This window comes from Diabrotica undecimpunctata, chromosome 1, assembly GCF_040954645.1.
Source record: "Diabrotica undecimpunctata isolate CICGRU chromosome 1, icDiaUnde3, whole genome shotgun sequence".
Lineage (NCBI taxonomy): Eukaryota > Metazoa > Arthropoda > Insecta > Coleoptera > Chrysomelidae > Diabrotica > Diabrotica undecimpunctata.
In genome coordinates this window covers 39,970,412-40,258,769 of record NC_092803.1, presented here as the reverse complement: position 1 = coordinate 40,258,769, position 288,358 = coordinate 39,970,412, and the positions used below count along the sequence as shown (strand labels likewise).

Below are 288,358 nucleotides of genomic sequence, written 5' to 3'. Positions count from 1 at the left end.
TAATAAAAAATAATAAATATGTAACTATATAGAACTAAAATAATTTCCATATTACCACGAACAAGATCAAAATTACCCAATGTCCTTAGGGTGCTCATTATGCCCCGGCTTCCCCAACAATATTTTTTTGCATTAGTTGTTTTAATTCAGAGTAAAAAAGCATAAAATTACTAAACATAAACTACAATTCATTTAGAAAATATAATTTAAGTTAGATTTGCAGGACGCGGGACGTCCCGCGGGACAAAAGACAAAAGACGTTATCATATTCGTGTTCAGCGACCTTGAAAACCACTGTGACCGTGAGTAACAGAATTAAACTATCCACAATAAAATTATCCTTTTATTTTCTAAGTTGTAATTTTTTCACTTTCTATGTACTTTGGAAACGCATTTTCTTATGCACAAAATACAATTTCCATTTTACCATCATAAATTTTAGTCACAAACTTTCCTGGCCCGAATAGAATTCAAAAAATTGCACAGCGATTCATCTAGCTGTGGAAAATTGGTAGGTTTAGTGCTTCGTTTCCTCGCCTATACTATTAGTTTATGTTAACATTTCGAGCTTACTTCTTACTCTTTTATTATCAAAATCAATTACTGAACCTGCGATGTAAAAAACAGAGTAATTACGGTAATTAAAAATACATAAATCAACTGAATGATTAATATACAAACTCAAGCTTTTTCATCAATGTTCCAAATATATGAAAGTAAATTTTTTGACTTATTATTTGGTAATTTTAAAATCAAAGTACGGAATAAATGAAAAGTTCAGAAAAAATAAACACAATCTGTGTTTTTTTGCTAACGGAAGTATTTTTTAACCATTATCGAGAAAAAATATACAAAAACAAGTATCAATTCAATTTGCAAAGGTATATAGGCATAGAATGAGTTTGTTTTATTATTTGGAAAGCAGCATTTCATTATAAAAATGTTTGTTAGAAAAACATCTTGATATGAAGATAAACTGATTTAATTTTTTTTTAATATACTTCAGAGTATGGTGTGCTCAAGTTAATTTCTCCTGAAACAAACAATTAATATTTTGTTTATACCTCTTATCTTCCATATTTTTATTTATTTGATACTCAAATACTTTCAAATACAGTCAACTCCTGTTTATCTGCGACTCTGTAGAAGTTTTTTTAATAATAATGAAAAGCGAAAGGCTCTAATACCTGAAGGATAAATTGACGTATTTGCTGGTAGCAAACTTGTTAGGTGTATTATACGATAGATAACATATTTTTGTATTAAAATTTGTCGCATAGGACATTGCTGCGTTTATAACCATTCCAAAAATAAAATGTTGAATACGCCAAAAAAGTAGTTCCCCTTTGTAAATACATAGAAAAATTCACTGAATCTAATTTTATATAAAGTCTATTTAGCAAAAAATGGCGTATTATACGTTTTACCTTTCAAGCGTCGATTATACGACGACCAAAGACGAGCAAATAGTCGGAAATACGTATTTAAGGTTGCCTTCCATCGATATACCTATTTTGTTTTTAGTTTTTCTGTTTTGCAAAACATACCATTACAATTACTTAAGGACCACCCTGTATACATATACAGGGTGGTCCTTAAGTAATTGTACAAACAGAAACCGTAGATTCTGGACTTAAGTATTATGATTTAAGCCAACTTGCTTCAATAAAATGTTGATATTAAGAAAGATACAGGGTGTTAACGTGGAAATTTAAAATTTTTATTTTCGCTATAACTTTTATATTTGTAATTATTTTTGGACAAAAATTTACAGTTGGATGCTTTTGAGTAGGATAAATTATAATTTTATACATAATTTAATGTAACTAATAGAGGGCGTCACATATGCCACATGTGTGACATAAATTTGCGCTTAAATTTTTTGATCTTTAAGTTAGCTCTATTTGTGTTAAAAAGTATTTAAAAAAAGTAGTAAAAGATACATTCATTTTACAAAAAATAGGTATACTTCTTAGTAACCTGAAAATATAACCGTTTTCGAGATAATCGCATTTTTTAAGTCATCTGCATAATAATTTTTAGTTTGATTTTGTGCGGTAAAGCACTGAATACCTGTAGATAAGCATAATTTATAGTTTATTCCTATTAAAACAACCCAAATATGATAATGTAACATAACAAAATGCTTTGTTATGGGTGCTGTCTTATTGGAGAAAAGATCTACATCTTCTTCTTTAGGTGCCGTATCCGTATTCAGACGTTGTCATCAATGTCATCATGTTTACAATTTCCCTTTTCTATCGCTTCTAGTTTCTATAATGACGTTGTATTACTTTTTCTCTATTGTAAAATGCTAAAAACCCAAAATATGTGGTTTATGCAAGATGGTACACCACTACATTCTAGAGAGAAGGCAGTTAGAACATACTTAAATACAACTTTTCTGAACGTTGGATTGGTCGTGGTAGTCATATTCCTTGGCAATGTGGTGATATATTGATATAATTGTTTAATTCATAAAAAATCCGAAAAGAATACTTATTATTCATTACGTAAATTTTTTATCCATTTTTATTAGGACAAACAGAAACTAGAGCGCAGGTATTGAATAACACATATGTATCTTGTTTTATTATACTTTTGCTACGAATCTAACCTTAAAGACTCAGCATTTTTACAAAAACATCATCGTTGGCCTAATAACCGATATTGTCATAAATATAGTAAATACACAGGCAATTTAGTTCAGAATAATATTAGTTCGTTAGTAAATCATAATAGTCCATTTGTTCGAGATGTAATTATAGTTACTCGTAAGCTGTAACGTAATCATATAAATAAGTAATGTCATCGATAGGTTATTCCGTGTTCATATAAGTAACCAATGAACGAGATACATCACAGTTTAATACATTATTTAACCTCTGCGACAAATAAGATGCAGTTCCATAGTATACCATAAGATTTGGATATATATTTAAAAGAATATATTCATCCATTATACATTATAGCCACCACGTATCCCAGAATTTAATCCGCTTGATTTTGGTGTATGGGGCGCATTAAAACAACGTGTCTATAAGAATCCATAAACATTCGCAACCAACTATTGGAATAAATAAATACTGCAGCAGTTTCTTTAGAACCAATGATGCTATTTAATATGAGATGATCTTTTATGGAATATATTGACAAATGAATTAAAGAAAATGGTGGTCATATCGAACACTTACTTTGACAAAATTTATGTTATTTAGTTTAACTATTTCTTAATTTGGGTTGTAAACAAAATATTTTGATTATGACTCTAATTTAACATAAAACGTAAAATGCTTTATGTAAAATCCTATTATTACTTATCATGCTGATATATTTATTTTATTCAATATTTCGTTAACTATTAACTTTAGTTAAAGGTAATTTATACCAAAATTCAGAAGTATTAATGTTTTGTCTATTTTTCTTCGTTGCCTGGAGTAATTGCCTTAAATCAGAATTATGCAGCTGATATGTAAAATGCGATTATCTCGAAAACTGTTAAGTTTTATAGTACTCCTACCCCATAGGGCTTTTAAATAAACTCATTTTCTATTCTCCTTTTCCTTCGCAATTTTCTAACAATCAAAATTTTTATAACAATGAGGTCCGGCAATTGACATTGACAAGCAGCACAACAGTAATGCCATCTAAAATAACTTATGGTTCCTTACCATACATTCCAGTTCTGACACCTAAGCTAATGAACATTTTTAAAAATGTTAATGGCTTAGAAATTATAACTAAGAATTTGAAAACGGTATCGAAGTTATACACAAAGACAAAAGATCCTTTCACAATACAGGAGTCATCGAATGTTGTTTATTCTATACCGTGCCCAATTGCAACAACGCATACATTAGAGAATCATCTAGTAGTTTCCACAATAGGGTGATCTCACATCGTAGTGACATAAAAACCAACAAAATAAATGCATGTGCACTCACAGAACATGCAATAGCTCAAAAAATGAGTTCAACTTCGAGGATTTCTGTATTTCGGCAAAGGAAAAAAACCATGCAAAACGTGTTTTCTTGGAAATGTGTTACATAAAATCTAGTACATCATGCATAAATAAAAAGTCTGACATAGATAAATTAAGCAACATCTATTGTTATATACTAGAAAAACATCAAAAATAAAATAAATATTTTACCTATACATATTCTTGTATGCATAACTGTTTGCATACCATTAAGACAGGTTTATTAGTGTAATAATTAAAAATAAAAACTGCGCAATATTGGCCTCTGTTTCTTGAAAATAAATACAATATAAGAACAATTAATTACATTATAATCACATTGTTTTTTCTTTATGTTCTCTATGTATCAGAGTTAAAACACACTATCAAAAGATGTCATGAAATTAACTAAGTTTTACTATCCTGACCAAACATTTTTAGAATGTATTATCCATTATTAATTTTATATTTGTGTTGTTAATGTTGAGTATCAAAGTTTATTTTAAATAAACATTTTTTTATCTATATTACAGTGTCTTAACATCTCGCCCAACCTTCTGACTGCAGCCCTAATAAACTGGTGGTTTTGTATATATATATATATATATATATATATATATATTATATATATATATATATATATATATATATATACATATATATATATAGTATATATATATATATACATATATATATATATATATATATATATATATATATAAATATATATATATATATATATATATATATATATATATATATATATATATATATATATATGAACTATAATTTGCGCCTTCTGATGCATACCAACTACGATATGTCTACTAAGTACTTCTAAAAAAAATTCTTGAATTAAGATTCTTATTTCTATTTTTTCCTTTATTAAAGTTTTGCTGGAGATTTGCAATATATAATCAATTCGTGATTAACTACATAGGTAAGTACTTTATCATTACGAACACCTAGTTATGTGAACTAAATTCCTAGTATTTTCTGTGACATTCGGATCCTTTTAGACTCATTATCGCCTGCAAGTAAGGACAAAGGTAAAATAATCCAGTATGCTGGTAACTACTATTGCGTCTAGTTCATTAGGGGAAATCTGATGTGCAACAATAATTGGGGCGGATTTTCAAGGGTAACAGCTAAGTTTCTACAGTGGGTTTATTTTCATCTTACACTGAAAATAAAACTTGGTTTTATTTTTAAATTTTAAGTATGCAAAAAGTAGTCAGTAACTAGGCTAGTTCAAAATTATTCAACATAAACTTGTATAGGTATACTAAATAAAATATTTTATTTATTAATTTCCACAAGGAAACCAAGTTCCTGTATTTGGATGTATACATATATTAAAAAATTTTTTGAATAAAATCCTTTATAAAAAGGTATATAAAAACCCAGTTGGGCTATATTGAATTGATAAAACGTTTTCGGAATAAGTATTCCATCATCAGTGTCTAGTTAAAACATGGATGTAGCCACTAATATGTGGGTAAAAACCCTTTAAAAATTATTAAATGAAATTTAGTTTACATTATGTCTAATTTACAGTTAAGATGTTAAGTCACCGTTGGATTGGTAACATGGCGACATATGACTCTACATTAAGTTGCAAGTCCTGAGACGGTATGTCTATGAGGACTTTGTCAAGAGTTGCTTTGTCGTTACGTATTCTATTATTATATATGCTCACCTTTATTTTTCGTAAAATTTTCATCACCGTTGTTCTCATTTTTCTTTTTATTTTTGATGTTTCGGGTCCTGTTTCAGGAGTATATGTCAGTATGGATCTGACGCAAGTCTTTCCGTCTTAATTTCGGATTATTTTTTGTGGTCGAGCATTTATTTTTCCATATTATGTCCCGTAAACTAATATTCTTGCGGTTGGTTTGATCTGATGATTCACATTATTCATTATATTTCTTCTGCTCAATGTGTCTATTCCTTAACATCTGAATTATAATGTGCATATTTATTACCAACTTGCATCGTATCAGATCATTGATTCTAACCATCATTTTCAGTTATGAGGATAGCACCATCTGTATATCAGAATATTTTTAGGCATCGGTTGTTATCCTAATATCCTACATTAATTTCGTTTACACTTTTAATTTTTTAGTCCAATGTTATTTTAAAGAGGCATGTGCAAGGCTATCTCCCCTAATGCTGGATAGACACCTCTATTTCTTTTCTCCAATGACGCTACAGCCTAAATCGAGCATTGGCCTCCTCCAAAATTATGCTTTTAACCTTGCCGGTCTCGCGTTGATCTTCTCGAGGTTCTTACGCCTAGCAAATGTTGCGCGTCCGCTGCCACTTGATCCTCTCACTTTTTCCATGGCCGGCTTTGGGTCTTGCTCCCTGAATTTTATTATCTAGGCTCTTTTTCTCAATCTTCTTGTCTCTATTTTCACTACATGACCAGCTCATCATCGAAGTTTAACGAATTCTGAGATCGGTGCCTCTTCGCATAGTTGGTAAAGAGCATGGTTGTACCTGGATCTCCATACTCCGTTTTCGTTAATAAGTCCAAATATCTTTCTAAGGACTTTTCGTATAAAGACTTCCAGCTTTCGTCATCACCCATATCTCGCATCCATAATATACTATTGGTCTGATAATAGTCTTGTACACTCTGATTTTCGATCTCCAGTGAGTGTTTTTGGAGTGGAACACATGGGAGAGTAAAAAGTAAGCTTTGTTTCCCTTTACTATTCTTCTTTGAATTTCTAGTTCTTCTGTTCCATCTGTATTTAATGTAACTCCCAGATATGCGAAACTTCTACAGTTTCAATATCGTCCTCTAATTCAACTGTGCGTCTGTTTCCCCTAGTTTTTGCCTATGTTAGTTTTTTTGTCTTTTGAATACTTATTTCTAGTCCAGTCTCTTCTGCCTTTGTTTTTAATTGTGAATATATTTCTGCCGTCTCTTCTGTTCTACGAGACATAATGCTAATGTCATCGGCGACAATCCGTGTTGATTTATTTGGTAGGAGATTACCTCTGATCACATATTTAGGTTGTCAGGTCTGGTTATATAGTGTCGGTGCCAGCCCGTCTCCTTGTTTTAATCCTTTGACTATTGAAAATTTTTTAGTGAGCTCATTTTCTACTCTGACAGTTGCTGTTGATGAGTCCATTGTTGCTTTTACTAATCGAATGTATTTTTGGGCGATGTTAAAGCTATGCAAGATTTGATATAACTTTATATTTATTATTATAATTTTTTTGATATAACTGAATATGTTTTGGACGTCAACGTCGTATTTTCACGATTCGTTTAGAATTTGTTTCTGTGCTGGATAGACACCATTTTGTTTTAATTTCTATTTTATTAATATTATTAAGTTGCTTTATTAGGTTTATATGATACTTAGTGACACTGCTTTGGCTTAATTCGTCGATTAAATATTCAAACTTCACCTGTCAAATACTTGTTTTAGACCAAAACTGAAAAATATACGAATCATTTATACATCGACTCATTGAACTCTATGAATTTCCATATTAGTTAGCGAGTTGGCATATTATGAATATGGCATCTGGCATCTATTATGGATTTATTTGTACAAAATCTTTCTGTTCTTCGTCGATTCCTACCTTGGCACTTCGATATTATGCTTTTTCTATATTGGTATAGTATTGTTAGTTTTCCAGTATTTAAAATTTTTTCGTATAGCTATATTAGTTCGTTTCAATTTGCGGTGTTCCATACTTAAGCAGTTCATTTGAATATTACTTATACCAGGAGACTTTCAGTTCTTCAATTTTTGTGGTTATAAAGGCTGTTTTTAAGAGGTAGAAAAATGTAAGTTAGTGACACTTTTTTAACTGACGGACATTTTGACAGCTGTCAAGTGATTTATGTTAAGTTTGGTTTGGCATTTCAGCATACTTCAGACTTGACGCCTAAACAACTCTTTCATGTTGTATAAATTTATTTTGAAATTGTGGTTTTGTTCGAAATATGTTTCGAATCAAATCAGTTTATCTGACATCGTACACAGCAGTTGTCCATCGACTGTATGAAAGATTTTGCGGAAAGATATTGCTTTGCGTGCTTACAAAATTAAACTCAGACAAGAATTAAAGGTACATCATCACTTAGCAAGGCGTAGATTCGTAGATTCGGTAAGTGGGTCCAAAACGAGATTGCCGTTGATTCCAATTTTCACAAGTTAAGTTTTTTTAGCAACGAAGCTCACTTTTGTGTAAATGGCTACGTCAATAAACAAAACTACCCTATTGGAGTTAAGATAATCTTCAAGTGTATGTTGAGAAACTATTACATCCAGAAAAACTGACTGCTTGGTGTGCGTTATAGTCTGGTGGATTCAATGGACCATACTTCTTCAAAACGATGCTGTCCAGAATGTTACAGTCAATGATGACCGCTATAGAGCAGTGATTACTGACTTTTTCTGTCAGAGCTGTCATTTCAACAAGATGGTGAAACATGTCACACAGCTAGTGCCACAATTAATTTATTGAAAGAAACTTTTGGTAAAACCGCATAGTTTTACGTTTCGGACCGTGAGTTGGCCTCCAAGATGGTGCGATTTAACACTGTTAGACTATTTTATGTATGAATATGTGAAGATGCTAGTCTACGCCGATAAGTATGAAACGATTGACCACTTGGAGGGCAACATTCGCCACGTTATTGTCGCCGATATACGCGTTTATATGGCAGAAATCATATTTTAATTATAATGCCAAAAGATTATCTTTCGAATAAAGTCAATTTTATGTCAATTTAAAACATCGTCTTTGTTTTATTCCAATTCAAAGTTCTATACCCCTAAAAAAACACCTTTTACTTCTTCTAGTTATTGTTTTTCTCTTGTTCGTATGGATATTGTTGTCTACGTAGTTGTAGTGCCTTACTAAAACTGTTGTGTATGTAGTTGTATTGCTGTATTGCTTAATTTTTCAAAATTAGAGTGACACGTCGTCGACACGTCAAAGTCCAAGTCAAAGTCTGTGTCATATCTAAGACATATGTGCAATATATATAACAGAGATGATAGATTTTCGATTTATTTGTCATTATTCGTTTCGTTGTTATGATCACATTGATTTTTGAAGCATTTTCCATTATTTCCTAATTTATAGCATTTATGACTAAATTCTCGTCGACTGGTTTCTTTTTCTTTTGTACCATATTCTAGATCTTCTTCTGATCTTCGTATTGATATTGTCCCGTTTTCACCAAGAAGTTTTTCCAGTATGTTTTTTTTTTAATTATTTAATTACGATAATTGTTCAATTTATCACTCTTTTGTAAACTTCATATTATGTTTTGCTCTATATGTAACCTTTTTTCTTTTCCTTTGCCAGTTCCTTGATTTCTGTGGTAAACAGTAGTTTATTATTTCTTCTCTTTTTTATTGTTCTTCGCCAAATCTTCATTAAACTTAATTTGAAGGATATTTTTCAGGTTTTTTAAACTTATGAGAGAAATAACAGTTTATCTCTCTAAGGAATACTGTATGTTATTTGTTTTTGAAACTTTATATTTATTATACTAACACATTTCTCTTTTGTTTCAGTACCAGCAGAGCGAGCAGGACGTAGGGGATTGGCTACCAGCTAGAAGATGAGACGACACGCAAGCATTTCCACTGATTCTTCGTTTTTTGTCAACCCACCCTAGTAGACAATCATTTTAAGTTTGGTTGTTTTTCGTGTTCCTCAGTGTCATTGATTCCCGCAGATTTCCCTGTTATTCTTGCTAAAAGTTATTTAGTCCGAAATAAAGCATCCGTGTGGCCTAAGCGTGGTTTTATTTTCCTTTTATAAAATTAACACTAGAAAAGATCATATGATATTTATTGATTGATTGATGATTTTTATCATTTATCATTTAACCTATAATATAATCCATTTATTAACACAGTATTAAACTCGCTAGTTGAGTTATCAATAATACACGATTTACTGACAACACAATTCCAATTATTGTAAAATAGTTGCAAGATCGACAAGTCAGAAATATAGGGGTTAAAAGTTATACTTAAAGTGACATAGAAATCCGAACACCCAGTTTAAATGATTTTATTTCAATAAAATTTGGTGTAATTTATTTATCTTACTGAAAAAATCCAAAGTTGAGATCCAAATTTGGCGGATTGTGGTTCTTGACATTCTTTACGATTGGTTACGATGCGTAGAGTACGGAAACCTGTACGATTTCGTCAATTTAGTGAGTTTGATAGGGGCCGTATAATGGGACTTCGGGAAGCTGAACTTTCTTTTCGGGAAGTTGCAGTTAGAGTGCAAAGAAGTGTAGACACCGTGGTTAGGTGTTGTCAGGCATGGCTTCAAGAAGGCCGTACGCAAAGAGCAAGGGGCACTGGACGCCGCGCCGCCGTAGAACAACAGACCGTGAAGATCGCCGCCTAAGATTATTGGCCTTAAGAGACCGTTTCTCCACTACCAGTTCCATTACAAATGAATGGTTTGCATAATACGGAAGATCTATTGACATGCGAAGTGTTTACCGACGAATGAGAAGTTTTGGCCTGTTTTCATACCGACCGCACTGGGTCCTCCCTTTAACTCCAGAACACCGCCGTGATCGCCTTCAGTGGTGCAGAGAACGGTCACTCTGGAATCAGGAATGGAACAGTATTGTCTTTAGTGACGAGTCTCGATTTTGTTTACGCATGCACGATGGTCGAGCGAGGGTTAGAAGGCGACGTGGTGGAAGGAGGAATCCACAGTTTTTTGTTGAAAGACATGTTTATCACACTGTTGGAGTTATGGTTTGGGGTGCTATAGCTTATGGTTCCAGGTCACCTTTAATCTTCATCAGAGGTAACATGAACGCGCAGCGTTATATCCAAGAAGTTCTAGAACCCCACCTTTTACCCTATCTTGGCACCCTGGCAAATCCAACTTTCCAACAAGATAATGCCCGACCACATGTTGCAAGAGTCACAATATACTTCTTTCAACATAATGATGTCACATTATTAGCATGGCCACCAAGATCTCCCGATTTATCCCCAATTTAGCACGTGTGGGATATGATGTGTAGGAGATTGCTCAATTTGCAACGTCCTCCTTAGACTCTACAAGCACTTCGAGAGGAGTTGGTGTTGCCTGGAATGAGATACCACAAGAGGACATTGACCACCTGATCAGAAGCATGCCCAGGCGCGTTGGAGAATGCGTAACACATCGGGGTGCATCCACACATTATTAAAGGTAAAAGGGCTTTAAAGCAATGCAATCATTTTGAAATTTTAATTATTTACTTATTATGCTTCATTAAGTACTTATACAAAATTTTATTAAAATAAAATCATTTAAACTGGGTGTTCGGATTTCTATGTCACTTAGTATAGATTTATTTCTGACCCGTATTATTTACAAGAACAATACATAATAATAGTAGTCATTAAAGTGTAATAATAAACAGTAATACTAAGTAGAATCTATTAAAAATAGACCAAATAGGAAATAAAAATTACTACGGAAAATCAGAGAAAAAAGAGCCAATTGATCAGTTAACTGTTGTTGCTGGTCAGACACACTGACCAGTAACAACAACCAGTAAAGGGTTTTCGAGTAAAGGGTTCCAAAAACAGTACGTGAATCTACGAATCTAGCTAATATATGTTGAGGTAATTGTGGCAACTGCGCTTTCTTAAGCCCACTGCTGTCGTCAAGGCTACCTGTTATCATACAATTCCAGCGGCGTGGTTATTTAATTATTTTTTTAGAATTGAATTATTTTATTATAAATTAATTTTGTCATCATGTCTCTGTTAGTGCCTTTATCGTTCTGTGACTTTTGTAATTATTTTTTATTAGATCTTACTCTACTATTATGGGAATATGGGTACGTGATTTCCTCCGATTAAAGCTTTTACCGAATAAATTCCTTAAATTCACACATATAATTGAAAAAAGATTCATGGTATCTAAAAACTGTTATCCACAAGTAAATATGTGCTGCGACGGAGAATATAGTACCCCATGAAATTTATATTTGTCATTGTATTACATTTTTGTTGTTTATTGTAAACTAAATGGTCTGGATAATATCTTAGTGAGAATTGCATAACCGGTAAATGATCAATCAATCGGCAACAATGTTATTTAAAACATGCTAACAGTTTTTTCAATCACTGTTTATTGTTGTTGTTATAGTATCGGCTGTTAAATTTGTGTTTCATTGTTTTGTCTTAATAGTTTTCGTACTTATTTTGTTAATTAGTTTTTATTTTTATTTTGAAGTAAGAAAAAATATAAGGTTAAAGTAACATGACTTCCTGTATATTCCATCAGTTTTTCATAGAACAAATATAGATATAATCAGTGGTATATGTTCACGATATCCCCATTATAGACCCGTCTCACAAGACAAAAAACAAATTATCTGAAAGGTATATGATCGACCAAAAAACACTACCATCAACGGAAGTTGTTAGTCGCTGTTCTTTTTTAACAGGAGCATCAGTGGCAACAGTTAAACGTATTGTATGTGAGAAAAAATTAACAAATCGTTCTAAACTTTCAAATCTACGTGAATTATTATAAAAAGCATTATAAGATCTTAACTTTCCATATACAAAACAGTGCCAGAATTTCATGTGAACGGATAAGGAGGAAATTATGTCATGGCGACGTAATTATCTACGCTCAATTCAGAAATATTGTGCGGGAAAACCTCAACGAGACTTTAGTTACTGCCGGACATACAGTCGACAGAGTTTTGCAAGATTTATTAGTAAAAAATGCACAAGCTTTTGTTGCAGGTTGATTACGAGTGCCTTCTGGAAAGGGCCAGCGTCCAACTGTTGCTCATATTGCCAGCGATACTGTTTTTTTGCAAAATGGTGTTCTTGTTTTTATATCGAAGAATACTGGTCACTATCATGAGAACATTCTCCAGCGTGCAGCTAGTAACTCTGTCATAGTATCCTATAATGCATCTTATCACAGCCGCCTTGTTAAACGCATTCTAACGATGACTGATAAAAAAATCCATCATACAGATCTTGCTACGAAAAAAATTATTTTATTTACAGAGGATATAGTTAAAGCAAAGTCAAACTAATGACAATAATTAAGAAGCACCGTGGTAGATATCGTCAATATGCTTTTGATTTAATGGCTAGACTTCATAATATTACTGTTTTGAGATTTTCACCTTAACATTGCGAGTTGAATCCAATTGAATTAATTTGGGCTTAAATGGAAAGATATTTTGCGCAAGAGAACGTAACATTTCAAATTGGCGATGTTCAGCGCCCATTACAAACCGGTATAGATTGCATACATCCTACAAATTGAAAGAACAGTATTGACCATGTATTGAAAATAGAAGAGAAAATACGGCTGGATGGGATAATGGAAAATGTTATTAAACCTATAATTTATGAAATAAAAGTCTGAAATAAATTCAATTTTTAATACAAGACTTTTAAGATACCTTTATAAAACGATACTGATAAAGAGTAAATAATGACGAATTCGCATTACCTGTGCTGACCAAATATTAATTTGCTAAAACGTATCGTGAACTCGTTTGTTTTTACAGCTGGATCACCGAAAAAGACCGCATATTGCCTATTAAAATGTACGGCCAGCTATCAAAATGTTGTGAACCGTTTGATTTTCTCATTAGTAAACGGTATAATTGACTTACACCTTGTACAAGTCGAATATCGTATTTCATTTATTAGTCACATTCTTTAATTTCTTGTCAGAATACTTGAAGGTTATCGCTTAGTGCCGTGGGATATTTTCATAGACTCGAGAAAGCACAGTTGCCACACTTATCTTAATGTATATTACCTATGTCCAGCTGAAAGATTTACGTACTTATTAGTTTAATATGTTAGTTAGTCAATTAATCGTTTTAAGTTTTAAGCGATGAAGAAAGTATAACGAAATACATAATATTAAGTCTTATTATCTATAAGTCTATCCGAGGTCCACCTGTCTGGTCTAAATGGTATTATCGTCTCCTCAGAATATAATTTGTGTCCCAGTTTAATATCCACAATTATATTAGACAAAAAAGATGATAATATACAGAAAACTTAAATAAATTGAACAAATGTAAATTGAAAGACAAATAGAAAATAAAATATTACATTAAAATAAAACATGTAAAGCTGTTTTAATTTAACTCATGTTTAACTTCTCCTTTTGGTGTCTATCCTCTGTGGATCTTGGCAATCACGTTGGTCCATACAACTTTGTTGACAGCTGCTCTAAATAGATGTATAGTAGTCATTCCTGCCCACTGTCTGATGTTCTTCAACTACGATGTCCTTCTGCGCCCTTGAGATCTTTTGCCTTCTATCTTGTCTTGTAAAATTAGTTAAATCAAAAGGAAAAGACAGTTAAGATTTGATTTCACGTACAGTGCGTCTGTGTATCTGCTTATAAGTATTTCACCCTAATAGGGATCATCAGAGACGGATATTCACAGTCCCTCTGAAAGAGAAAATAATTTTTTTCTGTCTTAGGAAGCAACTCTAACATAGCTTTGTATAGACGCAAATAGCGACATCTAATATTAAAATCCGTAAAATAATTTTCGAAACCAAATTTAGTTGAATTTAGTTGAATTAGTTGATACTTCTCATTGCGCTAAGTATGTCATCTTTCTGATTATCACGATTCGCATAATTTCCAGATCTTTATTCATACGGATCACGGTGTTGTTTGTAACTTGATGGATATAGGAAATTCTGAGCATGCAGCGGTAACACCACATTTCAAAGGCTTCTAATCGTTTGGATGTTGGCTTCGTCAAGGTCCAGGCATCGACTCCATATAAAAGGGTAGAAAATACATAGCATCTCAAGACTCGTGTTCTTATATCAATTTTCAGGTGAATATTACATAAAATCCTCCTGAGGCGATTGAAGACAGCTCTCGCCTTTTCTATACGATATCTTATTTGCTGTGAGTGGTCCCATTCCTTATTTAGGCTGCATCCAAGGTATGTAATTTTGTCGATTTTTTTCAAGGGTTCATTATTAGCTGTGAATTGGTAATGTATTACGTCGTTTTTACTTACTACAAGAATTTTGGTCTTCTTAGAGTTTAATTTCATGCCGTATTTGTCACAGGTTTCCACTACACCGTCTATTAATGTTTGCAGATCCTCCACATTATCCGTATATAATCAAACCGTATCGTCCGCATATCTTAAATTGTTTATGATTTCACCATTGATTTTTATACCTTCTCTTAAACCTTTAATAGCTTCCCTGACCAGCATTTCCGAGTAAGTATTGAACAACGTCGGTGATAAACGTTCTCTGACGTACCCTGACGTACTCCTCGTTTTATCATGAATTCTTGTGAGGTTTCGTTGTCTACTCGTACAGTTGACCTTTGCTGTAAGTATAAATTTTTAATTAGGCGTAAATCTTTGTCATCAATACTAGATTCTTTCATCATCTAAAATAATTTTTGATGTTGCTTGACAAATGCTTTTTCAAAGTCTATAAAGCATGCGTAAACTTCGCAATTTACGTCTCGAGTACGTTGTATCAATAATTGTATGGAAAATAGGGCCTCGCGCATTCCCAGTCCGCTTCTAAACCCAAACTGATCACTGCTAATGTTTTCTTTAAGTTTTCTATATATGCGAGAGGGAATAACAAAAAGAAGGATTTTGAGTGCATGACTCATTAAGCTTATAATTCTGTAATCATAGCATCTGGTGGCATTTGCCTTTTTGGGGAGAGGGATGAAGGTGGAAACTAGCCAATCTGTAGGAAATTCTGCAGTTTCATAAATTTTGTTCAGTAGGCTCGTTAGGAGTTTGAGTTGGTTGTTTTCAAATAGTTTCAATATTTCAGCTTGTATGTTATCAGGTCCAGGTGCTTTGTTGGTTTTTAGTCTTTTTATTACATGTTACTTCACTGAGCGTTACTTCTGGTCCTGAACATCCAGAAACACTGACTTTTGTCTCTTGCTCTTCCTTGAATAATTCTTCCATGTATTGCCTCCATCTTTCAAGTATTCTCTCATTTTCGTAGAGCTTATTGTTGTGCTCGTCTAGTATTAAGTTATGACTTCGTGATCTGTTTCCTCCCGTTAAGTTTTTGATTTTTTTATGTAGGTTAAAAGTGTCATGCTTCTGTTCTAGGGATTCTATTTCTATGCATTGATCTTCTAGCAATGATTCTTTTGCTTTTTTAATCTTTTTCTTAATTATTTTGAATTTCCTGTTTCCTTATTCTTATTTCTGTGTTTTCTTCGTTCTTCCATTAGCTCTAATATTTTTTGTCTCATTTCTTTATATCGTTTTCTGGTTTAAGTTTATTATCTACCACTGAATTACAGATATTTTTGATTTTATTCTACATATCATCCACACTTATGTTTTTTTGATTAATATCTGAGATTACCATGCTGTTTACTTTCTTGTTGATCTCCTCTTTGACTTCTTCTCTTGTGGTTTTATCTTTCAACTCCTGGAAGTCCGGATGTGTTTTTGCTTTTCTTTTATGGACTTTTTTCATGTGGAGTTCGAAACGTCCTAGAAAAAGATTATGGTCTGATGGAACATTTGCTTCCGGATATGTTATTGCGAATTTTACGGAATTCTGAAATCGTTTGTTGATAATGATGTAGACAATCATATTTAACACGATGTTTAAATATCGTTCACGAGGAATAAAAATTCTTATCCTGTACAATCACTTTAGCATCTTCCAGCTCGTCCTTTTTAAACTCTATGGTACCCATCAGGTGAATTTATGCTAAATATTGATCTATAAAACAAAAAATTTGCAACCAATCATTTTCATTCAAGTCGTGGTGAAATAGTTGAATTACGTACGGAATTATGTCTTTCTGGCGTCGTATGTGTTTCCAACAGAAATTCGGGAAGGATCAATAAACAAATGATACCACCGTGAATGCATCAGTTTTGATAATATATACCGTCTTTCAGACAAAATCGCAGAAACAAATAATTGAAGCGTCCTGCAGAGAAACGATCTATGAGTAGGTACGTTACATTTCTATAAATTTGCGAAAACTATTAAGAACTGTTTGTATTCAATATCGCTTCAAGAAAATATGAAAATATTGCTTAGTTTACAAAAATATTTTAAATAAACAAAAAAGCAAAAACAAAATAGGGGAATAACGATTAATATGTAACATTTTTGTTTTAATATTATCAACATTATTGTAACATTGAAACTAAACTGTAAAAAACTCTTACTTTAAAATGATCTTTATTAATCTCCATAAGACGTATATAAAATAACTGTTTTTATTTTTTTTTAATGCATATTTACAGTTACTCATAAACAGATACATTAAGTAATTATCAAATGTGTTGACAATTTTAACTTGATTTGGGACTTCTAGCGACGCTTCCAGTGGCGGATCCAAAAATGTTTGTAGGAGGGGGGATCATGGGTCTTCCAGGGTGATTTTAATATAAGATTTAGATTTTTGCACCTTTCAATGGCTAATCTCCAGAAGTTTTTGTCGGAGGGGGGGGGTCATGGGTCTTGAGGGTGATTTTGATATAGGATTTAGATTTTTGTACCTTTACGATTTTCTCAATATTTATTTTAAGTGATATATTAAACCAATGAGAAGTTATTAAAACCCAAATACCCTACCAGTGCGAAGAAGAGTACAATATTAAGGGGTCTTAAACTTAAACCAAAAAAAAAAAATTTAAACCCACATACTCTATGACAGTAAAATCAAGTGTACAAGATTATTAAACCAAAGGAAAGTTCTTAAAATATAAATAGTAAAAAATCAAGGACTGTCAATTTAAACTAGGTATTCTAAAGACAATTAATTTAAACCCACCTATCCTATGGCTATAAAATCAAGAACAAACCAAGGATAAATAAGTATAAACCAAAGTTAAGTAATTTAAATGCAATAACTGAATGTAAGTGTAAACATTAATGAATGTATTAAACATTTCTAATAAACTCTATCTTATCGTTGGCTATCCGATATGAATTTGTAAAAACAATTATTTATTTCTTATTGCTATTATACGGAGTGAAAACATGGACTCTCGGAATTACAAATATGAGGCGTATAGAAGCCTTTGAAATGTGTGTTTTTCGAAGGATGCTAAAGATTTCATGGACAAAGCACGTGACCAACAACGAAGTGCTAGGAAGAATGCCCTAGGACCGAGAGAGAACTCCTAAATATTGTAAACAATAGAAAAACGAGTTATTTAGGACATATTTACAGAGAAGAAAAATATAACTTTTTACCACTCATAATGGAAGGGAAAGTAGAAGAAAAAAAAAGAACAAAAAAAAAAGAACAAAAAAAAAAAGAACAGCTCAAGATAGAGAGCAATTTGCTGTAGTTATAGCCACCCTTCCGTAATGAAGAAGTAACCTTAAGAAGAAGTGTAAACAGCATTTTATTTAAATAAATTTATTCAACAAAAACATAATATATTGTAAGTAAGAATAGTTATTCTAATAATCAGGCATATTAGGCTGCAAGTGAGTGAAATATTTTTTTACTCGGTATTGAAATTTTTCACACAAATTGTCAGCAACAGCCGGCACCGAGTGGTAAATAAACGTTCAGTGATTAAAAATACTATAAGAATAAGATAAGTAGGTAAATATTATATAATTTTATAAAATGTATTATTTTATTTATAAAATATATCTGATTTAACAAATCGCTCTATGATTGCATCAACATCTAGAGAAATTTCAGAATGCACATTGATGAGTGCTAAACCAGTAAACCTTTCCTCTGAAGTTCTATTTCTAAGCCAAGTGTTAGACGCTTAAGCGTAGAAAAACTACGCTATGATGTTGCTGCACTGACTGGCAGTGTAATTAATATTTGCAGAAATATTCTGATGTTTGGATACATATGAATATCGCAGTTTTCTAATACTTCTAAAATAGAATCAGGAAGTTTTCCATTATTTTGCACGACTCTTTTCCACTTTTGAATCCACACTAAAAACTCTTGTTCTACTGTGGAATATGCAGTAGATGGTCCAATAATATCCTGGAAAGTGTCAATAATTTTTTTAATGCATCTTTATCTTCTGGTGTGTTATCTGTTTAAGGTAAAACAACTCGAAGATTAAATAGATTGCTTTTATATAGACATGACTCCTATTGGGAAACCGTCTCTTGCCGTCTTTACTGCTATATTTGTTTTTTTTCGACTTATATAATCGTTCCATTCTACTGTTCTATTTCCTACCTAGTTCTTTATGTTCTCCACCTTGCATCTACGTCGTATATCTGTACTTCTAGTTCTGTCCCATAGTGTCATACCATCAATTTTTCTAAGTGTTTTGATCTCTGCTGTTTCTAACATCCTTTTTGTCCTCTCTATGTCAGGTCTTGTTTGATGACTGTTTTGTTAATTCTGCCTTTCGTTTCTTTCCCGAAGATATTTTCTAAAAGGGGTTAATAAATGGATCTTTGAAAATATTCTTCGCAAGAGTTAGCAGGTTGGTTTTGACGACATATTTGACGAGAAACTGTACGAGGCATCTTCAATTCAATGTCTAGTTGTTCAGCTATTTCCTTTACTTCATAGTAAAGTTTGCTAAAAACAGATTCAGCATTTGATCTTTTATTTAAAATAATGCATTTAGTCCTTTATGGCCTCAGTAGCCTTCTTCAAATCTAATTTTGGTGACTGAAGAAGACGACTAACTTAAATATCACTAAGACAAACTACTGAAATGAGAAATTCTGGGCTCCTATTCGTTTGCATTAATGAAGGTGCATCAGCTGACATTTTAGTGTCGTTCCACGTAGACATTGTTTCAAGAGAGTTGTATATTTTCATGATTGATTCACCCTGAAACTGAAAATGACCGTCATGTCTTTCAACCCAACGAGTTTCACAAATACCTTGTACAGCAGCCCCCAGTTGCTTTTGTCATGACACCGTGACCCCATTTGGATCCGCCACTGGACGCTTCTTTATTTTCAGCTAGGCCTAGCTAAATCTTCTGGCCAAGACCTCTTCAGTTTTTGTTCCTGCATTGGTGGCTGCATTGCTCACGCATTAAGTGGTTTCAGCTATCACGCGCAAAGTTTTCTATTGGAGAGTTTGCATTATTTTTATGTTTGTAGTCTTACTACAGCCTCTAAGTTCTATGTCGTAAGTTTATATTGGTTTGCGTATGACTTTGTAAACGGTAGTGGCTGGTTAAATATTGGTATAAGATTTCGTCTGTGGTAAATCGGCAGTGATTAGGATTGACTGTAAAACATTAAAAACCACTTAAGAGACTTAACAAATAAACAAGATTAACTGATAATTAGTGTAGTGTAGATAATCGAGCTAAAATACGGCGAATGTGATCAGAATTTCTGAATACAGAATAAAAACTATCACTGTGAAACGGTAACGCCGTTGAGGTGGAATAAGTGCTTGGCGATAAAAATAAACAGCTACCTGGAAAAAGGAAAATATATGAACAATGACGGCACAACAACGGATGAAGGCACAACAACGGATGAAGGCACAACAACGGATGAATGCACAAAAAGAAAGACGAATGATGAGAGTTCAGATAATGAAGAAGGAAGGTCAAAGAACAGTCGAAAACAACCTGACAAGTGACATTAATGAGATAGAACACTTATTGCTGCTAGCCAGGCTTTAAGAGATGATATGAAGATTAAAATTAAGTTAAAGGAAACTAGAGTTAAGACTAGACTAGCAAATGCTAAATATGATAAAAGCATTTTAAAAGAGAAAATGATAAACTACATTAAACCTAATTTGGTAACAGATTTTGAAATTAAAAACGAGTACAAACTGGGAGAAAAAACCTGCCTAGTGGAACATGACGAGAAGGTCATGTTCTATGGGGTTAAAGGTTATGAAAAATAAATCCAACCTAAGAAATGTTAATGAAGAAAAAATATACATTAATGACGATACTACAAATAAAGAGAGACAAATTTAGAAAACAATTAGAAAACTTGCACGTGAAGAGAATTAGAAACTAGCGGACCAACTCGACATCGAGTTTTTTAAATGAAATTTTTATTTTGCGAGAAAAATTAAGAGATCAATACAAACAATATAAGCAAGAATATGCATAACATTCATCAATAATAATGCAAGTAAAAAAAAGTGATTATGGAAGTCGACCTCAAAACCGGAATGCAATTTTTAGTTCATCAAATGTCGACATGGATATCATTTAGCAGTTAATTTTGCATGCTGATCACGAATCCGGTGTCAGATTTGCTCTATCTTGACGTTTTATGCGCGTTTCGGGTCACTTTCGGTGTCGGAAGTTCATATTTAGATTCGTCTCGACGAGACCTTTCGATCCATATATACATTGTGGGGTCTAAAACTAAAAGTAAATTTTAACTTCCGGTCATCTCAAAACCGGAAGTGAATTTTTGTACCAAAAGTATATCTTGACAATCTCATACGTAATACTAATAATATTCCGAAAAAATATTTTAATTATCTAATATGGTTTTTGAGTAAAGTGGTGGACAAGAAAAGGGCTTAGCGTTTTAGTATATAAGATTATGTAAGAACTGGGATAAATAATACGTGGATTAATTAGCTAGAATGGAAATGAGACCATAAAAGAAGCAAAATAGTCAAAATGGAGACAAAAAACGAATGACGGTATGACGAACCAGATAATGACAATGGACATTAGCAATTATGGAAGAAGCAGCAAAGACACAGATTGATACCTAAATAATAAGCAAGACTGTGAGCAACGAATGACAAGGTAAGAAAAACCCATAAAAATGTAACCAGCAACGAGCGAGAATATAAACAGTAATTATTTAAAACCCACATGCAAAAAGAAAGAGTCAATGACACGTCCCACAATAACAAAGTAGTTCTTAATCCCAAAAGATGGACATTAGCAACATGGAATGTCAAAGGTCTTAACGGCAAACAGGTTGAATTTGCTGAAGAATTTGAGAAAAATTAAATAAACGTACTAGGTATAACAGAGGGCAAACAGAAAGGAAAAAGTACACAGTTTTTAGAGAATGGGAAATTTCCTCATTACTTATGGAGTATCACAAAGTGAACGGGCAAAAGAAAGTGCTGCCTCATAACCAATAACCTAGTAAAAAATATTAAAGACTGATAATGCACTTCCGGAAGGATTCTAAAGATAAAACTGGTAACTACTGAATATAAATTAGTAAATATTATCGTTATGCATGGAATAAATGATGACAAAAAAGCAGCTAGTAAAATCTTATTCTGTGATAAGGCCTCAAAGATGATGGACAGTAGTCACTAAGGTAACACTAGGGCACCTAAATGGTAGAGTGAGTGTAGCAGTTAACCATACCCCAGGCGTATTTGGACCATATGGAGAAGAAATAAAAAACGACAATGGGGAACGTATTATTGATATATGCAGAAAAAATATTGTTTATAACAATAAATTCATTTTTTTAACACAAAAATGCACAGAAACAAAGATGAGAAGTCAAAAGCAGAGGAGAAAGATCTATTACAGGCTATGTGTTAGTAAACACACCATCAAGGCAATGTATTTAAGAGGTAAGAGTAAAACGAGGAGCTGAGATAAATAGTGACCACTATCTAGTTGTAGCTAGGTCTAGGTTGGGAATGCAATGAGAACCAATAACAAAAGACACAAAGCAAAGTAGTAAACATCATAATACCCCCAATATATAAGTATTCAAGTCATATAAGCTAGCAGATGAAAAGATAGCAAAGAAGTTTAAGAATTACGTGGCTAACTATGTAACAGAGCACCCTATAAGCTTGGCAGAAACTTAAAGAAGTACTACTAAATAGTGGTAAACAAGTTTGCGGAATAAAAAGAAATAACAAAAGTAACAAGTGTACAAACTTGAAAATAATGAAATAAAAGCAAAAGTAAATACCAAGAAGATAGCTTGGAAAAATTATTTAAGAAGCGAAATGACAGACAACTACCAAAACTACAAACAATAGATAACCGAACTCAAAGAAATGGTACAAAGAAATTCTTCCAAAAGAAGGTCTTTACAAAATTCTTTACAAAAAAAGAATTTGTGACTTTTGCTAAGTAACAGTTGTGTAAATTTTATATTGACCTATTTTTTTAGCTTTAATGTGTTGCTTTAACATGAACTTCTGATCCAAGAAAGAAATATCCTGATATTTCACTACGTCTTTTTAGCAGGAATAGGGGCGTTTTTTAGACTAACTTGTAAAGACGTGCGGTGAGCCTTTTTGTTCTTAATGTGATTTGATCTAATATCTCGTTGTCGATTTTAATTTTTCATTTTTTAAAATTGTTCTCTAATAGTGATTCTTTGTGTGAAATCAAAACGGCTTTATAGGCAACAGTCGTCACTGTCATGTCATGTGTAATAGGTAACTACATCAGCAGTAAAGAGTAGGTGTAGGAAGGGTCCGAGAACACTTCCCTGAGGAACACTTGATTTTATCTACTATGACTGCTGTGCTATGACTCTGTTTAATCGTTCATCATTAGTTCAAGTATCTTGGATATCAAGTGCAACAAGCTTATTATTGGTCGATAGGAACATGATTATATAGGCAATTTACCTGGCTTACCAATAATTTCAATCATTTCACTGGATTGGGAAATGACTTAACAGCAGCATTATATTGTAGATAGTAGTAAGCATGGTAACTTTTCTTTGGTAGATATTTTAGGATTCTTTCATCGATTAAATCGTATTTTTAGGCTTTCTAAAAATTTGTGTTCAATAATATTCTACGAACCTGTGGTAACGAGAATATTTTATTGGTGATGGTGGTTGCCACGGTGCATCTAGATATTCGCTAACTGTATAACAGTCTTACAAATATTAAGTTATGTCGATAGTCGATTATCGTCAGTATAATGCGGATTACACTTGATATGTTTGACACTGCTTTTATGATTTGAGCAGATAAATTGTTTGCATGTCAACTGTCTTAAGATTAAAAGAAAATCATGGATGTTTTCCGAAACATCTACACAAAATAGGAGTTCTCCCAACAGACCGATGTGAGTGTGGAACTAGTATAGCTGATTTAAATCACATATTTTTCAACTGCCCACTACATCGTAATTCAAGTACGTGGCTGCTAAAAGAATTGATTAAAGAGGGTTTAAGTACACCATTAAAAGTAAATCTTCTATTAAGTGAAGACAATATAAAAATCTTTAAAATAATTATGATATTTCTTGTAAAAATTAAATTAAAGGTATGAGTGTAAAATTGATCGTATGCGTGAATATTTCCTTTGTATGTTTACCATATGTTGCCCACCTACCTAACCGTGGTTTATGTCTTGTTTGTTACAATAAAGCCGCTCTGATGAATCCCTGAGCGTGAAAAGTGTCCTCCTTGTACAATCCTGTATGAATGAATACTAATATCTATATGTAATTACGTGGCTAAAGGTTTCAAGCCAAAGCCATTAAAAAAAAAAAATTGTTTGCAGTTAGCTCATGTAGAGTTCACTGTTTCCAAGTGAACGAGGACATTAATTACACTTTCCTCGTTTTTTTTTTATTTATTGGCTCGGCTTGATTTTCTTGCTCTGAAGTATTTATTCCGCATGCAACTAATGGTCTGTAAATGCTAGGATTTCTCTTTGTATCTGCCAGTCTCCGTTGCACGTTGAATATAGCCAGCTGCTTGCCTACTCTTTGAAGAAATTGTTTCCTGATGAGAAACCTGGATTCGTAGCTACATATATGACAAAATGGTTTAGGGCAGTAATATCAAGAGGATTCATAAACAGTCGATAAACCAGCGAGAAGTGCGTCGAGCACTTTTATCTATTTAAAATAATTTTATCGACATTATCAACTGCCCCTTTGATGGAATTGCATAACGGATTTTTCATTTTCTTTATCAAAAACAGACTTATTCTGATGTTGCGTAGACAGGACTTGGACCAGATTGTTTCTCTTTGGTACATAAGATACCATGACAACTTTTCCCGAAAAGACAAATTCAGGCGAGAAAACAGCTCGGTTTCTAGAACTGTTTAGTTCCATTGGAGGTTAGATTTTTGGTCAGAAGAAATTCGGCCAAGGCTAGAGACGTAAAGAAATTATCTGTAGTAACTCCTCGACTAGTACCATATAAAAAAGACGCTAAATATGTTATTACTTTAAAACCTTGATTTTTCTCAGGATGCGCTTCTGGTTGCTTGCCTGTGTAAATTTGCAAATTATGCAGGGATGTTGTTTCTACGTCCATCTATTTTCGGTAACGTATGGATATTTTTGAACTGTTAACTTTTAAAATATTTTTTGTAACACTGTTAATACCTAAAACTCAACTATACGATATTTCAGGGATAAAATTGGCTATTAAGTATTTCTCAACTCAACCTTTGCGTTATTTCTAATTTTTTAGCAGATTTTTTTTTATTTTCATCAGCATTGCTATTTAATAATTGTAGTGAAATCATCTGTCAGGAAGCTCTTTTAAAGGCAAATGACGGACTTGTAATCAACGTAGAGCTTGTAAACAATATTCTATACGCAGAAGATCGTGAGTCACAAAAAGAACAGAAGACTTACAACGGCTGCTTATAAATATAAATATTGCTTGTAATAATTACGGTATAAAAATCAATGTTTAGAAAACCAAGTAAGTATGGGGGTCTTCAGTAATAACATAAAACAACCAACGCAAATAAGTATAAATGGCACTCAAATTGAGAAGGTATCAAACTAGAAGTACTTGAAAAGATTAATAAAGTGAAACTAGAGACTAAAATGGTGAAATAAAAAGGTGTATCGAAATTGCAAGAGCCAGTTTTATTAAGATGAAAAAATTCTTCTGTAATAAGAACATAAATAACCCGCTACGATGAATAAAGTATTCTTTATACGTTCAATAAGTAAAAATATGCACTACTGAAAAATATAATACAGGGAAAATTAGAAGAAGAAAAGAGTCCAGGCTGTAGAAGAATAGCATGTTTGCGAAATTTGAGAGAGTGGTTTAGCTGCATGGGCGTTTTAGATCAGCCTTAAGTAAAATCAGAATATTCATGACGATTCCCAATATCCTATAGAAGTGGCATAAAAAGGAGTAAGCATAAGTCTGATGATAAAAACCGAAATAATAGGGTGGTAAGTTTGACGAGATGTGAATATGCTTTAAAATAATTCTAAAACTGTTTTCTTGTAGCATTTTAAATATTATGTTTATACGGGACTTAGCTACAACTGATTGTAATATGATAATTAGACTTTATAATTCAATTGTCAAATAATTATTAAAGTTAAGGTTGATAATTTAATCTGCTCCTATAAAAAATAATAGTTTTAGTGATTTCTTAAAGATGAAATGGTAATTAATAATTAAATGAGTTAAAAAACGTTGCTATTTAACCTTTGTGAAGTAAAATTAGTTTGAAATACGATGAATCAATTATGGATATGGAAAAAAATGCTAAAAAAAATAAGGAATCTAAAGAGAAAACGAAAAAAAGTTAGAGAATTAAAGTAGTAGAAATTTCCAATATACACGCATCTGTAGTATTGTAAGAAAATGAAGAAAAAATAAATATGCTGAGACAGACCAAGGACCTCATTACCTCATATTTTATTCATACAAAACCTGAAGGGTAAAACAGATAAGCTTTATAAAATAGGTAATTCTTCTTTAATTTTAAATGCAGCTTCAGAAATAAAAAATAACATTATTATTAATTATTATTAATATTATTATAAATAATTAATAATATTACTACTTAACTGGACAGTTGTAGGGAAAAAATAAGGTTAAGATAGAGTTGAGCTCTTCAGAAACCGTGAATATTCAAAAATTTTAAAAGAAAAAAATAATATTTGGTGTATACCAACTTTTTAAACCCAACTAAATGGTGTTACTAAGCCGGTTTAGCTTGAGCTATCTAAAAAAGAACTTTCTTAATATGGAAATAATTCAGAAATATTAAAAGTCAAAAGAATGATAAGAGAAGAAGATAATGACTTGGTCCCAACTTCGACTATAATTGTGACATTTAGAACTCAAATCATTCTAAGTCAGGTAATAATAGAAAAGTTGATTTATAACGTTGAATTGTATGTTTCCAGGGTGATTAAATGCAATAAGTGTTTAAGATACGGACATATAGAAGAAGTTACGATGCAGACACTGCGGAGAAAATGATGAAACAGATATATCACAAAAAACAATCATGTCCTCTGTCGGAAGATATGCTCTCTTTGGTACTCTGGCAGTGGTTTTAGGTGAACAACTGTAAGGTCGGCCAACAGGTCGTTTGACTGGAGCCATGCCACACAAGCAGAGCGATTCAGCTACTTGTGTTCTGAACACTAGCAACTAAATTTTTTCTTTTTGGGGATGAATCCTCTGATACAGTAGATAACCGTTGATCAACGCCACATCTAAGAGGTGGTAAAAAATACGATTATTCCATTTTTTGGTCTTCATATGAATGCGATACCGACCTAATAGTCCATCCATCAAATCAACACCTCCCATATGTCGATTATATTCTTTGATAATGATAATGGTAATCGATTTCATCGTTAACTCTTTTTTTTCTGTCCCACCGTCTACTTTTTTGGGACTGTGCGCTATCATTTTTGACCATGACTATGATTCTGATACCATCAGAGTCATAGTCACTCTCAACATCTGTTGCTTCAGCGTCAGCAGCGGGTATATGATCCAACATCTCCCAGATTTTTGCATCAGTCATTTCAGACAGTCTGAAACCCCGTTGTGCCATATCTGAAAAGAAAAATGTGCTGTACCACATCTCACAATGCTTTATTAACAAGCCATCAAATAAATTTTTACTACGCCAGAATGCACAAGCCTACAGGCGGAGTATGGAAAATGGGACATAACAAAAATATCGAAATTGATTCAACTCAAATCAGATAAAAAATGTGTAATAGAGGTATTTATTAGCGTTTCACAAACAAGTACTGATTTGACTAAAAATGTATATTCGCGCCAAATAATTTTTTCACCCAATACTTACTACTAATTATTGTTCCCATATAACTAACCGCCTCGGCTGCTCTGTGACAGATATGAAACTACGGACATCGCTATCATATAAAAAAGCATCGAGAAAACAAGCCATCCACGAAACAGTTTTAAGTAGGTATGCAACCAGAACTTCGCCCGTTCATTTATTATGAATGACTTTGATCAAAGTCCATCTCAAGGCGGTTGTATGCATTAGACGGCTAACGTTGCAGTTCATTTTGGCCTTATTTTTTTGAACATAACAATAGCCTATCATAACAACTACCTAATTTAAAATAATCTTTTGAATAAAATTTTTGGAGCGGATCGAAACGTCAAATAACAATTCGTCGGTTAAGAGTATAAATCTGCTAAGTCCACTTTTTGGACCTTTTGTGATTTTTGCTTAGTCATAATGTAGATAACATTTCTCATTATGTAGTGAAATCTGATAACTCCGTTTTATTTATATTTTAGTACAATTTGGTCGCACGAAATTATGCTTTATATTGTCGCCAAAAACGTAAAGTGTAATTCTGACAAGTCCGCTGTTACTTAGTCAGTTGTTATGGTAAATCGATGCCGTACAGACAGAAGTTAGTGCAATAGTAAGGTTATAGCCATATTTTACCAAATTTATTAATGCAAAATAGCGTTCGTTGGTGTAAAATACTGAAACGTGAATATTTCTTTCATAGAGTTCTTTCTTTCTCTTAATTGGTAGAATGACCATATTAGAATGGAAAAAGAAATCAAAAGAAGCTAAAGAAAACAGAGGAAAAACAGAAAGAAACGAAAAAAGTAAGCCATTTGAACAGGAGCGGTCAGCGCTAAAAGGTTTTATAGATTCAATTCCTAAAATGGAATCTCATTATTGTAGATCAACTAGCACTAAACAATACCTTTTACCAGAGTGGCAATCTAAAACAAATTTATACAAATTTTATGTTGATGACTGGTGTAAAACAAAATCTATCAAACCACTTTCTATTACAACTTTCAATGAAGCATTAGATTCCGAAAAGATTTCTTTATTCCGACCAAAAAAAGACCAGTGCGAAAAATGCGGTGCATTCAAAGTAGGGCATATATCTGAGGACGAGTACAATTTACATCATATTAAAAAGAATGAGGCACGTCAAGAAAAAGATCGTGATAAAGCTAATGAAACTCTTGTTTTCACTATTGACTTACAAGCTGTACTGATGGCTCCTAAATCAAAAGTTTCGAGCATTTACTATAAAATAAAATTGTGCGTACACAATCTTTGTTTCTATATCTTAAGGAATAAAGATGGATTTTGTTACATTTGGAATGAGACGGAAGGTAATGTTTCTGCAGAAGAGTTTGCCACCATCTTTTCCGACTTTATCACCAACAAAATTTTGCCTACACTTGATCGAACTACTGATTACGGAGACACAAAAATAATTTTGTATAGCGATGGCTGTAACTACCAAAATAGAAACGTAACTGTTTCAAACGCCTTACTGAATACAGCTGTGAAGGAAAACATTACTATTGAGCAAAAGTACTTAGAACTTAGGCACACCCAAATGGAGGCAGACTCCATGCATTCCACAATTGAAAGGTGTTTAAAGAACAAAACAATCAACGTGCCAGCAGATTATTTGGGAATATGTCTATCTGCCCGAAAGATCCCCAAAAAATATAATGTAACTTATTTAAATCATACATTCTTTAAGTCAGTGAAGAAACTTGAGTTCCTGAAAAGTATCCGTCCCGGTAAGAAAAAAGGTGACCCAAAAGTAAGTCTTCAGAAGTATTTATTTTATGTACATTCTTATTATGTAATTATTTTAGGTTGTAGATGTGCGTGCGTTAAGATATAATGCAAACGGTCAAATTGATTATAAATTACGGTTTGGCGATGATTGGAAATTAATACCTCAGAGGCTCAGCTCCGGAATTGTACCTTGTTCATTACTTCAACTAGACCAACTCTATGCAGAAAGACTGAAGATTTTAAGTAGGAAGTATAATGACCTACAGGATTTAAAACATATTTTACCTAATGACTATCATACTTTCTACGATGATTTACCTCATGAATAATATTATGTAAAACAATAACAACATAATTAAAATGATTTTTAATATAGCATTTTGTATACTTGCTTATATTTTTTTTTGTCAATTCCAAAAGATTTAATATTACATATAAGGAAATTCTGCTAACTCCCAAAAAGTGTAAATAAAAATTAATTGCGTTGATAAAATCGGTTTATGGATGTATACATATATTACTTGGAACTATATTTGATGTTATAAATATTGCTAATTAATAGAACAATGATTTTTCATTGCTGCTACAGTTTTTATGCTCTCCTGTAAAATCTGTTATAATGGACTTAGCAGATTTACACTCTTAACCGACGAATTATAAAATAAAATTTTCATTACAATTAATTGTGGCTTAATCCCATATAAGTAAACATAATATTTAATAAATATGTTTTGTTTTTACATTCTATGTAAAAAAAAGCAAAAATGTTAAAATAAAAAAAATTATCAAGTGCATCATTTTTTATGAAAGTGTACGTATAATGCGATTCGTAGTTCACACAGGAAGAGACCAAATAAATTTTGAATCAACACCTCTCAGCAATATCATACGCGTATTTTCATGAAATATTAAATAGAATACTATATTACTCATAGATAGGAAGCAAACCTCCTGGGTAATTCTCCATTCATGAGGGTGAAAGCCAGCGCAATGTTGTTCTAAAAATATTTGGTAATACATATATACGTAACACATAGTTGTAACAGGTCATGGATGATTTTTAATGGACAAACATCATTTATTTTTGTTTCCGGTACAAGTAAGTTTAAAAACTAGAAAATAGTTGTTAAAATATTCATTTGAAATTACTAATGTGCATGTTTTCATAGGTATAAAGTTTATATGAGATTCTAAAGGCATTAAGCATAAGTAAGTTTTTTGTTTATCTATAGGCGGTAGGACACATGCTCTACAATGACAACATAAGATTCCAATTGACTATGTTCCCAGATGTTCAGTGTTGCTTTTACAAAATATTTTAATTAACATAAAAAATGGCCTACCTACAAAATAAAACGTTTCTCCTTGCTAATAATTCTTTATCCTTCTTATTTCTCCAGTAATTTTATATCCGGGTACCTACATCAAGGTTATATGCAATTCGATGCTGGTTTCTTGAAATATTTTGTGTGCTTTCATCAATCCAGCCTTGATTTCGAGTGAAAGAGCTCTCAGAGTAGTCAAAGCAACTTGGCTGTCTAAAAAAAGGGAAGTAAAAATAATTAAAAATGATTGGTTTAAAAGATTAAGCTGAAATGACATAGAAGAAGAGAAATAATAACAGCAATGTCACCTGAAAAATCTGACGACTACTTTAAAGGACTTCTTAATGGGGATATACCAAAATTAAAAGTAAACGACGACACCCAAAATATAAATATCTCAGCATCACCTATATAAATGGCTGTGAGAGAAGTAAAAACAATTAGCCCAGTCTGGTTAAAAAAAAAGGTGGAAAAATGTTTCGCAGATATCTGAAGCTTTTATGACATAGATGGGGGATACTAGATGATGAATAGATGAAAAGATACTCCTAGTTTTACCTTGCGTTTTTTTAAGCAATAATTTATGGTCACAATTTGATTTTTTGTCTATAAATTTTTTCCCCTATATTTTAAATAAACAGTATTTATGTCATTTTTTTATGTCAAGAATATCTTTATTTTCCCGTTTTTTAATTTAAAATTGATAAATAATTTACAGAGATATTTGCAAAAAAGCAGTTTTTTGCACTAATTTATAAATTTTATTAATTCTTTTATTAACAAATTAAATGGTATTAATACATTTAAACATCAAGGAATTACCATCTTTTAGATTTGTGCGAAATTTCCCCCCGATCAGTCAAATATTTTATAAGTTATTTAATTTGTTTATCCCTGAGGCTAATTATTTAAACTATTGAGCTTGCCCTATGCATGATGCTAGACACACTCAGCAAATTTCATAGGTTTCTTTAAGACTTGGACTATCTCAAAAGTTAAATGCATATTGGGTTTTCATCGAAATTATTTACAAAATAAACGTTTGAAAAAGGGGTATGTTTTTTACTTATAAACAATTGTAATAACTTCTATATTTTTCAAGCTACAGACTTGTACGTACAACCATTGGATAGCTGGTAAAAAAGCTCACATTAAAAAATAAAAAACCTTCTATGACCAATAGGAACGAAGTTAGTGACTATTTTTAAAAAAATCATTTCTTCATTGTTTATAAACATTAAGAAGTAAAATTTGCACAAATTTTGAATGAAAATCTAAACTTTATACTGAAACTTATAGCTATAAAATTTATCTAATTTTTCGAAACGACGGTACTTTCGAAAGATCGACATAGGAAAGTGGAGAGGATATCGGTTTCAGCGCCGTTTTTTTTTTCGGCATCGGAAATTCAAATTGCAACACGTAGGAAAAATTTACATTATCTCGGCTTCCTTTGCAGCTGCAAGCCTCTTTTTTTATTCTGGGGTAGCTCGTCGAAATATGAATAACTACATAATTTTCACTGGCCGGAAAATATGGGAAAACTCGGAAAAATTGAGTCCATTTGAAATTCACCCTAAATACTTACTTTTTTTTAATTTGCTCGAATAGTCTGTCGCAGTATTAATAATGATGACATAATTTTCACCCCCCATAAATCTCGGAAAATCCCGGAAAATCAACATATGTTTTTTCATTTTATATCAATGATGTAATAATACTTATATATTTTATAAATTAAATATCACGTAATTTTTTACACATTATATTATATTCCTTATATTAATTATAATTGTTTGTATTTTTATAATTAACAATATTGATTTTTATTCTATTTTTCTTACAAATATGATATACAATATTAATCTAATCTGCCTTACTGCTTTGATAAAATAAGTCGATTTTTTCATCACTTGCCTTATTAAATTTTGCAATGTTTATTGAACTTTACTTTTTTTTTATTTTCTTTACATAGGTACATTGGTTTAAAAGTTAAAATTTGGTTCATTTATTCGACCTCACTGTCAGGTCTGAACCTTTTTGTTGCAGGTTATTTGTCTTCACTTATTAAGTCAGTCTTTCCATACATTAACATATTAATGGGCGATCTTAATGCCAAGGTGGGTCAAGGTAAGGTAGGAGAACAAGTAGGAAAATATGGGCTTGGAAACAGAAATGACAGAGGAGATCGATTGATTCAATTTTGCCAAAGTGAAGACTTCGTAATAACAAATACCTTTTTCAAATGACCTCCTCGACGGTTATATACATGGACATCTCCACAACATACCAAAGAAAAAATAGTGAGAAATCAAATAGACTACATTATGATAGCAAGGAGGTATCATAATGCTGTTAAATGTACTAAGACGTACCCAGGAGCTGATATAGGCTCAGATCATAACCCGGTAGTTACTGTGATAGAGGCGAGACCAAAAAAGATAAGAAGACCACACAGAAAGTCACTAGATTTAAATAAACTTAGAAACAAAAATATACGACAAGAAACAGGAGAAGAAATAAATGAAAACCTCCTTTCAGTGCAGCAACAAATTAACGATACAAACAACGTTAACCAAAAATTAAAGTACCTACATAAATACAGCTATACAAACAGCAGGAAAGAAACATCTTACAAAAACAACAACAAAGAATAAGGGGTGGATGACACAAGATATACTAGACTTGATAGAACAAAGAAGAAAGATGAAGAATTACCCAGACAAATACAAAGAAATAAATAAACACATAAAAAAGAGAATAAAAGAAGCCAAAGAAGAGTGGATTAAAGAACAATGTGAAGAAATGGAAACCTATGAGAAAAAGTACGATGCGTTCAATATGCACAAAAAAGTAAAAGAGATAACAGGAAGCATAAAGAAATGCCAAATAGGTAAACTTAAAGACAAAGATGGACATCTTATTGTAGATCTAGAGAATAAAATAAAAAGATGGACAGAATACCTGAATGAATTATTTGAAGACGATAGAAACAACTTAACTCAGATAATCAATGCAACTGGGCCAGACATATTGAAAGAAGAAGTAGAATACGCAATAAGAAACGCTAAAAATGGAAAAGCAAATGGACCTGATGAAATTCCTACAGAACTGTTGAAGCTTTTGAATGATAAATCCGTAACCATAATATAAAATTTTGCAGCGAGGAGCTAAAACAGTTTCCCCTCCACTTTCCTATGTCGATCTTTCGAAAGTAACTTCGTTTCGAAAGGTTTTAAGTTTCGAAAAATTGGATGAATTTTATAGCTATAAAATTCAATATAAAGTTTAGATTTTCATTCAAAATTTGTGCAAATTTTACTTCTTAATGTTTATAAACAATGGAGATATAATTAACAAAAAAATTGTCGCTAACTTCGTTCCTATTGTTCATAGAAGGTTTATTTTTTTTTTGTTAAATGTGAGTTTTTTTACCAGCTATCTAATGGTTGTACGTACAAGTCTGTAGCTTGAAAACTATAGAAGTTATTACAATTGTTTATAAGTAAAAAACATACCCCTTTTTCAAACGTTTATTTTGTAAATAATTTCGATGAAAACTCAATATTCATTTAACTTCTGAGATAGTATAAGTCTTAAAGAATCCTATGAAATTTGTTAAATGTGTCTAGCATCATTCATAGGGCAAGATCAATAGTTTAAATAATTAGTCTCAGGGATAAACAAATTGAATAACTTTTAAACTATTTGACCGATCGTGGGGAAATTTGGCACAAATTTAAAGGACGGTAATTCCTCAATGTTGAAATGTATTAATAACATTTTATTTTGTTAATAAAAAAATTAATTAAATTTATAAATTAGTGCAAAAAAACTGCTTTTATGCAAATATCTCCGTAAATTATTTATCAATTTTCATTGAAAAAACGGGAAAATAAAGATATTCTTGATATAAAAAAATGGTATAAATATTGTTTATTTAAATTATAAGGGAAAAAACTTATAGATAAAAAATCAAATTCTGACCATAAATTATTGTTTAAAAAAAACGCAAGGTAAAAATAGGAGTATCTTTTTATCTATTCGTCATCTAGTAACCCATACCTATGTCTTAAAAGCTTCAGATATCTGCGAAACATTTTGCCGTGAAATCGATGATTTTTGTATAACCAGACTGGGCTAAATATATAAATCGGTAAACAATAATAAAGTTCCAAGCTATAGTAATATCCCAGCTGACTTAATTAAATATGACACAACAAAATTGTATAAAAGTCTACCCAAATTATTTCAGACCTGTAATAATAAAACAGAAATCCCAGAAGAATGGGATATTATAAATAATAATAATGATAATAATTTCAAGAAGAAATTCATGAGTTTCGGCACACAACTACCAACATTACGTTACTGTCCCCTACGAACCCTTCACTACTAAAGAAGTTTTAAATATTATCAAAGAGCTTCATAATGGGAAATCTCCTGGACCAAACGGCGTTTAAAACTTTTGGCTTAAGAAGTTTTGGAGTATTCATGAGTGCTTATCAGCAATAATTAATCATACTTTTTCTAATCCGCAGGAAATATCTGTTTTTCTAACACAGGGAACAACTTATTTAATACTAAAGGATCAAAATAACATGCAAGATTTAACCAAGTATTGCCCAATTACTTGCCTTCCAATTTTGTATAAATTGGTCACATCCTGTGTAGCCCAGCGTATCAACAAACACTGTGCTCTAAACAATATCATAGAGCCTCAACAGAAAAGATACGCTAAGGGTTTCATGGACTACAAAGCACAACTTATCATCGACTTTATCATTTCTAACCAAGCATATAGCAAAAAAAGAAATCTTACTGCTTTCATTGACTACAAGAAAGCATTTGATTTAGTGCCGCGTGAATATAAAGTCGACAATAACATAGTAGCCTTTTTAAAACATATAATGTCAAATTGAAAGACAAAAATTCACCTCCAAATACCTGGTGAAAACAATATTGAAACTGAAAATATTGCAATCAACCAGGGCCTATTTCAAGGAGATTCGTTGAATCCACTGTGATTTTGTCTAGCGATGAACTCCCTATCCCAGCTACTGAACTAAACTGACGCAGGTTTTAGCATAAAAAATAACACTACTGTTGTGACAAAGCCGAATCATCTATTGTATATGAATGATTCAAAACTATTGGGTTCGAAAAGTGGACAAAAACGAACATAGAAAATCTTCAGCGAAAAGTACGAACACACCTCATAAAGGCACAAAAACACCATCCTCGGAGTGCAGTAGAAAGAACGAGATTACCGCGGTATTTAGGAGGACAAGAACTTATGGATATAAGTGAGCAATTAGAAAAACTGATTACGAATTTACGAACTTATTTTCAGGTGCAGGCTAAGACATCTACTCTACATCCCGCGATTTGTGAAGTAGATGACACAACATCGGATCAAATCGGGGAGCCAGAAATGGACGAAAAAATGGGCATCTGGATGGGTAAACCTCTGCACATGCGACATTCCAATGAAGTCAGCCAAGACTATGGCGACAGTATAGCATCGAACTATTGGCTGACATAAAAGATGTTTCTAGAGATATAAGGTTCGTTACTTGCCATTCAGGATCACGGTATACCATAAAAAATTACCTTAAATATATTATTAAAGACACCTTTAAGTGCAAAACGACAAATGCCGATATGGATGTCGAACCCAAAAAACCATCCAATATCTTATTGAGGGCTGCCAGGCATTTGCTGTAAATGAATACAAGAAACGGTATGATTCAGTAGTAAAAATACTTCACCTAGAAGTAAGTATTAAACTGGGACTTGTCAAAGCAAACCATATCCCATATTATAAATACATCCCTGAGAGTATGCTTTAAAACGACAACTTCAAGCTACATTGGGATCGCACTGTGCTCACAGAACAAGCAGTAGTACACAACAGATCAGATTTCGTATTTTTTAATCAACTAACGAGAAAAACAACAATAATCGGCGTGGCGATACCTAACAACAATAATCTGCATGTTAAATTCAACGAAAGGGTCGCCAAGTACAGAGATCTGGAAATACAAATAAGGATACAATGGAGAATAAAAAGTACCCAGACGATAACTATTATTCTTTCTACTACTGAAGTCTACTACAAAGAACCTCCTAGAAATCATAAAAAAGCTGGGTCCGAATGAACATTTCTATAAGAATACGTAGAAAGCCTATACTACTCGTGACGACCAGATGTGTACGAATATTTTTGAGATAAACCGATGTATCAGATCACCTAGGACTTGATAACGCGGAAAGAGCCGACCAGAGCTCAATCCTTTTGATACCGTAGGTATCTCAGAATAGGTGAATTTTCCCCTTAAAGGAAGTATGAACCGTATAGCTAAATCTGAATCTATATATATATATATATATATATATATATATATATATATATATATATATATATATATATATATAAATATATATATTAAACTGTTTCATAGCGTCTGTCATTGCTATTTGACCCCTAAACTTCTCTTCCATCTCTTCCCTTCAAATACGTCCCGCCCTTCAAGTTTATTTCACTTATTCTCACTTCTTGACGCTTGTACTACTGTTGAACTGTACTTTAAACAAGTACAGCTCCACAGCTTGTTTTGGGTCGACCACGTTTCCTGCTCTCGGCTAGTTTCCAATTCCACACTACTTTCGAAAGTGGCGAGTCATTTGTTTGGAAGTCCATAAAATCTTAATTGGTGTTCTTAATCGTAGTATACATATATATGATCATTTTTAGACTAACAACTTTTAATGACATAAGTTTATTGAGAATATGGAATAGATTACAAGCATGCTAATAAAGGGATACAGAAAATTAAAATAAAAAATATGGTAAATATGTATTGGTTGAAGACAACAGAACCCTTGTTTGGATAAATAAGGAAACAATTAAATACTGCGACACCTGTAAGTACTTGGAAATGACTATCACAAAAAAGGTAAGGGAACAATTAAGGAAAGCAGTCATCATACTCAAAGGTTTCCTTTGGTATCAAACGATATCAAATAGCAAGAAATAAAAAATATTTAAAAATAATTTAAAAATGCTTTAATATATAAGGTAAGTCAGGGTAAAAGCGAACGCATTTGTCTAGAGATGATGTTCATGTCACTATTAAAACTAGTGTTGCCCAAAATCGGTCTTGGTCTTGCAGTCTTGGTCTTGTTCTTGCGTTTTTGCAAGACCAAGACCAAGACCAAGACCGCCTAATTTTAGCAAGACCAAGACCAAGACTGACCGTGCAAGACTTAAGCAAGAACAAGACTAAGCCTGCGAGACTCTTGCGTCTTGCAGTTAGTACTGAGTGTGGTTTTAGCGAGTATAGTAGTTCGGGTATATGCTTAAAGACTCTATGAGACGCAAAAAAATATGTAATAAAAATTTGAAAAACTGGACTTATGCGCTTACAAACAATACCATAAATATACATACCTACCGAATCAAAATATTCGTTAAAAAAACACATTTGACACGTGCTCAGAGATCATAATTACAATGTAAAAATTAAATATTTTGTACATTCTTTTCCAACAGACGACTTCTTCGCTCTGAAATTAATTGTCCATATTTTGAGAATAGCCGCCCTCTAATCATAAAAATAATCTTGCATTGCGCCGCCGACAGTAATATCGTATCGATAATAATTCAATTTTTTCTCATTATAATTTAGTCTGGAGGAATCTAAATAAACAAATCTTATCGGCCTAGGACTATAAATTGTGTCTGCTAAGTGTGCGATGAGATCATTGGGTTAAACAAAATTTGCTGAAAGAACGCGGCTACGGCTAATATTTAAAAGCAACGAGACAAATTAATAGCAGATAATGTAACGACGGGGAAAATATTGCTGGCAAACTAAAAAAGAAAGAAAGGACTCATTGTTTTATTGTGCGGAGTGACCTGAACATCCAGGATTGTTTAGACTATTGTTTTAGACGTTTTCATGAATAAATTGAAAATTAGGTAATTAGTTTGTTTTCTTGATGTTGTTGCTATTTAATAATTACTTATGTTAGTTATCTAGGTTCATAATTATATTTTTTCTCAATCAGATTATTATTTTTTTTAAATTTAACCAAGACATTTTCTGCTCTTGTGACCAAATTAATTTTTTTTTGTACCCATATTTATTATAAATGACTTTTTAAAGGGTACTTTAAAATAATTAGTTTACATGAATACATCTTAGTGGCCCACTGTTTTCTCTTCAAAAAAGCGACGGAGCTGAACGTGTTGAGTAGGATCTCCTTAATTTAAAATAATTTCTTTTGATTACCACTGTTTTTTTACTATTCTTAATTTTTTCAAGTTAGTTTTTTTATATAAAAGTAGAGATAAGATTGGTAAAAACATTTATTTTGCTTTAATAAGTGGATTATAGTTTGTTATCTTATCACCTAAAAAATCTGTGCCCTTAATACATTTATGTGGATTTTTTGCCCATCATGTCCATCAATCCCTTTCTAGGCAGATAATGTTCTTTAAAATACAGGCATGTTTATGTCATTTATTTACTTTATTTGTATTTCAACCATGTTTTAGCACATGTAATCTTAGTAAATGCAAACATTTATTAAGAAACAGATTGACTTCCGTGGGGCCTGGTAGATAGCTGAGTTAGTTAGAACATAGGCACGGATAGCTTAGATCGTGCCTTCAAACCCCACCAGGTGTCAGTTGTTTAAGACATTTATGAATTTGGTTAGTCTTTATTATGGCCATGTTAATTCAAGCTTAAAATGTACTTACTCTGTTACGTTGTTCTAAGATCTAAAGTAACGTTTAATAAATAGCAATAGGCAATAGGGTAACTGCAAGACTTGCAAGACTCTTGCTGCAAGACCAAGACCAAGACCAAGACCGGGAGTGCAATACCAAGACCAAGACCAAGACCAGGTGTATTGGCGCAAGACCAAGACCAAGACTGTCTAAGTCTCGTCTTGTTCTTGCATTTGAGCAACACTAATTAAAACTGAAGTATGCATTCTAGAATAATCACAATTAGTATATAAAGTCATTAGAAGTTTCAAATTAGTACTGATTTAGTAACACGTGTTAATTATGCAAACATTATCAAATACAATTTTTTTTTCGTTACCTGATCAAATATTCTCACTTGCCCCAGACTGTGGGGCAAGTGGGAATAGCATGTGGCTATTATATGTGTTATGTATTTCACTATGTATGGGGCAATTGCGAATAAGAAACATAAAATTTAGTGTCAGTAATATTTATTTTTATAAAAAGTCCAAAATTTTTTGATGAGAACAAAATATAAAAGCTAAATTTCCTAGCATACGAAATTCAATCCTTTGAAAGATACACTGAACTGGAACGATTTTCCTCTTCTATTTTCTACAGGATCTGGCAATATCATGACAATATTTTCCCTGGAAACAGTGTCAGTGTCATCATTATCTGGCCAGTAAAATGTATAATTGTTATTCTTCTTTTTCGTGAATTTAACAATTGGATTGTTGTTTTCCTGATCAAATCCCACTATTGTTCCAATGAAGTGTTTCACAGATTTCTTTCCGGTATATTTCACTACAAGCCACTGTCCAGACTCAAAATCTTCCTTAAAATTTTCAATATTGTTGCCCATATCGTCATCTAGGATGTCCTCAACCAAATCATCTAGTGAATCATTATCCAAAGAATCATCATCTAACGGTGGATATATATCAGGTAGCTCATCTAAAGAATCATCATCTAACGGTGGATCTATATCAGATAACTCGTCACTAGAACTGTAACTATGCTGTTTTCGTCGTCTAGATTTTATTTTTTGCTGATACTTTACCCCACTGGTGCTGGGCACTGCTTCAATACTATTGTTTGCTTTTTCTCGTAATTTTTGGTAATAATCATTACTGGTTATAACCTCGGCACAAGGAGTTACTCGTGTTTTCTTTACTGGTTCCAAACGAGGCATTGGTTTGACTGTTTTCAAAAGCAAGTCTTCAAAAGAAACCGATGGCGGTAAATCTTCTAGAGTTGCTTCCATATTTTCGTCACCTTGATTCGCAGTTTTGTTATTTATCTCTTTCCAACGTTTATAGGCATCGGGGTGAAATTTATCTTCTTTTACAACGTCATTTTTGTATGGGAATATTCCCGCTTTTCGAAATCCGCTTTGGATGATTTCTGGCTTTGTACCATACCACACGTCACGAACATGTTCAGAAAATGTTCGCTTCGGCATTTTTATTCCTTGATTTCTTCGCTGCCAAGTCACCAATTTTTTGTCCCACTCAGTCTTAAAGGATTTAAACACGGACAAATCTAAGGGTTGTAGTAAATGCGATGTATGTGGCGGCAACTTGAGAATGGTAATCTCATTTTCACGAGCTAATTCGATGACTTTTGTATTTACGTGAGTGCTGTGACCATCATATATCAATAATAGTGGTCTTTGTTGTCCCACAGCATTCAAAAATGTATTTTTTAAGAAATTGACGAAAACGTCCGTTTCCATCCAGCCGTTTGGAGTAGCTAACTATATGCTATATCAAGATTATCTGGGTCCTGTGTTGCCATCCACTGGTCCCATACGAACTTTCCTTTAAATACAATACATGGTGGTACTTTGTCTCCAAATGCATTTGCCGCAGATAATATTGTTACATTCTCCTTACCTGGACCACTCGTAGTTCGCGAACACGGTTTACCTTTGGCTCCTAGCACCTTCACTCGGGATGGGTCAACGCATAAGCTGGTCTCGTCCAAATTTCATATTTGCTTAGGCTTATCATTAAGATCTAATTCAACAAGAGTGTTCTTTAAGATCTCAAAATATTTCTTCCTTGCGTACTCAACCGATTGGGGTTTCTTGAGAGATAACTTGTATCTTGCTTTAAAGCCGGTGAACCAGTCATGACCAGGAATATCATTTTTAAATGGCGTTCTTATATTATTTTGTGTAACAAAATCAGAGACAATCAACAGAACTTCACATTTTGACAATCCAAAGCCCCATTTTTCTAGATTTTTCAATCCTTCGGCTAACTTGCGTTCATGTTCGGCATGAATAACTGGTCCTCTACCTAATGAATCACTTTTTTTTCCTCTGACACCAGTTAATGATTGTGCAATGTTGTTTTTGGAATTGTATAATTTCGGCTTGCTGTATGTAGTGTTGTTTTTCCAGATCTGATATCTTCCAGTGCTTTTTGCAGCTGTTGATACGTTTGCAGCTTGTTTGTACGTTGATAAATGCGAACCATGGTAGCACCTAAAAAAGAGTCAATCATTAAAATTTTAATCGGGGCAGGTGGGAACGTAACTAATTATTCCTAGTTCCCACTTGCCTCGATAAAATTTTATTGAGGGCAAGTGCGAACATTAGTGTACGTGGACTCTAAGTAGGGTTATGTATATTGAAACACGTTTATCGTATTTACGAAGTGCACTTTTACACTAAAATAATACGGCTAATAATCTTACCTTGAAAATCTTGCTATTGCAGAACACTGGGGTAAGTGCAAATTTGACAAATCAAGTGGATTTTTGCAGATATATGTTCAATACCTCAACTCTCACATGTACTGTCGGTAATGTCGCTCCACCGTATACAAAACACATGGTTATGAAGTTGAGTAACGTTTACACTAGATTTCGCTATTTTACTATCCTTGGTTGAATTACGGTATTGAATAGTCGCACTTGCCCCAGATTTCCACTTACCCTGACTCACCTTAGGGTATTTCATTAATAAAAACATAACTTTGGTTCATTTCGTTGTTTTGACTGACCCTGAATAATCGAAAATAATTTTAAATTATAGACGTCTTTGATATACCTATGTTTTGTTATAAAGATTTTTTAGATACACTATAGTTTATCTGTAACAAAAGAAAACCAGAGGTATGACACACCCTGTATACTTATAGTTTAGACGAGTACATATTTCACCTAAATGTCTTTAGTACAAACCTTTCATATCTAATAACGCGAGAGCATTCCTTACACCTTTTTATTGATTGTTGATGACGAAATAAATAAATTTTTACGGCTCGTTCACTTTCCTGTGGCTCATCAGTAGCGTGAAAATAGAAATCAGAAAAATGAAAACTATGCGCTTAATAACCGCTACAAATGTCAATTATTTATCCACGCTCCATTCCGATTTTTCCAAAAGAGTCCGCGGCGAAGGACTTTTATTAGATCACACTGTCGTTTGTTTGACTTGTGTTCAGTCGCGGTCTACTTCCGACTGGCTAAATGAAGCATGACGAAATGCAACTGTTAGTGCAGTTATTTTATTGATAAATGTAGCCTATGGCTTCGACAGAAGTTATAATGATATACATTCTGGGCCAAAATTAACCGGCCACCTTAAAAATGGGTAATTTGATGTCTTATATCTATCTCCTAAACCTGTTGTCTGATTTAAGTGATTTTTTTAATATGTTATAGCTTTATTCCTTGACAATATCGTTATGATAATATCGTTGCTAAACAGGTAAATTTTCATTGTATACCGGGTGTACGAATCAAACTGTGTTTTTTCTTAAAGTTTGCATCACCCTGTGGAATATTCTAGAATTTATAATATATTGAAATTAAAACCTAACTATAGCCTCATATTTTCTCAATATTTTGTTTTTCGATTCATTCGCTTATGTTGGATAATACAAAAGTTAGGTAGTTTAAAAACTAGCCATGCTTTTCATCAATACAGATGATTTAACTCACCAGCAAAATTAACCCCACCACCTTTATTATTGTTTTGTTTACATTACCTGTGACAGTTTGATTCGTTAATTTGTGTCATCGAAGGATTTTTGATATATAGTCGTTGTACGACATTGTTGCAAATCTGTTTCCGTGTTAATAACAATTCTTAAACAATTTGTAATTAAAATTAAATTTGTAATTAAAATTGTAATTTTATATCATTGTGAGTGAATATTGTTTAAGTTGAAATTTTAGTGGTTATTTATTGTTTGTAATTTTAAAAATGCTACTCGTTCCAACTGATGCTGCTAGGGCAGTGGCTTTAGTTGCTGGTTACAATCAACGTCATATCGCTGCCATCAGACGATTTCGAGAGACAGGATCGTACAATTGTAGGCCAGGTCAAGGCCAAAAACGATGCACTTCAGTTCGGGATGACCGCTTCATTGTCACCATAGTATTGAGAAATCGCTTTTGCACCGCTCCTGAAGCTCTTAGATCTCTTCTTGAGGTGAGAAACGTTAGTGTGAGTAGACAAACGATTAGAAGAAGACTGTCAGAAATAAACTTGAGGGTTTTTCGTCCAGCTCGCGCATCACAACTGCTCCCAAAACACTGTAGGGCTAGACTTCATTTTGCGCGAGAATATGCTAACTGGACTATGGCAGAATAGAAGAATATACTGTTCTCAGATGAGATCAGAATAGCTCTAAAAGGTCCAAATGAACGCCAACGTGTCTATAGGCGTCAAAATTAAAGGTTTGCTGCATGCGCTATAACCGAAACAGTGGCTTACCGAGAAGGGTCGATAATGATTTCTTACGAAGCGCGTACTGATTTTGTTGTGTTCGGTAGAGGCAGTGTGAATGCCCAAGTATACGTGCAAGAAGTTCTTGAAGACCATGTCATGCCTTTTGCACCATTCATTGGTGATAACTTCAGACTAATGCATGACAATTCACGTTGCCATACAGCAAGATCTACCCGTGAGTACCTTAATGAGGTCGGAATTCAAGTTCTACCATGGCCAGCACACAGTCCCGATCTTAACCCAATTGAGCATATCTGGGACAACCTCAAAAGACGGGTAAGAGCAAGAGTATCAGCCCCTGCATCCTTTGAAGTGCTGAACACAGCTGCGGTAGAGGAGTTTCACAATATCCCCCAATCTGATATCCAGGATATATCATGAATGGATTGCCAAACCGGCTCCAAGAAATCCTAAGGGCTAAAGGCGGCAATACCCTTTATTAATACCCAATTTTTATTTAATTAGACTTTGATTTCCAAAATATTGTTAATTTGAATTATCTTCGAAGATTTTATTCATTTGATTTTTACTGTAACAAATGACTTTTTTTTAAAAAGATTATTTTTTCTCTTCCGCGGAAATAAAAATTGATGAAAAACAAGGCTAGTTGTTAAACTACCTAACTTTTGTATTATTTAACATTAGCGAATGAATCAAAAACAAAATGTTAAGAAAATATGAGGCTATAGTTAGGTTTTAATTTTAATATTTTATAAATGCTAGAATATTCCACAGGGTGATGCAAACTTAAAAAAAAAAACACAGTTTGATTCGTACATCCGGTATACAATGAAAAATTTACCTGTTTAGCAACAATATTATTATAAAGATATTGTCAAGGAATAAGACTATAACATATTAAAAAAATCACTTTAATCGAACAGGTTTAGGTGATATAAGAAATCAAAAATTACCCATTTTTAAGGTGGCCGGTTAATTTTGGTCTAGAGTGTATATAGCTAAGGCACATCACAAACTTTAGAAAAGGTGGAAGTAAAAAGTTGAAAATTTGTACATATTTAAATATTCTTCTTTATAAAAAAATATGTATACATTTTAAAAGAATAGATGTCATAAAAGATTTAAAATCAACTTAAAAATGAAAGAAATTTAAATCCCTTCAGTTGCCGTACTTTTTTTTTTTGTATATGATGTCCATGATGGTATTAAAGAGAAATGAACTTTTTTTAATTTATTATTTGAACTGGTTTTACCTGCTAGATATTCCGGTGATTTTACTTTTACCCTTCCGTTATACCCGCCAATTTTCTGTGATCAAATACTACCACACGATGCACAAGACCGGGTCCGAAAATATGGGTCAGTAATATTTTCTAATTTTTTTTTTGAAAATTGTGAAGGTACAATTATTTTATTTACTGAATATATGATCGTATAATTTTGTAGATATTCGTTTTTTCCAACATTATATTACTTTAATGAAAAGTTAGCTAGTTTTCATAGCTTCATACATATAATACATACAAAAAAATTATTAAATATTGTTAAGTTTGTTACTAGGAACTTAAAGAAATTAATTCAATACACAACAAAATAAAAATAAAAAGTTATTGTAACAAAAAAAAATAAGAAATATTAATTAACATTTTCATATCACAAATTACACAATGGTGTAACATCTTCCAAACACAGATATTTTCTGCATATTTGGCAATAATATTTGTTTTCCTATTTTTCCGCCAATCACAAACAGCAACCTTGTGTCCCGGGTGTTATAACTGGTACTTGTTCCGCTTGCAAGTCACATATCTCCCTAAGCCTCGTTCTGATGGTTCTGGGTAAGTTGGTAGACATATCCCGTACTTTTTGATAGTCCCTTGTTTGTAACATAGTTGCAGTAAACATTCTTTACGTGGTGTTTTATATTCTTCATTTAGACTAGTATAAACTACAAAATAGTTTATTCCCGCTACATTCAACACCCTTAAAAAAGAACCATATGCCATCGTCTTGTGGCACGGGCGCAGTTATATTGCGCGCATAATTTATCCACCAGATCTACTCCACTCTTCGTCTCATTATATGTAATTATTATCTCAGGTTTATTTATGGTAGGATCAATATCAACTCCATGGTGCATTGTAGAGATGAGTAGGACGTTTCGATTTTTTTTGGAATATGCGAAACTAAGGTGATTCCGTCGTAAAAACCAAACATTGAAGAGCCAATGCACCAGCCATTATTTTGTACAAATTCTAATTGCAACTATTTTTTATTTTTTTCAATTGTACCCACTAAAGTTATAATGTACCCATTTAAAGCTATCAGCTAGGACACTACACAACCAATTATCCATAGTAACGTTCCTATTACTTCCATAAATATGTTCACAAAGTCTTTCTACTACGTCTTGCGTCGCTGTACTAACTTAAAAAGGGCCATTTGGTTGTTTACCGACTACACTTCTGAGTGGCTGGTATAGAACTGTTTGACATAGGAAATAGAAAAAAATTTTATGCCTTATTTATTCGGTTTGCTCGGATTGTACTGCCTAAAACTGCATTTTCCTCGAAAAGCTTCTAGTTTCTCGTCAACGGTGACATTATCTACTTGGATTCTTTCATTTCTTGTATGAATGTTATCAAATCGCAGACACTGCAAAAGGAATTAAAATCTAGGCTTACTCATTACAAGTCGAAAAGTTTCAATGCCAGTGCCATCTGTTCTCCAGAGATCCCCTAAATTTATTTGCTTTGCTTTTCTAATATCAGCAAGATAAGACCAATTAGGGCTTTGATTTCGGCAATGTCGGTAGGTTTCACATCTCTTTGTCTGTTGTATACAGTTGTTATGTACAGTTAACAACTAGATTTAGCATTTCTTCGTCAAAAATGCAATTCCAGATGTCAATAGATGTTGATTAAGATTTAACAAATTCTTTTATAGCTGGCAATCATACAAATATATAGTGGTACTGCGTATTCTTACATTCTTCGGTGGACAATGTTTTTTTCACTTTGTTAGTTAATTTTTACGTATAAAGTACAGCTCCCTTCTGAAACTAACATTTTTTTTCCTCTGTTTGATCGTTTTCAAATTCTTGTTTAGTATCACTTCATTCATATCGTTATTCTACACGGTCAATTTCATTTTGATCATCACCATCTTCCTAATTTCCTCGTCGGTCGATACTTCCTCAAATAATTTTAATTAATAAATAATAATATTGGTTTTTCCGTCTCGTTATCCATATTTGTATACCTATAAATATACAAATATATAAACTAATTGAATTGAAAATAGTAAAAATGACTTATTATATCACCTTACAGAGTAAAACTTTCGATGTCTTATCCAAAGCACAAAAATGTGTGCACAATACTCACACCCGGTGTACCGGACCATGTTGCCTAATAATAAAATTACAATACTCTTTTTTACACTGCACATATACTTCACCTACAGTTAAACGACGACTGAAGAGGTATATGGAGCCATGATACTATGACTAACAAGATAAGATATTGGGCGTACTGAAGAAAAGGGAAATTGAAGTCGTGACGTAATTGGAGAGTTGCAAGGTCGTAATGTCTGTTTAGTTTGAATGGTTCGCGATTGTTATCTAAGTTTATTTTATATTTTATCTGTGTAAAAGTGAGACGTACCTTACTAAAAAGTATAAAAATAAGTTGTGCTATTTTCAGTTGTGATAACGATAACCAAAATAAAGGTTTTGCTTGGGGAAATTTGATTTTTTTGGTTTCCCAAAGACAATGTTTTATGTAAGAAATAGGTTTATTTTTTTCTCGCCGGTCTGACAAATTCAATGTGTTCACTGCAAAAATGTGTTCTGTACGTTTTACTAGTGACGATTTTGAAAGAGATTGCCTAACAGAATTATCAGAAAATGCCAGCAAGTCTAGAAAAATTTTGAAAAAATATTCAGTACCTTCCCTTTTAGGAAACATATTAGAGGAACCCTGTAAAAAATTACGTAATGCTAGATTAGTATAGAGAAATGTTAAAAAACAGTGTTGGCAGATAGTAGAGAAGGAAACAATTTAGGTATCACCATGACTTGTTTTAATTGTGTCGGATTTTGTGTTTCTTAATTTTTTCTGAATGTTTTTAGGGACACTGTAGAAGGTGAAATGTCGGAAAATAATTCCTAACTATAATTTGTAATCCTAATGCTATTATTGATAATGATTATGGGTTGGTGTTTGGGATGGCTTTCTTAGCTTCTGTTTACTGTTTATAACTTTTATTATTATTTTTAGAGGAACACTAGAAGTCGGGAAATAATTTCCAATTAATAATTTCTAATGCGAATATTATTATTAATAATGGTGCTGGGTAGGTGTTTGAGATGTTTTTCTTAGCTTCCAGATCACGAAATGAAATATGTACGTGCTACTATAGCTATGCTATATTCTAACACTGAAATGTTTTCGAATACATTAAAGTTTAATTTGGATATTGCACATATTTTAAACTGTTTATTTTTTGTATGTATCAATACATGGGTCTGTCGGGCCCATTCAGTTTTTCTAATATCTCTATTCGGTGAGCGAGTCTAAGTACGGTCCTGGCGGTCTAGGTATCTTTCGACGGCATGGCCAGCTATAATCCCTCAGTTACTAATGCGTATTGAAGCGATAGTGTCGATGTTATATCTGTTTTCGTTCTCTCAGACCCAACCCGTTCCTTAATGTAAATATTTTTTTATGAAAGTACAAAACAAAATTTGCAGTGCATTATTTTTAGAGCTTAGCAAAACAATGTATTCTTACGAGGGAGAGGTAAAACGTTTTGCAATGTCTCTACGAGGAAGTTGCAACCGACGAGGAAGAAAATTATGAAGATTCAGATTCCGATGAGTCTATTGTTGGAAAATTAGAAAATGAAGATCGTGTAATCATAACTCAAAGTCTGAATTCGATTTATTAGACACCGAATTAAACTTACAAAAATGTATTCCACAAGGTGGGTTAAACCAACACCTTTATTACAATACTAAAGATGGAATAAAATGGAATAAGACATGCGGATCACGAAATGTTAGAACTAGACGAGCACTGGAGTTATTCGTGAAGTAAAAAGTTGCACAACTGAAAAGGAATGCTGGGAACTGTTTTTTAATGACAAAATTATAAAACATATTGTTGAATGTACTAATGTATATATCGAGCGTGTGTCCGTGGGATATAAAGACAGTGAACTAAAAGCTCTGATTGGTCTGCTTTACTTAGCTGGAGTTTACCGTGGAGGTAGAACTTCAATTTTTGAGTTTTGGGGAAAAAATGACATATTTGACATATTTCCGGCAACGATGGCTCTCCGCAGATTAAGATTTCTTATTAAGTGCTTACGTCTAGATGATACTCGTACAAGGGACGAACGGAAACAAGTAGACAAACTTGCAGCAGTTAGAGTCGTATTCGAGGATATAGTTGAAAATTTTCAAAAATATTATACCATTGGCCAATATGTCACTGTCGATAAGATGCTTTTAGGCTTTAGAGGTCGCTGTAGTTTTAGAATATACCTTCCAAACAAACCGGACCGATATGGTCTGAAGGTATATTCTTTGGTAGATTCTTGCACTTTCTATACTTATCAATTAGAAATCTATGCCGGTACACAACCACCAGGTCCATATTCTATCAGTTCTGCAGCCTACGATGTGGTTGAGCGGCTTTGCAAACCAATCTCCAAATCCAACGGAATGTCACAATGGACAATTGGTTTACATCAATTGTCGCACAAAACTTACTGACAAATCATAGTCTAACAATTGTAGGCACCCTACGGAAAAACAAAAGGCATATCCCAACCGAATTTTTATTCAACGATACACCTCCAAAATCAACTATGTTTGGATTTACCAAAGATATGACGATATTGTCCTATATACCAAAACCAAAAAAACATGTTCTTTTGTCAACCCTACACCATGATGACCAAATCGATCCGACAACGGGCGACGAAAGTAAACCTAATGTAATAACCATGAGATATCCTTATGTGTACTATTATTGTAATTATTAAACCTCTTAAACTTATTTTTGTCTAGTTATTTCTTATAATTTTTTTAATATTATATTGTTCTTGTCTTTTATAAACAAATAACAGAACAAAATCGTTTAATATTGTTTTGATAACTGAATAATTTGATCACAGAATGCATACAAATGCCATTTAACTTTAACAAGAATTTAAATTCAACTTTAAAATTACGTCATGCGCTAACATGACCGATTTTGGGCTACGGGAAGGCCCTACCTTGTTATTTATAGTATCTTGTATGGAGCAGCAATTCCATATCCCCACTACAGTCAGAATTACTGGAAACTAGTTACAGGTCCGGTCTGACATACCGTACGCGAGTAATGGAAGGTTAAAAAATGCCATATCCAAATCTAAAACATACTTGCTGGCTTCTCCATACTCAGTAGATTTTATTAATACTTGTGTTATTCAATAGACAAAGTAGGAGAAAACGAAGAAACATAGAAGTCACGAAAGTCTTCAGAGAGAAGATAAAGGTTAGATGATCAGATATGATAATACTAGAGTTTATCTTTATAAAAAAATAATAAAATCTACTACCTAGGGAACAATTATTTTAACTTTCTATATCAAGAAAGATGAAATCTTTCAATTGTTTGTAAAAAGCATATATGTGCACCGCTATGTACTGATAATATTAGTAATAAAGAATCTGCTCACCAAATTCAAACTGTAGTGATGGCACTGCCAGCATTTATCACTGGCTTGCCATCTTCCTGTATGCTAGCACTCCCACTGACAAGCTACCACTACCATCGAAGCGTGCTGGAGATAGAAAAGCGGCAAAGGTATAAAACAGTACATAATGATAACGAACCGAGTTCAATCCAAAGTATTGATCTGATAAGAGCTCCTACACTTGATTTTAGGTATTGATCAAAAACCGTCGTCCTTCATGTATCCTACGACGGAATATTGAACGATCATTTCAGTTTATTCCAAGATCCTACCCAATTTCACTGGATATTATCTGTTATTAAATGGCTTGGTAATATTAAAACTAATAAATAACACTTTGTTACTTTGTTGGAATTTTTCGCTTTTGTCCGTGGCTACTACCACTTTCACTGAATAATTGTTTATTGCACCTGTTCTCATGTATTTAGTGAGTAAGCACAATACAACATTGATTTTACACGTTAAAAATTTTGTTTTTCGTTTATTTGTATACGATTGCTATTGATTATAAAACATTTTTGAGTAAATTAATTACCTTAAATAAATTCATATCTATGTAGAGTTTATTAGAAGTTTTAGTGGCCAGCTTTACTAATCAGTACGCTATTTGGTCAATATTGACAATTTTCACCTAGATACCTTATTTTGTTATGAAGAAAAGAAAGACGGTATATTTACTACATTTTGAAATTCAAGATTATCTACCGAATTAGTTGTCTATTGAATTAGTAAAGTATGCGGACTTGTAAGGAACGCTATTAAAAATAGGTTTGTATATCTAATTAATTTTTATAGATCACGTTTTTTTAAATATTTGTTAATAATTAAAAGATAATTTTGAATCAAGTTTTTTAACCAAGTTTTTCTATAATTTTAGTTACTTATTAATCTTTACTGATTTACCACCCACACTGTCACATTAACGGACATTATCGACTTAGTGTATGCAAGAGAGATATCTCCAGGAATAATTAAAACGATCAAGTATATCTACCAAAACAACATAATAAAAGTAAAACTAGAAAAACAGAAGATTTAACTGACTATTAAAGCTGGCACTGCGATAAGACAAGGAGATTTCCTGAGTCATCTGTTGTTCAACCTAATTAGGGATGAAATAATAAAAAAGTAAAAACTAAAAAAGAATACCAAATGGGAAAGAAATAATTTAAAATAATCTGCTATGCAGGCGATGCAATACCACTTTCTCAAAGTGAAGATTATTTAAAACTTATGCTGTAACAATTTAATATAACCTCTGACAAAGATATTGCCACCGTCATTCTCAACTCTTCTAATTATTTTGACAAAATGTTTAAGCTTCTCAATTCGACATAATACAAATGCGTCTCAAACGATCCCACCACCTATATTGAAAAAACGACCAAATCCATCATAAATAAAGTCCATTATACCTCCAGACATAAAAAAATCTCCTATAGCCAGGGAAAAATCATTCTGGATTTCAAGAATATGCTGTCTGCTAAAAATCCATAAGCTCAGTGTCCCCCTTAGACCTATCGTCAGTGTATACAACTGCTCCACTCAGAAATTGGCGAAACATCTCACCTTATCCTTACAACCATTAGCCGAAAACGCCTCGTCCTTTGTCAAAAATTCTTTCTATTTCATTTATCTTCTGAAAAACATTTTTCTTTCACACTCAGATATACTAGTTAGTTTTGACATTGTTTCTTTATTTAACAACATTTCTAGTGATGAAACCATTTCCATCTTAAACTCTAAACATCAAATCAGTTAAGATACATTATCTTTTATATAACACTGCATGTATAATACATACTTTTCATTTTAAAATCAGTTCTATTGTCAAATCAAAGGTACCCCAATGGAATTCCCCTTTCTCCCGTAATAGCTGACATTTACATGGAACTTTTTGAAACAACATCGCTGTCCTCATCAAATCTCAAACCTACCTGCTGGTTATGGTACGTTGATGACTTTCGAAATGTAGTGCTATAGAAGAATTTTAAAAGTTTCCTGGGTGGAGAAGATTCGAAACTCCACAATACTAGAACGTCTCAGCAAGACTACTGAGATCATAAAAGCATCAAGCAGAAAAAGCTGGAGTATTTCGGACATGTAATGAGACGTCCCAAATATAGGTTGCTACAAAATATCATGCAAGAAAAAAAAAAGGCAAACGCAATCCAGGACGAAGAAGAATCTCATGGTTGAAGAACTTGCGAGATTGGTATGGTGTTGATATAAGCATGCTATTTAGGGTGGCAGTAAATAAAATTAAGATAGGTATGATGGTAACCAACGTTCTGAAAGGACACGGACATGAAGAAGAAGAATATTTAACCCCCTATATTGATCCCAAATGGATAAGGATTCCTTTATTTGGGAAGAACTGGGAGGACTAAATAAAAAACAAATCAAAAAATTACTCAGAGATGTCCTGGGCAACACTATACAAGAAGATTCCTAAACTATTTAAAATAGAAGCCGTTAAAAAAAACCTCTTGCTGGTTAGAAAGAAAAGTTTTTCTCTTCTAAAAAATTTGAAGGGTGAATATCTTTTTAAGAGAAATAATTTTAAACTCATGCGGTAAAGAGAAACAAAAAAGATTTACTTTTAAACTTACATTAAATTGGACTTTATAACAAAACAGAACTCAAACTATGTTTGTCAACAAAATAGACTTTAAAAATATGTTTATGTACCGAATCACAGAATAGGTGTACTAACTGTCATATGTCAAAATGAAACTACCCAACTTTTCCAAATTATTAAATAATTATCAAGGTTAATTTTATTTCAAAAAAACTAAAATACGACAATTAGCTGATCCATAAAACTTATATTTATTTATAAACCTTTAAACTAAAATGAGAGCAAATCTTAGTATAATAAAGATAAATGTTTATTTAGAAAAATTTAACAAAAGCAATCACTTCACTGACTAATTATTTCTTTTGAAAATATTAAAAAAAGTTTGTTAAAATATGTATTCTTCAAAACTTGGCTGCTTATTTTTCACTTAAAACGGCTTACTCAGCGTTCATGACGTTAATATTAAATTCCTTAACAAAGAAAACAGCTTCCATCAAACTGGTGACTAACTAACTCACTATACAAAGACTGCCACATAACATTTTAAGTTTAAATCATCTTGCTATACTAACGAATTACCGATGACAAAATCCGGAAACAAACAATGAAATCAACTGCTCTGAGCAGCCGGTTCACCAAGAAGTGACCTCATCCTTCCAAAATTATTCTCTTGCCAGCACACAATTTCCCACCAACCGAAGTGGAAAGGTTGTTATTTGTTTTCTGCGTAAAATGTTTAGGCGGAATCAAGATCAAAAGAAAAAGCAATTTGTATTATTATAAACAGACTAAAAATGTTTACATTAACAATCTCAGAGACGTAAAAAGATTAAAAATCTTTTTCGGTGTTTTTTGACATACATGGTGAAACAAAAATGCTACAAGATTTACAAGATACTATTTGTATTCTAGCGCTATGACAAAAAAAAAAAGAATTTTTCAATGTGATTCAGTTTGACTATAATCATACCAAATTTTGTAAAGTTTTAAAAATAAAATATAATTTATTGGACCAAATAATTCATTTTTCTTTCCTTTAAAAAAAATAGCGTATGGTTTATACTCCAGTCGTCATAGACGAAAATACCACTGAACCTCTAAAAATCATACGTTTAAGCTGAATTTTACCCAGAATGTTAATTTTAGGACCTCAAAACAGATGCAAAAAATTTACCACTTTTACCCCTGGGCTTCTCTTTGAAATCTCCCTCGTAAGGAGATTAAAAATGCAAAAAAATCAATTTACCAAGAATCTGTGTGTCGTAGAAAAGAATATTTCAAATAAAAAATGTAGCTGAGATAATTTTAAACAAAAATAGTTATTATCACTTTTTGCGTAGAATGAACCGTTCTCTCAGAAACAACGCTTGAAGCGACCGTCGATTTTGAATGTCAATTACGCGCTCGAATTCAATGTTCAATAAAATTTGTATCAGCTTGACGGGAAAAATTCGAAATCGTTGGATTCAAGTGTCCTATCGACAAATATCATGATGCGTTTTAAAGGTAAAGAGTTCAGCTTGCGTATACAGTTTTTGTATTTTGCCGTTAATAAACTCAGATTTTATAAAGGTGTTAAATAAATAAACGTGTCGAGATTTTTGCCATTTTTATGATTCTCATGAGATCAATACGATATATACCTTTTATTAACTGGGCACTATAAATTTTCGATTACTCGAGCATATAGCATAAAATTTTAATTTTGAGTATTGCGAACCAATGTGAGGCATTTGAAATATGCTTAAAAATGCTGAATTTAAACTTTCACATAAAAAACGATCTAAAACGTTTAAAACTTTTTTTTTCGATTACACTAGTAAGTTTTTCAAAAAAAAAACCAAACTTCTGCTATAAACTACACCCATAAACCGTTTTCTCGGATGCATTTCTCGTAACGTGCAATCGTTTGTAATGAAAAACATTAAATTCTGTGTATTTTATTCATATTTCAAATGCCTCATATTTGTTGTCTCGACGAAGATTTAAATTTCATGTCGCCGGTTTTAAAGAATAATATCTAAAAGTTTAAGTTTTACTATGACTTTTCAATGAAAGTAATCAATTTTATTGATCTCACGAGATTCATAAAAAATGGCAAATATCGCGCCACGTTTATTTATTTAGCATTTTTATACAAACTGAGGTTTATTTGCGGCAAAATACAAAAACTGCGTACGAAAGCCGTACTCTTTACCTTTAAAGCGCATATTGATTTTTGTCGATAGGTCACTTTTGTCGATAGGATCAAAAGATATCGAATTTTTACCTTCGAACCGATACAAATTTTATTGAACATTGAATTCGCACGAGTAACTGATATTCCAAATCGAGGGTCGCTGCAAGCGTTGTTTCTGAGAGAATGGTTTATTCTACACAAAAAGTGCTAATAACCATTTTTGTTTAAAATTATCTCAGCTATATTTTCTACAACGTACAGATTCTTGGTAAATTAATTTTTTTCGTTTCTATCCCCTTACGAGGGGGATTTTAGAAGGAAGCACGGGGGTAAAAGTAGTAAACTTTTTTGCATCTTTTTTGGGGTCCTAAAATTATTATTGTCGACAAAATTCAGCTTGTTCGTATGATTTTTAGAGGTCAACCCTCTGACAACTGGACTATTAGTTTTGCAAACAAAGCAATTATCGATTTGTTATTCCAGCCATTCCAAATGCCATTTAATTCTCTGAATTACTATAATAATAAACGGAATAAAACCTTATAAATCTAAATATCTCTGTAGGTTTGAAAACTTTTTTTTTTACATACGTTTCTGAAATAGGTTTTGTAACATAATTAATTGGACTCTGTCCTATTGTAGACCTCAGGTAACGAAGAAAGATCAAAAAGCATTAAAAAGCGAAATCCCAGAGATAGAAGTTGAAGCTCTGTTAGGAGGAATAAAAAATCAATGAAAATAAAAAATTTATATCAGTCTACTTGTCAGCTAGACCTGCTGCTAGATTCGTTCAAGTTTAAACATCTTTTTTAATTATATTATTAAAATACTTCGTTTTATTGAAATATTTAAAACGTATTAAAATCCTTGAGAGATCAACGCACGAAAATCTAACCGCAAACCTTCATGAAGAGAAAGTACCAAAAGAAAAGTGAAATTTGAAACTTACACATTAGTCCCTATCGTGGTTTTACTTTCAGAACCAAAGCGATTTTTCATTTGTAGAACAACGAGATTACTTAGTTACCCACTCATTGCTGGCTAATAATACATACATGTCACGATTCTGCACTTTTCAGAACTCGTAATAAATCATTTTCTTGATGATGACGAGAATATTGAGCTCTGAGATGTAAGAAACACTTTCAAATGCAATCATATATCAAAAATTATAGTTTTGAAAAAACCTATAAAACATTTAGGTATAGTTTAATATATATACTATAATATACTATATACTATATATTATCTATTTATATATATACAGTGTGTCCGTAAAGTATGGAATATACCTATTCGATATTTCCTAAATGAAAAACCTTTTTTAAAAAATCGAAAACACGTCGATTTTTAAATTTAATGTTCATAAGATATATTTTAGAATAAAATTTCATTATAGAATCGGCTCTTTTTTTTAACGTAACACCCTGTATTTAAGGACATTTTTAGATCGATAAAAATGAGCTGATTCCAAAAAGTATAATACTGGGTGTCTAACGGATATAATTTGAAAGATATGCGCTTAGAAAATTAATTTTTATTGATTTATAATATTAATAAATTATAAATAAATTATAATAAATAACTTGAAAGTAATCCAGTAATTAATACATGACTTAATCTTAAATGTTCGAATTGTAGCCCTTGTTGTATATGACAGTAACCCACACGTTGTACAAATTCTTGTAGAACTTTATTTATGCTTTCTTGAGAAATATTGTTTATTTCTTTACGAATTCTTGTTTTTAAGTTTCCAATATTTGCAGGTTTCGTTTTATAAATAACATTCTTTAAATGACCCCACATAAAATAATCCAAAGGCTTGAGGTCTGGCGACCTCGCTGGCCATTCAATATGTTCACGTCGTACAATCCATCTGCTCGGAAAAATTTCGTTTAGGTACCTTCGAACATCTAAAGCATAATGCGGAGGGGCACCATCCTCTTGAAACCATAAACTTTTATCAAAACCTCCAAGAATAATTGTACCGGGGAATAAATTAACTAAAGTGGGTACGAGATACTCAGTCATACTTCATGTTTACACTTAATGTCATATTAGAAAGATCTTTGACGTAAATAATAATAATAATAATAATAATAATAATAATGTCAATAACTCAAACAAATACTATATATCCTTACCATGCATTAATGGATTTTCTGAACAAATGTCAAAAATGTTGGCAAAGTACGATATTAATGTTGGACATAAATCATCAAAAACATCTGGAAATATTTCTCAAAATTTAAACCCAAGGTCATCAGTCAAATGTTATTTATAAAATTTATTGTAAAGACTTCAACATATATTGGGCAAACACACTAATACTTGCATAGAGGAGTTGTTGCAATAACACTAGCCAAACATTCTCTAAAATATAGCCATTCTTTTGATTTTGAAAATGTACAGATTTTGGAAAAAGAACATAATTACAACAAAAGATGCATATTGGAGATGATTCACATGAAGAAGATCCAAATTCTATCAATAATAATACTGACATCAAAGATCTTTCCAATATGTATCATAGTTTAATAAATTGAGTTGTTTTTAAATGCACTATGGCAGATATTGAAGATACGAACCTGAACCACTTTTATTTTAAGATACCTGCAAAATGACATCTGTCAATGTCAGATACCAATTTTTTAATCCATGTTCAACTTTTAAGAAGTAACATAACATGTAAACACGTTATTTTATATTTTGGGTATACACAACAAAGATTATTTTTATTAATTACTTGATTTCTTTATTGCAAATGTTATATTCCAAAGAAACAACTAAAAATTTCTTTTAATACCAAAATTTTACTATAGTCCTTTTCCATCATATTGATAGCACATTATGTATGCAAATTCTCAACAGGTCAAAAAACCATAGGCGTCACCCTATACTTGTTTTGAAATAAATAAAAAAAATTTATATTTTAAGATGTCGTCAACAATTCATTGTCTTTTAAAAAATCTTTGGTAAAATAAGTGTCCACTAATCTCACTATACTTTTTTTGTGCGTAAAAAACGTCGGTATATATGCCACACGATTATTGTTAATTATACACTGGTGATTAACGAGAGAATTCACTATTTCACGAAATAAATTAATGTAAACAGTAATTTAAAGGTGATTATTGTTTTCTATGCAAGTTATCGCCTGACACAAAAAGAATACCTTCTTTGAACGATTACCTGGAATTACTGATAAGGCTTCACTAATGATAGTTTAAGTAGTTTTTATGCAACATTACAGCTTATGCCAATATAAATTAGAAATTGTTTGCATTTTCCATTTAGTTTGTAGATGTACATTGTTCATGTCTTACCTACCTACGTTTTTACCTGTCGATATTTTGTTATTTGCATTTAAAAATGACGTCGACAACAGGTTTCATCCCGGTTTAGTGTTGTTTTAAAGGTGCCTTTAGTTTAAGAGAGAAAAATATAATATTAAATGTACACGATGCACTTGTACATCAACGCCCTTTAAGTAATGTTCGATGAAATCGTTGACATGTGTTCAAATATGACAGGGTTGGAGAAGCAACAATAGATTCCTAAAGAAAGAAAAGGAGGAACTGTTTCATCTCCCAAGAAGAGTGGAGGGAGTAAACCCTTGGAAATTGAAGAAATACATAAAAACATGATAAGACGCAGCGTCCACTCATTTTTTTTTAAAGAATTTCCAACATTGGACAAAATCCAAACATTAATTAGAGAAAACGAAGAGTTACCAATCATTAGCAACAAGAAATTATGGGGACTATTGAGAGAGATGGGATTTCGTTGACAAAAGAATAGAAGAAAAAATCTGTTTTAATTGAAAAAGATTACATTGTATGTTGGAGACGAGATTATCTAAGAACTATTAAAAAGTACCGTGAAGAAGGGAAAACAATTTTTTATTTGGACGAGACTTGGCTAAATGAAGGTCATACTGTACCATATCTATGGGTTGATTCTTCTTCTTATGGTGCCGTGCACCTATAGTGCGTTGGCGAATTATCTTAAGGTCAGACGTCTGTCTTTTGCGGCATGCAAAAGTTCGCCAGTGTTAGTTACGCCTGTCCAGTTCTTTATATTTCGCAGCCACGACATTTGTTTGCGACCTACTCCTCTCTTGCCCTCAATCTTTCCTTGGATAATTAGTTGAGGGATTGCGTATTTTTCCCCTCTCAGGATATGGCCCAGGTATCCAATCTTTCGTGCCTTGATCAAGCTGAGCAATTCTCTCTCAGTATTTGCTCTTCTTAGGACTTCCTCGTTTCTCACCCTATCTGTCCATGGTATGCGGAACATTCTTCGCAAGGTCCACATTTCGAAGGCTTCCAACTTGTTAATGGAAGATATTTTCAACGTCCATGTCTCCATGCCGTATAACAATATGGACCATACATAGCACTTAACCATTCTGTAACGGAGATTGAAGGAAAGATTGCGGTTACAATTGGTCATTCACCATCATTCCCAAGTATTTGAATGTTTTCACTTGCTCGATTGGAGCATTATCTACGTGCAGTTGTACTCTGAAAAATGCGCCCTTTCTTATTGTCATGCATTTTGTTTTTCCAGCATTTATCTTTAGGCCATATGTTTTTCCTGTGGTGTTTATTTTATTTAGTATCAACTGCATATCATGTTCGTTATCTGTGATTATTGCGGTGTCGTCAGCGTAACGAATGTTATTTATCGGGTACCCGTTGACCTTTATACCACAATCAGTGCCTTCAAGTGCCTCTGCAAAAACATTCTCCACATAGAGGTTGAACAGCATAGGAGACAAAATACACCCCTGTCGCACCCCTCGTAAAATTTCGAATTCCTCTGTGTTTGTTGATTTGTTCAGCCTCACACGTGCCTTTTGATTCCAATAGAGATTCTGGATAACTCTTATATCTTTCTCATCAATATCAGCATTGTGTAGCATTTTTATTATTTCATCGTGTTTTACGGTGTCAAAAGCTTTTTCGTAGTCGAGGAATGTGATGACTATATCTTTTCGTTGGTCCATACAGTTTTGTACCAGGGTATTCAAGCAGAATGATGCTTCGCGCGTCCCGAGTCCCTTCTTGAAACCAAATTGTGTCTCGCCGCTCAGCTCTTCTAGTTTTCTGAACATTCTTGTGTGGAGTATGCGTATGCGTATTTTAAGTAAATGACTCATCAAGCTAATCAGTCTGTGGTCCTTGCACCTTGTCGCTCTTTGTGATTTAGGGATCATTATGAAGGTTGAACAAAGCCAATCCGTTGGAATGTGGCCGGTGTCATATATGGCATTGAAGATTGTTACCAGAGTGTCGATGTTGTCATCATCCAACAGTTTTAGGGCTTCCGTAGTAATGTCATCCGGTCCAGGGGCCTTGCCCAGTTTTGCTATTTTTATAGCGTACTCCACCTCGGCGCGAATAATCGGAGGACCGGACAAAGTTTCTGTAGATAGGTTAGTAGTTGGCAGATTCGGTCTGTTGTCTGCAAAGAGGGACGAAGCATAATCTGTCCAGATTTTAGCTAGTTCTTCCTGGGTATGTACGTAGTCGCCTTGATCATTTTTCAGGTTTGTCTCGTGGTGTTTCTTGTATATATTCGAAATTCCTTTAACCTTTTTGTGTAGTCCAAAGCTGCCCCCCTTTTCTTGTAGTGATTCTAATTCTTCACAACGCTCTTTCATCCAGATTTCCTTTGCGGTTTTAATTTTTGCTCTTATCGTACGTTGAGTTTCATTGTATATACGTTGGTTCTGATGTATTTTGTACTGTCGGCGCTGTTCCATTAGCTCAAGTATTTCTTCCGTCATCCACTCGTTTTTGTGATTTCTTTTTATTTTACTTGCGATTGATTCATCCGCATTGGCTACAGCCATTTTTATTTTTTCGCAGGTTTCCTCTATGCAATTTACTTGTATATTTCTCAGGTTCTCGTTGATGTGGTTGCCGTATGTAGTTCTAAGCTCTTCATCTCTCATTAGTTCTCTCATGTTTATATATTTTTTATTTGATGGTTTTTTAACATGGATTGATACAAATGTGAAAAGTTCTCGTCAGACATTCATCGAAGGTGTATCTACTGGAATAAACAATATTCCCGTTGGAAAAGGACGCAGACTCATAATAACCCATATTGGAAACGAATACGGTTTTGTCAATGGTGGATTATTAAGTTTTGCCTCAAAATCAACCAAAGATTACCACGAGGAACTGACTGCTGACGTTTTTGAAGAATATTTTGATCAAATGTTGGATTTAATTCCAAAAAATTCTGTCATAGTCATGGATAATGCTAGTTACCATTCAAGACTAGCAGAAAAATTGCCAACAACGGCATGGAAAAAAGGAGAGATAATCGAATGATTGGATAAACACGCAATTGAGTACAAGGAGAATTCGACAAAAAAGGAATTATTACCTATTGTAAGACAACATAAAGCAGCTTATAAAAAATATATAATTGATGAAATGGCATTAAACCGTGATGTAATTATTTTACGTTTACCCCCATACCACTGTGATCTGAATCCGATAGAAAATATATGGTCTCAAGTAAAGGGTGAAGTCGGACGCAACAACAAAACTTTTAAATTAGAAGACTTACAACAATTATTAAAACATTCCTTATCAAAAGTAACTCCAGAAAATTGGAAAAATGCTGTTAGTCATACTCACAAGGAACAAAATAAAATGTGGAATTAGGATAATATGACTGATGCAATGCTGGAACCGGTAATAATTAACATTGGAGTTGAAGATTTCTTAGATTCTGAAGAAAGCAGTGAATCTGAAATGGAATTTGATTAAAATATTATTCATTTTTTTACAAATCGGCCCCTGTTACGGCCACAAATTATTTTATATATAACCAATAAAATAAACATCTTACATTTCTTGCAAATTCATTAGTACCTGTTAATCTCCATCACTCCGACACTGGCAACTTTATTTAGGGATTAGTAACACTCAAAACTATTGTACTCTATTCTGCTTCAACCTTTATACCTGGTGGTCATACTCAATTTAAAATTGTTTTCCTATATACTTCTGTAAACTTGTTGACAAATATTTATTTTTCATTGCGTCACCCGTATCAACAGTTTAGGGATTTGCATACATAATGTGCTATCAATATGATGGAAATGGACTATAGTCTGGAATACAAAAATGTTTTCGTGCCTAAAAAATGACAAAATGTTTCAGGGGATAATAAGAGATAATCAAATAATAATCAAAAAATACGTACAAAACTAGAGGATGTTAGAATAGTTTATAACGATACATAAAGTAAAAACTATTATTACGAAGCTTGTACTATTGTTTACTAAAAGTTAGAAATTATTTAGTTAGTTATTATTGGTACAAGAGTTTGTCAGTTAATTTAATTAAAAACTATTAAATGATAAATGAGACATCAAAATATATGAATATTATTATCTGCCTTTTATTTACAGGAAGGTATTCTGTTCAGATTTTTCACAAAGCTCTTTGAGGTTATGTTTCTTAATTTAATTAAATAATTTCAAACCTATATAAACCCCTACGCATTCTCATTTCCGAACAACCTCTTCGTAAAACGCACATGGCATGTCCCCGCAAAATTGCTCAGTATTCAGGACTTCTAGAACAGATTTCTTTGACACATACCGTGCTCCAACTAACTTAATATTTCTCTGGCGACGTTAAAATTTCAGGGGTGTTTCCCAAAACCCTTTTTAAGTAAGTTCCTTTATGAATGGGTGAGAAAAACCCTCTCTTTAACTCGTTTTTGTGTGTAATATGCCTAAACGTGATAGGAATCTCACCGTGTTGACTCCAGGTTAGAGTAGGACCCAATCGTTACTTGTAGTGGTTTGATTCAATGGTGATTTATTGGTGTTATAAGTACACGTGATAAAATTGGAAAATATTGATATATTATAATTTTCATATCACACTTTCGAACTATTTTGACACTTACGTTTAAAAACTTTAAGATTAACTTTAATTACTAATTTTAAAAAACTTTCTACTGAAGCTTTTTCTACCAGAATATCATAAAATGTATTAAAATTGTTGTAACGATTGCGGATTATTAGTTTCGGAGTCAATGTCCGTTCGCCATCTTTACTCTTGGGTAAACTATTTATTGGGATTATGGGATTATTTTGAATTTTTTATGCGAAAACTCTAAATTAGTAGCTCTCTTTTTACAAAGATATATAATTAGTTAATGTTTTATTTTTATTACAGATTCGTCATAGGTTGGACTGTTTTCTTTAAAAGTGTTGATTTATTTTTTACTTTTTTGCTCTTTTTATTTATAGTTTTACAATGATGTTTATTGAAAATGACATTGAAACTGTTACGGTGGACCTTGAGTTAGAAGGGACAGTATCAAGAACGACTTGATTCGGAAAAGAGCCGGGGTGATTACAATCTCGAAAAAGATTTAAGAAGAGAGACTGAAAATAAAAACTATGTGGAACGAGGAACAAAGTTATTAGAAATTGATGAAAAGAGAACTCATAGAAGCTACAAAAGCTCTGTATAAAGAAAATAAAGTGTCCATTAAAATGGGAACAAGAATCATAGGAGACTTCACCACAACAAAAGGGCTCCTGCAGGGTTGTCCCACATATCCAACCCTATTCAAAATATACTTAGAGAAAGCCTTGACTACATGGAAAAGAAAATGCAAAGGCATGGGAGTACCGGTACGGAACAAATACCTATATACTTTAAGTTTTGCAGACGATCAAGTAGTGATTGCACAAGACCAAAACGACCTCAGCTACATGATGAAGAAACTACAAGAAGAATATACCAAGGCTGGCCTAGATATTAACCTCGCGAAAACAGAGTACCTATCTACAAGTGAAGAAGACATAGAAGATCTACAGATTGATGACAACGTAACAATCAAAGGAAAGGATAAATTCAAATACCTGGGGTTTATAATCACGAAAAAGGCAACAACAGAGGAAGAAATTACACAAAGATTAGGACAAACAAGAACAGCAATCCGACAATTTAACTCAGTATGGTGGGATAGACACCTAAATATGAAGACATAAACGTAGATTTATAAAACATTAGTGCGAAGTATTATGACATATGGGGCTGAAAATTGGATCATAAACAAGAAAAACAGCAGTAAGATAGTAGCAACAGAGATGGAATGCCTGCGAAGATGCTGCAGAGTAACAAGAATGGATAGGAGAAGTAATGACGAAATAAAGCAAAGAACATCAATAGAAACAGACATACTAACATATATAAAACAAAAAAGACTGAAGTGGTATGGACATGTAAGAAGAACTAGCGACAGCAGATGGATAAAGAGAATAACCGAATGGAGCTCCATAGGAAGGAGGAAAAGAGGACGACCCCGAAAATCCTGCAGGAACGAAGTAGACGACGCCATGAGTAAGAAAGGACTAAACGATGGAGAATGGAAGGGATGGGAACAGAGAGAGATGGAAACGGTTGAGCGAGGGAAGGCAGTGAATATTGTAGAATCCCTAAATATATATATGAAAAGAGAGTCAGAGAAAATCCAAGTCAAAGACAGAAGAACTCTATGGCAGAGGACTTGAGAGATCACCCAAGCCCGATCCTGCGAAAGATAATAAGATATGATGCGTTCCATCGATGGAAGCACAAAAGACCAAAACAGCAAATCCTGGTAAACACATAAAGTCTATATAATTCATAGCTCTACCAGCAGAAGAAGCCCCAGCACTCAGCACTGAAAATTTTATTTTAAATGTTTATTTTCAGGACAACGTTAAAAAAAATATTAAATAAATAAAGACCAAAAAAATTAAGATATACTAACAAAAAGAAAAGAGCCATCCAAAAAAATTAACAAAACTCCAAAACCTGGACACCAAGGGCCCACATCCTCGGACACCGAGTAGCCAAACTGGGTGCAGCCCAGATCTGACACTCGAGGCCCGAGCAAACAATTTCAATTCGATGATACGTCACTAGAGAAAGCAGGAAAAAAGCGCCTAACGTTAGCCTGCATTGATCGGGTTAGAATATCGTGTTGGAGTTTTTGAACCCAGGACTTCCACACGAAAAGCATTTGGCTGATAGTTGTGCCCCTACCGCGCATCAAAGTGCTACAGGGGGAAAGGGATGGCCTGGAGCATTGGAGCATGATGGAGAAGTTCCTAATAACACGAATCGATACACCTCGCTCTAATGAATTGTAATACCCGAATGTCATTCTAAGGGGTGTGCAAGTCTCTCAGACTGGGTTAATCAAATTGTTTGCTTGTGTTAAAAAGTAATCACTTCTTTGTGCCCTCCCAAAGTGTTGCGCTCGGTTTTTTTAATTGTTTATCTTTTTGGGAATATAATGGAAAATCATTTCTTAACAATATTCTTTTTCTTTTAAAATTATTAATATTTTCACACGAAAAGTAACAAATACATGATAAAGAAAGTTCATTTCTGAAATAAAAGAACAATATTTTCTCCAAAACCAAATGCTTAATAAATCTGTAATGCGCTATATTTCAAGTCTTTATAATATTTCGTCACACACAACAAATTCGATAATTTCGGAACCGATTCTTTTGATTCCACTATCGGTATGGTTATTTTTAACGGTTCTTTCTTGTCGTCTCAACTCAATCAGCTTTTTCAGATCTGCAGATTTCGTATGCAATATCGGGATTCGTGTCTTGCTCATGATGCGGATTATTTACATTGTCTACCTACGTGCGTGAAATCTGCGAGAGGGTGTCTTAAAAGTTTTACAAATTACGTCAATTTTCTCGTTGCTGTGTAATTTTGCAATGATTTACCTTTTCTTCCACAAAAACCCAAGTTTTCAAGCACTTCAATTATATATTGATGCTAAAAATTTAGATTTAGACCCGCTTTATTAACTTTATAAATTTGTAACATTTCAGCTTAGTCTTTTCTGTCTTTGAACAGTGAATATTAATTACTAAAAGAAATTATATCGCCTCAATTTACTTCAACCTTCGTTAGTGGCGTGACTAAGAATGACATATTTAGTGGCGTGGGGGACAAATATCACTCTTTTTTATTTGCCATTTTTTTTTTGACTTAGTTTATTTTCTACGAAAATATAATCAGTACAATGTATTTATCAAGATAAAACCAAAAAATTATTACAACAAAACTTTAGTTTCAAGTAAACCGTAATACATTCACGAAACCTTATTTTAATGCCAGTTTATACAGATTTCTTTCAAATGGTCACCACAAACCCATTTTTCAAGTTTGAAACAGAATTTTCCGGTCCCTTTATCCCGAACCCTTCCACATACATAACATCTTCCTCGGAATAGGGTTCTAGCTTCGGCTGGCTGCTTATCTTAAATTTTCACTTTTGCTGTTCGGTTCCAATAGACGTTACATATAATTCTAATGTCTATACTGTCTTTGTTTATATTTAACAATATTTGGTTCAGCACTATTGAATTATGCGAAACACTACTTAATGAGCATAAATTAAAATTATTGGGTACAATCCGAAAAAATAAGAAAAAGCTACCTACTCAGTGTACTAAAGATCAAGATAGAAAAATAGATAACTTCGCCGTTGCCTGGTCCCAAGTCCAGGATGAGAGTTAAGCAAGGGACTAACTATTCCTTCTTGTAAAAAAAGATAGTTATGAAAACGAAGCACATGCCTCGGATAAGGACGGATCTTTTAAGACGACAAAAGCGACGACAAAGGACAATGAATATAGGAACCTGGAACGTACTAAGCCTATATCGGCCTGGAGCCCTAACTCAGATGGTAAAAGAACTTGAATCCAGAAACATGGACATAACTGCTTTACTAGATGGACTGGAGAAGGTACACTAAAAACTAATAAATCAGTAATATTTTTCAGCGGAAGCAAACGGGAACATCAATTCGGCACTGGTTTTATAGTCAGGGAAAGTCTTGTGGGGTCAGTCTTAACTTTCAAACCCGTTAATGAAAGACTCTGTTATATCAGACTCAAAGGACAACAACATAACTATTCCCTAGTTGCTGCCCATGCACCTACAGAGGAAAAGGAAGAGCAAGTAAAAGATAACTTTTTTAAGAAACTAGAGGAACTGATAAATAATCTACCCAAACAGGACATGTATATTATCTTAGGGGATTTGAATGCAAAGATTGGGAAGGAAGCAGCGTACAAACCAACAATAGGTAGCCATAGTTTTTACGATGTCAGCAACGATAATGGAACAAGGTTAATAGACTTTGCAGCGTCCTACAACCTACTAATAAAATCGACATTGTTCGAACACAAGAAAATACAGAAACAAACATGGGTCTCCAACGACGGCGTTACAAGAAATCAGATCGATCATGTTCTAGTAGATGCCAGGAGAGGTAGTAACTCTTTAGACGTAAGAAGCCTAAGAGGGGCTGATAGCGACACGGATCATTTTCTGGTAAAAGCGAAGATAAGGACAAGAATAGCGTCCAAAAAAACACACAACAATACACCAACACAATTGTGGAATACCGAAGTTCTACGTAATAAGGAGACAGAACAGAAATTTCAAAAGGCTATAAAAATCGCTCTAACACAGACAGAAGACTATAACAACATAGACTCAGCTTGGAAAAATATCAAATTAGCTCTGACAAGCGTATCAGATGAAATACTAGGATACAAAAAGAAAACAACAGAAAAATGGTTCGATTATGAATGCCTTAACTACATAACAGCAAGAAATATGGCTAGAAAGAACATGCTACAAAATCCCTCGCACAGCAACAATGAAATGTATAGACAAAGAAGAACAGAGACAAGAAAACTAATGAAAAGGAAGAAGATGGACTATAAGGAACAAATAATCAGAGATATAGAAGAAAAAAGAAAGAACAAACAAGCGAGAGAGTTCTTCAAAGGAGTTTCAGATAACAAGACCGGGTACCAAGCAAGAACAAGAAACTTCCTTCAAAACGACAGCGGGCAGCTTATCACTGATGACAAAGAAATTCTAAAAACCTGGAAGGAATACTTCTATCAACTATTGAACGACCAATCTAGAAGAAATACATCAAACATAGAGGTACATACAGCTGAAATAGAAGACCGATACCCGACATATGAAGAAGTAATACAGGCAATTAAAAAACTTAAAAATAATAAGACACCAGGTAGCGATGGTATACCCGCAGAGTGCTTAAAACATGGAGAAGAAGCGTTGTACAGTTCTATATACAAGCTAATTCAAGACATTTGGCGGGAAGAAACAATGCCAGATGAATGGAAATAAGGGGTTATTGTACCAATACACAAAAAAGGAAACAAGAAACAATGTACTAACTACCGGGGAATAACACTCCTAAACACCACCTACAAAATCCTTGCTAACATCCTGCTAGAAAGAACCAAAACATATACAGAAGGAATCGTTGGAGATTATCAATGCTGATTTAGACCGGGCCGCTCTACCATTGACCAGATATTCACAATAAAACAAATAATGGAAAAATGCTGGGAGTTTGATTGTGAGCTTCATCAAATGTTCATAGATTTTAAATAAGCATTTTATAGAATATGGAGGGCCAAACTGTGGACAGCGATGCAGGAAATTGGCTTTCCAAAAAAACTAGCCAGGTTGATACGGATGTGTATGGAATGGTTACGATGTAAGGAGTTGGACAACAATACTCAGAGACATTTAAAATAAACAATGGACTAAAACAGGGAGATGCACTTTCACCACAACTGTTCAACTTAGCTCTGGAACACATAATCAGAAGTGCAAGAATCCAAAAACCGAATACAGTATTTCATCGAGAAGGACCAAACTTACTACTGGCATTTGCAGACGATATCGATCTAATAGGAAACACATGATTAAGGATGAAGGAGACTTTCGTGAGGTTCGAGAAGGAAGCAGAGAATATGGGGCTCCAAATCAACGAAAATAAGACGAAATATATGTATAGGAGCCGCAATAACCAAACCAGAGACAGGATCGGTCAGAACATCACCATCGATGACTTTAACTTTGAGCGCGTTAGAGAATTCAAGTATCTTGGAACAACAATAACTGAAGACAATAACGAATCACAAGAAATAAACAACAGGATCCAGGCCGACAACAGATGTCTTTTTGCCCTCCAAAACCTTAAAAAATCGAAACAACTAACAAGACGTACGAAGATACAGGTCTATAAAACAATCATACGACCCGTTGTGATGTATGAAAGCGAAACGTAGACGATAACAAAGACAAACGAAGAGAAACTATGTGTTTGGGAAAGAAAAATCCTAAGGAAAATCTTTGGCCCTGTGCTGGATGATGCATCAGGACAATATAGGATAAGAACTAACAAAGAGCTAGAAGAACTTTACCCAGACGCCAACATCATAAAAGAAATAAACTCCAAAAGACTCCTTTGGGCAGGACACCTCAGAAGACATTCTGACGAACGAACAGTAAGACTGGTGTGGGAGGAAGTCCCAACTGGAAGGAAACCACGCGGACGCCCTCGTCTCCGGTGGCGAGATAATATAACAGGAGACCTAAGCACTACGGGCGTGAAGAATCGGATGGAGGTTGCTCAAGACAGAAAACAGTGAATGCATGTTGTCGAGTCGGCTAAAACCCACGAAGAGTTGTAACGCCACGGAGTAAGTAAGTAAGATAGACCAAGTTCACCAAGTCTGTTTGCATTTAGGGAAAATTGTATTTTGCATCACACGTTCTAAAACGTTCATCTGGTATCTTCCATACATGACGATGACGAGATCGATGAAACTATACAAAAACCTATAACGATTATTGACTTTAACAAATCGAAGATAGGAGTTAACATGGTAGATCAGTTATGAACAAAATTAAATGTAGCTCGTAATACTAGCAAATGGCCGCTGATAGTCTTTAACGCCCTACTCAATGTGACAGGAATTAATGCATTTGTCATTTACAAATGTAAGTAAAAAGAAGATAGAGCACATCGCATTAAAAAAGTTTTTTGATAAAACGATCCAAAGGTTTCGTAAAAAAAACAAGTGATAATAAGACAAGCAGATTAACACATACCACGTCCCATCCGAGAAAGAATGCAACACATATGAAAGTTACCCACAGAAACGTATCACAGATATGCGGAGTACAAATACAAATTTGTACCTCTAAACAAAATAGTCGTCTTTATAGTATCAATCCGGTTCCGAGGCTGTACATTGCTTCTTTGAGCAGTATTTGTTTTTACGATTGGTAGGTTGCTAACCTTGCCAATCACCCTCCACCTTTTATCCGGGTTTGGGACCGGCTGTGGTAACCGTAAAGCTACTCAATCTACCCCGCAATCATCCCAGGCAGTAATTTAATATAACCGCCAGAAACTTTAACATGTTAATTTCCCCAAAAAGACAAAATTCATGATTACAACAGCAAATTTACTAAGATATAAATTAAAGCTGGAAGGTCAGATTAAATAGATAAAAGAGATGGAGTTTAAATATCTAGGCATCACATTATTTAGTTACGGAAAGCTCGAAACTGAAGTGGAAGATCAAGTGAATATAGCAAACAGAGACGCAGGCTGTCTGAATGAAACAATATGGAGAAATAAAAATATCGGAAAAAAAAAACAAAAGGCAGAATTTACGAAACAGTTATCAGACCAATAGTGGCATATGCGGCAAAAACAAGAACTGACATAAGGAGGACAAAAAGATGTTAGAAACAGCAGAGATAAAAAAAATTAAAAAAGTTGATGGTAAAATACCATGGGACAGAGCTAGAAGTACAGTAATGATCATATAAGCCCAATGACAACAAATAGAGTAGTAAAGACGGCAAGACACGAGTTCCCAATAGGAAGATGATTAGTAGGAAGACCACGAAAACGATGGAATGACAACTTAGTGGAGACACATTAAAAAACAGACAGAGTCATGTCTATATAAAAAGAAGAAGAAGTAGAAGATAAAGAAGAAGAAGAAACAAAATAGGAAAACAAAATATGGCCGCAAAATTTGTAGTAAATTCCTCTGTCTCGAAAATGTTACCACTGTTTGTAGTCAATGCTTTAAACTAGGACTTTTGTAAGTTTAATCCATTTTTTTTTTTGTATTTTCTTAAGAAACGTATGCTTTATTTTTATTAACGATTAAGCAATTACTTGTTCTATTATTTTTTTTTAGTTTTCTGATTAAACATTTTTGTAAACTATCTAAGCCGTTTTTTAAGAATAATTATTTGCAAAATGTATGTTTATAAGAATATATAAAGCAATATGTCTCTTTCGGTCCAACAGACCGAGGTCACCCGTAATGTGTATATTTCTTACGTCAACACTGGAGAGTTAAGGAGTGTTTTTGAGTGCTTCTACTTGTCGGGGAGAGTTTAGGGACCGTAATTCCTCTAAGATTTTCTTTAGAGGGGGAGGCGCTTTTATCCCCCAAATTGACCTTAAACCGTGTTTCTTGTTTGGGGATGGATCTCTCTCATCAGTCCTGACCCCCCGGAAGTATTCTAGTGGTCATCGCCATGTCATGTATTGTTCATCTGCAAAGATCTCTGTCTCTGGTTATTTCTTTTAACTCATGCATAGGCCTTTTAGTAAAAAGTATTTTAATTGTTGAAGATTGATTGCTGACCTTTAGCTCATTTAAAATTGAATTATTAGTCCTGTGATCTGTCCATGGAATTCGTCATTCGTCAACATTCTTTTCTAACAAAACATTTTAGTAGCGTTTATCTTTCTTCTTTCCGCTTGTCTTAGGGTCCAAGATTCACATCCGTATGTCAGTATTGGAAATATTAAGCAGTTAATCAACCTTATTTTTATAGTTCGTAAAATTTGGGAGCCCTTTTATATTTTAATCATCTTTCCTGCGACGACTTTTACTAGATCACATCTACGTTTTATTTCTTTCTGTAGCGATCCTGTGTTTGTAACCAATGATCCCAGATATAAGTATGAGCTCATATCCTCAAGCCTCTCAATCTTAGTTACGTGTGGATGATTGTTATGTAGTCTATGTTCACTACCATTATCTTTGTTTTTGGACTTAATACCGGAATTTAATAGTATAAAGAGATTTGAGTAAATATCTGTTAAACTGAATTATTGTTACATCGTTGCAGTATCGTGCGATATTGTTCTTTTTATTAGGAAAGATGTTAAAAAAAATTATGGTATGAAGTAAATCATTGCCTTTATGCTCAATCAGAGTTAGTATTTTGGATTCTGTTTCTTTTTATCGACGTTCTGAGTTTTTTAAGGACAGTTGGTAAAACTTTTTAGACATGGCATCTTGGTAAAAAGGTCCTTGTGGTGATTGCCGGTTCCCGCATTTCAGCCTCCATCTTTTCCTATCTCTCCAATCTCCCTCTTCTAAGCCTCTAGATTGCATTGTTTTTGTAATTTCTCTTCTCCAGGAATTTGGTGGTCTTCCCCTTTTCCTTCTTTCTGGCGAAACATACATTAAGGCTTTCTTTGGCCACCGCTCCTCCTCCATTCTCATCACGTGACCATACCATTGTAATTGCCTTCCTTGTATTCTATCTGAAAGAGTATCTCTAATTCCTGTAAGGTTTCGAATTTCCTCATTCCTGATTCTTTCCATTCTCGATACTCGACATGACCTTCTAATATAATCCATTTCCACAACGTCTACTTAATCTCGTTCATTCTTTGTCATCGTCCAACATTCGGCACCATATGTGGTAATTGGTTCTACAATTGCTCTGTATACGCGAAGTTTGGTATGTATCTTTATTTTATTAGACCACAGTAATGAATTCAGTATTCGCATGCATTTTTTCCCTTGGGTTATTCGGTTTTGTACGTCTATCTTAACTCTGCCATCTGCTGATATGATGCTTCCTAGATATTTATACTGGTTTCAGCCTTTTATGACTGCATTTTCAAGCCTCAGATCTGTGGTATTTCCTCCAATTTTTAAATATTCTGTTTTGCTTATGTTTACAGTAAGCCCCCATTTGGCATATTCCCCAAATAATTTTCAATTCATATAATTTATATTTTCCTCATCGGTTGCAACCACCACCTGATCATCTGCAAACAACAATGTATACAGAGTTTCTTCGATACCCATAAATCTACATTTATTTCTCCAATTCCTCAATGCTTCTTGGACGTATATTTTAAAGAGTGTCGGTGACAAACAGCATCCTTGCTTTAGGCCTTTAGTGACTTTAAATTGATTTGAGGTTCTGGTTCCAATTTTTACACAACTAACTGCATTTTCGTACAATTTATATATCGCTCGGATATACGTCGAATCCAATCCGGACCTTTCGAGGACCTCAAACAGTTTCTTTAACGGGACACTATCATATGCTTTCTCAAGGTCTATAAATACCAAATGGGTCTCTCTACTTCTTTCGACACGCTTTTCAATTATTTGTCGTAGGATAAATATATTATCAAGGCAGGATCTCCCGGTACGAAAGCCGCTTTGTTCTTCAATATCTTGTATCTGTCTTTCAACCCTCTTCTTTAATATTCTGCCGTACAACCGGTCCACAGAGCTCGTCACACTAATACCTCTATAATTGGAACAGTCTCTTTTATTCCCTCTCTTATATATGGAGCTTATATAAGATTTATTCCAATCTTTAGGAATTTCCTGGTCTCCACACATACATTTATTGTGAATACCCTTGTGAATTTGTTGTGGAATAAATGCATTATATCGACCAGTAATGAGGAGTAAGAAGGAAAGGCACCGTATTGTTCCTTTTTGGGACATCGTAATGTAACATCTTTACGTCGATAATTGAACCCCTTTAGAGTGCCGTAGTTTTAGTGTAGGTAAAGTGTGACGAAGTTTGTGGAAATATTGCTGAACCTTTCTATTATTATGCGGACGATTTTCTTGAATGGGAATTTGTATTCTGTGAGCATGGCCTAAATATTATCCCCTGTATGGTAAGTCTGCTGTTGATTATGATTATATTCAGATGAAGGTAGGTCTATAAGTTTTTGGTGACTGGAGCGGATGTCTGAGCTCTCTTTTGGATCTCAATGGGGGATAAAAAGACTTCTTTGTCTTCAATTACTTGACTTTTCTTTGCTGTTTTCTTTTTTGTTGTTGCTTTAAATTACTACTTTGTGTAACTAGTATAATTTATGGTGTATAACCAAGTTCTGAATACTAAAAAAGAAAGAAGGCAGCGAATACGTATTAAAGAATATAATGACTGGTATTTTTTAATTTTTTTGTACAATAGCTATAAAAAGACTGCACCCAACAAACATTCATTTTTCATTACTAGTGGCAAGCAATAAAGCCTTCCTTATTAAAATATTTTCGAAAAAACTTCAAAATGTTCCAAATGATACATTAAAACGTAAAAGAGACCAAAAATTACATCCCGTCTTAAAAGGGCAAGTTTTCGAAGAAGATTCAAATTCTTTCGAGAGTTTAACCCGATAATCTTGTAGGGTGGTTAAATGCTTTATAAAGTTAGGGAGCAATGGGGTAATTTCCACAACTTGCTCGCCTTTGATGCCACCTACAAAGGAGCCGGTAATTACGAGAAATGTATTACAAATTCACGTGAGCAGAGATTTCAAGGTCGAGTGTTAGACAAAAATATGTCAATGGGCTACACGCCAATGGGTGTACTATAAATGCAAATTATGTAAGCAAAGCGCCTACAAAGGGGACACAATATTTTTTTAAATATATTATAAACATAAATATGTAAATAATTGATGAATTAGACCGTTACTTGCTGGAAATTTATTTTATATAACAATAAAACACTGAACACAAAGTTTATTATAAATTCTTATAACTATATATATACAGCTGTTTCGGCAGAGTGCCTTTCTCAAGTGATCTATTTTTACTATCGTTATCTAATTATTCTTTTTCTGTTGGTTGTTTCTGTTTGTGGTTTTTGTGCTGTTTTAGGTGGGACACCTCTTTAGGACGTGGTTTATTTTTGTTTGGTGTGGGCCTCTGTCGCTGCATTGTGCTCACTGGTGGTACGCGTCGGTGGCTGTAGTACTGCGGAGGAGGTGGTATCTAGGGTGGTCAGAGGTGAAAGGGTTTTGAGCTAAAATGGTCCTTTTCAGAAATTTATTAGTAAAATTGTATAGCTTAACAATAGACAGGTATAATAGATATGTTCACTAATTTTTAAATATAGTTAAATTCAATAGATTATAAAATGTATAAAAATATAGCAAACATGAAATTGTTTAAAAATATATATTTTTAAGATAAATCAATTCTTAATTTTAATTTTAATGGAGGCTAGAAAAACGGCTCCTTTTATATATGTTATAACCTATTGAATTTAACAATATTTAAAAATTAGTGAACATCCCTATTGTGAAATGGGATCGGAAAACCACAGAAAACCGATCTCTCCCTGTCCGTAGCAAAGCTCGAAGTGAGCTATTGAATAGTTACGGCAAAAATAGAGTGGAGTTGCCTCCAGGATATCAATGTATTCATCAGGAATTTCGTTGCTGGAAAGGGACAGCAATTTAGTGGGTGGGAATGGGAGTTTGCGTTTGGGGCGTCTGTTGAATATATTATTAAAGACCGAGCAGGTAGTTTTAATGATATTTTGGGCTCTGAAGTTTTGGCCACGGATGGTTTTGATTGTATAACTCCTGCTCAAAGTGGAGAGCCTCTCATTGATGAGCTGGATATTCGACAGTTGATGTATGAGGGCGGAGGGGTATTTATGTGGTTTGTTGTTTACTCTACGCAGGATTCCCTGTTCCAATCCCAGCAGTTGTTGTGTAAAGCGGCGATTGAACATGACAGATATTTGCTCTATATTCAATCACTGGCCTGATAAATGTTTTGTACGTGTGTATAAATGTACGTGAGTATGTCCGTCCTAATTTAATCAGTCCTAATTTTAGAGGTCATTAAGTAAACTGACTCTTCTCCTCATCCTGTTACAGGTTGCAGATAGATCGGCCCTCCAGTTAAAAGTATTTTTGTGAACACCACACCGAGGTACTCCACTTGGTTACGGAGTTGGAGTCAGTCGCCCCAGAGTTTGAGATCGATTCTTCCAACTACATTGCGTGTAGTGTATTCGCTGAGATTGGGATGTCTTAAGAGAATCTGTTGTGTGTTATTAGGGTTAGGTGTTACTCTTCATCTTCCGCACCACCAGTCGACCAGGTTAAGGTGATTTTGATGTTATTACGAGAGGAGTGTCGACTGCGTAAAGTAAAGTAAGGGTGCGAGTGTCTCGTGGGTTAGGGAAGTCGCTATTATATATGGTGTAGAGTATAGGTGCGAACACGGAACCTTGTGGAACTGCTGTGGGAGTAGAAGATGTTGAAAGATGACCTCGTATCTTTACCAAATTAACAATCTATTGACAACCAATCTATTTTTGGTGTGTGTTTACACTTTATAGTCTTTAACTGAATAGGTTGAGGAGTGGAGATCTGTTTGTCTCAAGTTACTCATTCAAAATTATGTCTGTATTTTTTTAATTTGTTAATATATATAGATTCTAATAAAGATAGCTTAACCTTTAACTACACCCACGAATAACAACGTGAATAAAAGGGCCACAACTAGGTCTTGTATTGTACAGAATAAAAATGTAGGCAGATATTTATAAAAATGTCTTAACGTAAGTAAGTTGTAATACTTAACTTTAATAGTACATCGGTAACAAAAATATAAAGATTAGCAACAAATGTAAGAACAGAACCTTAAGCACTTTTTTTTTCTCTTAAAGTAACCTTCTTGAGATATTTGAGAATAGGTGTGCTATTCAATTTCGTTTGCTTTCTTGTTTATGCCTTCAAATGAGTCGCCTATTATCAAAGTCGCCAATCTCCACGTTCACCAATTTTACAGAAACCGCAAAATTCTGTAGTAGTTTTATTTCGGTTACGATTTGCTAATTATTATAATTTGTTAAAAATATGTAATGGAGATTTTGTTTCATACACATTTTTTATAGTCTGTCAAGTATCTTCTGAGATTCAAAAATTAAAATGAACATTGGTGATTTTAATACTAATGCTGTAACTTTGGTTACTTTGATACAAATTTAGCTGCCTCCAAGTCATTTAAAATGAGTCTTGTTAAAACAAAAGTCATTCTTGTCAAAGTAATTTTATTTTAATGAAATTTTAATGTAATTACGAAAATATCACCTTGTGGACCACAGAATGAGTCTTCGTAGTTATGTACGCTTGGTAGATCAATGTTCTGTAGGGGTGCTTTGTAGTATTCCAACCTTGGATTTTGGAGCCAAGTTTCCCCAAAATGAATTTCAAGCAACTTCTTGACGTTTTTTACCTCTTCCCGAGTGACATTTTGTATATTGTTTGTTTTAAGTATGATAAGATTGATACGAGATACTTTTCTTTAATCTTGGTTAAGCCTCGAAACACACCAGTTGAAATATTGAAATTTAGATCACCCTTCACCAAAATTTTTCCAGGTTTTTTAATGGATCGCTTCAGATAAAATTGTTTACATTTAGTAAGTTTAAAACGCCACTGCCTTGTAGCTTTAATAAAGTTATCAGCCTCGATTTTCCAGTCGAAAAAGTTAAAATCTTGATCACGTAACAAAAACAGTGGTATATTCTTTCATTTCATTGTAATATTCTGCAGGATTTGCTAAAACTTTTTTTTATTTTTCTTTTACTCATCCCAAATATCCTATCAGAAGGAATAAATGAGTGCCCTCTAAAAGGAAATAATAGCTCCATTGTCTTTTAATTTACTGGAGCTCGCTTGCATAACCATGTCACACATAGTAAGTACAATACTTTTCTTATTTCGCCTTATCCACCACACACCAGTCTTACAGTAGTTAACTTTGACATATCTGTTTGGCGAAATTGTAAAGGTTACATGATTGGAAGATTTTTCGTATTGGTCCTCGGTCCAGCAATAGCTGAATAAGTTCTAACGCCTAAGTGTAGCCTTTGAGTATCCCTGAACGACAGTGAGATTATGTAAATAAAACTACTTGCTTTAATATGCCTGCTGGTTTGACACATTTGGTAATAACAGGTTTTTCTGAAGGTTGAAGAAGAAAGTGATTATGTTGGTATTTTCTTCCTTCAGTAAATTATAGAATGCTCTGGTTCGTAGCTTGTGGATTCTTTTTTGACATACTAAATTAGCTTTCTCACCTCCTTTAGATCATTTAATTTCTTCCTCTAATGATAAACATGTAAAACACATATCTATACGTAGTGTATGAAAGCATAAATTAAAATTTTTGTTAAACACCCCCCGGAAAAAGCCTCTCTTGAGAGGTTCATTTAACTTAAACATTTCATAGTAATGTTTAAGTTTTCAGACAGAAATCTCCGAACGGATTTGCTACGACAATAATGTGACTTAATACATTTTAGCTTCATAATAAAGCTATAATACTTTGCTTCTTAGTTGAAAATTTTTTTGTCTTTCTGTCTTCACCCATTCTTTCAATAGGTACATTATTGTGGTTTTTAATATTTTCAATAATTGTTTTAACTCTTTGTCGTGTAATACAAAATATATATTCAGAAATAGAAATGGCTTTACGCAAACATTTATACCCGTATTATCACTTAAATTATTAAGATATTTGCACGTCGTTGTTTTCGCTGATCTGTTGGACCTCCCTTCTTGCAATTCTAGCTGCTTACGTTATCTTTTTACATCCTATATTTCAATACTATTTAATATAAATGCATTTTGGTAATTTTTGTTGAATTGCTGTAAAATCCTTTGTTGACTTCTGCGTGTTCACTTAGTTTTAATTTTCTGCACTTAAAAGCTGTTGATTTGTGTTGGCACTGCGGTTGTTTTGGTACTTTTCCGATGTATCTATAATAGAAAGAAAACTGTTTTCAGATCTCTTTAAAAATTGGTGGGTCAAAAACAAGGGATTTTAAATTTAAACGGAGGTTTAAGACATACTGTTATAAATAGTACACTCACCTGAGACGTTTCTTAACATTACATTTCCATTTTTTAGGCCTAAATCTTTTTTCGACATTTAGTTGGTGTCATTGGCATGGGGGAATATCCATTTTTGATATTAACCTCAAAGTTCATGAACTTTGAGGTTAATTAATGAACCAAGCACTGATTAAAGCGGATCGGCTATGTTGCCTGTTCACGATAATAAGGTAACGTGAATGAAAGAAAGTCTCATGATTAGCTCTTTTAAACATCTCCCTAAATCTCCCAATCTAAATTTTAAAACTCTCCCATAAAATATGTTACATTGAAACGGAAGGCAAACTTTGTGATGTTTTTTGGGCAAAATTTTGGCTGCTTTGATACTGAACGTTACTACCAGTTAATAGGTATTAATGAGACGAATCCAGGACAGTACATTTCTCAAACTGAAAAAAGGGGGTTTTGGTGATTTTTGTACTGGGCGACTCAAATGTTTTTTAAAAACCATTCTATTTCAATAGTTGCAAGATATTGATGTTTACTTTTCCGTTTGCTGGTTGTTTTTTATCGTGGTTGTTTTTTACGTTTCTGTATTTCTGCAAGATAATTTTCAAATCCACAGCTAAACTTTGTATTTCAGCCCTGTTAGAAAGATCAGGTCTTATAAATGCCAAATATAATTCTTACCATATTCTTACCAATACCATTGGCCATCTTCATGTTCTTTGGGATACCGAATAGGTATTGCACATTTTGTTTAGATTATCTACTTCTTCTTTATGTGAATTATAGTCTAAAATTATCATTAATTTTTCTGTTTTAGGATCTACTGTAGAATTAATGTGTATGGTAGAAAGGAGAATGACAAATTTATTTTTCTTGGTCTATAGGACACGAAGATATCCTCTTTTTGAAAACCAAAAGTAAATAATCCAATTGTTGTGTTTTTATTTGATAAAAACTCTAAAGGTACTTCCCTTTTATTTTATTTTATTGTTACAACCATTATTATAATTTCTTTTACAATGTCAATGTCACACAATACCAACACTTTTAAGCCTTACTTCGTAGGTTAACTTAGAATATATTGCACAAAGCTGCGTCTACCTCTAACAGGCATTTACATCTCATTGATAGTCATTTGTTTTTCAAAAGAATAGTTGCTGCTATAGTTTTTCATAAACGTATCAAGAGTAAACCGAATGGCAGCAAGTTTGTCAATTGATTTTTGGTTCAAATTTTGAACTGATCAATAATATGACATTTCTCTATTGGAATATATTCATTGTAACTGGGTTAAGACTTTGCCTTACAGGGGGTGGCTATACAGGGATGAAGTTGTCATTTCTTCGGAAAACTTAACGATCGATAATATGGCTGAAAATTTGCCCAGAGTTAGATCTTGGTATAACTAGACGAAATCCCAAAGGGCGGACGCGAGAGTGGATACATAAGGGGTGGCGGACAGGGGTGAAGTTGCAATTTTTTGGGGAAAAATTAACGATAAGTAATATGTCCGCCATTTTCATGACTCATTATTTATCCCCTAAAAACTCTAAATCCAAAAGGGAGGACAGCTGGGTTGGTACAGAGAGCCATAAAACGGGGTCAAATGTACCACTTGCCTGCGCATTTTAGGTCTCGGTAACAACTTTGAAACTGATTTTACTATGATATTTTTATACCGATTTATTTGAAAATTTGTATGCTCACTTCTGTTACTATTCTGAAAAGCGTCAAGTAAAGTTTTCCTCAAAATTTTCCAAAAAAATTTCCGTAAATGAAAATTTTCGTAATTTTTTGAGGTAAAATCTAATTTGTAGAATCCTTTCGATTTTCTGTAAGTTATACCATCTTTTTTTTCCAAAAATATTCAAACGATTTTTCCGTTTGAAATTACAACTTCATCCCTGTATAGCCACCCCTGTACCACGAGGGGCGTCCGCCTGTAAGGCAAAGTCTTAACCCAGTTACAATGAATATATTCCAATAGAAAAATGTCATATTACTGATCAGTTCAAAATTTCGGCTCCATCTCTTGGACTACTTCTTATATTTTGTTGTCAAACCTAAGAGCAGCAAGCGAAAAGAAGAACCGATCGGCGTACATATAGACTGGAAAGATACCATCTCTTGAAAGTTTGCTTAAAATTGTAATTAAAACGAAATTTCAAATTCTTTTATTTAAAACAATACAATATGTCTAGCTTTTGTAATATAGAAGTCGCTCCATATTAACAATACTATATTTTAATAGGAAAACATAATTTAAATTTCACACAATTTATATACATAACTAGGTGCTTGGTGTACTATATACACCACTGATAAACTTCTGAATTTTTCCAACCGTCAGTCTATTTCTGCAGTAATTAACTTACAACCATTAAAGCTAATAGCTGACACATCAAAGATAGGTTAAGTAGAGGGTCGTTTGCACAACCAGTGCTCATCAGTCATGACCGCTAATTTAGTGCTGCTGGTGTACTGAATACACCGTAGTCTATAGTTAAAGGTTAAGGCCTTTATTTTGTATGCGAATAATTTGAAATTCGTCATTAAACGATTATGGTCTAGAAGATGAAGTGCGTGTATAGAATCTGTTTTTCTATTATTGAAAGCTCTTTTATGTTCTGGTATACGTTTGTTAAAAGTTCTACCAGTTTGACCGATGTTTTTGGGCAGTCGCCCCATTAGGTTTGCATACACTACTGTGTAAGTGCTTTCTCCCGGGTTCTAAGGGTCGTAAGACATTGAATTTTGTTTTAAAGTTCGTGTAAAAATGCCGAAATTTTGAATAAAAAACTTTACTTCCTATATTTTAATGCGCCTGAGTTATTTTAAATGTTTATACGCTTAAAATCACAGTACTTTTGTAAACCTATTTTATAATATTTATTATTTACTAATTAAATATTTTAATTTGATAAAATAAGCCTTTCTCTTCAATTTGATGCTTTCATAATTATTTATGTAGACCTAATAATTTACGCATAATAATATTGCAAATAAAAGCATTCTGGGATAAACAGTTTAAATTTTGCAATAACTGTTAAATAAAATGCCTTGAAATTTTAGTAATTTTTTTGTGCATTTTAAAAAAACTATTAATAATTTTCAAAAAATCAACTTTTTAAGCTATTTTTGCAATAATTAAACAACAAACTAACAAAAATACCTTAAGAAACTCTTATTGTTAAGGATTTTTATGCTTTTTCAGTAAAATTTTGTTATTAAATCAGCAATTAAATACAATGTTTATATATATAATGTTTATGAGTAAAAAATGTTAGACGTACCACAGATAATAATAATAATAATAGTCTCCCGTTTTATACCGCTGTTGCGGCTTTGGGAGTATAGCAGGGTAGTCTGTATACAGATATATATATATATATATATATATATATATATATATATATATATATATATATATATATATATATATATATATATATATATATATATATATATATATATATATATATATATTGATACGATTGGTGTTTAAAGAAAATAATTTATAAGTTATATACTAGATAATTTATAACAAGTATTTGGTTATTTTAAGAAGTTATATACTAGAGAATTTAATAAAAATATATTTATGTGAGGGCATTTTTAAGAAATTAGCATATAAAAAGTATTTTTTTAGTAATTATGATGTTGTAGATATATTTAAGTGAGCCATGTGACTAGGCAACCAGATATACATACTCTGAAGTGACGTTTAAGAATAATTACGAATATAAAGTGGGGTTATAATGATAATATGTTGTTTAAAATGTGTAATTTATTAAATTAAAATGTTTAGTTTATATAAGTTACTGATTTAAATGTATACTCTGATCTGAAAAGCCTAAATGCCAACAAAATTCTCGATAGATAAGTAAGGAATTCTCTAGATCACCGGAGATGGCTTTGTTTGCGAAATGGTTTGTTCCAGGAAATTCGGACATGTATTTAATAGAACAAATGGAACATGATTTCTTACCAGATGGTTCTGGAACATCCAAAAAGATATAAATACCCGGTGATTTGGATTCAAAGCGGTCAGAAAGTTTAAGTCAAGCAGTCAGAAAGTTTAGTAAGAAAGTCGATTCAGTTAGTTATGAGTTTTTTTAGTATGAAAATTAGTTAGAGGCAGTCAATCAGTTACAATTGTTCAATATAGTGAGTTAAATCAATATTAAGAAACAGTATAAAGAAAATAATATTGAAGATTAAAAATTATGTTATGTATAAATGATGATAATGGAAGAAGTATTAATTGAATATTAAAATTAAATGATATTTTGGTGATTGGATATTGATATATTGAAAAGAAGAATAAAAATAAATGCTGTTGCTGGTTTGCTTGGTGGTTTATAAATGCTGTGAAGAAAAATATCTTAAATTGGTGGTTAGCCTGATCTGTCTTTCATATTTTTAAAGTCAAGATGACTCGAGGACCTAAAAAGCATTTGAAGCGTTTAAACGCGCCCAAAGCATGGATGTTGGACAAATTGGGTGGTGTATTCGCGCCCCGTCCATCCACCGGTCCTCACAAGTTGAGAGAATCTTTACCATTAGTAATTTTCTTAAGAAACAGGCTAAAGTATGCCCTCACCAACAGTGAAGTTACAAAAATTGTTATGCAAAGACTAATCAAAGTCGATGTGGAAAAGTCAGAACAGACAGTAACTACCCAGCAGGGTTTATGGATGTTATTACTATTGAGAAGACTGGTGAATTCTTCCGTCTTATCTATGATGTTAAAGGTAGATTTGCCATTCACCGTATTACTGCTGAAGAAGCAAAATACAAACTAATTCTTTGAGAACCGCGATAAAAACCCTATATTATTAAAAAATACTCATTGCTCATCATTCAAACAAACAATACATCATAACAATATATATATATATATATATATATATATATATATATATATATATATATATATATATATATATATATATATATACGTACCATAGATACAGATAACTTTTATACTAGAGTAACATTAGTACATAGTTTGCTAAACAAAAATACAAATTTGGTGGGAACTTCGAAGCAAAAAAAAAGCTTAACCTTTTGATAGGCGCGCCCGTCAAAGTAACTAAAACGGTCGTGAGTTTCTCCTATAAACGCGTTTTTATTTATAATATTTTAAACACTAATTAAAAATGACATTAATGTATAATATTTTTTTTAATCTAAAAAGGACTATTCTAAAAGCTTGATGTAGAAATGATGTCATTATAGAAGTAAAAATCTCAACATTTACGTTGTAATAAGAAATAAGGTATTCAAGAACTTCAACTGAGTTAAAATTTGCATTCTAAAAGAAATCCCATTATTATTATAGTTATTAAAATATTGCAAAGTTTTAAGCATATGGGATGAAAAAATGTTCACCAAAAAATAAAATACCGCAAAAAGTAATAAATGACGTTATTAGATACAACAATGCAATTGATGTAAAGGAATGACCTCAAACTTTTACAACAAATTTTACACTAAATGACTAAACCTTGGTATAAGTCGACGTTCTATAAGTAAAACATTAAAATTTAAAAACTATCATCCGTATACGAAGAAAAATTTTGCAGCTAATGTAATACTCGTATTTCACGATGAAGCAACTTTTTACTAAATGGAACAGCTAATCGGCATAATTCAAGCTATTAGTCAAATGAGAATCCTCATTGGATTTATAAAGCACATACCCTATATTAAAAAAAATTTAATATTTGGATAAGAATTGTATAAAATAGACTTATTGGCCCATTTCCATAGACTGGTAAAGTGAAGATCATTTACTTGAAAAGTGAATAAATATTTCGATTTACTAAATAACCTACACTTCAACTATAGTAGGATCGTTTTAGCCTGTGGCATAACTAATAAAAGTGTCTGTTCAGATTTGCCTCAGGTAGTCAGCGGTTAATTTGATAATACGACATTAGGGATTTTTTTAATAAAATAACTTTGTATTCTGTTTTATAATAATTGAATATCATAATGTAAATTGATAAACATTGAGTATGAAATATACAGGGTCATTCACGCAACATATTGGTTAAAAGTTTTCAAAGTTCTGGTCGTCACTGGTTTCTGCAAACTTGGAATAATGGGTTATGCAAAGCATTCTTCATTTTTTAAATATTTGCATTCTTCTAGCACTTGTACCCGATTGTACCGGAAGTCGCCATTAAGTTTCTTATTTTAAATAGAAACTGTGCTTTTTGTTATTTTTTTAGAATCTACGTAAAATTCTGGATCGATTTTTATTGGGATACCATTCTCGAAAAAAAGCCGTTTCTGAGATATTTAAAGTTTTTGAAAATTTTTTCATATTACACATGCAACTTTAAAAATCAATATTGTGGTTAATATTTATGCTGAAAAAACAAAAATTATTTTTCAGCGTGTACTAAAATCTATTTTTATTTAAGCATAAAAAAATTGCCAATGTTAATACTGGGTGTTCAAAATTTTGTATTATATTTTTATTTTTATATATTTTATAAATACACTTCTCCAAGAAATTAACGCACCACTTTGAAATATTAAAATATTTTATTAGCGTTAATAAACATTTCCATTGTAATGTTATATTTTGCAAGCCCCTTGTATATGCTGTTCGTACACTCTATATTTATTCACTGTGTTTTATCGCTATAGTTTTTTCTGCAACAAAACAAAAAGAAGCAAAAAATTTACTAATTCTATAAATATACTAATTTCCAAGTATTCACGAATTTTATTCGACTACTGTTTAATTTTTGATTATTGTTAATTGTGTTTATTATGGAGCGTCACTCACGTAATTTAACCCGAGATAAATGTACCCAAGCAGTGATACTGTCGGAAGAAGGTTGGAGTTACCGAAAAATTGGTCGTCAGTTTAATGTATCCCACACATTCGTCTCACGGGTGTTAGAAAGATTCCTCGAAACAGGGGATCATACTCGCAGACCAGGGCAAGGACGAAAGCGGGTAACTACCCCTATTCAAGATGGATTTTTAAGAATTTCTGCTCTTCGACAACGTTTTGTAACACATCGAAGTCTACAAATTTAGCTTCGAGACGTACATGCCTTACAAATTAGTACTGAAACTGTTCTCCAGTGACTTAGGGAAGACAACTTAACACCTAGGATTGCCGCCCAAGGTCCTCTATTAACTGCAGAGCATCGAAGGGGAAGACTACATTTTGCCAGAGAACACGTTAATTGGTTAGAGGCTGACTGGGAACGAGTGCTATTTACTGATGAATCCCGATTTCGTTTGTACAATAACGACAGACGTGTTCGTGTGTTACGACGACCCAACGAACGATATATGCTCAGTGTAACATCTCACACCACATTTTTTGGTGGAGGATCCGTTATGGTGTGGGGTGGTATTTTTTTGACCGCACATACGGACCTAGTGGTCATACAAAATGGAACTGTTACAGCTGAAAGGTACATATTGGAGTTTCTGGAGCAACATGTATTACCATTCGCTTCTTATATCGGTGAACATTTCTTACTAATGCAAGATAAGGCCAGACCTTACGCTTCACAGATCGTCAGAAATTATCTAGAAGAGGTAGAAATTAATACTATGGAATGGCCAGCACATAGTCCGGATTTAAATCATATTGAAAATCTCTGGAATATCCTTGGTAGGCGATTGAGAGCAACACGGACACAACCAAACAACTTACAGGAAGTGGGAGAGAGGCTGATCCAGATTTGGAGAGAACTAGACCAAAATGAAATACGGCAATTAATTTTAAGTATGGACCAACGATGTGAGACTGTTATATGTAGTAGAGGTGAAAAACACTCGTTATTAAGACTTTTTTCATATTTTAGTTTACTTTTCTTATCACTATTTTTTTAGAATTTTCCGTTTCACTTTTTTTCTCTTGTACTTCAACATTTTCTGATGATTAGACAAGTTGTTATAGTTACTAATAAAATGTAGAATAAATCTGCTGAAGTTTTATTTTTTATTCTTTGCCTGTTTACAAATAAAATTGATTTATTGAAGTGGTGCGTTAATTTCTTGGAGAAGTATATATCTATAAAAATATATATCTATATAAAACAAAGACTTATTCCTACTTCCCACACACACCTTCCCAAAACCCACCGAGGTAGGTTGTCCTCCTGCGGTACAACCAGCCCCGGCTTTCCTCCGCCCCCTGGTCTTTGGAGCCAGGTCTCGACTATTTCGCGGTATCCCCCGTCAGGCAATGGGAGATTTCGTGTATTTACATTTAAGTGGAAGGTTAGCCCATTTGGCTTTATCACTACCGGTCAAAGCAATTGTTCGGCGATCTAATGATGGTTGTGTGTGCCTATACTTGCTTTTCCTTTTCTGCACCAAGTGCAGTCGAGAGCGAGCAAGCATCGAATCTTTTCATCCGTCGTCTAATACCAAGTCATTCGTCCAGTCATGTCCTTAATCTACCTTACTTGCTAATCTAATTTTTTTGGTGCTTGCATTTAAGAGTGCGGCGTGCCTCCGGCTCTCTCCTGCATGCGGTTTTTGTTTTATTTTTTTTTGTTTTTTTTTGGTGGTTGGTACCCTTTTGTGTTAATTTTTCTATCTACGTCTTAAACTATGGACAGGTATCATCACTATCTGACTCGCTATCAGATTCATCTGCATCTTCATCATTACGAATAATTAAAGCTCTTACTTCACCAATAACATGTTCTATTTCATATGACTCTCAAATTTTTTTTTCAGTATGCTCAATACATTTTCGCCATTGTTCCTCATTGACTTGGTTTAGTGCATCTTGCCAGAGTTGTAAAACGCTGGCTTCGTCGGTTGTCTTACATGCATGTTTATCATAGTAGTTTTTAGTGATTCCCCAAACCAATTCAATTGGATTGTACTGGCAGTGATATGGTGGTAGTCTTAGGACCTCATGACCATATTTTAGTGCCATTTAGTCAACGACAAATGTTTTCTCAGTAATGTGTTCTTTGCACTTATTTAATAATTCAGCTTTTAAAACTAGATGTTCGTGTTCTATATTTTTCTCCGACAGCCACTTTCTTAAGTCCTCTTTTTTTCAGCTGCTTGTGGGAAACTTTTCCTCCTCTCTGGTGTGATACGAAGCATTGTCTAAGACTATTAATGACGGATTTTCCAGATTTTTTAATAATGTTTCCTCAAACCAATGTTCAAAAATATCGGCGTCCATATTTCCGTGGTAATCATCAGTTTTTTTTGTCGAAGAAAATATAAGACTAGCATTGGGTATAAAACCTTCCGTATTTCCTGCATGTAATATAATATATCTTTTGCCATTACTCGCACTAGTACTCGAATAGCATTTGGTAGAATCATCTTGCCAGGATGATTTGGTATTATTTTCTTTCGCAAAAATCCATGTTTCGTCAAGAAACACAAATTGTCTGGCAAATTCGGAATTCTTGTTTTTTAAATAGTTTCTTATAATTTTCCACCTTTTTCCAACAACATTGGACAGCTCGCACAACACTTTACGATTATTGGTTTTTTGTATCTAAAACCCATAGCTTTTAATACTTTTGATAAACTGGTCAAACCCATATCACAAAGGTCTCTGTCTTTTATTTTTTGAATAAGTGTCTTTCTTGTAACATGTTTTTTTACTTTGTACATATCATAAATGATATTTCTGATTGAGATTTTAATACCTTGTGGCAAGTCGAGGGTTTTCGGATGCAAACGAATCCTTTTATTTTCCTTACTTAATTTCTCCTCACTCATTTTGCGAACTCTTTACAAGGTCCGTTCTGAAATTCCACAAGCTGCACTTGTCCTTTTTTGAACTGCCAGTACTGATGTAATTTATCCCATGTTGATTTTTTCTAAAGTAAAATAATTTTCCACTTTCAACACAATTCGACGCTCACTCGGAGATATATAAAAGTTTTTTTAATAAATTATCATCACAAAGCATTCAATTTGCGTTTTTTCACCATTTATAAAAAAATTGTTTTGGTAGCGCTGATTTATCCTCAAGTACTACAGCCGACCAGTAGGAGGTTCGGTACCACAAAGCAGGTACAAAAGGGAAAGCATAACAGAATGGCTATAACTAGAGTCATAAATTATTTTTCGGGCGTTAATCCGAAATACGACAGGGTAAAATGACTTCAATATAACTGGTCAGTTACACAGTCATCATAAAATTTTTGGTTTCAACAAGATGGAGCGCCTCCCCACTATTATCGACGGGCATACGGATGATCGTTTCTTACTGGCAAGATACTGGCCTTTTTAGCGTACGAGTTTAAATCTTGTCACCAACAACGGCATTTTTATTTCTAAAAATAATACGAGCCGTTCACGGTGCTTCGGAGAGCACGTAAAGCCGTCTGTCCCCCTGATCTAGTCTGTGTCGACACTAGCTGCCTGAAACAGGCTTAAAAATGAAATTGAAATTAAACCAGTGAAACCAGAAGTAGTGTAAGAACACAATATATGGCATCGGCAGATGCGTTATGTGTCATTGTAGTAGCAAGCAAAGTTTTACAAATAGTTTTTTTTCGTTTAAACATATTTACTTGGTTCTGTACTTTTCTTGCACTCTTTATATAACTTATGTTTTAGGAAAACCAAATTGCCTTGAAACCCCATTCATCTTCGGATTTATTACACAAACATACATTTTTTTTATAAAAAACTATTACAAGTTTAATAGGAGTCCTATTGTAAATGGGCTTGGTATAGGTTTTCAGAATAGGTTTTTAGAAAAAGTGTGTTTAAAATTTTTAATGAAAACTACCAAAAAATACTAAGAAAATATTTATTAAAACTATATTTATTAGAAAATAAACTGTAAAATTAAGTTATTAATAAAATAACAATGCAGTATAATCTAAGTTAAACAATTGTTAGTTTTTTAAATCATTCTCCTTTTCCATAAAAATTACGTTTTGTAGTTTTATTTTTGTGGATTTTTTAGTGAGATAGTCCGTCTTTCAGGTCTAGTAGTAATCAGCCATAATTCTAATAATCCATTTTACTTAGTAATATTTTTAAATATCTTTTGTCTTTATAAAATCTCTCTTCCTATTCCTCGCTGACAGCTCCAAGATTTTCGAGAAAATAATCAACGTGGAACCCAGAAAATTAAATTTGACGCTCATATTGCATCCCAGTTTTTTTTAATTTTCGACCATATTGGCTAAAATTTCTTTTTAGTTTGGAGGCTTGTTGTTTTCGAGAAAACCGTTTATATTTTCTAAGAAAGAACTCCATATTCAGACTGATCTTGGATTATTGCATTCTGGAACAATCTGTCCGATTTTAAGGTTAGAATTTGAGGGCCTACCAAAAGTCTTTTGTTGAGTTTAGTTTTAGAAAGTGCATGAAATTTATCGCACAGGTATTTAAAGCAGTAACCTTGTTTATTTAAAGCTTTTTTTTTCTATTTACAAATTCGCATCAACCCGAAGGTTATTAGCGAGAATCAGATTTACATTAATAAATATATTATATATTAACAAAATTAATAGCTTTTAAGTAGTTTAACATATTTGTGAATGAACAATTTGCACCAAGTGCTTTCTCTAAGTTTATTGAGATACCATAATTGATTCTTGCTGTGGAGAAAACTGGGCAGTCTACAACAACATGTTTTACCGAGAGTTTAACGTTACACTGCTCACATTTTGGTTCAAATTCTTAAGTAATTAAGAACTTGTGGGTGGCACTGGTATGACCTAATCTAAGACGAGTTATTGTCACTTGATCCCTTCTTTTAGTGGGGAAACATCGACATGGTTTAATGTCCGGTTTAATATTCCGAAGTTTGGACACTGAAAATTCCCACCGGTTTTGCCACTCACTTAGGATCCGCGATTTGATAACACTTGAAACATCACTAGCTATCACGTATTTCACAATAATAGAGTCAGCTGAATTGACGGCTTTACGCGCACACTTATCTGCTTCTTCATTACCTCTAATACCATTATGTGATGGGATCCAAATAAAGATTACGTCCTTATTACAATTTTCTATCTCTATCAGATTTTGTTTTATTTTTTCAAGAATATGATTCTCTAGGTATATTCTTCCTATAGATTATAGAATTAAAGCTTTAACAACTGCTTTATGTGAAAGTAAGGCAACAGAAGGAATTTTGGGGCAACTAATGCATCACGCTGCACATTTTTTGTCCCAACACAAGTGTTTCTCTACACTCGCACAAAAAAATCGCACTGTGGGATGTACAGAAGTAGTGCAAAAAATACACGTAATGTTGATGATGAATTCGACATATTTGCCAAATATATTGCTGTCCAGCTAAGACATATGCCTGTTTACCATGCTATCATCTGCCAGGAACAAATTCAAACTATAGTAAGACAAAGAATCCGAATATCATAAAGTCCATCATCAGTGTGTCTACCTTCTACATCTTATTACTAGACAATTTCATCACCACCGTTTTCATCTTCTAAGTATCATTTATCTCCATCACCAGCACTATCAAACAACATGGACAGAGAATATTCTCAGTATTCATTTTCATATGGATCATGCAACAGACAACAATCTTCTTCTTTAAGTACCATGTCCTTTCAGAACGTTGGTTACCATCATAGCTATCTTAATTTTATTCACTGCCACCCTAAATAGCATGCTTGTATCAACACCATACCAATCTCGCAATTTCTTCAACCATGAGGTTCTTCTTCGTCCTGGACTGCGTTTGTCTGCTATTTTTCCTTGCGAGAAATACTCCAGCTTTCTCTGCTTAATGCTTTTTATGATCTCAGTAGTCTTGCTGAGACGTTCTAGTATTGTAGAGTTTCGAATCTTCTCCACCCAGGAAACTCTTCAAATTCTTCTATAGCACCCCATTTCTAAAGCCTCAAGGCGATTTAGATCGATTTTATTCACAGTCCAGGACTCGACACCATAAAGTTAGACCAAAAACACGTAGCAGCGACGTAGGCAGATCCTCAATGCCAATTTTAGGTCTGTGTTACATAACATCTTATACATCCTTCTAAAAGCCGCTCTATCCTAGACCTAATTTCGCCGTGACTTTCTGCGTTTCCATTTAATTGCTGTCCAAGGTAAACGATTTTATCAACTTGCTCAAGTTTAGTATTATTTACATATATAGACGGTTTTATATGCTGTTGTTTACTTATTACGAGTATTTTGGTTTTCCGTATGTTCAGATGTTCAGATCTAGTGTTTACAGATCTTCTTGACTAGAAGCTAGGAGTACTGTATTGTCCGCATATCTCAAATTATTGATGACTTCACCGTTCACAAGTATTTCTGTATATGCTCCAGAAAATTTGAAATGGTATTTTTAGGTACTCGGTATATGTAAGCAAGCTTTGCAATAGGATCACCCGTAGATATATCTGTCAAAGTAATTTGCAGCTTTAATCTTGGTTAGATTGTTTGTCGCATCGCTGTATCTTGTTTTTTTTTATAACACATTGCACTTTTGACAGCAGCTCGTTAAATTTTTCTTCAGACATTCTAAAGTAATTGTATTATGCTTCTTTATCCTCTAATGCTAGGCTCTTTCAACCTCATTTCTGATACTCCAAAACAATTTCTTCTTAGAATTCACTGTCTCACCCAAAAAACGACGTTTCTTACGACTTTTGTTCATATTAGTAGCAGTTCTTTTAAGTTGTTCTTTTAACAAAACAGCAATACTTTGTACACATTTACGCACAACCTCATTAGACGCCATTTTTACATTGAACCGCAGATTCAGTTTTAAATTAAATATGTGAAAAAAATCTTTAAGTTGAATTTACCTTTTGTTGATAAGGCACTTTTTTGCTCTGATACGAAATATGGCACAAGATGTCTTTGAATTTTGGTAAAAATTTTGACGTGACGACTCAAACCAAATTTACAGTTAGGATCAACGTATCCATCCGTATTCGCTAAGGACACTTATCAAATTTACAATATCAAAAATTAAGTCGGGCTGTGCTATGAATAAAGGGATGTTTTCCATGAATAATTTTAGATACTGAAAAATAGTTTTTATTGTGATAATTTTAATCTTTTGATTCTACGATTTGCTTATCAAATAAAGTTAACCTCTCTCTCTAGTTCCATCATTCCTTGTGGAGTGTTGGGCGCTTATGCGGTTCTTGGCCAAAAATGTAAGATTGTTGACTGGCCGGGTAGCGCATAAATAAAGTTAATAGCAGTTTGTAAATTTTTATTATCCTTTTAATATTTGTACAGTATTTTAGGTCATTGCACTGAAATATTGACCGCTTTTAATAAGAATTATTTTATTGCGGAACATTTATCCCAGTAAATACTCAGTTCATTCTCAAAGAAGTTATAGTGTATAATTAGTCGTAAAAAATAATATGTTAAACTGTATGGCTATAAACATGTAACCGTAAAGAATTTTGTTGAAAAAAAGTTGTTTTAATGCTTAAGAACAAAAAATTATATTTAATAAATATTAAATCAATAAATAGCTACATGATTTTCACTTATTACCAAATGAAGTATAATTAAGTAAATAATTAAATACTTAACGATTAAATACATTGCTGCGTTAACAATTTAACGAGCAAGTGATTGTTAGTTTTTTTTAGTACTGATAAATTAGCAAAAAATATCTTTTATTATGAAAATCTTTGATAGAGGTATCTAACAAATGCTTTTGATAAATTTGGTGGTAGCAATATGTAGTAAACAAAATATGTAAAATACTAAATAGCATTTTTTACTTATAGTCAATATACACTCATGGACAAAAATATCGAATATTTTGAAATTTTCCGATTTTTTTTTTAAAATAAATGTTCATTAATCAAGTCGTTTATTGTGAACAAGAGTTTATATTGAGTGTGTTCATTAAAAATTTTAACAATGTTTAATGAACAACTTGAAGTTTTTATGTGTAGAATATTTCACATAAAATAATGCTTAATGCTAGGTTAATAAGGTTATTTTATTCTAAATTTAAATGCTATATTAAATTGCTTAAATAAGTCTTTTTAAATGAAACAAGTACATGCATGATCAGTAACGAGTATTTCCCCTCTAGCCCTTATTACTGCTTCTCGGTATGCTTTTAATTAAATTTTGGACATATTCTTGAAAATTGCATCCCATTCATTTTGTGCAGCAAGCCAAAGCTGCTCTATGGTTCTTCTAAGTTGTATGTATATGTTTTAGCTGATCCCATTTGTGCTCTATCGGATAAATGAATCTGAGCTACATGGTGGCCAATATAATCTTAGAATATAACCTTATCAAGATAATTACTCACTATGGCAGCGACATGTGGGCGAGTATTATCGTGCATTAACATGAATCTATCATATCTAATGCAACTTGTATATGGCAAAACCTGATCTTGTAGAAGGTTTTGAACGTAAGAGTCACCAGTCATCTGTAAAATCACTTCCACAAGTGCACGCACCACCTAATACGTCTCTCCCAACTAATACCTCCCCAAAGCATTATGCCACTAGCTGCAAAACTAACGGTCTGGGCGAGATTGCAGGTGGCGAATCATTCTCCAACTCTTTTGTAGACGTGTTTTCGACCACCCATATTCCATAATAGGATTCTGGTCTCATCAGTGATAAGAACATTTTTCCAGTTGTCGATATTCGACTGAATATGTGTTCTTGCAAATTCTAAATAACGAGTTTATAATTTTGAGAAGACGTGACACTTTGGCAGGGCATCTGGGCTTTTTAGGCAAGTTTGCTTCTTTTAAAATGTACGAGTCACCACAATACTTGATACATACATATATACTTGATGACATACAATGAGTTCTGTTCTCTCATCAAACAGATCTTCGATGTATTTTTCCCATATATTTCCTACATTTTCTGGGCTAGATACTATTTGGTTGTTATCATCTACTAGAGTTGTTGTAGTGATTTTTTTTCATATTTGTGATTTCTTTAATCTTTTTGTATGCATTGAAGTAGTCATGTTTTTTTAGTAATTCCATCAGATCCTCATATCTGCTGTTCATCTATTCTTCTTTGGCTTTCCTGATCTTGTTTCGGATGGTTCTCTGAGGTTCTTTATATTTTACTTTATTGCGGTTTTTGTAAGATCTTCTTACGTCCATCAGTTCCATGATTTTTTCTGTCATTCATGTATTCTTTGTTTTTATTGTGTTGTCTTGTATTTGTTCTGTTTGCTTAGTTGTGATTGTTGTTTTAAAGTTGTGCCAAATACTTTCTACTGATTCTTCTGCTACCGCGGGTACTTCACTGAATTTTTCTTTAAGTGTATCATTGAGTGTTTTCTCTATTTCTGCCTGTACTGCTGGATCTTTAAGTTTTTCGAGGCTAGGTTTTATCTGCTCTCTGTAGATAAGAGCTGCTCTCTAAAAAAATCAAAGTAACACAACCACATCTTATTCGCGCTTATAACAAAAATATGCAAAGAACTGGTCAGATGGAGCAAAATGTTGCCTCTTGTAGATTAAATATAAGATCCAAGAAATGGAGTTGGCCTTTATAAGTCTTAATGTCTCCATACAAAATGCTTGGTTAATGTAAAATAAGACACATTATCCCTGAACAACCCAAAATGGGTTTGCTGCAGTTTAGTCGAAGTATAGCCAAAGCCTTGTTAACGATGTTCAGAACTCCTCCACGAAGATCTGGTCCAGCTCAATCTTCTATAAACAACATTATACAAGATCTTCGATTCGACAACATGGCCATCTTATTTTCACCCACGAAAAACGAACTAGATGCGTCCTTTATCATTTAAAAACCAATAAAAAATGTATTAAATTTAAAGTTACCTTACATGAAAAATGTTTTATTAAATTTGATAGTAATACGCAATAATTTTTTATATTATTTTAATGTCAGTTTATTTAAAACTCTTTTATATTATTTAATAAAACATTCCAAACAATGTATTTTTAAAATTATTATTTTTTACATCCTAACTGCCCAGTGTTGCGTTTTCGCAACAGCCAATTATCAAAAAAATTAAAGTTTTTTTAGACATACATTTTTGTTAATTTTGTGACTTGTAGAGCCTAAATTTTTCATAAACATAAGCATAAATTGTTCTATGAATGTGTTAATATAGAATGTGCAAGATCACCGTGGAGGTAGACATTGTCAATTGAGGTTCGACCGGATAAAAAAGACCTGTCAAGGAGGTCACAAAGGAACTGTTGAACTTTGTATGAACAGATCTATATATTTAAAATGGAATATATAATAAAATCTTAAAGTCTTATTAAAAGGGTGAAAGTCCTACCGGATGTAAAAAGAAAAGATAATGCTTAACATGCAGAAAGGACCGACCTGGTTTTAAAAAGGTAGGATGAGAAATATAATATGGTATACAAGAAAATACTACATCCAGCAACGGATGTTGTAGATGTGTAGATATTAAAGGCTAATAATAATGACAAACCAACTTTAATAAAGACTACAACTCTACATCTTCTGGAAGACATTTGAAAATATAAGTGAAAGTAACTAATTATTTTTTCGCTGTGACATCCTCCCACATCAATAAAACGCACAACTATCGATAGCGTAACAAGACAATAGCAATGTCACTATCTCGTGGCGCCGCAACTTTATCCAAACCACTTTCGTTGTTAGTAAAAACACTCTCTCCTGCACGGAGATGCGAGATGATCGCAATCATAGTCGGGGGACATATCCAGCAGACTGCTTCTATCGACAAACGAAGAAATGTCTCCAGTGCTATGGGCACGCCAACCACTACAACGTCGTCCATCGTCCTTCTACTGTTACTGTTCGCACTTCCGACGGTACTGCAGGTCTTGGGGTCAATGTCAACGCTACGACAAGGTAATTAAGATATTTTATATCTCCTGGTGTTATGGTGTTATGTGTGCCAACGACGTCGTGATGATGTAACGAGTGAAGTGAAAAGAAGTGATGTGAGCTTTGACGATGTTACATAAATTATCACAAATATACGTTTTTTACATATCATTTATTATGGTTTGTAGATGAGTAAAATATTTTATTCTTATAGGTTTTAGTGCTAGAAATACTATTACTTTTATTACTAAGCTACTACTAGATCGGATTAAACCGTTTGATGATTTTTGAGTCATTATATATCTCTTCAAATTCTTGTAAAGCTTTTTTCGCTATGTTTATTTTTATTTTATTTAGTCGTCTCTCTTGCAAAATATCTCGATTATTCAGTATATACCTGTATCTTGTCTATGTTATATAACCTTATCTATTTTATTGTAGATTATGCATTTCTTTACTCCATTGTTTTCTACCATTTCGAGTTATTTTTAATTTATTTCTTTTATGAAGAAGACGCAGTTTTGTGTCCTTGTATATTTATTTTCTAAAATATGAACCCACGAAAACCACATCTTTTTGATTTCTCAAGCAGTTTCCAAGTCATTTTCAAAGGTATGTAATTTTTTTGTATTTCATGAAAATGTATCTTTCATAATAATATAGTGTGAACGTTTGGGTTGAAAGACTCAACATATCTCCGTCAGGTAAAATTTAAACGAAAAACGCCGTGATAGGTCGATTTTTACACTTAGTTCTGCTTTTATTTTGGATTACCGTGACTATAATAATGTCCTACATTTGTTTTTTTAATCGAAACCTATATTTCGACACCTGATAAGAAAAACATTGGAACTCACTTTTACTTAGTTTAGAGGAGAGCGATTTTTAAAAAATTTCTACAACATTTTTTTACTTCGTCATTTGACTGGACTGAGTGACGGACATGTGTTATTTTGAACAGTTTATTGGTAAAATACACGAAATTGTTTTTTAGTATGCAGAAAATCAAAGAAAAATAAATCATTTTACGTTATAAAAATAAACAATAAACTTCAATATTTATATATAAAACTTTCCGCAGTCTACTTCCAAGAAATTGCATGTCTCTTCTTCATCGACCTCTATTGTAGATGATTCTTCAAAATTGTGTATTGAATTTCCATAAACAATATTTTTAAAAAATCTCTGGTAGATCTCTGGCAGATCTTCCGATTTAATTTTTTTTTCTTCGTTATTATACTGTTTTTCCAACAATTGATGTACGTCTTTTTTCTTTTCTTTCGCAATTTCATTTCCAATTGACAGCTGTGTTAACTTGAATGTACTTTCACTTTTACCTCTTTTTACTAAGCATTGATATGGATCTAGTTGGATTTGAACTATATAAAATTCGGAACCCCTGTACTTAACGGTTGTAGTATTGTTTTTTGTAGTAAACTTTTTGAGTTGAATGCGTTTAAATTTTTTTATTCCTGGAATTTTGTTGTACAGATCATCAATTATGTTTTTTATATCGTATAAAAACCAATCCTTTCCTAACATCATAACATTTCCAATATTAGAGTAAACCTCATTATATTCTTCCACACTTGTGATCAAGTCTTTACGTTTCAATAATTTCTCAACCCTTCCAAATGCGCGGTCTGCTGGAAGGTAGCTATGCCCTCGAACTGGAAAATGTATTATTATAGTTTTTACTGACGCAGGAGATTCTAAAGCCAGCAGGCCAAAATATGCATTATATACGAATTTTTATTTTGGCCACCACAACCATGACAAAAAAGCCGTATTTGCTAATAATTTGTTAAATCCAAAGAGCGTAAATGGTGTATTAAGGTTGATCCAACTTCAGTGGAACCTCGTTTGGCTTGCGACTCATCCTAGGTATAAAATGGTGGATGTTGACTGTTCATTCTAACACAACAAAATGCGTAGAAGTTAATCTGCCGTAAGTAAAACGCATCTTGGATTTGAGTTTTCGGAAGTGGATGGACCTGCTGCAAATCAAAAGTGAAAACGAAATGCTTTTTGGAGGAGACTCTTTCGCTAATTCGTAAAATGCATTAGCGCGTAACTTATGAATTCGTAAATCGGTCAACGTTTTTGTTCTTTTTTCACCTGTTTCTTTACGTAAAGTGTGTTTTAAATTAAGACAAGTAAGTACCACATACGTCGCAAGCTTGGGACTTAAAACCAATATTAAAGTTTTGGTAGAATACGTGTTTAAACATAGTAAGGCTCACTTTATAGTCGTCGTGCGCATTATTGTACATTTGAAAAAGTTTGTTGATATTTAAGTAACATGCCAGATAAATTCGTGAAGCTTTCTTACGATTATAATGACTTCAGTTGCTCGAATTTGAAGCTATAAATTCTTTAAGTTTGGTTTTTTTGTCAACGTTTTTTCGTGAAATTCTATCCTCACCACGTCTTTCTTTAGGTATCTGTCCTCTTTCGAGGAATCTGGTAACTGTGCGTAGTAGACCAGCAGAAATATTTAAAGCAGCCTTAATAAACTTTTTACACACCGGCACTGTCTTACCTTTTGTACGGAAATAATAGAAGGCATGAAATAATTTAGGTTTAACAATATTTTCCTCTGTGTTATCCCTTCCACGTCTCCTCTGGGGTGGACACACTGAGATAAAATGGCTCAATTTCTGGCCTTGATCAATTTTATTGGAATATCCATAAAGTTTTTCCCCCTGTATCTTAATTAATTCTAGCGAAACTGAATTGCAATTTGAGTTTTTTCAGTTATGATTAAAAGGACGTTCGAATCTCTACATTCCAGTGTAATTGTTGGTATACCTTTAATGAAGACGCATATTAAAATTTAGTAATCGAGTTGCTAAAAATAGTTCTTACCTTTTAGCCCTTTTCTTCTCTTCTTTTAAAATATCTCGCCTCGTTTTTCTAGAGCAAACGTTAATTTGCCCCACAGTTCCATCGATATTTTATTTAGCACTTTATAGGTTAACCACAGATACAAAACGTGGAGATATCGTATTTTTTTTGTAAACAAGTACTTTAAAATATTATAAAGGATTAGTATTGCCCTCTATGACCGCGTATCCGCACACATGGACATGTGCTGTTTTGAAAAAGAATTTGCACTAGTCCATATTATGAACTCATGGACATAAGTAGTTTTGGTCGAAATATACAATCAAATTACTCGATTGGGACATGTGCTGTTTTGCTCGGATATGTATATCTTCCTATGTATTCAATACGGGACAAGATGTATTTTGCATTAATTATGAATTCCTATAGAATACCACTAATATCTCCTTTTCACTTAATGATGGACATGTGTCGTTTTGAATAGACGTTCCTCATTTTATAACGTCTCCTTAACTTTTTAATTTCACATACCGCATTGTTGTTAAAATAACTGGTCCAGATTTAAGTCGAGTTACAATTCCAGGTTTTTCCAAAAAAATTTTAAGTAAAGATCATTGTATGTGGTTTATACAATGATATTTCAACAAAGCATGTTTCTTTGATTAGGTACATATAAATGGTAACTAATGAGTATATTTCAAAAGAAAGTAATTATTATTAGTTTTTTAATGATTTTATATTAATGTGATTTTTTTTACTCAAACAATAATCTAAGAATTCGCATCATACATACTAACAAGAAGTAAATAAAGTTATATCTGTTGAAATAAGATATGATGAAAATGAGCATTTACAAATAAAAAACATATAATATTTGCATAACAATAACCTTCCGCAGATCCAATATCAAAGATAGTAAAATTACACACTTTAAACTTCCTTTTATATTAAAACAATGATACCTACCTGTGATTGGGGTGTAGTTAATATTTCTTGAAAATCAAAGCATGCAGTTACAACTATTGCTGTTTGGTAAGAAACTTCTTTATCGCGATTTTTAGCTTCACGTGCAACACATTTGTTTGCAATCTCTCTCTCTTCCTCTCTCTCACTCTCTCTTCAATTCTGACCCCCGGAGGGAGTGTAGTGGTCATCGTGATGTTATGTGTTGTCCGTCTCCAAAGATCTCTGTCTCTGGTCATTTCTCTTAACTCATGCATAGATCTTTTGCATATGCCTGTAATTTGTACGATCCATCTTGTTGTGTTGAAGATCTTCCTCGTTATATTCGTCCTTCTACCTTTCCTTGGATAATATGTCTTTCCATGTTTTCTGTGTCTGCTTTCATAACATGTCCCAAAGTATTTTAATTGTTGGAGACGAATTTTAGTCATCAGTGCACAACCGGTGGCGCACTCGGTGATTATTATGGCCAGAACGTGACAATAAATAGCGGAAACCAAAAATAATAAATATTTTTATTTTCCAATTTAAAAATATTAAAATTAAAATAATTCTGAACAAAAATAAAACTTTAGCTTACTAACTAATATGACAACAAATATTGAACGTAAAAAACTTCTTATATTTCTTAAAACTAATTATATAAAAATTAAAATAAAAGCGAAAAAAAAATTAACATGAATTTCGTTTTATATTTTTAATTAAAGCATTCTAAACATAATACAGGGTTGTTTGGACAATCCTGACAGAACGTATTTATACGTTTAGTTTTTTCTCTGGCATGAGCACTACCAGCAGCTTCCTGCAATTTTTCGTAACAAGAGACACACATTTTGCGGTTGTCACGCACTTTTCCCTCGTATTTTGCCAGCTTATGAATAGTCATACTGCTACGAGACTTTTTTCGTATGGGTTTTACTGCTTCCATAGTTTCAGAAATGTCCGACAATAACTCACATGCAACTAGTTCTCTAAATTCCAACATGTAAAGTTTTTTTTTTGGGCACATAGCTGTGCCCAAAACAATCCATGAATACTTTTTTATACCATTTTAGGCATTTTCTCAAACAGTTATAATACGCAGACATTTGATCTGATATATCTACCTCCTTTTTAGCTTTATTGTAAGCAATTAAAGCAGGAGGTGTGGGAATGTCCTCTACTCTTCGATTTTGCTTTCCAGTAGCCTGTAGATCACAGATGTGGCTTGGAACAGTGCTTACCAATAAAACGGCACGTTTGTCTACCCACTTGACCACACGTATGCCGTTCTGATTTTGTTCGCCGTAAATCTATCCTTTTCATAATTTTTTTTGAGTAACTGATTTTGGAACTCCTCGTTTATTTGATCCTAACGTGCGGCATACGTACGTTTTAGCTTCTAGACGAGACCGACAAAGCTGAACGCTAGTATAGAACTTATCTATATATAATGTTCGGGCCTCATTCCGTAATCCTTACAGTAAGTCCATACAGATGTCGTAAGTGTGTCCATAAGATGTAATAGGTGGATTCGGAGTATTTTTACCTGCATATATTCTAAGGTCATAAGTGTAGTCCTCTGTTGTGCAAATTTTGTAAAGTTTTATTCTGTATTTGTAGGATTCAGCAGAAAGGCTAGTTGGCCTCTCCAAGGCACCATCGTCTCATCTATTACAATTTGTTCGCCAAGAGAAACTTTTTTTTTTAAATTGATTTTACAGATGAGATCGACAATATTTTTACTTTGCCCAATCGATCACTACTAACAGCAAGATTTTCATTATTCGCAAAGTGTAAAAATTTCAACAGTGTATTGAATCGGTCACGTATCATAGTTTGTTCACTGTTTCACTGCTACTCCAGTATAAGCGCATTTTGGGTAAATAATTTATGGCCATAATTATAATCATGCCGATGAGTTTTTTTATTTCAATACGATTTGTTTCTTTCCACTTCCGGTACATTGAACTGGGGCGCATTGCATGGGATCTCAAATATTGCTCAGCAAAACGATTTGTCTCTGAAACAATCACATTAAATACTTCATCTGGCACAAACTGTCTGAAAATGTCACATGGTTTCGACAGGTTTATAGTGTCTACAATTACACCACTCTGTACAGAGAACTGAAAACTCACTGGAATGTGTTTACGTGCACTCCATGTGATACTTTCTTGACCACGATTGTGTATAAATATTTCATTATCTGACTGAGCAATCACTGCATCTACTTCTTCATCAGAGTTTTGGATAGATGGCTCGACGTCTGATTCCTCTTGCCTACTATCACTGAGAACATAAAATTGTTGTGAATCTGCGAAGGGATCAGATTCTTCCGAAGAGGTAACAGAAACAACAGCTAAAGTTGAAGGATATACTAGTGGCTCTATGTTCTGGGATAAATGTTGCTGAAGATTCAACATTTTGTAGTGACGTAGAAGTAGCAGCTTTAGTATTTTCATGTTTTTCTTCGTTATTTTATATGTCGGCGGAAACCAACGCAACTATTTTTTTTCCTCTAGAAGACATTTCTACTAGCTAATCTGGAACAAAAGCTATTTTATAGACGCATTCTTCTGTGTACATGTCGGCTCCAGTAAATATTTATTCATTACAGCCGTCATGTACCACCGGTGGTACACGTTTCAAGTGTTATTCAAATGTTAAAAAAACATGTTAAAAGTTAATACAATTTTTTTTTGTAATTTAAATCCAGTTATACTTAAAATAAATGAAAAGTTGGTCTCGGCTATAACTAATGTCAGCGTTTTGAAGTGCCGTGGTCAAGGTGTTAAGTCTATTATTTTCAGATAATTTCGATTTACATTTTTTGTTACATTTATAGTAACTTCTAGGTTCCAATTTGCTCATTTTCGTTAATTTTTTAGTTGTACTAGTATATTCTTGTCCAAAGTTCCACAGTTTCTTCATGCCACTAATTTTCCAAACACTTTGATCCCCTTGTCTCTCTCTTCGCAGATTTTTTTCTTTAAGTATTGTTTTTTTTTAACAGGCGCATTTAGTAATACACTTATGCCCTTGATGCATGTAGAAGTTTTCCCTCTCGATGTGTCTTGACTATATAATGCAGTGTGAACATTTGGTACCTTATTTTTATCTGTAGAAGTTAGTTCAGTCGTAAATTATATAGGTATTAATATTTTTGTTTGAAATTTTGAACTGATAATTTTACGCGAGTTTTTATGATTTAAGACACTCACTATGCTCAGTAGTTCATAATAAAGAATTCACTTCTTGTATGTCACCTTCCTGATAAGAAGAGCCTGCTAAATTGACTTAAATGTTATTTATAGAAATATCTTGCTTTCTTTTATCACAACTTACAATAAAGTTGTAAAAACTTACCCAATAATTTTTTCGGGAAAAACATTGTTATTAAAAACTAGACATCAATAACAAAGTTTTTCAATATCGTAACATTGGTTACAGATTTTTTTCCACCATGTAATTCAAAATTTGCACTTACAATGAGGTTATTGTGTTTAATAGCTTTATATTTACATAGGATAAAAGTTACTAGACCAAAACAAAGGTTATCCTTTATAGATATTATTTAACCAATAGTTGAAAAACATTGTCAGTAAAGTTACAATGTTATTCATATCAGGTGTCAATTATTTCTGTCAAAATTAAATAAACAATGGAATTTTAAAAACGGCAATATGTATCACTATCAGTAGTTTTTTATATACAAGGTTTACTGAGATTTACTCACGTCTTATCAATAAGCCAAGCTTTGGCTTAGATACACGCAGCACATTTTCCAAAATTTAAAGTCGAATAGGATGAATTTCACTCTAAATTATTTTCTTTAGTTCGTCGACATTATTGAATTAAGTACATAATTATAAGGTCTGGTGACCTAGCCATTCTGTGAAGGCCCTACTCCCAATGGGTTGATTTAGAAATATTTAGTCCAAATAATTACAAACGGTCGCATCGTAATGGGGAGTAACTCCATCTTCTTGATAGCACAATGCTTCATTTGGGATGTTCGGGTTGTTATTTTTCGGAAATAGTGCAATTAATTCTAGTACTATTTGCTATATTAACAAGTCTAAATATTTTGCATTAAGAAGATTTCTCTCAACAAAAATTTTTTCTTCAAAAATAGTGACTTCAAATTATAATATTATTTGAAGTCCCTATTTGATATTTAAAATTTGGGATAAACACCTCAAAATGCATTTTTTTTTCGAAAAAAATTTTGTAATTACTTTTTTGGAGATAGCTGTAGGTCTTTTTTTATTTTATTTTTTTTTTTTAAATATATTTCAAATTCTTTCAGATTTTTCGGTAAGCCACCTTCAAAGACCCGAAAAACAGGTGTTTACGGGATTTTGAAAATTTTCCCCTTATTAAGGTTTTTTTTATAGATTATATATTATTTAAAGCAACTCTTTCAGGACATTCAAAAATTGGGAAACGACTTTAAACTCTCAAAAACAATGTTGTTTCGGACTTTTTAAGCGTTTTTGTAAAATTTGCGGGGTTAATTAAATTTTTTGAGATTGATACAACCTGAATCACTCCGTCTCCCACACATATTCAACAAATATATAAAAAAGAAAATTTTCAGGCCTCAAAGAAGTAAAGACAACCATCGTTAATACGAAAATAAACAGGTTTTCAAGAATTATTCGGGGGGGTTTTACTGAATTTACCAAACTTTTTTTATCATTATTGATATAACGTAAAACGGGATTTTGCAGCCCAATAATATCCACAAAAACACTTATGAAACTGGTTTACGCATGTTTTAAGTAATTTCTATCTACTCTGAATATGGGAATTACATCGTTTCGTCTTACTAAATCTAGTAAAAACTCCCGAATAATCCTTGAAAACCTTATTTTTGCTTCTCAGAGGTCTGAAACTATTCTTTGTTACATAATATTTTTTAAATATGAATTAAAGACGTATTATATTAGGGTTCATCAATCTTAAATAATATGATTGACGCCAAAAATCCAAAACTCCCCACAAAACTCACAAAACCCCTAAAAAGCTTAAAAAAACATTGTTTTTGGTGGTTTAAAGAGTTTTGTCCTATTTTTGAATACCCTAAAGGACACAGTTAATTTAAATTGTATATATCCTGTGAAAAGCTTGACTTAATATTTTTTGCACCCTGTACAATGCGAAAAATTCCCAAAAACAGTTTTCCGGCTTTTGAAAGTAGCACAGCTCGCGGAAAAATTGATTTTTTTTTTAATTAAATGCACAAATCAAAACAAATTAACCTGCAACCGTCTCCAAAAAAAAGTATCACAAAAATAATTAAAAAAATATAATCATAAAGAAACATGAAAGTGTGTGACATTGGTAGAGTTAGACTTACAATCTTCTTGTGTGCCGTCTTTTACCGAAGGTTGGCGATCATCAAACGATAGGTTTCTCTGTTTTGTGCCGCATGTATTATGTTCGCAGCTTCTGGTATTTGAAAACATTCTCTCAAGTTTCTCAGCCAGGATTTCTTCTTTATGCCCAAACCACTTCTACCTTCGATCTTGCCTTCCACGATAAGCTGTAGCAGACTGTACTTATCATTACGGAACACATGGCCCAGGTATGACGCTTTCCTCCTTTTAACAGTTGTTAACATTTCCACCTCTTTACCCATTTGTCTTAATACCTCTGTGTTGGTCACTCTGTCTGTCCAAAGTATTCTCAGTATGTGTCGATACAGCCACATTTCTAGAGCCGCTAACTTCTTTATAGTTGTTGCTGTTAAAGTCCACCCTTCAACTCCGTAAAGTAGCGTGGAGAGTACGTAGCATTTCGTGACTCGCCATCGGGGGTTAACGCTTAGGTGGCGGTTGCTTAAGAGTTTTCTCATTTTGATGAATTTGGATCTTGCTATTTTAATTCGGATCTTAATCTCTACGTCTGGGTCCCACTTATTATTTACTGTATATCACATATATTTAAATCGGTGTACTCTTTCAATATGTTCGGCTTTAATATTCAGGTCGATATGTTGAATGTTCTTTTTACTGATCACCATAAATTTAGTTTTCTTTCTATTGTTCTTCAGTCCAAATTGGTTGCTAGTTGTATTTACTCTATTTAGCATCATCTATAAATCTTCGATGTTATCGGCCAGTATAACAGTAACATCTGCATATCGAAAATTACTTATTGGTACGCCATTAATCTTGATGCCCTCGTTGTACTCTTCCAGTGCCTCTAGAAATATTTGTTCCGTGTACAGGTTGAAAAGCAGTGGCGAAAGAATACAGCCCTGTCTAATCCGTCTCGAAATGGTTACGTTTTTACTCACCATATGTCCATTCTTCATGTGGGCTGTTTGATTCCAATATAGATTTTTTATAATCTGGATGTCCTTAGTGTCAAGTCCTGTAAGATGTAATAGTTCTATCAGTTTGTCATGTTTGATAGCATCGAATGCCTTATGCGACTTTCAATAAAAGTACAAATATTTGTATATGTCAGGATCATTACTTTATATAGAACATTACTTCCCTTAAACATCCACTGTTCTCGTTGACAAAAGAAGGGAATTTTAAAACAGCATAGCGTTGTGAAATGTGACTTCATAGCAAAGTTCTATGTTCAGGAATCTTTCGTATATAAAACAAAAATCTCGAAGACGGATTTATATCAACACGACAGTATATTTACCAATGGTAATTCTATTCAAGATTCACCGAATTGTCAAATTACCCACATAGATGATCATCTCCAAACATTTCCAATGCGAGTCAATTTAGTACGAGTACGATTGTCAGTAGTTTAAAATATTTCGATTTGGAGACACCAAAGAGATGTAATTAAAAATATTTTGTTATTAAAAAAATGGGCTTTGTTATTAAATTCTGCATTATTTAAATATTTATTGAATTTGTGATTTATTTTTACTGTCTTTTTTAGAAAAGTTGTTTTAATATTCCTCCTGTTATTAAATCCAAAAAAATAAACTAACAATTATGTGAAACAAAAACAACTACGGAATCTCATTATTTAATTTCAGTTCTGCATAAATTATATCTCCGTTTCTAATTAATTTCAATTAACTTCCTAATCCTTCAATTAATTGAAGTCTCCATTTATCTTTAATAAATATTTCCACTGCATTGATCTTGTCGCTAATCGCATTCGAAGAATTTCTTGTGACACTCTTTTTTCAATAGTACCAATTACCAATGACTAATTATTTTACGATTGATTAGATGTTTTATTTAATAATCCCATAGATTAATCGATTCTAGTATTGCTAATGAAATATTGTGTGATGGCTTGAAGTTTCACTGGCGGGGTTGGTTTTTATCTGAAGGGGAATTAATTTTTTTTAAATAGAAGTTTGCTAATAACAAATACTTTTATTTCAACTAAATATAGCAGTAATCGGACATAAATTATCTTGGCATTTTTATTTCAAAGACTCTTGTAGATTTATAAGTCTCAAAGACTTATCACTTCCTTTGATTAAGTTTTTCTCGTATCCTTGTGTTACGTGCATCACATAAAAAATTAATACCTCTTACCCCCAACATTCTGACTTTATCTCATAATATACCCGTATGTATTGTAATAGCATCTTTATATTTATATATATACAAGGATTTCCACAGTTTTCACTGTATTCCTTCACTCAACCGTTTTCTCCAATTTTTCCTGTTTAGCCAGTCCCCTTCCTGTAGGTTTCTTCTACTCATTGCTTCGTCCACCTCATCTCTGAAAGATCTTCGGGGTCTGCCTCTCTTTCTTCTTCCTATCGGGCTCCACTCTGTTATTCTATTTATCCACCGATTTTGGTCTGCTCTTCTGACATGTCCGTACCATGTTAATCTCTTCTGTTCGATGTAGTCTATTATGTCGGAGTTCATTCCCATTCTCCTCTTAATCTCCATGTTATTTATTCTGTCTCTTCTTGTTACTCTGCAGCTTCTCCTTAGGAATTCCATCTCTGTTGCTCTTATTTTGTTTTTGGTTTTCTTATTTATTGTCCAATTTTCACACCCATAAGTGAGGATACTTCTTGTCATGGTATTATATATTTTTTTCTTTGTTTTCATGCTGATGTTCTTATCCCATAGTACCGGGTTCAATTTTCGTATGTAGTCTCTTGTTTGTCCTAGTCTATTTTTTATCTCTTCCTCCGTTGTTCCTTTGTTTGATATTATGAAACCTAAATACTTATACTTGTCTGTTCCTTTAATTTGTTTACCTTCGTCTATTTCCAGCTGTTTTATTTCTGTATTCTCCGTTGTTAGGTATTCAGTTTTCTTTAGGTTTATTTCCATCCCATTCTTTATATATTCCTGCTCCAGTTTTCTCATCATAAAACTGAGGTCATCCTCGTCTTGTGCGATCACTATTTGGTCGTCGGCAAAACTTAGCGTATATAGATATTCGTTCCTTACTGGTATACCCATTCCTTCGCACTTTCTTTTCCATGGTTTCAGGGTTTTTTCCAGGAATATTTTGAACAGGGTGGGGGATGTGGAGCAACCCTGTAGTAGTCCCTTTGTCGTCTTAAATGGCCTGCATATTTATCTTTATCTTTATCTTTATATTTGTTTTTCTTATTATTTCAGTTCTAATAATGTTCTGCTGCTTTCAGTTTTCCTTGAGGGTTTAACAACAGAGCGGGGAAGCTGAATTTAGTAAAAAGAAAAGTAACTTAAACCGTTTGTGTGTGCGTGTGTGTTTTAGTTTTCTGGCAAGTAACACCTTTTCGACAGAAATCAATAAAAAAGCGTCACTGAGTTGCGAAACACTATCTCTCATAACACTACTTGTTCATGACCAAATCAATTTACTGGGGAATTCCAACTTAAATCTGCAAACCCAATTTGTATAAAGTTACGACTATACGAGTCATCTAGCCGACATTTAAACCGTATTTTGATTTAACTACATAGAATAGAAATAACTTTATTTACAAAATTTACAATAAATAAATTAAAATAATTTCAATTAAAGTTAAGAGTTTCAAAGGATTAAGCTAAAATTAGATTAGAAGTTATTTTTCATAGATCTTACACAATGTTTCTTGAATTCCATGTTCTTTCTGTTCTCGATGAAATCAGCAATAATTACATATCATAATGAGTGGGCACAAATCATGGTTCCGGACGGCGCAAATAATGGTACATATCGTCATCATATGTCGTGATGATTTTCCTCCCACATTTCTTATGATTTAAAAAAAATAAGTGATTGTAGAACATGGTTTTTATATTTACTTAAAGGACATGACTAGTTACTTATTATCTGAAGCAAAACAACACAGGAGAGAGATAATTGGACAGAAATAGTCAAACAAATTACATGACGTCACTACATCCTTACGAAGAAGAAAATATAGAGGAGGACATATGCACCATTGGTATGGTGGCCACAGGTAGAGTAAAAAGGTCGAATGGACAATAACGTCTGACCATATCGTATCTGGATACAGGCCTAAAGTACGTTTTCATTGGCCCACGACCCGCGACCCATGGGGGATGGGGCACAGGAAACACAAAGCCCAGGTTACAGGGTTATAACCGGTACACAGACGAGTCTAAAACTACAGAAGAATCGCAGAAATCTACAGCAGTGGTGAAAGTGTAAATATTTCTATAGAAATAGGAGAACATATCTCTTGTATTTCAGGCAGAGAGATTAATAAGAAGAGGTCTAAAGCAGATCAATTTATGTACAAATAATCAAGAGGCTATGATGTAGTAAGAACCCTTAAGATAGATTTTAGGCAGAAGTTGTAATGCCGAGAAAAATTCAACAGACTGGCGAAATATAACAATATCCCACAATATGGGTTCCAGGCCATCCTAGCATATATGGAAATAAAAGAGTTAATGAACTTACCAGGAGTAGAGTAGGTGCTGAAAGAACCGTTAGCCACCATAAAAAAGCCTAGATCCAAACACATCATAATTCTCACTGGGGAAATATAATTGGTCATGCACATGGCAAAATGTATATTGGGAGATATGTGCTAATAAGGCTCACGTACTGCGAAAAATATGCAGCTAAGAGTTATATAGGTTTTTCTTACCGCACATGCGCTAAGTAAGGGGCACATGCATATAACTGGTTTGTTTCATGAAGACTTTATTTCAAAACTATGAAGTGAGAACCTAGAACAGTCAGCCAATTTTGCATTACGGTAAAGCATTAGATCGCAGGCAGCAAATACTGAAGATTGACAACCGAGTCCAAAAACATATGGTATCAATGCACCAGACCTGTAAAAGCTGGTACAGGGTTTCAGAATTCGGCAATAGGTATGATATTATTATTATTATAGAATAAATGCGAGATGTACAAACTGATTGGTTGCTGCTCAACCGGTTTATAACAAATTTTTTTCCACACCATGCTATTACTCATCGTTTACCTAAGACTAACTTGACTTATACAAGATATTACTTATTTATGTCGAATATTCTTTTTTCTCCATGTATTAAAGTTTTCATCCGGATCATTGTGTTTCATTCGATATTTTATCTTTGCTGTTATATTTAATGCCAATTCAAAATATATTTTTCTTTACATGTTATTTCGTCTGATGGATGTTATTAGTAAATTGTGCAAATTCTTTTATATTCGGAGCTTTTATATTCTGTCTTCTGTCTTCTGTCTTCTGTCTTCTGTCTTCTGTCTTCTGTCTTTTGTCTTTTGTCTTCTGTCTTCTGTCTTCTGTCTTCTGTCTTCTGTCTTCTGTCTTCTGTCTTTTGTCTTCTGTCTTCTGTCTTCTGTCTTCTGTCTTCTGTCTTCTGTCTTCTGTCTTCTGTCTTCTGTCTTCTGTCTTCTGTCTTCTGTCTTCTGTCTTCTGTCTTCTGTCTTCTGTCTTCTGTCTTCTGTCTTCTGTCTTCTGTCTTCTGTCTTCTGTCTTCTGTCTTCTGTCTTCTGTCTTTTGTCTTCTGTCTTCTGTCTTCTGTCTTCTGTCTTCTGTCTTCTGTCTTCTGTCTTCTGTCTTCTGTCTTCTGTCTTCTGTTTTCTGTCTTCTGTCTTCTGTCTTCTGTCTTCTGTCTTCTGTCTTCTGTCTTCTGTCTTCTGTCTTCTGTCTTCTGTCTTCTGTCTTCTGTCTTCTGTCTTCTGTCTTCTGTCTTCTGTCTTCTGTCTTCTGTCTTCTGTCTTCTGTCTTCTGTCTTCTGTCTTCTGTCTTCTGTCTTCTGTCCTCTGTCTTCTTTCTTCTGTCTTCAGTCTTCTTTCTTCTGTCTTCAGTCTTCTGTCTTCTGTCTTCTGTCTTCTGTCTTCTGTCTTCTGTCTTCTGTCTTCTGTCTTCTGTCCTCTGTCTTCTGTCTTCTGTCTTCTGTCTTCTGTCTTCTGTCTTCTGTCTTCTGTCTTCTGTCTTCTGTCTTCTGTCTCCTGTCTTCTGTCTTCTGTCTTCTGTCTTCTGTATTCTGTCTTCTGTCTTCGGTCTTCGGTCTTCTGTCTTCTGTCCTCTGTCTTCTGTCTTCTGTCTCCTGTCTTCTGTCTTCTGTCTTCTGTCTTCTATCTTCTGTCTTCTGTCTTCTGTCTTCTGTCCTCTGTCTTCTGTCTTCTGTCTTCTGTCTTCTGTCCTCTGTCTTCTGTCTTCTGTCTTCTGTCTTCTGTCTTCTGTCTTCTGTCTTCTGTCTTCTGTCTTCTGTCTTCTGTCTTCTGTCTTCTGTCTTCTGTCTCCTGTCTTCTGTCTTCTGTCTTCTGTCTTCTGTATTCTGTCTTCTGTCTTCGGTCTTCTGTCTTCTGTCCTCTGTCTTCTGTCTTCTGTCTCCTGTCTTCTGTCTTCTGTCTTCTGTCTCCTGTCTTCTGTCTTCTGTCTTCTGTCTTCTGTCTTTTATCTTCTGTCTTCTGTCTTCTGTCTTCTGTCTTCTGTCTTCTGTCTTCTGTCTTTTGTCTTCTGTCTTCTGTCTTCTGTCTTCTGTCTTCTGTCTTCTGTCTTCTGTCTTCTGTCTTCTGTCTTCTGTCTTCTGTCTTCTGTCTTCTGTCTTCTGTCTTCTGTCTTCAGTCTTTTCTCTTCTGTCTTCTGTCTTCTGTCTTCTGTCTTCTGTCTTCTGTCTTCTGTCTTCTGTCTTCTGTCTTCTGTCTTCTGTCTTCTGTCTTCTGTCTTCTGTCTTCTGTCTTCTGTCTTCTGTCTTCTGTCTTTTGTCTTTTATCTTCTGTCTTCTGTATTTTGTGTTCTGTCTTCTGTTTTTTGTCTTTTGTCTTCTGTCTTCTGTCTTCTGTCTTCTGTCTTCTGTCTTCTGTCTTCTGTCTTCTGTCTTCTGTCTTCTGTCTTCTGTCTTCTGTCTTCTGTCTTCTGTCTTCTGTCTTCTGTCTTCTGTCTTCTGTCTTCTGTCTTCTGTCTTCTGTCTTCTGTCTTCTGTCTTCTGTCTTCTGTCTTCTGTCTTCTGTCTTCTGTCTTCTGTCTTCTGTCTTCTGTCTTCTGTCTTCTGTCTTCTGTCTTCTGTCTTTTGTCTTTTATCTTCTGTCTTCTGTATTTTGTGTTCTGTCTTCTGTTTTTTGTCTTTTGTCTTCTGAACTGCTAAAATGTGTTCAAAGACCAGAAAAAGATTCACACGAAATAACCATAACATACAAACCCAACTAGACCCAAACGTCTTTGTTTAAATAGACATTTAAAAACTGAAACCGTAAACAGTCTAGTGAAAGTTAGGCAAAGCTCTAGGTAGATATCAGCTATTTTTAATAAGACTAAAAATGTTGCAATACCTCTAGTAAGTTATAGTTATATCGTTTTCGTGGTCTTCCCACTGATTATCTTCCTATTGGTAGACAGTCTCTTGTTATCTTTACTACTCTATTTGTTGTCATTTGGCTTATAAAATCGTTCCATTCTACTCTTCTATTTCTTAACCAATGCTTAAAAATATAAATGCTTAAAGTGTTTTTATCTCTGCTGTTTCAACATCCTTGTTGTTCTCTCTGGATTAGTTTGTGTTTCTGCCGCATGTCATTATTGGTCTGATGACTGTTCTGTAAATTTTGTTTTTAATTTCTTTCTTGACATTTTTATTTTTCGATATTGTTTCATTTAGACAACCTGCTGCTCTGTTTGCTCTATTCGCTTAATGTTTCATTTTTGTGTCGAGCTTTCGATTGCTAGATAATGTGATGCCTAGATATTTAAACTACGTCACTTGTTCTATTATTTGACCTTTCAGCTCCAAGTTACATCTTAGTTAATTTGCTGTTATAATCATGCATTTTGCCTTTTTAAGAAGAAATTAACATATTAAATTTTCTGGCGGTTATATTAAATTAGTGCAGCATACTTTGTAAATCTTCACTTTAAAAGAGTGGTATTGCGCCATCTGCATACCAGATGTTTTTCTGGTTGTTTTTCTTCCATTTGGTATCCTTTTTAGTCCTTATATTTTTTATTATTTCGTTCATAATCAGGTTAAAAATTGGAGGAATCAGGGATCCTAGCTTATCCGATTGCCAGCTTCAATAGGGTCAGTTAATTCTTCTACTGATTTTACTTTTATTGTGTTATTCTGGTCGATATTTTGACCGTTTTGATTATTACTAGAGTTATCTCAATTGCGTGCAATAAGTGGATAACATCGTTTATTTTGACCTGGTCAAATGCCTTCTTAAGGTCCACGAAACATAGATATGCCGGTTCCTTAAATTCTAATGATTTCTTTTGCACTTGCTCATTATAAATGTAGCTTCGGTGCATGATCTTTCCTAGAACCTAGAACCATGTTGTTCTTCTGCTAGTGTTAGAATTTCATTCAGTTTATTTGTTATCACTTTAGTTGTTAATTTTAGTGTTGTGTTTAATACATTAATTCCTCGATAATTTTCCGGGTCCCATTTTTCTCCCTTTTTGAAAAGAGGTATTAGGATGATTTGTCTCCATTTTTGACGAATTCTGTTTTGTTCTATTATTTTTTGGATTAGTTTTAATAATTGTTTGGTTAGATCCAGTCCTCCTTATTCTAGGAGTTTGTTCGGTATTCTGTCCACTCCTGATTATTTTCTATTTTTAAATTAAAGCTTCTATCGCCTACTGTTCCAATTTTTTTTAATTCCCTCAATCCTTTATCAAATAGGGATATAAAGTAGTCTGCCCAAGTTTTATTCTGAATGTGTTTCGTTTTTATCAGTTCGTTCATCTCTTTGCATTGTCATCTGATTATTCTCCATGTTTATTTGTGTGTTCCGTAGACGTCATGTTCCATATGTTTTGAAAAGCTCTGCCAGTGTTTTCTTTTTAACTAAAGTATTCGTTGTATATACATATATATTTATACTGTGAAATTAAAAAAAACTTTTAAGATTAATAAGATTACTTGTTTAATCGTTTTTATATATTGTCATTATTTCTGCATTTGCTCTTCTGAAATATTTGCTTGTATAAATATTTGTTTTTTTTATGTTATGTATTTTTTGAGTTACTTTCTTATTTAAGTTAACTTAAACAGTTTTCTTATTTCTTTTTATGTTTCCTCTACTTTCTAGCATTCTGTATCTTCTTGTTAGTTCTAGAGAGGAATATTGGGAAAGCTTCTATCTTGTGTTTATAATGCTTTAAGTAAGTATAAATTTCTTAATTTTTGAGTAAGTATCTTGTTAAATATGTCGATATAAAAACTTCCGTAAAAGCATCTTGTTCACATTAACCGGTCTACAAAATCCATTTCTCCGACACTGAGTATTTAAAAAATTAGAATCGTTTTTGTTTTGTTCCCACGCAGATTCACTTCTTGCGGATTTCACTCTTACTCTTGCCACGAACCGTGAAAATCTATCGGTTATTCGACCTTCATCTACCAGTTGATATTATTTCATTCAGTTAACTTGGCAAAAATAAATACAATGGCGTATTTTTTGTTGGTTTCTATAAACAATAGAGAATGGTGAGCGTAAATAATTGGTTTAATAAAAAATATAGCAAGTAATTAGTGAAAAGTAAACAAGTAATGAAGAAATTTGTGAAAGATCGTTAAATATTTTTTTATGAAAGAACAGTTTTATGACCAAATACACTGGGAGAAATGCTAATTTCTAGATGTGTTATAAAAAGAAGAGTTAAGTGACTTTTTTTAAGAATTTAATAGAGATAAAAATTATCTTAGCCTAAGATCGCATTCTCATAAGACAAGTTCAGTCGACCGATTTTATTTGATCAACAATACAAAGGTTGAATGAAAACTGTAGTGAGAACATCTTAAAATAGATCAAACAAAATCGTTATTAACAAACAAATGTTTTATCCAGTCAAAGTTTTTTTGTCTAAGTAATGAGTAATTATAAATTGATTTCTAGATAAAACTTGTCTTGAGACGTGTGAAGTAATGGCAACTTTTGCCACTTGTGCACTACGCTTAGAACTGGATGAGACAACAAGCTATATTTGATTTTTAATATGATATATTGTTGAAAATTAATCATCAACAGCCAGTCGCGTCCACCTTTGTGCCTCCTTCAGTCTCTTCCAATGTTCTCTACGCTGGCAGCCAAAGGCTCACGTAGGACACTGCACATTCCATGACTCGTTGTGTAACTCTGAGGTTCTTTCCGGATCTTCGCGTCCTGACTCTGCCTCGTATGGTTATATGGATAAAACTCATTAATTATAAACCTTTCGCTTGAGATACATGGGAATTGAACCAAATGCTGCCCATTTGCCTATTCGTTTTTGTATTTCATGTGTTTGATTGGCTCTGCATAGTTTGATTTCGTGTCCCAAATATTTGAGTGTGTCTATTTTTTGCGTAGTATTATTTTCAATAGTTACATTTGCTTTCATGAAGGGTTTTGTCATAATTTTCGTTTTCTCAAAGTTTATCTTTAATCCTCCTCTTTCAGACAGAGTTTTAAGCGAATATATCGTAGAAAATTTTGTCTCGTAAGTTGTCGGTAACTAATACAGTGTCACAAACCTCATACGAGTTGATCTTTCTCCATCCAAATTGATGCTCATAATTTGCAATTAATTGTTCTAAAATATTGAGTTACTGTGGACAATTTTGGTGTCCTTGTCTTAGTCCTCGATCTTATAACGTTTTAGATCCTTTCAGTTTTTTAATTTGATTTAATTCAGAGAGCAGTAACTTTTATGCGACCCTTATAATATTTTAATCTACGAATTGTCAATCTCAAAAGTAACCATTTTAATGTTTAGGTATCTTTAAATTAAGGGAAGTGTATCGTTCCTCTTAAAATTTCGTAAATGACCATAAACATTTATGGTTGTTTTAAAAAATCTCTTTTCCTGATTGGTCAAAGAGATCTTCTTCTTCTTGATGTGCCTATCCGAGATGAATGTCATGGCAAACTTTATCTTATCTGCAGCAGCGTAGAAAAGCTGCACAGATGTTGAACCAGGTTCTGAGATTCTTTAACTAGGATGTTTTTATTCTTCCTGAACCATGCTACCCAAATATTTTTCTTTGCAGGATGGTGATCTCAAAGAGAGTTGCTCCCGCGTTCCTTTTTTGGTACGAATCTGCATTGTTCTTCGGCTATCTGTGAAAGTAGAAAGTTCTTTACCCGTTTATTGATTACATGTAGCAAGATTTTGCTTGCATGATGAATAATGGCAATAGTTCTGAAATTGCTGCATACGGTTAGTGATCCTTTTTCATGGATAGGTGAAAAGATTGATTCGTACCAGTCGTCAGGCCATTCACCTGTGATCCATATCATTTTGCACATATCCAATATTACATCTTCGCCAATTTCGTCCATTGCTTTTACAATCTCCACTGGTATGCCGTCGATCACAGTAAATTTTTTGTTTCTTGGTTAGTTTAGAGGCTTCTCTACTTCTGCACGTAAGATGGTTGGTGATGATTAGTTCTGCTTCCCTGATTGCATGTTTCTTGTATTCTAAGACTAATGCATATTTTAAGGTGTCTTTGTACAGTTCTGAGCAGTAATTTTTCCATATCACTACAATGCCCTCGATGTCAGTTTTTATTCTCCGTTATGGTCTAAAATGGCTTGAAGTTGTGGACCATTCCCTGAACTTTGGGGCCAAATATTAACTCGGGCCAAACTTTTTTAAATAGTTCATGAATTTCGTGGCGGCTTGCATGTTGCTATGTGGGAATAGGAGATATTAATATGTTTAATAGTTTCAGTTTATTGCTTGTAGTGAGGGATCATAGATTGGACGGACTACGGTCTATTATTATGATTATGATTTGGGCCTTTTTATGTTAAGCAATAGACCATATACACGTTCAGTTTATTTACTGTTCAGATCAGTTTCAGTTACAGAATGACTTTCTCATAATAGATTCTCTATATAAACAGTATAGTATGATAGTTATGATATTTAAAAATTAGATTTAAAACATTTTTAGGTCTAAATGGTTTGGAAAAACGTTATTGATTTTGTAATTTTTTGAAACTGTTTTTATATTTATTATTTTTATTTTAAGTTTTTAAGTAGAATTAAATGGTTTGGAAACTCATATTTTCCAAGACTAAACATAGCTTTCTCTATTTCGCGCAATCAAACGCCTAAGTGTAATGTATGAAGTATAAAAAGGTTTTAACTGGTGAATATGACAATATAGTGACAATATATATTTATGCCATTTCCCTGGGCGATTTATTGTTTTTTAAATGATTTCAAAGACTTTTCTGCATTTGGTATTTAATGTTTAAGGTTTTATTCGATCTTAGAAGAATGTGAATCGTAATTCATGGTTTCATCAGTAGCATCTAACAGTTTTTTTACAATATTGTCTTTAGCAAACTTTTTGTCATATGAGATTGTTTCTTTGTCGTTCATTATAATTTGTTTGTGGTTTGAAGTTTCGAGACAAATACTTAACTTTGTTTCAGATGTCGCATGGTATATTGTTGTATGTATCTTCTTTAAGTTCTGTATGTGCTGGTTTCATATGCCGAAATAAAAATTTCTTATGTAAAATGGTACATATTTAAAAAAAAAATTAGTTTAGAAATTACTAGTTTTAGAAAATTTTCAGTCCTATTGGATCATAATTAGTCAAAACATCTAAAGAGTTGTTAAAATTATTCACACAATGAGATCGAATGACTCTTATATTATATATTTAACCTTTTCAGCTACCCTTTTTTAATTAAATAAACGGAGGTGAAATTTCTGAGCTTTTTTGTGTGTAATTAGGTTACGCAAACAGGTTTGCGTAAGATTTTTTCTTAATTTTAACATTGAGAGATGGGACATATGTGTCCCATTGATATTGTTAACTGGGACATATATATTCCAGTGGTAGCCTATGAAAAAAAGGTCCAAGTATTTATTTAACATAATTTTACAGTTTTAAGTGTGGTATGGCGTAGAGCAATTACTGCAAAATGGAACTTAAAGCATTCTGCACAATGTTGAAGTTCGTTTTTCTATTTTTCCTTAGGAACATCTTGCACAACGTCGACGTGTCCCAACCTAGACTGGCAGACGTTCGACATTTATCATGCTTATTGTCCTCTTAGTCGGCCTATCCGGAGACCTTGTTCTTATGTAAACTTTTGATCTAGCTGTTTTAAACTAAATCAGCTCTTTTATCTAGAGCTAGTAAAAATTTAAGAAAAATTATTTTTTCCAATGAAGAATGTTGTATATTACCGAAATGTTTACAGCGGCAACCATAACCAATCTTCTTCCATCATTTTATATACATAGACCATGTTATATAAACCTGCCATTTAATCAGCTAAATCCACTTCTCCCCCATCCTGATCACGACGTAGGACAGTTGTAAGGTCATATTTAAGACAGTTACTAACAATTAGAACTTCCTTGGTATCTTGCCAGTTCGCACAAATTATGCCATATCTATTTAAAACAAAATCAGATTCTCCTTTAATCAATTTTTTGGTGAGTTTTGGTAAATTTTTACTGTTTGCAATAACTGTTCCTACATACGCAAATGAAATCTCTTTTATAAGTTTCACTGAGGAAAAAATATACCAAAGCATAGTACTTAACTACGTCTTTAGACTTTATTGTACTAGCTAATTTATGCACGACTTTCTCACCAAACGTTGCATTAACTTGTCCGTCTTTCTTCTCAGCATACACATTTATGCCATAGGTATAACCAGTGAAAATGTCACTTCTTACTCATATTTGAATGCACCTTTTGACAGGGTTTATCGGTAAGTACAGTTTCAACGAAGCGCCCTTTAAATTTTACCATGCTTTTATCAATACTCTGCTTAGAAAAATCAGTTCTGCATTTTTGTCAAGTTTTCTTCACACAATTTACAAGTTCGTTTACGTAATATGTCTTGGAAGAATTTTGTTTTACTGGATTATTCATGTGCATTGTAGTTAGTAATAATATAAATATGTTTCTAAAAATACTATTTTTAATTAATATGTTCCAACTGATATATTTGTTGACCAATAGTGTTGAAGTGCTGGCAGTCTATTGTAATCCATAACAAAAGAGCAACCCAAAATTATTGCAATTTCCCTGATATCGATTTTAGCAATTGTTTCCTTTTTTTGTTTTTTATAAATTATCACTCTTTTATTAGTGGATTCCAAAATTAAAATAAACAATCTGACAGGAACATATTTTTACCTCCTTGTCTATATCACAGATATTTATAGGAGGAAGCTAGAATTTTGAAAGAAAGGTGTCGGTTAGTTATCTTCTCCTTGATCCTAACTTGTTATCGGCACCGGCACTTAATTGTCTGCAAGATCTTTAGCTTCATTTCCAGAAAGTAATTCATCATCTCTGTTTACCTCTTCGTCTTCTTGATTATTCTTATCAGAAGAACCCTCGCTTCGACAAATTGCAAAAATAAACAATGGGTTAAATATGTCCTGCCTAAAAATACCACTGGGACAATATTTTCCCACTAGGTTGATTCCTAGAAAATCAGGAATATTTATACCAAAATACTATACTATATTAGAATATGGGTTATCACTAATATAAATACAGAAGTATATTCACAGTGCTGTCAATTCAAATTTGTTTTCTTGCTTTTGCACTAAGAATACCGCTAAAGCAAAACTACGTTTAAATCGGGACGAGTTTGAGCCAATAAATATTTTTAAACTTTTAGTGGGACATATTTATCTCGAGGAGGCCGAAAGGGTTAAAGTACTAAATTTTAAAAATATTATGATGCTAGATGAAGGGAACATACAGATCCCCGTTCGAAAAAATGGACGTTATCCAAAAAAAACCAGTCAACTTAACGGGAACTAATATATTTAGCTACAAATATAAAACGACAGCTAAATACCTATAGGAAAAACAACTATAGGGTAAAGTACAATATTTAACAAATTTGATTATTGCCCCCTTAAGTGAGACAAAAGTCTGCATAGCCGAGTCTGTGCCCGCTTTGGATAAAAATACGTTTATAAAAATAAAAATTAATAATGTATTAAATACACATCCTTTATTTTGTTAAAACAACTTAAAAAAATATTATCTAGAAACTTATAAACATCTAAACAAGTATGTATATTAAATAAACCTAAAAAGAGAGGGAGAAAACCAACTTTTTTAAAGCTGGATCGTTTTTAGGTTACATCAAATGCAACATTAAATCACTTAAATTGGTTGACAAGCTTAAAAACTCATAATTTTAGGAGAACTGCCTTGATGTGTCTTGGAAAGTTTCCTTATAATCTCAGTCTTATTAAAAAAAACTCTTCTTTAGTTTCTGAAGAACGCATTATATTGGGTACCCTTCTATAATAAATATCATTGTAACCATTATCTCTCATTGTAGTAATTCGAATAAAATACATTCGAAATAAATGCTTGGTTTTGTCGTAAACATTAACTAGAGCAAACTCCCCGGAACTTAATTGAGATGATTTAATTGCAGCGTCACTTTCAGAAAAACTTAAATTGCTGCTACTATTATGAAGTGGTATTAAAGTCTCCGAGTCGGAAGAATATTCATATTTCTTTTTATTTAGTTTGCTTTGTTTTTCTTCAAACCGTTTTCATACTGATTTTTTTATGCTGCCTTGATACTCTCTTTTTTTTTCTTCAATTTTATATTTTTTCTACAGCTATAGGTTTTCAATTTGCTCTTTATGTGAAGTTGATGTCAGAAGAGTCAATTCCAATCTTATTTTTGTTCGTTTTCCCTTTTTGGTTGGTTTTGGCAATGGAATAATATTTATTGGAAACGTAACATAAATTTTATTTTTAGAGCTTCTGGGTTTTGATTTCAGATTACTTGAAATGTTAGCTCTGTTTGGAAGATTTTTAACGTTTGCTTTTTCTGCTTTAACTTTTTGATTCTTCTGCTTCATCATTTAGTTCTTTTACTTCATTATTTAGTTCTTCTGCTTCGTTATTTTCCAAAGTTCTGTCTTCGTCAATTATTAATTGTATATCATTATCAATACGTTCAAGATCATGTACTTCTTCTTGCTCTTGTTTAGTTGCTGAAAAAAGTAAAAAGTTTTTTTTTAGTAAAGATATTTTCATTTAAAGGGAAAATGCCTGTCATTTTAAATTCATAAACAGCTTTTTTATAGTAGCAGTGTTCTCATAGGCGTGATTGAATAATCCAACGACGTAGTACTCTGTGGCCACTTGCCCAAGATTAGACGTACTCCAGTTATCACAAAGAATCAACAAAAGAATGGAAGTATTGGAAACCATCAAGACACGAAAGCTGCAATACCTGGGGCATGTTATGCGTAATTAGAGATACAACCTACTTCAATTGATTATACAAGGGAAAATCCAGGGCAAGAGAAGTGTAGGAAGAAGAAGAATCTCATGGTTGCGTAACTTGAGGGAATGGTACGGATGCACATCAATTGAACTATTCAGAGCAGCAGCATCTAAGATCAGAATAGCCATGATGATTGCCAACCTCCGTCGCGGAGATGGCATGTGAAGAAGAAGAAGTTATCACAAAAAGTATCATAGTAAACTTCTAATGGTCTAAAACTGTTTCTGTCTAGTCTTTAAATTCAATGGCTTCTTCTATAAGAGGAGGCTGAGCAAGTAAATATTATTATTTTTGAGTGAGTGATGGCCTTCATTATGGTACAAGATATGTAGTTATGACAAATTAATAGAACAAGGCTTTCAGCGGTAGGATTGGTATATTTATGAAAGTACACCAAAAATTAAAGAAACTTAACTGAATTCATGTATCCAGAATCGGTAACACCCAAATCAGAATCAGTTGGAGCGTCCTTTACCAAAAGAGAATTTAGTCTTTTGCGTACCAAAATGTCTTGTTTTACCCATAGAACATACAGGTGTCACAGTTTTTACTTTTTTTGTGGCTACATTTTTAGCTACTTCTTTATTTTAATCTTTTGCGTGAGATAATAAAGAATAGTGGAACATAGCATCTTGTTGCACTCGTAGAACATGCAGCTGTCACAGTTTTTACTGTCTCAGCTAGATTTTTTGCTATTTTTTTTTTCAATGAAAGGAACATGTTCAGGTAATTTACTCTATACCGTTTGTAAACCAGTCTCATCCATGTTGTAGATTCTATTAGTTGAAACCTTATATTTTTCCAAAATAGATTTTAAGTTTTGAAAATACTGTGTAAATTGCTGTTTGTTAAATCTCATTATCCTAGCGACACTTGTTTTTTGTAGTATAAGCAGTAAAAGATGGTTTCGTTTCGTGAAGTTTCTAGTCCGAGCTACCTGCTAATTTTGATTGCTTAGAAAATGGATGCTAAATATATTTTTTTCTGCAAATTGATATTCCAGAAAGCGAAGCGATTTTAGGGTATCTCACATTGCAAGACAGCGCATTAAGGGTGAAGTCCCTGGATTTTATTGCGCCAGTGGCCATTAAGGAAATTGCTGGTGTCTTCAATAAAAAACAAGTCACTAGTATACATAATGACCAAAATGAACTAATAACGGGCTCTAGCGATATATTTAATACTTGGAAATTGTATACAGCCAATTTGTTTAATGATGACAGAACACAAAAACCACACAACTTGGAGACCATTTGTATGGCCCAAGTATTTTGAAAGCTGAAATTGTACACGCTATCAAACTAATAAAAAGTAACAAAACCTCAGGACCAGATGATTTGTACGCAGAAACAATCAAGTTACGATACGGCCAGATTCCAAAAGATTGGCTTCGCTCTACATTTATCGCCTTACCAAAAACACCACGTGATAACTTCTGCAAGGACCACCGACTAATAAGCCTAATGAGTCACTTTTTAAAACTTTTCCTGCGAATACTGCACACTAGATTGTTTAAGAAATGTGAAGAGGTCAGTAGATGGAGTCAGTTTGGTTTCAAAAATGGACTTGGCACGAGAGAAGCGATCTTTAGTATGCAAACATTAATACAGAATTGTTTAGATCTCAGAAAGGATGTTTTTGTCTGTTTCATTGATTATAAAAAAGCATTCGATAATGTAAAACACGAATTGATGATAAAATACCTACAAGAGTTGGGATTGGACAACAAGGATATAAGAATTATTGCCAATCTGTATTGTAACCAGACAGCAACACTACATCTTCAAAATTTCAACGAAACAGAAGATTTCTCCTTTAAAAAAGGAGTAAGGCAAGGTTGTATATTGTCTCGAATGCTGTTCAATTTATACGTAGAAAAAGCCTTCGCAGAAGCAGTGGCAGACTCTAATAAGGGTATTAAAGTTAACGGCATATTTATTAATAACATCAGGTATGCCGATGATACAGCCATAGTGGCAGATAACATCCAAAGATCTTCAATGCCTTTTAAATGATCTAACTCTTGCAAGTGAAGCTCAGGGTTTGAAAATAAATATCAAAAAGACAAAAACAATGATTATAAGTAGAAATGATTACCCCAACGTAAAGATATATGTCTTTAGAGAAGAAATCGAAAAGGTCAGGCAATTTAAATACTTGAGTTGTTTGCTGAACGAGGGTTGAGACCCCGAGAATGAAATAAACAGCAGAGTTGAACAAGCCAGAAATGACTCGAAGGGAAGATAGAGGGTAGCAGAGGACTGGGGCGGAAAAATATGTTATGGCTGCGCAATATTCGACAATGGACAGGAATCCACAGCTATGAAATGCTTCGCAATGCTGCTAAAAATAGATTTATTTAATCCTGACTATTTAACATCTCACCTGACAAGATGATGTACGGTGAACGCCTACGCAGAAATGCACGGCACCTTAAGAAGAAGAAGTGGCCAAGTCAAATTGATGCCATATATTTGTTTCCGAAAGCTCTGATTCATTTTTTGACTTAAGATAACGCTAAGCTAAGCTACTATAACGTCTGTCGGGTCTGCAGGTCTTTTAATATAAACACAAACAAATTTTAACTAAACTGCGTCATTAATTTTGTTTAAAAATTACAATAGTTTAAATCACTTTTCAACTATAAAACACTTTACCATCCCAACAACAGTAAAACATCGAAACAACATAGCCTTTGTTTTAACAACCACTGCAAAATATGCGGAATTTTCGGAACTTTTCTTTTCTATTTTTCTTCTTTTTCTTCTTTCTTCTTATAGGTAGGCTTTAAAGCCTGTTTCTCTTCAATATTAGCCTCCTAAATTGTTTAAATTGTCGCACCATCTTTTTCTTGGTCTGCCAATACTTCTTCGTCCATTTGGTGACGTATCTCGTGCTATTCGTACTATCCTATCCTCTGCAATTCTACTAATGTGTTTGTCCACTCCTGTTTCCGTTTTTTCAGCCATCCATTTCTGTCTTGTGTATTGCATGCTCTTCTTATATTTTCGCTTATCTCCCTATCCAACAGACTTTTCACTGATATTCGTCGGAATATTTTCATCTCTGTTGTTTGTAGTAGTCGTCTCGTTTTAGATGTCAGGTCTTGTCTCCGCCGTGTATATTAATATAGGTCTAATGGCTGCTTTATAGATTCTTGTTTTTGTGTCTTGTCTTAGGTGTTTGTTCTTCCAGATTGTGACATTAAGAAATCCCGCCGCTTTACTTGCTTTTAAGCTTTGTTGTCGTATTTCTTCTTCAACATCTCCGTAACTAGTTATATCTATTGCCAGATATCTAAACCTTGCTTTCTGCTTTATTATCTTCCCATCAATTTCGATTTTACATCGTAGTGGGTATTTAGATGTTTTCATACATTTGGTTTTCTCTGCTGATATTATCATCTTGTATTTCTTGGCTGTTGTATTGAAGATGTGTGTTAATCTTTGGAGTTCGTCTTCTGTCTCGACCTGGGGGTTATGAGCGCGTTGACTATGTGGATTAAGTAGCTCAGAAGCCGCGTTCATACCCACAGCCGGTCCCAAGTCTGGATAAAAGAGAAGGGTTGATGGGATAGGTAAAAGAAAACAAGGCTCAAAGAACCGATATAAAGCCTCAAAACCAGACGGAATCTTTTCTATTATTCATATTTTTAAATATGGTTTTTAATTTATTACCTGTTATTAGTTGTCTACTAGATTAAGATACTGTTGTCTAAATATGTGTTAATAATTCTACCTACTTCTTGTTTACGCCAGACTTCTATGTAGCGATTAATTCATTAGTCTTTTTTGATTATGGTCAGGTTTGCTACATCTTTTAACGTGGCTTGAACATATAATGTCTTTAAAAGCCATTGTCTTGCTTGTGTATATTCTTTGCTCGTATAAACCTATCTCAGGAGTCCTAGCTAAACTGACATGTTAGCTGTTTATTATAATTTCTTTTGTTGTTCTTTATATTTTATTTGGCTACATAAAAGTCATAATATTTTTATTATATAGTGAAGAATTCCACATAAATTCTAATTTGATTCGTTCTCATTTAAAACCGCTAACACAGCAGAAACAAACAGAAAGCCTATTTTAAAATACATTCTGTGTTTGGCCATTGTAAATTCTCCTCCACTACAACTCTGTAAAAAAGCGATTTCACAAAGCCTCTATATGGGGACAAACGGAAAGAAAAAATGCAAATTTTTGTATTGGATTTCCAACGTCAAGTTTTACGTGTCGCAATATTAAACATTAAACGTAGGTTTTGGAATAGATGTTGGTGTGTAATATTTCAAGTGCGTCAAATCAAAATGGAAATAGCTCTTTTAACTAAAACTACAACATCAAAAAAAAACAAAAATCAAAAAAACAAGAAGAAATAGAACTCATTATTTAAAAATAAATGTTGTGTTTATTTGAAGAATTACTTGTAGTCTGGATTAAATATATATATATATATATATATATATATATACATATATATATATATATATATATATATATATATATATATATATATATATATATATATATATAATGTATATATATACATATATATATATATATATAAATATATAATATATATATATATATGTATATATATATATATATATACATATATATATATATATATATATATATATATATAATGTATATATATACATATATATATATATATATAAATATATTATATATATATATATATATATATATATATATATATATATATGTATATATATATATATAAATATATAATGTATATATATACATATATATATATATATATATATATATATAAATATATAATATATATATATATATATATATATACATATATGAAAATTAATGTTTTTTACTTAAGTTTTATATACATATTTTTTATGTACATGTACAATTACCACATGTTCTTTTGCTGTGCTAAGTTTTGAGTTAATTTGTAAACTGTATTTAAATACAATTAATTGTTTATACAACATAATCTTATAATGTCCATTTTCATAAGTTTCTTTACATATTTAATATCATTGAATGCTACATATCTTTTTAAGGTAACACACGTATAACAACTTTTTTATGGATGTTTGGTTTTTCATATTGTTCTTTTTAGATGAACTGATAATGCTTTCTGATTAAAAACCGAAACGTCTTCAATAAATAGATGAAGTAGCCACCTTTTGCTGTCTTTTATTTCTCCACTTTGACCGAAAAACCCACCACTCTTCGAGTGTACCTTAATTTATATATATATATATATATATATATATATATATATATATATATATATATATATATATATATAAAACCCACCACTCTTCGAGTGTACCTTAATTTATATATATATATATATATATATATATATATATATATATATATATATATATATATATATATATCATCATTCCTAGCGTATTCTAGTAATTACTGTGCAGCCTCTCTTACATAGTCATTCTTCATTTCTGCACAGGATTGTCTGATATTCCATTTTCTGTGGCACGTTGAACCGGCTTGTTTCCTGAACTCATAGTCCCTTCTTACATTTGGATCTCTTCTTGGTCTCTTGATGCCTCTTGGATACCGCAGTGTAAGTCTAGTGGACCATCTATTGTTATTGTTATATCTAGAATGCATCGCTCCATTGACCTTTGCGTGACTTTAAGTTTCGCTAATATCTCTTTTTTTTTAGTGTTTAAGTTTCGCAGCCGTGTCTCATGATTGGTAGTATATGCTGACTGAATGCTTTTTTCCTTCAGGTGAAGTAGCATCCTTGATTTGAATATAACTGCATTTCTACCAAAAAATGCTTAAGCCAGTTTTATTCTTCTGTTGATTTCTAGTAGTAATGAGCCAGATTTATGTATTAATTGTTAAAAGTATATAACTCGTCAACTGTCTCACGTACAGTGTTATTTATCATTACATCTTGGACATCCACTAGCTACATAATTCTGGAGTGTAGTGATAGTAGTAGTGGGAAATTCTGGAATGTTTTCATAAATTCTAACCTAAGCTTTTGTCTGTATATATTTGCTAAAAATCTATATGCGATTTGTCAATGTGTTGGTTAATTAGTCAAAGCTTCTACTACTGCCTTAGGCTATATAAAATTGAAAACCTTCTCAAAATCTATGAAGGTTAATGCTAGCAGTATTTCATATTCTTTAGTTCTACTCAATAGTTCTCGAAACGTATAGATATGATCCAGGGCACTGAATCTACTTCTGAAGCCAGCTTGCTCTCTTGGCTATGCACTATGCAGCATCTAATTTATTTGTTAATTTGTTTTTGATAATCTTTGTGAATATCTTGTGTATGATGGGTAGTAAACTTATTGGTCTGTAGTTTTTTATATCCTCTTTACTACCTTTCTTATGAATGAGAGTTATGGTTGCTGTATTCCAGTGGTCTGGTATACATCTTGATCTTTTAACGAAAATGCTAATAAAAGTAGATGATAAAAAGCTGATCGTTCACTAAGAGTTAACGAAGACCACATTGCTTAGTTTGGGAACTTTATAAGGGGTGAGTAAGGATCTAAATTAATAGAAAAGTACAGATTTAATACCAATAGATGAGTAAATATAAATAAAAATTAGATAACAGTTTGACAAAAAAACAGAGAACACTGAATGCAGCCTAACTATAAAATAAAGATGGCCCAATGGCTCTAACCTGGGAGTCATAAAAATTATAAAAATCGACATATTTGCCCATAACCTAAAAGAGATTATATATTTAATAAAATCTTCAAAAATGTTATATAGTTTAAAAAATATTTTTATTCATTGCTCAACAAAATAGTTATCTTACGACCATTATTGTCGTCAATAAACTTATAACTAGCATTGGTTGCAGACTTTAAATCAATAAAAAATAAAAAATTATGTGAAACGTGAATTAATTGACAAAAAAAGTGAGCAAAAATATTTAATATGGGAATTTCATCTCAGAATACTAAAATAATAGTAATCAGCAAAAAACCAATGAAAAAAAAACTTATAATTATACTGTCTAGATATGGAGACCAGCACAAAGAAGTGAAAAATCAAGTACAAAAAGCAAATAGACTGGCAGAATGCCTTAATAACACCATATGGCGAGAAGACACCTTAACACTGAGATGAAGTGAAGAATTTATAAAGCCAGTGTAAGTCTAATAATGACATGTGCCTCACAAACAAGACCCGACACCGCCACAACAAAAAAGCTACTAAAAAGACCGAGATAAGATTACTGAGAAGAATTATAAGAAATACGCTGAGAAATCGAAAGATTAGATCGTGAAGACATTAGAAAAAAATGTAACGCACGGTGTATAAACGAATGGACACTAAATAGAAAAAAAGAATGAAATAATCACATAAGCAAAATGGCGGAGGACTCGTGTGATCTAAATAGCAAGGGATAAATCACCAATCAGCAGAAGTAAAAGCAAAAAGATGGAATGTCAGATTTCCATAGAGGTATTACTGTACCAATAAACAAAAAGAATTGCTTATAAAGATGAATTATAAGAAAAAAGAGGTTTGTAGGTGCTTTTGAATATACTCTACAGTGATTTTAAGTCGCGAGATTTTTACACTCCAAAATCATTATTATTTCGCCCGTTCGATTTTCAAAATTTCGCAAAAAAGACATAAATACACTCGTTCCGGGTGAAGGGAATTTTTTTTCTTTAGTTTTAGGTAATAAATAACAAAAAAAATTGGTCCAAAAAGTGTACCCTCAAATTTCAAATTTTTTTGGCATCAAAAAAGTAAATATTTTATGTGGAACTCTAAATTCAGGGACAAAAAACTTCGGAAAAAAATACATGTTTTTATTTCTTGTTAGTACTTCTACCAATTATTATACAGAAAAAATGAACGTGTGACAAAATAACGTCTCGGTTGCTACTAAGCCCTTCAAACAAAGGACACTATCCCCTAATTCTCCGCGAAAAAAGGTACACTGCCATCCCTTAGCCGACACGTTTTCTTTATATGCACTTTTTAATTGAACCCCGTTTGTACTAGTTACCATCTATTTGTACTTTCTCCTATTTTGGAGTATGTCTTATTAAAATATAAACCAAAAGATGGAAAAGGAAAGTATTTTTGAAGTGTGTAAAAGATTTTAATTCCTAGCTGAGTGCTTTCGGCTTACAAAGCCATCTTCGAAGCTATGCTACAAGAAAGCAATGATTTAAATAACTAATCTTAATTTAACAATGATTCACTTACGTCAAATACCAAGTATCCTGCAAGGAGAGATCATGTGGTAAATAGAAAAATGTTGATTCTATTTTTATTTTCTCTTGTTTCTTTAGTCCATGAAAAAATCAGAACTGGACTGTCCACTGGACTCCACAAAAAACACATTAAAAAATTTGATAGTACGGATGTCAGAACTCAACCATTTTATTACCAAAACATTAGAGAACACTTTATATCTTAATAATTTGTTTTAGGGATAACTTCAACATATTATTGTATATATTCTTCAATATATATTATTATATAGTCAATTTTCAACATATTATTCATTATGAGGTTTTAAAAAGCAATTTTTAAAAAACTTAATTTTGGAGAGTCTTTGATACATGTCTTTTTAATTCAACAATTTTTCGGTGATTTAAAAATCTTAATTTTCTAATGACATATGGTAATTGTCATCTCTGAAAGATCATTTAAAAGGATAGCATTCGATTTTGCTCACTCTATCTACTGCTTCAACTCCAGTAAAAATGATCAAGTTCTGACACCCGTACCATAACCTAAAATGTTTTAATATGTTTTTTGTGGAGTCCAGTGTACATTCCTTTGTGTTTTTTATTGACTAAGAAAAAAAAAAGAAAAATAAGAATAGAATCAGCATTTTTCTGCTTACCGCGTGATCTCTCCTTGTAGGATACTTAATATTTGACGTAAGTAAATCATTGTTAGATTAATATTAGTTACCTGCATCATTTCTCTCTTGTAGCATAGCTCCGAAGATGGCTTTGTAACCTGAAAGTACTCAGCTAGGAATTAAAATCTTTTACAAACTTCAAAAATACTTCCCTCTTCTATCTTTTGATTTGTCATAAGTGTGTACAAAAACATATTAGTCTTTTCATTTATTATGTTATGTTTAATATGTTTATATATAAATACGTCTAAAGTATGTTCAAAAGTAGCAATACGATTTATACAGTATTTTTGTTCTAGAATGTGGAAGAAGCGTTAGAAGATCGAGACAACCTAGAACCGAGGTACTGGGAAGAATTATAAATGGAAAGCAAAGTATTCGAGGGTCTTGGCCATGGCAAGTAAGAATTTTTACCTAAGTTATTAAGAAAACAGAAGTATATGGAAATAAGAAAGAAGTTAAAAATTTGTGTAAATGAATCCATTTTTAATTTACTTCTTTTAAATAAACTAATATATCAAAGAAACATATATTCGGTACTAATATCATCTAGAGTGCTAAAAAATGACACATTTTTAACAATTTTTCTGTATCTTATTTATTTTTTATATTATTATATAACTATTTTTCGTCCAAAAATTTCTGCTCTTAATCTTATCTTAGTTGATTTATTCTTATGTCTTCTGTTATATTGTGCTTAACACCAATAATTTCTCGTATTTTTTCGTTTTTACCCCTGTCTAATCTTGATTTTCCAGCCGCTCTTCCATAGAAGTCAATTTCTGTTGCTTCTAACGCTTTTAAGTTTATTTCTTTCAGTGGCCATACCTCACTTCCATATTTAACAATGCTTTTAATAATGCTGTTATAGATTTTGTGATTGTTTTCTTTGGACATTGTTTTGTCCCACAGTACACTGTTTAGATGTCTAATGGCTTGTCTTCCCTGGTTATTTCTATGTTTAATTTCTTCGTCTAATTTTCCATCGTTGGTTATTTGCATGCCTAAATATTTGTATTTTTGATAGTAATTTATTTCTCGCTGTATTTCTTCCAAGATTAGATTTTGTTGAATTCTCCCAATACACACGTATTTAGTTTTCTTGATATTTACTTCTAGCCCCCATAGTTCGTATTCTTCGATAAGTTTAGAGGTCATATTATTATATTCGAGGTCTTCATAGTCCTGAGCCATCACTATCAGGTCGTCTGAAAAACTCAATGGGTACAATATTGCGTCGTTTAGAGGAATTCCCATGTTTCTGCATTTTCTTTTCCACGTCTTCATCGCTTGCTCCGAGTAGATCTTAAGCAAAGTAGAAGACACGCAGCATCCTTGTTTGAGTCCTTTGCTGATAGTGAAACCCTTGGATACCTCCTGACTCTTCTTTATTTTACTTGTGTTGTTCTTGTAGAGGTCTCGAAAAGCCTTGATTAAGGTTACACTAATACTTGTTTTCTCGAGAGCTTCCCAAAGTTTTTGTTGTGGCACACAAGCTTATTTAAGGTCCACGTAGAAGAGATGTATTGGTTAATTTCGTGCTACTTTTTTTCGATTAGCTGGGTAACAGTAAACCGATGGTCGATAGTTGATTTACCTGCTCTAAAGTTGGCATGTTCTTCGGCCTCCATATCACAGAAATCTTCCATTCTCTTGTTGATGAGTTTTCCGTAAACTCTCGAGATGGTGCTAAGGACTGCGATTCCTCGATAATTGCCACATTCATCTTTACTTCCCTTCTTATATATTGTCGTGATAAATGATGTCCTCCATTTATCCGTTAATACATTTTTGGTAAAGGCTGGCTAGCTGCTTATATAATTTGCTTGTACCGTACTTGAGTAGCTCAGGTGGGATATTACCAGGGCCTGGTGATTTTCTATTATTTAATGCTTGGCATACTCCTGCTACGTCTTTGTCGTCATTCCTAATTGAGGAACCTATTGTATGTACTTTCACCTTTGATTGTGTTTAAGGTGTTCTGCCCGCCAGTAGATTTTTAAAGTATTTGTCCCTTTATTCTAGGCCGATCGGTGAGATGATGTGTTTAGTCTTATCTTGTCGAAGAGATTGAAGTATTTTCCAGCTTTCCGTTCTTCTGCCACCCCCAAGTAAGTGTTTATTCTGGAGTAGTTTCTTTCCCAGCTTTCGTTTTTCTTCTTAGTTATCGCACCTCGTACGTTTCTTTGGGATGTTCGATATTCGTTTTTACTTTGATCAGTATTTATATTAATGTTTTATATTATAATTTATATTAATAATTATTTATTAAGTGTTTGTGGAATTTTTACCAATATGGCTTCCTTCGTTTGATTTTTTCATATTTACCCAGGGCTTCTTCTGCTGCACTTTTAAGACATTGTTTTATGTTATTGTAATACAATAAAATTAAAATACAATAAGTGTTCAACACTATCAAAGTTTTCTTGTAAGAGCTTTTTATCGAGTCGCTTTTTGTACAGTGCCTTTGTGCTTTCATAGTTGAGGCTATCCAAGTTGTATTTGGTTTCTATTGTTTTTTTCTCTTGTTCCTTATTGTGTTCTTTTTTCTTGGCTAGTCGTATGAGCATTATTTTAACCTTTATTAGGTAGTGGTCGCTTCCACATGTGATTCCTCTAAACACTCTTACGTCTTGTATATTGAGTTGCATATGAGAACACCAGCAGAATAAAATCATAAGAGTATCTTTTAAAATGTTTTAACAGAAGACTAAAGCAAAGATGCTTTTTGTCGCCGACGCTCTTTAAAATATATCTAGAAGAAGCTTTGTAAATTTGGAAACGGAAATAAGAAAATAGTAATTTTAAAAACTTATAAATTAACTGATTAACCCATAATATTTTTTTGATATCAAAAATATTAAACTTTTACTGTACCAACTGAACGTACAGATTTCAAATATGTTGCTGCCGGTGTGTTTTATTTTCATCTGTTACAATAAACAAAATAATCTGCTATGCTTTCACTTATATTTGCTTTTTTTGTTCTTTTAAAATCAGAGATCTTAATTCAAAGAAATTCGCGTAGATTTTCATCTGTTATGCACGCTTATTACCGGTAACAAATTTTGTAGAGATCATTTATTGAAAGTTTCAACATCTGTTAGGAAGAAAGTGAAGAAGCTGTATAAAAGTTCGTGAAAATAATGTATCAAGTCGATAAGTAAATTTTACGACTAATTGCCTCCCAAAAATGTATTTAAAAATGTTAACATAGAATCCGTGTGTTAACAGGTTCTTAGTCCTCGTGTGACCACGCTGGATAATCTTGTTAACCCAACGTTCTTTTTTGTAGCCCAATTTAGTTTTTTTTTCACTATACAGTATTGCAGCTAATACTCGAAAATATAGCATTTTTTCTTAAAATTTAATGATTGTCTTACTAATGATCGCCAATATGATAGTTAACGTCCACTAAGCAGATATAGCAATTTAATAAAAAGTTGAGAAATGAAGCTCCCAGAAATAATAAGAAAAATTGTTGAAATTCGTTTTTAATCAGAAACATAAACTAGGAAAAACTTCAAGAGACAACTTAACACATGGTTAAAAAACTAGTTTGAAACATACGCTACGAGATTCTTTAAAGTAGCAACAAATAACCATAATTTCCATTTATTGAGAAACAGTTAAGGAAGGGGTAGAAAAAGATCTTCATTACCTATAAACTGAAGCATTCTGGCTATAATACATTTTAAAATTTCGTTTAGTAAAATTTTTCTTCGTGCCGTCAGTCCATCTTATGAGTCTCAACCCGGGTTTTGTCTATTCGCTCTTGGTATCCACTCAGAGAATTTTTTGCTCCATTTATTATCTTTCACTCTAGCGATATGTCTTTCCCATTTTCATTTAATTTCAGCTGTGTGTTTTTATAATATTCTCTACACTACTTTTTCTTAGAATTTTTCCGTTTCTCCCTCTATCTGTCAACGTTATGTTTAACAAAGATCTTTCCATTATGTTGCAATCTCACACTTTTTTTATATTCAATATTAGATAGGAAGTATTTTAATTTGTACCTAGCCACCCCATCGAGCGCCGACTAGGCGCCAGAATTACAAATCGCACGAGAAGAATACACCACTTGTTTTTGTTTTTCCTCCTTTTCTCTTATTTCATTTTCTAATCTATTTTTTTCTGGTGTAGCGGTCAGAATGGTTGAAATTTTTTTCTTTTTTTCTTTCTTAGAACTTATTCTCACGGCCTTTGGGTATGGACGAATTTTTTCCGGAGTAAATTTTACATCGGAAATAATTACAGTTTTGGTACTTTGTTTTTTGGTAGGTAAAACAGGTTAACAATTATTATTGACGTGTGGTTAAACATTTGATGATGATGTAGAAAGCATTTCGGAATTAGAGTGTGTACTGCAATTTAGATAATCATCAGTTGTGGTATCTTGCTGCGATACACCACTCACTTCCGTAACTTCAGCTCCTACAAAATCTTCTGAGAAAAAAATACATTTATTAAAGGTATAGGAACCAGTGTTTAAAAACCCAGAAGGTTGTTGTGTGTAGGAAACGTTAAGAGTACTAAACCATTTTCCCTGCAATACAATATAACATCTAACGTTACTTAAGGGTTGTCACTCCCGAAGGTACTTTTTAAAAAGGCCCTTTTAAAGGTACAACTGACAGAGTAACAGCACTTTATTTAATATAATTACAACTGGTTTTAGAATAAAAATTTACAGTATTTATATGAAATTAATTGATGACGACCTGTCTGCAATATGTGTCGAAACTGCTGATCGGCTGGGCTATTGAACTGCAATACTGCTGACAATCGGGGTTAATGTATCGTAATTTCTCCATCCCCTGGGGAAGTTTTGTGAGGGATGAACAAAACTCTGTGAACTGTTTCTGAGGACTCTTGGCTTTGGTCAGGGATGTCTTCTGCTGTGGTTGGATTCTGCTCATCTTTTTCTTTTTTCAGTTTGCGTAGCTTGAGAAAACCAAAAATTAAAAGGATTGCTACCAGGATATATATCGGTGGTGTCCATATGTAGCTGTGGTCCATTTGTGTTGGAAGGATGGATTGGAACCTTTCTTCTTCCTGTGATAACTTGTGTAGTTCGTCTAAAGGAATTCTGTCCAATTTTAGGGGTTTGCCTATTGGGTGGTTCTTCAGAATAGTGGTGGTCTTGACTTTTGGTAATGTTAGTGGTTCTTCTTTAATTGTTGTTTTGGAATTCATGTAAACTTCATTATTGGTTCGTAGTTCACATCCTGGCGGTAACTCAATTAGATAGGTCCCTTCGAGTACTTCTATTTCAGTGGTGGTGCAATGGGTAGATACTTTCGTAGCCTTTGGAAAAACGGCAATGTAGTGTGCATCGGATACTTTTTGAATGATCGTTGTAGTGACAGTGACGGGAACACTTTGGCATTGGGCAGCATCATTGATTAACTGGAGAATTTGGATGATGCAGTCATTAGTCTGGTTATTCTCTTGTGGAAATTTCTCAGGACAGATGAATGATTTGGATTCGCTTCTTTTGCATGGTACATCCATATACTGAAAAAGGTCTGAGTTGTGGACTAGGTATGGACCAGGTGGAATGATTATTGTGTGACTATTAGTTGGAAGGGAGTATAAATGGAAGTATGTGAACGACTTGGAATGAAGAATAGGAAAATGTAAAATGAAAACAAGGGTGTGATTCGTGTAGTAACCATCAATGTCTATGATTTCATAGTATTTGGTTAAGTCTTCTTCCTGAATATAGGGAATCTGTGATGCAGGGTGGTGTTCAAGCATCTTTTGCACGGTCCATTTTATTTCTTCCGGTTTAATGAGGCCGTTGTGTAAAGTTTTGATTCTTGCAAATGTAATTGCTGTTTGTAGATCATCCAGTATTTGTATAATTGTTTGTAAATTTAGATTTATCTGGTCAAGGATATTTCGAACTTGCATATAATCATTAAAATCGAAAACGAATTGGTTCATCTCTAAGCTAATTTTGCTTGTCTCTTCAGCTATGATTTCTTGGTTGTGTCTAAGTAATGAAATTGTTTGGTTAAAATTTGTCATTATTCTTTAATTGAGACTGAGTTGGCTATTGATGTTGGTAATAATGTTCTGTTGGTTATTTTCAAGTGATTTAATGGCAGCGTTGTATCTTTCAGCATCTTCTTGATCTAGATTACCAGAAATAGATTTTATTACACTTCCCAATCCGTTTATAAGTCCTCTTTTGCTTCTGGATTTTGGATATATTGTGTCTAGTTTCTCTTTTGCTGTTTGGAGGAGGTACTGTACAGTTTTATCAAAGTTTTGTAGGCTGTCAAAATATGGTTGACTAAGTCCATTTTCTATTGCTCTGTTAGTGGTGATATACTGAGATTCTATGGATTCAATCTCTTCTGCGATGGGTTCTAGATGGAAATAGTGGATGAAGTCATGAGTGCTGGTCTGTATCCTCGCTTGTCCAAGTTTAACTGGGAGGATTCCTGGATTGTCCTTCAGGTTTTGAATTTGAACTTGTTGGGCTGCTACTGAGGTACATCTGTAAAGCAGTTTTAGCGTTAGTCTTTGGCTGGTGTTTGATGTTCTTTTTGTGTATTGACGTATCTTGAGTGTCTATTGTTACGGGATTATTATTTTTCACAATGCGGGAAGAAAATCTCGGAAGAAGTTTGTTTCTTTTTACTGTTTTTCTAGTGTAAACTTTTGTGCTGGGTTTATAAGTTATTGGTGTTTGTCTTTTTTGATTTATTTTTTCAATATTTTTCTGTTTGGTTTCTTGTAGCTTTTTGTTTATTTCACTGTAGATTTCTTTTGTTTTTAATCTGTGGCTCTGTGTATAGTTATTTATTAGAGTTCTGTTAATATCGATGTCAAATGGATCCTGAGGATCGATATGCCCATTTAGAATTTCGATTGGCTTTTGTTTAGTTGATGAATGAATGGAATTGTTATATCCTAAAATAGCATACAACATATGTTCTTTAATACACAGAGTCTTCCTTTTTTCTCTAAGTATTCTTAGGTGTTCCAAAATTGTAGAGTGAAAACGTTCTAGCATTCCGTTCGATTGTGGATTATCTGGTGTTGTGTAGTGAATCGAAATTTTGTGTGTATCGACAAATTCCTGAACAAGGCCGTTTTTGAATTCGGTTCCACTATCTGCGATTATCATGTGTGGGAGTCCATGGTGGGTTATAAATAGCATGAAGGCATTAAGGACATTTATTGCGTTGGATCCTTCTATGGGATATGCTTGGCCATATTTCGAGAATGCATCAATTATTGTAAGGAATTTTTGTCCGTTAGCTTGGAATGTGTCCATATGAATGATTTATAAATTTCGGCTTAATTGGATTTCTGTCATACTTGTTATCTTGGCACGTATCACAAAGGTTGATAACTTCTTCGATGTCTTTCTTTAGCGTAGGCCAGTAGTAGCGTTTTCTTATTTGAGCTTCGGTTTCGTTAATTCCTCTGTGGTTAGTCTTCCCTTGATGGTAGTTCTCTATAATTTCTTTCTGTCTCTCTGTGCTGTTTATATCTTCTAGGAGGCTGTTGCATTTGACAAGATCGAATGCGGAATTTTTAAAAGTTTCTCGTAGAATATTGCATAGGGATTTGTAGAGTTCATCATTCTCAAACAGAATGGCGTACTTCTTTTTCGGATCTATATAGTTCTTGAAAAACTGGAAAATGTCGTTGTGAAGATCATTTTTTCCCAATTGGACATACATTCTCTTCTTTGTTACAAAACACTGCTCTATGATTGGTTTCGCCGGGCTATAGTTTACTATCTTGAGAATTATTTGATTATTGTAACAATTTAGTGGTTTCTCGCTAATTGGAATTCCCATTATTGGATTTTCTGCCGTGGAATGTTTGGTTACATCTGTATCGTTATCTTCTTGTAAGTATTGGGAGTTTGATGGCTGAGCTTTAGATTTTTGCTGTTTGCTGTCTTCATGTGGGATTTCGTCTATTATCTTTATTTCTTCGAGAGTTAACGTTGCAGTTTGATTTTTTTGGATGATTTTATCTAAGTCACCTAAAGGGGTTGACGGATTCAAAGTTTTTTGAGACTCTTCGGCTGGGTCGGTCAGAAATTCTTCCAGATCGGATAAGGAACTGGGGTGGTTAATCATGGAGATATCATCGTCATCTTTTGAGAGGAGTTTCATTATTTCTTCCATATTCTCGTCTACACTGTTTAATTCTTTCGTGTGAATTTCGACACGGGATAAAGCATCTGCATTGGTGTTGAATTTGCCTTTTTTATATATTACTTCGTAATCAAATTCTTCCAGCTTTAATCTCCATCTGACAAGCTTTGAGTTTGGATCTTTAAGTGAAAATAGCCATTGTAGAGGTCGATGGTCAGATAAAATTTTGAATTTTCGTCCGAAAAGGTATGGGCGGAAGTATTTAGTAGCCCACACAATTGCTAACATCTCCTTTTCGATAGTCGAATATTTCAGTTCTGTTTCATTTAAAGTTCTGGATGCATAGGCGATAGGTTTATCATTTCCTATTGGACCTTGTGATAGTATGGCTCCTATAGCGAAGTTGCTTGCATCAGTCGTGAGGTTAAAGGGTTTAGTGAAGTCTGGATATTGCAGAAGTGGTTCATTAATCAATAAGCTTTTACAGGTTTTGATACAGTTTAAGAATTCTTCGGTGTGTTCAATTTTTGCATCCTTTTTAAGACATATGGTAAGTGGTTTTGTAATTTTGGCAAAGTCCTTTATGAATTTTCTATAGTAACCAAGTAATCCTAAAAATCCTCGAATTTCTTTTGTTGTTTTTGGTACAGGATAGTCTATGATGGCTTTAATCTTAGTCGGGTTTGGTTTAATTCCCTCGCAGGTTACGACGTGACCTAGAAAATCGACTTCTTTCTTAAGGAATTCACATTTGTCAACTTGTATCTTAAATCTTGTTTCTCTTAATCTTTCAAAAATTTTCTTAAGATTTACCATATGTTCTTGAAGAGAGGTTGAAAATACAATAATGTCGTCCATGTAGACCAGACATATTTCTCCTATTAGTCCTTTTAGTACGTTCTCCATTACTCTCTGGAATGTTGAGGGTGCATTTTTGAGTCCGAACGGCATTCTCATGTATTCATAGTGGCCATTTTCAACGTTAAATGCAGTTTTCTGGATATCTTCTTCGGCCATTTCAATTTGATGGAATCCGCTGGCTAGATCTAGGGTTGAGAAGTATTGGCAGCGTCCTAGTTTGTCCAGAATGTCTGTTATATTTGGAATTGGATATCGGTCATCGATGGTTTTCTCGTTCACCTTCCGGTAGTCGACAACTATTCTCCATTTAATTTTTCCTGAGGCATCTGGTTTCTTTGGAACGACCCAGATTGGAGATGACCAGGGTGATTGACTCGGTCTGATAATTCCTTGATCAAGCATCGAAGTGATCTGCTTACGTACTTCTTCTTTATGGATGTGTGGATACCGATATGACTTGGTATAAACTGGAACTTCGTCTTTGGTTTGTATATGGTGCTTTATTTGGTTAGTAAATGTTAAAGGATCGTCTGGATGATGAAATATCTCTGCAAACTTCCTGCACAGTTGTCTTAGGTGAGATTCTTCTTCGGTATTAAGATGATCGGTTCTAAGGAGATGGTCGATATCTTTTAGATTACTGTCTTCGGTAGGTATGATATCTGACGTATATATATGATATTCCTCGAGATTTATGGGTTGACTTTTGATGGGATCAGTTAATGCTACTTGGATGTATTCATCGGTGTTATTGACTAGCTCGGTCCAGGCGAGTTGATTACAGGTAATGGTGAGAGTTTCTCTTAGAATGGCACCTTCGACTTCTTGTCTTGGGATGACGATTGTACCTGATGTTTCCTTTACTGGCAAGCGGATTTGGGTAATTGATTGATTGAAGGATAGAATGCTCTGTAGTAAGAGTAGCTTGGGTAAAATCGAGATTTGCTTTTAGAAGTTTAAGATTATCGAGGCCGATAAGACCGTCAAATGTCTTGTGAAATTTGAAAAGATAAAATTTTAGGTTAATATCGGAGTTAAATTCGGGAAAAATTGGGATTTCTACACAATAATCCTGTGAATGATTTTGAAAAATTGATGTAACGATAAATGGTTCATATTTAATATTATTCTTGTAGAATTTATTGGCTATATCAGGATTAAGGAAAGATTTAGTGGCTCCTGTATCAATAAGAAGTTTAAGAGGGGGATTTTGAATTTTAATGTAAGGAAGCTCTCTTTTGTCGGCATAAGAATGCAATTCTACTACGTTTCTTCTTTTTCGTCTTGAAACGTTTGAAAATTTACATCTTCCTCATATTCTTGGCTTTCTTGCTCATAATAAGTGTAATCTGGGTATGTGTCATTGTCTATACCTTCATCGTAATTATTTTCCTCTTGTTCGATATTAAAGAGTTCTTCTACGGTGAATCGGGGCTGGCTGTTTGTTGAAAGCGGAAGTTTCTTTGAGATTGGGGTCTATTAAAGCCGGTTTGGCGTGTAGATACGCTTATAGGTGTTGGCTTATATGATTGAGATGGAACTGGTTTATGAAAATTGGGTTGATTAGCCCTAGAATTTTGTGCATATGGAGTGACTTGCTGATTTTGTTGGAATCTAGGGGGTTGAAATGTCCCTCTTGGACTATTATTGAATGATTGTTGTTGCACAGGAATTTGATTTGGTCTAAAGAATGGCTGTGGCCATTGGGGCTTAGCCACCTCAGGCTGCCATCGTGTAGGAGCAGGTGTATGAGTTAAATTGGATCTCTGTGTTTGTGAAGTCGTAGATGGTTTATTAGAAGATGGCAAGGAATAATTATGAGTTTTTTGGAGATATCTAATGTTATTTTCTTCCTGAATATATTGGATAGCAAGAGCGAGATTGGGTGGTCTCATGGATCGAATTGTTGATCCTAGGGGTTCTCTTAGGCCTGCCAAAAATGTGGTTAGAGCTTGTTGTTGGAAAAATTCTTTTTTACTTCTTTTAACTTCCTCGTTTTCCGTGTGTAATTCAATATGATTTGAAATGGTATTTAAAAGACTCATAACTTTTTCATGAAATTGATGGGGGTTTTCGTTTGGAGCTTGCCGAAGGTTGACTAAATCTCTAGTTAATGAGTTTTCGTTACGTTGGTCTGCAAAATTTTGGACAAGAATTGATTTTATTGACGGCCAGTCTTTACAGCCGTATACAGAAATAATTTCTCTGGCTCTTCCTTTAATTTTGTTCATAATTCCCCGGGTAAGCATATGATTTTGAAAATTTTCGGGATTTGTATGATCCCAGAAATGGTTTAGAAGCATGGAAATAACATCAATAAAATTGTGGAGTTCATTTGGATTGCCGTCGTACTCTGGTACGATAGAAAGGTCTTTATTAACATCAAAAATGGGTGCCATATTAGAATTATTTGAAATGGATGCTGGTGTAATAATTATAGAAGGTATTTCAAACAAATTTGTGGACTTAAAAATATGATTATTATCAACTAAATGTAAATCTGGTTTAATATTTTCACTAGATTCTATATTAGATTCAAAAATTGTTGAAAGAGAATCGCTTATTCTAAAGGATGATACTTGTGAATTGATATTAGAATTAGAAATAAGATGAAATTTGCTTACAGTAATAGGATGATGCTTGGATGCATTCCTTTTAGGTACAAGTTTCTTTTCTTCTTTAAGTTTCTTTTCAGCTTTCTTCATAAATATGTTTCTGTGCCAATTTGCCTGAAATCCGTGGGTTAAATAGCTGCAGTTTTTCCTGGATTTGGGTTCGGTAGCGGGTAAACGTTTGAAAACGACGAGGATCTTCTGGAGACTCTCCCACTAATCTACTGAATGCGCCACTTAAGGGTTGTCACTCCCGAAGGTACTTTTTAAAAAGGCCCTTTTGAAGGTACAACTGACAGAGTAACAGCACTTTATTTAATATAATTACAACTGGTTTTAGAATAAAAATTTACAGTATTTATATGAAATTAATTGATGACGACCTGTCTGCAATATGTGTCGAAACTGCTGATCGGCTGGGCTATTGAACTGCAATACTGCTGACAATCGGGGTTAATGTATCGTAATTCGTTTCATGTGTATTATGGTTATCCAAAAGTATTAACGCAGGGATTTCCTTAGAAGCATGCATGTTTTTTTATATGCTTTACAACTTCGAGGAATCCCTCGTTGGTCATCCAACCACATGATGAAGCAATACCAATGCTGCCTTCTGGGGCTCTAGTCAGGAAAGACTCTTGGGAATCGTACTCGTTAGAAGATATAAACAGGTGGAATAGCATGTTCATTGGCAATAAGTATTCCAACAAACGTTACTTGCTTACCTCTCTCTTCTCTAACTGCTTGTACCACTTTTGACATTTGCAGAACAGTGTTCACTCCGCTTTCATTTACGTTCATGATTCTATTACTAGTAAATTTGTACTTTTTGTAAATAGTCTCTAGATTATCAAAAAACATGTCTACGTTAACTTTATTAAAACTGATGTTTCTGGCTAGACTCGTAGACTTCGGTTTTCGCAAAGATAAGTAATTGTGACGTTTCATGAAACCTTTCATCCACTTAATTCCAGCAAAATTATTTTCCGACCATGGCTCTGGCACATTTTGTTCAAGCTTCGGAGCATACTCATATGCGAATGTTCGAATTTGAAAGTAGGTTAATCCAGACTGTAACTTCGAAGATTGAAAAATATAATTTACTAGACTGTACTCTTCTTCATTTAAAAAAATCTGCTGTGTTGTATATTTTGATGAAAACTTTATCATTTTGGAATATTTCTGTATCATTTATATATTTTTTAATCAGTTTATTTAATCTTTAATGTAACATGGACTACTTTAATCCATATCTCTCTACTACGTTTCTTATAGATCCGTTACCATTTTTTAAATCGCAAATGGCCTGAACTACTACGTTTTCAGGAATATTACTTCTTTCAGTTTTTCTGATGTAGGTTCTCACCATTATTTCAAACTGCAAGGTAAAAAAAAGATATTTTAGGTTGTTTTGTTTTGAAAAAACTTATGGAGCACAAGTGGACAATGTCTACTTGTTCCCCTGTATGGTGTCCACATCTGCTCCGTATGGATAGTTTTTTAAAAGTACCAGTTATCTGTTATTAGGTTATGACTAGAACAAAACTGTAAAAACCTACTTGATATCAAATATGAAACTATTCAAAATTCACTTTAGAAGTAAACACAGAATATCACTAAATAATATTACAATTTCTAAAAAACTGTTTATTTACTTTTACGCAGCAAAAGTAACACAACCTCGTGACACAAACAAATGGCAACTGATATTGAATTTATTTCTTGGTATAGAACTATATCACCAGTACCACCTAGGAGAGTGAGTTAGAACCACTCGAAAAGAAATCTAGACGGTAAAAACTCAACTGTCTACGTGTGCCTCTGTCCACATGTGCCTCTCCTTTCCCTATGTACATTAATTTCCATATTCAGATTTAAGTCATATATCTAATTTTTGGTTAAAATTGCTGGATCTTAAATGTTAAGTAGGAGATCCTGTTTAAAAAAAAACATATTTTCTGATAACAACCAATGATTAAACGCTTGTATACCAAAGTTCTGGCTAACTTCAATAGCAGGAAGTACATGCACAGGTTTCCCCATCCTCCTTACTTAAGACGATATAGGGTAAATAAATGTGTGTAAATTGTGCAATGTAAAGTAAATATCTTAGTCAGTTTCTCAAAATACGTTCTCAATTTAGTTACTTATTTTTTACCCATATCTATGTTATCTTTTTTCTACTAGATACCGAGGTAATGGTGCTATTTATACTAGACTTAGATCGTCTTCTATTCCTTTCTAAGTAGTGTTCTTCTTTTTCGATGAAGTTGTTGCATGTACGTCTCAGTCCACTTCATTATTATTCTCTTTGCCTTTATCCCTATGCATGGTTAGTTTCACTAATTATATTTCTTGATATAAGGTTGAATGCTCAAATAAATGAACTTTGATCAAATAAAAGGCAGTTATCGAGCACAATTTTATTAATTAAATCTTGACCAAGTACTTTCGCTTCCTAGAGCATCTTTAGGGGCATTTCGTCAATTTTGGCCTATCCACCTATTAAAGAATGTCATAAACATAAAATTGTACATCACACTACACAAGAACCAATACTTTAAAATTTTTTAAAATAGACGAAGCTACATTATGGTCGGCATCAAGAGAGAGAATTCTCTCCTGATGCCGACCATTCAGAGACAATTCAGGAGAGAGATGATTATCTCTCCTGATGTCGACCATAATGTAGATTCGTCTATTTTAAAAAATTTTAAAGTATTTGTCCTTGTGTAGTGTGATGTACAATTTTATGTTTATGACATTCTATAATTGTTGTATAGGCCAAAATTAACGAAATGCCCCTGAAGATGCTCTAGGAAGCGAAAGTACTTGGGCAAGATTTAATTAGGAAAACTGTGCTCGATATCTGCCTTTTATTTGATCAAAATTTTATTTCTTCCCTTTACCAATGTCCTACCTAAGCCTCTGCCCGAGGTCTTCTTTGGTTTCCCTCTCCTACTCCTTTCAGAATCTAGCAGAACAGCTCTTTTTCATATTGGGTCATTAGCGTGTCAATTTTGAACATGAACGAATTATCTTAACCTTTGCTTTCTCATTTTGACTTCATTGGTGCAACCAGTTCTAGTCCACCACATCCATAACAATATATCAATAGTTACGCGCGGGACATACATACGTATTAGCGCCTTAAACAAAGTTTTTATTAAGATTTGTATCTGTTTTAACGTTTACACAATTTTTGAAGTGAACTCGGTTTTTAATTGTTTGTGGTTAATCTTTCGCGTTTTCTTTACTTCTAGACTACAAGTCTATAGGAAATTTTTAGAGGTTATTTGACCCAACATGATTCACGTATAAATCAACACTTATCATTTGATAGTATATTTAATCATTATATAAACTAAATACTATGTTTAAAAATAATAATTGTATTTATGTGAAATTATTTTAAAACGAGAATTATTATAAAAATTTAAACAGATGAATAAATGCTGTTATATTAATTGGATGACATTTATGACTTTTATTAAATTTTGGCAATCGTTACGAATTGAATCTTTTATTGATAGATATTCTTTTAATTTTTTACTTCTCATTTAATGTCTATATTTTGTTAGTTATTTTTTATACATTTTTAAATTAAACTTGGTTAGAGTAACTATTATGATGACTGGAAACGAATTGATCAAGAGTAGTAAATCGATGTTAAAAACCACTATTCTATAACGCCACCCGTAACGGCGACATCTCTGTGACGCTCGCCTCAGCATTTTACTGTAGAGAAAAAAAAAGTTATACAACACTATTATAGAAGCTTCGCTTCAAAAAATTAATATATGTACCGATCCGAAACTTGGTGAATGAATGCTGTGCTGTATAAATTGCCAAAAACTGGAAAAAGTTTTTCAGTGTTTGGCAATTTCTCCAGAAAATAAAAAAATTTCCCTACTCCTGGTTCCAATATTTTTGTACGCTATTAGATGACAGGTCATTATTTTTGTATTACCTACTAAAGTTATAAATGCAGTACAAATATGTTTTGCTAAAAAGTCCCCCACTCCCCTTTGAGTGGTAAGTTTATTTCCCTGTGACTCACCTGTACCAATAAGAATTGACGGCAAAATTTCTAAAGTCATACATTGTATTCTCCGTTCATAAATTGTTGAGAGCACGAAATGTGCCTCAAACTCATAAAATGGTCGTAAACCATAGGCGTTCCTGAGGTGTTTATTCATTAAATAATAATATAATATTTTTAATACTGTTATATATATAATATTAATAATATATTAATACTAATATATTTAGCAAAAAAACAATTAAAACTTTCACGGCTAATGTTATGTAATTATATTATATTATTAAAAATAAGAATTTAACCATTAACAATTTTGTAAATAAGAATACCTTATCTCTTTGGATATTTCAATACTAATCTTCGCGTTTAATCACTTTACTAGAAAACCTAGAATTCATATCCGAAGGTACTATTCGTTGCAAGATAATTAGGATGGAATTCCCCAGATTTTTAATAATATAATGGGTATGCTTTGGCCACGTGCCTCGTTTGTTCAGTTTATATTCGAAACTTAAAAGGGTGAAGTTATTACGAACGAAAACAATTTTTTTTTTAGTACTTTTTTGATCGCATGTAACTTACGGCTCGTCGGTGTGTCCGCGTCTACGGCAGTAATTAGCGTCTCGAATATTTCTTTTGCGAATTATATGCAGTGCGTGAGTGATTTTTTATTCCATATACCTACGAACATATACGTACTTTTCGCTCGTGCTCGTTTTGTTGCATTGTTTGTGATGGCTTCATCATCAACATCATCAAGTTTTACACCGGTACTGTTGCGTACAGTCAGTAAGTCTGTCTATTCACCAAGAGAGAAGACTATTGTCCTGAATGTTCACGATGCTCTGGTTTCTCAGAATCCCACAAACACTGTTCGCAACATAGTCGAAAGTTGTGCGAACATGACTGGCGTAGGAGAGTCAACTATATTATAGGTTCCTATCAGAAAGAAAAAAACACGGTGTAGCTAACCCAAACAAAAACGAACACTTAAAGAGAGAGAAAAAGCCTATTGAAATTGATGAATTTGCCAAAAATGGTATTCGAAGGAAAATTCATAGATTTTTTTTCAAAAACGAAATACCAAACCCAAACAAAATTTTACAAGAAGTTAGAGACGACCCGGATTTGCCTCATATCGGACGAACTAAATTGTGGCAAGTTTTAAAATAATTAAATTTCCGGTGGGAGAAATCAGACCGAAAATCACTTTTGATTGACCGGGAGGAGATAATATGTTGGAGAAGAAATTATCTAAGATCCATACGAAAATTCCGGGCTGAAGGAAGGCCCATCTTCTACCAGGATGAAACGTGGGTAAACTCAGGTCATACTCTAAAAAAAATTTGGTCAGATAAAAATATATTAAGCTCCAGGCAAGCCTTTATGGAAGGTTGGTCTACTGGTATCTCCCCACCTTCTGGTAAAGGCAGTAGATTAATAATTTCTCACATTGGCAGTGAAAAAGGATTTGTTAAGCATGGTTTGTTGAAATTTCAGTCCAAAAGCACAAAAGACTATCACGAGGAGATGACAGCTGATGTTTTCGAAGAGTATTTTGAGCAGATGATTGAACATATACCACCAAATTCAATTATAGTATTAGATAATGCACCTTATCATTCACGACTAGTAGAAAGACTTCCAACGACTGCGTGGAAGAAACAGGATATTCTTGACTGGCTGCGGAATAAGTATCTGCCTTACGAAGATGGAATGGTAAAAGCAGAACTTCTAAAAATTGCCCGGCAACACAAATCTAAGTTCAAGGAATACGTAGTTGACAAAATGGCGGAAAGGCGAAACATTACAGTCCTTAGACTTTCACCCTACCACTGCGAAATAAATCCAATGGAACTCATTTCTGCACAAATGAAAAGTTATGTGGCTAGAAAAAATACATTATATAAAATACAAGTTGTACGTGAATTGTTATATGAGTCTTTACAACATGTTACAGAACAAAACTGGAAAGATGCAGTAAGGCATGTAATAGAAGAAGAACAAAAAATGTGGGATCTTGATAACATAATTGATGCGACCGTAGAGACACAACCGCTAATTATTAACCCTCAAGATGACTCGGATTCCGAAGTTGATCCTATTTATTTTGAATTTAAATAGTTTTCTAATCGTAATTATATAAGGTAAGTAATAATAGTTGTAATCGTACGGTATTAAAGGGGAAAGGCGCAAAATGTCGCCTGTCAAAATGTTCAATGTGTTTTAAATGTATCCATTTTTTTTCAAATCCTGAGAAAACTAAACAGCATTTTTGAAAAATTTAAAGGCAGAATGAAATATTTTTTAGAATAATATTTTCTCTTTTATTTTCACCCCTGTTACATAACATATTAAAATAAACATTGTAGAAGTTTTCAGGGACTTTCTGCCCTTAGTAGTAATGTAATCTTTCTTTCTGGGTTTAAATTTTTCAAAAATATTTATTAGTTTTCTCCGGATTCGAAAATAATGTATACATTTAAAACACATTGGAAATTTTGCCAGGCGACATTTGGCGCCTTTTTCCTTAATTAAATAAATGTATCTTTTACAAATGGCAAGAAACTTTTTATTTTTGAATAAAATAAATAAGTTTTATTAAAAAATACAATTTACATAAGTACAATTTAAAAAATATATTTATTTAGTTCAAATAAATGTTTCAATCATATACTCTACGACATTGGTCGTTCATCTCTAACCATTCAAAATACCCCCGTAATAGGATTATAAGGTATTGTATTCCTTCAGATATAAGGTGGGTTAGTCGAAAACGTCTGAAACCGTTAGTTTTAGGTTGGTTTTTACTATTATATCGTATTACCTATCCTCCCTGTATTTCAGTTTTCTAATTAGGGTTAAAGTTGTAGTGAGCTATCAACAAATTTTGAACCGACTGTAGTATTGTTTTATATTTATGTGCTGGGTCAAATGGCCCATTAAAAATCTCCCGTGGGTTTGTAGTCTATTCGAGATATTAATAAATTATCAGTTAGCATCTTCGTAATCATAGAATTTGGATTGTAATTATTGATTGTAAAATAAATTTCTTTATGAAATATATTAAATACTTTTACAGGTATCACTTCAACTATTGCATCCCCAGTTTGGATTTTTGGGGCACTGGTGTGGCGGTGTTATGATTTCTTCAGAATGGCTGTTGACAGCTGCTCATTGTATTAATAAGTAAGCCTGCATTATTTTATTTACCCCATTTACCATTTATAATTATTTAAGCATAATATGTTATTAAACAGCAAAAGAAATTTTTAAGAAATCTTCATATTGGCTGCAGCCGTTGATAGATAAATCCCCCAAAAAAGAATAATCTTTTTACAGTCTATGAAGTTGTGGTAACTCAAGATTAAAATCAATAGAAGGGAACTTAAAACAGTAGTTATTTATTTTTATCAAATTTATTTATGAATCTGGCTCAATAAAAAAAATCACTAGATCTAATAGATCAAGGTTTTAACTCCATGCACCATGCGGTGTATCATGTAACTACCTTAAAGTTGACCTTTTTTGCAACTTAAGTTGTGGTTGATGTTCTGATCAAGATACTGCTTCAATAACAGATGAATCAGATGAAGTAGACGACAGTAGCGGTAATAATGATGTTGATGAGCAACCTTAATTTGTTTAATGTAATAATTGATTTTATTTTTTATTCATTTATATGAGGCATATAATATACATTAGACTGAATACACGAAAAAAAAAAATAGCATTATAATATTTCTTTCTAATTTTCCAGTTTCAAATATTTTACATTTTTTACCTACGAAGGGTAGTTTTCAGATATAAAAACGTGTAAAAAAATTATGCAAATTTACTTATGTAAAAAGAAGAAGGGTTAATATAAATGATGTATCAAATTGTATAAATGTGTCTGTAAATGGTTTTTTCAATTTTTTTTTAATAAGGGATGATTTTAAATAAACATATCATAATAAAGAGTGTAAAAAAATATCATTTAAACCCAATAATAAATTGCATTTTTAATATAAATAAAGTATGACAAATTTACTAAATTGTATTTTCAATGCCTAAATTAACAGAGGAAGATTTATTCTTCTTCTTCAGTGCCTTATCCGGTCCGGATGTTGGCGATCATCAAGGCTATCATGGTTTTGTTGACTGCTCTGCGAAACAGCTCCGCTGAGGTCATCCCAAACCATTGTCGGAGATTTTTCAACCACGAGATACGACGGCATCCCGGTCCTCTTCTGCCAAATACTTTACCCTGCATAACGAGTTGAAGAATTCGATATTTTTCTTCGTATCGCATCACGTGGCCGAGGTACTCAAGCTTACGTTGTTTAATTAAATTAAGCACTTCTTTTTCTTTTGTCATGCGCTGTAGGACCTCAACGTTGGTGACATGGTCCACATAAGATATTTGTAGTATCTTTTTGTATATCCACATCTCGAAGGCTTCGATTCGTTTTTCAGTGGCTTGCGTCAGAATCCAGGCTTCAACTCCATATAGTAACAGTGGAAGAACGTAGCACCTCACTATCCGCATCTTGGTTCCCAAACTGAGATCACTGCAGCACAGCAAGGATCTCAACTTAATAAATGTAGACCGTGCCATTTCAATTCTGGATCTAATCTCTTGAGCGTAGTCCCATTGTACGTTGAGGGTAGTTCCGAGGTAAGTGAATCTGTTGACTCTCTGGATCTCTTCGCTACCTGCCATTAGTGACCCGGGATCTAAATTTGTACGGCTGACAACCATGAATTTAGTTTTCTTAATATTCAAGTTCAGTCCGTATGTTACGCTCACAGTTCGCACTCGGTCTAGTAAGGCCTGCAGATCATTTAGGCTGGTTGCTAGTAACACAGTGTCATCGGCGTAGCGGATATTATTGATGTATTCAACGTTCACTCGGATTCCCATGTCTAGGTTTGTGAGGGCTTCATTAAAAATCTCCTCAGAGTATATATTGAAAAGAGTCGGCGATAGCACACATCCTTGCCTTACTCCTCGCATGATCTTCACTTGGTCGGTCAGCTGGTCTTCGACCTTGACTTGAGCACGCTGGTTCCAGTATAAATTCATGATGATCCGAATGTCCTTCTCATCCAATCCTACTCTTTGTAGTGCGGTGACCATAGAGGAAGATTTATAGGGGTTAAAATAAATCAAAGAGTGATAAAGGATGTTTTTTAGAGGTATAGAACTTTAAAATAGAATAAAACAAAGATAATTTTTATAAATTGACGTAAAATTGACTTCATTTGAAAGATAACTTTTTGGCAATATAACCTGGTATATGACCGTCATTGTTCTGACGTAGTCTAATCTGGAGGTCCAATTTTCGATCACTTTGTACAATATTTGTCGCCTTATATCTGCAACAACGCGGTGAATGTTGTCCTCCAAGTGGTCAATCGTTTCATGCTTATCGGCGTAGACTATCACCTTCACATATCCCCACAGTCTAGCAGTGTTAAATGGCACGATCTTAGAGGCCAATTCACGGTCCGAAACGTGAAAATATGCGGTTACCAAACGTTTTCTTCAATAAATCAATTGTAGCACGAGTTGTGTGGCATATCTTATTAAAACGACAGCTCCTGCACATTATTGTTGTTTAATTGGGGAATGAAAAAGGCAGTAATCGTAACTCTAGAACGTTCTTATTGACTGTAACATTCCTCCCAGCATCGTTTTTTAAGAAGTACGGTCCAATGATTCCACCAGACCATGAAGCACACCAAGCAGTCAGTTTTTCTGGATGTAATGTATTCTCGACATACATTTAACCCTTTCACCACTGAACATGTTTTGAGTAGAAATTATTAAAAAAAGTATATAAACTATTTCAAACTGGTAACAAATTCTCGAAAATATCATAATTATATTTTTTGAAAAATCTGGAAAACCAATATGGATAGCATCTACAAGGATAGCATCGTCTCCTTGTATCTCCTTCCGATGATAGATGATCCCCCACGTTATTCATTGATTTTTGACGTTTTGTTCTGGGACCACTTTTTGCACTAAGGCGTCTCTTTACCATAGCCTTTTCCTTACTATATACCCATTTGTATCATCTGTTCTGCAAGTTTCACAAGATATGAAATAAGAGGTATTTTCTTATGCTGGAATTCTTGATAAATAATCTAAGAGTTAACAATTGCTCTCATTATAAGTTTGTAGACAACCTTCCTCCACCATTTGGTTGATTTTCTGTCCAGATCATAGGTTGATACTTTTTGATCTGCGAGATCAACTTCACCCATAAAACTATTATAAAGGATAATAGATTGAGGACATGTAATTTCTGCTTTATTGCCATTCTTCAATGTCCTGTTAGTGACACCAATTGCAGTAGAATGGCAATTCGACATGAGTAATACCTCCTTGGTATCCAACCACCTTGCAGCAGTTATGCCATCTTCAGTGACTAAGAATTCACTACTACCTCTATTCGCAAGTTTATTTTCGAAAACAGGAGTGTTTGGTCGATTTTTCATATAAGTTCCGACATATGCAAACGGTAAGTTTTGCATCAAATTCACACTTGTGAAAAATCTGTCGAGACAGATACAAACTGCTGGAGATCGGATACTTGCTGCCAGCTTATTGACCACTCGTTCTCCAAGGGTGCTCTCTGAGTGTGAAACTTCCTTACCTGCATATATATCAAAGTCATAGATATATCCATTCTTGGCGTCTGATCTTTGCCATAGTTTTATTCCTGTTTTGATCGGTTTCATTGGAAGATATTGCTTGAGACTAGATCGTCCTTTGAATTTTGTCATGGACTCATCTATTGATTGGGAAGAACTTTCAGATCGAGCTTGTTGAAATGTTTTTTAAGCAAGATACACGGTCATCCAAGTAATAAGTTTTTGAGCAATTCTCTGGTTTTTGTGGAATAGTATAATACATTTTGGACAAAAGCAGCGTACATCGGTGTCTGCTAATAGACCGCTTTATAAAACAGTTGGAAAGAGATTCATTAGACGACCAGTAATGATAAAAACTGGGTACACGATTATAACTCATACTAGCGTGCAGCCTAGAACAAGCACTATTTCATACATGTCCGTTTTTGTTATATTTTTATTCTGAATGAGTGATAATCTCTGATTCGTACAATTAGCTATATCTAGAAATACATCTAACTCAGTTGATGATCAGTCCAAATCTAACAAAACTACACCATTTGCTTCAGTTGGAATTTGTTTTTTAGGTACAAAGCTTTTTTCAGGAGATTTTTATGTAACTTTTTTAAAAATTTTAACGTTCTTGTTAGAATTATCACCTTTGGTTTTGAATTAGTTGAAAGTCTGTTGTGTTAGTTACCTTTGGTTCTATTACAGTTTCGCTTTCGCTTTCATCCATTTCACTTATCTCATCTATTGTAATGTCATTATCCGACAACTCAAAGTCGCTATCTTCAGCAGAACCATCAAATAGCTCATCGGATTCAGAGGATATAGAAGATATCACACAAATGCCCAGCTATTTCCACTAATTATTTTTCTGTCAATGCTTTGAGGCTCATCCTAAAAAGAACAAATCAACAAAACACGGTATAACAGCAAAAATGTAGAAATCATTTTAATATATTTCCCTACGATTGGGACAAATAATCTCTTTTAATATTACTCTTGGACGTATATGTCCCACACACATTCTTATGCAAAAAAAAACTTACATTTACAACAAAGAATCAAATGTTTTTTTCTATAGTGACACTTAACTGTAACTGTTAAATCCACTCGTATATATAGAATTGGCCTTTCAAAGCGTCAGCAGTTTGATTTCTACAATAATCTCACTTTTATACTTCAGCGATACAACACGTGTACTATTTCTGCCGCCATAACTGAAAATGAATCACAATATACGTTGTATTTTGTATTGCCTACCTCCACAAAGGCTTAGAAACACTGAATACATAAACTTTTACGTATTTTTGGGAGAATATAGTCCAACAGTTATTTTGAAATATCCGTCGGGACATATATGTCCCGATAGTGGCGAAAGGGTTAAAGATTATCTGAACTCCAAATAAGGCAGTTTTGTTTGTTGACGTAGCCATTCAACGAAAAGTGAGCTCCATAGCTAAACAAAATTCTTTATGAAAATTTTTTTTTTTTTTTTTATTAACAAAATCGCATCAGCCAAATTGGCTATTAGCGAAACAATGATAGTGAACAATAATTTGTATTTATTACATTTATAATGTTAGTTTAGATAGCATTTAAAATGTTAATTGAGCTTAAGAAACTTTTTATGTTTGAAATATTGTACTGTAGACCTAAAATATCACTAAGATTGTTTGGTATATTGTACAACATGCGCTTTGGCGTTAGTGCTGGACATTTCTCTAATATGTGTTTGGTTGTTAATTTTTCATCACAGTTGTCACATCTTGGTTCTTGTTTGTTGGAGAACACGTAGCTATTAGTTAATCGCGTATGACCCAGTCGGGGTCGCGTTAATATTACCTGGTCTCTCCGACTTGTTGGTAATGTGGGCCAGGGTTTTATCGATTTTTTAACATCGCGTAGCTTGGCCGATGACACTTTCCACTTTTCTTCCCACATATATCGCACTTTATATTTAACCGCCGCTTTCACGTCCGCACTCGTAAATGTTTTAGTACACTCCGCACTATCACTACTTGCAGCTTCTTTTGCAGCATTGTCTGCCTGTTCATTTCCTGGGATTCCAATATGGGATGGTATCCAGAATAATATAATGTTTTTTCCATTCAGTTGGGCGGTGTGAATTTCTTCTTTTATCTTGATGACTAAAGGATTACTTGGATAGACATATTGGATTGACTGTACGGAACTTAGAGAGTCTGTGAGTATAATATAATTGGTATTATTGGATGTGTTGACAGCAATGGTGGCCTGGTATAGAGCATATAGTTCAGCAGAGTAAATGGAGTACTCTGAAGGGAGTTTATATTTATTTGTCGATGTTGGGGTTATGACTGCAGCACCAGTACCTTCATTTGATTTAGATGCGTCTGTGTATATATGTGTATAATCCCTGTAGTTGTGAAGCATATCGTTGAACGCAGATTTGATTAACTGTGGGTTTGTTGAGTGTTTGTCGAAAGAAATGAGGCGGGTTAGGCACTGAGGGTTCTTTATTTGCCATGGAGGAATTGAGGACGATTGGGAGGAAAAGCATTCTGGGAACGTGTAGTTTAATTGGTTTAAATAGCTTCTAATCCTTGCGTAGAAAGGTTTGGCAGTTCTTGGCTTATTTATGAAGAGATTTGGGAATTTTTCTGTAAAACAATTGTGAATAGTAGGGTTTTTTGGGTTAGACCTGATTTTTGCGGCGTATGCTACACTTAGATAAAGTCTTCTGTCTTCTAAGGACGGTTCACCAACTTCACAATAAATACTTTCGATTGGTGTTGTGCGAAAAGCTCCAGTTATTATACGTAAAGATAGGTTGTGAAGACTGTCAAGTTTTTTTAGCAGTGTCTTAGTGGCTGTAGAATACACAGTAGATCCATAATCTAATTTTGATCTGATTAATGTTCTGTATAACATTAAAAGTGTTTGGCGATCCGCAGCCCATTCTTTATTGGCCAGAGTTTTTAGAAGATTTAATCGCTTGTGACAAGATAAGATCAAATTTGTTATATGAAGTTTCCAGCTTAGAGTTTCTTCGAATGTCATGCCCAAGAATTTTATTGACGTTACACGTTTTAGGTTCTCATCACATAGTCTTAGGTTGGGGGTGTTCGTGATATTTTTCTTAGAAAACAGGATGAAACGAGTTTTTTTAGTGGAAAAACAGAAACCTGTTTTTTGTGACCAGAGTTCTAAGTGTTGTATAAAGTTCTGTGTGTGACAAAATATATTTTGTATATTTTTACCTTTGCAAAAAACTACAAGATCATCCGCGTAGACGCGTGCTTTTATAGGCGATTTTAGATTTTTGAGAATATCATTGATTGCCACTATAAAGAGCGTAGGACTTATAACCGAGCCTTGAGGAATGCCATTTTCTGGATACATTATATCTGATGTTGTGTTGTTTGTCCTAACTCTGAAAGCTCTATTTTGAAGAAAGTTTTTAATGAAGAAAAAATAGTGACCTTGGATGTTCCAACTATGTAATTTTTTTATTATATAATCGTGCCAGGCTGTATCGAAAGCTCTTGATGTGTCAAAGAAAACCGCTAGACATTTATTTCTTAGTGCGAATGCTTCAGAAATGTCACTTTCTAAATCTATGATATTATCTATGGTTGACCTTTGCTCTCTAAAACCACTTTGTTCTGGAATAATTAAATCTTGTCTCTCCAGGTGCCATCTTAGTCTATTATTAATAATTTTTTCTAGTAACTTACACATGGCGCATGTTAAAGATATCCGTCGGTATGACTCGGAACTTGTTTTAATACTATTAGGTTTTTGTATAGGTTAGGATTCATGCCATTTTTCTGGAAATTTGTGCTGTAGCCAAATAATATTAAACATATTTAGAAGTTGTTTGTGAGCGCTATCTGGAAGGTGTTTGATAAAAATACTAGGAAAATCGTCGGGACCAGCGCTAGTTTCTTTGAGATTTGATAATGCTTCTGTATACTCTAATTGAGAAATGGGTAAATTTAACGGTTCACCTGTGTTAGGTATAATGCTCATTTCCTTATTTTCTTCTTGCTATTTGTAATTAATAAAAGACTTTTTATAATTAGTATTACTGGATCGGTTTTTGTATGTGTTAGCAAGGATTTTGACAATCTCAGTATTACTAGTAACTGCCTTTCCATTTATTTCGAGGCTTTTAATATTCTGATTGCTATTTAATCCGGATATTCTTCGGACTTTGTTCCATACTTCAGTCATGGGAGTGTTTGCATTTAACGTTGATACATATTGAGTCCATGACTGGCGTTTAGCATTTCTAATTGTCTTTTTGGCTATAGCACGTTGTTTTCTATATTCAATTTTATTCTCAACAGTTTTGTAGCTCTTGTATTGGTTAAAAGCTCTTTTGCTAGATTCAACCGCTGTTTTGCATTCGTGATTCCACCATGGGACAGGGTTGCGTTGTTTTATGCATTTGGTCTTTCCTATTGCTTTTTCTGCTGCTTTTGTGATAATGGTAACAAGGTTCTCTAGTGTCTCTTCTATATTTGGGGTAGTTTTAAATGTGGTCATACTGCTTTCGATTAAATTGGAAAAAAGATTCCAGTTAGGATTTTTTAAATTCCATTTTGGAGTAAATGTCTGTCTACCTTGGTTTTTGTTATTATGAATAAAAAGTGGATAGTGATCACTATTGTATAAAAAGTCGAGCCTATCCCAGGTGAGCTGTGGGGTCAGACCTGGTTCGCATATCGTAAGGTCTATACATGAAGATTCACCGTTCTGTATATTGAATCTAGTGGGCCTGCCGTCGTTTAAGACTGAAAGGTTGGACTGTTCAAATATCTCTTCTAGCAGTCTTCCCTTAGTATTTATAGTAGAGGAGCCCCATAAAAAGTTGTGGGCATTAAAATCGCCCAAAATAAGTCTGGGTTGGGGAATTTGTTGTAACAGTTCAGTTAATGCTTCTGAGTCGACTTGCGTTGATGAAGGTAGGTATAAGTTACAAACGTGAATATTTGGACTTGAGTTAAGTTTAATGCAAATTACTTCTAGATTAGTTTGGAGAGAAATTTCAGTGGTTTCAATTGACTTTTTTACAAAGATAGCTACTCCGCCGCTGGCTTTTTCTTGGCTAGTTCGATTTTTGCAGTAACTTTTAAATTGTTTTAAAGCTTGTATTTTTTCATTTTTGAAGTTAGTTTCCTGAAGACAAATTATGTCTGGATTGTATCTACCCAGAATTATTTGGAGCATCGGAAGATTATTGTAAAAACCGTTAATGTTCCATTGCAAAATTGAAGAGAAGCCCGTGTATAATAAATAAAAACTGAAACTTGGGATTGTTACAGAAGTTTATGACTCGATCCCTGAGATAACTCACTTTCAGTCTCTGATGTCTCACTATTCGAGTAGGTCATCTGTAAATGTATCAGTAGTTTCTTTCTTATTTTTGTACATCTAGATTTAATGGATCTTTGTTTGAAGTAAGGGTATATTGCTGTTAGCATTTTCACTAAAGCTTCTAAATCGTTAGTGTAGTTTTTTATGACGCTGACTGGATCCTGTGCACCATAAACATTTTCAAATAGATCGGAAATTTGATTAAAATCAAGAATAAATGGAGGGTTTTGCTCTGAGATGAATGCCTTGGCCAATTCCATGAGTATGTGAGTTGGTGTCTTTTCCTTGCTTTTTTTTGGTTTTTTGGATGGAGCATCATTTGGTTTAACAAACGGGTCTAGACTTGGCTTTTCTGAATCAGCATCTTGCGCTGGAGGAGGTGTGATTATTTCTTCCAAACTGCGTTTTGAGCTATTTTGTGTAGACTGGGTTGTATCTATATTGATGATTGGTTGTACGGTTGGAGTTTTTAAGGGGTTAGTTGGAAGTATTTGGGTAGGTGTGGATTGCGAAGATGTTTGGGAGTGAGGAGTTTGGTTATAATTTTCAGAAACTGATTCTTGGGTTGTTTTGCAATTTGCTGCAGTATGGCCTTGCCTTTTACATGAAAAACATACCAAGGAATCTTGTGACAAAAAATACCTATAGTTGGTGTTATCATAATTTATTAATATGGATTCAGGTATTGAGGAAGATGGTGGTGTGATAAAAATTTGTCGTCTAAAACTATAAACGTGGCTGAATTCCGGCAAACCGGCACTTATCTTGAGAAATGACATGGGAGACATGGTTTTAAGGCCCAATTTTTCAATTTCTTGAGTTAGTAAAGCATGCGGAATGGTGGGACAAACGTTTGACAGAATTAGTCTTTCTGCTGGAGTGACGAGTTTGCGTGCTTGGACTCGTTGATTATTAATTTCAATAAACCCCCCATAATTATTTATAAAATGTTCAACAATGTTTTTGTTTGCAAGGTACATACACACTCTGTTGTTAGAAAGCCGTGAGGAAAAGAGAATATTTTTGGGCTCGATCAACATTCCTAGTGGAATCAAGTAATCTTGAAGTTTTAGGTTTTCAATAGCTGGGAATATGATAGCTTGATCTTTGGTAGGGAATTGTTGTTCAATCACACCAGATGAATAAGTTTTAGTATGGTTTTCCTTTTGGGAGCTTCTGTAGTCAGAAGTCCCGTCAGTTGGATTTAACATCTTTTCTTTAAATTTAAAATTTAATTTAGACCTGAAATACGGACCTGTTTTACAACAGGCAATTTTATCATGTCGTTATAGATAACGAATAAACTTGTTTGGAGTTTTTATATCGACAAAGTCGACTTATGATAAATACAATCAATTCCTGTGAAATGACTCTGTTTTATATAATTTTAAAGAGTACTTACAGGATGGAAGAGAACACACTCTTATGCACTTATATTGATAAAATAAAAAAATTTTAATCAATAACTACTATATAAATAACAGTTATTGTTTGGAGCTGACAAATTCGCACTAATTAGTATACCTGTCAGGACCGAACTCTCTTTATGAAAATTGTTCTTCTCTCTATGAAAATCGGAGTCAACGGCAATCTCGTTTTGGATCCACTTACCGGAATCTACGAATCTACGCCTTGCTAGGTGATGATATACCTTCAATTCTTGCATGAGTTGGAATTTGTAAGCACGCAAAGCAAGATATTTCCTCAAATCTTCCATAAAGTGGATGGACACATATCCGACTGCTGTGCACGATGTCAGATAGACTGATTCGCTGATACGCTGATACGCTCTACAGCAGCAACAACTTTTTCTGTACGCACTGTACGACATGTCTGTGGATGCATAATATCATTTAGAGTAAACGTGATGCAAAAACGTTCCATGGTTAATCGAATTACTTGTTATGATGGACTATTATGTCAACCATAAAATGGACGTAGTGCCCAATACATATTTCTAAAAGAACCACAATTTTCAAAATAAATTTGTATTCATGCTGAAATGCCAAACTATACTTAACATAAATCACTTGACATCTGTCAAAATGACCGACAGTTAAAAAACTGTTACCAACTTACAATTCTATACCTCTAAAAAAACACCCTTTATATCTTTATATTTGTCAATTTACAAGATCTCCCTAGGATGGAGAGTTATCGGTTAAATATAACAATATTCCGTATTGCTGAATAAATAAGCTGATTCTGCGTTTAATATGCTTAATTTTATACCGAAATTTTAAAAGTCAAACACTCATTAACAAATATTTAATAACCTCAATCTTTTTTCCAAATTTTCTAATTTTATTTTTTTACTCAAATATTTTTCTAATAAAATGATCAAACAATATTTTTTTGTAAATATTTTCTAATGACTCTATTTAGAGATGATCAACAATGTGTGGTTAAGTAAAATACATCACGTACTAACTTTCTTCAAAATCACTTTCCATTGGTACGATGTAAACATTCCAAAACAATCATTTATTGCCCAATTTTATGTAATCAACATTTGGTGGTCATTTTATGTTATCGAACTCTCGAATTAAACCAGAGACGTAGATTTCAGTTTTCATGAATTTAGCTTTTACTCATATTTATTTATGAAAAATCAATGTTAACGTTACAATATGTAACTTATACAAGTTAAAACGTACGTCTATGACTTCGATCTTACTTTCGTTGCTATTTCTTCTATAATCGATGTGTCGTTACCAAAGATGGTACTCGTGGTGTACGTGAATGTGAAGTACCATTCGCAATGACCTTGATCTCCGACTATAAGGAAATGCTCTTTGTGTACAACGACCTAGATCACGATCGAAATTAGACATTACTAAACGGTTTTTACTTTCATTTTTGTTGGAGCTGTAGTTAACTATTAAGTGGTTTCTCGAATGAAACAATAAATTTCTTTGAAGGAATTACTTTAGTAAATAATTACTTATCGTTTTTCTCTTGTTGGTTCTGTTTTTCATTGAGAAGTATCGTCGTTTTTACAATTATACAAGATTTTTCAATTACCGAAGGTAAACAAATCATAAAGTGATACTTCTGAATTATAAAGTGTATAGTGGGGATTCATAAATCTTTTAGAAGCCCTTAATCCCGCAATTGTGGTTATTAACCTTTTAGGGATTTTGACATGATGGTACACAAAATGTTACGTCAGACTAGCAGTCCGCAAATCTATAAAACATCCAAAAAACAAATATTTTCGAAAAAACGATCTGAAAACTTATCGATTCTTTAAATATATAATTAAAATAGACAAAAAGTTTGAGATGCGCAAAGTAGATACATGAATAAACGAAAATAAGTCAATCTTCGCTGCTGTCTTCGAAAATACCATCCTGTAGGCAGTCGGAGCAAATGCATTTTGCGTGTTCTCAGCGTACAAATTTTTGGTATTTTTGACTGGTATATCTGGTTGGCCTATTTTTTGTCTACTACAGTAAAAACAACGACCTCGACGATAGGGTTGTGGATTTGGAGTTGGATCAATTTCTTTTTCAATATGGCAAATTTCTTTTATTCTTGGCCGAATTGATCTAGAAATATGATTATTTAAAAATCGACGTTGCAGATGATCTTTTACTAGTTCCATACCAAGAGCTTCTACAAAATGTCTTTTAGGCATTTTATCTACCTCATTAGATTTATATTTGTTTATTACAAATGAATTGATACCCGCTAAGAGTGCAATTGTAGGTGGCACACATTCTAGCCACTAAATCTACTCCTTCTTTGGATTTATTATAGTCAATGATGATTCCTGTAGATACGACACAATCGTACATTATTCTCTAGAAGCAAACATACTTGTTTTTTTCTGGTATCTTAGGATCAGTAAATTAAAGTGGAAGCTCTCTTTTGTTTTTTTTTTCATAGTGCCTATCATAGTCAGATAATGTTCGTTCAAAAAAAGATCGGTCAAGCTGAGGCTCTTAAAAAAATGTTCATTGTTACATTTTTGTGAGAACCGGATATAGGACTGCAGGCGAGGAACGAGGGAAATACTGCTCGTATCAACTTTATGTGGGCCAGGTGCGGTATAAGGAATCTTAGCGTTTACTTATGCGTAGATTTTTATGCCGTATTTATTAGGTTAATTGGCCATATATACCCCAAAGCCGCACTTGCCACGAAAAGCTTCCAGTTTTTCATTTACCGTTATATATGCTAATATGAAAATTTTTTTGGTAAATTTGAATTAAACGAATCGAAGAATTCTCTCACAACAGCCGATTTGTCATATTTTTGCCTCTCTAATTGTATTTGTTTATAATCAAAACGGATCTGTCTGAGCAAAAACTTAAACCGTGCAAGGGACATTGTCAATCTAAAAATCTCTGGCAATGAACCGTTTGTCCTAAAAAGATCTGCATTTCTGTGGTTAATTTTGGTTACTCCAGCTATATATAAAAGACCCAATAGTGCCCTAAATTCTAAAATATCTGTCTTTTTTTTAGGTTTCTTACTGAGATTGTAAGAACACAATTCAATAAAGATACTCGTGTTGTCCACAATGGTTTGCAAAATCTCTTCAGTAAAAAAACAACTCCAAATCTTTGATGTGCTTTTCATATGTCGTACGTACCTAGTTATTCCCAAAATTTTTACCTTCATTAAATTGTCACTGCGAGTTTGCATCCGGCGGTTTTCTACATGTTTCTTCCATTTAGTTATTCCATCCTTACCAATGAAATGCGGCACTCTTTGTAGAACATTCAAGACTTCTGAGATGGGCTCCTCAATTTCTTTTTCCATATCGGTGTCGGGGTCTTGTATCTCTTCGAAATCTCCTGCCAAACTAGCATTACATCGTAAGGTTCAACTTTTGGCTCAGAATCTGAGAAAAGTTTCGCATAAAGCTTTTCAAGATATGCTTGTTGCTTTTCAAAACTAATATTCAAAAAATCTGAACAAAAAATAAGTTTATATCAATCAAATATACAGAAAATATAATCAGTAGATTACTCCCAATTATAAATTACATAAATATTTTGTATTTATCCCAGAAATAAAATATTTTAAAATTGAATCTTACTTGAAGATTTGTGACAACTTACAGCACAATATAGCAGCACAACTAAATGCACTAAATAACTCTCACAACTGAATAAAGTATGCCTTCGCTTTAAGCTTGTGAGCACGCCACGGCCGAAATCATAATTAATCCTCAGAAATCGACAAATAATTCGACAAGCGGACTTATAGTCTTCACGTTAACTCTAAAAGGTGAAAATAGCAGCATGACTTTTTATTCACAGTGAAATTGGTGGGTTTTTGTAAAATAAAAGCACCACATACGGACATAATTGTTTTCTTATTTAACAATTAGATACCATGAGAGGAACAAATAACCCTTTAATGTATAGACGACCCCTGTAGATCCAGATATTGTTGATCTTCGACATTAGCATGTCTTCTTCTTCTCCACTTCAATAATTAGGTTTCAAGCTTGTTGAGTTTTGAAATCTTCATCAGCGTCGTTCCACGTCTCTTCTTCCGCGTGGTTTATATTTTACAATCTTTTTCCAGCCATTTGCGTTCGTTCTTTCAATATATTCTCTCCATTTTAATGTTTTTTTGTCGTATTTTGTTATTCATAGAGAATCTATTTAATTCGGCCCTTATATCTTTTTTTTTTTTTTTTTTTATTTAAACAAATATACCCGCATCAACCACTAAGGGTTATTAGCGGGGGGACATACACAAACAGTAAGATACATATTGTTGCATAAAAAAAAATTTTTTTTTTACAATCTGGTATATAGTTTAGTCATTTTAAGATAACTTAATAAAGACTGTAAATTTGACGTTAGTATACTTTTTAAATTATCACTAAGGGCACACGCGATTCTTTCGTTCTGGTACACTGGACACTCAACAATTATATGTTTCACTGACAACTGAGTGTTGCACTTGGTACACATCGGAGCAGCCTCCTGGTTGAAGATATGCTTGTGTGTAAGGAAAGTATGTCCTATTCGGAGTCGGTTAATGATGACTTGGTCTTTTCTATTATTTGGTAAGATGAGTTTGGTTCCTACTTGACTTAGACATTCTTTGAGTTTATTAGCAGTGTGATCCCAAGTAGTTTGCCACGCTCTGTATACGTGGGCTTTGATATTTACTTTGTGATCAGTCCAAGGCATTTGATTTATGATAGCAATACTTTGGTCGGTGGTTGCATTGCTTGCCAGAGAGTCCACTTCCTCATTACCACTTATTCCCATATGGGAAGGTACCCAGATAAAGGAAATATCTTTTTGTTGAGTCTGTACCTTATATCTTTATTTCTGATAAAAAGTTTATTTCTGACTTTGTATTTTTTGTTTTCGCACGCTCCATATCGTTGCTTAGCAACAACGGAGATGTTATTAACATTGTCCACGGAGATTATACACATGGCGCAGCCCAGATGGACGAACAAGAAATCAAATAGACTACATCCTAATAAGATCAAGATGAAAGTCGTCAGCCAACAACTGTAAAACATATCCTGACGCAGATTCTGGAAGCGAATCATCAACTCCTGGTATTGACCGTTCGAATCCGTTTTAAAATACCCAAAGGAAGTTTTTCTTTTGACCCTGAGAGCATTTGGATCTATCTCAAAGATAAGGTAATCGAGGCTGCAAAAGACTGTACGGTAGCGGTTTCCACGAGTCGTAAGCCGTGGTTACCCGATAATACGTGGACTGTGATTCAACGCAGAAAAGAACATAAAACTAGATACGAAATAAACGATGAATACAGAGCGTTATCAAAAGAAATCAAAAAAGAGTGCTGCAAAGACAACGCTGATTATATCTCTTAAATATGCAGAGAGATGGAGGAACATCGCTGTTGAAATGAACCAAGGGATTTTTTTCAGAAGATCAAATTACTTACCAGAGAATTAAATCTTAAACGTGGTCTGTAATAGATAAGAAAGGTAATCTAAAGACTAATACTGACGAAATATTGGAAACATCGTAAAACTTCTGTGGCGAGCTATATAAAAATAAGTAGGTACCAGTAGAAACTCAATGGCCCTCTGACTACCCTAGAGAACCTACACTGTCTTACTCGCTGAAGTCAAAGATGCAATTAAATCGCTAAAGAGAAATAAGACCCCAGACATTGATTCAATACCAGGTGAAATACTACAGTTACTAGGTAACAAATAATTACCTATCATGCATTCTATCTGTGTCGCTATTTGGAATTCGAAAAAACGGTCATATGATTGGTGTACCGCAATTTATATCCCGCTACACAAAAGAGGAACTACTACCAGATGTGAAACCTACTGCATCAAGATGAGATTGGTGAATGTCCTTGTATTCTCAATATTTCTATATGGGGCAGAGACTGTAGTGTTGGAGAAAAATGCTCCGCATACCTTGGACAGCTCATAGGACGAACGTTTCCATTCTAAACCAACTTGAGATTGAGATTTATTGAGAACCAACCATTATTTTTGCGAAGCTCTCAGAGAAACTTAAGATAGAGACCAATGGAGAAAAATTGTTAGGAATATTGGAAGAAATTAAGATCCTCCATAATAGGGAAACAACAAGAGATAAATAGATCCTCCATAATAGGGAAACAACAAGAGATAAGTAGATATCGTTGCTTAAATCGTAAGGTTTTCGTTACAATATTATTAATATACAGGGTTTGGTAATGCATGGGTCATAGCCTAATCTTAGAAATCGAAGGTTAATGTAGGTCGATTTAAGCTAACTTATGTTGGTACGAAAGTTGATAATAACCGAAATATTGGGTGTCAAAGTTAAACTTTTATTTTATTTATTTTTATTAATTGAATATTGAAGAATTATTGATTGATTCTCTCTCCTGTTACCGACAAGAATGTAGCGTAGAATATTTTTTAAATAATTTTAAACTGTTTGTCCTTATTCTAGTGTAGTGTTATGTACAATTTATGTTTCAATTTCATGTTTATTACATTCTGCGCTTGCTGGATAGCCCAAATTTGACGAAATGCCCCTGATGATGCTGTAGAAAGCGAAAGTACTTGAGCAAGATTTGATTATTAAAATTGTCCTCGATATTTGCCTTGCAACATTTTTTTATATAATTAAAATATTAATTATTTTTATTCCTTTTACCCCCGTGATGATACGCTTATGTTCGGTTTACCGTCTTCAAAATTTTATTGAATGCCCGGAATTTCCTTGCGTCCGAAAGGTTTTTAATCCTTTCCGTCTTAATCCGGGTCTTTTATGATAGATTTGTAGATATTCCGAAGGCTCGTATAGTAATTTTTCTGTAAAGACCCAATCTCGGGAAAAACCTAATCTAGGAGATTTGATATTCCATCACGTTTGTAGGTAGAAGTATACCGTTATGTTCAATGTTAATTAGAACCTTATCTTCTTAGAAATAGATACAGGCTGGCCTATCATTTTTGGGGGGAAGATACCTCACCTTTTCTTGGGTAGCTTGGTAAAATTTTAGAGGAACCAAGTTATTTCTCGGTGGTCACTCGTAGAGAAAAAGACTTATCGGTGGGCATTCGTCGAGTTAAGACGCTTAACTCACATTATCTTATCTGCTACCTTACCGTCTCTGTGCATTTTCTTTATAAGTGTGTATACACTTGTTATTTTGAGTTTTTTGATCCTATACTATATTAGATTAAATATAGTCATAAATTCAGTGTTTAATACAAGTACAGTATTAACTTCAGTGAATTAAAGCAGCAGTCGTCAGGAATAATTACTGTAAGTTGACATAATCTTAATATCTCCACCTATCTGGGCAAGTAACATGGTATAGCATCATATCATCTCCCATTATCTGGACGTATCCAACGATCATACATGTCATCAAATGTAGTTGAGAGTAACTACTGAATTTTGCAGTCAATTAAAGAACATTCTATACTTTTTTTTGTTACGAACCAAATAATCGACTTAACCAAGTGCGGTTTGGTTAAATTTTTATGTTGTCACTTCAGTAACTTTTTTGTATTTTTTGTAAATTTAGATTTTATTAATTCTTGTTATCTTTGGTTTTTGTTATAATCTTTTATTCATTTTTTTTGCTGTAATATCTCGAGATACGCCAAAACTTTATTTATGCATGCTTGTACTATACTTATATCTTTGTAAAGATATTTTCTAATTATATTTCTGCCTATTTTTATATGTATACCACCATTTTATAGTTGTTGGTGTATTTTTATTACTTGTGTTGCATTCAGCAGCGTCGTAATTTTGTTGTTGTTTAATATAGTGTTATTGTTTTATGTATGTATTTTATTTGTCGACTCCTAACAAAGTTCCCTGATATATTTGCTTTTTACCTTTAAATATAACTATACCTTTGACCAATAGAAAGATCAGGCTTAAGTTTCGTAGGTAAGTAAGTGTAATACCTTATATATTTATTTTTTGTTTATGTAGAGTGTTAACCAAATTTATTCAATAATTAACTGATGATATCTTTTCTTGGGTTTGATCTCTGAACCTAAATATCTTTCCTTATCTCTTCTCATTCTCATTTTCTAAGGTTTCTTAATTTTCTCCTTAAACCCCAAAAAATTAAGTGGCGCCCTGTTCCCTATCTTATCTTATCTTTGGTAATTTTACCCATCTATCTTTTTGTTCATTTCTGTGTCTTTTCCAATATCTCTTATCGTATCTTTACTTATTTCGTCCGTTGGACCCATTCCTGGTTCCAAAAGCTAGTTTCGAACCCACGACTCGCTCTCCACCAACCATCTGGCTGCCGTCCGCAGTGTCTCCATTGGTGACCTTTCTAGCACCATCAAAAAAAGGTTTCCAAGGTTACAGCCTTTAATTTTTTCAAAGTTCATTTATTTAAGCATTTAACCTTATATCAATTTAAAATATTTGTTGTTGTTTGTTTTGAAAGTAATGTCATTCCTTTCTTTTTGAGTTTGACTATTTTCGTTAATATCTTGCCTGTATATATTATCAAGCAAAAGATAGTAAGCTTTTTCTTTGGTGTTACGAAGACTAATTTTAGGGCTTTCTTATATAGTTTTTGGTTTAAAATTTTGTATTTGCTGTTTGTTCGTTGTACCCATTGTTTACTGCTATTTACTTAGTGTTATTCAATTATATCTCGAACTTATTTTTTGATATAGGCTAAAATTAGATATTAAGATTTAATAGACCAGCTTTGCTCTAATTTTAACTGTATGCACATCAACTCGGCTAATTTCTGATAATTGGTATCCATTTTATTTGAATATTTCCGGCGCATTTTCTAAAGATATGTATATTTTGGTGCAATTTGTAATAAATTCATCAAAAATGTCTAAGGAACATAAAGCGTTTTTCTCATATATGTATACCCATATTAATTTTGATTGGATTTTTAAAAATGGCATACCGTTATAATACCTAATTAGCCAGCAAAGAATTAATCTTAATTTGAAAGTAATATGATTTATCTATATTAAAATAAAAACAACTTAAGAAGTGAACTATATAATGGAAATTTTGTAACATGAAAATCAATACAAAACAAACAAATCTAACAAAAAATGTGTTAAATAATCTATTTTTCCTACAGAAGCAATAATTACAGCTTAATACCGCCTTGGCATGCTTCAAATTAAATTATTAATTTCGTTTTGAGGCAATAGACCTCGTCTAGTATCAAAATTGTGCAGATGAGGAGCAATCCGTCTTTGAACCATATCCCATAAATGCTCGATGGGATTAAGATCTGGCAGGTTTGCTGACCACGGTAAAACTGAGATATCCTTATTATGAACCAAATCTCTTACTATTGCTGCAGTATGTTGTTTTGCATTATCCTGCATGTAACCCAAATAAGGACCGGTAGCAATTGCAAATGGAACGAAAATACTTTCTAAGATACGATCCATTTATTGATGTTAATTTTTAAAAAGCATTCCACAAAACCGGGAACAGTTTGATGATGAAAAATTAATTCCGCCCACATTATAATTTGTAGACCACTATATGTACGAACACCCTCTACATGCCTTAGTCTTTCTTGTCGGCCAGGTCCTCTCCAAACTCGTACTCTCTTTGAATTATGGTAGATACAAAACCTAGCTTCATCTGTAAATACCACAGAACTCCATTCTTGTAATCACCAATGCATATGTTGTTTTGCCCACCTTAATCCGAGTCTACGATTTCAATGAAGTAACATGGGAACTCTCGATGGACGTCTGTCGAGGCGCTGCCACTTTTGATTTAATAAAACAGTGCAGTTGATAGATTAATTGTCACGACATAACTTAATTGTAGAGAATAAGTTTTTAAATCAAATAGTATGTATTCAAGAAAAAGTATTGTCCTAAAATGACAACATAACATCTAGGACAAAAGGCTGTTTAAATTTAAATAAATTGTGTTTGTGTTTTTTTATGTACGTGCTGTCAAAAAACTTTTATTTGACATGGTGACATATATTTTTATGTGAGTATTGTGTATATTCATTTCGTTTTTTGCATTAAAAAGATACAAAAAACACTTAAAACAAAAAGAAGACACCACCAATCCACAAGGACAACAATACACTAAAAACTTAAATACTAAGAGAAAAGTAATTTTTCCTTGTCCACGTTTTAAAAAGTGTTTTTATAATTTTTTGTTTATCATTCAATAATATGCTTTTTATTTACTCTTATACACTGTCGTTTTATATTTTGATTTAATCAGTTTGATCTAAAAATACCCCATTAGTTTATATTCTATTTATTTTAGTGACCTTTTCAACTTACCATTAGCGGCTTTGTGGACTGCAGTTGTGGGAGAATGGGATCGCGAAGTGGAAGAATACTCAGAACAAAGGATACCCGTGGAAGAGGTCATTTTGCATGAGAGATTTCACAACTTTCAACATGATATTGGTAAGTCTACCTAAGGCCTCTCTTTGGTTTCTATTAATGATGTATTTTAACCATTTTACTGTTAAAACATTTTAAAAAATTGTGAATACTTTGAATTATCCATGTCTGTCTATGCGTCTGTCTGTCTGTCCATAAATACAACTCCGTTATTAAAACAGTTATAATGATAGATGAGATGTTTAATAAGAGGTTATAATTCAAAGATGGTATTAATGTTGAGAAATTTTTTCTCGGATTTTCGGTTTCAGAGTAGAAGTGTACACTCTACAAATAAATACAATCTAAAAGGGTGCTAAAGATAAATCTCGTGAAAGAAGAAGTATGTAAATCAGTCCTTCTATAAAGACTACCTAAAAGTTCCAATAAATATATATAAACTAACTTTTCTAGCCTTGTGGAAAGCAAATTTGTCTATAATTTCGGTGATATCCATTTTTTCAAAGAATTCGGATTTGATAGAGATGATAGTCAAACCTGTAAGCCTTTCTTGTGTCAACTTGGGTTTGTATGACTATAAACCTTTGGGTACATTCGCCAGTTTATCCGATTTGACTCATTTTACATTAATTACAACCATTTTATTTAATTTAAAAAATTCTTAATACGAGAGTAAAATTTTAAAAGCAGCTATTTTTCTCCTAGAAAAATATCCTTGAATAAAATTATTTCATTAAAGAGTTTTATACTGTCTATATCTTTCACGATACTTTCTTCCTTCTGCAGCTGTAACCTAACATTTAAGTCCATGCAGGCTTTCATAAGGTTATCATTAGAGATGTTATAAAACTCATACAGAAAGCGGAATATTCAATAGCACTCAGATAATAAGGTAAATCTTTCATTTACCGACAAAATGAAGTGTTCAAGAAGTTCAAAATACAAAGCAATTTTGAACTGTTGGACGGGATTTAAAACTGATTCATCACTGCCCTCGTAAACAAATAAATGGACTCTTTTTCTAAGCTTCAAGATAGGAAATTTAGGATCAATACTTAATCTCTAGTAAATATTGTTGCTGATTCGATAAATATTTTAAAATTATCTTCAGATCTTTGGAAATCCTAATATTTTTTAAGATTATCTAAGCCTTGAACGCATTCCGTTATATTTAATTTAGAACTGTCAAGCATTTTACTTAAGACATCAATTATTTATAATAAGTCATGCCAAATTACAACTGTACACAAAAATTTAAATGAACTTTGATCAGATAAAAGGCATATATCGAGCACAGTTTAATTAAATCTTGCCCAAGTACTTTCGATCCCTAGATCATCTTCAGGGGCATCTGAAATAAGCCAAGAAACGTTTTTTTATAACCAAAGAAATTGATTAACTTCGATAAAAACTCGAAGTTTTACGGTTGAAAAAAGGTTTTTTATATGATTAACGTTTATAGACTTACTTCGTCAATTGTGGCCTATCCGGCAAGAACAAGATGTCATAAACATATAATTGTACATTACACTACACTACAAATAGACAAACAAACACTTTAAAATAATTTAAGGAGGGCTACATTGCTTGAAGAAGTCGGAGACAGAATGGCTCCTGATCTAACGGAAATGTTGGGGTGACATGTGACAAATGACAACTTGGATGAGCAGTCACAATCATAGATATGTGATCTGCACCTTTTACAATTCTATGAAACTAAGTATTGACCAAAAGTCCAACTGACACTACTATAGGAGGTCACTGATGAAATATAAAATTATATAGAATATTTTTAAGTAGATTGAATAATCCAAATCTCACACTCAAACATGTCTGTAATAATTAAGGTGTTAGTTTGAGAGCAACTGAAATAGACGAAAAGTAAGAATGCAAGAAGCGGACTAAACAATATGTTAAACAGTGGGTGGTTGACTACAATAAAATGGTCTACCAAGCACTATCTGTAATATAGAAAGGAAGAGATCTGACTATGTAATTAAAATACTAATAATTGAAAATCAAAATGGAAAGCAAAATATATAAATGGGGTGTAATCCAAGTAGTTCAGTTGAACCCACAGTCAATGGTATAACTATAAAATTACTATGGATGTGCTCAGTGCAGGAAGTCTAAACAGTCGAGCTGGGTCCCCCACGAGGTGAAGCTGTAATAAAGTTTTTAAAAATAGGTTTAAATTTAGTACAATTTAAATTAATTTGAGTATTAAGACAGTGAGAGTTTTCATTCGTTTCCCTTGTAATCTCCAAATCTTCCAATAAATCCAACTCCATATAGTTTTTCTTTCTACTAATGTCATGTAAGATAGATGAACCAGTGTTGATGTTAAAATTGTGTTTACTGGATAATAAGTGTTGACCAAAACTTGAAGAGTTTGGTCTTTTCAAATGTTCTGAAACTCTAGTGGATAACTTTCTAATGGTTCTACCTACATAAGAGGCATCACAATCATCACATTTTAATTTGTAAATACCACTTTTGTCAAGTGTGTTCATCCTATCTTTGGTGTTGATTAAGAAGGAACCTAAGGTGTTGTGTGACTTGAAGGAAATTTTGATGTTATCGATTGTAGAAGTAAAAAGTTTAGATATTTTATTGGAAATGCTGCTAATGTAGGTGAAGGAGAAATATCTGGTGTTATTTGAAGCAGTAGGTTGAAGAAAACATTGTGATGAATATGCAAGCTTTTCTGCAATTTTTAGTTTAGCTCTATTTAGAAGCTTATAGATAATGTTAGGATCATAACCATTATTGAAAGCAATTTGTTTAAGAGTGTTAAGTTCTGAATTAAAATTATCATTAGAAAGTGGAAATTTGAGTAACCTATGAATGTAACTATTGAAAGCAGCCATTTTATGTTGGGTTGGATGATTAGATGTATCATGTATAACATGATCTGTTTGGGTAGGTTTTCTGTAAATATTGTACTCTAAAGAATCTTTATTACGGGAAATAGTCATATCCAAGAAGTTCAACTTTTTATCAGATTCTGGTTCCAGAGTAAAAGAGATGTTGGGATGGAGGTTATTAAGATCATCCAGAATCTGTAAAGCATCATCTTGGGTTCCCTGTATGAGAGCTATACAATCATCAACATACCTTGACCAAAAAACTATTTTGTTGTTGTTGTTAACAAACTTCTGTTCTAAGCTGTCTAAGAAAATGTCAGCCAGAAAAGGTGATAGTGGAGATCCCATTGCTAAACCTGTTGGTTGTTTATATATTTTTTGATTGAATTGAAAGAAGTCCTGATCCAGACAGAATTTAAGTATAGTTAAGATAGCATCTTTGTCTTTTGCTGATATGTTGCAATTGTCTAGAAGATTGTGTACTAAAGGTAATGTTTCATCTCTTGGTACAGAAGTAAACAGATTGGAAACATCAAAAGAAACTAAATAAAAACCCTCTTCTATCCTAATGTTATTTAACCGTTCTATTAGATCTAAAGAATTTTTGATGGAGAACTTAGGTTTAAAATTAGTGATAGACTGAATTGTGTTGTAAATAAACTCTGATAAAATAGAAACTGGAGTATTACAAAAACTTACTACCGGCCTTATGGGACAATTGTGTTTATGGATTTTAGGAAGTCCATATAACCTAGGTGTTATAGGATTAGATACAATTAACTTTCTGTTGTTATATTTAGTAATAGTATCATTAAACAATTTGACCATTGCTTTTGTTTTATTAATAAAGGTGTTAAGTGGATTTTTTTCCAAAACTACAAAACTGTTATCTGAAAGAAAAGATTCTACTTTCTCTATGTATTGAGTTTGTTCTAAGATTACAACACAATTACCCTTATCAGCCTTGCTGAGTACAAGAGAATCTCTATCAATTTTTTGTTTAATTGATACTGTACTTTAATTGTACTCAGCAAGGCTGATAAGGGTAATTGTGTTGTAATCTTAGAACAAACTCAATACATAGAGAAAGTAGAATCTTTTCTTTCAGATAACAGTTTTGTAGTTTTGGAAAAAAATCCACTTAACACCTTTATTAATAAAACAAAAGCAATGGTCAAATTGTTTAATGATACTATTACTAAATATAACAACAGAAAGTTAATTGTATCTAATCCTATAACACCTAGGTTATATGGACTTCCTAAAATCCATAAACACAATTGTCCCATAAGGCCGGTAGTAAGTTTTTGTAATACTCCAGTTTCTATTTTATCAGAGTTTATTTACAACACAATTCAGTCTATCACTAATTTTAAACCTAAGTTCTCCATCAAAAATTCTTTAGATCTAATAGAACGGTTAAATAACATTAGGATAGAAGAGGGTTTTTATTTAGTTTCTTTTGATGTTTCCAATCTGTTTACTTCTGTACCAAGAGATGAAACATTACCTTTAGTACACAATCTTCTAGACAATTGCAACATATCAGCAAAAGACAAAGATGCTATCTTAACTATACTTAAATTCTGTCTGGATCAGGACTTCTTTCAATTCAATCAAAAAATATATAAACAACCAACAGGTTTAGCAATGGGATCTCCACTATCACCTTTTCTGGCTGACATTTTCTTAGACAGCTTAGAACAGAAGTTTGTTAACAACAACAACAAAATAGTTTTTTGGTCAAGGTATGTTGATGATTGTATAGCTCTCATACAGGGAACCCAAGATGATGCTTTACAGATTCTGGATGATCTTAATAACCTCCATCCCAACATCTCTTTTACTCTGGAACCAGAATCTGATAAAAAGTTGAACTTCTTGGATATGACTATTTCCCGTAATAAAGATTCTTTAGAGTACAATATTTACAGAAAACCTACCCAAACAGATCATGTTATACATGATACATCTAATCATCCAACCCAACATAAAATGGCTGCTTTCAATAGTTACATTCATAGGTTACTCAAATTTCCACTTTCTAATGATAATTTTAATTCAGAACTTAACACTCTTAAACAAATTGCTTTCAATAATGGTTATGATCCTAACATTATCTATAAGCTTCTAAATAGAGCTAAACTAAAAATTGCAGAAAAGCTTGCATATTCATCACAATGTTTTCTTCAACCTACTGCTTCAAATAACACCAGATATTTCTCCTTCACCTACATTAGCAGCATTTCCAATAAAATATCTAAACTTTTTACTTCTACAATCGATAACATCAAAATTTCCTTCAAGTCACACAACACCTTAGGTTCCTTCTTAATCAACACCAAAGATAGGATGAACACACTTGACAAAAGTGGTATTTACAAATTAAAATGTGATGATTGTGATGCCTCTTATGTAGGTAGAACCATTAGAAAGTTATCCACTAGAGTTTCAGAACATTTGAAAAGACCAAACTCTTCAAGTTTTGGTCAACACTTATTATCCAGTAAACACAATTTTAACATCAACACTGGTTCATCTATCTTACATGACATTAGTAGAAAGAAAAACTATATGGAGTTGGATTTATTGGAAGATTTGGAGATTACAAGGGAAACGAATGAAAACTCTCACTGTCTTAATACTCAAATTAATTTAAATTGTACTAAATTTAAACCTATTTTTAAAAACTTTATTACAGCTTCACCTCGTGGGGGACCCAGCTCGACTGTTTAGACTTCCTGCACTGAGCACATCCATAGTAATTTTATAGTTATACCATTGACTGTGGGTTCAACTGAACTACTTGGATTACACCCCATTTATATATTTTGCTTTCCATTTTGATTTTCAATTATTAGTATTTTAATTACATAGTCAGATCTCTTCCTTTCTATATTACAGATAGTGCTTGGTAGACCATTTTATTGTAGTCAACCACCCACTGTTTAACATATTGTTTAGTCCGCTTCTTGCATTCTTACTTTTCGTCTATTTCAGTTGCTCTCAAACTAACACCTTAATTATTACAGACATGTTTGAGTGTGAGATTTGGATTATTCAATCTACTTAAAAATATTCTATATAATTTTATATTTCATCAGTGACCTCCTATAGTAGTGTCAGTTGGACTTTTGGTCAATACTTAGTTTCATAGAATTGTAAAAGGTGCAGATCACATATCTATGATTGTGACTGCTCATCCAAGTTGTCATTTGTCACATGTCACCCCAACATTTCCGTTAGATCAGGAGCCATTCTGTCTCCGACTTCTTCAAGCAATGTAGCCCTCCTTAAATTATTTTAAAGTGTTTGTTTGTCTATTTGTAGTGTAGTGTAATGTACAATTATATGTTTATGACATCTTGTTCTTGCCGGATAGGCCACAATTGACGAAGTAAGTCTATAAACGTTAATCATATAAAAAACCTTTTTTCAACCGTAAAACTTCGAGTTTTTATCGAAGTTAATCAATTTCTTTGGTTATAAAAAAACGTTTCTTGGCTTATTTCAGATGCCCCTGAAGATGATCTAGGGATCGAAAGTACTTGGGCAAGATTTAATTAAACTGTGCTCGATATATGCCTTTTATCTGATCAAAGTTCATTTATTCGAGCATTCAACCTTATATTTATTAAAAATTTAAATGTTTTTAGGCTTTTAATTATTGATTTAAAAAATTTTGTTTCCATGCCTCAATGGGATCTACATTTAAAGCATTTAATGCAATCATAATGTTCTTTATTTCATTGACTACCAATGTTGTTTATATGAATCTTCAAGTAATACGAACCTTAAAAACATTGATAGAGTTCAATATAAATGTCTTAGAACTTGCATCGGTGGGATGATATCCTCGCCAGTGAATGCAATACTTTCAGAATGTAATGAATTTCCTTTGAATTTAAGCTGTTAGTTATTATCGCAAAAATATTTGTTAAAACTAAAAGCGCGGGAGTCAAACATGATGAACACATTAAATCATATTGTAAAATAAGACTTATCAAACCAGTATTAGAACTAAAAAATTCTTCCCCACTCGCAGAAGCATTTACTGAGATCAACGGAGTCCAAAATTTGTTTGGTAGTAACAAATTACAATACATGTACACCATACCTTTTAAATCTTTTTTAAAAACACACAAAATTTTAATTCCCAAGTATACTGAATCTAATCAAATAAATCACATCCTCCTAAAATCCATACTAGGTGATTTCTATAACAAAACTCTTACATATTTATATTATTATATATGGATCTACGACGAAGGAAGGTGTTGGTTATGGTGTATTTATTCAAAATGCAAACCAATCATTGATATATAAATTACCACCTGTTTGTATCATAATTTACACTGCCGAACATTTTGCAATTATAAAAGGTGTTACCTGGTTAACATTCAGTAATATACTCGAAGGAGTAATATTAACAGATTCTAAAACTGCATTAGACTCTATAGTATGTTGTTTAAAAAACATAATTGCGCATTTAAATATAACATTTATTTGGGTTACAGGCCATGTAGCTATACCAGGGAATGAAAAAGCTGATACTCTAGCTAAGAAAGCAGTGCAAAATGGAGTCTTTTCATAATGTCTATGCAAAATTGTAACCTATATTCAAATGACTAAGCCACATTTCTTAACATTTGTTCTATTTTTCATATCATCTGGCGTTGTTGGAGGCTTCTAGTGCACAAAATATTTTATGTAGCCCCAACTGAAAAATTAATTTTTGACAATTCCGGTGATCGCGGTGATCAAACAGTTGGCCCTCCTTTGCTAATCCACTTCGCAGAAGAGATATTATTTAGATGATTTTGAATAAGAACAGTGCCATGAAGTAGTGCACTGTCGTGTAAAAACCACATCCTTTGTCGAATATTAAGTGGCACATTTTGCAGTAGTAACGCCAAATGGTTATTAAGAAAATTCAGATATATAGCACCATTCAAACGGCCATCAAAAAATGTGGGCCAATCAGACCCCAGCAATGCCACCCCAAACATTTATAAAACACGATGCGATAACACGTAATCTGCGATGATTATCATCGATTGTCAATTATTGATGTAACTATATGTTGTAGGGATGCATTTTATGTTTACGGAGGATTTTTGCCGCCGAAGTTTGACTAATGTCATGTTCACGTGAAATTTTATAAATGCTGATGTAGGGATGCTCAGTACTAGCTTAAAGTACAGCATATTCCTTTTTTTACTTATAACAGTCTTAGTTTTGTCACTTTCTCATACGCAACTAACCCCGTTCAAACTAAACTTTTCAATATTTTTTTAAAAATTCTTACGTTTGGCTTCCTCCTTTCAGGATATTGCAGTTGATATATTCTGGATGTATGGCAGCAATTTTTTGGAACAATCTTCTAATACCCATATCAAATATGTTAATTTTTCGACAGAAAAAATTATAAAAAATTTAAGACAAGCCACACAGACTGAATAAAAAGGTGAACAATATGAGAAGTGTAATTTTTTTAAAGGCTAATATTTTACCGATGTTAACTAATACAAATGGATTAGTACCTAAATAGTCTTTGACCAATTAACAGTTACGGATGGTATACTAAAAACTTCTTAGCTTAGAACACCGTTGATATATCATTACACTAAAAACTTTTACATTTATTGCATATTGTTTTGTATTAGTTATTTATGTTTAAAAAATATGAAAAAATCGAAATTTTCTTTTGAAGTTTACATACGAATTAAGATACCACATACTAAAAAAGTCCTTTCTTCCATTTGATATATATTTTTATTATGGGAATACAATGAAAACAGTCACATTAAACCATTTAATTGTAATAAAATCAAATGCACATTAGATATGCATCATTTATTCATGCAAAATCTGTTCCATATCATTTCCACCGAGCGTCGAAAGAAAGCTACTGCATTAATGATGCTAATTTTTTGTTGTGTTATTCTTTTATATAAAGAGCCTTATTATATTTCAATTAGCTTTGCTCTCACCAGTGAAACCCGATAAAGACACTTTCGTAGTCCGAAGGCATTGAAAAAAAGTATCATTTGCATCAAATGGTGCATAAGTTAGATGCGCGTTGATAAAGATCTTAGAAATATTAATAGTAAGTTATTTGTAGACCCGTTCTTGAGGCTATATGAAAGGGAAATTTGTCACCAAAAATAAAATTAGAGAATTGTTTCCCCGTTTAAGTCGATGTTTCTTATTCATTGGTTCTCTAATTATGAATATATACAGGATGGTGAATCGTCTAACGGGCCATAGGAAACTCAATGGGAAATTCTAAATTGTTGAATTCCTGCTTCCTCAATAATTTTACACAAAAAGTCATGGGATTTTTTGTAGAAGACTGAAATATGCATCGAAAACAAATGTTTTCGATGCATATTGTTCTACGATTGTACGAATTGTTCTACGAATTAAACGTATTCCAAAATTTTGCAAAAATATAATACATTTTTCAGGGTACCCCTAAAAGTCAGGTCACACGTAGTGCAAGAATCTGTATGACGTGTTGGGTTTGGTCATATTGATGTTACTGATATTTGACAATGTTTGATTTGCTAATATTTTTATGTTGTGATTTATTGTTTAAAAAATAATAAAGTTGATTAAAGTCAGTTTTTTATTTAGCATAAGATATCCCAATATACTAATTCTAAGTCATTCAACAATTCAAAGGATTTTACAAAATTTTGAAAATACTGGGACCGTGATTTCTAATTGTACCTGTACAAACAATATTGCTGAGGTACCAAGACATTTAGAAAATCAAAATGAACTAAATGTATTAACAACAGTAGTAGAAAATCCTAGAATAAGTACTTGGACCATGGCAGACCAGTTTAATATTCATAATTCCATGGCCATAAAATTTTTTAAAAATAATAAACTCCGTTCATATAAATTTCAATGTCATCAAGAACTAAGAGAAGAAAGGAGATGCTGAGAGACGAGCGGAATTTTGTTATGAAATTTTAGAGAGGGTTAATTCAGACAGACAATTTTTGAAAAACATTTTATGTAGTGATGAATCTACATAATTTACATTAAATAATGAACCAAATGTTCAAAATTATAGGATTTGGTTGACAAGAAAGCCTGAAGATATTATTGAAAGCCATACCAAATATCGTCGAAAAATAAATATATATTTAGGAATATTTAGACACAATATTATTGGACCATTTTTCTATGAAAAAAATTTACATTTCAAAAAGTTTTTAGACTTGCTACAAGAAGAGATTTTACAAGAAGAAGAAAAAGAAGAAGTTGAAACAATCTCTATAAATAAGTAGTAATATTGTTATGGTGCGGTTTCGAATATAAAATTATTTTGATAAATAAACTTTAGTATTATTGTTTCTCTAATACATTGTGTCTATGCACTTTTAATCATTTCGCTTAAATCAGAAGTATTTTTTTGAACGCCCCTATTTCGTTCAGTTTACACTAGTCGTAGAAATTCTCACCATTGAATTTTAAAACAAGAGTAGATAAATAAATTATAATACAACGATTAATTTAAATTCAACTTACTCTACATCTCGTTGCTATCCTCACTTGTCTGCGCACACAGGGATAAAATCCTCAATGTTCTGGAACTATTAAATTTTGACATTTTCGAAATCGTTAATTCTGCATCTATCACTTGCAAGGGCTAATAACAGATTATAATAAAAACTACACTACTAAAATGTACCTACTCGTACTTCTTCCCTGAGAACTCGTTTCTAATGAGTTAATAGGGTAGGTAAAGAGAAAGTAATCTCCAACAACGATAGGAATAGTACTAAACATTACATTTAATGTATTCACAGAAATCACCTGGTAGATAAAGGGAAAGTAATTCCCGGGGTTTAGTATATACGTTTAATAAATTCCAATAAATCATCGGGTAAGTAAAGAAAAAAAAATCCCCAACAGCAATCGTGGTTTAGTATGGTAACAAACTTTACATTTAATAGAGTCCAAGAAATCAGATAGCTACCTAGAATAAATAGGTATTATACCTAATAAAACGGCTTATTGTTAGCGGCAATTTAATATTTTTATTTCTGCACATGTTTCTGATAGCCACAAATCCTTCGCTTTGTAATGACAATGCCATAACAAGGTAGAAACATTATTTGTAAAACTTTGAATATTTTTATTTAAATTCAAAACAAAAGGACTATAATAAAAATATGCAAATCAGGCTACCTTGAGTAAAGTGATTAATAAAAGGATTGGAATTCACTACCTTAGTAAAAGTTGGGAATTACGTGGGGACAATAATATGATGACAATCGCCCCGAAAGGTTACGTGAAGATTTAATATAGTTTGGGATTTAGTTTTTATAGAACAAGTTTTCTGAGAATAGATATTTTTAACCTGTCAGTATTGTTAATACACAAGTTTTAAGATAACTGTTTTTCCTTTCATAAAAAAAATACTTTTTAGCTGTAAATAATTAGTCTTAATTTATGTGTTTTTAATCCAATCTAATAAATAAATGGTCAAACGACATCGCAAACATTTTATGGAAAATATAATGACACAAAAAGGACATAAAACTTACATGAATAGATTGGTCTCGTTAATCTTTGTTTATTGTCTCGACCGTTAATGAATTACGTAGACACACTGTATATTAATATTAAACACCACAGATATACATATTAAAATAACAAATATGACAAATATCTCACTTTTTTCGTGCTTTTTATTGCTTGTTATCGAAACCATTGCAATGTTCCGTGCAAAACTGTTGTAACTCTGTTACATTAGAGTTACAACAGTTTTGCACGGAACTTATGTACAAAAACGCAAAATAGTTAAACTGTTGTTGTAATATTTAGCCGGTTAAGCATTTGAAAGTTACTAAAGTTTTACAGGGGATAGATATGCATGTTTACAATCGAGTTCCACGATTACTTCATTTTTAAAAAATTTTGAGCTACTGCAGTCTTGCTCTGAGGGTGCGATATTATAAGCGAGAATTGAATTGGAGTGTATTAGAATATCTTACGTCATCTGTCAGTGCTCGCACTATTGCCTGAATACAACATTATTGCGATTTCTCTCAACTGAGTAGATTTTATTAACTTTATTGCTTTGTAAACAATATAATTTATTGTTCACAACGTAATTTAATCATAAAATATTGACAATTTAAATAAATTGTCAAACATCTTACATCAATATGACCAAACGCAACACGCCATACACATTCTTGCACTACGCGTGGCCTGACTTTTAGGGTTGGCTGAAAAATGTATTATTTTTGCTTAGTATGTTTAATTCATAGAACAATTTGAACATTTGTTTTTAATACAGATTTCAGTTCTTTACAAACAGTTTCTTTGACTTTTGATATAAAATAAGTAGAGAGGCAGGAAATCAACAATTATCATGTAACTGGCTGTATGGCAAACTGCCGAAATTTCCCATCGAGTTCCCTGTGACCCACAGTTATGTATGTCCATATTTATTTTAGATCCTTCACATCAAGAATCCTTGTTCTCTCATCCCGTAGTTTTTGCTGCTTACGGTGTACATTTTATTCTTGCGTAAAACTTCTTAATATTTTAATACTTTTCGAAGAAAAATTATAAACACAATTTCTCATATACTGGCCTATAGTTACTAATTACCAACATACTCTGTAATTTTCGAATTGTAGGAGCAAATCAGTTGAGAGTTGCGTTTTACCATAAAAATTAACGGTTACTTTCTCAAATCAATTATTAAAATCAACAACGTGCCGATGAGAATATTATTTTGATTCATTTTTAGTTTAAACGATAATTGTTATTTTAAAGAAAAAAGTTAGATTGATAACGATACAAAATATGCGGTGAATACCGCATTTATTTAGGTACTATTGATCTGAAGTTATTGTACTATTCATTTATTTACATAATACATCATTAAAAAAATTGATCGTGTAATCACAATGTACTGCACGATTTATACAATATTAAAATTTTATACAATATTAAAGTTTTATATAAGAATAAAATATACACTGTAAGCAGCAAGAACTATGGGACGAGAAAAGAAGTTGCTCAATGTCATTGATGAGGACGATTACAGAAACTACCGCAGAACGCTGTTTGATTGGTGTTTTTGTACTTCCAGGTCACGTTCGGTAGGTTCTGTTTTCAGCGCATTTCGGTTCGCGTATAGAGGACTAAAGAAAAACTTTTAATCAGTGTGTTTTGCCAGTGTTAACTTACGGTGCCGAAACGTTGACCATGACATGGAGAACAGTTCAAAAGATCCGTGTGTGTCAAAGAGCGATGGAGCGTGCTATGTTGGGCGTTTCACTACGAGACTGCATCAGGAGTGGCTGATGCAGTAGAGAGAGTAGCAACACTAAAATGGAACTGGGCAGGTCACGTGGCTCGAATGACAGACAATAGATGGACAAAGCGGATACTGGAATTGAGACCAAGAGATGATGCCTACCGAAGTAGAGGTCGTCCACCAACACGTTGGACTGACGATCTAAAACGTTGTCATAGGAATTGGATGCAAGAGGCACAAGATCGAAATAGATGGAAAATTATGAGGGAGATCTATGTCCAGCAGTGGATAAGCGAAGATTGAATGATGATAGAGGACTATTAGTATCACACAAGCAGAGACTATTTCTGTAAATATCAATAAATTTAGAAATTTCTTCACTGTTCATTACGAAAGGCGTGCAGTAAATACGCAAGGTCAAGCGCTGACTGAGGAGAATTATGATCCGAGTTCCGACTCCTCCACTCACGCTCTCATTCCATTGTCAGTCGGAAGTTGGACCTTCAAATGGCCCCTCTAAATATTCCGACTCGTACAACTAGATTTACAACTATCCAGCAAGACCATTCACGGACCATATGGGATCCAACTTCGAAGGTTGAACCGCAAGTCGGACTATATATTGGAACGTGAATGCCCCGCTTAATAAAAAAACACTTTTCTGATACAACAGTACGTACTAACCATAAATCATTACATGTAACTGAGAAATATTTATCTGCAGAACTGTTCGCGAACCGTTTGTGAACGCTATATTCGTTAATTTGTACGACGGGACAAACTGCTTGCGAGCTATTCGTTCGTTGCTCGTCAGGAACCACAGCCTGTCGGTTTTTGGGACGAACACAAAGAATGTTCGCAGAACTATAAATTGTGTCTATAAATTGTTTCTGCTAAGTGTGCGATGAGATCATTCGGTTAAACAAAATTGATGAACGGGCGCGGCTTATTCAAAAGTAACGAGAGAAATTAATAACAGATAATCTAAACAAAATACCGAAATGTTTAGAATAACGAAGTAAATTAATTCTCGGTTTGTTATTAGATACTTAGGGTATTGGATAGCCTGAACATAAACATATTTTCAATGAACTCTTCGCGAACAGCTCACGAGCAGTTCGCAAACAGTTCGGCTCGCATATGTGTACCCACCTTAAGATACGGAAATTCTCGAATCAGATCATGTCATAGTGATTATTTTTGCCATCATAATTACCCGCATGCCACCTCTGGAACGTCAACGCATACATTTTTTTAATTATCTGTTTTTATATTTATTTAAAGAAATAAATTATTTGATTAACAGTATCGTATTTATGTTGTCAAATTAATGTTTGAGGATTGTATAAAAGAACAAGTCCGCATGAAAATAAATAAAACATGTACCTATTGCTAATCAAAAACTGCTTGATGCTTTTCAGGTAATAGGCGAGTATATGGGTTAAATATTACTGTTGTTTAATGGACACAATATTAGAAGATAATTTATTAAGCTAATTTTTCTGCCACAAATCTTTAGTAACAAAGAAATGACTTTCGAGTGAGATTTTTTGTCTATGCAGAAACTGTTGTTTATATTTTCGCCTGTTTTTGAAGACTGTCAAACTAAGATCCAATAGATTACCAACTTGTTAATGATACCGTTATGATAACTGAAAAAATGTTGATCCAAGCGTACTGCCTTATTTTTTCTAAAAAATTTCAGCTCTTATGAAACTGTCCCGTCCAGTCAAATTTACAAAGGAAAGCAGAGTTCGAGCAGTTTGCTTGCCAACCACCAGACTGCATCATAACCAAACGGATCTGTGTTACGCTACAGGATGGGGAAGGGCATCGGAAGATGGAATGCTATCAATCAGGTGAGTGTAATTCTTTTATTATTTAATTATTTAATTCAACTGAAATGAAAGTTCAGTTTTAGAGATTTTAGCATATTTAGAAATAGTCTTGAGAGAGGTATGTAGAAAAAGAGAAGAATTATTAACCATCAGAAAGGGCTAAAGATGTGGTTATGTTCCTAAACTAGAAGTAGACTAAATAAATTTTTGTATGAAACTATAAAGACTGGTTGCTACACCCAAGTGAGAAAAGTTTTATCCTGTGTTGAATTGTCTTTCCTATACTAACTGTCTGGCCCAAGAAGAAGAAGTTTCAACATAGTGTTTATTCAATATAAAATAAGAAACAAAATGACCACACAACATTATACCAGATCTCACTGTGCATAATCAAATTGGTACAGGGGACTAGCGGCTTGTTTTAAGAACTAGACATTGACCTAGAGATACAAAAGTTAGTGAAGACCAATATAAACAAACATACAGAGGCTAAAACGATATTTAAACATACATACAAATAATCAAATAATCGAGTAAATCTAGAAAAAATGGAGAACGTAGATGGAGACACGCAAGCTCTAACATAAAATTCATAGTAGGCTAATACCTTATCTAAAAAAATTCAAATAAAATTTTAAGCTTTCTAATATTAAAAGTATAAAACAAACGTTTTTTTGATACTCCTCTTTTATTTTAGGTTATTGGAATCTAGAGTTCCAGTGCACGACAATGCAGTTTGTAGAAAAAAGTATGGCCATGCTGTCCATATTAAATCTGGACATCTGTGTGCAGGACATCTTGATGGATCTAGCGGAACTTGTGTGGTAAGTAATATATATCATTAATTTACATTTTGAAGTCTATAAGTGTTTTATACTGCTGTTACAATCTTTATCGTACAAACCTTTATATATTTTGGATCCAATATATATCAAGGTTTGTACGATAAGTATTGTAACGAAAGTTTAAAATACTTATGGATTTCAAAATGTTCTACGTGAGTCATCAATTGTCTAATCTGAGAAACTGACCGTTTTCTAGAATAAAATTTTGTAATTCAGTACCTAAAACTTTTTTGTTATATAATGGTTATTTAGTGTAAATTGAACCATACATTTTAGATAAACGTTATATCGGCATCATGCTGTATAATATGTTATACAGAGATGACTGGGAGGATAAAAATCTGTTTAGTGTTAAAACGGCGAACTCATAAGAAAATTCCTAAGAAGAAGAAGAAGATACAATTTTAAAATTGGCACGTATTTGGTATCATGCTATCCAAATATTTTACTATGATTTAGTTGTACGAGCAGCTTGAGTAACGAGATGAAGATTCCTGTGAAAAATCGATGAAACTTCTAAAAAGGGATTCAGCGAAAGTTTTATAATAATGGAACAAATTTCTAAAAATACTGATGAGAAATTTAACAAAACCTTTGAAATGATCACAGAAATAAAGATCGGCGATAAGAAATTCGAAAATGCTTCCCAAAAATTTTAAAAAATTCTATAGTGATTGGAGAAACTTCTGAAATGAATGAAGATAAATTCCATAAAATACCAAAAAACAGAAATTGAATAAAAATTTATTATCAATTGAGGCAGAAAGGGGACACACTAAATCCAGGTCTGAGAGTAAAGAAGGAATGAAAACAAAAGAGAATCTACAGATCGCATAAGATTCTAATTGCCACTGTTTGGGAAGTGAGAAGTCTATTAGAAAATTTGTAACTATTGCCACGACCAAGCACTGAACAAAAGAAGAAGAAGCTAGTCGGCTTCATGAGATAATTTAGCTGACATTTTAGGATCAATTCTGAAGGGCTAAAGACAATACTATCAGATCTTATTCAATCGAGTGGTAAAACGCTTAGAGACACGCAAGGAAAAGGATAAAGGTTTTTCTTTAACACAAGAACACGATGGGATGTTATCCTAAGTACGGTATTTTCCAAAATAAACAGTACCGAAACTTAGAAGGGTCTGAAATTGCACACGCAATTCGGATTTATAATTAACTGTCATATTAACAGTGCAACTTAAGCAACCGCCACCTAAGCGTTAACCTCCGATGGCGCGCCACGAAATGCTACGTACTCTCTACGCTACTTTATGGAGTTGAAGGGTGGACGTTAACAGCAGCAACTATAAAGAAGTTAGCGGCTCTAGAAATGTGGCTGTATCGACGCATACTGAGAATACCATGGACAGACAAAGTGACCAACACAGAGGTATTAAGACGAATGGGTAAAGAGGTGGAATTGTTTCTTCTTCTTCTTTAAGTGCCATCTCCGCGACGAAGGTTGGCAATCATCATGGCTATTCTGACCTTCGAGGCAGCTGCTCTGAACAATTGCCTTGAGCTGCAACCAAACCACTCTCTCAGGTTCTGAGATTGTGGAGTTGTTAACAACTGTTAAAAGGAGGAAAGCGTCATACCTGGGCCATGTGTTTCGTAATGATAAGTGCAGTCTGATACAGCTTATCGTGGATGGCAAGATTGAAGGTAGAAGAGGTTTAGGCAGAAAGAAGAAATCCTGGCTGAGAAACTTGAGAGAATGGTTTCAAATACCAGAAGCTGCGAACATAATACATGCGTCACAAAACAAAGAAACCTATCGTTTGATGTTCGCCAACCTTCGGTAGAAGTAAAACCATCATAAAAGTAATTATAACTGAGAAAAAAGTGTTTATAGTAGAGTAATTTTTCCGTTCATGCGACATGGGCGAAGTAATGGTCAAGTGTTTGGCATGGCGGCCGCAACTAAAAATGTAATGTTAGCAATTGTTGACCAATTTTCTTAACACTGGTCAGCGCAATGAGTTGTTCCTACAATGTGAAAATAGTTCTTACTAACAATAATCAAAGGCAATAATCAAAGCCCTCGACGTACTGCGTATAAACTGAGTATCAGTGAAATACACGTCGACTGTTTAAATATCTTGTGGTTATCCTTGTCACATTTAAATTTAACAAAGACTAAACAAGTAAAAAGACTTCAACGAAAAAACGTGTAAGAGAAGTTTACTATGGACGAAGACTAGTTTACGAAGGTTCCGATTTCTTGAAGGTTTAGTTTTCAGACTAAAGTAACATTCACTTTAACGGTTATATTAATAGAAAAACAACGCAGTTTGTTGGTTTTTGAACGCCCAGATGTTATTGTTAAAAAACTACTCCACAATTGAGGCAAACGGACTGATGCCTATGCTATTCCAAACTAGGAGTATTTTACGATTGCAGGTATAAGCCATTTGGTCATATAAGCCATCTTCCTTAGAAATTCATTCGTACCAAGGATACAATTTTACGAAAGTCATTAGCTGGTAAGCCTGGATGGAATACCCAAAAAAAAAATCTGCGTTTTTCAGAATTGAAGTTTTCAGAATATTTTTAGTACGAATGTTTAAGTCGCCTTTTATTATTTAATAAGTAAGTATTTAAACATATTTCAAGATGCAATTATACATTTAAATGAAATCTGTAAATTAATAGTGTATATAAATCGATTCGTACGTTGTAACGAAACACTACTTTATAACATTGTATGGTATTTAATTATATTAAACACTATGGCTTATTTATACTAGTAATTTATCTTAATGTTTCTGGAAATCGTTATATCTATCACATTTCATCAAGTTTTTTTTTCATTTTTGCAACAGTACTATCGTAGGCACTATTTTATAATATTATTATCTAGTTTTTTGTGTTTTTAGGGTGACTCAGGTGGTCCTCTGCAATGTGCAATGCAAGACGGAAGATGGATCCTAGCAGGAATCACTTCATTCGGTTCAGGATGTGCCAAGCCTGGATTTCCCGACGTTTACACTCGTTTATCTTACTACTTGCCATGGATAAAATCCAAAACAAGATCTCTACGACGAACTGGAAGGGAGAGGAAAACGTAGAATAGAATAACCTTAGTTATTATATATAAGGAACGGAGAATTTACAAGTTAATCTTTCATTAAAATCTGATAGCTTTTTACAAGGTAAAAGCTATGAAAAAATCAGAGCAATTCCTTTATTCTGAAGGATAGTATGATGCAATATTTTTATATTAGTGGATTTAAACTCATGTTTTAGGGAAACCCGGCTTCGCACTAGGTAAATGCCCAAATTGACATATATATATATATATATATATATATATATATATATATATATATATATATATATATATATATATATATATATATATATATATATATATATATATATATATATATATATATATATATATATATAATATGTATATAGAAATATTTATACCTCTCTATAATATTTTTTTACAATCCCAATTACAAAATTAATTTATGACTATTTTTGAAATGTATTTGAAACTACACACACATGCCCAGTAGTTTGGATTACGTCCAAATAATATACCTACGCCTATGGTTTCCAAACTGGTATTCATTCTAGAGCATTTTTAAATAAAAGTGATAAAAAATTTTAATCGTTTTTGTATCATTTTGGTCAAATTCAACAGATTCGCGTATTTACATATTATCTCAGTCTTTGTTTAAATGTGACTTAAGCCGTTTAAAAATGCCTAGAAACATGATATCTCATTTTAACAGACCTAAAGTAATTGCTTTGTTACAATAGGGCTTTATTCAAAGTGATATCGTGAATATTGTTGATGTTACTCAGAGTGCTGTATCGAAAATTAAAAAAAAATTCCAAGGTAAAAATTATGTGAAGGATCACCCCAGAGGTAGCAGAAGTCTATGTACAGCAGCAGCACAAAACAGGCACATAACATTAAAAGCTCGAAGAAATCGTCTGAAATCTGCATGTGGTATATCCAGAAAAATTGCTAGGCTTCAAGGACTGAGTATTTCACGGCAAACAAAAACAAGCAGACTAAATGTGGTAAATTTGTATCGTAGAATACCCTCACGTGTTCCAAAACTAACCTATCAATACAAAATGGTAACGTTGCAATGGCCTAGAGAAATTGTGCATCATGGTCCTAACTTGAAGAACGTGACGTTCTCTGATAAATAAAAAAAATGGATTTGCTTGAATTTGCAAAAAAACACTAGTTTGTAAGGCCTTAGGGCAACAAGCTCAACTAGAAACAGCCCAACTGGTTGTCCCATTTAAAAGTGGCAGTATTATGATTTGCGGTGATATTATGTCATCGGTACACAGATGACACTACTAGTTCTGGAGAGAAAAGTTACTGGTGCTGTGTACATCAAGCAAGGTTTAAATCCTGTCGGGCGTCTATTCTGAGGGGCAGTAGATGATGGATTTGTGTGGCCATCAAATTCCCCCGATATAATCGTAATTGAACATTCTCGGCATGTTGACATTCTCAAAACACGCATTAAGAAGAGGAAACAACCCCCTTATTACACTTCGAGAAATAAAAGATGCTGCTTGTGAAGAATGAGAAAGAATTCCGCAAGCCCAGCTCGACCAGTTAATCGGCAGCATGCCAAATGTAGAAAATACTGGTTATTAGTTTTATTAAAAATTATTTTTATTTATAATAATTTATTTTTAAATGTAAGTGGTACATTGTAAGTTTTTCACTCCAAGAGATTATTACTAACTTTTCTAAAAGTGCACAAAAAAATTTAATTTTACGTGATAATAGGGACAATATCACATGTATTCAGTTATTAAAATTTCAAGGAGTATCTCTTACCTACATGTAACCTACATGTAATTTTTACCTAGGTGAAAAAACATGTCTTATAAAAACAAAAGACAGAAATGAAAAAATAAAAATTATGCGGAATAAAAACAAACTAAGATCAACGAAGCCAAAAATATACATTAATAATAATCTAACGCACGAAGAGATGAAGATACAGCAGGAAATACGGAAAATTGGAAAATTAGAAAAACTTAAAGGTAAAAACGAGTTGGCTATCAAAAATTAAATATTGACGGGGACATATTATGGAAATGGAATAAAGAAAAAAAAAAGAGTTAAAAAAAGATAAACAAGGGACGTCAAAAAACTGATACAACAAGAAATATCGGATACCCAACAAGAAACGAAATACGAAATGGCAAAGAAAAAGGATATGAACTCTCAAGAAAAAATAATAAAACATACATACATAAATAAACATAACCAAAAATGAAAAAACACGAGCAAGTAAAAATAAGTACGTGGAACATCAGAACAATGCTTGAACCAGGAAAAATGCAAGAGATTGCCTCAGAGCTGGAAAGATACGGAATTGATGTTGCAGTAATTCAAGAAATTAGATGGGCAAGTCAAGGAGAAATAAATAACAAAAATTACACATTACAGTACTCTGGGCATGAAAAACAAGGTCAATATGGAGTTGCATTTATAACTACGGGAGACATACAAAATAATTATATGTAGTTTAAACCAATAAATGAGCGCATGGCATACCTGAGAATTAACGCCAAACCATTTAATATATTCACCATAAACGTATATGCACCAACTGAAAGTGCTGTAGCAGAGAAAAAGATAACATTTATGAGAAACTGGAACAAGAAATTGAGTCTTTACCCAAAGAAGACACAATTCTGGTAATCGGAGATTTTAACGCCCAGATAGGCAAGGAAGACTACATTAACCAAGTTGCAGGTAAATACACATTACATGAAAAAACAAATGATAATGGTCAAAGATTATGCAACTTAGCAACTAACACCAGTATGATGGTCAGTAGTACAAAATTTGCACACCCTGTATACCACAAAGTAACATTGATCTCACCAGGCCAAAAAACATTGTCCTAAATAGATCATATACTGATCACAAAGAGAAAGCAAACATTGATAACAGACGTGAGAACATACAGAGGTGCACATGCAGACACAGACCATTTCATGGTTACCGCAACGTTAAGACAAAAGGTCAAAAGAACGCTAAAAAACAAGACAACAAAGGACAAATCGTACATAAAAAAACTGAATGCTACAGATAGAAGAATCAAATATGCAGAAGATATAAGCAAAAAACTGAAGGAATACTGTAAACATACAGAGGATATTGAAACATAATGGAGAAATATAAAAAAATGTATAAATGAAACAACTTCTGAATATATAGGGATAGAGAGAAAGAACAAAAAAGAAGAATGGTATAATCAAGACTGTCATAACATATTAAAAAAAAAATAGAAATAAGACAAAAGTGAATCAGAACAAATAGACAAGAATATAAAGAGGAATACAACAAATTAAGGACAGAATGTAAGAAACAAATAAGGAAAATTAAACGAACCTGGTTAAATGATAAGATAAGAAATAAAATAATGATAATAATAAAAAATGAAAAGAAAACACAAACAGAAACACAAAAGCATTTTATAAGAAAATTAGCGAGCAGAACAAAACCTTTAAAGGAAAGATAAAAGGCATGAAGGATAGAAATGGAAAAGTATCAGAAAATGACAAAGAGTTTAAAGAAGTCTGGACTGATTATTTTAAAGAATTATTAACAGTACAAAAGGACCAAGACTTAAATGAAAACGTGGAAGAAGAGACCACGATGATAGAAACCGAGCTATATAGATAAACCAACCAAAGATGAAGTTGAGGAAATTATAAACAGTAGTCGCAATGGTAAAGCACCAGGTATAGACGGTGTAAACATGGAACTTATAAAATATGGTGGACATGAACTCAGAGAAAAAATATACCAATTAATAAAAGTCATATGGGACGAAGAAAAGATGCCAGAAGAATGGTACAAAGAACAAATTATCACAGTCAATAAAAAAGGAGATCAACAAATGTGTAATAATTATAGAGGACTGACACTAATAAACACAGCGTATAAAATCATGTCAACCTTAATACAACGAAGACTGGCTGAAGCGACTAAAAATATCATGGAACAGTATCAATGCGGATTTATTAGGGGAAAGTCAACAATAGATGCCATACATACGGTAAAGCAAATTATGGAGAAAGCTTATGGATATAAAATAGAAATTGAATTGCTTTTTATAGACTTCCAACAAGCATTTAATTCAATAAATAGAGCGAAATTACTTACAGCTATGAGAGAAATGAGAATACACAACAAATTAAGACGATTAATAAAAATGACAATGAGCAAAACTGTAGTTACTGTAAAAACACAAGAAGGAGACACAGAAGAATTTGTTATAAATAAAGGTGTACGTCAAGAAGATTCGTTATCTGCAACTCTCTTTAATCTTGCCCTGGAACATATAGTCAGAAAAATCAACAAAGGTACACTTAGAACGAGAGAGGGACAAATAATAGCATATACTAACTAACTGCTTCTGCGGCTTATCGTCGAGTAATATAATTCTCTTCCCCGCATAACTTTCTCAACAATCCAAGTGGATATTTATTTGATGCGCAATATTAGGCGGCATCACGATCAAAGAATCATTAAAATCACTATATACAGACCAGAAATGTTTATATTATCAATCCCAACGATGCAAAAGGACTTAGAAAATATTTTGAGTGATTTAACACATACGAGGGCAAATCGAAATAAATCGATATGCTACAACTCAGGTTTTAAAGATGTTTTTTTTTGGAATTCGTGTAAAAATAAAAAAAATAACCTTTTACATGTTATTGCGTCTGAGTTATTTTAATTGTGTGTAAGCTTAAAATAACAGTACTTTTGTAAACCTATTTTGCAATTTTTAACATAAATGTTTTAATCATTAAATGATTTAATTTGATAAAATAAGCGGTTTTTCTTCAATCTAATGCCGTCATGTTACCTTAATAGTTTACGTGTAATAATGATGTAAATAAAAGATTTTTTGGGATTAACAACTTTAATTTTGCAATAACTATTAAATGAAACTTCTTAAATTTTTCAAGCTAAGTATTTGTGATAATTAAGCAAATAATTTACAAAAATTCTTTAGAAAGTCTCATTTGAAGGGATGCTATAGGCTTTTTCAATAAAATGATGTTACCTTTCCATAAAATTTATGGGTGTTCACCTTTAGTATTTACAATCAAATAGATATCTTATAATATTATAATATTTAGCATAATTTGTTTGTTACATATTGTTATCGCTAAATGTATCAAAAGCAGTTGTTAGATACCTGTATCAACAAATGTCACAGAAAAAAATGTCGACAAGCACCTCATACCACAACAAGGAGGATTCAGACCCGGCAAATCTTGCACCGGCCAAGTCCTCGCACTAACAGAACACATTGAAGAGGGCTTTGAAGAAAAACTTATAACAGGGGCTGCTTTCGTAGATTTGACAGCAGCCTATGACACAGTAAGGCACAAAACATTGCTCCACAAATTATACGACACTCTAAATGACCAACATCTGGGTAAGGTCGTATATTCCTTACTGCAAAACAGACGTTTTTTCGTTATGCTGGAGGGTAGAGTAAGTAGGTGGAGAGTTCAAAAAAATGACCTTCCACAGGGAAGTGTTTTAGCACCGATGCTCTTCAATATATATACAAACGACCAACCTACGCCGACCGAAACCAAGCACTTCCTCTATGCTGACGATCTTGCAATATGTGCTCAAGGAAATAGTTTTGAAGAAGTGGAGAAGAAACTCGAAACTGCATTAAAAACAATGACAGTGTACTACCTGCAGAATTCCCTGAGACCCAATCCCTCTAAAACCCAAGTCTGCGCTTTTCACCTTCGCGCAAAGGAAGCCAAGCGAAAACTCCAAATTGTGTGGAATGGTAATACATTAGAACACACAAGCCAACCTATATATCTTGGAGTAACTCTGGACCGGTCCCTCACCTACAGACAACATTGCATAAAAACGAAAGGGAAAGTAACAACTAGGAACAGCATACTCAAAAAGCTAACGGGAAGTAAATGGGGCGCACGTCCTGGCGTTTTAAGATCAACGGCACAGGCACTGTGTTTCTCAACTGCTGAATATGCGTGCCCCGTTTGGGGAAGATCTGCCCACACCAAACAAGTTGATACTGCGCTAAATGAGACATGCAGGATAGTAACGGGGTGCATGAAACCGACGCCACTCTCAAATCTATATAAAGCAGCGGGTTTTGCAGAACACTCAACACGCAGAGGCGTTGCAGAGCACATAGAGAAAATTAAACAGATCGCGGACGAGCGGCATGCCCTATACAAAGCTCGAACACCACGAAAGCGACTAAATCTAGGAAAAGCTTCCTTGGAACAGTGCAGGATGAACCGCCTGAGTATTTTCCTCTTCCCCAGGTTCAATGGACCGGCCAGTCCCTAAACTTTAAAACGTGGAAAACTATGAATCGGATAAGAACGGGGGTCGCTCCAGTAAAATCAAACATGGCAAAATGGGAAAAATCGACCAAGATGATGTGAACTGTGACTGTGGAGAAACACAGAATATGGAACATCTTCTTACATGCAGAAACTGTCCTCATCGATGTACCCTCGAAGATTTGTGGCTCGCCAACAAAGATGGAACCGACGTAGCCCGATACTGGGCCGAAATTTTATGAATGACATGTCCGGACACGATAAAGTAAAGTAAAGTAACGAATGTCACGAGAAAATCTTTAGTTCTCTGGTCTATAAGCAGTGTTATATCTATTTTTGTTGTGAGTTAACGATAATTTCAATATAAAATATATTTATTATGACGCCATTTTGGAAATCGTTCTCAAAATATAAATTAAACAAATTATTTTGTTGTGTTACTTGATAATACCAAGAAGTCTTACATAATTTTAACTTTATTTTATTATATATATATATATATATATATATATATATATATATATATATATATATAATATTTGATTTTATTCAGAATAAAATTATTAAGGACCCATATGGTACTTTTTAATGACTAGTTAATATTTAAGTCATTTTTTAAGGTGATATAACTGTGATGGTTAATTATAGTATTTATTGTGATCGCAAGAAAAACCAGAACAAATAAATAAAATAATGAAATATGATTTTTTATAGTAGTTTATATTATGATGCTAAGAAGATAGTTACCATTAAATGTTTTAATTTTAGACTAAATTACACATATAGCATTTTTACATAAAAATGCTTGCACGTCATTCAAGATTTACGACGTCAGAACCCCACAGCGTTGCCAAAACATCAGAATAGTTAGTGAGGAATTTTTAAAATGGCAACTATTTGTCAAACTATTATATTAACAGTAAATACACTTAGTTTTAAGACTACTGCAACACACTAAAATACATAAGAAAACATTTTAATACAAAATTATATATTCTAAATTTTAAACTTACCTCTTTTAGGGCTGTAATAGTAAAGACGTTTCGCCAATATTTCTTGTTCAAAATTATCTATCTTATATGAAAGCTTATCAGCTGTCTACAGACTATTTATTTGTTTTAACATAGCACAATCACAATACACAACAATTACAACAATTATTAGTTTTTAAAGCTATTAGTCTAAATTTAATATGTATTTATAAATACAATTTATTAATACTACTACTAAAGATTTCCACAGTTTTCACTGTCTTCCTTCACTCAACCGTTTTCTCCAATTTTCCCTGTCATTTCAGTCTCCATCTCGCAGGGTTCTTTTCTCCATAGCCTCGTCGATTTCATCTCTGAATGACCTTCGGGGTCTTCCTCTCTTTCTTCTTCCAATCGGGCTCCATTCTGTGATTTTATTTATCCAGCGTCCTCTGTCCGCTCTTCTGACGTGGCCGTACCAGGATAGTCTCTTCTCCTCTATATAGTCGATTATGTCTGATTGCACTCCCATTCTCCGCTTAATCTCTGCGTTTTCAATTCTGTCTCTTTTTGTAAGTCTACAGCTTCTCCTCAGGAACTCCATTTCTACTGCTCTTATTCTACCTCTATTTCTCTTGTTTATTGTCCAGTTTTCGGACCCATATGTCAGGATACTTCTTGTCAGGATATTATATATTCTCTTTTTTGTCTTTATCGTAATGTTCTTATCCCACAACACTGAGTTTAGTTGTCTTATACAGTTTCTTGTTTGTCTCAGTCTATTGTTTATATCTTCTTCTGTTGTTCCCTGGTTCGATATTATGGTTCCTAAATACTTGAATTTATCTGTTCCATTTATTTGTCCTTCCTCGTCTATCTCTAGGTTTCTCATATCCTTGTTTTCTGTTGTTAGGTATTCGGTTTTCTCTAAGTTTATTTCCAATCCGCTGTTTTCATATTCTTCTTCTAGTTTTCTGAGCATAAAGCTGATATCTTCTTCATCTTGTGCGATGACTACTTGATCGTCGGCAAAACTTAAGGTGTATAGGTATTCGTCTCTTACTGGTATGCCCATTCCTTCGCACTTTCTCCTCCATGGTTTGAGTGTCTTTTCCAAAAATATTTTAAACAGAGTAGGGGACGTAGCACAGCCTTGTAGAAGTCCTTTTGTCGTCTTAAATGGATTGTAGGCTTAATTTCCACATTTAATAGCTACTTTGTTTTCTTTGTATAGTGCTTTAACTGCTTTTTTTAGTGTTTGTCGGATTTCGAGATCATTCATTGCTTCCCATAATTTGACTCTAGGTATTGAGTCATATGCTTTCTTTAGATCAACAAAGGCCAGATGGACCGGTCTACCTTTTGCCATTTTCTTCTCTATCAGTTGTTCTAATGTGTACGTATGATCTAGGCATGATTTTCCTACTGTAAACCCTGCTTAATCCTATTAATATATATTATAATATGACCAAATTGTGTAAGAAATCAAAACATAAACAACATTCTTACTCTAAAAAAGCGGCAACACTTTATACACTTTTGCCACACGCTGAACTGTCAATAAAATTTGAAGTATTCCGGTATTAGTTGCGTACAATTAATCTATTTAATTAAAATTATTATTTTGTGCAATATTAGACTTGAAGAGTTATTTCATAAAATTTATATTATGTAATTTATGTTATTTAATTAATATAGTTCTAAAATTTTCAATATAATGATGATTACATTTTTCTGATTATTACACCATGGTGACGCCTATGAAAGATCGAGCAATTCCGTATGGGTTTCAAGTGACGTCACTTTGTATAAATCGTGACGTGCAAGTGTTTTACTTTGAAAAATGGTATATGTATGTACTTAATGTTTAGGTATTGATATATATCATATTACCACTTAATATGTTTGTATTCTTCTTGTTCCTTTTTTTTTTTCATAGTCTCTAGTTGTCTTCAACGTTTCTATTTGTGTGAATACAGTTCGGGGTAAAGATTTGTATATGCATAATTTGGTTGTTTTTTCTAGTGATGGTGAACGTGGTGATATTTTTAAATCATGCCATGATCAGTGACCATGATTTTTTAATAACGGTCATTTTAAACGTTGATCGTGATCACTGATCTTTTATGTAAGTAAAGGCAGTCACAGTATTCGCAAACTACACAACACAATCGTGATCACTCTGTGAACCTACTCTGTCCTCTTCAAATACAACATCCTCCGCTTCTATATCTACATCTATAATGGTTGTGTCCCTATTATCACATTCTAGGTCTGAGCAATTGCTGCATATGCTTAAGTACTTTAGACCACTCTTTCTATGCCCACAGCTACGAATACATTTGTTTTTGCAAGTACACATTATGAGGAAGTAATTCCTCAACAGCTGCAGCACGTATTGTTGTAATTGATGTTCGTTTCTTTTCTTTTAACCCCGCTCGAGCAGATTCTTCTTCTCATTTAGTTACTGCTCTACCTGGTGGTAGATTCTTAACGAATTCTGGCTGGAAGCTCCTGAAGTGGGAAGTAGTGCAGCTAACTTGCACTACTTTCCACTGCACTCCCCAGCTACTGCACTGAGGTCTTTGGGGTGGTTAAAGATTAGAAGTTTTTTACAAAGAGCGTCGTTGGCTTACACTTTTTTATGCGATGTAATTTTCCTTTCTTTTAGGTAACTTTCATTTAGGTAGCTTAAAAGACGTATATTGCAATGAGTACATCACTCATATTCTCAATGCCTTGCTAACGGTCAGCAATAGTGTAGACTTTTTCCTACTGATTGCTGTTATTTGGTACCACTATTTTCAATTTCTTCTCTGATGGTGCGTGGACAGTCAACAAAACTAGTAGATCTGTGTCATCACCAATAACACAAAAGATTTAACGTCTTTCTTAGCTTTATCAACAGCTGTAAAACTATTATTAGGTCAGCTTCACCCGATGCCTATTGAACTAAGCCATCACATATTTGCAAGTGTACTGTAAGAAGTGAAATAATGCCCATTTTGTTATTAGCGTTAGCTAAAAATTTACTTTGGTTTATATTTAGATGGATTGAGTCTTCAACTTTTACTTCAATGCTAGAAAGTACTCTGCATAGGTATTCTTCATCTTTTGTATTTCTTTGCTGGTATTCATCAAATACAACAGTTGCTGTTCCGTGATAAGTAATTACGTAGTCTCTGTATTGCTAGCAAATCTCTTTGAAGGTCGTATGTCGACACATACGAAACGATAAAGGAGGTGACCTCAATCAACGATGTATGACATTTTCCCTCAATCTAGAGTATATGATGATTCATTTGTGTCTGGCACCAAAACAGTAATGATTGAAGATTTTCTTCCTTTTCTCCTTAAGCCAGATTCGTCAAAAAAAGATGGAGGATATGCACATAGTTTATTTAAAAATATTCCTTCAGGTCTCTTATCACTCCTTACTGTGTGCACCAGCTGATGTAAGAGATTGTTTGGGTTTACACATACCGTGGTGGTGTTAATTGTCATCGATCTAGTTATAGAGATTAGGGACTTAAGAGCTAACTTTCTATGAAAGGGTATCTTATTAAATGTTTTGTTTTCAATGTCTTTCAAAGCTAACATTCCGACTTCAAACGCTTTATTACAGTTCAGGTTTTGATCTCCTAAAACTCCTGTTGTTAAGGAAGAGAGTAACATTTTTATTTCGAGTTCACTTTTACAATTTTCAAAACTAATTTGCTTATTGATTTCTCGCAATCTTATGTAGCATGGTCTACATGTACACCCTTCGTAACTTTGGAACCGTTTATTTTAGAAGGAATATGCATAGGACCTTTTTTGTTTCAAATTTATTGTAAAATATTTTTGTATAAAACATTGTTCACGCTAAACCGCATAGTTTTCGAAATATTGATTAAAAACGTAAAAAATTACTAATTTACTGATTTCTCTCCTTCCTGCCCTCCAAATCCAATGCTCAGAATGGTGTAAATTTTTACTGAACACTATATGGACCATATAAAACAGTTTGGTCTTGGACGAAAATTTTTACTTTGGATGTCAGGGTTAGGCCTTATTTGGACCAACTGTACCATACTATTAGTCAAAAGGTGAAAATGGAATTTATTTCGGGATTTGACTAAGACTAAGGATTCGTTGCTATATTTTCAGTTTGTTTCCTATTACGTCTTTATGCTGGTTCTTCTAATTTTTTGTTTTATAACGGTTATTTCTGTTATAATATTATTCAGTTAATGTTATTTCTTATTTTTTGTGTGTTCCTGTTGTTTAGTTGCTTACTTTAGGTTTATTTTATATACCGTTTATCTTTAATAATGTTTTTTTAACTACCATTTTGGTTATTTGTCCTCTTATGAATCTACATATCCTTTCTTACTGGTTCATACGTCTCATTGAAAAATCTCCTTATACTTTTTTTTATTTCATTGTTAATGTAAAAGCCTCTTCAGTCGCTATTTTAATATTGTTTTTTTTTATTCTTCAAGATCTAATCTTCGGTGCAATTTTTTGGACGTGTACGAACTCATAACTTTATAGTCTCCCATAAAATTATTAGACCCTTTAAGATATAGCAAACTTATCACCGGCATTCTTTGAAGATCGCTAAACTCATCACCACCGATAGATAAATTCATCACCAGCAGACCCTAAGGCCTGTTAGCTGTTACATTTCTTGTGATTAATTGGTAATCTATTAAATTCAAAGATTATTTTAAGCGAATTGCTTTAAAATTCAAGTGATATATTTAAATCGGGTGTCTGCCGGTGGGTGGTCTATTAGACGTATCTGCCAATCTTAATGGAATTTAAATCTGAAAATTCAGCTGCGTAGGTTTTTAACATCGAACTTCTTAATGAAAATATTAGTGAGCATGTGCTATTTCCGATTTTATCTGAAATAGTCCCCAACTTAATTATTTTATTTGAATTTAGACTTAGATTATTCTAACAACCAAGCAATTTAATTAAGCCCAGTCTGTGATACATGTTCACCTCTTAGAACTACGTTCGGATGTAACAATTCATTGAAGTGAGGTGTATTAACTCGAGTAAAACATGAGTCACTCCAACCCGCTCCAATGCTCCAGACCATCCCTTTCCCCCATATAGCACTCTGATGCGCAATAGGGACACAAGTATTAGCCAAATGCTCTTCATGTTGGAGTCCTGGGTAATAAAACTCCAACATGGTCCTCTAATCGATTTTAAATTCAGGACAGCGTGACGCGCTTTATTTCTGTAATCCTCTAGTGACTTATCCACGAAACTAAAAATGCTTTCTTGGGCCTCAATCTTCCACTCGGGACTTCCGGATCGGAGACTCGGTGCTCAAAAGTTTGGGTCCTACGTGCTCGGGTTTTTTGTTTTTGTTTATTTTTTTTGTTGCCTTTTGCCGGTTTTTGTTAGTGTTTTTTTAATTCGTTTTTTTTATGTGTTTTTTGTTAGTTTTTTTTTGTAGGATGTGTACAAAAATATCCTGTTATGGTTTGGTTGGTCCTTACCCCTTAGGACCCACGCAGTGCGGCAATTTGCAGTGTTTGTCGATTATTTAGAGCTACGAACTATCCTCTGTTGATTAATTTATTTTTTCTTTCTGGGGTTTTTTGGTTTCTCTCTAGTGATTTTGTTGATTTCCTTTTTTGATTTTCTCTCCAGTATTTATTTTATTTGACTTCACTTTTTTTTATTTGTTTATTTATTCCCCTATTTGTGAATTATTCTTTCAAATTATCAAACCTTAGCGGTTTGCAACCATTTAACTGCCAAGAGATGCAGGTAGCCAGTGACCAGTCTGCAAATCGGTACTATGTACTATTTTCAAGGCATTGGTGATGAGTTTACGTGTACCCAATTTTTTTGGTTTAATCTGGACTGGTCTAATGTCTAATACTTGTTTATAATGTATATTTGTTTATATTTATATTCATATAATAATAAATAGTCTATGGTTAATCTATTTCCTTTATGTTGTTGTTATTTTTTTATATTGATAATTATTATTGTATTTATTTTTTTCGGTCTAGTATTGATCGCTTTTTAGATATTATCTTAATAGAAATGCTGTTAATTAAGATTGAAAATATTTATCTCCTATTGTTAGCTAAGACCATTACATTTGTTATAATTTTCTATTAGACATGCTACAGATATTTGACCTTATATGTTTAGTACCTGTATATTTATTCATTTTGTTTTTGTTTCAACGGTTGCCAAAAAATTTTATAATAAAAATTAAAGATAATAATATTTAGAGTCTTATTTCAAATATTTTTTACCAATCTACCCTTACAAACCTTACATAGATATATATATATATATATATATATATATATATATATATATATATATATATATATATATTATATGTTTAAGAATATTTTTAAATAAAATATATATGTGGGGTTAACGTTTACATTTTTGAGATAATCAAGCCGATGTAAAAAGGCTTTTACTTATGAGTCAAAAGCTGATATAAACATGTCAGCTAAAGTAAAGAAGTTTAGCACATAAATATTTGTGGATGAAACGAAACCACATTAAAGAATTGAATTTTGTGGAACACCTCAGGCATATTAATTTAGCGAGGTCAGCTAGATCTCGCTAAATTAATATGCCTGAGGTGTCAACCAAAAAAAGTTAAAAAGTTGTCACATTGGTTTCTTTTTATAATTTTTTTTACTACTGTATCTAGTAAGATCTGAAAATTTCATTAAATTCTCCTGATAGGGTTTAGCCTATAGTAATCTTTAGAGTTGACATTGGGCCGGTTATGATTCTAAGAATGGTTAATTTTGTATAGTATGCTTTTGTAACTAACTTAAATGAAAACAGCCGTTTTGGATACAAATTTTTATTTTATTTAATGTACAGGAAAGTTTTTAATTATCAGAAATTAATTTTCTCTATCAAAAACTCTTTTTCTTCGTCCATACAATGACATTCGCAATCCTCAGAGTCAACATTTAGGTGTTTATGACGTCCTTGGGTGTCAAATATCTTCGAATACCAAGATAAACTTGAAACTTCGCGCCATTTTGGCCAGAAATGCTTTTCCAGTAGATTTTTTACATCGTTCAGCTTTTCTGGTTTTACTGATACACCAATAGGAATATGCTTGGACTGGCATTTTTTAAATAATTTTTTCCTTTTTTTTCTATAGTCCTTTTTCACCCAAATCTGTGTTGTAGGCTACTTCACCTTCCACAACTACATTATTCTTAGTGGTTTTTCAAAGCAAGAAGCGCTCAAATGAAGCTGTCCTACATTTTTTACGTAGGTTTTTGCCATTTCCCTCCAGTTTCGAGATACCCAATCTTCCCCAAGCTATTTTACTTTACCATACTTTTTTCAGAAATCGTTGTGATATTCTTTTAATGTTAGGATTGTCTTCGCTACCTTCAAATCTCGTTCTATCATCCCTAAGACGCGGTCCGCTGGCATATATGAATGACCTGTCACAGGAAACACCAACTCAATTTTTGTACTGACTTGGAGTGATGCTGCCACCAGCAATACGTGGTGATTATGTTTATATTTTTATTTTGTCCAGAACAACCATCTGCATTTAACCCTACTTCGTTGAAGCTTGAACCTGATTCTTCAATGCGGCTGATTAGTTCAGTGCACAAAATGAAGGCAACTTCATTTGATGAGGACATTTTGAGGATTCAACTTTGAACGCGAATTACCACAAATAACGGACAGATTATAGCAAAAGAGTTGGCGGCTATAGTAGGTATGCAGCCTGATCGCTAACTTTTGGCAATACCAAATTCTTTTGGCAATCAAACTATAAAAGTAAACAATTGTCAGGTTTATACTTAAGTTTTTCAAAAAAACACCTGGACTTTCTTTTTTGTATAAGATTTTTGGTCAACAGCTCCTTGCGAAGTTCATTATTTTTCTCAACTTTCAAGCGTTCTCCCATTTACAAACAAAAACTGCATTCGTCAGTGATTGGGGTTCCAAAACTAATATTAAATGAAGTGTTAAAAATGTGTCGGAAATAGGAATCCTTTACTTTCAGTTCTTCCGCTACCGACGCATTGTACAATACAGACAATTTGTCAATATTCAATTCACTTGGAAGGTATACCCGGCAACTATTACATCTCGTTTAATGAGATTCCACAGTATTTAGCCGTTTTACAAAAGATTTTGCAGCCTGTCGCTTATCAAAGTAAATGTGATATTTTCTAAAACCGCCTCTAGTTTTAATCGACACGTCAGCTCCGCGACTTTTAGAGTGCTGAAAAAGTACGACCCTTCTATGCTTTATAATTTGAAAAACAGTTAAAAAAGTCCGTTGGCAAACAGATGTAGTACAAAGTTGATTCTTAAAAGTCATTATTATTATTACAAGATTAGAAAAAAGCATCCTATGTAGCATATCTGAAGGATAAGAGTTTTCAATTAAAATATTTTTTAACAATTGAAGATCTTCTTGTATTTTAAAGCTTTCTCATCCAGATTATCTACAAGAAGATGAAACACATTTCCAAGAAAACACTGGAAATGTGTTTCATAAAATCCAATATGGTTGTATAAATAAAAAGTCTGACATAGATAAACTAAGCAACATTTATTGTTATCTACTAACAAAACATCAAAAATAAAATAAAGATTTAATTTTACATATACACGCCATAATACACCTGCATGCAAAACATGTTGCATACCATCAAGACAGGTTTAATGTACTACTTCCATTAATAAAACATGAAGAACACCTAATTACGTTTTAGTCATACTATTTTTGTTTTTTCTTTTTGTTCTCTATGAATCAGTTAAAACACACCATTAAAAGATGCCACAAACCAAGTTTTACTATTATTAACTAAATTTTAAAATGTTGTTCATTATTTTATATGTTATATTTTATATGTGTGTTATTAATGTTGAGTGTCATAGCTTTATATAAATAATCTCAGCGACTAGTAAGTTGCACTGACAATTTGTGATATATTGTAAATATTTAGACATATTTCTAATTACAGTGTCTTGAAAATGGAATGAAACAATTCCGAAAGCTAGACCAAAAGTCAAAAGAGTGTTTCTGTAACATCCCAGCCAACTTTCTGCCTGCAGCCCTAATAAACTGTGTTGTTTGTTTATATCGACAGTCACTAATATCCAGTATTTCTTATATATATATATATATATATATATATATATATATATAGATATATATATATTTAGGGATTCTACAGTATTCACTGCCTTCCCTCGCTCAACCTCGCTCAATTTCTTATATATATATATATATATATATATATATATATATATATATATATATATATATATATATATATATATATATATATATATGTACATGTATATACGATGGTGGTATTATTGACTGTTGATTTAAATATCAAGTGGTGATTCTTAAGGATGCAGTCAGTCTATTTGACCCACAAGACAATATTTATTTATATATAAATATATACATAAACTCTTCTGTATTTATATATAGAAATTGAATGAAATTACGCTTCACATTTTTAAGTTAAATTTATTATTCATTACTTATACACTGATAAATATCTTCCCAAATTCTCATCCTGTCCGATTCTGGATTAACATCCATCTTTAGTTGTTTTCCAATATCTAAGAAATTCAACTGTCCCTTCTGTACTGGCGTCCACTCAATATTCAAATTATTACCTGATGGAGTTGGGTTACAGAATTTGGCAAAGTTGGTCCACAGCGTCACCAATTGTTTTATCGAAGTTTTGTCATCGTCCTTCAGATCTGTCGCCAATGCAGTCTTAAATAGGTATCCCATTTCATCTCCATGACTTGCTCCTGCAATAAATATTTATTAGTTTCTTATTTAATTAAAGCAAATGCAGTTTTGCAAGTATTAACAGATTTTTTTAAGACAGTTTGCGTAAATCAAGTCAAAGCTGATGAGTCCCAGCCCGACCAATTTGTTTGCACCGGAAATGTTTTGTTTAGATATAAACTATTAAATGATATTAAAATTGATAAAGCTAATTTTTTTTAATACTTAAAAAATTTCTGTTTAATTTAGTAGGTCAAGATATCCTAGGTACTATAACACAGCTTTGAACTTTAAGGGCAATCTAGTATCCATAAAATCCAGAACAAACTTTTCTTACCTAACCTAACCCATAAATATATAAAACAAGATAGATTGATCATTGCAATACCAGCCTCTTCCCACAGTACGACAGAAAAAACTGACTCAAAGCAGTACCTGCATCTCTGTCTAATTTGCCAGGTTTATCGAACACGTGATCTAAATGACCAATAAGAAGGTCACGTGGTCGATAAACTTGGCCCACTAGATAGAGATGCAGGGACTTTTCGTCAGTTTTCTCTGTCGCACTGGGGGACGCAACTGTATTGCAGCAGTCTGTATATCTTGTATTATATGTTTATGGCCTAACCTAACCAAACATAAGAAACCTAACCTAACCAAATTTTTTTCAAACCTTTGGAAACCTCTTCTGGAACTTCGAACAATGAACTTTGTGTATATCCGGCTGTTTAAAATGAAATCATAAAAGATCTTGCGATCTTGTATAGTGAGGAGCATCAAATTAACTTTAAAATCACTTTTGAAACATTTCTTTTTGTTAAAAATAGTGCCATATTCGGGCTCAGTATCCTTGACTTGATTTACGAAAAAGGTTTAAGAAAATCCTAAATCGCCAAATTTTTCATTAATCACATTTTCGTATAAAGAGAAATAATTATTTGTTAAAACATTTACCAAATTAAAGGTTGAATTCTAATTGAATATCAGTTTTCATTCGAGAGAGTCGGAAAGATTTACATATATTCTGTGTTATTCTACTAAACCAAACAAAATAAACGAAACATAGCGCATGCTATTTAAAAGAGATTTATAAAGAAGCCAGTTTAGGTTACTTAAAACATATTAGACAAATGCCAAAGATACTTCTTCTTACGGTGCCTATCGGTTCCGGATGTTGGCGATAAGCATATCTATCCTAACTTTACTTGCAGCTATTCGAAAAAGTCCGGTTGTAGACGTATTGAACGACGTCCTAAGGTTTTGAAGCCAAGATATTCTTCTTCTCCCTGGTCCTTTCTTTCCAAGTACCTTAGTTAGTGACCTCGTATTCCTTGTCCATTCTACGTAGGACTTCAATATTACACCACATTTCGAAGGCCTCGAGCTTTCCTAAAGAAGCTTCAGAGAGCGTCCATGCCAAAGATACTTAAGGCAGAAATATATGACTAATAAATGAGTTTCTAGAAAGACGTTAATTATAAATGTAAAGAAAATAATTTTACATACATTCTCTAGGAAATCATAAACTAACACTATTCAGATCTGTCGTAATAAATAATAACATAAACTAGCACTATTCAGATCTATCGTAATTGATTTTTCCAGCGTAATGAATCAGGTTTTCAGCCTGTTGGCATTCACTCCTAGACAAAGGCTTTCCATGACATCTCCGCTCTTCTTTTTTCTTCACCACCATTTTTTTCGTCTTCCACTACGACTATGTTCTCATAGTTATCAATGTACAGACCGTATTGTATAATAATATTCATTGACAGAAATTAAAGCGATATTAAAGAATATTTTAACTACATTTTTGTTTTTATTAACGGTAAATATGAGATATAATGAGCAACCCATTAAACTAGTCTCTCTTGAACTGGGCTCTATAAAAAGTATTGTAGATGTTCCAGAAACGAACATTAGCTTTTAAAATATAAAATAATAAAATTGTATGGTAACGTACGGCCGAGTAAGGCCTTTATACTCTAAAAGTTTTAATTATAAGCCGTTAAATTCACAAGTGTTTTTAGTAGATATAAGTTTAAAGTACATTTATATCTCGGAAAGTTGTATTAAATAGTAAAATTGTTTTACCTGGACGTTGATCGTTAATCATTTTCTTCATCAAGTTAAGGCCTCCATTTAAAGTAAATCTATAAAAATATACAGGATTTTTTGAAACCTTTGCTTGGTTTTTTGCAGAAAGTTGTATTCCAGCAGCAAACAAGGCATCCGTTATGAGCTAAAATAATAAAAAATATACATATTAACGTATTTTATTACAAATAAAGCAATATGGTGACAATAGTAATAAAACTAAAAACTGATATTATTTATTTTTGTCCTTGGTTACATTATGCACTTGAAGTTATTATAAAGTCAAAATGTGTGGGTCTACCCAAATAGATTAATAACAAAACTCAAAGTTTTACTTGTGCATACCCAATTAGGTGTACAACAATGATTTAATAATTAAATTAGTGGGAAGACATCTGTGCCTAACATTGAAAACTAACCTGTAATTATATTACAGATACCTGTGCTGTTTTGACAAAATGACTGTGTAAGTAAAAAAAATGTACTAACTTAAATTCGCTTTACCAAAAAACGTTAATTTTAAAGGAGAGTGTCTACCCATATCGGTGGACTTTAAAAAACTTTATTTTACTGTAGTACATGTTTGAGGATTAGCCATGTATGAAAAGTAGCCATTGGAAAAAAGTTATTACAAAAAAATTGAAAGAAACAACAATGAGAATAGGAGAGAGTAGCGATGAAGAGCTATTTTAAGAAAGAGGGGGCCTATGTTCAACTTTGGACGCAGAAGGCTGGATGATAATGATGGAGTATATGGAAGGACGCCAACAATAAACAATGAAGTCAACATACATACACCCAATCAACAGAAATTTTATTTCACAAGCGAGAAAAAAATGAATTTTTTTGTTTGAATCGGCCATTAATTTCAGACACAACATGATTAAATTTTTGACAATAATTTTTATATGCCAACGGACCATTCTTCTTCTTCTTCTTTGTGGGCCGTGCTTGTATTCAAGCGTTGACTATTGTCATATTGACAAGTTGATGAAATGATTCTCGGTCGGCAGCTAGATGAAACAGTTCCTCGACCGTTCGACCTGTCCATTGTCTAATATTACGCAGCCAGAACAGTTGTTTTCTTCCGACCCAACGTTTTCCTTCGATTTTGCCCTGAATGATTAACCGGAGGAAGCGATATTTAGGTCCTCTCATTATATGACCGAAGTATTGGACTTTTCTCATTTTGATGATGTTGATCAATTCACGCTCTTTGTGCACGGTCTCTAGCACGCGTTCGTTAGATATGTGTGCTCTCCACGGGATTCTGAGCATGCGACGGTAACACCATAACTCAAACGCTTCTAATTTGTTAAGATTTTTTATTTTTGTTGTCCAAGTTTCGCATCCATAGAACAAAGTAGACCAGATGTAGCACTTCAATACTCTTAGACGTGTGGTCAACGACAGACTTCTACTGTATAATACAGAACGCCAGTTAATAAAAATTTTCCGTGCGAGTTCTATTCTGGTCGAAATTTCCTCGTCACTTTCAATCCTGCAGTCAATCCAGCTACCCAGATATCTAAAGTGTTCCACCCTTTCCAGGATTTTGTTATCTTATCTTAGGACTGAGTCTTCGATATTAATTTTTCCGACCACCATCCATTTTGTTTTTTTTTGCGTTGATTGTTAAGCCCTTTTCAGTGCATTCGTTGTTTACAGCATTCAACAGGGTTTTCACCACCGATCTTAACACCTTCGCGGCGATTATTTAACGCTATTTCAAAAACTGGTTCAGTGTAGGCATTAAACAACATCGGTGACATAACACATCCCTGTCTGACGTTAATAGAAACTTTAGCTGAAACCTCTTGGTCCACTTTAACACAAGCGGTCTGATTGTAGTAAAGATTTTTAAGCAATCTAATGTCATACGTGTCCAGACCAACTGAGTCTAAGCATTGAAATAATAATGTATGTGATACACTATCGAAGGTTTTTTCGAAATCTATAAAACATACATACGACCATTCTGCAGCTTATATAAATACCTATTCCATTTTAAAACCACATGAGTCAGTGTCATTTATAAACTCATTCGAGATTGCTACAATGAATGCCACGAATAGTGATCTGAATTCTGAAATAAGAAAGGAAAAATATAGGAAAGTGTGAAGTAAAACAGAAATAACCTCGAAATGAAAATCCAAAAGATCGAGGATTAAACATTAGTTAGTCCGTAACATGCTCGAATGGCAAAATCATTGATTGCAAAAAATCTTTCATGGGAATTCACACTGTGAAGTGTGAAACAAAATAATTTTTGAAGCGAAGCTTCTATACTGGCATCGTATTAATTTTTTCTCTATGGTAAAATGCTCAGGCTAGCGTCACGGAACTAGCGTCACAAGATGGTGTCGTCACGGGTAGCGTCACAAAATAGCTGTTTTTCACATCGATTCACTACGCTCGATCAATGCGTTTCTAGTCAACAAAATATAATCAACAAAATACAGACATTAAATGAGAAGTAGAAGAATATTAAAATTATTTTATTTAATTTTAAAAATATTATTTTAATTTTAAAAATATAGAAAACATAGTAGAGAGCTTCGCGCTAGTCCACTGTACCAAGTATTGTAACATTTTTTTTTTATTTCTTTTCTAGAACAACATCAAGTCACTTTTCTGAAAACCATAATATGACTTTTTTGAAGAAAAAAATCGAAAAAAATATGTAATGCATCATTTACAGGATTGTGAAATGTTTTTGTTTTTCCTACAGCGTTTTAAAAACAGATTTTTTGTTATTAACTTAAAACTATAATTTCTGACTCATGTTCTTTCTGAAATAACCGATTAATTTGACATAATGACTGCAGAATCAATTGAAACTTATCAATTATTTTTATTTGAGGATGTAATTTAAGTATTGATAAAAGTAACAAACAAAAATACTCAAACATGTTTACAAAATAATACTGTATTGATATATCAATGTAGTTGTCTCCTTATTATTCTGCTATTAGAAAATTCATTGGATGGTATCACAAGTAGCTAAAAATTTAATATTCGGAACATCTATCATAAACATAAAAGAACAACTGAAAATTTTTTAATCAAGACTGTTTATTTCTTATTAAATGTTCCCCAAGAAGAAAAATAAGGTCTAGAACACCAAGGTTTTTTTTTGTTCTTGGCTTGGACAATTGTCATTCAGCCAGTCGCAATCAGCATGAGCTTTATTATCGAATTTAAATATGCATATAAATATTTAAAGAATTAGTGAAACATGATTATTATAATAATAATAATATAATTATTCCGTACTTAGCTAATGTACATACTATGTTAATAAATACTATATTATAACTTTATTATAATTCAGTTATTGACAGACGTCATGTGAAATACATAGTGTATACATATCTTACAAATAAAAATATCTACCTACTATGTTAATAAATACAACTATGGTAATATTTTTTTTTCACTACGTTAGGACATAAACCCGATTCAACACCTCGGAGGTTTAGATCTTCTTAGTGATTGTTTTACTATATTTTTATTAATTTTTTTTTTCTTATTTTTTTTTCTTTTTTTTACTTTTTTTTTACTTTTTTTAATATACTGTTACGATAAATTCTGACCCAAAACGGTAAACATGTTTATTACTAATATGCTTATTCATTCGAGTATTTTCTAGGTAATGCCTACCTGACACACGATGTTATAAAAACAACAGTTCGAAACTTCTGGAGGCCCACCGATGTGAGAATACCTGTTTGCCGTTATTATTTCGCCACTCAGTCTAGTCGAGAGTGTTTTCGACTTTTCGAGATAACGGCAGTTTATGTATATAAATAAAACATTTTTATATGGAGGAACAGTTAATTCTGAAGATTCGCGACGCGTGTAAAATGTTACGTTCGTCAAATAAATTGTACAGTAGTTTAATAAACTGATATAAATTACCGTGTCTTTTAATAAATTAAAATAAGAACAATATAATAAATTAGTAAAGAATTAATAAAGACATTATAAATTAAATAAAGACATAACAATTAATAAATTCACAACAATATGTACTTTTTATAATCCTTTTTTTATTTATTTTTTTAATTTATCTTTTTTAAATCCATTTTTTTAAGTATTTTTTTATATTCCTTTTTTTAATCTTTTTTTTTATTTTTTTTTATTAATTTTTTTCTAAACATAGGTTACAAATCTAATTACAGGTATACTTTACTATCAGACAAAAAGGTTATCAAGCAGTCAAACATTTTATTTTCATTAAGTGATAGTAGAAAGTTTAGTCCTTTATTACACCTATCAAGCATAAAATCAACATGCAGTTTCCAGGTCAGTTTTGTATCCAAAATCATACCCAAATATTTCATCGACTTACAGAGGGAAAAATAGTTATCATTTAATATTATTTGTTCTCTTTGAGGCAAGTTATGTCTAGTGAATATACAAATGTTAGACTTGTTGTTTGCCAACTCAAAAGCATTTTTTCCAAACCACCTACAGCAATGTTCATGAACACTTTCCAATGTGTTTAAGTCGTTATTGTATTTTTTAGATTCAGTATAGATACAGAAGTCATCTGCATATTGTACTGTATTAAATAAAATTTTTTCGATATTAATATTATGAAAATCGGTTGTGTAAAGATTAAATAGAAGTGGACTTAAAACTGAGCCCTGTGGAAGACCCGAACTATTAAAACGTGGTCCAATTAGTTGATTGTTTTCCATCCTAATATATATTTTCCTGTTTTAGTAGAAATTGACAATATTTTGGGCAAGCAGGGAAGATATTTGGAATTGTTGAATCATTTTTTATTTTAGCATATCTAAATTAACACTGTCATATGCACCTTCAATATCCAAACATAATAGTGGAACAAACGTATTGCGAGAATATACATTTTGAATGTGAGTACTACGGTAGCGAGTGCATACAAAGTACCACATCCTTGTCTGTAACCGAACTGAGAATTTGGAAGTAGTTTTTTCTTACTTAACCATCATTCAACTCTTACGTTTAGTATCCTTTCTAATACTTTGAGAACACAAGACCTAAGTGAAATTGGTCTGTATGATTTTGTCAGATTTGGATCCTTCATTGGCTTTAAAATTGGGATGACAATAACTTCTTTAAATGCATCCGTAACTGCAGACATAAATTCCTTAAATATTTCCAATAAAAGATCTTTAGCGATTCGAGGAAGCAGATTAAAAATAGGATACTTAATGTGGTCATAACCAGGACTTGTGCTAGGACGATTATTTAAAACATAGCTTAGTTCTGTCTGTCTAATCGGTTGAAGTAAAAAGTGGTTTTTGTCGGCTACTATTTTCTTAGGTTTATTAGGCATAAATATCACTGTTAGAGGAGCAATTATGTCAAAAACTCTTCTATCCAAATATCTTCATAAGATTTTTTTTGTTGGTGATTTTCTTTATAACTTTCTAGCTTGAGTCCAAAGTACTCATGATGGTATTGATTTATTAAGAGAAGAGACCCAATTGACCCAGCTTTATTTCGCAATACTTTTTAGTTGTTTTTTTTTGTACTTGCCATGTTTGATTGATATTTTATATACCTTGTTCCCAAAATTACGTTCTTTTTTATAATTCATGAGTGAATATTGCCGGTTTTTAATAATAGTGTCACATTTAGAATTCCACCACGGTGGCGGGTTTCGAGTTTTTGGCTTAAAAGGTTTATATTGTGGTATTGCAATGTGAGCAGCATAATTTATACTATTCATTAAATGTTCATATTTGCTTGATGTGTTATTTGGAATTTCAGTATTTTGGTTCAAAAAGTTTTGTAATAAAGAAGTATATAAATGCCAATTAGCTTTTTTGATGTTCCATTTATTTTTTGGTAATATTTTTTCTGTTTCGGCTTTAATGCAAATATCCAACTGTATAACAAATTGATTTGATCCTAGTATGTCAAGCTAGATGAAGTGCTTTAAAATAAGGGGGAAACACAATAGATCTGCAAAGGTCGCAGTGTATCAGGCTCTATTTGCCGCCCCATTTTCTACATTCTACATTCTAGTATGTCTGAAGAGATAGACCATTCAGTCTTACTAACAAGATCAGGACTTCAAAAAGTAACATCAATCATTGAGTAATTCTGGTTAGGTTGAGTTAGTATTGCTGGTTGTCCATTATTTAAAACTGTAAATTCAAGATCATCTGCCATTTTAATTTGCTGTATTTCGATTCCATCATTTGTAGTTGAACCCCAAATAGTATGATGGGCATTAAAATCACCTCCTATTATAATTAGTTTTTGTAACTGGGAAAATATATATATCCAATCATTTATTGTGCATCTTATTTTCGGGGCTCTATATAGTGACATAAAACTAATTTGACTATTTCCATATTTAATTTTTGTAGTACATAACTGCATTTCATTACTGTAATTATTATTTTCAATTTTTAGTTCAGTAAAAATCATATAATACATTTTTTTAAACCATGTTTCACTGATAAGAGCTATGTCTATTTTGTTAGTTACTAAATAATGCATCATGCTGTAACGATGAGTCCAAGCCATCACCGTTAAACCAGCGTGCGCGCGAACCAACCCATGAAGTAGGAATGTATCGACAGTAGAAAGGGCAAAACTAATTACCAAGCTCCGCTATATAAACCGCAACATTTCCTCATAGAGGGAGAATCGACAGGTGTTGACTGAAGGTTCTCTTCTTCCCTACCCCGGCTTGTGGACGTGTTGAGTTCACAAGTTGTTCCGTCCCATACCGCCGTTACCCAAAGAGCGTGTTGAGCTCTTCACTACCCGTACTCTGAAGCAGTCGTGTTGAGACTGTCGAGGAGTGTCCTATTAACCCGAATCACTTAAGGGACGTGTTGAGTTCCTTTCCTTTCTTTGTACCTATCGTCCGCTGTTATTGAATCGATACAACGTTCCCGTAAAATTTCAAATACACACTCGCTTGCCGATAAGACTAATTTCATATGACAAGGTCAAACTTAATTTGAATAAATAGGCCAGGTACTGAGAAGACTAAACCAAATTGTAAATATGTACATAAGATTTTTGTCAATTTAATTTAAGGAAGACAATAAAGTTTTACTTTTATTTTGAACTCTGTCTCTGACTGTCTAAAAGCTACCCGGATAGTGACTCCCACGAGAGGACATCACAAATGGCGCCCGAGCAGAAAAATACGTTTTAAACAATAATACCGACCGAATTCCGAATTTTATTTTCATGAGACAGTACTACATTTCAAATTTTAATCAAATACAGGGTGATTCACAGTTCAAAAATGACAGACGCTCCGGAAACGTCGAAGGTTAGTTGGGTGTTCCTATTAAAGAAAGACGAACTTATAGCCGAATTAACAAACAGAGAACAGCCGACGGAAGGGAATTTCAGCGAGCTAAGAGCGAGATTAGTTGCGATCATCAAGGCACCAACTCAAAAAGGCCAAAACCCAGAGGAAATAGAAGAAAACCAGATGGAAGACAGACAAAGAAAGATGGAAATAGTACGCAAATGGGGGTTACACTTTGACGGTTCAAAAGACCCAATAGAATTCATAGAACGGTTGAAAGAACTCCAGACAGCTTACGGCCTACAAGATACCCACGTTTTACAAGCTCTACCAGAAACATTAAACGGGAAAGCATTACTGTGGTACAGAAACAATAATAAATATTGGAACGAATTAAAAGACTTCGAACAAGATTTCCGCAATTTCTTCGTTTCCTCCGTTCTCACGCAATCTCTGGAAGCTCAAATCCGGAACCGACTCCAACGAAACAACGAAGGTGTAAAAGACTACATCATTGATATTCAAACAATGATCAGAAGACATGGTGAATTCAATCACCAAGAAGAACTAAACAGGATATACACCAATATGAACCCGAAATACAAGTTGTATATAAAGAGGCAAGACGTATCGTCAACACAGGACATCATCAGACTAGAGGAAGAATATAATATACAATAAACTTTATTGTCTTCCTTAAATTAAATTGACAAAAATCTTATGTACATATTTACAATTTGGTTTAGTCTTCTCAGTACCTGGCCTATTTATTCAAATTAAGTTTGACCTTGTCATATGAAATTAGTCTTATCGGCCAGCGAGTGTGTATTTGAAATTTTACGGGAACGTTGTATCGATTCAATAACAGCGGACGATAGGTACAAAGAAAGGAAAGGAACTCAACACGTCCCTTAAGTGATTCGGGTTAATAGGACACTCCTCGACAGTCTCAACACGACTGCTTCAGAGTACGGGTAGTGAAGAGCTCAACACGCTCTTCGGGTAACGGCGGTCTGGGACGGAGCAACTTGTGAACTCAGCACGTCCACAAGCCGGGGTAGGGAAGAAGAGAACCTTCAGTCAACACCTGTCGATTCTCCCTCTATGAGGAAATGTTGCGGTTTATATAGCGGAGCTTGGTAATTAGTTTTGCCCTTTCTACTGTCGATACATTCCTACTTCATGGGTTGGTTCGCCCTAAATTTTCAACATTTACTTTTTCAATATAATCCCAAATATTTTTAATATTATACTATCTGAGCGTAAATTGAAGGTTTTCTTTTCCGTTTCCATGACAGCTCCTACATTGTTGACATTTTTTATGGTTATGCTTTGATTCACTGGGGAACAATTTGAAACTCAATTTCTGTTAAGTTAGATTTTTTGGCTGTTTTCTATAGAATTAGGCGTGCTGATTTCAAAACTGTTTTTACTTTTCTTCTATCACGTCAGGTTCGTTTTCTATGTGGGTGGGCCGCATGTTGGTGGGAGAATGACGCGCTGATAACTGCAACTGGTCTAGACTTGACTTTTCAATGTCAGAAATTGAAAAGAATGCGTGGTTGGAATTCAAAAACATTGTTAAAAACTTTCTTGGAAATACACGAGCATTGAATTACGCCGACATTGTCCAGCAACTCTTGGATAGCTTCCAAAAGCTAGGGTGCAACATGAGCATTAAAGTACATTTATTACATAGCCACCTTGCTAATTTCCCGGGCAATCTTGGTGCGGTGAGTGATGAGCAGGGTGAGCGTTTCCATCAAGATTTGAAGGCCATGGAAGCACGATATCAAGGTAGATGGGACGTACATAATAATGGCTGACTATTGTTGGAGCATCAAGCGCGAATGTACACAAACTGAACACTCCAGAAAAAGCTATAAAAGCAAATTTCTGTCTTAATTTGTAAGAACTCTTCACTAATTAAACAATTTTATTTATACGAACTCGATTTAACTTGAATTAAATGTTTTGTAAACTGTAGATTTGGTACGTTTTATTTTATGTTCTTTTATATGCATGATTTTTGAGGATACCCTGTAGTTTAAAAAGTTGACGTGATAGACAAGATCTGAGGTTATTCTCAGACTCAGAGGACACAAATTAGTGAAAAACAAGTGTCAGATCTAATTATACATAAAAAGTGAATCACAATACTAATTAGAAGACCGGCTCGTTTATTATGTTTTTTGCACTTAAATTTTAAATCTATACTGTTTAAAATTATTAAAAACTATAATTTTTATCATACAACTTTTAAATTCAAATTTTCACTTTGACAGTTATTTGACGTATGTACCTATTGAACAACAAGGTTAGTTAGAAAAATTTAGTAAACGTTATCTATGGAAATTCAAAATTGTAGGGTGTGGCAAAGCAAGATGAGTCGCATTTCTGTCGTGTTTATTTTTGTATTTTTTGTCCAACCATTTAGTTGAACATTTAGTTTATCTTTTACTGAAAAGCTATGATGTCCGCCCACTTGGTTAGTCAAGTTTCAACGCACTAAGATCTTGGTTTTCCTACGAGAAACCGAATTTGAAAAATTATTCTACTATAATAAATAAAGAAAATATAGCTAGGGCTTTCCTGACTGGTTAAAAAAAATTTTCTTGGGTCCAGTAAGGGTTACTCATGTCCACCTAACTGGGTTTACGTGGCAGTTAAGTTAGTGGCCGTTAACTCTCTAAAACTTTTAATTGCTTTAACTTATGGAGCCAACGGTCTGACTTTCCTTATGGAAATACTATACTATATCACAATCAAGACTTTTATTATCTAATAATTATATTTTACATTCAAAGTCAAACTACTTACATTAATTCGTCCAACAGGGTCAGCTTCTGGACGATAAAAATTTCTTAACTTGTCAACTAATCGCTTTACTTGCTGGGTTTCTGTAAAGTTTGTATCGTACGGTAGAATCTGCTCAAGGGGTATATCTGCTACTAATTTCTCATCAATCATTTTAAGTTTCGCCATGATGTCCAAGAAAAGGCCTTCACTGTTGTTGTAACCAATGATAACAGGCACATCGTTGTACTTTCCTGAGCGGATTATGTCGATAGGTTTTTCTGTTAAAAATGCTGTTGGGTTGGGTCTTTCTATCACTGGAGATATTAAACCGAGATCTGCAAGTAACTTCTTTGACTATAACGAAAAAGAAAAGTGATTTAAAAAAGTCCAATTTTGTTTTGTTGTAGTTAACACTGACTAAGTTGGTACAAATAGCTAGGTACAAAAGCAGTTCATATTGTCTATTTCAATGCTAAGAACAACAACTGTAAACTCGGAAAATAACATTGAAAGACAAGATACAATATCTTAAGTCGATAATATTTCGCCAATATAAACGGTATTTTCACCAAAATAAACAGTACCGAAATTAAGACGACTGAGGAACCCAATACATATTTATTTGATTGGGCTTATTTGTCAATAACTGTCACAGTGCTCTATTATTAAAACCACCATGGAAATGGTTTTCACAACTAAGGAGAAAGTTTTAAAATAGAGCAATATTTTCACTAATACGGAAATGGACGAAATGATAGTTTAAGTTTGAAACGAATGTCTGGAAAATATCAAAAGTGTTTAACAACATGCCCCGCAGTAAAAGTATAATCTTAGCATTCGTTAAGAAATTTCGTAACATTGGTAGTGTATTGTGTCAGCGCAAGGGCTCTTCCAGTCGTCTAAAAGTAGTTCCTATCAACAGTAATCAAAAATGCGTTCTTGATCAGATCTTATAGTCTCCACAATGAAGTCTTCAACGTGCGTATAAAGTGAATATCTGTGAAACATCCGCACCTCGACTGTTCAAATCTGATGATTATCCTTACCGCAATCAAATTGGACAAAGACTAAATATTGCAAACAAAGGAAGGAAAGTTTATAGTGAACGAGGGTTGAGTCTAGTGTATGTAGATCCCTATTTCTTGAGAAATATATGGTTTTCGGATGAAATTCACATTCACCGGTTATGCCAATAGACAATAAACTCGGTTTTTTTTTTATTTTAACGCCCAGAAGTCATTGTAGAGAAACCACTTCACAGTGAACGAGTTAACATTTCTTGTACTACCTCTGGGCATTGGTTCTTACTTTGTTGAAGATGAGACTGAGCATGCAGTTACTGTTAATCTTAAATATTATATATAGTGTATTCAGAGTGACCAATCACGACGCAGATTGTCATTCTGGCCTGCCAATCACAAACAGCGTTATTAACTGCGTTGTCATTGGCCTTCCGGTGGTAGATTGCTCTGCAAAATTGCAAACACGAAGTGTATAAAAAGGCAGCACATCTTCCAATCGGGACCTAGTCGTCTTACACTACTAGGCCCGCTAGACCTTGTTGGCCGAGTGTGTCGTTTGAAAATTTGAAAAGAAGAGTCCGAACGCTTTTTACAGTGAATACAAACAAAGTCTATTTCACTACCAAGTATTTACTAGGTGTAGGTGTTCACGAAGGTGTAGAAGGCTGAGTAGCGACTGTTGGTCATTCTTTCGTCGAGGTGAAGAAAATTTTGATAGTAAACTTGTCACCTCACAAAAGCAACTATCGACTCGGAGGCACATTCCCTGCCTGGGCGAGCATCGATCTTTGAGATAGGAAAGACAGGTTGCCTTATACCTATCTCAGATCGTGTCGAACTGGCACAGTGTTCCGCTGGTCCACTGACGGTTAGGAGTGAATAAAGGCCCTAGTGGACTTAGAATCACTCCTCACTTGGTGGCCCAGTCGAAGTCGCTCTTCAAAACCTTCTCGATGGAAATAATCAACATCTTTACAAGACATAAGATTGTTTTTGAGGGAGGTAACGTGCGAGGTATAGCACCAACGGCAGAGTCGCCACTCTGACGGTATTCTTACACACCTTGTAATATACGAAATCTGATCTGGGCCTGGGGCTGTGTTTTTGGATGTCTTACGTACGGTTCCACCAACGTGATCTAAGTAAAATCTTATCTGAGTTTTGCTTAGTCAAAAAAATTTCTTAGTTGTAATTTGCGTTCCACCATACAAGTTTTTACTTAACTTAACCAAGAAAAAACTTCTCAAAGTTCTCAGAAATACCAACTTTGCAAAATTGTCAGAAATTTTTTAATTGTTGACTCGTTATTAATGCAGAAACAACAAAAAAAGAGGAAAAATAAAAACATTTGTGTCATTTTTGATACTGTCTTTAGTTCAACGTCATTTCAATATTTATTGTAAATGTAAATGGTGACTTGTGTTCTTGTGTATTTTGATATTTTATATTGTAGCTAGTGTAAAATAAATATAATAGTTTAAACTATAGTACACACTATATTCTATATATATATATATGGCTTTTATGTATATATATATATATATATATATATATATATATATATATACACGATAAACTACACACTTCGGTGGAATTTACAAAAAAATATATATATATATATATATATATATATATATATATAAAAATAAAAATCCTATCGACACAAAAACATCTACGTATGCTACATATACACTATAAACTATTATATACTATATACTACTTTGATAATATAGATTACTATACCACGATATTACGATATACTATACTATAGATTGAATAAGAATATAAAAATAAAAAATCAAATTAGACCGAAAAAATGTGAGTTAACCTAACATCGACGATCAACAGAAGAAATTTAACCTCACTTATGTGTCAATATATGACAGAAGATGAATTTCAATGCATGCTCCAAGTTAAAATTTTTGCTTAAGTCGTCGTAGTAGATGACTTAAGCTTAAGCAAAAATATTTGTACCTAAGTAAATATTTGTAGTTAGTGGAACGAAACTCAATGGACTTAAGTGAAAATTATTTCTAAAGATCAAATTTTCACTTAAATCTAGTTGGTGAAACTGGGCGTTAATAACATATTTCAGCTTGGCTGATGTTATTTCTTTTAGTAAATAATGTTCTTCTATAAGTGTACCTGGTATATGTTTGTCAACAAAAGGTGGACTTAAAGGTGGCGTCTGTAAAATATCTTCTGCAGCTGAAGGGGAACATGTTTATTGTTTGTGTTTTTATTGTTCAATTTCAGAATCCATGGGCTTCTGGTTTTATGTTTAAACATTTTCGTAGTGTCAACTCTAATTTTGGGACATTCTAATAATGCTCGTATTTTTCTAGGTTAAAAACGGTGCAAGGAATATCGTTTATAAGTACAAACTATCAGCGGACAAACTTTGTACGTGTGTTAGCATAAGCAACATTTAAATTCACAAAATTTGGTAAATAATACAGTAGACTCCCTCTATAACGAGAAGTGAAATGACAGACTAATTACCTCGTTATAAGCCGATCTCGTTCTATCAGACAATCATAATACTGTGTATACATATGAATCTGTAGTTTTCTAAACCATTAACTTCCTATAGTGAAGCCATTCGGAGCAATATAAGATGCTAATAAATATTGTTTGAATGGCGTTTTTGAAAAAAAGTTATTTACTTTTAATGTCAATGAAATATGTATTAACAAATTAGTTTTTTGTTATTATTACACAAATTTCATTTTGACATTTGCAACGTTTTTTCAGGCAGGTCTTTAAATATTTATTGTTTTGTAATTGTTCTAAAAAAATGACTTGTTTTGTTCAGATTAAATTAACTTTATCCATACTTTCTAGTTATGGAGAAAATACAATCTATTACTCAGTAAAAATTAAATTTACTCTACGCATGGTTCCTTATGTTTGATAACGTTTGTGTTCGAAATATTTCTCTAAAACCTTTATTACAGAATATCTATAAATACGACACGACAAACTTCTTTCAACATAATACATTAATTTTCCAAATTAAAAAAAAATAATTGAGCAAAGCTTATACTCTATATTGACCAGTTACAACGAAATGTATATTTTTTGATTGTAAACATTGTTTAAAAAAATACCATTAAGTCCTTACCTTAACAAAACTCTGTTGCTGGTCGTAAACCTCTTGAACAGGTGCATCTCTCAAACTTTTCAAAAGTTCCTTCTCAGTCATACTTGCTTTTCCATGAAACTTAGCAAACTCAGTTAGTGGAAAGTTTGTTAGAGCCCACGGATTCAACGTCGATCCACTCTGAACTATGGCTTTATGAAACAAACCTTTCGTCGAAGGAGATAATAGTAAATATTCAACAGAAGCTGCTCCTGCGCTTTCTCCAAATATGGTAACATTATTGCAATCTCCATTAAAATTTTTGATATTTCTTTGGATCCACTTTAAAGCCAGTACTTGGTCTTTTAGACCTGCATTGCCAGGAACGTCCAGTGATTCGTCTTTTAAACTAAGAAATCCTAATAGACCGAGTCGGTAAGTGATAGTGACGAGAACTATGTCTTCAGTCATAAGATGTTCTGGACCACATGTCGTAGTTTCGTGAGATCCCAGTACAAAAGCTCCTCCGTGAATGAAGACCATCACAGGTTTTAATTTGTTTTCTTCAGTGGGAAGCTAAAACAAGATAGTAACTTAATACTATAGGATTATTCGAAAATATCGATAACTGAAATTTAAATCCGTAAAATAAAAACTAAATAAAAAAATTCTACCAAAGTCTCTTAAGTCTATTCCACAAAATCAACGGTTGAATGAAATTAGGTTTGTTTAATCTTAACAATTTGGCCTGAAGTTAGTATTTTAAAGCTATTGCCTTTAAATCATGAATGTGTTGCTTGTGTGAGTTCATTTCAAATAGGTAAAAGAAATAAATTAAACTTACTCACAATCAGTTTAATTTTACTACCCAAAACGACCGATTCCGTTTTCTAAAATTTGCAAAGCATCATCAGGTCAGTGGTACAAAGTAAATTAAATGCTGAAATTATAAAAAGCCATGCAATTTTATGCATATTAATAAACACAGACATGTAATATTGGCATAATTACTATAACTTTTTTAATCTATATCTTTAGAAGACAGCACCCTAATATGGGCTTTTTATAATTTCAGCATTTTGCAAATTTTAGAAAGCGAAACCGGTCGTTTTGGGTAGTAAAATTAAATTGATTGTGAGTAAGTCTAATTTATTTCTTTTACCTATCTATTGCCTTTAATAAATTGGAATTTATGTGATTGCAATTGAAGTGGACTTTGAATTTTTGTTTAATTAGTCTAAATTAGTCGAAATTTAAATTTGTACTAGAATTTCGCGCTATTTTGGGCTACTTAATTTTTTTGATTGTTTACAATTAGGTTTGGTAAGGGTATCACTGCAGACTCGTTTTTTATACTAATATTTAGTTATTAATAAATGACTTATATAGCAAAGACCATTATGACCTTAATATTATGAAGCATCTGAAATATACCCTGGTCGTTTGAAAGTCCAGTTAAACCAGATAATTGAATAATTTAAATTTAAGTTGATGCTATATTGACGGATTTCACAGGACAACCAACATACTGGCCAGCAGATAACAAGACAATTCCGGATCTTACAAAATTTTGCAATATTTAAAGGTTTACCTAACAGGCATTCGAAAATAGAGCCCAGTTTTGACCTAAGTTTGAACCATAGCGTCATAAAATAGCCCAGGGGAAATAAGGATTTTTTCATGACACTCGTCCGGCTAGGCAGACGACAGTTGTTTTGAGTAGTATGGACTTCTGTAACAAAAGCCTATATGTTTCCTGCAGTCGATTTTTTGGACTTAATTAGTTATTAACAAATTAAGATCAAAAAACGGAAAATTTTTGCTTTTTTCGTTCATCAGCAAAAAGTGAAGTATTTTAAACAAATTTTGGAAGAGAAGAAACTTATACGTCCTATAAAAATGGCGGTTTCTAAATGTTTCTATTCTTATATCCTTATATACTTATTTGTTGCTTGGAAAGTTTCCAAATAAGTCAAAAATTTCGGTTTTTTATAAATGTTAATAACTTTTTCGAAAAGAAATTTATATTTCATGTAATGCTGTGCCCTGTAGTGCTTAAAATATGGTCAAAATTTCAAAGTTATCGGTGAAATAGTTTAAAAGTTATTTTATTTGTTTATCCCAAATTAATTCTTTTTGCAGCAATAGAAAATTAGTAAAAAATAGTCAGAAAATTATATAGTTTTAGTAATTGTAAGGATAGTTTCTGGAAGAAGAAGACTTGTTATATTATAACCATTAAAAAAAAATTAGGAAAATTAATTTTAAATATTGCAAAATAGTTTTGCAATAACATGTCGCCTTTTTGCTTATAAACAATTAGATTAACTTTTTAACCATTGCCTGCAAAAATATTATTTTGTTATAGTGAAAAAGTCTGAACAACTAAGAAATCTAGTTAGCGTTATTTACAATCATATACTTTATAGTTTTAATGTACAAAATTCTAAAAAGATTGCCCTTCAATGAAATCGCCCACAAAGCTTCAAAATGTGGTCCTTAAAATCGGCTGGCTTCGAAACTCACGGGAGCCGAAGGGAGGGGGAAGGAGCTGTTAGCTGTATCTCTGGTTCTTATTTATGGATTTCGACGTTCCTTTTTTTAATTTGTATGTACTGTTTGCGTACATTACGAATATGCATTATTTCAATAAATAAATTGTTAAACAAACTATGTAATTTGCTTAAAAATTTTTTTTTCAATTTTTTTAGTAATATTTGAGATAATTTTTTTTTAACATAAATATTTATAATTAATTTATACTTCTGTAATAAAATTGTAAATAATTTATTCAAGAACAGTTTCCAGGTAGGCGGCAACCTAGAAAAGATACATTTGAAAAATTGAAAGATTTATTTAACCGCACTGGTTCAGTGAATTATGAAAAACAGGAACGAACAAAAACTAGTGTGACAGAGGAAAACGAAATGAGTGTGTTGATGGCAGTTACAGAAATCCCACACACAAGTATAAGGAGTATTTCCAATGAACAAGAACTTAGTTACTACTCAATAGATATACTCAATAGATATAGTTACTACTTGATAGAATGTTTAAAACATTCTATCTAAAAACAAGATGCACCCTTATCATATTCAAAAGCACCAAGAAGTAAATAATGATGATTTTCAGAAACGAATAGTATTTTGTGAATGGGCCTTAGAAAAAATTTATCAGCAGAGAGATTTTTTTGGTTATGTCCTATTTGGTGATGAAGCTACATTTCATAGAAACGGTTCTGTTAATAGGCATAACATTTACTACTATTCAACAAGAAATCCATACCACATAGTCAAACAAGATGGTCTCTAAATGTGTGGAGAGGTATCGTCGGTAACCATGTAGTAGGACCATATTTTTTTGTAGATAACTTAAATGGTGAGATTTATTTAGATTTTATCGTAAATCAGTTACCGATATTATTAGAAGAGGTTCCGCTTAATATACGTGAACAAATGTGGTTTCTACATGACGGTGCTCCTGCGCACCACAACGAATTAGTACTTGGTGAACTTAATGATCATTTTGGTGAAAGATGGATCTTAAGGAATGGACCGGTAAGGGGGCCCCCAAGGTCACCAGAATTTAATAAAATGGACCCATTTTTTTGGGTTATGTAAAGAACGAAGTATATAAAATACCTCCAACAACAAGGGATGATATGAAAAATAGAATCTGAATTGCATTTCAAAATATTTCTTTACAAATGCTTAGTAATGTAAGCAATTCTTTCAATGTCCGCTTTCAAGTATGCATGGATGTTTTGGGAGTTCATTTTGAACACCTTACTTAAGTAAGAAAAATTAAAATTGCTGTTGTTTTTTATTTTTCTATGTGTTGTTATTTTTTTTTAATTTTCCGTCGGTTATTTTTTATAAATTTTATTTGAAATAAATTGTTTTCTTTTATGTGTCGTTATTTCGTTACTGAATTAATAAACAATAATGTCTAACTGTCAGTTTCTGACAAATCAATCATGGCAAACTCACAATAATTATTGGTAAACGTTAAAATATCTACCAAATTAATACTTTGATGGAAAATTAAAAATATCTAGAAAACTGATAACTTTAGGTATAGGGAGTACTTCATAAAATTTGAAGTACAATATTAGTACTTTTCGATAATGATATAAAATATAGGGTGTTCTATTTAAAATTACCAAGAAAATAATGTACTTGCATTTTGACTTACCCTGTATTTGATTTAACGAATATTATAAAAACGAATATGTTTTATAATTTTTAACAATTATTTAAAAACTATGGTTGCAATAGATCAATGTTCCTATACTCCCTTTTAATAATTATACAGGGAGTTAAACTTGATACGATTTTCAGGTAATATTGGTTATAACTTTTTAAATACCCGGTATAACATAATAAAAGTTTACACTGTTATGATGTGGAAGTGAAGCAGATTTTAAATTTAAAATTAAATACAGGGTGTTCCATTAAAAAAAAACATAAGTTTGGTCTGCCACCATCTTATGGAACACCCTGTAAGATTGTAACTAATTTTAAAATGTTGAGTTTAAAACTGCCTACAATTTTTTCCAATACCTTTTTTTGTTAATTTTTACTATAACAGTACTGAGCTTCCTCACACTAATCAATCACCCAGTATATATATATATATATATATATATATATATATATATATATATATATATATATATATATATATATTGAGATGATATTAACATAGGAGGAAGAAAATTAGTGTTTAAAAAAAATAATTTATAAGTTATATACTATAGAATATATTTATATGAGGGCATTCTTAAGAAATTAGCATATAATAAGTGTAAAAAGTTTTTTTTTAATAATTATGATATATTTAAGTGAGCCATGTGCATAGGCAACCAAATATACTATGAAAGTGACATTTAAGTGATGGTTGCGAATGTAGAAGTGGGGTTATTTATTGGTTTGAGATGTTTAATTTACAGATAATTACTGATTTGAGGTAGTATAGTTTATTAATTTAGGCTGTTTAATTTACATATAAGTTTATATTCTGATCTGAAAAGCCTAAATGTTAATAAAATTCTCGATAGAAAAAGCATTCTCTAGAACACGGAAGATAACCTTGTTTGCGAAATAGAGTATTCGAGAAAATTCATATATTTAGGAAATAGAACAATTCGAATATGATTTCTTGCCAGATGGTTCTGGAACAATAAAAAGATATAAATACTCGGTGATTTGGATTCAAGATGGTCAGTGGGGGTCAGACAGTTAGTTAGTAAGAAGACAGACACAGTTAGTGAAGTCAGTTGTTTAGTAAGTTCAAGATTAGTCAATCAGAATTAGGAAGAAAGTATAAAATATGCAATAATCAGTGATTTAGTATTAAAATTTGATAGTATTGGAAAGTGTATTAGAAGAATATTGGTTGGATATTGGAAGAAATTAAAAATTATATTATGATTGGAGATTAGTAGAAATCAAATTATAATGGTTATATGGTGATTGGATATTGGTGTATTAAAAAGAAGAATAAATATAAATGCTATTAAGAAGAAAAATATTTTAAATTGGTGGAAGCTGATAATTGGAAAAAGTAATTTCACAAAAACAAGGATAACCGAAGCTGAGAACGAAGACATTGAGTGGTGATTAAAATCTAAAAAAAAAATTAAAAACATATAAAAATAAAACTATTCATTTGTACACTTTCTCCTTCTGATTCTCTTTTTCCTTCCCTTTCTGAATTCATTGTGAATTCGAATTGTAGTCTTCAGTATAATTTTGAAATATTGTAAACATTTCGTTTAATTAGTTAAACAAAATGGCCCAACAAAATGGAACGGTCCATTTACTCGACACTAGGAGAGTCCCTTGCAACATGTTAAAATTTCATTTTGTGAATAACATATATGATCTTTGAATGTATATTTGAATACTTGCAATTATTGTAGTGAAAAAATTGGATTTGGTATTAGATTAGATTTACTTACAATATTGTAAAAAATATATTGATAAATTTACATAGATAGGATAAAAAAATATATAAGTAAAATTTGTATGAAAAGAAATTATTCTAACTTTATTTATATCAAATTATTAAAGAAGAGTACATTAATCATAAATATTTCTGTTTTGCATTCAAACTTACCTTAAATATTACTAAAAAATTTGTTTTTAACAAATTAGGTGGTTTATTTGACAATTTATTTATTGAAATAATGTATATTCGTAATGTACGCAAAAAGTACCTAAAAGTTAAAAAAGAAACGTTGACATACATAAAAAAGGACCAGAGATACAGTTAACAGCGCCTTCCCCTCCCCTAAACTCCAGCGAATTTCTAAGCCGGCCGATTTTAAAGAACACATTTTGAAGCTTTGTGGACGATTCCATTAAAGGGCAATATTTTTAAAATTAGGTACATTAACACCATAAAGTATGTGCTTTGTAATAACGCTTATAAGATTTCTTAATTGTTATAAACAAAGCCGCTATGAATTAAATGAAAAAAGAGGCTAACTTTGTCGCAAATTATTTTAGGACAAATTTTTTTTCTTTTAAATTTGTAAAAAAATTCAGACTTTTTAAAAAATAGTATTCTTACTGGCAATGGTTAAAAAGGTATTCTAATTGTTTATTAGACTGCAGTTAAGCCAGTGTCCAATTCATTGGAAATATGCTCATATTATAATAATTGAAAAGCCAGGTAAATTGCCTACAGAACCTTTTTCCTATCGTCCGATAAGCTTGTTACTCTTGTAGATATTCGAAAGACTCCTGTTAAATAGAATAAGCGAAACTGTAGCACTCGAGAACATAATACCCAGAAAACCTCGAAGGACCAGCGACCAAGAGGTAAATTACGGATTAGCAATCATGTAGTGAGTAGTAAAATTAAAAATAGAATAATTAAAATAAGAATTAAGTTAGAAATATTTTTATTATATTATTTACAGAAATAAATAGAAGTAGCGGAACAACGCCAACAAATCACCCCTTTATAATAATAAAACATAAATGTTCATATAAAATGTTCTTAAAGCGCACAACTGTTTATATTAATTGTTCTTAAAGCTAAATATATGCGATTTATACAACAAGAAAGTTTATTGCTTGTTGTATATCCGACAACCTTGTAATTTGTCGGACCGGTATTTATAAAATGTTGGCACAAAACTGTAGATTCTGCTCTGTATAAAATAATAATTTTAGGTATTTACATATTCGATGCGCAGACACTGAATTTAATATAGTTAATTATTTAATAAAATAAGTTACACTTGAAAACTGCTTCTATTTAAGAAGCGTATGAAGAACTAATACTTGCTTCTATTTGAGAAGCTGAAAAAGTAAGTTTGACTTGCGTGCTTCTATTTGAGAAGGCAAAGACGAAGTGGCGTTAAGGGTAGTTGGGTTTGAAGATTTTGAATCTAAAATACTGACAGGCGCAGCTGATACGAAACAGCACGAAGAAGGAATGCCGTGCTGATCGCATCAGCACGACATTCGCATTAGAATAATAAACAAACCATTGTAGAAAATATAATTAATTTTCTACACAATCCTTTTTGCGTCGAGTTTATAATAAACACATTTTTAAAGTTTGTTTATATATCACAGATGCATATTTCCTCGGTATTCTTTGATCGTAAGGCCGCCTAATAATGCGCGTTAAATAAATATTCCCGTTTATATGTTGTGTTTATACCAAGTTGGGCGAATGAATTTTAAAGATAATTACATGACTCTCGCTGAGGCCGCTGTCAGGGCTAGTTGGTTTCAGTATTAGTCCAAATTGTTCTTCAAATTTGTAAGGTTTTGTGTTTTTGTCTTCTATTATGGGAAAATGTGTACTGTAGTAGCAGTGTTAAGTTTTATGTGAAGTTAAAATAAGGTTTGGAAGAATCTTTAAACAGTTAAGACGCTGTGAGTGTCGGCGTCAACAACCGGCAAATGTGTTAAAAAAAGTGATTTATACTCAATGTAATGTATCAGTTCTAATAAGAGTAATCACTGTTTTTGTTTTATATGGTCTCTTTCCAACAGATTTGAAAGGTACCCACATGTGTTCCAGTTTTTTAAGAAGCCGAGTCTAAAATTTGCGTCCCAGTGAACAACTTTCACCCTCAATGTGTTTGTCCTAAGAAGCCGTTTTAGAATATTTCCGCAGTTTAGAGATAAATTTGTTCGTGTGGCAGAGAGTGTAAGTCCAGTTTCTAACCCCAGAAATTTTAAAGAAATTTTAGTGAAATCCAGGTAACTCTTTTGTGTTGATTTTAAAAGGAAAAATAAACATTTTCTAATAATAACTGCTTTCATAACAGTTTAAGAAATTGTAATAATTAAAATTGTAGATCTTAGGGTGTGGTTTAGCTGTCGTATTAATTGTTCTCAATTTTAAAATTTAATATTGACATCTGACAGCTAGCTATAATTTTTTGACACATACATAATCATAACAGATCTTGTTTTTGGTTTGTTTTTTTTTTAAAGGTTAATCTTTATATATAGTCCCATTTAAAAAGATATTTTTCATTTGTAATAATTTATTTCTGCTACAAATTATCGCCCAGTAAGAATTGTAAGTTCTTGTAGTATCTCCAACTTCTAGAGTTTGTAAACGGATAGGACATAGTAAGTTTGTTTTTGATATTTTGTATTTTATTGTTATTATTTATATTTGTAACTGTTTGTGGTGAGACAACAATAAATATGTATTAAATTTTTTCCCTAAACCATTTTGTTTATTTTTCTTAACTAACTCTCTAACCCTTTTTTTGTGTTTTTAGGGGGGAAGAAACCTTTCCTTTTATCCAGGAGGAATATTCTTTAAAGCGGCGTCCATATTAAATAGCTCGAGAACCTTCTTGTATTTTGTTTTGTTCCAGGAGATTTATGTAAGTACTCTTTTGCTTTACTTTTTTGTAGTTGCCCCAATCCAAGCCCCCTTGCCTTTCACTTATCCACAACCCAGCTCTCAAATAAACCCTGAGTAGCCGTTCGCCAAAGTTTCGGTTTATTTTGTTGGCCCTATCTCTAGCCCCGTAATTTCTGTCCCCAATTTTTAATCCCCCATAGTAATACTTCATGAGGTAGGTAAAATTATCGTTAAAAATTCTATGTGTAACTCAGTATTTCTCGATATTCAGCAGGCTTTTAATAACGACTGGCTCAACGGTTTGCCATATATTTATATTATATAAAATCTTTACTATACTTGAGAATCAAATTTGTAGGCAGTAAATTCTCCGAACTGTGAATGCGATAAACCAACAACATCGTTGCCAGTTTGTAATGATAGATATTCTAGCAATTTATCATTTAATCATTGACATGCAGCAAAATTATCATATTAATGATCGTTTTGTATTTGTTAAGGTATATAATAAAATGTATTTAGTAACATCAATATTTATGTATAATATTATATTTATATACAATATTTATATATAGAAAACATCTAAAGTACCATAATATTCTTTGTAAAAGTCATACATGACAACATCGCATTCTAGGACCGGTAGAAAGGAATAGTAGATCAACGTTGTCATAATATAGAGAGAGAGATAAATTGCTCATTGACTTCCTAGCTTAGCATTCAGTAGCGTATCGTTCACACTGTTGCAGTGACTTTTAAAAATTAATCTTAATATAATATGATATGAGACTTATATTTAACTTTGAAGTGTATACTTCTTATCACAAAAAAACACTTACTTTCAAATTCCATAATTTTGTACAAAACATACGAGACAAAGAAACTTTCTATGACATTTAATGACAAACTATAATTTTTTTTAATGACATTTTTTGTTTGTTACAAAAATTAATTATCAAAAAGGCAGGTAGAGAGCTGCTATAACCCTGCTGTTATTTTAATAAAAGGTTTCTTTTCATTGGAATTACATATTTTAAATATACTAATTTACATAATTATGAAAATCCAATTCTGAACTTGCCGATTACATGAAGTGAACTTTTACTTTTAGTGAACATATAAACACTCACACATATATATTATAATTAAATAAAATAAATCGAATCGAATATACCTAATATATAGAAGAAGTATTTATTTTTTTTTAAGCAAAGTATATTGGTACAAAATGTATTTTAGTTTGAAAACTAGGTTAACAAAACAAACTTACTTACATACGAAAGTAATCTTAATAAAATGGTTCGACCTCCACAGGAAGTTAAAATATTAATCATCGTATGAAGACGACTCGTCGGCTGATGAAGAGCTATCGCGATCACTATTATTTACATTGATAATTAATGGTTCAACCGAAATGTCCACTCTTGTGTCAAGTCCCACATTCTATCTTCTTGTTTTATAGTGTGTCTTATACAATTTTTCCAAGAGTCAGGTGTGACATTTTGTATGGCAGTAGCTAACAAGCACTTCACTTCCTCCATTTTAAAACTTAAGTTTTCCCTTGCCACTTGGTTTTTTATTTGAGCCCATATAAGCTCGATAGGGTTCAGCTCACAATGATAAGGAGGGAGGCGATGTACAATTATGTTGTTTGCACGAGCCATTTCATCGACTGCATTTCTTGAAAACGGGTATAATATGTATCCTCGCGAGGTTTAATAATTGTACTTTCAACATGTTGTCATCGAATGGTATATTTTTTTGAGAGAGCCAGTTGATTATTTCACCTTTTCGCCAGGAAGTCGTTGGTGATGGCTCCAACCGTCGACTGTGGTGTATTGTCCATAACAACGACAGAATTTGCTTCAAGGCTTGGTAGAATATTTGAAAACCAACCTTCGAATCTTTGAGCGTCCATTTCCTTATGGTAATCGTTGGTTTTCTTGGATTCGAATAGTAACAAGCCGTTGTCCAAAAAACCCGAATCGCTGCCTATATGTGTTATTATCAGCCTCCGTCCTTTACCCACTGGTATTTTTAATCCTAATGAAAGCTCTTCAATGAAGGCTTGTCGACGACTTCTAATTTCCAAATCTTGCCACACCTTTGAGACAGTATGACCTTGATTTAGCCAAGTTTCATCTAAATAGTATACTTTTCGTCCTTCACGACGATACTCTCGGATTTTTTGTAAGTAATTTCTCCGCCACAAAACAATTTCATCTTTTTCTAAAAGAACACTATTCCTGCTTCTTTTTATATATTTAATGTTCATTTGTTCTAATGTTCGCAATAGAACACGTCGTGATATTTTGGGTATTGAATTATCGGAATTTATTTCATCTTCAACTTTCTTTAAGGTTGGAATTTCGTTCCGAAAAAAGAAAGCATGGAATTTCCTCCGAATAGCATATTTGGTATTATCTTCAAGCTGAATGCGTTTTCTACCTCTGGTTTCAATGGTTTCAACAGGTCCATCATTCAATTGGCCTTCACTTTGTTTAAAATTGTTTACAATTCTGTATACACTTCTCGTCGAAACTTTAGTCAAATCACTACACAGGGTAACTACATCGTTGACCGACATACTTTTATTCCTTTCACGGAGTCCACAATACACATTGAATATAATAGTTTTCTCCCATCAAAAAATTTGGACGTCGTTTACTTTTACTGCTTTTACTTTCCATATTACTCACAACAGTAAAATAAGTGTTCACTGCTTAGATAATCTAATCGATATGTGAGTCATGTCCGACGGTGGGGCCACAATGAGTAGAATACCATTTTGCTGACGTCACGAATAGAATCGACGGTTGCTGGGCAACTTGACGTCAGCAAAATAGTATTCTACTCATCGTCATCACACGACTGTTTACTTAGATAGCAAAACATCTGAATACCTGAGTAGCCGACTTTCACCGACTATCGCGGTGTTAGGGAGGTGTAACTATTACCTTCTAAACTAAAATTATTATTTATTGTAATTAATTCAAATTTATAAAACAATAATAAAAAGTAATGGGTTGTACAGCGATGTAGTATATCTTTTCTAAGTAAAAATATTAAGAGAATAAAAGTTTTGATTCTAAAAGTATGTCGAGTGGGAGATAAAAAAAAATTAACGTATTAAACGAGCACTGAAAGATGTATGTGGCGTCCTTCATCATTTTTAGTGGCGAATTTTGATTTCTCGTCCCAAAAAAACTCCAGCTTACCAAATTTCGTATTGTTATCCCATGCCTATCACGAAATATTTAAAAATAAAAGTTTAACTTTAACCCCCTTTATTTTGGTTATTATCAACTTTCGTACTAAAGTAAGTTAGTTTAAATCGGCCTATTTTAATCTCAGGAATCTAAGATTAAGTTATGGCCATTCGTTACCAAGCACCATGTATATTATATTAATATATATAATAACCCAAATGTCAACAATAATCATATTAACATTAACATAATTATAAATAGGTACATATTTATTTAATACAAGTAGCTTTGTCGTAACTTCTTATGATATTTTTCGTACGCCATTGGAAGACCTACAATAGCAATGAACCATCACTATTACTTCCAAGAATTTACTGCCTAGATTTCTGGATTCTGACTATACCTAGCGATATGTACCTTACCTTAAGGTCCTATATTAACGAACGTTCGTTTTAAGTAAAAATTAATAATGATTTCTTAACCTATCACTCAATCCAATCAGGAGTTTCTCAGGGAAGTGTCCTCGGTCCCTTCCTGTACCAAATCTTTAGTGCTGACATATCTATTACAGAAGACATCACAGTGGCGATTTTTGCCGATGATACAGCCGTTTTAGTTTCAAACAAAGACCCAGACATAGCACATAGCCTTTCAAATAAAATGAAAAATAAAAGTCAATAACGAAAAATCAACCCAAATCACATTTAGAACAAGAAGACGCACTTAGTCCACAAAGTTAGTCTAAACAATGCCCTCATTCCTGCCAGAGACGTTGTGAAATATCTTGGGTTGCATTTGGACCGAAAGCTGACCTGGAAGCAACACATTAAAGCCAAAAAAAACTTAGCTTAATATAAAATTAAAACAAATGAATTGGTTACTTGGCAGAAAGTCACAACTGTCATTGGAGAACAAATGACTGCATTTCAAAGTCAAATACTAAAACGTAAAATATGTCATATCACTTCACGCCAACAAGGCCAAAATTCGAAATTCCATGCACCACAGCCAAATTATCAGTCAATTATATCAGCCACCAATGGAGGAACGAAGACTGAAGAGGACTTGGCCAGAAGACCTGGTTACGTAGATGAAAATAAAAACCTATCGCTAGACAGTACCCAAATCAAGTAAATATCGCCATCACATTTTTGAATTACTTGTGTACTGTTTATGAGTAGATTGTAAATATGCATTTAAAAAATTAAAAAATATATTGACGGATGCAATAGAGAAAAAAAAACATACTTACTATATTACGGGTACTTAAAAAAGATGGATACAAACACATTGTTAAAGATGATGTGAAAATAAAAAATAACTGAAAAAATTAAATAGTGAAAGACCTATAAGATAGGCAGCAAATAAACACAGACTTATATGAGATTAAGAAGTAGACAAACGCCAAAGCCGAAGCTGTAACAAAACCGCTCATATATACAAATCATCTTTCAGCTATTAGTATAAAAACGACAAACGTGAGTACTTACTTTCCTTGTAAATACATGAAGAGATAAACAATCTTCTTGTCCAGAGTGTGTGTTCAAAAGAATGCTCTTCAATAAATAATAAATTGCATACAAATTATCTTTTAGCTAACAGTATAAAAAGAACAAAAAAGAGTCTTACTTTCTTTGTAAATACATGAAGAGACAAACAATCTTCCTGTCCAACATACGCGTTCGGGTTGAAAAGAATATTTTTCTGGAATGCAATTTTATCTTCTGTGATAACTTGTTTTACTCCTTCCCATGGTTCAACTGGCAAAGGTGCCTAAAAATCAATAAAAAAATGCAAGGAATTAAATAAAAATACCACCAAGAAGTCTTAATCTTGATCGGCACTGCTAAATATATTGTGCCCTCATAAATTTTTGTAATAATTTATATAAAAATCATAAAGAAACTAATAAAGTTAGAGTAAAAAAATTACTTCTATTACTTTCATTTGGGTTACTTTTAGTTAGAAAAACATTTCGGTCTTCGTTAAATGTCCAGATTGCTCTTACTCTCTACTCGCTCTTACTAATGATAATACAGTGTATATGTTACCGGCCAAACTCAATTTCAGGACAAGCCTAGGACAAAGAACTATTTTCGCCTAGGCTAAAATAGTTCCTTTTATATGCGATAGGATGAATTGGTGTAGCCTAGTCCAAACTAATTAATCCTAAGCCAAATTCAGTTTAGGCTAGGCCAAACTAGTTAATACTGATATAAATACGAACACTCTAGGATAAACTAGTACGATGTTGTCTAAACCATTCTAACCGTGTCGAAAGTGTCTAAAGTTGGCATGTCGAAAGCGAACATGTCACTTTGCATGTAGTTGCCAACCGTGCGTAAAGTGTTTAACAAGTAATTACAAAGTTTTCTTTTTTTCAATATGGTTGAACCTACGTCAAGTCGACCAGCAGATTAAAAAAAATGGAGGGAAGTTTTTGACAAAAATTTTACTAAGTGAAAATAAAAAGTCTTTTTATTATAATGTATTATAATCAGACTAATATTTGGATCTCGTTAAATAAGTTAAAGCGTCAGAAAAATCTGGAAAAAAAAGATACCATGTCAACAATGAAGATTGAAATGATTTGCTGTGCCAAAAATCGGGGATGTAAAAAAACTGATTGCACGGAGTGGAGATAATATAAAATACTATATTCCTTCCGATGAACTTTATGATGTGATTAACGCAGCTCATGTGGCTGTGGACTATGGTGGTTGTGACAGGATATTAGCCTAAACATTAGAAAAATATGTCAATATTACAGAAGAAATGATAAGCCTGTATTTATTAAGGTGTTGTGTCTATAGAAAACCAAGAATCAAAGGGGATTAGCTTGATATTGAAGTAGACAGCATCAAACATAAGCCAGAAGCGCTACTATCTGACTTGACAATGGCAAGTGCGACCTTGCCGAAACGTCGTCAAAATAATAGTTTTTCTCTAAACCAAAATTATTATATATATATATATATATATATATATATATATATATATATATATATATATATATATATATATATATATATATTATATAGTTTCAGATAAAACTATCCACCTTTTAATAATTTTTAGAAAAAACGCAAAACACGTAACTTAATAATTAAAGGGGGAGATATTATGTCATATGTAAGCTTGCTGGGAAAGGCACCCTCTCACCCTCGATATTAACCCTTTATTTTTTTTAAATTACTTCCCCCTTTTTTTATTTTATATTTAGATTTTCCTTTTTGTGTTGATTTCAAAAATGTGTAACACATGATGCTTAAAGTAATTAATTTATGAGAAAAATAAATACAAAAACAAGAAAATTGGATTGAAAAAAAATATACAGTACAATCTATTTTAAAATGTATCTCTGACATTGCTTAATACGTCTACATTTAATTGTCTACTTTTATCCTCTATTATATGTCATAAATCATCCAGAGATTCTGGTTCAGTAATATAAATTTTTGTTTTTAAATACCCCCATAAGCAAAAGTCTAGGATTATTAAATCCGATTACCTAGATGGCCATTTCATAATCTATCCTCTTTTACCTATCCAACGAGCGGGAAAATTTCGTTTAAAAATTGTCGCAATGGTAGAGCAAAGTGTGGAGGACCTTCGTTATGTAGAAATACAACCAAATCTTTGGAGTAAAAGTTTACTCAAGATACGATGCATCCTTTAAGTTTCCAGTAATAAAGAAGGGTCCGATAATGTGGTCACCTAGGATACCACACCATATGTTTACCCTTCGAGGATACTGTGTGTGACGTTCACGTACAATAGGTGGATCACTCTCGGTCCAGTATCGGCAATTATGTCTCTTCACCAAGTCATGATTATACAGAAGGATCCTGAAGATACCATGGACAGACAAAGTCACCAATGAAAAAGTACCGCGGAGGATAAACACAACTGCGGATTTAGTCAACATCGTGAATTGCCGTAAGTTGCAGTACTTGGGACTTATAATGAGAAATCAAGGCAGATACGAGCTACTTAAATGCATTTTGCAAGGTAAAATTGAAGGAAAAAGGACCCCAGGACGAAAAAGAATATCCTGGCTTGCTAACCTGAGAGCATGGTATAGAAAGACCTCAACACAGCTATTTCGTATAGCAACCAACAAAGTCATCATAGCCAGAATGATCGCCAACGTTCCCAACGGACAGACACCGTAAGAAGAAGACCAAGTCATTTAATGAAAATCCGAAAAGCAAATATTGCTTAAGAGCGTAGGCGCAAAATTTCGGGCCACTCGGATTTTTCGAATCCTGAGAAAACTAATAAATATTTTTGAAAAATTTAAACGCAGAATGAAAGGTTGCATTATTACCGAGGGCCGAAAGTCCCTTAGAATAAACAAGAAGTTTTTTTTAATGAGATATTTGAAATTAAAAATCACACTAAATTTTCTTTTCTTTTTCACCCCTGTAATTTATTAAAATAAACGTTATAGAAGTTTTCAGGGACTTTCGGCCCTCAGTAATAATGTAATCTTTTATTCTGCGTTTAAATTTTTTCAAAACTACCGATTAGTTTTCTCAGGATTCGAAAAAAATTAATGCATTCAAAAAGCATTGGCCCGAAATTTTGCGCATACGCTCTTAACAACTGCGGATTGTTAATGATGCATTATGAAACTTAAAATTATGGAGGATTTGGAAGGCTGTAGTAGGTGAAACACCCATCGCTCTGCTTATTGTTGACAATGACTGTGATTGCTAAACCTCTAAGTTAACTTTCTCTAAAATGTCTACTTGGATTGCTTCGTTACTGGAGTAACGAGCCCTGTCGGTTATGTTTCATATCAATTAATATTTTTGTAGTATAAACCTAAAATTTCGATTCTTTATTATGTATATATATATATATATATATATATATATATATATATATATATATTACATATATTTATATTATATATATTATATATATATATATATATTATATATATATATATATATATATATATATATATATATTTATATATATATATATATATATATATATATATATTATATATATATATATATATATATATATATATATATATTCTAAGTTCTTGTATGAGAGGTTCAGGAGCCTGCTCATTACGGATTTCATTATAATTTATTATTATTAATTAGTTATAATTATAATAATAATAATATATATTTATTTATATATATTATTATTATATATAAATGAATGTATTATTTATTTATTTATAATATATATATATATATATATATATATATATATATATATATATATATATATATTATTATTAATATTTTTTATTTTTTTTATGTTTTGTTTAATAAAAAGTTAAGCCCACATTTTACAACTCATGCTTACTAAAATTACCATTTGTAGTAACATTTTGGAGCGATTGGTGCAAAAAACTGCGATTATATGCTTCACACAACAGATACCTACTATGACAATTTCAATTCAGTTTAATAGTTATGTAGTGCAAAGGCTCCCTCGGAAAGTTTTGAGTAATATAGATATAGATTATCTTAAGGTAAAGTTAAATATTATAAATAACTACGTAAATGCAACATAGCGCACTTATAGAAACAACTGTGCCAAACATGTTTCCCTGTTAAATATATGAAATATATTCTCAATAAGCCAAAACAGTTTTACCGGTTTGATATCAGTTTTAATTATTGTTAAACAATTTTCTCAATGACAAAGCGCGGAAATGGTTTAAAGCGTCTATGTAAGAAAGAAAGAACGAAAAATGCTGCAGCAATAAAAATGTTTGGACTTACGTACTTACGTCGTAAGCAAAAAAATATATAAATTACCTTAAATCTTAACTCGCCTATGGGCGCTTTTCCGTATGGAATACATAAAAACGAATGAAACTTTTCTCCATTAAGGTCTGTTCTAGTGCCCCCAGAAATTTTTCCCTCCGCTAGTTGTACCACAAGAGCCATGTTTTAGATTTATTGTAACAATATATTATGTAAATTCAGTCAGATCACTAGCGATGCAACCTTTTTAACTATCAAGTAAATGATATAAGTAGCTCAATTTATAAATTCTTATGTACCAAAAACCCTAACCAATTTTAAATTAAAATTACATACGATTATAGAAAGGATGATAAGAAGATATGTGCAAATAACATATCAATAGGCAATATTTACATTAAAGAAATTATAGGGATACAAATAAATGATAAAATATTATTAGTTATGTTTAAAATAAACACAGCTCAGGGTCAAGCATGTTTTACAAGCAATTTATAGTTTATTTACAATTTAGGTCGTTGATAAAAATATATTTATAGTTCGAGTGCACGTCGACAAAAAAGTTTACTATAGATACTCTCTCCAAACTTTGAAAATCGCTTCATTGGGCCGGATCTAACATGATTTCCTTCTGCGTCTTTTTTTTGGTTCTAAAGCGTTTTTCCTCGAATTGTCCTAAAACATATCGATTTTACGACATACCGAAAAGTATGGATAGGAGGACCTTTAAGCTAGAGGGGACAAATGAGCGGAATCCCATTTAACCTACGTAATATTTTTTCGCCCATTTTTCACTAATTTATTACCACCCTAATCATTTTTCCCCACCAAACCAGTCTTAAGGGAAGCGATTCTAATGTCTTAAGGTTCAAGCTAGCAGAATTCAGAAAAAAACTTTTTGCCGATGGCATATTTTGTCAATAATTTTTCACTAATTTATTACCACCCTAATAATTTTTCATCATCAAACCACCCTTAAGGGGAGCGATTCTGCTGGCATATGGTTAACGATAGTAGAATTCCAAAAAACATTTATGATATACCACAGTGCTCTGCTAGGTTTTTACGAATTTATTACCACACTAGTAATTATTCACCCCTTGAGTACTCCTTTTGAGAAGTCAATAATTCTGTTGGGTTAATATTTAAGGTGATACAAAATCTATTTTTACAATTTTACTGTACTCTACTTGTAACTAAAAGTATAAATTGCTTGCCAAGTTTTTACTGAATTTTATCCAACCTCATAATTTTTTACCCACTAAGCCACAGTTAATGGGAAACATTCAACTAGCTGCGCATTCACGCCAGCTAAATGTAAAATCTCTTTGAAAATACAAAAGTGCTCTGCTAGATTTTTACTATATTTTTACCAGCCTAGTAATTTTTTTCTCAACTACTCTAATTGAGAACATTCTGAAATGTTACTCTATGCTAACTAATATTTACAGAAAGAAATACAGAAAGAAATCAAAATAGAAATCAAAATAGCAAAAGATTTTTATAAAAGAAAATGTGAAGAAATAGAGCAATTGCAGGCAAAACATGATATTTTTAATGTACATAAAAAAGTGAAAGAACTTGCAGGTACACAAAAACGTAAGCAGCCAAATACTCTGTATAATGTCAATGGAAACATAATAACAGAACTAGAAGAACAGTTGCAGACATGGAAAAACTATATTGAAGAACTCTTTGCAGATGATAGACAACAATCTGAGCTAAGTAACATACAAGGAGACGAAGGTCCAGAAATAACGGAAGAAGAAGTAATGTACGCACTAAAAAGAATGAAAAATGGTAAAGCCCCAGGTCCAGATGAAATACCAACGGAAATCCTTAAACTAATAGAAAAAGACTCGATTCACATTTTGGTTAAACTTTTCAATAGCATTTATACATCAGGAAAAATACCACAAGAATGGCTTTTATCCACCTTTGTTACTATACCAAAAAAGATAAATGCCAAACAATGCAGTGATTACCGTACAATCAGTCTGATGAGCCATGTACTGAAAATATTTCTGAAAATTATACACTCTAGAGTACACAGAAAACTGGAAATGGACATCAATAATACCCAGTTTGGATTCCGAAATGGACTTGAAACAAGAGAGGCGTTATTTGCACTAAACGTTATGTCTCAAAGATGTCTTGACATAAATCAAGATGTATTCATGTGTTTCATAGATTACAACAAGGCCTTTGATAAAGTGCGGCATGATCACCTAATCAGACTCCTGACAGAAAAGAATTTAGATAAACGAGACATCCGACTAATAGCAAATATGTACTACAATCAGAAAGCAGTAGTGAGAGTAGAGAATAATACCACTGAAGAAATCGAAATAAAGCGAGGCGTGAGACAAGGGTGTATACTGTCACCAACCCTGTTTAATCTCTATTCCAAAGACGTAATGAATAGAACACTCTCTGAGCAATCCGTAGGTATTAAAATAAATGGTGTTAGACTAAACAATCTGAGATTTGCCGACGACACCGTTCTGATCGCAGAAACACTTGAAGAGCTACAGACATTGGTGAATAAGATAGCAGACTGCAGCGAAGAATATGGACTATCTTTGAACATAAGGAAAACTAAATTTATGGTAATATCGAAATCAACACAAAATGTCCAAAATTTATATTTACACAATGAAATTATCGATCGAGTTAGCAAATACAAATATTTAGGCACTTTTATAAATGAAGACAACGATAGCTCAGCAGAAATCAAAATAAGAATAGAAAAAGCCAGATCCATATTCACTAAAATGAAGAGAGTGTTCTGCGGAAGAGATTTGAGCCTTGAAATGAAACTTCGCCTGATGAGATGTTACGTACTTTCTGTGCTGTTCTACGGAATGGAGTCATGGACGTTGAAAAAGATTGATACCAAAAAATTAGAGGCATTTGAACTGTGGATGTATCGCAGAATCCTGAGAATATCATGAACCGAGAGAGTCACAAATGTCGAGGTCTTGAGAAGAATGAATAAAGAAAAGGAAGTCATATTTACGATCAAAAAACGAAAACTGCAATACTTGGGACACATTACAAGAGGCGAAAGATATGAACTGCTTCGAATAATTATGCAAGGGAAAATAGCAGGAAAAAGGTCCATAGAAAGAAGACGAAACTCCTGGCTAAAGAATCTACGGGAATGGTATAGCTGTAGCAGCAACGAATTGTTTCGGTCAGCAGTTTCGAAAATACGTATAGCCCTGATGATCGCCAACCTTCGGAACGAAGATGGCACTTGAAGAAGAAGAACTAATATTTATTTTTTAAATGTTTAAATATTGAAAATATAATAATACTTTATTTCAAAAATTATAAATTTTAACTATTTTAAAAAAATTGACTCTGAATCGAATCGTGAGTACATGGCTAAGCGAAATCGAATCATGAATTCCTTTTATGTATATAAAATAACTGAAATCAAGTCGTGTTTTAGTAAATACAATGGAATTATTATTATATTTTACAGAAAAATTAATAGGTAAGAAATATTTATATTGAAATAATTGTATTATGTCTATTACATTAATTACCTAATTGTAAAGGAGGGTCGGGACAACTTGCGCACATATTGTTAAAAGATTAAAAGATGTGTATTTATTAGGTACATCCATGGACCTAAGCGGAGTGTACCGCCAATCAAGGAGTGCAACCGCACAAGATAGCAAAAAATAGTAAAACGTTGAAATAAAAGTAAAATATAAAAAAATTATTAAAAATACCTTTTTTAGTTTTGTTTTGTCAGATCAAAATTCAACCAAGCAGAATTATTGGCTTCTCATAGAGGGGTAAACAATTGTTAAGGTGATAAATGAATTGGGAAAGCTTTGTAGCACACAGTGGTATTTAAAAATGACTTTTTGCATTTTAACCTAAGCTACCACGGGTTAGTTGAGAGGCAAAAAATTAGTAAAAATCGAGCAGAATCATGTGGTATTTTAAAATTTTTATTTGTATTAGCTAGCTTAATATTCGAGCTTCCGCTTAATAGCTTAATATTGACATTTCACAAGGAGTAGTTAGGGGGTGAAAAATTACTAGGGTGGTAATAAATTTGTAAAAACCTATCAAAACAGTGTGGTATTTCAAAAATATTTTTTTTTAATTCTGCGGGCTGGAATATTTAGCTAGTGGGACCGTTTCCAAATAAGATTGCTTTAGTGGTGAAAAATTATCAGGGTGGTGAAAGTGTAGCAAAAACTTACCAGAAAACTTTTTTATTCCAATTATAAGTACAGTACAGTGAAATATAAAAAAAAAAATTTGCTATAAATTTTAACCTAACAGAATTATTAATTGGTAGAGTACAGTAAAATTGTAAAAATTGATTTTTCGTCACCTTAAATTTTAATCTAAGAATTGTCGACTTTCCACATGAGTTAGTTGAGTGGAAAAATTACTAGGGTCGTAATAAATTCGTTAAAATCTAGCAAAAACTGTGGTAATTCAAAAATGTTTTCTTTTCTAATTTCGCTGGCTCAAATATAAGGCTAGGAGGACTGTTTCCAAATAAGATTGGTTTAGGGGTGCAAAATTATCAGGGTGGTTAGAGTTTAGTAAAAACTTAAAAAACACTTTTCTGTTTCAATTATAAGTAGACAGTGAATTTGAAAAAAAAAGAATTTCTCCCCTTAAATTTTAATCTAACACATTTATTGACTTTCCATAGGAGGTAGTTAAGGGGTGAAAAATTAATAAGTTGCTAATAAATTCGTTAAAACATAGTAGAACACTGTTGTATACAATATTATAAATCTATTTTTTTTTAAATTCTGTTAGTTTTAACCGTAAGCCAGCAGAATCGCTCCCCTTAAGGGTGGTTTGTTGGTGAAAAATTAATATGGCGGTAATAAATTAAAAAAAATGGGTGAAATAATACTTAGGTTAAATTGGATTTCGCTTATTTGTCCCCGCTAGCTTGAGGGTCCTAAAGATAGGGGAGAGTGGGTCACGTTAAGACATTTTTAATATTTTTGATGATGTTTATTACTAGACTTCGGCAAATATGCAAATAAAAATGTAGAAAATATGCGCATAAATATGCACGTGTTTACCCGAAAATATGCAAATATTTTACAAAATATGCATACAAATAAATAAAAAAATCGTAAAATAGTAACAATTTTATTAAAAAAAAAAAAGTGTACATAACTAAATATTTCCTACTATTCATTAAGATTTACATTTATTTTAAGTAACTACATCATTTTTAAGTATGAATAAACTTATTTAGAATTATGGTCACAATAAATGACCAAGTGGTGTTCAAAATTTTCTAACAAAAACTTGTGGCTTCTGTCTGAGTACATATATTTATATATGGAAAAACTTTTGGTTCTAAATTAATTGTTTCCGAAATATTTCCAGCTAGAACACTGACTACCTACTTCAGAAAGAATATGGTAACCTTTATTTTTTTCCATAGTAGCTTCAAATTTTTTTAAAATATCTTTTCCAATATTACCTCTAACGTTCCGACAACATGACGCAAATTCTTTTATTAATGCTGTACTTTCGAACAATGACAGTTTTGGTGATTCTAACTGAGTAATTGTTTTTTGAACAAAACTAAAATTTGATTTTATAAATGAAAGTTCTTGTTGAAGCAAGTTACTCTGAAAAGTTTGTTTAGAATCCAAAAGAGATTGGGAACTTTCATCTGTTAACGTATCAATTATGTTCTTTATTTTAACAAAATGATCTGCATAAAAATTAGCTGCTTCTAACCATGTTCCCCATCGCGTTAAAATAGGTTGTGGTGGAAGAGGAATGTTAGGTAGCATTTCTTTATAAAGTTGAATTCTTATAGGAGATTTAAGAAATACTTTTTTGACACTGGATATCATGGTATTTACAAGAGGAAACTTTTTTCGTATTTCCTTTGCAACTCTGTTTAATCCATGCGCTACACAAGTAACATGTATTAAATCTGGGAAAAATATTTTTAAATTTTGTCCTGCTTTCACCATATAAGGAGCAGCATCCGATAAAATAAGCAGTAATTTATTAGAAGGAATAGTTGTCGGAAGAAAAAAGGTTGCTAATGTTTCTTGTATAAAACGCGAAATTGTTAAAGCATTTGTTTTCTCAAGTTGCTGGCATGAAATAAGATGAGATTTTGGTAAGGTATCTTCTTTAAGAACACCAATCAATAAATGAGCAATATACTTTCCTGAGGAATCAGTGGTTTCGTCTACAGATATGTAAAAATAATTATCTGCAATTTCTTCCTTAATATTAATTAACACCGACGAGTATAGCCCGTTCACATTATTTCTTCTTAGAGACCGATCACTTGGAACATTAAGTTTGCAATATTTTTTTAGAAACGAACTAAAATTTACATTTGCTAATTTTGAAAGCGGTATGTTTGCAGACACTAATGCGTGACACAAGTCTTCATTAAAAGTTTCTTGCTCATCTAATTTTTTTGAAGTAGATTGGAAACATTTAGCCATTGAAGTTTGATGTTTTCCTCCTATTTTTCCTTTTTTTGCAATGTGTGAAGCAGTTCTCACATGTTGGTCTATCTGAAATTTCTTCTCACATGCTATCTATAAATAAAAATAAAAACCTTTACTTTAACCCAACCTTTAAAATATAAAAATATACAAGGTGTTTTTGGTTAATCAAATAACTGGTTTGGAAAAAAAAACACTCGCTAAGTGTTTTAAATGCAGTATTAATCCACAAATTAGTTTTTGTTACTAACCATTAGTACATCATATAACTTATTTTAAAATTCAACAAAAGTTTTTTTTTTGTTAATTCAATTAGAATAAAAATAATTGTGTTTTAGAATAGCTGACTTCATAAAAAAAAGTAAAGGTGAAAATTTTTTCTAAATACACACCATTGTATTGTACCATGGACAATTTTTTCTCGCTAAAGGAAGCTATTTTTCATTTAAAAACAACCTACGAGTACTAAATTTCAAGTAAATACGTTTATTGGTTTTAAAGTTATTGTTGTTATTAACTAAAAGAATTTAATTTTTTTTAATTTTAACACCCTGTATCTCGAAAAGTAAATAAGTTTGACCCCTCATTAACTATATCGTTTTGTTCAAATTTTCGAGAAGTATCTACAGTCAAACGTTGTAAGTGTCATTTGGAAACACCCTGTATCTATGAAATATTAGATATTTAATAGAAAATATTAGATACTTACAATTTTGCCACAGACTGAACAGTAGATTTTTCCCATATCCATAGACAGCTCTTTATAAGGTTTAATCCAAGTTGAAGCACTGGTTGTTTTAGGCATTATAAAATCACAATCTTCCTTTTTGTTACGCACAACGAGTGTTTACGCTTTGAATATCAAAACAAAAATGATTTACAAATCTGAGCATTAAATTAGAAATGTTTAGGTACCTAATTCAATAAACTGGGAGATTTTGGAAAATCCCTAAATTAGGAACAAAACTATTAGCCGTTTACCTGCTGTTAAGATACAATAAATTGTAGATAGATTTGGGGATTAGATCATAAAATGCAAATGAGCGAACCCTTAGCGATTATCCAATAACTGAATGCCTCAGTGACCGAGACTTTCTAAGAATGTTGAGGGCTACTTAAATTGATCTTCTTTGAAATTGTAAATGTTTTGTACCTGTAGAGATTACGTACTTAGATCATTTCTTGATTAAACTGACTACAAAATTTTATACAAGAATTGAAATAAATTGGTATGTTTAAAAATTTTCAAATACAGTATAAAAATCTGAACTTTTATGCACTTTATGCAAACTTTTATACAAATATGCCAAAATATGAAATATTTGCATAAAATATGCACAATATGCAAAATATGCAATATGCATATTTGCCGAAGTCTATTTATTACCAATTTTTTTTAATCCAAAATGAAAATATGGAATCTGTTTATAATCAAACAAAAATAGCAGTCTTTTGTAATCACAAACTATTTTTTTTTATTAATTATTTTTAAAAAACACTTTTTTGTCTTAACCTGGACCAAGTAGTTTGAGACAAATCCAAAACAACTAAAATTATTTACAACATTCGTTATATATTTCAAAATATCACATGATATTTACCTGTCCACAAACTTTAACAAAACGAGTTTAATCAAAATTCTCAAAGAATGTCTATATTATGGAACTTGACGCCAAATGAGATAAAGGACTTCTGACATTTTGTACCTCCGCAATTAAGAATTGGTGGCAGCACACATCCAACGTCACTTTTATTAACATGAGATATATGAACTCAACAGGGGGAAACAAATTTGAGGAGTGCCAAACCATAACGTTGTCAGTGCCACTCAGGCTGAAATACGTTTTATATGATTAAACCGTTGTATGTACCGACCTCTACTTGTACTCTTGAAGCCAAAGCTCTGAGATGCCCCCACCTTAAATACTGAGAAAGGGAAAGTCATAACGTTGTAAGAGCCTTATCAGTTGCAACCACAGTTGCTATAATCAGTCTACGCAAAATAGCAGACGAAATACTTGAGTGTGTAGCGTCAAAAAAACGTGTCTTAAATACATTGACATGAAAAAAAATATATATTAGAAAAGGCAGTAAAAACAGAGATATAAATACCAAAAATAAAGAAGTAGGTGAAAAAAGTGAGTCAAAGTTCTGATAAAAAATATTTTGTGTTGTGATATTAACCCTCTAATGCATCAATTTTGATTCGAGCTGAAAAATTCAGAAAAGTTAAATTTTGCACTTACGAACACAAATGTACTGAAAATGATATCACTGCCAGGTGCACCTCTAAAAGGAAAAAACCACACATCAGCCTTGAGGCGGACTTATGCAGTAACCATGCATTGAGGTAACAGCATTTAATTTTTTTTAATTATCAAACTAAGCAAATGAAAACATATTGAAATTATTGTTTATTATGAAAATTGTAAAAACATGTTTTTGTGGTTGAATTACATAGGGATAAATTGCATTTTATACAATAGGTTTCGGATGTGCATTTTGGAAATTTGCACTGTTTTTTACCAGTACGATCTCGAAATACACACCAGTGGCCTATTTGATCGTAACGGATGTCCTCCGTCGGAAGATATGCTATCTTTGGTGCTCTTGCAGTGGTTTTAGGTAAACAACTGGAAGGTCGGCCAACAGGTCGTTTGACTGGAGCCATGCCCCACAAGCAAAGCGATTCAGCTACTTGTGTTCTGAACACTGGCAACTCAATTTTTTCTTTTTGGGGATGAATAATGTGATACAGTAGGTAAGCGTTGATCACCGGCACATCTATGAGGTGGTAAAAAATACGAATATACCATTTTCTGGTCTTCATATAAATGCGATACCGACCTAATAGTCCATCCATCAAATCAACACCTCCCATATGCCGATTATATTCTTTGATGATCTGTGGGCAATCGATTTCATCGTAAACTCTTTTTTTTTCTGTCCCACCGTCTAATTTTTTGGGACTGAACGCTATCATTTTTGGATACAAATGGTTTCGCGCCAACATAAGTCGACAAAAGTCGCACATATTTTGTATCGTTCCACAATACAGAGGTAATATCTATACCATATGCGTTACCAACAAATTCTTCTGAATGCAAATCTGCATCGGTCGATAATTTGCAATTGGGCACTCTGTTTCTTCTCACTGTTCCCAAGTTGTATATTCCTCTACTTCGGAGCTAGGTAAGCACGCCCAAAGACGTATAGAAATTTTGAAAGTATAAAATGTAATTTACGAAATTGAATGAAAGCGAACCACATGTTTTCTCCTGCGCCAGTTTAAATTTCGAATAAATACGAAAATCCAGAAGTGTCATAAAGGCAAAATAATTTGAAGCCTTACTATGTGGCTTGTTGGGCATTGTCGGAGGTCACTTCCAGTGATCTTTGTAGCGCACATTTGTTCATGTACGCACAACCTAGAAGGCATAGGGACTGATAGAAACCTGTCATTGAAATGTTTCACTAGCAGACGAACTTTATGCAGAGGATCGTATCCAGGGTTACCCCTTTCCACAGCTACTGAGTTGTCATTATAGTGTAGGTACCGGCGTATGGATTAAAACCGAAGCAAAGGCATAGTCTGACGAATTGGCTCAAAAGAGTGTTTTTCCCAATTTGATCGGACATTCGGATAGCGATAAACAGACATATATAGAAGAATGCCAACAAATTTTCGAATATCGTCGGACTGGATGCTGGATTTTGTTTGTATATTATTTTGCCGAGCGTACAAGTTTGTTTGCTCCACTAGATGATCAACCATTGTGTCGTCAAAAAAATAAAGAAAACATTCGTATGGAGTTTCTAATTTCTTAATTTTTTCTGGAAACTGCTTTTGGCCTCAAAATACCACCTCATTTACATTAAATTGAAAGTGTTTACTTTCTTAAACAATAGATTTAAATTCGCTAGAATCATTTTTCATGCCAGCAACATCACCTGTTACATCACGAACTGCTACTACTGAATCACCATCTTCTTCCGTTAATTCTGGCGTTCAAGAACGTTACTGTCGCCGAAAAGGTTGTGAGGCTCTCTGCACTGGAATTTCCTCAGATACAATTGGTGCTTGCGACACCTCTGATACCCCTAGTTAAGGGGTTAAAGTAACATTTAAAAAAACATTAATAAACGCTATATTTTTGGTTACTGCTATATTTTTTGCTTAAAGTATTTTTTATTTATTATAACTAAGCAAATACAATTTATTTGGTCATTAGTGATTTATATAAAGGAAAAATACGGGGATTTTGCTTCATGGTTTAAAACTTCAGTAATCAAACCTGGAATGTGTGCCATTGTCTACCGAAAAAAATAAAGATCTAAACCATGCTACCATATTCAGCAGAAGGAGCAAAAACCTTTTAGGAAAACCTTACAAAATGCTGATTTTTAAAATTTTAATTAAAGTTACCTAAGTAAATAAATAAATGTTAGCTTTATTTTCACTAAAATTATTGTTAATTTGAACTTTTTCTTTTGATTTTTAAATGCAAGTAAATACACACTTACAACGTTATAAATTGCATAAATATTGGCACTCAAAAATGTGACTTTAAAGTCGTCTTTAGTTTATTATGCAATTTATGCTACATAAAAACTGTTTTTATATCATAAAACTCCGCCAGTACATAACAATTAATCTCCGGCGAATCCGGATACCTACCAACCTTAAAATCTCTGAATGATTCTATATCTAAGGAATAAGACACAAATAAATAAGTCAGTGTCCCTGGATGATGATAGTGTAGACTCCGACCAGAGTATATACCCCCCTAGTAAGGTAAGTGCCGGAGAATAAGTGGGGAGAGAGTTTCTAGCGCCAAATAAGTTCAGAATCGGGAACTAAAATATTTAGCGGCAAATTCAAAATGTAGGTTTTGAATTTAGGGCGGGAAATTCAAAAAGGATATACTGAATTTTAGGCGGGAAATTTAAAATATTCCGAATTTTATATGGAAAATAAATATAGTCATAAAATAATAAATAAAAACTTATTGTATGCCAAAATATATTCTCTATTCAAAAATGTAGTATACACTAGCAATTTTATATACCATAAATGTATAACATATCAGATAGAGACATATATTTTGGTACAGGATAAGATTTTATTTATTATTTTATGACTATATCTGTTTTTTATTACATTAAAACTTCAACATAAAAAAACAGATATTCTTAAAAATTTATTTATTTCTGTAATTTATAAAATTTGAGGAATCACAGAGGTTTAATTTATTATATAGATCAAAGTCATCACTGCCATTGTGGTGGTCTTCACCTGTATCCCTGTATAGGAATCTGTGTCCACGAAACTAGCTTCCATTCTAAACTAAACGATCTATTCACTGCAACCTACAAAATGATATATGGAATTACACACAAGCAAGCAACCAAAACAAGTAAGCCCTACCTGCAGAGACTTGAATACCCATATGCACATTCAGGCATACAATTCATTGAGGTGATAAGGATTGGTCCTAGTAAATTAGGGACTACTCCTTCGAGCCCCGATGCTCTCCAGGCTTTCCTCCATCCCCCCATACTACGCTGATGTGCTATGGGAGGCTACTTTCATCTATATATTTACTGAAGAGTGCAGAGCAGCATGAGGCGCTTTAGTCCTGCTATGCTACTTGTATGTGTGTGTGTTCATGTCTGTGTGTGTGTGTGTGTGTGTGTGTGTGTGTGTGTGTGTGTGTGTGTGTGTGTGTGTGTGTGTGTGTGCGCGCGCATGTGTGTATATGTTAGAGCTTTATTATTTATCTAATGTATTTTATACACAAACATATATAAATAAAAAATATACTATGTTTATGTGTAAAATAAAAATAAAATATGTAACTATGTACAATAAAAGGAAAATATGTGACTATGTATAATTAAAGTGAAATATGTAACTATTTAAATAAAAGCAAAATATGTAACTATGTATACTAAAAGTAAAATATGTAACTATGTACTACAATGGAGAGTGAGACAAGGACACACCATTCCTCCCAAACTGTTCACCCTTTTTCTATAAGACATTTTTAAGAAATTACAATGGAACAACAAGGGTATAAACATCATTTCTATAAACTTAACAGCACAAGGAAGATACAGATGGGAGCAATTGTGGGAGAGGAGCAGATGGAAAATGTTTGATGATGAAGATATAAGTAAAACACTAAAAGAATTTTGAAGATTCCATATGAGTCCAGTAAATAGAAAACACCATTTTATTTGTTTACAACAATATATGAGACTGTAAACAAAAATTATTTACAAAAAAAGGAGACACATTTTTTGTAAAACATGTATACAATATAAAAAGCATTAGATACTATTAATGAAGAAACTTTTCAAAATACATTGAAGAGAACTATAACATACAAATTGTACAGTTTTATACTGGAAATAATTTAATTACATTTATCACCTGTATACTTACAAAATTGTTTTCTCCTACTTTCATATTTTCTATGAGCAATTAATTTTATAGGATCTATCCTAATGCATTCTGGTTTACTTTTAAGGAAGTTAATATATTTCTAGTCTCTGCCATTTACACTTTTACACCACATATACAAAGTCCTATAAATTTACATATTTTCGTCTTACTGCACTATCATAGTACCCTTTGATTTCGTTCCATTTTAACGATCGTAGAACCATATTTAAATTTTTTTTTACAATTCAAGATGATTACAACAAAGACAAAATAAAATTAAATGTGCAATGGCGTACCAACACCATTATTCATTCTTCATTATCTTCACTTCAATTCTTCCACGGCACATGCGTCTCTCGCCATCTCATACCTCCACCTAGAGTGACTAGCGCCGCCGCCATTACGTACGTACGGAATCGTCAAAACAAACTTCCCCGCTGTCCTATCTCTCTTGCACTACTATTTTTTTTTATATACTATGTACTATCTGTTAATTTTCTCTTTAAGCTCTAAGAAAGAGCAATTGCTTCCTTTCTTTTTTCTTATTATGTTTTTCCTCACAATTTTACTTCATCCTTTTTTTTCTCATTTTGAGATTTTTTCGGGGTTTTGCTTTGGGATAACCAAACAATTGTTCTGGGCTTTTGAAGAACTAGCGTTTTTCGTCAGTTTCTACAATATCTTCATTGTAATGAAAACCAGGCTCTTTATTTATCAAATTTTTGCTGCAGCTTGGCTGACTTTCTTTACGGTTTGTATACCCTCCTCTAATATTTCATTCCTATGGGTTACGTAATGTAGCAGTCACAACTGCTAACATATAATTAATTAATATAATTTATTATTAAAATCCTAAAACCCCTCAGAATCCCGTTTATGAAACGTTTATGGGCAATAGACGATACGATGCGCGAGTGTAATCAACTAAGGTGGTCGAGAGTCGCTCGGCTAAAGGCAGTTTTGGCCAACAACTCACACTGAGAGGTTTATTTCTCCAAGCCTTTACCGGCACTTTTCGTCTTAAAATCGGGTAGAAAATCTGGGATTGGATTTAATATTTTCCCCGAACATCAAGGGAGAAATTGAAACAAATGATAAAGAATCTTGATTGAAAAACCGACTTCCAAATCTGTAGAAATGAATATTTAAGACCCGGCTTCCAAATCTACCGAAATAATTATTTAAAACCCAGGTGAGCAATTAAATCAGTTAGTTTTATAGGCCTATCATTTTATTGATATTTTCATTGTCTTTTGAAATATTAAAAGTGTAAAATCAGAGTTTTCTCATATGTATCATGTGGCCTTGAGCCTAGATCGTTAATTTATCGGACACCTAATTAGTTTTTCTGTTTTTTTTGTATACCTACTCGGTATAAAAACTTTCATGCCTAATTTACTAGATATTCTTTAAATGCGCAGACGCAATAAATAGACAGGATGACAGTCAGCTGATGAAATAAAATGTTTGTTTATTGTGGTAATTCGATGTAAGAGTATGTGTTGACAGTCATCTTTGGGTGCCTTGATGTTTCTCTAAATGTTATTTTTTGTAGATTTCACCCGATTAGGATAACGTTTAATATTAGAATTAGTTTAACCAAACACCTAATTCAACCCATTGGTAACCAGGAACCGATTGTCTCCAGAACCACAGCGTTCTTCTTCATTCGTTTTTTTTTTTCGGAGCCTCAAGGATCGTCAGAGTCTTAAGGGGACTTATCCAGGACAGCTGTAGTGTTGTGACAGACATTAACAACTAGTTTCTCAGGGTTAAGGTTTTTCTTGTAATTTACAACTTTGTATATGCATATACCAAGGTTAGTACTTATTACAGTTTTTGTAACATCGATAAAAAGTTAGGTAAATAGTTATTAATTAATTAAACTAGATTCATTGATAGGGAAGGGGTTCATGATTTTTGTATAGCGGGTTTTAAAAGGGAAGGGAAGAAATTTATGTATCAGGGCTTTTAAAAATTATATATATATATATATATATATATATATATATATGTATGTATATATATATATATATATATATATATATATATATATACTGAAAAAGCGATAAACGCTTGTCATCAACGCTGATCAAATAGAATACAAAACTCAAATATTTGGGTGTGCAGCGGAAGATAGGACAAAGAAGTACTCTTTTTAGTTAACCAAGCTTTCGCAAATCTTTATTTGCATCATCAGGGTGCTACAATAAACAAAATTAGTACAAAATACAGAAAAGAATTATTTTGCATCTTACACTAATTGAGGTTAGTTGTCGTGATGTTTATTAAATATCATATGAAATATTATATGAAAGATATATATATATATATATATATATATATATATATATATATATATATATATATATATATATATATATATATATATATATATATATATATATATATATATATATATATATATATCTTTCCGAGTCTGTTGGCCATACTCATCACACTTGATCACTTTAGATATCTCCCAGCATCTATGTGTAAGCATAACACTTACACATAGATCTGGTGTTTAGCTGCTTCGACACATATTAGTCGTATATTTGTTAAGTAAGGTAGTTTCTTTTGTATAACCGTCACGGTTTTTTTTTAGTATTTATATTCCCTACCTTACCTATCTAGGATTTAACTTTCGTAACTAACCTTAGTGTTAAGATTTCGCTTCTCCCATGGACTTAGATTATATATTTACTAATACACCTTTTTGTTTGGCCCAGTAGTGGGGGTCCTTCATTTTGTCGTGGCTTTTGGTCCTCGCATACCGTAGCCCCACTACTGTAATTATATTTTCTATATATAGATATAGGTGAGTTTTGTTAGTTGTTAATATTATAAATATATTTGTTACAAGTAGTTTTGCTTTTATTTCAGTTCCTGCTTACAGTTATAATATAGCAGAACAAGGTCAATAGTGTCTTTTCGGTTTTTAAACATTACTACAGGGTATTAAATCAATAGTACTTTATTCCTTGTTGTTCATAACTTCATTTATTTTTTTTTTTTTTCGTTAATTTCCTTCAGAAATTAGCTGGCGCCCATTTTAGTATTTTCCTAGGCATCTCCGTATATTCTCTTATCTTACCCCTTTTATAGTTCCAGATTTTCCGGTGCATTATTATATTGTATTCTTTTGGATAAAAAGATCTCTTTTCCCCTTATCTCAAAGCCAAATTCTAGTGTAGTGAGGCTAGCCCGAATTCGTGCTTGAGGTTTTGTGTCTCTGTGTTCTTTTGAGCTAAGCCATTCTTTTTATTATAACTTCTTTGCTAGTTCTTCTCTAATTTATCATCTCCTTCTCCATATACCACCCCCTAAATTTTATTTAGGTTTTAATTGGCTCTTTTGCGTTTGCAATTTGGTTAGGTTTCAGTAACTGATTAAAAAGACACTATCATCCAAGACTTATTGACTAAAACTTATTATTTAACATTTTTAAAACCTGCCTTTATTACTGGATGTCACAGATTTATGAAAGGCAAATCCGAAATATTCCGCGATTTGAAAATTGGCTTTTCTGGATTCTCATCATCCATGAGTCTATATCACTTTTATAGTATGTTTTAAATGGAAAGTAAATAGCCACATCCAGTGGCTGCAATTTGTTGGAACAATGTAGCGTAAAGTGAGCATGGTAACTTCGTTGTCTTATGCTAAATTTAGTGTATCAATGGAGAAGTTGGCTATATATCACAGATGATGTGTTAGACATTGTTATCCCGGTATTACCATTCAGGCTAAGTTTTATAAAAAAATATGTAGGTGATCTAATACTAGAAATTCCTAGAGATACAACACAGGATTTATCTACAATTCGTTTTCAACAGTTGCGAGTCATCTATTCAGTTTACACACAACCAAAGTTATATGAAATCATCTGGTATATCTTATTTCAAGCAAATCCAAAAAAGCAACATACAATGTCAAAGAATAGTTTATTCGTCTTCCGGGTTTGGACCGTGTCATTTGTGAGTGACCCAAAAGTGGGTTCATCTCGACGTTTCGCTACAATTGTATGTAGCTTCTTCAGGAGAACAAAAAAAGAAAAAGAAAACAAAAGACAGGAAGATGGGTAGTTAGCAACGGTAACTCAGTAACTCAACGCAACCAGAGGCGAATACTAACTACCAAGATGGGCATTTGGTCACAGTAACTCAGCTACTTAACGCAGCCAGAGGTGAAAACCAAATGCCAGGACAGGGATTCACGTCCAACAGCTCAGAACACTAACGAGTCGAGAGGCGGGGAGTGAATCCGACGATTACTCCGCTACCGCTCTATTTATAGTCGCGGTGACCTGTCGTGTCGGGACGTATCGGCACACTCCGTGGCGCGAACGTCAAGAAGCGCGCGCCGGCCAATCATGTGGCTGCATCGTGGTAGCGGGACCGGACGGCGGCTCTAGACTGAGATTCCAGATACAACATCCGAGTATAAAATTCACAATGGAAGTAGAAGATAATCGGTCCCTTCCCTTTCTCGATGTGTTAGTCACCTCCAAGCCCAATGGCCGATTGGGTCACTCTGTTTATAGAAAAAAGGCTCACACGAATCGTTACCTACATGTTTCATCACACCACCATCCTGCCCAAAAGAATTCTGTGATCAACTCTCTCATCCATCGGGCCATTTCGATTTCTGAATCTGACAACCTTAGAGAAGAACTTGGCCATCTGCAAAAAACCCTTGTCGCCAACGGTTACTCCGTTGGCGACATCTACATCCCCCTTTACACCCTAGGACGACAAATTCAGAATCTTCGGGTAATACTCCTGTGGCTTTTCTTCCGTATATTCGAAGTATCACTGATAGGATTGGCAAAATTCTTCGCAAAGAAGGTATCTGGACTACTTTTCGACCACCCAAGAAAATCTCACAATATCTACCCTCTCCTAAGGACTCATTACCGCCCCTATCCTCCTGTGGTGTCTATTCTATTCCTTGTTCATGTGGACAAGTGTATATTGGCGAAACTGGTCGTTCCGTCAAAACTCGGATTCAAGAGCATCAAAGATGCATTCGATCAGGTCTTTTCTCCCATTCTGCAGTTGCAGAACACTGCCAAGAAACCGGTCATTCCATATTGTTCGAAAAAACCCATATTATTTCTAAGAGCCCCTTCTTTTATTCCAGGAAAATCCGCGAATCTCTAGAGATCCGAAAAAATCCACATAATATCAATCGAGAGGAAGGATACTACTTGTCTCCCATCTGGAATCTCAGTCTAGAGCCGCCGTCCGGTCCCGCTACCACGATGCAGCCACGTGATTGGACAGCGCGCGCTTCTTGACGTTCGCGCCACGGAGTGTGCCGATACGTCCCGACACGACAGGTCACCGCGACTATAAATAGAGCGGTAGCGGAGTAATCGTCGGATTCACTCCCCGCCTCTCGACGCGTTAGTGTTCTGAGCTGTTGGACGTGAATCCCTGTCCTGGCATTTGGTTTTCACCTCTGGCTGCGTTAAGTAGCTGAGTTACTGTGACCAAATGCCCATCTTGGTAGTTAGTATTCGCCTCTGGTTGCGTTGAGTTACTGAGTTACCGTTGCTAACTACCCATCTTCCTGTCTTTTGTTTTCTTTTTCTTTTTTTGTTCTCCTGAAGAAGCTACATACAATTGTAGCGAAACGTCGAGATGAACCCACTTTTGGGTCACTCACAAATGACACGGTCCAAACCCGGAAGACGAATAAACTATAATTCTGACTCTGGCCGTGGAAGCCTACGATTTCAATGTCAAAGAATATTTATTTTAAAGCAATTTAATTAAAAATACATAAAAATTAAAGAAAATAGTACACTCTTGAAATAATAAACTGAAACCACTTGTTATAAGGTTACTAACATATCCATTTTCAATGTGAAACTAGTGAAACGACTAATGTTTAAATTGTTTTTACTTATTTGTTTTTTTTTAGTAGTCAGTGTAACCACCCTTAACTCTCATTCATTTTGCGTGGGCATGCTCCTTCTATTCTTCAAGAGCAGCTTGGTGAGCTCTAATTTTTCTTTTAAGCATATTCCACAATTGCTCTATAGGGTTAAGGTCGGGTGAGCAAACAGGTCACTTCATAACAGTAATATGTTCTGCTTCAAGGAAGTCTATAATCACTCTGCTGGTATGCGCAGACGCATTACCATGAACGAAAATTAAATTTTTTCCCATTTCACCTCTCCAGAGCCTAACTACAGTTTAAATCATACGAGCTGTCAAAGTTGATTGGATAATAATTAAAGAAGTTTTTTTACTGATCATAATTCCTCCTCAGAATATGACACTTTCTCCTTCATATCTGTTCTAATTTCTTATGTTCTAATAATATTAAAGTTCTAATCCAATTTCTAATGTTCCAGTTTTGGTGTTAAAGACATACATTTAAGCGATCAAGATTGACCTGTCTGGATAACTCGGGAACCCGTAACTGTCTAACGCTGTATAGTCCTTGGGTACGAAGCCTTTTTTTATTATTTTAACTGAAACACTTACACATGTAGCTTCAAAAAGTTTATTTATTTTTGTTTAATGTACAACTAAAGCAAATAATTGATAACGTACCGAGCTGTGTTATCTGATTGTTTTATCGGTTTGTTAAGTTTCAAAAAAAACGTAAAGTACTCATTGGTAAGTCATATTGGTTAGCAACATATTTCTTCTTTTACTAGCTCTTCACGACTTCAAGCCCTTCAGCCAGACTCAAAGTGTTCAGTTTACGTTTCACAGGTTTTTTAAAATGTTCAAATTGATGCGTATTGCGCCAGAACCAAATTCTAACAATTTTTAAATCGACAAAAAAGACTTCCTTTAATAAAGTTCAAATGAAATTAATAATAATAAAATTAAACATCTGACATCACTGAAACAAGCACGTGTTAACGTGATTTATAATTTTTTTAAATGTTAATCATATTTATTGCATACTCCTAATTTGTTTTCTAAGAAACAGTGGTGTACTTACATTGTCGGCAAATTTTTAAAGTCGGTAACTAATTTTTTTTTAAACTATCAAGGTAATACCTTTCAAATAATAGAGTTGTAAATGTTGGAAAATAAAACATGGCTATGTTAGAGATACCGAGGTCCAATTTAGATTTTCGATCTATAGAAGGAAATGGTTACCAAAATCGTTTGCTGAAACTTACAGATTATTTCGACTAATAGAGAGTTGATATTTCGAGTAATGGGCATTTCGGGGCTAAAAGGAAAGGGAACAAAACATTTTTTCGAGTTTTAAAAGTTTTCGACTTATCAAGATTTGACTTACTAAGGGGGCCAATTTTTATTTTTATGTAAAAATACTTCTTGCAACTTTAACGGCGTGCTTGAGATTTTAGCTCTGAAAATTTTTTAAATGGGACGAAGGATTAAATTAACAAATAAGGTATCATAAATTGATTATTAAGAGACCACATTTGACTACTTTTTATTTTTGACACGGACTGGAATTATTGTTTGATACACTGATAAATATCGTCCCAAATGCTCATCCTGTCCGGTTCTGGATTAACCTCCATTTTTAGTTGTTTTCCAATATCTAAAAAATTTAACTGTCCCTTCTGTACTGGCGTCCACTCAATATTCAGACTATTTCCTGGTGGAGTGGGATTACAGAATTTGGAAAAGTTGGTCCACAGCGTCACCAATTGTTTTATCCAATTTTTATCTTCGTCCTTGAGATCTATCGCCAATGCATTTTTAAATAGGTATCCGAGTTCATCTGAATGAGATGCTCCTGTAATAAACATTATTTATTAATTTTTTTTTTAATTAAAGCAAATGCATTTCTGTTCTGATTTTGTTAAAACTGTTCTCGTAACTCAAGCTAAATCTGATAAGTCCCAACTTGTCGCCGGATATGTTTAGGTTAAGACGTCAATCACAAATGTTAAGAAAATAGATCTACATACGTTCCCTAGGGGAGCATAGACAGACACCATTTCTATCACCGTTTAGATTTGTTGTAATTAATTTTTCTATCGTGTCTCCAAAAATCTCTACATTTTATCTCGTCTGAAGTCTTTCTATTTCTCTGTTTTTTTTCTCTTGTATTCTTATTACCGAGAATACATTCACAATATATAACACTTCCAAGACACATCAGCCTACACTGTACCTATACCTTCAACTACACCAACACACACCACCCCAATACAGACACAACACCACACAGACAAATACTACATCACACCAATCCCAAATAAGTTTTCTAGTTGAAGAAAATTTTACCGAATCCTCCATAACCACAACCGCTTCGGAGATATCCCTTTCAACCTAGACATGGAACCATCCGAAAACCAGGTTATCCTCTACACAACAGGTCCTATTCCCAGCATAAGAGAGTCGGAAGAGGATCTGCAAGTTATCACAGATCACAGTCACATAACTATCTAAGCTCAAACCCACAGAATACACAGACACTAACAACACAACACCAAGAATACTTACCACACCAAAGAAAACACAAAGAAACATACATATAGAACAACACAATCCAACCCCGTCCATATCAAAAGCAGATACTTTTTACTACGATCCTTCACCCCAAACTCCCTCACCTACACACTCCTACAAACACAAAACACACTCTTACCAACACCATCACCCATACACACACCCTTATACACACGCACCACACCTCAACAAACAACACTTACACAAACACAAACAGCCAATACACAACTCACAACTCAAAAGACACAACAACCACCACAAACGATCCAAAATTACAGAATCGAGGACATCCCCCAGATATCTGTCAGCAGAGACCCTTCTACCAACTCATCAAAAACAACAACCTAATCCATCATATAGACTCAAGTAAAGTCTTCCCAACCCAAAAGGCAGCTTCCGTGTGAACTGTTGAACCTTTAGACCTCAAAAATCTCACGGCAAAACTACGACAAATTAACTGGAGATAGCAGTATCTCCATAAACTCAGGATTCAAATCCAAAAACCCCCAAAAATTGGCGACCCGGCGTCGACAAAAAATTATCCCAAAAAGTCATCAAAGACAACTTATCCAAAAATAAAAATAAAATAAATTTGAGTTTTCACGAACTCAGAAACTAAATTCGCTGATGGACTCTTGAACGGTATTAAGATCGAAAGAGAACAACTGAATTTCGAGGTTTCAAAATCAAGCAATTTCGTTCCACTGAAATATTGTTCGAAATAATGCAAAAGCGAACACCTCAGCAACGAATGCATAGAAAAATCATTAATCTGTCTATTCTGTGGACAACAACACAGATCTATTGCATGCCCCAAGATATCTAACCCAAAATCTCCCAACTGTAATGGAGACCACCCGGTATTTTCACAAAAATGTCCACACCGCAGAATACAACCCAAAAATACAAAACAAACATAACCCGTATACACTCCAAAACAGATCCTTTCATACGACCTTTCCTTGGACATGAAATCTGTAATTCACTTCACGTCCATGATCCTGTTTAATGTCTTCCTTGAAAAGAGGAGTGACATTATCCGTTATCTCGACCAAATGTTCAACACACTGTATAGGTACGCCATATCAATCTCCTGCTACAATAACTCTATAAACCAAACCTTCACCCAACTCCGCACATAAACACAGAACACAAAACACACATGCACTATCCTATATATACTTATCATTTACCCACATACATCATCCATATTTATACACTTATCGTTTACCCACATACACTTTACCTCCACCAAACACAATCATAAACACACAAACACCAAAAGAAACAAGCCAACAACACACAAGCAATAACTACACAAACCCGTACATACACAACACCAAACACCAAACAGTGAGCACCCTGTACACTTCTTAAGAGTCGAATTCCTCCAAATCACAAGGACAGGGGGAGATTGGTTTTCTGTGATTTCCCAATCTCATTGCACAACGATACTTGATCCTAGGAGAGGACACAGCCACAACTATCCTCCACACGCATTTAAAACCAAACAAAATAAAAAGTCAATGATCTGAAAAAGGCCGTTTTCCCCAATGGAACTTGTACTTAGTAGCGGACTTGGTCCAACCGAAGCCCAAAAGGTAGGAAGTCCTTCTGGCACTTCTGCTTTACAACTTCCACTTTGTCTTGTAGAGCGGCAACATGAGACTCACGTTTATCCAACAGAAATACCACCCGTGAAGAGGCACAATAGCCTAAACAAGGTTAAAACATTAGGACGTATAAGTTTAAAATATCTTTATATCCCGGAAAGTTGTATTGAATTGTAAAATCACATTACCTGGACGTTGATCATTAATCATTTTCTTCATTAAGTTAAGGCCTCCATTTAAAGTAAATCTATAAAGATATACAGGATTTTTTGACACCTTTGCATGATTTTTTGCAGAAAGTTTTACTCCAGCTGCAACGTAGGCATCCGTTAGGAGCTAAAATAATAAAATAAAGACTGTGTCAACGAATTTTATTAAATATAAAGAAATATAGTGGCAATTATGATTAAACTAACATAAATATTTTAATTGACATTATTCATTTTTCTTTTCTGGTTACAAGGAAGAAAAATAAATAAAATAAAATGAAAGACAAACAGTTCTTCCCTCTTCAACCTATTTCATTAAAGACTATAAAGTGTAAACGCATGCCAAAAATAGATAACTTTAGCACGACAATCAGCCGAAACAGCTGTAGTGATAAGAGTTTATAATAAATTTTGTGGAAGTTTTTGAAAACAAAGTTTTTAGTGTTGTATTGTTACATAAAATGAATTTCCATCAAGTAACGGTCGAATCCATCAATTATTAAAATATATAAATGAATACTTGAGTATTCATGCTTAAATTATTATTACTGCTGTTAGTTCTCTGACAGTTTCAATTGCTCTAACCAGTAAAGCCAACAACGGTCTGACTTTCCTCATGGAGCTACTAAACAAGAAGCAAAAAAAATTTTACATTCTAGGTCAAAATACTTACATTAATTCGTCCAATAGGGTCAGCTTCTGGACGATAAAAATTTCTTAACTTGTCAATTAATCGCTTGACTTGCTGCGTGTCTGTAAAATTGGTCTCGTACGGCAGCATCTGCTCGAGAGGTATATCGGCTATCACTTTCGCATCAGACATTTTAAGTTTCACCAAGATGTCCGCAAAAAGACCTTCGGCGTCGTTGTAACCAATTATCATAGGAACATTATTATATTTCCCTGAGCGGATTATGTCGATAGGTTTTTCTGTCAAAAATGCTGTGGGGTTGGGTTTTTCTACTACTGGAGATATTAAACCGAGGTCTGCAAATAACTTCTTTGTCTATGACGAAAAAGAAAAGTGGTTTAAAGAAAGTTCAATTTTGTTTTGTACTGTACTAACTTGGTAAAAAACGCTAGATACAAAAAACAGGTATGTATTGGTCATTGGGATACTTAGAACAATTGTAAACTTGTAAGGCATTATTGAAACAAACAAGGATCGTAATATCTTAAGACGATCATATTTCCTTAGTTTATACTTCTAGTTTGCTTTCACTCATAATTCACAAGTCTGTACACATACGAAATAATATATTGCTAAAATCACAAAAGCGTAAAGATTAAGAGTAAAGAAATATTACAGATCAGCAGATAAAATTAAAATTAAAATTTGCAAGTCATATTGCTAGACAAATTCGTTGGGGTTAAAAGAGCAGATACTATATTAAAGATCTTGGAAAAACTAGGGATAGAGAGAGATGTCAGATGTGATGAAGTAAAGAATTAAATAAACAGTAGTACTGAATAGTGGAACCTATTCAAAAAAGTAAGTAAGCTTGATTAATAGAGCTATAGTGCAACAGATTGTTAAGGAGAATATAGAGGCTAGAAAGAAGTGTGACAGGTCTGAAAGAGAGGAAGATAAGGATATAAGATAGTAAAATGGAAAGCAAAGCGCGCTCTAGCTACTGTTAAGAAAAGATCCTCTGAATAACTTTATGAAGAGCTGACGACAACATCCGAGGTCAGAAAACTCTATGCAGTATTGCTAAAGCAAAGAACAATTAATCAAAGGACTTACGTGCAGTAGATTAAGAGTATAGAAAAAGGAGTGTTAGGAATCGATGTTGAAATAAAACAAAGATGATACGTCGGGTGCTTTAGAAAGTTGGTAAATAAAGAACACCAGAGGAGAGACAGAGGATGCAAGATCTCAAAAGAGAATGTAATACCGAGAATAGCGAGAGATGAGGTTGTCGAGACTTTAAATAGGATGACTAATGGTAAGGCAGTAGTAACTGATAAAATACCTCACTTTTGCTCACTTTTGAGCATCCTTTTTCCCATCCATGATCAATGTACGTTACAAAGTTATTGTTACTGTTATTTTTAACATTTCTAAATAATATGACTAGAAATACCTTATTTTATTCTTAAATTGTTTTTTATTCATACTTTTCAGTCATAGAAAAATACAATCTGTTACTTAGTTAAAAATAAAATTAGATCTGCTCGATCACGTTTGTATTTGAAATCCTTCTTTCAAGCTTTATTAAAGAATGTCTACGATATAACGAACTTCTATTAACATACATTAATCTTCTAAATTAAAAAGAATAATTGCGCAAAGCTTATACATACACTTTCTGGTGTATAGTTTGTTTAGAAAAATTACAATAACTACTTACCTTAATAAAATCATTTTGTTGATCGTAAACCTCTCGAACAGCTGTATCTCTCAAACTTTTTAAAAGTTCTTTTTCAGTCATACTTGCTTTTCCATGAAACTTGACAAACTCAGTAAATGGGAAGTCTTTTAGAGCCCATGGATTCAACAATGACCCACTCTGAATTATGGCTTTATGAAACAAATCTTTTGTCGAAGGAGATAAGAGTAAATATTCAACACAAGCTCCTCCTGCGCTTGATCCGAATATGGTAACGTTATTGGGATCTCCATTGAAATTTTTGATATTTCTTTGGATCCACTTTAAAGCCAGTACTTGGTCTTTTAGACCTGCATTTCCAGGAACTTCTAGTGATTCGTCTTTTAAACTAAGAAAACCTAATAGCCCCAGTCGGTAAGTGATAGTGACGAGAACTATGTCTTCAGTCATAAGATATTCTGGACCATATGTCATAGTTTCGTTAGATCCCATTACAAAACCTCCTCCGTGAATAAATACCATCACAGGTTTCAATTTGGTTTCTTCACTGGGAAGCTGAAACATAAGATTAACTTAATACTATAGTACCAAGGACTTCAGTGTCAATTCAGCAACACTAACGGTTGAATGAAATAATTAGGGTTATTTAATTTTAGAATTCTGGTCTTTAGTCAGCATTTAAAAGCTATTGCTTCTACTGAATTGAAATTTATGTCATTGCATTGTGAGTAAACTTCCGATTTTAGTTTGCGTAGTTGATTAGTTTAGTAGGGTTTCAATTTGTACCAAAATTTCACAGTATTTAGGCTAAGGTACATATCTTTGACTTATGTTATACTCTGTGTAATAAAACAGTTGGTTTTGATAAGAATATCACTACAGATTAGTTGACTACAACCAGTTTCTATAGAGACTGCACTAGTCCTTATTGTTTTATCACGAATTAGTGAGTAAAGACCATCATAGCCTTATTATTTACTAGGAATCTGTAAGATATCACGGCTCTCTAAATGTCCAATTGATACTTTATAGTCTAAATAAAGAAAACAAGTCTAAATACATCATTTTATTACTAATGTTGACTCTTAAAATAGTATAGATTAATCTGTCGAATCATAATTCTATATCTTAAACTGCTAGGGAAGCTTCGTGTAGACCATGACCAATAATACCTCTGACATAATGCACCTAGAGTATGAGACACCTTTCTACGAGTCGTTTGCGATTCACTTTAACCTCGACGAACAGTTTTTTTAGATTTTCTATTCTTCTCGCTATATGCGAACAGTACGAAGTATCTGACATACGACTAATTTTGTTTTTACCCATTGTACATTAAAATCTGAAAACCTCGAAATATCCATGTCGTTCTATCCTTACATAAACGTATTAGACATTAGAACAGATAGAATGACAAATGAGATATCAAATAAAAGCTTATAATCCAAAGATAGTATTAAAGGTGATAATTGTGGACTTCCGGTTCCAGAGTTGCAACTAGAAGTACTGTTATAAAGTGGCCGAAATAGTACAAGCGATAAATTATTCGACACGCCTTAGCAAAATGAGAACAAATATATATTTCAGGTGCTTTGTCTGTTAGTTCGTCCATTTGTATGTCCGTAAATAAAACTCAGTTAACTAATTCTCAACGTATTCTAGCGATTTTGGTAAAGCCTCACTTACATAGTTGTTCTTGATTTCTGCCCATAATTTTAAATATTTGCTTTTCTGTGCCTTGTTCTGTACCGGCTTGTTTCGTTATGTCATAGTTCCATGATAAGTTTAGACGTCTTCTTGGTCTCTTGACGCCTCTTGAATACTGCAGTGTAATTCTAGTAGACCATCTATTGTCAGTTTTTCCCTTCTCTCTAAATGTCCCACCCACTGCCATTTTAAAGATGTTATGTGGATAACATCAGTGACCTTGGTTTTCTGTTTGATCCGTTCTATTCTTTTTCTATCTCTATTAGTTATATCTACCATACATCGCTCCATTGACCTTTGAGTAACTTTAAGTTTCGCTGTTATCTCTGTAAGTAGAAACGATATGAATTGGGAAAGAACAATTTTTGGGGTCCGGTCAGTAATTCTACGGCGAACATAGAAATAAAGATAAATCTTTGTAATTCTGTAATTATTGATTACTCCTGGTATTAGTCCACATGGATATTGGCGTGGCTTATTACTTTTTAACGTATCTTATTGGGTAATACTGAAATGTAATTGGTCAAATTTTTCGGAAGGGCATACACTGAAATCAAATCTGGCTTTGCCGTTATCTGGCAAAAATTACTTATAACGACACTAACAGTGTCGTCGTGATAAACTTATAATTATTTTATTTTTATAATAAAATTAATAAGCACATTATATTTTATTTCATTTGCATTATGTATGTATATACGTTTAATCATCAATTTTAAATTTCAATAAAACTTTTTTTTTGGGTCCAGTCCCAAATAATTCAGAAATATAAACATTATTTGTAATTGATCACTAACGGTATTTTCCACATTGCAGCTGTGGCTTATTACTTTCTACGTATCTTATCGGGCACTACTGAAGTGTAATTAGTCAAATTCTTCGGAAGTTATTATACAACAGCAAGTTCACGTATATTTTTAATATTTTTGTGCAAACAGTAGTGTTGTGTTTTAGTTAAGTTTGAGTTAAGACAGTAGAAATAAGTTGTAAATACATTAAAGATGGCTTTTTGGCGACCATTTGAATGTGATACCAACGAGAATACTAGCGACAATCCAACGGACGATTTAGGTATGTAAATTCTTATTTAAAACAAGTTTAATAATTAGTTGTATAGGGATGCTCGGTCATAATATTCACCCTTAATCTACTTTTTTTAACAATTAAAAGTAAAAATATTTCTTTTAGATCCAACACCAATAAATTGGGAATTTGTAAATAAGGACTTACATATTCAAGCGCAAAGGATTATTCTAAATATATATTCCTGTTTAAGAGGCGAAAATAGTACACTTTCGGAAAATAATATTGTGTTAAGGATATGTGAACTTACCAAACTTGCGCGTACGACAGTTTTACGTGTTATTGCAGCTGGGGATGTAAGTGATCATTCTGTTAAACGGCAAAGAGTTGGACAAAACCTTAAAAAGATTGATAAGGCCACTAAAAACGTTATTTGTCGCTATGTCTACGAATTTTATCAGGACAACAAAGTTCCAACGTTGGAAATGCTTCAGGACAAGTTGAAAATATATCCCGATTATGCATATAAATCCCTTGATACATTGAGGCGTGTTTTAATAGAATGCGGATTAAGTTATAAAAAATTAGACAAGAGAATGGTAATTATGGAATCTACAAGGATTGTGATACAGAGGCAACTTTATTTACGTAAAATAAAGGAATATCGAGATGACAATAGAGACATTGTGTATCTTGATGAAACGTGGTTTGACACCCATGATGTAGTTCAATATGGCTGAATGGATGATGGCAAAAAGTGCTGCTTGAGTACTCCTAGTTTGAGAGGAAAAAGAATTATAATTCTACATGCTGGAACTAAGAGCGAGTTTGTACCTAATGCCTTGTTATTATCGGTCAAAAACATTAAACAGTCATCAGCTGATTATCATGAGGATATGACCACTGAACTTTTCGAAAAATGGGCAACGGAACAGCTTTTACCGAATATTAAAACAAATTCCGTGATAGTAATGGACAATGCGTCATACCATTCTAGACTCTACACCAAAATTCCAAATACTAGCTCCAAGAAGGGAGATATCATAGAATTTATGGAGAACAAAGGCATGGCAACATCTAGTAAATGTACCAAAAAGAAATTGTTGCAATTAATTAAGCAACAAAATTTTCAAAAAGAATATGTAATAGATAAACTCTTTGAACGCCACGGGCATACGGTTTTACGGCTCCCTCCATATCATTTTGTTTTCAACCCAATTGAAATGATATGGGCCGATGTAAAAAAGGAATTGCGGAAAATGAATCAATCTCCCCAATTAAGTGACGTTGTTGTCCAAAATATAAGAACAGTGATCAAAGAACTTAACAAAACTGACATTTGGAAAAACTGTGTAGCTCATGTTCAAGTAAAAGAAAAAGAATATCCTACTTTACCACTAATTGAACCGGTAGTTATAAACACAAACGACGACTCAAGTTCTGGACACACGGATAGTGATAGATAGTGATAGAAGACTTCCACAACTTGTCAAAAATATGTCCTTGTACCATAGTAAATGTGATTTTTCTATTAATCTATAACCTAAGAGACAATTCGACTGGAAGACGAATTGGCCGATTTCAAAAATAAGCTCTTTAAACCGATGAAACTTACAGATCATATTCATGATTATTTTTTACCAAAAAAAGGGATCTACTTTGTTTTGAGCGTAACTTGCTTACATTTGATGCTAGAAACTTTTTTAAAAATCAAAAATAAAGATTCCTTTAAACAATTTTAAAAAAAGTAAAAAAACATTTTTTTGATTATTTCACGTTGAATTATTCGATATAGAATTTGACGAATAGGTAAGAATCTATTTTTCATTAGCTATAACTCTGCTTCTGCTGGGTATAGAGACTTCATACATATACCATTGTTTTCACTTTTTTATAAACTGTATTTTTGCTAACAACATTTTTTCCATAAAATACTTACATGTTGAGTTATTTGCGAGAAACCGTATAAAAGCGTAGTGTTTTTGTTGAAAAATGAATATATTCACTCGCAAATAACTCGAAAAGTATTGATTTAGTAAAAACCTCTATAGAACAAAAATTGCCTAGAATTAGTCAGTTTATCCACTTCCGGACTTATTTTGGATGTATATCTTTTCACCCCGGAGAAGGGGCGCTACCCACCCCCAGGGCAAAAATACACATCGGCACAATATCACTTTTTTTCTTTGACGCGTTAGCTATATGTGTATGCCAAATTGCATGTCAATCCCAGTGGTTCTTTAAAATTTAGAGGTTTTTACAATATTTTACCGTTAGTGAATGGACTATGTGTATTAACTTTTAATCATCTTTGGTGTCAAGTTCATAAAGAAATGACAAAATATTGACATTAATTAACAATATTATTACTGTTTAACAAAATATTAGACCTTAATTTAAAAATAAAAGTTTATTATTTAATTTCTATTGCGCCGCCTATGTTTTACAGAAGGCGCCGACACTTGAGTGTCGAATTTTGTTTTTATACTTGTCCAACTGACATCGTAAGTACCAAGTTTCGAAAACGTATGTCATTATTAGTAGTACTGGTAGTATTGGTAGTACACACTGATTGAGTGATTTTTTCTTAAGGTAGAGTGGCATCTTTGACTTGGATATAACTGCATTTTTACCAAAAGTTTCCCAAGCCAGTTTCATTCTTCTGTTGATTTATGGTAGTAAGAAGCCATATTATATATTGATTGTCCCAGGTATACATATTCGTCTAGTGTCTCAAGTGCAGTGTTGTTTAGTATTAAATCTTTGATATCCACTAGATCATTGTATAGTTTTTGGTTGCACTAACTGCATTTATAAGCATTTATCGTTTATAAGTTCTTGTAGTTCTGCAGGATTATTATCAATCAGAATAATGTCTTCAGCAAACCTGAAATAACTGAGGTATTCTTCATCAATAAGTAGGCCTTGGTTCTGATAGTTCATTTTTTTAAATATATAGTTTCCTAAGTTGTAATTAAGATATTTGGTGATATTGCGTCTCCTTGTCGGACGCATGTGGTAGTGGGAAATTCTGGAGTGTTTTCATAAGTTTTTACCTTAGCTTTTGCTTATCTGGATATATTTGCTAAAGTCTCTATGTACAGATTATCAATGTTGGTTAAATATTCTATTACTGCCTTGGGATATATAGAATCAAAATCCATCGCAAAATATATGAAAGTTAATGCTAGCGGTATTTTATATGTTTAAGCTCCATTCATTAGTTCTCGAACACAATAAATATGATCTAGAGTACTGAATCCACTTCTAAAACAAGCGTGCTCTCTTGGCTGTGCAGCACCTACTGCATTTTTTATTCAGTTGTTGATAATCTTTGTCATTATCTCGTATATGATTGGTAGTAGACTTATAGGTCGGTAGTTTTTGATATCCTCTTTGCTATCTATAGATGAGAATTATGCTTGCTTTATTACAGTGGTCTGGTATGAATTTTGATCTTAGACAGTTCGTAAATATGCCTGCTAAGGTTTTTCGGGTTTTTTTTGCCAAAATATTTAAGCAGTTCCACTGTTATGCTGTCTATTCCAGCTGCTTAACCGCTTTTCATTTTTGTAATTGTCGATTCTACTTTTTTCGGAAAATTCTGCTACATCTTCTCGGTTACTGATTCAGTAGAAGCTTTTTTAAGTGTTGCAGGGGCTTTGTATAGTTCGCTGTAGAATTTAGTCATGAGTTGTATTATTTCATTTCTGTCTGTAGGTTTGGTGTTGTGTACTCTTGTATTCCTTTCGCTTGTATCCTTATCAACTCACTCTAGCCAACTTGATCTTAGTCCGTCCTTCTTTAGTCTTCCCTGCAGTGTCCAGTAGGGTGGGGCGAAAATAAAGAAAACATTTTTTTTACAAATTGATATGTCCTATATGCAGAAAAGTGGTTAGATATAATTGCAAAACGTTATCCAAAATTTGGGATTTATAGAACAACATCTTCCAGTGCCCCCAGAACTTTAAAAATTTACAAATTAAAAAAAAACATAATTTTTTATTTTATACTAATGTTATTTTTGCTTGTTTACACCTCAGAATTTACTACAAAATAGTTTATTTTAATTATTTACTGTAAAGTTGGATTTTGTTTCAAACTTAGGTAATACTTGTCTTGACAAAACTCGATTTCTTATGAATCCATCTTTTCAGCTTCAGCTCCACAAACCAATAATGATGCTTCTGTCACTAGTTTGACACATCTATCCACTGCTTTGCGAATGACAAGGAAATTTAAGAATTTCAAATTTATTTAAAGTACCTAATATCATCAATCATTTTTCTAAGTTCATCTATTGACAATTGTTTTGTTATTGGTGGTTTTGATATTACAGTAGTTTGTCAATTAATTAAGTCAAAATACTCTTTGGCTCCAAAATTTATAGCTGGAACTTTAAACTGTCGAATTTCTTTGGTTTCTTGGTCGCTCCTAGACCTTAATATGCGCTTTAAACCTAGCTCTCGGATGTGGGGTCGTTTATCTCCCAACATGGCTACGAGAATATTCTCTGGATGTGCAAAATATCTATTATCTTGAATGACTTTGTTCACTATTTTCTTTAGTTTTAGTGATAAATATTGAAAGCATTGAATCATAATAAATAGATAAATTGACCCATATTTAACTTCTGGCTTTACTTTGATTGAAAACAAAGTGGAAACATACACATTTTACAGATAAGTTGAAAAATAGTTAAATTGGTACTCGAAGTTCCTACATAAAGTCGTAGTAATCTGTTTGATGTTGTAATCTACCTCCAATTCGTCATCTTTGTCGGTTGTCGATAATTTAAGCTCTTTGATACCGTACCACTACTTACAGATTTGCTTATGTTGTACAAATATTTTTGGTTTGTACTTAATGTATTAATATCTACTTCTGGAAGTTTACTTTATATTTTTCGAAATTTAAAAACAGGTAGGGTTTCACAAGTTTCTAAAAGCTTTCTCGTTTCACCTTAAAATCCAGTAAGTCCCGCGGTTTGTCCATCTAAATACTTCATCAAATGTCGTAATGGCAGCTCGTTTCCATGTAAAAGACAAATGAACCATTGTAATGGTTTCTGTTCCGTCGCATTAAATTGCAACCAAAGTAGAAAAGTTACATTTCGTTTTTAAGAAATTGACTAAATTGTCTGCAATACTTCTTCCTGAATCAAATTGTTAAGTAAGATGTCCAAAATACTCAGAGTTGGATTCTGAAAATAACACAATATGTTCTTCGGTTATGGTTCTCTTTTGTGCTCGATTCCCAACTTGGATTCGAAATAACGTTTTATCCTTACGACCATCAAAATAGATAACGTACAGCATCTTCTGGTCTTCTTTATAAATTAAAGATTTTCTAATTCTTTTTCGTTCTCTTCAGATTTAATTTCTGTCGACAATGTTTTGACTTTCAACAGTTGTTACCATTCCCATATCTTTAAGGACCACACTTACTATAATAGCAGCCGATCTGTCAGAAACGCCAGTTCTATCACATGCTTGTGCTAAGCTTGGTAACTGAATTCGAATTTGTTTTGTTTTAAGTGGAGTGCAAAGTTTTATATTCAAAGTTATACAACTATGTGGTTTTTTTTCTCTTTTTGGCAATTTCAAATGTCCACTTGTTAAACTGCTTTTTGGCGATGTACTCGTAGTTGTTGTAGAGCTTTTTATTTGTTTTCTATACAGTGATCGTTTACTTTTTTTAGTCGACAAAATGTCAATTGAACTAATAGCCATTTTTCTTTTAGATCTTTGATCTTCCAAAAACTTTCGTTCTATTTTTGGTACTTTTTGTTTGCAAGTACACGATGAAAATTAACACATTTACAAGCGCAAATGTCAAATAACATATTTTCTGCATTTTGTTTAAAATTGTTTTAGTTTTCCGCATATCGGTAAATTATTATTTGAAAATCGATTTTTTCACTCCACCCTAGTGTCCAGTTTCCAATTTTTTGGGATTCTGCTGTCATCCATTCTTTGTGCGTTCGCGTAAAACCTTAGTTGGCTGTTTCTTATGTCCTCTGTTATTTTATGTTAAACGCCCATGATTTCTTGAATTCTCTCGTTTCTTACTATGTCTAATCTTGATTTACCGGCTGCTCTCCTCCAATAATCCATTTCTCTTGCTTCCAAAGCAAAGTCTGTATGGCTTTCTCCTTCAGTGGTCATATTTCTCTTCTATATGTAACAATGCTTTTGATAATGCTATTAGGAATTATGTATTGTATTTAAAAAACCATAGCTTGCCAGATTTAGCATACCAGAAAAATAGTAATTCTGGCAACATTGAAAGGATCAAATTTGAAATCTCCATATTATAGAAAAGACCTATGCCGATTTTTGTACAAGTCCAACCATTCATTTATGAGATAATTAGGCGTTTTCAGACTTTTGGTCCACTCTGTATACAAATATTTAATATGAAACTATCGGAAAACGATTTCCAAATTAAAAATTAAACGTCAAAGTAAACATATTATAAACTAATATTTTGGTTACTTCATAATATAAATAATAAATTGTATACAAATTATCTTTTAGCTAACAGTATAAAAACAACAAAAAAAATTCTTACTTTCTTTGTAAATACATGAAGAGACAAACAATCTTCCTGTCCAACATATGCGTTCGGGTTGACAAGAATATTTTTCTGAAATGCAATTTTATCTTCTGTTATAACTTCTTTTACTCCTTCCCATGGTTCAACTGGTAAAGGTGCCTAAAGGATCAATAAAAAAATTCAAGAATTAAATCAATAATACCACCAAGAATTTCTAATGTTAATGGGACTGCTGCATGTGTTCTGCAGAAATTTTTTTAATGTCTAAAATGATCTGTAAGAAATTTCTCACGACGAAGTTATAGTTCTGTCCGATTCAAAATCTGCGATATTTGTTTTAAAAAATTCGCTAAATAATTACGAGTAATATAAAAATAGTATTTATGATTATATGGGATTAAGCCACAATTAATTCTAATGAAAATTACATTTTTAACTGCTGTTTGAAGGTTCGATTTCCACTTCGGAAATCGTTTTCAAAAAACTATTATTTTAAAAATTTGGAAAATAGTATAATCAACAAGTTTATGTTTTTAAAAATTTATGGTTGACTTACATTGCCTCGATCTTATGGACAATAGCCTTTTTTGGTTAAAAAAAATCTGATGGTGGTGGTGTGTGTGTGTATGAATACGTAGACTATATGTTTGTGTACTGCATATTGTACATGTATTGTGTATAATTGAAGATGATGTATTTCCGACTTCCTTTAATCCACTGTTGTTGGTATATCCTTGTTGTTGACTTCTTCTTTTAGTGTTGGTAACCAAAGGCTGATGGGTTTATTACACATTTTTTTTATTAAGTAGGATGAGGGCTGCTTCTTTTGACTTTTCTCTTTTTCAGGTATATTACTTTCATGATTAATCATTTTTCCATTGTATTCTGTGCTCGTCATCTCAGGCATGTTTGCATATCTGAGATTTGTCGAAATCTCGAAATAATTTTTTATCAACTCCTTTGTTAGCAGGTTTTTTTCTTGCACTAGGAAACTAAGTTCCTGTAGCTGGCTGTATACCATGTATCACAAAAATTTTTTATTTCAAATCTTTAGTAAAATGTATAAATAAAATACCCAAACGGGCTATATCACAAATACAGAACGTTTTCGGAATGTAAATTCCATCATCAGTGTAACCCGAAAGTAATTAACCACTTAAATTAAAAAGAACGTGAGATTTAAAATGTTGACTAAGGTTATGCAAAATGTGGTTAATACTTACAAAGTATACATGCTATGAGCCACTAAAATATATGGGGGAAAACCCTTTAAATGTTATTAGTTTATAAATATGTTACATTATATGTTATTAAAAATTAGGATGTTTAAGTTACCGTTGGAATTGGTAACATGGCAACGTATGGCTCTACATTGGTTACATGGTCCTGAGACAAAGTGTCTTCGAGGACTTGTTGATAACAACTGATAAAAATGACAAAGAATATTGACATGTTAGGACGGATGTCGGAACAAAGCAGTCAGTGCAACTTACGGTATTTGTCTAAAATGACAGAAGCCAGCATTATTTAAAATAGAATAAATTAAAATTATAATAATATAACAGTATCAACCATCAATTTTGTAGTCTGTAATGTGAATTTGTCCTATATTTATGTTGAAAAACATTGAAAAAATTTGTTTTATAAATTAATTTAGGTAGACTGGAGTACATGAAATTTTGTAGGTATCGATAGGTAACCAACTATACATGTGTCTAAATTTGTTTGTTCTTAACTAAAGATTTTAACAACAGGTCCTGTATGTTATGAAACATTTGGGACTTAGGAAATAGTGAAAAAGACATATGTAAGAAGATGGTTCTATAAAATTTATTGTTGAGGAGTGATATAGTAAATAATATGTTTGAATTTGCTGTTGAGGTGAAATTTGAATATGAAAAGAATGTTTTTCTAATGTAATGTTCATGTATTGCTTAACTTACAACTTAAGCCTTAAAGGCACTCTATGTCAGAAAACAACATTTGGTACATGGTAAATATAATAGATTTTTTTTAAGTTATAAGTTCATGAACATAAATTACTGGTTCGGTTTGATGGGTAAAGATAGTAATTTGTTTTGTGTGTTGACCAGTATGCAATATAAACAGAAAATTGATGGCTGAGAGGTGGTTTGGTATTGTATTGTTCAAACATTGCTCAAGGTATAACTTAAGAAAAAGAAAATGACCCTACATGTTAAAAGAAACCTTTGGTAACTGAGAAATATAAAAAGGATGAGTTATATGTTTGAATTTAAGGTAGGTAAATGAAGTTAATAGGCTTTTGGTGTGTATTGTAACGATATGTAAAAACTGCAAGAGTAGTTGGGTTTTAAGGTGGCTCTGTTAAATTTACTGAAGTTATGTGATGTTTTATTATTATTGTGAAAGGAGTAAAGACTCTACAAGAGGCTGAAATCTCCAGAGATCCGGAACCAAAATCTGAGGGAAAGAGGATAAGAAAAATAAAGTGTAGTGAAAACAGTATGAAAATTTGATGATATGTGGTTAAGTAGGTAAAGATGTATGGTAATAAAATTTTTTTTGAAGGGGAAGTGGAATAATCAGCTCTGAATTTAGTTGGTAGAAAAGGAGCATGGAGAATATTAGGTGTGGGGTCAGACTTGGCGCTTAGATTCCTAGAAAGAAGTGAGGAAAGAGGGGGAGTTGGATATATTGAAAAAAGTTTGATAAGACTAAGGAGGATTAATAGGTGATACAAGAAGAACGAAAACTTTAATACTACTGAAGAAGTAAAGTAAGAATGTGGGTTATGAGAATAGTTGACGATGGAGCGGAAGGAAGTCTCGATTGAATGAGACATGGCAATTAACACAATTTGGACTTCTCTGTTTTTCTTTAATAATTTCTAGGTCTTCTGAGATATTGAGGGTGTGGTTATGTTCTTTAAGATGTTGTTGAGAGAAAGTGGAAGTGTTTTCTCTTTTTGTGTGCTCTAGAGAGCGTGAAGACAATGATCTACATATTCTTCCTATGTAGGTGGCATCACAATCAGAACATTTGAGTCTATAAACACCACCACGGTTCATATAATTGACCTATATTATTGGGTACTTTAAAAGAAACATGGGCATTTTCAACTGAACGTTTAATTAGATTTCGACTGGAGATATTCGAAATCTAATTAAACGTTCAGTTGAAAATGTCCATGTTTCTCTTAAAGTACCCAATAACTTCCGACATCCGTCCTAACATGTCAATATTGTCATTTTTATCAGTTGTTATCAACAGGTCCTCCAAGACACTTTGTCTCAGGACCATGTAACCGATGTAGAGCCATACGTTGCCATGTTACCAATTCCAACGGTAACTTAAACATCCTAATTTTTAATAACATATAGGTAATGTAACATATTTATAAATTAATAACATTTAAAGGGTTTTCACCCATATATTTTAGTGGCTCATAGCATGTATACTTTGTAAGTACACTCGCGATCGTAAAATCCGGGTCACCTGGAAAATTTCAAGTTTCTGGAATATTTTTGCATCTGGTGGAGTAATAACCTTTTTTTTAGGTTAACGTATTTTTTATTTGTCATCAATGTTTGTTTTGAAAGAAAAAAAAACCGGTTTTTTATTGTTTTTATTGAAAAAGCTGAAAACAAACCAAATTGTTGATAAAACAGGCATACGAAAAAAATGGAAAATACAGAACGTGGTAAAATGTCAGTGAAATTTCAATGACTAATATCATGTATTGCCTCCACTTGCTCTAATGACCTCTTGCAGATGACAGGGCATACTCTCAATTTTTCTCCGGATTACATGTTGTGGTATGTTATTCCATTCTCTCACTAACAGATCCTTAAGCTCCTGTCCTTTGTTAGGAGGAGATGTTAGGGGTTGAATACGTTTTTTTAAATCGTCCCAGATATGTTCGATGGGATTCAGGTCCGGAGACCTAGCTGGATAGGGTAACCTCGTAATTCCAACCTCGTCCAAGTATTGCATACTGATCGTGGCAACGTGCTTTCGCGCGTTGTTCTGTATAAAAACGACGTTTTCTCCAAGCCATGCCATGGTATGCATAACATGTTCTTCCAGAATCTCCGTAATGTCCCTTCGTGCAGTTAAGGACCCATTTTCGATGAAGGGTAATTCTGTGCGGAAGTCGCAATATACACCTCCCCAAGCCATGACCGAGCCTCCACTAAATGACATTCCTGGAGCAATGCAAGCTTGTGAAAATCATTCACCGATTCTTCTCCAAACTCTTACACGTCCATCGGATCCAGTTAGGCAGAAACGGAATTCATCTGAGAATAACTCTTTGCTCCAATCGTTAATTCCCCAATGCGCGTATTGTCGAGCAAAAGCTTGTCGTGCAACTCGATGCGCCAGGCGAAGTGGAGGTCCTGTAGCCATTACCCAAGAAGATAGTCCAAAAGAACGAAGTCTTCTCCTGACTATGGCAACGCTAAAATTGCCATTTCGTACTTCCTGTAGACGATTTCGATACATAATCGCAGTTGAGGTCCGGTTTCGTAAATCCTGAAACACAAGAAAACGGTCATCTCGTACCGTGGTCATTCTTATTCGTCCAGAGCCAGGTCGTCTGGATAGCAAACCCTTCTCCTAAAAGCGTTGAAGCACTCGTTGAACCGTAGAAAGGCTTACGCCAACAGTTCTTGCGACTTGCCATTGAGTGTAACCGTCTTTCACAAGACCAACAATTTGTGCCGTTTCAACAACAGTCAAGGTTATTTTTGGCAAAAAATAAACAATATTAAACACTAATAATGGCACTACTAAACACTAATGGTGGCAATAATAAACGTTTGTTCGTTGCGTTTGAACAGAAAGTCGAAACACAAATGAGACATTTAAAACAAACGGCAGTTACAGGTACCGTTCATTTTGGGAAGTGTGCGCTTTCCCGCGAAATTGGCACTATTGAAATTCTTTGTTGCAAAGGAAACCGCTAAGACTACAACAATTCTCAGAAACATGCATTAGTTTGTATTTGTGTTATTATTATTTACGATAAAGCTCGTCAAAAATGAAATATCGGTGATTTTCAAGGTGACCCGGATTTTATGATCGCGAGTGTATTAACCACATTTTGCATAACCTTAGTCAACATTTTAAATCTTACGTTCTTTTTAATTTAAGTGGTTAATTACTTTCAGGTTACACTGATGATGGAATTTACATTCCGAAAACGTCCTGTATTTGTAATATAGCCCGTTTGGGTATTTTATTTATACCTTTTGCTAAAGATTTGAAATAAAAGTTTTTTTTTCCTGAAATGCATGTTTATTGGTGCAAGTGTTTCGGAATCTATTATATAGTAATTTCATAATTCTTTTTTTAATCTTTAAATTGTGATTTCAAGGGTAGTTTAGACAAAACATATATTTTCATTGTTGGACAGTGTAATTAGAAACGATATAAAAATATAAAATTAATGCAATTTAAACTTTACTCTTGCATAGCCACTTAATGGAAAAAAACGGACAAATAAAATTGTGGTCACTGATTTCATAATCGCTAATATCTAATTTGAATGTCTAATGTGTAACATTTTATTATAATTTTGATGTGCAATAATAATTAGGACTGTTTTGCTGTTACTATAGAGCAATGAATTGGACTCTCGCAATAAATTTTATTATGTAAAAAAGAAACACTACTTTATGATGTAAAAACTATCAAAAAAACCTTCAATGAAATAAAAAATTTGAACAGTGGACTTTATTATTATTACGAGCATTCAATTCGCAAAAACAACGCTCCGCCGACAAACATGGCCGTAGCTGAAATTCTGGTTGGATCTTAATCCTTTTCAAAATATCTTTAACCCTTCAGGAATTTTGAACAACCCCTTATGACCATGGACGTGATGGTGGTGTTCGAAAATAAACAAACCTTATATCCCTTGCTAGGTAAACAATATTTCAGGATAACAAGTCAGCCAGTGCTTTAAAATCATTAAAGTAGGGATTACTAGACACGATAAACCTAGCAACCACCATCGTTTAGTGCAATTTCAAAAGCATTTTTGACAATGATAAAGAAATCACTAAACAGTCAAAGCAGAACGCATTTGGGCTTGCAATAAAAATTATTTATCCTCCTCGGTCCTAATCACTTTTGGGATGTGGTGACACCATCAGGCCTTTACAGTTTTTTCACGATTTCTCTCCATCCTTCTCTATCCTGGGCTAGTTGTTCGGCTTCATGCAACTCTTGGTTAATCAGTATTTTTGTTTGATCTACCCAACGGCTTGGAGTTCTTCCCCTAGGTCTTGTTCTTTCAACTCTACTCTCGACTCTCAGTTTTTCCATCAGTTTTTCCAAATTATTTATACAATACAAATTTGTTTTGGCTGCTATCACCACTGCGTTAGGGGGCGAAATTCGTAATACCAAAAACATAGAGGGTATCGAAATGAAAGGAATCTCCAGCAGTCAGCAAGCCTTATAGTTATTCTTTTTATAAAGAAGGACATGCTTCGTGAAATATATCTACTAGACCATGTAAAAAAAAACAATAACTTCACACTATGGAAAGGTATCCATAGCTTTGTTAAAATACGTGGTGTATTTTTAACTTCATTACGATTATCAAAGGACAATAATAAAAAAAAAGTTAATAAATTTTATTTTAAATGTGGTACTTCCACATTTTGGGTTTCTTCCTAGTGGTCCTTTTGTAATAGGTTTACGTGTTTTGCTCATTTTGCGGTTCTTTCTATGTACATTTTGTGGTCATGATCTCTCCATTTACAGCGTCGTGCTTGTGTCCATCTCACCACATAATATACTCTTAGTTTCTCTTAATGTATCCTCATTCCTTATTACATTTCTGAGAAAATTTTCTCTTATGGTTCTTAATTAACACTTTTATTTTTGTCATTGACAATCTCTTTGTAAGCGATGTTTTGGCTCTTGTTGCCGCTACTTATGTTATTACTGGCCTTCTTCTTTTAGTACCCTGTTCGATTATATCGAACATTGGCGATCATATTGGGAATTATAACTTTGTTTACGGCACCTCAAAACAGATTAGCTAATGTCTCTTAATACCACTCTCAGAAATTTTGAAGCTAGGATGTTCTTCTTTGGCCTGGGCTGCTTCTTTCGGCGAACTTACCCTGTATTATGAGGTGTAGGCTAAACCTCTCTGGATATCTCATTACATGGACTAAATATTGTAACTTTCGAATTTTTATTGTTTTTGTTATTTCTCTCTTTACCATTCAGTGTAAAACTGGTTTATTTGTTAGTCGATCAACCCAACTTATCAGCAATATCCGTCGGTAAATCCACATCTCAAAGGCTTTAAGTTTTTTCATTAGTGTTGCTGTAAGAGTCCAGCTCTCCATGCCATACAGCAACGTGGAGAATATGTAGCAGCGTATTAAACTGATTTTAAAGTTTAATGTAATATCTCTGTTAATGACTTTTCTTAAGCTTATAGATGGCAGATCTGGCTTTTTCAATGCTTGTTTTTATTTATTTGCTTATATCCCAGTTATCGTTAAGTCTGTTAGTTGTAAGTCTGTTTTGCTGACAACCATAAGTTTTATCTTAGAAGCGTTAAGCTTAAGCCCATATTTAACACATATTTATAAGTCGTTGCAACACTTTTTCATTGGAAGCAATCAGTACCATGTTGTCTGTGGATCTGAGGTTTTTGATATTAATCCCGTTGATTTTAATGCCTGCATCTTTTTATAAAGCTTCTTTGAAAATAAATTCGGAAAAGATTTTAAAAAATAGAGGCGATACAATACACCCCTACCTCACTCTACGTCGTATTTCCACTCCGTCGTATTTTGACCAATTCATACGATTGCACATTAATGCCAATACAAATTCTTGATCATACGGAGGTCTTGGTCATCAATTCCAACCTGATTCAAAACACCTATCAGTTTGTCATGGGTGACCTGGTCAAATGCCTTTTCGAAGTCGATAAAACATATTTACTGGTTGTTCTATATTTCTTCATCTTTGACCAGGACCTGCAAACTGAAGAGTGCTTCTCTGGTTCCAAGTTTGTTTCTGAAACTAAATTGTGTTTCAGTTAGTTGTAGTTCTATTTTGTTGTAAATTCTCGAGTGCAGTATTCTTAAGAAAATTTTCAATATTATACTGATAATGCGATGATTGCTACATTGTTTTGCGTTTTTATTCATATTTCATTGAAGATGTTTATAAGAGAATGTTTGCCTTTATCGTCGAGTAGTTTGATTATTTTGCTATGAATTTCATCTGGACCGGTTGCTTTTTTATTCTTTCATAGTTTCATATATTTGGCCTTACACGTGCTTGATCTATCCGGATTGGGCTGTCTACGCTCATATATGTGTTTCTCCATATGATATCCCACAAGTATCTTGACCTTCTGGCAGCCGCATCATTGACTTAGTTTTTCACTTTTTCTGCAGTGTATTTATTATACGATACACCTATTCTGAGGTAGTTGAAATCCATAACTTGTTCTACATATATTCAATCTGTAAAGTAGGCGCTAGAGATTATCTTCATTTTCTGCAATGATAATTGCAACCACATAGCAAAAGATACTCAAAGCTTGGTTTTTAATTTTGTAGCTAATATAGGTTGTATTTGCACTTTTTATAATCTTGTCTATGATTATGTTAAAGAGATTCGGACTGAGGCTATCACTCTGCTTGATTCCTGCCAACACGTTCATTTCTTTTATTTCTAGAAATAGACTGTACTACCACACAGGTAATAGAACAAAGAACAAACAACACAAATGGAGAAAGTTCATACTAAACTCAAATGTACAAGTTGAATGCGAAGATGCACATTGGTGACGTATGTATTATATTTTGACCAAAGTCTTAACAAAATTTCAGGAATGATGTAAAAACATTGAATTACCTCTCATAATTTTAATTAGAGTTAAGAGTTAGATGGTGCAAATGCTTTCCAAAAAGTTTTGAGTAATATAGATAAAAATTATCTTCAGGTGAAAGAAAATATTACAAAGAACTACGTAAATGTCAATAATATTCCGTACACACACACACACACACACACACATATATATATATATATATATATATATATATATATATATATATATATATATATATATATATATATATATATATTTATATATATATATATATATATATATATTTATATATATATATATATATATATATATATATATATATATATATATATATTCTAAAAATTTCCTTTGGGGTTACATCAGAGAACAACTATAACGCTAACTCAAGCACCTCTGGAAGTCTTGCGTTGCCATGATTTAAATCTCTTTAAAACTACATCATTTAAATTTATCTACAAAAATGTAATAATAAGCAAATTTAACATCATTTATAGGGATTTTACCCACATATTTAGAGGCTTCAGTCATGTATATTTGGTAACTTCACTGATGATGGACTTGTTAGTCCGAAAACGTTCTGTGATGTAACCCGAAAGAGTATTCAGGGTGTACAGTCAACTAGAGGAACCTCATTTTCCTTTGGGATTTCATTGGTTTGACAACAGTTTAATTATTATTTAACAATCTTCTTAACAATAAAGCGCTGAAACTGTTTAAACCGGCTAAGTAAGAAAGGTACAACGCACAATTTTATAAAAATGCAGTCATAAAAATGCTTAAACTTACACAAGTACTGATTTCTTAAGTATTTACAATAAAATGTATAAATTACCTTAAATCTTAATTCGCCTACGGGCGCTTTTCCATATGGAATACCTAAAAACGAATGAAACTTTTCTCCATTAAGGTCCGTTTTAGTGCCCCCAGAAATTTTTCCCTCCGCTAGTTGCACCACATTAGCCATGTTTTAGATCTTCTTTAACAATAAATCCAGTCAGAGCACTAGCGATGTAAACTTCTTCGAGAAGCAAGTAATTAACACACGCAATTTTAATAATGGATTCTTATTTGACAAAAACGTTAATCTTTTATTGAAATTACAAATGATTATGGGAAGGACGATAAAAATATATACATAGATTACAATAAGCAATATTTACGTGTAAAAACAATTATGAGGGTAATTAGAAGTAATGAAAATTTTTTATTTTGGAAATAAAATAAAGACATTGTACGGTCAAGGTTTAACAACAAATTTATAATTTATTTACAATTTAAGTTGTCGAACAAAATATATTTAGGTAGTCGTAATATGGAGCATGACTTAAGAAAATTTTTTCTCTGAAATTTATGATTTTGATGGTCTATCTAGTTGCCGTAGAATGGTTGCACAAATAGTGGTTTATTGTTAAGAAAATATTTTTTCAATAGTAAACTAACACAATAGAGCTTTGAAGAACGCGGGAAAATTCGTAAAAGCACCCAAAACTTTACTGAACGTGGATTTGATACAACTGTGGATTTGGTAATTTGTTTATTCTGTTTAGCAGGATGGTCCTTTGTATTTGCAGTCCTCTTACAACTGTAAAACACGTGAATCAGTTGATAATTGAAGATATAAGTGCATGAAGGATATATGTAACCTAAACAAGTTTTCAAGTAAAATAAATTCAAAGTTTTTTAATTAAACTCTAATTTCACTATTTGGGAGAGTGAGTCATCGTTTGAAGTCGTAGAAGTGGGGAAAGTCGTATGAAAATCCGGTGGCGTACACTCACTTTTATTTTAACGTTAATTATATTATATTGTTTACATATTATTGTTCAAAATAGGCCACAATATATTTATCTGCAGGTTTTTACTGAAGTTTCCATCTCTATATCCAAAGACCGTTTTCAAAGATATAAATTATAGTTATATTTATTTTATTTGTTTATTATTTTATATTTATATATTCTATTATATTATTTTCTTTTTTTTTTCTTAACTTTAAAAACGGTCTCTGTACTAGAGATCGAAACGTCAGTAAAATAAACATGTAAATAGATGTATTGTGGCTTATTTCCAACATTCTCCCTAAAAATACGGAATGCCACAAGCAAAAATCCACAGAAAAATAAATATTGCTATCATTTGTATATTTGAAAACGATCTCTTTATATAGAGATCGAAACGTCAGTAAATTAAACATTTCAATTAAATATATTGTTACTTATTCCCAACATTATTTCTAAATATACAGAACGGCAAGCAAAAATCCATAGAAAAATAAATATTACTATCACTTGTATATTTGAAAACGATGTCTTTATATAGAGATCAAAAAATCAGTAAATTAAACCTATAAATAAATATTTTGTGGCTTATTCCATACAGTCTCCTAAAAATACAGAATGCCACAAACAAAAAGCTATAAAAAACAAGTAATTTTGTAGAAAGCTTACTGATGCCACCAGGCTGTCGCGGAAGTTACGCTAAAACGTCTTTTGACGTGACCCGTCCTTAAAGAGTTACACAATGAAATTTTTTTAAAACAAATTTTAAGACAGTTTCCACACCACCCGAGAGGTATGTCTTGTGGCGCGTCACTTTTTTTTAAATGGGTGTTCGCCAAGAGTCATATTTTCCCATTAAATAAAATAAACAAAACACTTAAACAGTATAAAACAAAACAAAATAAAATCCTATAAAATAAAATAAAATTCTATAAAAACAAAATAAAAATAATTTTGGATGTAACAAAACATTGTACTATTCTATTTAAACACAAACACTATACACACTTACTATGTTCTTCTCGTTTTTTTTTTGTTTTTGGTTTTTTTATGCTGATGCCTACTAAACTATTAGAAAATATTATTCGCTGTCTAAATCTGAAGATGCAGTGCTGCTATCGCTGTCATTATCTTCACCTGGTGTAATTATAATTGGCTCTAGTAAAACTTTGACATGAGTGTCAAGTTCCCACATACGATATTCTTCTTTAATTATGTGGCCTATACATTTAGCCCATTTCTCTGGAGTTACATGGAGGATTGCTTGAATCAAAAGTTCCTTAACTTCGTTTAATTTGAGCGTTTTGTTATTGCGTGCTACTTTTCCTTTCACTTGCGCCCAAATAAGTTCAACGGGATTAAGTTCGCAATGATAAGGTGGTAGACGTAGAACTTTGACACCATAATCTTTTGCAGTTTC

At 33.0% G+C, this 288,358-nt stretch overlaps 5 protein-coding genes across 7 annotated transcripts in view; 3 read left to right on the top strand and 2 right to left on the bottom strand.

Moving 5' to 3' along the window:
- Nucleotides 1–9,747, top strand: part of LOC140438710 (uncharacterized) — a 298,866-nt gene extending 289,119 nt beyond the window's left edge. For both annotated transcript variants that reach the window (XM_072528359.1, XM_072528357.1), the window contains one exon: nucleotides 9,523–9,747. In XM_072528359.1, coding sequence (XP_072384460.1) covers nucleotides 9,523–9,573 — 51 coding nt within the window. In that variant the 3' untranslated portion in view covers nucleotides 9,574–9,747. The remainder of the gene's footprint in view (nucleotides 1–9,522) is intronic.
- Nucleotides 9,748–51,236: 41,489 nt separating this feature from the next.
- Nucleotides 51,237–69,231, top strand: LOC140441249 (uncharacterized). The gene is made up of 2 exons (XM_072531888.1): nucleotides 51,237–51,427; nucleotides 67,845–69,231. Exons 1-2 carry the CDS (start codon nucleotides 51,237–51,239, stop codon nucleotides 69,229–69,231), a joined length of 1,578 nt encoding a protein of 525 aa, XP_072387989.1.
- Nucleotides 69,232–97,448: 28,217 nt separating this feature from the next.
- LOC140448358 (trypsin-1-like) lies at nucleotides 97,449–190,564 on the top strand. The gene is made up of 7 exons (XM_072541446.1): nucleotides 97,449–97,662; nucleotides 132,266–132,366; nucleotides 150,696–150,802; nucleotides 171,340–171,485; nucleotides 186,292–186,445; nucleotides 187,122–187,248; nucleotides 190,148–190,564. Exons 1-7 carry the CDS (start codon nucleotides 97,482–97,484, stop codon nucleotides 190,337–190,339), a joined length of 1,008 nt encoding a protein of 335 aa, XP_072397547.1. The 5' UTR covers nucleotides 97,449–97,481; the 3' UTR covers nucleotides 190,340–190,564.
- Nucleotides 190,565–207,099: 16,535 nt separating this feature from the next.
- On the bottom strand, nucleotides 207,100–241,783 carry LOC140448349 (juvenile hormone esterase-like). The gene is made up of 6 exons (XM_072541439.1): nucleotides 241,520–241,783; nucleotides 237,357–237,500; nucleotides 223,711–224,244; nucleotides 219,586–219,918; nucleotides 209,487–209,634; nucleotides 207,100–207,412 (listed from the first exon to the last, which is right to left on the bottom strand). The coding sequence occupies exons 1-6, from the start codon at nucleotides 241,649–241,651 to the stop codon at nucleotides 207,123–207,125; spliced, it is 1,581 nt and encodes a 526-aa protein (XP_072397540.1). The 5' UTR covers nucleotides 241,652–241,783; the 3' UTR covers nucleotides 207,100–207,122.
- A 19,555-nt stretch (nucleotides 241,784–261,338) lies between these two features.
- LOC140438698 (juvenile hormone esterase-like) lies at nucleotides 261,339–286,247 on the bottom strand. 2 transcript variants are annotated; one of them, XM_072528345.1, is made up of 6 exons: nucleotides 285,996–286,247; nucleotides 276,319–276,462; nucleotides 267,037–267,570; nucleotides 265,356–265,688; nucleotides 264,662–264,809; nucleotides 261,339–262,141 (listed from the first exon to the last, which is right to left on the bottom strand). In XM_072528345.1, exons 1-6 carry the CDS (start codon nucleotides 286,125–286,127, stop codon nucleotides 261,855–261,857), a joined length of 1,578 nt encoding a protein of 525 aa, XP_072384446.1. In that variant the 5' UTR covers nucleotides 286,128–286,247; the 3' UTR covers nucleotides 261,339–261,854. The 2 variants fall into 2 exon arrangements, with proteins under 2 accessions (XP_072384446.1, XP_072384451.1); XM_072528350.1 differs by lacking the exon at nucleotides 276,319–276,462.
- Nucleotides 286,248–288,358: the final 2,111 nt, after the last annotated feature.

Bases quoted from the DNA above. Each gene is read 5' to 3' on its own strand.
- LOC140441249 (XM_072531888.1), top strand. From the start codon at position 51,237: ATGGCACTGCCAGCATTTATCACTGGCTTGCCATCTTCCTGTATGCTA. The intron at 51,428-67,844 runs GTATTGATCAAA...AATATTTTTCAG, and splicing joins GCTCCTACACTTGATTTTAG to CGGAAGCAAACGGGAACATC.
- LOC140448358 (XM_072541446.1), top strand. From the start codon at position 97,482: ATGATCGCAATCATAGTCGGGGGACATATCCAGCAGACTGCTTCTATC. The intron at 132,367-150,695 runs GTAAGAATTTTT...ATACTTTTACAG, and splicing joins GAGGGTCTTGGCCATGGCAA to GTATCACTTCAACTATTGCA. The intron at 187,249-190,147 runs GTAAGTAATATA...TTGTGTTTTTAG, and splicing joins GATCTAGCGGAACTTGTGTG to GGTGACTCAGGTGGTCCTCT.
- LOC140448349 (XM_072541439.1), bottom strand. From the start codon at position 241,651: ATGGCTCTTGTGGTACAACTAGCGGAGGGAAAAATTTCTGGGGGCACT. The intron at 224,245-237,356 runs GTAAGACTCTTT...ATCTTGTTTTAG, and splicing joins TTCATGTATTTACAAAGAAA to CTTCCCACTGAAGAAAACAA. The intron at 207,413-209,486 runs GTAAAACAATTT...TATTTATTGCAG, and splicing joins GATTAACGATCAACGTCCAG to GAGCAAGTCATGGAGATGAA.
- LOC140438698 (XM_072528345.1), bottom strand. From the start codon at position 286,127: ATGGCTAATGTGGTGCAACTAGCGGAGGGAAAAATTTCTGGGGGCACT. The intron at 267,571-276,318 runs GTAAGAATTTTT...CTTATGTTTCAG, and splicing joins TTCATGTATTTACAAAGAAA to CTTCCCAGTGAAGAAACCAA. The intron at 262,142-264,661 runs GTAATGTGATTT...TGTTTATTACAG, and splicing joins GATTAATGATCAACGTCCAG to GAGCATCTCATTCAGATGAA.